This window comes from Thrips palmi, unplaced genomic scaffold, assembly GCF_012932325.1.
Source record: "Thrips palmi isolate BJ-2018 unplaced genomic scaffold, TpBJ-2018v1 HiC_scaffold_8, whole genome shotgun sequence".
Classification (NCBI taxonomy): domain Eukaryota; kingdom Metazoa; phylum Arthropoda; class Insecta; order Thysanoptera; family Thripidae; genus Thrips; species Thrips palmi.
The window spans coordinates 4,149,252-4,416,014 of NW_023144635.1; the positions used below are offsets into that span (position 1 = coordinate 4,149,252).

The following is a 266,763-nucleotide window of genomic DNA, read 5'->3' on the forward strand; positions in this document are numbered from 1 at the left end:
CCGCACGCGCAGCACGCGCCGGACGATAGCATCAAGGCCGGCCGACGGAACCCCGAACCCTGCGCCTCTTTCGTTGCCTCTTTGGCAAACCCGATTGGGAGCGAGGGTTGCTCTCGTTCCGGCGGGGCGACGTTGGCGCGCCCGATTCCCACAGCGTGGCGGCCGGCGCTCCAGGCCGGCGCTCTAGGCCCGCCCCGCGTTCAGTTCTCCATGATAAGGGAGCGCCAGCCTGTCCAGCCACGCAGCGCCGCTCGGTGCCTCCTCTTTCCCCCGTCTTTCCTCGGCGTTTCCTTGCGTTTTGCCTGGATTTCCTTGATCTTCCCTCGGTCTGTCCACTGTCTACCTTTGGCCTGTTCTTGGACTTTCCTCGGTCGGTGCCGCAGTCCGGGCTCGGAGGCTCGGTGGCGGCTATCTTCGCCTCCCCGGTGCTTTCTAGCCCGTCCAATGACTCCGGCAGTCCTTTACGCGGCACTCTCTCCGGACAGACTCCGAGCAGTGACTCAGGCGTCGCACCCGAAACCAGAACCCACACCGGCCGACTCCTGACTCCTACATCAACGGGGCCGCTAGTAGGAGGACCCCTTTTTCCTTGCCTCAATCACCTCTCTCTCCCCTCCCCTCCCCTCCTCCTCTCTCTCGCATAACACACACGACTGCAACCAAGAAGGTGTTCTCGATTCAGCAATGCAGTACGATTGTCGAGAGCAAAATCTAGATCGCATACCTCGGTTGTGTGGCGGTTTGCGCAGAAAAAGTGCCTTGACTCGAGATTCGAACCCGGGCTGTTCACCTATTACGTAACGCCGTGGTCCGTAAGCACGCGGCGATGGGTACGCTGAGCGTTTTATCACTACTCCACTGTAAGCGTATGCACAATAACTTTCCTACTGTATGTCCCCGCGTCGCCTTGCGCCGCCCGGCGTGCTGGGGGCCAAGATGATATCTCCCGGCTTCTCCATCATCTTTTCCCTTGCCTAGTTAAGTCCTTTTCTTCCCCAGTAGATTCGTCAACTCGATAGGCCCTTGTCCTAGCCGCCCGGAGATACGAGTCCTCTATGAACAAGATTCCAGATTACGTCCAGCGTAGTTGGCGTCGCCGCGTCGCCGGGCTTGGGGGCCTTATGGGGCTCCCCGGGGGTCGCCGCCGTCGCCGCGACGGACGGCCAGTCGGCTCGCCAGTCCGCTGGCCAGTCTGCTGGCGGCCGAAAAGGAGTAGACAGTGACGGGGTTCTTGGCCGCCACCTAGGTGTCCAGCTCGGGGTGCCGCCGACGGCGGCCTCGCAGTGACGTCATCCTGGTGTCCAGCTTGACGCCCCCCCCCCCCCTCCGCATTCCTCCCCGCCCCCGCCGCGGGCACGCGCGCCCCGCTCTTGGCACAATGCTAGAGGCCCCCACCCCCTCCCACCATAAGTCATTACCGCGAGCCAAACTTCGGCGGCGGAAATTTAGCACGGGTGGATTAGAGGGGCCGAGGCTGCCAAGCCATTCCACCCACAACACGACGCGCCGCCCCGCGCCGCCCCGCGCCGCCACATCGCGCATGCCGCGTCCCGCCGGCCTAATACGTCCCACGCCCCCAGGTGCAGCGAGGGTCACCTCGGCCCAGAGTGTCGGGCAAATGTGCGGCGCATTAGCGCGGCCCGCGCGGCCCCAACGCAAGCGCGGCGGAGCGGCGGGGCACTGCAACATCACGTCGGCCTCCTTCGAGCGGCCCGGCAATTTGCTTGCGTTTTCGGGGGAATTGGATTCCAGGTGTGGGACGCCCGACCGCACCACACCGCACCGCACGCGCGTCATCGGCAGCCCGACAAAGTGGCCAGAACGGCCGGCCGGGCGCGGCGAACGCGCGCGTGGCCACCGAGGCCGCGCCATTGTCCGCGACGACGACGTCGACGACAGTGGCCAGGCTTCGGCACTGTAACGGGGCCGTCCTGGCGGCGCTGCTCGCGTCTTAGTCGCACTTAGCGGCATTACGAGGTAGTAATGGCACGGCCCGCCCTGCCTTTTGACGAGGCGTGTAAAACGGCGACCGGGGGGCGGAGGTGCAGGGGGGCGGTCAAGGAGGACGCCGTCGGCGGGGGCGGCGCGGAGACACCACGACTCTGCGAAACCGTCAGTGTCGTTTCCGTACTTAATTAGCTTGTGGATGTGCCCTGCTTGCTCCTCCTCCTCCTCCTCCCCCCCCCCCCCCGACGCCGGGAGGGGGCGTCGCCGTCTCACACACACGGCCCCGCCGTCGCGAAGGGCGGGGGGAGGGGCGGCCGCGCTCTAGCGTGCATTTTGACTTGCAGCGCCAACGAAACAATTTAATAGGTGCCCGGGGGCAAGTCGGGGGTGCCGTAGCGTGAATTTCGACGGCCGGCGCCAAAGCGGCGCGCTCACTCGTGGTCTAGCAGTGTGGGGGCGGGGAAAGCCGCCGCGCGAGGGGGGGGGGGGGAGGGTGAGTCATTTTAAGAGCGTTCTATATATTCTCGCACCTCGCGTTATCACGCATCGCGAGCCACCGCGTCACGTCCTCGCACCTTTGTGATAGGGATCTTGTTTGCCGCGGCCGCGGACTGCGCGCGCGCGTGCCTTCTCTCTCTCTCTCTCTCGCACTCACAGGGCGTCCCAAAGGGCGCGAGCGAGACAGAGCGAAGAAGCACTGCTCGGAATCAGCCTGCCGCTTTGTCCTGCAACCATTTATTGCATTACGCTACTTTTACTGCTCCTCCGAAACGGCCTGCGCCTTTATCTAGCCGAGTATGTATGTCCCAGTGTTGCAGTGTAGCGGCGTCGCGGCGTCCAGTTGTTTAACTTCTTTGTAACTTTGCCTTGTTAGAGGCCGTATCACACTGTGGCGACCGCTGCATAGCGGACGCCGCCGCCGCCCATCTCTCGCGCGTGGCCCCGCCGCGGACTCGCAGTGGACCAGCAGACCGGTGGAGGCGGCCAAAACCCGAGACGCGTTTTGAGCTCCAGAGTCGCTAAATGGGACTCGAACCGGACGTGTGACCCCACCAATGGATTCCTCGTTCGGAGAGCAATCCATTGGTGGGGCCACCCGTTCGGTTTGAGTCCTATTTGGCGACTCTGGCGCTCAAAACGCGACCGGGATTTTGACCGCCTCCACCGAGAGGGACAGAGCGACGCGAGGTCGGCCATGCACCGCGCAGCGCATTGCAGCGCGATGGTCAATACGGCGCCACGTCCGCGGCCTTGGCGACCGCCGATTGGCTGATCCAGCCTCGTCACGCTCGGCGCGACGCGTGAGCCGCGTGACGCGCACGCCCGGGGCGTCGCCTGCCGTCGCCCTGACGCCCAATGACGTTGACCTGCACCCCGCGGACCTGCCGCGGACCACGCGCCGACAATGGGACTTGGAGCGGAGCCACTCACACACACGCACACAGACACACACACACACACACACACACACAGACACACACAGTGACCATTACTCAAAAAGAGACGGGCCGCCCGCGACGGTTTTCCGCCGAAAACGAAATGACAGCCCGTCGCGCGGATCACGTCGCGCACTCTTCTCGCGAGACGCTTGCAGTGTGCAGACTGATTCCGAGAGTCGTTCTCGTCGCTCCGTGCCCCTCGCACTCATGGGGCGCCCGGTGCAGTGCAAGAGTGACAGAGACGACTCTCGGAATCAGTCTGCTGGGCCGGCTTAGCCCGCGCGGACAGAGGTTCAAACGCCCGTCGCTTCTTTTTCTCTCTCTCTCTCTCTCTCTCTCTCTCTCCTTCTCTGTTCGGCACCGGCGGCGCGGCGGCGCGCGGCGGCAGGTGATCGCGGGGCCGCGCCGTCGCGTCGTATCAAGAAGGGAGGGGGGCAAAAGAGTGGAGCCGAGTAAGAGCTCTCGAAATATATAATGCGACCTCTATTTCTGGCGGCTGTGGATGCACGCCGCGGACGCCCCGCGCCGCCCCCGCGCCGCCCCCGCGCCGCCCCCAGACGCGAAGAAGGAAGGGGGCGGGCCGGCCGGCAGCCCCCGGCCGGGCCGGCCGTCGGCGACGTGCACTTCTGCCGCGATTAGCGCGAGTATGACGCCTGTCAAGCGGCTGGCTGCGGGCTGGCTGCGGGGCGTGGCGGGGCGTGGACTCCACCCTTCTCTCTCCAACCCATTCGGCACGCCCCACGAGTGCGAGAGAGACAGGGCGACGAAGGCACCGCGGGTGATGGATCCTCGCAGCGAAGGACCTCATACGCGATTCCCGCGGCGCGCTCGACGCCCAGCAGGCTGACTCCGAGAGTCGTCTTGGTCGCTCTGTCTCTCTCGCACTCGTGAGGCGTCCCGTACAGTTGCGAGAGAGACAGAATCAATGTGCCTCCCGGGGTGTCATCTCGACATACGCCAGCCCGCCGCGGCGACGCACTCCACCGCGACCCGCCGCGACGCGGACTGTGTGCGCAAGACGCAAGGGACGGGCTAGATCGCACTCATTTCCATGGCCGACGACATCCTGGACGAGCCCAGCGTGCAATTATTGGAAAGCGGACGGGGCGAGGCTGGCACGGCACCGGCAAGGCGCGGCGGCGCGGCTCTCACGGTCGCCCCGACGGATACCCACATTTTCCCCCGATGAAATAGCAAGCCGTTATTTACTCAAAATCGGCGGCCGTGGCGGACGGGAGCGCTCGCGATTTCGGACGAGTCACCGTGTCACAGTGGGCCAGAATACCGGTGAAGGCGGACGAAATCCTAGACGCGTTTTCAGCTCCAGAGGCCCTTATCAGGACTCGAACCGAACGTGTGACCCCACCAATGGATTCCGCGTTCGGAGAGCTATCCATTGGTGGGGTCACACGTCCAGTCCGAGTCCCATTGAGCGACTCTGGAGCTCCAAACGCGTCTCCGCCGGTCTTCTGGCCCACTGTGCGCGTGGCCCGACCGCTCCGCCACTTCCTCCAGTCAGCATTGACACAAATGGCGTCCACGGAGGCGGCGGGCACGCGAGCACACTGCATCGGCGCAGCGCGCAGGCAACGAGGGAAATGGATGAGTGCAAGTCAAGGCGCTTTGTTGGCCAGACATCGACCATTCGCGTCGGCCGTGCCGTGCCGTGCCGTGCCGTGCCGCACACTTACGCCTTTCGCTAACGAAGGCGCCGCGCTGGCGTGTCCCGGTGGCCGTCCGGCCGTCGTTGGCCGTCGTCGCGGTGGCCGTGCCGGTGGCCGCGCCGCCCCCACGCCAGTTCGGCCTGCGCAACCAGCCCAACTTCCCCTTGTTGGGCGCAGAAGGCCGCGGCCGGGCCGCTAGAGGCCGCTAGACGCCGCGAGACGCTAGATCGGTATGGGTAGGCTGGCGCACTGTGGGGGAGGCGCGGCCGGGCGGCCTGGCCGAGCTGGCAGCGCGCCACCGCGACCGCCGGGGCGACCGCCGCGCACCTGGCGGCGCCCTTCCGTACAAGGTGCACGCCCGGCACGGGCCACTCCACTTCCCGCCGTAAGCAGCGCGAGAAACACTTTCGTCGCTCTCTCTCCCTCACGCGGCCCATCGGAGTTGTGCGAGAGAGACAGAGCCACGATGAAGGGCCGTTCGGATTCCTTGTCCACTGTTGTGTTGGCCGAGAACTTGGACGCATCGAGCCCCATCAGAAGGGTCCTGCGATCGACTCCCAACAGTTCACGACTGGGAGTCTTCACCACGGCAGCTGCCCCGCCCCGGCCACAGGTTCGAATCCCGCAAGCAAGGATAACTTTCCTCGACTTTTCTTTTGTTGCAGAACCCGTGGTTGCTCGATTCCAAAAGTGCCCTCTCTGTCCCTCTCGTGCGCAGGGGGCGCGGCGCAGGGGTGCGAGAGAGACAGGCGGAAGGCTGCGAAGGCGCACATGCTCGGCGTGAAACTCGATGCGGGCGTTTCGCAAGCCGGGCCAACCACCACGCCGTCGACGGGCGTCGAGGATCGGCACGACCAAGGCTGCGTGCGCGCCGCCACCGCCACGGCCTCCTCGACGGCCAGCAGGACGCCCACCGGGACGCGCCGGCGCCAGCACCACCAGCAGCGCGGCGCGTATCGCGACGCCTGTCAAAATTTAAAAGCTTCGAAAAGCGGAAAACACGGCGTGGTCGTGACCGAGGGCCTGGGACGGCTGGGGCAGGGCTGGCTTGAGCGGGCAGTGTACTGACTGGCACCGAGCTGGCCGTCATGGTGATGCCGCGGTGAGACGCTCGCCGTGCTTGTTGGCAGACTCCTTGACGTGCTGGGCGCTGCTGGCGCTGCTGGCGGTGCCGCCGGTTCGACGCGGTGGGTGTGGTGCGCGGCGTTGCGTCAGGCCGCTGACGCGCTGCAGGCGGAGCAGAAGGCCGCGAGGCTGCTCGATCAATTTCCCTGCGGCTCCACGGCCTCCACGCCTTCGTCGTACAGTGGGCCAAAAGGCCGGTGCGGGCGGCCAAAACTCTAGACGCGTTTTGAGCTCCAGAGTCGCTGAACAGGACTCGAACCGAGCGTGTAACCCCACCAATGGATTCCTCGGAGAGCAATCCGTTGGCGGGGTCACGCGTTCGATTCGAGTCCCATTCAGCGACTCTAAAGCTCAAAGCGCGTCGTTCGTCGGCTACCCGGTGGACCTGGTGGAGCACCGGCATGCCCAGCACGTGCAGGAGTGCAACATTGTAGTGGTGACGGCCGAGGCCGCCATGCTTCACGGCAAGGGCCTGGCCGGCCGGCCGTCGTGTGTTCGCAGTGTGGCGCAACCCACCCGCCACCGCACTGTAACTCGGCGTGATGATTGGGCCTTGGCGCGCGCATCAAAAATTCAGCCGGGCGTGCATGCATCACGCGGCGGCGTCGTCGTCGGGAGCCTTCGGCGGCGGCGGCACCAACTAGCGCCCTCCCCCGCGGCCTTCCGCGTCCGCGGCGCGCAAAACGGTCTAATTATGCGGTGCACTTCAAAGACGCAGACCAGACGTGAGATGTGAGGCGCATTTGTCGCGGCGGGGCGCAGAGGGGCCGCCTGCACCCGCCTCGCCTTCGCGGACGCGTTCGCGGACCTCATCAGGACGACCTAATTCCCCGTTAAGACAAATAGAGGCTTTGTCCCTTGTCCCTCGCGCACCGAGTCGAGTGGGCGAGCCCAGCCCGATCAAACAACAAAAAGAACGGAAAGAAACTTCGGGCCACGCTTCATTAAATACAATTTAGATCCGAAGAAACCCATTATCAATTTTGCAACAAGACTTTTTCCAGTACCAGCACCAGCTTTTCCATTTCATCATCGTGTTGGCAGTCAGGTCACTGCAGCAGCCACCCTCTCCCCCCTCCCCCTTCCCGCGCTGACGATATAATTGTCCCGCGACTTATCGCCGCCAATAAAACCGCCAATATAAACTTTAAATAGCACTGCCGCTAATTTACGCCCGCGGGCCGCGTTGCGTCGCGTTGCGTTGCCTCGGCCGACGTCGCACCGCGCGGCCAGGCCGTCGTGTTTACCATTCGCTGGATGGGTGTAACTAGCCTCGCGCCCGGTGTTCTTTGCAGAATCGACAGCCATGTTTCGGGTGTCTGTGTGGTTAGATTCGTAACTTAAAGTTTCCTCGATGATATCAATGCTGCGGACGTTGAAAAGGTGTAGGCAAGTTTTGTTTGTTCTTCTCGCTTGGAAAAAATGTCAATGCTTCCGAGAGTCCTTTTCGTCGCTCTGTCTCTCTCGCACTCACGGGGCGCCCGCTCTGGGAATGCGAGAGACGAGACCGACCCTCGGCATGAGTCTGCAGGCGCCGGAAATAGACATTATAGATCCGATTGACGTTTGGCGCGGTTTGGCGGGTTTGGCGGCGCGAGGACGCGAACCCGAGCCCCTCAGGCCTAGGCCTAGGCCGACCTTGGCCCACTAGAGCCTTGCCGCTAGAGCTCCATGCCTGCCAGGAATAACATTTTGGTTTTGCGCGAATCCGGTTGCTGATGGGCCTCGCCTTTGTTTGTTGTGTAAACACGCTTCTGCGCGGCGCGCCGTGGCGGCCGCGACGGAGGTTGACGCGCGCAGCGGCGCAGGGCTGCTTCCGAGAGTCTCTCTCGCACTCACGGGGCGTCCCGTGTGGGTGCGAGAGAGACAGAGCGACGAAAACGACTCTCAGTCTGCAGCTCGCGGTCCTCAAGCCCCTCACGGCCCTCGCCCCAAGGGTCGCTACATCGCGGCAGGCATCCGGGGTGGGCTTCTACTTCGCATGCTGCGCCGTCAAACACCCTCACTCCGCCCTCCTTCAGGACTTTGCTGCCACTTTACGTACTTTTTGCTTTACCTTCTGTACTTTCGAGCCGGTTGTGGCCACCCGGCCACCCTGCGCGCAAAACATAATCCCGCCCCGTTCCCACTGGTTCCCACGCGACCCGGTCACGCGCGCGATGGGCCGGCCCGAGCTGGCCGAGCTGCAGACAGAAGGCGTCTCATTCGCACTGGCGGGTGCGAGGGAGACAGGCCGACGGGGGCATTCCCTCGAGGAATCAGCCGGCCGGCGTCGGCCAAGTGATTCTCTGCCTCTCTCGCACCCTTACGGAGAGCCACTTGAGTGCGACAGAGACAGACCGTCGAGACGACTCTCCCGAATCGCTCGTCAAGCAGCACGACGACGACGACCTCACGCGGAAAGTGCGCCGAGCCCCTTTTCGGCGACACTCGTCGGGTACACGCGAAGCAAGCCAATCACTTCCACCTGGGCCGGGCCGTCCTGGCCGTCCTGGCCGCGCTGGCCTGGCCGCCCCGACGCGGCGAAAAGCACAAATCCTGCCAACGCGATGACAGCACAATAGTCGCACGCAGTGTTTTGCCAGCGGGGCTTTGGTGCCTTCCTGCCGCCCGCCGGGCCGTCCGCCACTCTGTTAAATCCCAACTCGGGATGAGGCTGCCTTACACCGTCACCGCCGTCCAGAGTATTGGCCGCCTCCACCACCGGCCTTCTGGCCCACTGTGCATCACTCGCCAATTTTGAGGGTGGCGCGCAACCAACGTGCCGCATGTCGTTTTTCATGTGGTCACTACGCCACCCAACAGTGGCGTCCTCGCCCTGGACGGGGCAGTGTCCCACGGCAGCGCCCCGCCCCGCCCCGCCCCGCCCCGCCCCGCCCCGCCCCGCCCCGCCCGGCCGCCGAAGCACCCTGAAGACAGGACAGAGTCGTTGTCAGGCACAGCAAAGCAAGGAAAGCATGCGGGAGGTCCACGCCGGCGAGCCTCACTCGGCGCCCGCTGAAAGCCTATTTATTCTATTTCAGAGCACGGGGCGGGGCGGGGCGGGGCGGGGCGGGGTACCTTCTTTACTCCGGTTCTCAATGCCGAGGGGTGCGTTTGTGGCCGCGGCCTACCAAACGGCCACGCCGCCGGCCTGGCTCGGCTCGGCCTGGCGGGTCAGAGCGGCGCGGAGCAGCGACAGCACACGGACACGGTGACCAGTGCACGCGTGTACGCACCGGCCGTACATCACGGGCGTGGCGCACGCGCGCCGCTGTGTGTGTGTGTGTGTGTGTGTGTGTGTGTGTGTGTGTGTATGTGTGCGCGCGCGCGCGTGCGTGTGTGCGTGTGTCTACGCGTGTGAGGGTTTGAATGTGTTTGCGCGCTTGCGACGCGCGCGCCGCCAGTGGTGTGCGAGTACAGTTAAAATGTCCCAGAATGTTGTAGACTCCGCTGTAAATTTCACTCACACGCGGGCCGCGCTGCACTGGCCGCTGCACTGCTTTCTTCGCGGTGTGGGGGCGCCCTGGCGCGGCGCGTGTCGGGGCAATCCACCCGTCCGCCGCGAGTTGGTGGCCGCGCTGAAGGCCGTGACGACCGTGACACAGCCCGTCAAGCGCCAGCAGCGCCAGCATCGACTCGGCGAGGACCGCGGCACAGTGCGCCAGAAGATGCTTTTCATATTTTTTTGTGAGGGCGGTTTTGTCAAGATTAATACACACGGCGGCACGCATCACCACGACGAAACCAAGAAGCCTCGGCGGCCGAGCTGAGGGCCGTGCACTATTCACGCTCAATGGGTTGTGGGAGCAGGGCGAGCAGGGCGAGCTGGCCCGGCCGGCGGGGGTGGGGCGCCACCGAGTGGGACGGGACGCTCAGAGGGAGAGAGAGAGAGAGACGGAGCGCGGCCTTTCACTCAGTGACTCGCTGGGCGCGTTAAAAAGCCGCCATTTGTTGGTGTCGTGGCGGCGAGTCCGCGGCGTGTCGGCGATAGGCGGGAAAGGCGTTTCCACGCCGCGTCGTCAGATAGCGCCACTGCCGCCATGTCGTCGTCATGCGACACGAGGACTACCCGGCCCGCCTCGCCCGCCTCGCCCGCGTCATAGAGTCGTCAGAAAACACGCTCGCGGGGAGCGCGGGGGCGGCGCGGGGGCGGGGCGGACGGCCGCGGCGCACTGCTCTAAATCGCGCCGCCGACGCCCTGGTCGCGGGCCAGTGGCGGCACAGCACGCGCAAAGCGCGCCGCGCCGCGCCACGCCGCGCGTGCATTTTGACACTTTTAGGGGCGGCTTGACATAATTGCGGCGTTTGAGGCGGACGCCCACGAGCGCCGTGCCTCGCCGTGCTGCACCGCGCTGCAGCGGCCCAGCGGACACCGTTGTGCGGCGACACACGAATAAAGGGCCCGACTCGCCGTCTCTCTCGCACCCCTGCGAGGCGCCCCGCGGCCCCGCGGAGCGAGAGAGACGGATGGAATGAGCGGGCAGCCCTCCGCGAGGCGTTTCCCTGCCCGCCCCCGTGAGGGTGCCTTTCACACCGAGAGCACGTCCGCAAGCGCAGATTGCACGCCCCAGCATGCCCAGCAGACTGATTACGATTCTCTCTACGGTACGCCCCGTGAGTGCGAGAGGGACAGGGCGTTTCAGTCTGCAGGGCAGACGCACGCACACACGCACGCGCGCGAACATGAGTCGGAAAGGGTGGAAACAACAAGAGGCTCCTCCACACGTGTCCGACGAAAGCTGCCCAGTCGTACTGTATGATTTGGCGGCTTCTTGTCAGCCTTCGCACTCACTGCAAGGCACGGCACGGCAGGGCACGGCGCGGCGGCGCGGCCCCTCCCGTCGTACAGCCCCGCGTACAGCGCAGCGGGGACCCAGGCGTGAAATTGAAACGCTCCCGCCCTGAATTATCGCCTGCACCGCACTGCACCGGGCGCCCCCACACTGGCAGACGGACAGACGGACGGACGGACGGACGGACAGACGAGCCGCCCCCAACATCCCTTCTGCCGGCTGGACGGACAGACAGACAGACAGACAGACGTGTCGCAGGAGAGGTCGCAGCGCGTTCATTCCAAGTCGAATGCGTTAAATTGGTATTTGAATTCACATTTTCCCTCAACGAGTGTAGTGGCTCGCGATTGTGACGAGGCCCGCCAGATTTAGCCGCCCCGCCGACGGACGAGGCGTCCTGCCCAATCCGTCCTTTTCGATTAATAACAGGTGCGAGGCGGAGCGAAGGGGAGGGGAGGGGGGGAAGGGGGCGGCCCGGCCGAAATATTGGCTCAGGTTTCTGCCATCCATTACGGCGCGAAGCATCGGTGCGCGGTGACGAGCCACTCGACTTATCTCGAAATCGTTCCTCGGGTCGCATTCCGCGTTTCGGAGCGCGCGGCCCGCACATCTTGGCCGCGACGTTGGGTTGACAAAAGCGGACGTCAAACAGATTTGAGGGATGCCCTTTTCCCTGTCGACGCGTGCCGCCGGGCGCGCGAGAGAGACAGGGGCGCGATGATGCACCGGCCTGCACTTTTGGTGATGGATGCGTGTTTACGCGGCCACGCTTGTTCCGCGGATCCCGCCCGCTTATTGTGGATCACTGTGAGGCACACTGCGAGGCGCGCTGCGAGGAACGCGGCGCGCCGTTATTCGCAGTCATGTCCTCAGCACCCCGCTCTGTGTTTCTTCCTCGGGCCGCGGACCGCGCGCGGACCGCCCCCTGCATCAAGGCGCCGCGACGCGCGCCAGCTTCAAGGCACCCTTCTCTCGAGGCGCCAGCCTGACTCGCTCACGCCCTTTCTGCCTAGCAGCCCGCGTGCTTTGAAGAGGAAACCGAGAGACCTGATGAAGACCTGACGAAGACCTGACGAAGACCTGACGAAGGACCAGACGAAGACCTGACGAAGACCTGACAAGACCTGACAAAGACCTGACAAGGACCTGACAAAGACCTGACAAAGACCTGACAAAGACCTGACAAAGACCTGACAAAGACCTGACAAAGACCTGACAAAGACCTGAAGAAGCCCCAGCGGGTAAGACCGCAAAAGGCCCCCGCGATCATCATTATGTTTTTACCCTTCATGACCAACTTTGTGAGGCTACCGCTCCCAAACTAGTTGCGGTCAATAGCCTTCCCGATACAGGGCATGAAAGAGTAGGGTCTAAATAATACTAGGACGTCGAGGGAGGGCTTTTACGGCAACTACATTGGACACAGTGGCCGCCCAAAGTCAGCAAAATCAGCAAATTTCCGAGATTCGACCACTTCTTGACCAACTTGGTCGGAAAATCGTTGCGGTCAAAGCCAAAATCGTTGTGGTCAACGTCTTCCCGATACAGGGCATGAAAGAGCAGGGTCTCAAGAATACTAGGGCGTCGAGGGGAGCCTTTTACGGCAACTACATTGGACACAATGGCCGCCCAAAGTCAGCAAAATGAGCAAATTTCCGAGATTCGACCACTTCTTGACCAACTTGCTCGGAAAATCGTTGCGGTCAAAGCCAAAATCACTACTATCGGCGGATAGTACGAAACCTTTGCAAACGCTTTGCACGGCCAGGCCACTCTGAACGCGCTGCCCCATGCGGGGCGTTGACATTGTTCAAAGCGCTACCGCTGTGTCGGGTCATCGGACAACGCCCCTTGCACCACTCGGGGCAGGGTCGGGCCTCCGGGCCTGCGGGCAGTGCAGCTGCATGCCGCCGGGTACTATGTTCCCGCGAAGGTACCCGTCTGGTAGGCTACTCGCCCCGCCCCGCCCCGCCCCGCCCCGGGCGCCCCGGCCTGCTGGCGCCGACTGCCCCCATTAAGATAAGGGCGGCTCCCACAATCCCGGTGACCAGCGCGGCCAGCGCGGCCAGGACGCCGGGGCCTAAACGCCTCCGTCCAACAAGGCGGCCGAAAGCGAGCAGTGGGGGGCGGGCAGGGGCGGGACGGGGAGGCAGCGCCGCCTAGGCGCAGCGACGCGGCGCGGTGCGGCCTGGAGCCCCCGGACCGGAGCCGCTTATCTCCGGCTCTGGTTTGTTCCGAGGAGGCTCCCATTCTAGTATGTTTCTCGCCGTTAAGCACTTGCTGCGCTGGCCGCGGCCAGCCGGGCCCCCGTGGACCCGTTGCCTCGTTTGGTCCGGCCGGGCCTCGGCCGGGCCTAGGCCGTGCCTCCGACCTCACAGTCATCTGTTGTTCTGGACTAGGACCGTTCCACCGCGACATACCTGCCGCCCTGCCGCCCTGCCGCCGCCTTGTCGAGCGCGACTCCTCGTCCCCGTCGTCGGCGTCCCCGTGATTCGGAGCCAGATAGGCCCGGCGTTGATTTAGTGGCCGTGCCGCCGGGCCGCCGTGCCTTGGCCGTGCCATTCGCACTAGCGCATTGTGTTTCCGTTTTGGTGGCATTCTCGCGGCGCTGATGACACTCCCGGTTTGGGCCGCGTCGCTTCCCACACTTTCACACCACACCTGCCTGCAGCCCGGCCTGCAGCTTGCCCTGCAGCCCGCCCTGCAGGCCGAGAGGGAGGTCTCTCTCGCTCTCACGGGGCGTCCCGTGTTGGTGTGAGAGAGACAGAGCGTGGAGACCTCCCCCTCGGAATCAGGCTGCTTGCTGCTCACGCCGGCACGCCGCGAGGTGGTCGCTGGACACCGACGGACGGACACCGCGGCGGCGAGGACGCCGTCAGCGAGGCGATAGCGCGGCGCCGCGATGCACGCCGGTGATTTACGCCCACTACAGCCCGCCCGTCTGTCTGTCTGTCTGCCCGGCCGTCCGCTCGCCCAGCCAGCAAGCACCTTAAAGCAGCCGACAAACCCCGTCATACACCCGTTTTAAAGCGGGTAAACGGATTCACAGATAGGCGCGGCGGCGGCGCGGGGGAGACGGGGCAAAGTGGAGGCTGAAAGAGAAACACGGCCTCGTTGGAGTCGGGCGGAGAGCTCGGCCACCATTCATTCTCCGTGGCAACGTCCTCGGCCTAGCGTTTGTTTACGCGGTGTGTGTGCGTGTGTGTGTGCGCGCGCGCTTACGCGGCATGAATGTATGACTGACGGTCGCGCGCCAATTTTTCCTCGCCTCCGAGAAGCCAATTGCTTTTCTTTGCGTATTTATGCTCGGCGTGCAGGGCCGCAATGAGTGTCGCATTGTGACTTACGCCGCGGGGAGACGCACCCGAAAGCCGCGCCAAAAAAAAAAAAAAAAAAACAGCCGCTCGACGCGGTTGACACATTGTTGGAGCCGCTGCCGCTGCCGGCGGGGTGCATTACTTCTAGAGCGACCTTGATAACAACGCGCGATTGGCAGGCGCGTTGGCTAATCGCCAAGGAGGTGGCTCTCTCGCGCGACCAGGGGGCAGTGGCCAGGCGGGTTTAGGCTGATTCCGAGGGCCGCTCTCCTTGTTGTCTCTCTCGCACCTGTACGGAACGCCCCATGAGCGAGAGAGAGACACAAAGCTACGCTGGCGCGCTGTCTCTCTCGCACACGCACGCGACTACCCAGGAGGAGAGACGATCCACGCGTCGCGCGGTGACCAGGCAAGCCGGGGGTGCTTCTAACAGCCACTCCGGCCGCACTGCACTGCCGGCTCTCGGTGCTGCTTGTAGTGCAGTGGCGATGGACCAGCGGCACTGCGACCGCGCCAGAGTCGCGAGGATGAGGCGTCGCGGCGGCGGCCTCTTCTCTTCTCTCCTCTCCTCTCTCTCTCCTCTGCTCGTCTCTCTCTCTCTCTCCTCTCTCTCTCTCCTCTCTCTCTCTCTCTCTCTCTCTCTCTCTCTCTCTCTCTCTCTCTCTCTCTCTCTCTCTCGCACCTATACAGGAGGCCCCATGAGCGCGAGAGAGACAGAGCGACGAAAACGACTCGGCGGCGTGGCGTCGCGGCGTCACCGGCCGTGACCTGCCCCACGCGGCCCTCGGCCGACGCCTTTTAAAAATACCGCCATGTGTCACAGTAGCGCCGCCGGGCCGGGCAGGCCGAGCTACGCGTCGCTACGGCAGCGCAGGCAGCGCGTGGCGCCGCCTGCCGGCCACATCGAACACTGCTGCCGAACAGCCCCTCGGCTTGCACCGCCAGCAGAGGGGCTCTCTTGCTCTCTTTCTCTCTTGCTCTCTTCTTGCTCTCTTTCTCTCTTGCTCTCTTCTTGCTCTCTGACTGAATCTCTCGCTGGGTTTGTCAACCCGTTTTACACCACTCGAAAAAGATTCAGGTCAAAGTTAAGGGGTTCCATCCAACTACGCGTCATAAAAAGATGCTCCAAATCTGCGGCAGTTTGAAAACAAATTTATCCTTTGGCGCCGAGAAAACGGTCGCTTCACTTCGCGCTCGATTGATGTGGCTGCAGCCGGGTGAAAGGGGTCGAAAGTCCCGCCGGGCGAGAGGGGAAGGGGAGGGGGAGGGGGATGGGTGGACGGCGGCGCGTTGAGGGAAGGCGTTTGTCACCGATCCTCGGCGCGAACCTGCGCGCCCGCCCTTGCCCTTGCCCTCTGCCAGGGCGACGCTGCCGGCCCGGCCGCTGACATGACGCCAGGGCCGAACGGCCAAACGGCCGAACCCGCGAACAGCGAGGCAAGCACAGGGATCATCACTTTCTGCGACTGACGCAGAGCGACGCACCGAGAAAATGACGTTACCGCGGGACCCCCAGTGCCACTCTGTGATTAAATACCTGCCCGCCCCGCCACGCCCCGCCGTCAGTGCGATACTGCTCCGGTTGCCGAGAAAAATACGGCCCTCGAAATGCGGCCCAACAGTTTACGAGAGTGAGCGCGAGGTGGGACCGCGCGGCGGCGCGCCGCACCCACTCCAGGCCGCTCCAGCCGCGCTAACTAGCTCCCTGCTGGCCGGGCCGGGCGAGTACCGGCCGGGTACCGGCACACTGATTCCGAGCGGTGCTGCTGCGCCGCTCTGTCTCTCTCGCCCCCGTAGGGGCCTCCCCGCGAGGAGGGAGACAGAGAGTGCCCCGCTCGAGATAATGCCCCCGAGATTTACCGCGTGGCGTCCCGGCCAGAGTCCCAGTGTCCCTGGGAGCGCGGGGTGTCGCCGCCGGGGGGCCAGGGTCCAGCCAGGGCCCGGCCAGGGCCACGCGGGGTGCGATAATTGACTGACTGACGGGCGAGTCTGTCTCTCTCGCGCCCACAGCGCCGTGGGGCGGCGGCCACCCCGCGGCCTGCGAGGCAGTGCGAGGCAGTGCGACCAGCAGGGTAGCCGCTCCGCGCTCCGCCTGGCTTCGCTTCCACCGAAACCCTCCTGCGGCTTGCTGCTGCCGGAGTCGCACGACAAATTGGCTGGGAAAAGGGTCGCAAGCGGAGCGTGAGAAAGGCGAAAAATGGAGGTGGGGGCCGACCCGAGTTTCCGCAAAAGCGCAAAGCTGAAGTTGCCAAAACAACAGCCCTCGGCACGCCGAAGAAATGCCCCGCGGCCCAGAGGTGTCAACGGCCCTCGCGGTTGCCGGACGGCCCCTACGGCCCCTTGCAGTGCAGGGCGCTGGACCGACACCGCGCGGCTGATTGAATCTTTGTTGGGGCGCAGCGTTTTGTAAAACAAGCCGGCCAGTTTTCAAATTCATAGCCTAGGCTCCGCTCTAAACATGCAAAACGGCTCGGCGCGGCCAACCGATCCAGTCCCGTCCGTCTGTCTGTGTGTGAGTGTGTGTGTGTGGTGGGGAGAGTGTGTGAAATGTGGGTGCGAACGTGGCCGACCCTGCGCCCCCTCCACCGCCACGACGGCCTGCCACCGGCGCGCCCCCCGCGGGGCTAGTTTTATTATTTCAATATAAAATGTTGGCGTCCCCTCGCGTCCTCCCGGTCCAGGAGTCCCGGCCCGGAGTCCTGTCCGGCAGGTCGTCGGGCCGGCGGCGCGCGCGGCGGGGGGTGCGCGCAGCGCGCCGTGCGAGGACCGGGTTATTAATTCCTGGATATTGGGTAGCGCGAGCGTAGCGCAGCGTGGCGGGTAGTTGTTAACATGTGCTCAATTATCGGCAGCAGACTGATTCCGAGGCTGCTCTCGTCGGTCTGTCTCTCTCGCACTCGTGGGGCGTCCCGTACGGGTGCGAGAGAGACAGACAGTGCTCGGAATCAGGCAGGGGCATCGCGTGACTCGGGGCTCATCGCAGCGCCTCCACAACGACAACTCCGAAAACGTACCCGGAGAGACTCTGGCGCTCCAAACGCGTCTGGGGTTTCGGCCGCCTCCACCGGTCTTCTGGCAAATCCACGGTGCGCTGCCCGCGCTGGTCGGGATGAAGAGATTTTCTGGACTGGGGCAGGGAGGCTGCAAATGACAGTGCGAGCGAGCAGCGAGCGGGCCGGGCGAAAGGAGTGTGGCCCTGCTGCAGTGTAGCTGCGCCCTGCCTGCTGCCCAGTCCTGCTGCACCGGATTGGGCAATCAGGGCCGCCCGGCCCGAGCTGGCAGCCGCGGGCAGCCGCCTCACCTGCGGGCGAATATGTTTGGCGGCCGGCCGGGCCGACTCCACGCCGTCTCCCTCGCGCCCGCCCAGGACACCGCACGGGAGCGAGAGAGACGGCTGCCGGCGCATTGTCGGCAGGCGGTTCCTCATTGGCAGCCCCACCGCCTATCGATTCACTGTCGTATTGTGACGCGACGCCTCAAGAGAAAACAGACGGCTTCCGATTCGATTCCTTGGCCGGGGTCCAGCGCTAAAGATAACACGCCGCCAAAGTGCCCATTCGTCATGCGTGCGCAGCGATGGCCGTGCCGCGCCGTGCCGTGCCCCACGCAGCGGTCGTTACGACTTTTCAAGTTCAACTGTCACAGGGACGGCCGACGTCGGCCAATGGGGTGGGCGGACACTGGCCGGCCTGCCATGGCGGTGCCTGGCGGCCTCACGTCGCGGCGCCGCGGTTCACCGCGGAGGGGGCGACGCGCGAAGCCTGCTACGCGTGCAACTCCTCCGCGGCCTCCGGGCGAGCCTCCGGCCTCCTGGATATGCAGGCTCATTCCGTGAGCCAGCCTCGTCGCGCTGTCTCTCTCGCACCCCCAGGGGACACCCCAGGTGTTGAGCAGCCCTCGCGTTAGCAAATACCTGCGAGCGAAACATTCCCCGGAGGTACGGCGTGTCGGGAGATGCCGAGCCGAGGGCCTTCGAAGGCCGTTGTCGGTGTGTGTCCTACAGATTTGTTTTTCGCCTTGTGTTATTTGTCAAATTTCGACGCCGGTAAACAGGCTGTCGGGAGAACCCACAGCGGGCCAGCAGCACGGCCAGCACGGCCAGGGCGGCCAGGGCGGCCAGGGCGGCATTGAAAAATAAATCACTCCAACACGCACACGCGCAACGTCGGTGAGCAATTACTGGCATTTCGTTCTCTTTGATTTGCATATGCGAAGCCCGCACCAGCACCCAGTGTACCGGTGGTACCGGCGCGGCCGTGGCATCCCTCTGGCGGTGTGCATACAACGGGCCGAGAAAGCCATGTCCGGACGAGGAGGGGAAGGAACAAGTCTTACCTTTTCCCTCACCATTTGGACCTTTCCCTGACCCGAAATGAATTTCCCAGGCTTTCCGGATTTCCCGGCGTGTACCCTGCTTTTACTTCATGCCCCCTTCCCCCTCCCCCTCACCACTCCCAGCCTTCCAGCACCGACAGGGCGATTATGATGGCTCGGACATGTATACGGTCTGCGGGGGCGGTCGGCCGCCCGCCCAAAATTGGTCCGCCCAAATTGGCCCGTTGATCTGGTTTTGGGCGGCCAATCGGAGCGTGGGGCGTTTTGGGCGGCCTCGGCCGGGCCCAGGGGCCCCGCGGGGGGAGTGGGAGGGGGGGAGACAGCGGGGGAGGGGCAGGGCGAGGGGCAGGGGGGCTGCCCGCCTCGGCCGCCATTACGGCTAAGTGGTCTCTTTCGCACCTACACTATCATTACAAATATTTCATCCAAATTGCCCCCGCGGCACCGCGGCCCCGCGTCCATCTAGGCCAGTCGGCTGGGAAGCTGCGGGCGGAGTGCGGGCGTCACGGCGCCGCGTTCGGTAACCTCGCCCCGCCCCGCCCGCTCGGCATGTGCATAGCGCGCCCGCGGCCCGGGCTATTTTGAATAATTTGGTAAAATCAGAGGGAGGGGCGGAGGCCGCGCCAGGTGGTCCTCCTTGCACCGACGGCACTGGGACGCCATCGCCGTCGTGCACCGCGTCCCGGCGGCCCGCAAAGTGGCGGCCGCAGGGCCTCTGGGGCCTCGGGGGCCTCGGGGGCAGGCTTTCTGCGAAGGACGGCGAGGGCCTTGAGCGGGGGCCGAGGGAGTCGTTAGCGAAAAGCGGGCGGACTGTGCGCACACTGTGGGCACTGCGCATCCTCGTCGTTGCCACCACAAGTCTCTTCTCTGCCAGTCAGAAACGGCGCGGTCAACCTCTCTCACGCCCTCGCGTGCGGCCCTCTGGAGCTGGAACGTTTTCAGGTGTCAGGAGCCGATTGCTCCCATACTTCGGGATCTTAAAGACCACCTTAAAAAAGAATTTTCGGCACCCACAGTTCGTGCTGAAAGTCACTACGACGCCCTAAAATGAAAGTTGAAAATTGACCAATTTTCATAAACTTGACCAAAAAATTTATCTTCAAAGAACGTCCATGAAAGCAGATGATACTTTCTTAGTTCCCGACGAAAAAATTTAAGAGCAGAAATTACAATTTGCCATGGTAATTGTTTGAGATTGAAAAGGTCTTATGAATTTTCCCAGCCTATTAAAAATTGAAAATGAAATAAATTGGATCAGAAGAGGCTTTCCAAGGACCCAGCACGTGCGGAACATTACCCTGCACGCAGGAGACCATCGAGGTGCCCTATTCCGCCGCTGGGTCGCCCACGTCCGAGGCGAGCCGCCAAGCGAGGGAGACCTCCCCCCCCCTCCCTTCGTTTGGCAAACCGAACAAAACGAAATCAACTTGGTGAACAACACCATCTCGCGAGATCCTTGGTTTCCTATCCTTTCCTCGTTTCGTTGTTTTTGCTTCTGGGAGTGGAGCACAAATACCCCAGGACATCTCGCAAGTGCCCGCGCCCGCGTACAAGCTCAGTGGGGCTGGCTAGGAGGGTCATCGGAGACGGTGCTCGGAAGCGGCCTTCTGGCATTGCGAGAGACTCTGAAGAGGCAACTCGCTCGCTTGCCCTCGCTAGACTTAACCTCATTGGGGAACTCGCTAGGCGCAGACGAGCAAGTACGACTTAGTCGACAAGAAGCTGGCTAGAGGCCCACTGGAAGTTTGGAGGCTCAACTGGAGCCAGGCACGCCTGACCTTTACACCCGAGGAGTCGCCACAGTCCCCAAAGGCTTGCCAGAGCAAGCGCCGACCCAGGCAAGGTGCACCAGGGATGAGTGAGCCACCCTCAGAAACAGAAACAAAGGAACGAGAAGAGGGTAGGAAAACAGGGAAGATCGCGTGCAGTTTGCGAAGTTGATTTCCTTACTGTTCAGGTTTGACCAAACAGTGGTGGGGTGGATTTCGGTATAACCCGCGGTGGCAATGCCAACGGCGTAGTGGCCTAGCAACACTAGGAGTGACAACTCGAAGTGACACACGCACTTTCGCCGCGTGACCCGACTGACTGGCCACTGGCCGCCGTCCGACGGCTTGGCCAAAACGGGCCGGCCCTGACCTTGAACTTTCATTTTAGGGCGCTGTAGTGACTTTTAGCACGAACTGTGGGTGCCGAAAATTCTTTCTTGAAATGGTCTTTAAGATCCCGAAGTATGGGAGCAATCGGCTCCTGACACCTGAAAACGTTCCCAGGAACGGGACGACGCGCGCGGGTGCGCGACCCGGCCCGTGCTGGCCTGGCCTCGGGGTGGGGCATGGCCGGGGAGCACGGCGGCGGCCAAGTAATAGCTATACTCGGACGATATCACCATTCCGACGACCGGGCCATCCCGCCATCCCGTCCCGACGACGGCCCCGACGACGCGGGACTGCGGGGCGTCCACTGATTTCATCCGCAGGCCGAATTCCTATCGGCCTAACAGCGCGCCGCGGCCCGGCATTCCTGCTAAACACACACGTGCGCGCCCCGCCCCGCCCGCCCCGCCCCGCCCCGCCCCGCCGCGCCTCGCCGCGCCCCGCCGCGCCCGCGCGCCCCGCCGCGCCCGCCGCGCCCGCCGCGCCCCGCCCGGGTGAACGGCTGGCCCGCGTTACCGTTCGAACCATCCGCCCACTTTTCTTGGCCAGTTTCATCAATGGGATTATTTATTTTTGAAAACAGAAACACGTCCGAATGGTCGTAATGAGGGGCCAGTGCGTGCGCGGCCGAGGCAGCGAGGCGTCGATTGGCGTGGAGGATTCGCAGCGCACGCGCCCCGCCCCGCCCCGCCCCGCCCCCTGCCGAGCTTTGCATTATTTTGGAGCCACCTCGCCCTTCGCCGCCTGCACGTGCACGAGTACGTGCAGTGCGTGGCCCGCCCCGCCCCGCCCTGCCCCGCCCCGCCCCGCCCCGCCACGTCGCGCACGTCCCGGAGGCTGCAAGGTTGAAAGTGAAATGACAGCCGGCAGACGCAAGGAGCTCCAAATGCAAGGCAACGGGACCGAGGCGGTAATGCGCGGTGCGCGGCCCGTGCGCCCGCCTCGGTGAGCCTGTGAGCCTCGGTGCGGCTTCGACGGGGACGTGCATCCCAGTGGTGCGGCCCTGTGGCCTGCAGTGCGCCACCACGCCCGCACCTTTCCCCCAAAATGCTGCAGGGGCTGTTCGCCCGGTGTTGCCCGCAGAAACGGGAAAAGGGCGCACCCAATGTCGATTCCGACGCCACCATGACTCACCTGTCCACCAGTCCAGTGCGCTACCGGCGTCCGCCGCGCCGTCCAGTGGCTGTGACCATTGCAGCGGGTGGGGTGGGGCGGGGCGGGGCAGCTTAAAACATTTATGCAACGGCATGCTGCCCCAGCCTACGCCGTAGCTACGCCACTGCATCGGCGCGGTGCTGTCAGCGCGGTTTGAAAGGCCCGCGATAATCTGGCCTCGATGGCGATATAACGCTCGGTAATGCTAGGCCGGCCAATTTCGATAAGGATCGACTATTTGACGAATGTAACGACAAGTACTCGCGGCGGGGCCCAGGCGGGGCCCAGGCGGCCGGGCGCGGCCCACACCCACCGCCCTCGTTACTGTCGTCGATCTGTCTCTCTCGCACTCGCCGGCCGCCCGGCAGGGGCGCGAGAGAGACAGAGCAACGAGAGCGGTAGGAGTCAGCCTGGGCTGGCTCCGCCCGCCGCGGCGATGTGGACGATGTGGACGATGTGGACGGTGTCACCGTCGAGATATCGATTCGCATTCGATAGTATCGCGGGGCCCCAGCGTGGCAGCCAAGCGACAGCCAAGCGACACACTGGGCCAGAAAAGCGGTGGAGGCAGTCAAAATCCCGCTCCAGAGTCGCTAAATGGGATGCTCGCATGTGACCCCATCAACGGATTGCTCTCCGAACAAGGAATCCATTGGTGGGGTCACACGTTGGGTTCGAGTTCTTTTTAGTAACTCTGTAGCTCATAACGCGCCTGGAGTTTCGGCCGCCTGTGCCGGTCTTCTGGCCCACTGTGGGACAACCCCACCGAAATCAATGTAGCCGTCAAGGTGTCGGCGGCCGGCCTGCCACACTGCCAGCGCCCGGGCCCGCCCAGGGAGACGCGCTCGGAGACGAGGCGAGCACCGCGGGCCAAAATCAGCTCCGCCAATAATTATCTCCATTATGATTCCCTTGATTGCTGGGCCGAGTGGACGGGCGGCGCTCTCCCTCTGCTCCCCGGGACGCCGCCGTGAGTGCGAGCGAGACAGCGCGGCGGCAGGGCGTGCAGCCTGTTGCGTCGCCGTGCGCCTAATCATATTAGCGCAAACAACGGCCCGATTTTGAGCGGGCAGCGCAGCGCACTTGGCTGGGCAGAGTGTTTCTTTGTTAAGTATCCGCCATCTATCAGCCAGGGCAGTCCTAATAGCCCGGCTGACAGTTAGGGCTCGGGCGCTCCGCTCCGCTCGGACCGCGCGGCGCGGCGCAGGCCGGCGCCCCACCCACCCGTGCACGTGCAGCAACAGCAGGGCGTTCGGGGCGTTGCACGGGGCGTTGCACGGCGGGGCCGGCCGCCCGGCGTCTTCGTCGCTCTGCCTCTCTCGCACTCGTGCGGGACTCCCGTGTGCGAGAGAGACAGCGAATGAAAAAGACCCTCGGAATGAGTCCGCAGAAGAAAACGAAAGCAGCGCTAAGCGGCCGGTTGTAAAACGCGAGTCCATTGCTCGCAAAGTACAACGTTGCGGGCGGAGCGGGCGGAGCGGGCGCAACGGACCACCCTCCGCCGCAGCACCTGCAGCACCACGCCGATCAGGGCCGCGCCGAAGAGCAGTCGACGAACCGCGGAAGAAGCGGCGGCACCCACACGCCGGCCAGCGACCCAAAATGGGACATTCCAGCGCGTGCTGCGGCGTGGCTGCGGCCGGATCATTCCGAAACACGGCCTTCGCCGCTCTCTCTCTCTCTCGCACTCGCGGGGTGGCCCGTAGGGGTGCACGGGAGAGACAGAGAGACGGAGCACTGTGTTCGGAATCGGGTGGCCGGCGGGGTAGCCCCGCGCCGCGGTCCGTGCCGCACTGATTGAGGTCGACTCATCAATACTAAGCGTTCAATTTGCCTAAATGAGGCGGGTGAGGCGGCCTAGGACAGCGGGCGGGGCGGGGCGTCGAATCGAGAGATCGACCGCCGTAAATCTCTCTCCCTCTCTCTCTCTCGGCGAGCGTCATCTCGCGGCGCGTCCACATGGCCGGCGGCCCCCTTGTGTTCCTTCCCATGGCCATGCTGGTTATATTGGTGGCGGCGTCACCCGCAAGCCCGCGAGCCCGACGCGAGCCGCGGTCGGCGCGCGCGCTCAAAGGAATGCAACCCGTCGCCCGCCGGACTCTTCGGGGGACTGTTCGGGACTGGCGGCGCCAACCGCGGTGGCTAATCGTGGAGGTTTCTGGACGAAATCTTGGAGGCCGAAACGCGCAGCACGCGGCGGGGAAAGGAAAGGAAAGGGGGCAGCACCGCGACGACGACCACGACGGCGACGGCCTTCTCCGCGGCGGCACGGTCGATGCGCCCTCCGCCCGCCACGGTTGACATAATTACATGAATAATTGCAAGCAGGCGAGCCGCGTGCTGAGCGACGCGGTGGCGGGGCGGGGCGGGGCGGCGACCACCGCGGTGACCGCGTTAGCGAGCGGACACGTTGCATTGCCGTCTGCTTTTCGTGCCAATTAGACAATTAACGGTGGGACAACGTGGTGAAGGTGGCCGTGCCCCGCCGCGCCGTCGTCGCCTTGGTGCCTTGGCCGTGGCCGCGGGGCCCGAAGACGCGACACCGCAAAGCGACAGCGTAAACCCGGCGGCCCGTACTCGAACCCGGGCAAGGAAGTGGCGCCGAAACGAGACGAGCACGCAGGGCGGCCGGGCAGGCAGGCGGAGTTAAAAATATTCGCGCGGCCCACGGCGCCATTTGCACTTTGCCTTTCTTTCTTAGCCGAGCGGAGACACACTCACACAGGGCGCGCGCTCACGCACACACCGCCGACTGCACCGGTAAGTCGCAGTGGTGGCGGTGCAGGCGGTGCAGGCGGTGCAGTGGGGCGGCGGGAGCGACAACGCCCAGCGGGCCCAGCGCCGACTGATTTAGTGGCCCGACGTCTGGACGTTCCGAGGCCCCGAGTAAAGGCCCGAAGGGCCCGAAGGGAACACACAGCAGTGTTCGCGTGCCGTCGCGACTATTGGCAGGCCTGCGCGCGTGCGTGCGTGTGTGTGCGTGTGCGTGCGTGCGTGCGCGGGGGTGCAATGCGTCTTCCGCGGCACGCCCAGGCACGCACGCCGCGGCAGGCGACGCGCCTCTCAAATGGCATGCGTGTGCGGGCCGTGCGGGGTACGCACGCGGCGCCGCACATGTGGCCGGACCGACCGTCTGCTTTTCGGCTTCGGGGGATGTTTGGTCGTCGCCACGCGACACCGCGCGCAGCCGACGCGGCGAACGCGCCTCCAACTCTGAAATGCCGGCCAATTTGCGTCGCCCCACTCGATAGTCGCTCACTTTGAGGCCGCCGACGCGCATTTATTCAGACGTGGTTTCCCGCCGCCAAGGGGGAGGGGGGGGGGCTCTTTTCGCGAGTTCAATTAGATGAGAGCCGGTGCGTCATCGCAACGAGCCGTGGCCGTTTGACGCGCGCGACTGGAGTACAGGGTGGAGCAAGAAGCCCCGCTCGGCAGGCCTGCTTCATGGTCCCAACTCTGGCCTGCACAGTGACCGCCCTACGCTGTGAATCTGATTGCCAGGCTTTAGTTTGGAAACGCCTTGAGTCTCGCATTGGCAGTAACCACCCTGTCAGATGTGTCATCCAAATCACTCCCTGTTCAGAGCATGCGTTAACAAAAACAATGCAACAAAAATTAATAGGGGCTATCCTACATTTAAACGGAGCTCCTAACAGCATTACTCCTGCAAAATGTGCTTCGACACCTGTAGTTTGGTCTTGCCAATGTTAATCAAGCATGCCAATACCTTTACAGCCACCAAACTTCACTCCAACTGTGTTCGACAAGTACTGGCAGTAAGTCGAGTTATATGTTATCTTCCGATAGGACTCTCAGTATTACTTAATAGTGAGCGGCGTTGGTCAATGATGCAAAAGGTAAGCAGCAAAGAGGAGGGGTGACAGTACAGTTTCTGAACAATGAATCCGTGACTGTGTTGATTATGAGCAAGATTTCTACTGGCTTTGTCACACATTTTGCCTACCCTCATTACCATTACCATTACGGGCTAGACCACAACCGATCGTATGCGTTTGTCCGTTACACTGGATGTGCGGAATGATAACCCCTTCGAGTAGAGATGACACTTACTCGGAAATAAGTACTGCAGTTCAGAAGAAGCGATTCGCTGAGTATAAAATCTGTTGTTTCCTGACAGCTCGGAGTAGAAGCGACGCGCCGATCCATCTTCAAAGTTTGTAGGTTAAAAGGTACAGGGATCCTCCGTGACTGCCAAACCATTGCCAGCTTCGCTCTGATTCGAGCGGCACCTCACTTTGACGACACAGAAATGTTGGCTGCTTGTTGAGAGAGAAGCAAGAACAAGCTATTGGACGCGGATACTTTACGCACGATGAAAACAACTCAAATTCGACGAGACGGAGGCGACGCCAGGGCGTCGCGACTACGGACTACGGCCACGCCATTTCCGGCCACACCGGTCACTTCCTTGAAGGGAACAACAACAACAACTGAACTGAAGAAAATTAGTTCGGGTTTCGACCACCCCCACTTGTGGCGCTGTGGCGCTGCGGCGGCAGCAACAAAAACAAGTGCGAACTGCGAATTTCGAAGTTGTTCGCAGTTCATTTCGTGATCAACAGTCAACCCGCGTCGCGGTTCCGTAAGTCCATTTTCTAAATAACCTCTAAACTCCGAACAGCGCCGCGGACCCGTGATCGTGCAGAGGGCCGGGCGGCCGGGCGGCGGACGGGCGGCGCATGCGCGGCGTGTGTCGGTGTCTCTGTCTCTGTCGCTCCCGAGTGTCGGGTGGAGCGGAAGCGTCTGCTTGTCGTCTGCCGCAACAAGACTGACGAGACTATGTAAGTAAAACAAAACGCGACTGGGGAGAAGCAGCAACAACATAAGGCTCTGCGAACCGGGGCGTCCCGCAGCACAGGGCAGCCTCCCGGTCCGCGGGCCATAACCTCTACCTCTTCCACCCCGAGAGCGCTCCGCTCCACCCACTCCGCTACACTCGTTGATCCGAAACGAGCAGCAAATTACCGGTAGCCGGCGAGAGCTCCCGCACACCCGAGTCGTTAGATACCGATCGCATCACGAACACCCCGCCGAGGCGTGGCGGGGCGGGGCGGTGCGGGGTGCGGGGCCCCGCAGACAGCTGCTATGGCCGCGAAATAAGCGGCGTAGTATTAATTTGCGCGTTTGCAGTGCGGGAGGGGGAGGGGGAGGGGCGGGGGAGTGCGGCCGGCCTCAGTGAGTACAGGCACTGCAGACCTATAAATCGCATTGCCGAAGAGGAATGCTTAGCGCCTCGGGAGAGCTGCCGCGCTGGCGTGCGCTGGCGTGGCCTGCAGTGGCCTGCCCCGCGCTCGTTAGCCGTTTGAAAAGGACAGAAGTAAAGCCAATCAAAGAAAGGGAAAGGAAAGAAAGAGATCTGCTAGGTGCGCTGCCGGACGCCTTCGCCTCAATGAACGCGGCCTGCTTCGCCTCGCCCAGGCACGCCCGCTCCTCTTTCGGCGGTCGTGTTTCGTGTCTCGCGCGGCGTGCCGTCGCCAATGCCGCCAAATTGACAGCCGAAAATTTCGGGGAAATAAATCGGAGAGGGCGTCATGACACTCCGCCGACACATGCTTTATGTAACCGCGCGGAACAGTGAAAAGATCAAAGTAGCTATACATACTTGTCACCCGCACCCAGGACTTTCGTAAAAAGACAGGCTTTGATATTCGCTCCAATATTGGGCTTTCGAACGAGGCGCCAGCCTCCCCCCCCCCCTTCTTTTTTCTCGCTCCCCTAGTCCGAAGCTAAACGAACGAGAATTCCCCCTTTTTCTATTTCTCGAGCGGGGAGGACCGCCGCCGCGCCATGGCCGCGCAGTGCACTGTCTTCGAGGCGCCTCCCTTCACCCTTCCCTTTTCGTCGAGATTTTTTCACTTCCTTCTCGTTGTTCTTCTCCGTCTTGTCGCCACAGATCTCGTTGAAGGGCGTAAATAGCTGGCATCGTCCCTACCGCCGTGTGTGTGTGAGTGTGCGTGCAAGTGCCCGCTCCTCTTGTTCTTTTTTTTCGGGCGGCGCGTTGCTTCGCGCTTCTTCGCGCTGCTCCGCGTTGCTTACTCGGCTAATGACATTTGCCACGGAAGCAGTTTGTCCTGGCCGCTTTGGGCTGACGGGCGCGGCACTCACACTGCTCCGCACAGTGGGCCAGAAGACCGGCGCAGCCTCGGGCGCAGCCGGCCAAAAGGCGCGTTTCGAGCTCCAGAGTCGCTAAACAGGACTCGAACTAAGCGTGTGACCCCACCAATGGATTCCTCGTTCGGAGAGCAATCCATTGGTGGGGTCACACGTTCGGTTCGAGTCCCATTTAGCGACTCTGTAGCTCAAAACGCGCGGTAATTTTTGACAACCCGCCGGGTGTCGAACCCGCGACCACCGCTCGGCTGCTCGCGGCCCCGCCTGGCGATTGCCGCGCAATTTGGCTAATTAATAGCGGCGGCCGGCCGAGACACTAGCAGTGGCGGCGCTCCACCCGCGCCAGCGAAGCCAGCGAAGCAAGCCACGCCGGCGTCTCCACTCGAGAAACCATTCGTCATTTTTTATGGGACCGCCGGTCTACATTGTAGCTGACACAAGCCATGACGAGAGGGGCGGCGTCGCGGGCGTCGCGGGGCGGGGGAGGGGGAGGGGGGGGGATTAGTGGTGGTTAGGCACCGTCACAGCGGGCTGGCGACACGCAAAGCGACGCCATGGCGACGCAAAGGCATCAATGAGTGCGAGCAGGACGGGGCGACGCGACACAGGGGTAGCAGTCCACTGCGCCGTGCTGCTCAGAGTCCATTCGGTCGCGCTGTCTCTCTCGCACTCACGGGGCGTCCCGCATAGGTGCGAGAGAGGCTCTCGGAATGGATCAACGCATCACCGACGGGGGCGCTTCGCTCACTAGCTCCGCCGGCTCCGCTTGGCGGGGCGGCGAGGCGCGCCGGCCGAAACGTCTCCACCGTTTATTTTTTTAGCGACTGTAGCCCCGTGTTCTACACACGCACGGACAGCCCGCCGGTCCTCTCGGCCTCTCGGGCACGGCGCGCCTCCTCGCGACTAGCTCAGCGTAATGGAAGACGGGGGCGGGGGAGGGAAGGCCCGCGCCAAACATCCAACCCAATCCAACCCCGTTCGTCAGCCGCGCGCGTTTCCACCGTGTTTATACACACACGGGTCTTTTGGGAAAAAATGATGGCGGTGGGCGGAAAACGGTAAATTACGATAATGGGGACCGCGGGGCGGCGGGGCGGCGGGGCCCAGTGCAGCGAGCACAGCGAGGCGTGCATCATGCGCCGCCGGTCCACTGTGCGCCCCTTGGGCCCCGTGGGCCCCTCCGCTTCGCTCCCGCCGAAACACAAGCACCTCGCAGATTGTTCGCAGTTGTTGGCGCTGCTGGCGGGGCGGGGCGGGGCGGGGCGCGTGGCGTGGGCGTAGCGGCGGCCGACTCCCGCGTGGAGAGCGTATTGTCGGTTCGTTTGAAGTTGGCGCCATTCCTGTTTGGTAATGGGGCCTGAAATGAAAGCACTGCGCCCCCACCCCACCCCCACTCCCAGCGCCGCTGTCCACTGTTCAGTGCACTTAAAATAGGATGCGGAAATTTCCCACGTCTTTTCGGAGATGGTCTTTTCGGGCCCATACATCACGGGCCAGATGGCCTGCTCCGCGCTCTCCGCGCTTGAGCTTGCCCGGCCTTCCCTTGTGGCGGGCCGCGGCCGTTCGCGACCGCGGCAAACCACGCCGCGGCGCCACGGTGCAGTGCCTTGGCAGTGCCTTGGCAGTGCGGTGGACGCCCCCGCGCGTATTTCTAGCGCCCCTCCCCCCTTATCTGTCACAATGCCCCGAACAGAACAGTGCTTTCGTCGCTCCGTCTCTCTCGCACCCCCGCGGCGCGGCGGCCCCGAGGCGGCCCGGCCCGCGAGTGCGAGCGAGACGGAGCGACGAAAGCACTATTCGGGATGAGCCTGCTGGGCTCGGCGGGGCGGCGCCGGCGAGGGAGTCCCTCAATCGAGGCGCCGGCCGGGCCGCTCGGCCGGGCCGCCGCGCGCCCCTACACCGCCACGCTACGCGCTACGCCCCCGCTGCGCTCTCCGCGCCAGGGCCGCCGGGGCCGCCAGGGCCGCGACGCCGCGCCCGGCCTGACGCACTGACGCAGGCAGACAAGGGCCAGCCGAGGCCGAGGGCTAGCCTCTTCTCACATCTCTCATCACCGAGCTATTTTCGTGGTTGCCGGTCATCGGTCGGAGACCCGATTAGTTTAACGACGGCCCCACGGCTTGTGCGCGCGCGCCGCGGCGCCGCGGACACCACGGACACCGCGGACACTCCTCCCTCCATTCGCACATTCGCGGCGCTCGGCTTGCAAACGCCGTTTCGATTTCGGTGGCGGTCGCGTCGGCCGGGCCGTGGCGTCGGCCAGGGGTTAGAATCCGAGCTCGGGCGACCCAATTTCGGCTTCGGCTTCGGCCAGGTGAAAACTGTAAAACGCGCGCGACAGACGGGGCCTGGCGGGGCCCTGGCGGGGCCGCGGATCGAGACAACGGGCTCCTGTTTTTCAGTCAACGTTTTAGAGACATCTGTCAGGGAAAGAGGAGGAATGCCCCGCATCTAAAACAGGGGACCGCGGGGTGGGGGGGGGGGGGGGGCGCCGCCCGGGGAAAGACACGAAAAATATGTTTCTTCAATATTGAAACGTGTTTGACAAGCGCGGCGCACGAGGCGCGCATCCACCTACACCTGTCACAACGCCCCCCCCCCCTCCTAGCCGGCGCTGCACCCGAGCCGAGCCGCTCCCCTTGCAGCGCGTGCCGGCAGCGCAGTGCAGCGGACTCTCTCGCACTCATGGGGCGCTCCGGAAGGGAGAGAGAGACAGACCGACGAAAGCACCGTTCGGAATCACTCTGCAGGGCGGCGCGAACGCTACGGCCCTACGGCACAAAGGCCGAGGAGAGCGCGGTTCCCGCTGCCGCCGCCAGAGGGCGTCGACGGCGTTGGCGGCGGGCGGTTCGGGTCGAGGGTCGCACTAGCTTGTGCACTGGCTGCACACTGATTCCGAGAGTCGTTCTCGTCGCCCTGTCTCTCTCGCACTCACGGGGCGCACCGCGTAGGTGCGAGAGAGACAGAGCGACGAAAGCGACTCTCGGAATCAGTCCACTGCACTGGCCGGCCGGCGGAGATACGACGAAAATAATGCCATTGTGGCCGATGGGCAGGGCCACGCCACGCCGCCACGCTCCGCGAGCGGCGCCCGGCAGCGCGGCAGCGAGGCAGCGAGGGGGCGTGTGACTTTGACAGACGAGCCGCCCGGCCGCGGGCAGCGTGTGTCCGGCCCGTCCGGCCGGGCGCAGTAGATTATCTGTCAGCACGCGGTGGCCGCCGCGAAGCCGCCGAGAAGCCGCGGTGCCGCGAGAGCCGCGACGCGCGCGCGGCCAGGGCAATGAGAAAATATTACATTTGCCGCGCGCCGGGAAAAATATGCTTTATCGCCCGATGTGTGTGGTGTGTGTGTGTGTGTGTGTGTGTGTGTGTGTGTGTGTGTGTGTGTGTGTGTGTGTGTGTGTGTGGTCGTTGCGGAGTCATAACCGTTTGGAAAGCGAAACTGCCTGAGACATACAGGTCACCCTGCTGCCTATGTTAGGACAGCGGTGTGTCACTTATCATGCACGCAAAGATAATTTGGTGTGTTTTTTTAGCTTTTTTTTGTAGAAGAGTATCCTGTGTTTGTGTGTGTGTGTGTGTGTGTGTGTGTGTGTGTGGCGTGGGCGTGAGAGAGTGAGAGAGAAGACGGGGAGGGGGTAAGCCCGGCGGTGGTCGCGGGCCATTTGAGAAGAACCCACCCGCGATATTTCGAATGCCGTTTTTCACGCGTGTAATAATAATGAATACCTTGCAGAGGCCTCTTGCGGGGCTCTGGCCTGCCCTGCCCTGCCCTGTCTCTGCCTGCTTGGCTCTCGACTTACGTCTTCTTCTTCACGGCGCTTTGGCCAGCCGAGTGGTTCAGAAGATCGGTCTTCCGTCTCCCTCGCACTCGTACGGAGAGCCCCGTGAGTGCGACAGAGACAGAGCGACGGAGCGTTCCGTAATTAGGCCTCGAGGTGCGAGGGCATTGCGAGGGCATTGCGAGGGCGGGGGGAGGTGTCACTCACGGACAGGCCTTTTCGAATTCCGCGACCCCCCCCCCCCCCCCTCCCCGCCGCCGCGCCCACAAACAGATTCGCCCGCCAAGATGGCCCGCGGCGGGGGCGGCCCGCGAACAAGTACTCGGGGAAACGGCGTGTTATAAAATATTTTTGTTTTCATAATTTTTTTTTGTCGTTTTTCTGAGAAGCGTTTCGGGCGTCCTTCCATCCGTTTTGTTAATTACATGGTTCACTTGCATCGCCGAGTGTGGGTCAAGGATCGGTCCGTGTGTCGTCTGCAAGTTAGACAGAAACTCTGTTGAAGCCCGATATTGTATGACAAGGTCGATTCGGCATCCTTGCCAGGAAAAATTATCTCAAGAATCCGGCAGCCGACGACCCCTTCGAGGGAGTGTCACAAATCAAGAGCAAAATTCAAATTCGTTGAAATTGGCGCGCGCTGAATGCCGCCGTCTAATTCCCGATGATGAATTCGCTACACGGCGAAAGCAGCCGAAGCGCAGCCGAAGCGCAGCGCGTCCCGAGAGCACGCCGATTGCATTAATGCATCATAATTGCCCGGCCAGGGAAAGGGGGGGGGGAGGTGGACAGCGGACGGATTCGTTACGAGAGGCCGGGCTCGGCCGGGGCCTACAGGGCGTGTACGCCGTGCTCTGGTACAGCTACCGGCGGCGGCTTCTGTTGTCGGGGGGCTTCCCCGCCCTGGCCTGCCAGTGCCTGGCCGTGCCCGGCCTTGTACAGATGTTGTATCGGACAGCCGCGGGGGAGGGGAGGGGCAGCGCGTCGCCAGCGGCGGCCTCTGTCTTTCTTTCTGCGCGGGCGGGGCCGCGCCGTGCCGCCGAGCCGCGCCGCCGTCCCGAACCAGATCCCGGCGTCGATACACCCAGGGAGGCACTCCCCCGCGGGCCACTCCGGCCGCCCCGGCCGTGATCCCAATGCCGCACGACACACGCCGCCCCGGGCACCTCGAGTCGAAGCCCGTCCCAGGCCAACAAGTGCCCCGTGCCGGACAGGTGGACGGGCCGCGTCGAGGGAGGACGCCGAGGACGCGGTGCGGGTGACTGCGCTCTGCACAAGCAAACGCGACTTCGCCGAGCAAAGTTTCCAGCGCGTTCTAATCCTCGGCTATTTGCCCCACGCGGCGCCGCGCGGCGCGTGCGGTGCCTTGCAGTGTGCCTGCCCAGCTTATGCGCTAATTGGATGAAAATCAAACAGGATCTCAGTCATTTGACGCAACGACCGAACGGCCGATCGCTATCTTGACGTAATATCTCTGCTGCGCCCGGCGCGGCCCGGCCCGGCGGCCGCTACACTCGCTACACTCCCACCCTCGAGCCTCTCCGGCCGGGCCTCTCCCTGTCCTGTCCCCGATCCGATACCGCCGCTCTCCGTGACGGCCGGGGCTCGGACCGACTCGGACTCGGGGCCGTTTCCCGCCCCCGTTTTCCGATTCTCGTTGTTTGCCTTCGTTATTCGGTCCGAAGACCGACTCTCAATTTTATGGCCTACGCTGTCGGTCAACTTTTCAGGATCGAATATTGCTTCTTTTCACCGCTTTCGAATGCCGGTGTGTCGGTAGAAATGACCAAGAGGCCTCTGAACTTGTTTACAAGTTGCAGCGATCACCTTCACGCTTTGCGTTCTGCGCAATGGCGCACCTTAAAAAAATTCGAACAAAAATGATGAAACGTCTCTGTTTGGGAGCACCCGTCATCAAACGGGGCCGTTGACAAGGCACTTCAGTGGCGCAGTGGGTTACAAGGCCGGTAACTCGCTTATCTTCCTGGCGTGAGTTCAACTCCCGCCGCGGCGGGGAGCACTAACCAGCAGCGCCATCTTTCTTTTTTCTCAATTTTTGTGGGCAGGCAGCCACTGGAAAAGGCGAAAGGCTCCGCGCTGCTTCTGTCCTAGCCTCCCGCTGTCCGCCACGCTCGCCCCCCCGACGGCATTCCTCGCCTTGTCTCTGCGATCTTGTTCATCGTGTTCATGCAGCGCCACCTTATTAATGGAGCCTCGTTAATTATTCACGGATTTCGAACCACACCACGCACACACCGACACACACACCGACACACACACACCGACACACACACACACACACACAATATGCGATTCTCGTTCCATTTTCGAGTTAAAACGGTGCCGGGCGCAGACGCCGTCGCTGCGAGCTTGCGCGATGAACGGCCGATCCATCCATCCATCCACCCATCCACCCATCCACCCATCCATCCACCCATCCATCCAACCATCCTCCACCCAGCCGAAGCGCAAAGGCTGTGGGCACTATGTAAAGGCGGCGGCCTGCACGGGGAGCTGAGGAATGCGCGGGAGGAGAACGAATGCGACAAGCAGCAGAACAAACAGCTCAACTACGCTATTGGTTCAGAGAGATTGGAGTAAAGATGGATGCAAATGAGATACTAAAGCCGACCCACGCATGCCACCGCCTGCTGCCTTGCTCGGCGGCGGCGCGCCCCGCCCCGCCACGCCCCGCCACGCCCCGCACGGAGCAGGTTGACCACGCACCACGCCGCAGCGCTGGGGGCGATCGGCAGTGCGCTACCGGACGGCGTCGGCCGAGTCTGGAAACCTGGAACGAAAGCCAGACGGGCAGACTGCAGGCGCGCACGCGCGGCGCTGGAATGTCCTGCAGCGAGCCGAAACCAAGACGGTGCCTCCGGAAAACTAACACGTCGGGAAGTACCTGACTCCAAAAACCGAAAATTTGCGTACGAGGAGCGTGTTACAAATTCAGGACTATTTGTATTCTTGCTTTTTAAAACGACCACCCGAGTGCAATCTAAGTTCTGAGTCCATACATGACGTAAACTGAGTCGACCTTGCCTTTTATTTTTGTGCAGATGGGAAATCCGGCCGCCCATCAAAATGAGGCTGAGGCGGCCCAAAGTTTCGAACAGGTTGCATACCTCAATTTTACTCGTCCCCATAAAACGGCACCTGCTCAATCTGGCGCGGCGGCTGGCTGGACGGGGAAGCCGTCAGGCAGGACACTCGGCCCGAACGACGGACGAGGCGCCCAAGTGCCTGCCGCCACCTGACTTGAGTCCGGCCTCCGAATCGGTCCAAAACTGCGCATAAAATGGTTCGAAAAGGCGCGCGCCGCTCGCCGTAGACGGCGACGGCTTCCGATAGCCATCCGGTCGTCCGATCCGGGCGGCACGCGCGAGGCCGGGCTTGCCGCGCGCGGTTCAAATTCTTCCTCCTTCCCGCGGCCGTCCGCGAATAGACGCAGATGCGCGGCGCTGATGACGCCTTCTTTGGGGCGCGATGCCGCTGGACGCGGACGAGGCCGCCGGCCAGGCCGACGTCCAGGACGATGGCATCGGGCGAGTCGTTCGCGTCCGAGCGGCGAATCGGGATCTCTGCGGGACGCGCGGCGACGCGTGCGAAGAGCGCGCAAAGTCGAGAGCGATGAGCTCCAGGGCGGCGATGACGTGCCCGAGGACGCGGCCGTCGCCAGCTCGTTGCACAATCCGCACCCTCGGCGACTGACGCGTGTCCCGACGCCATAAAGTGGCGGTCGGTACCCACGGCCCCGCCCCGCCCCGCCCCGCCCCGCCGCACCCGCGCGCCACCCCCCGGCGCGCGCCGCCCGGCCGGCCCGGCCCGGCCCAGGTGGCGGTCCGCGGCTGGGTCCGCGTCGGTCCGTGGCGCGCCGTCCATCATGCCGTTTTGAGGTGCCACGACAGGGCCCCGCTGCGCCGCGCCGCTGTGAGCAAGCGAAGCAAGCGAAGCAAGCCCGGCCCGGGCACCCCGTCAGACCGCCAGACGGATTTTCGACCGTTTCCAACGAGGGGGAAACAACTAAGAATTTTGGTGTACAAAAGCGAAAAATTTTCTAAATTTTCGTAAATTTTCCTACATTTTTAAAAGTTTTTGTCAATTTTGTAAATTTTTAGACATTTTTAAAAATTTTCAAAAATTGTGGAAATTATTGAGAATTTTTGAAATTTTTTGAAAAGTTAAGGCAATTTTTGAAAATTTTTGGAAATTTTTGTGAATTTTTGACATTGACGAGGGCGTGGGGGAGTAGCACAGGTGAGAAAGATGGGGTAAATGGTCCAGGTAGGGCATCGATTGAGCCGCGGGCAAGGCAAATCACAACACGCGCGGCGACACAGAACGCGCATGGCTCGACGACGCACGAATGAGCAAGGGCTGCAGGGCAACTGGCGCGTCCGGACCTGCCCGGCCAAGGCAGGGGAGTCCGAACTTTGAAGAAAAAATCCTTTTGTTCATATGCGCGAGTGTATCGTCGCATTTCCGTCGCGCAATGGCGGGCTTTGTCCTACGCCACTCCCGAGCGGCAGGGGCCCGTCCGAAAGCCATTCCAGAAGGTTCGAGAAGGTTTTCGGTAAAAACGCCGCCAGTCTCCAAAGAAATGACACACTGTTTCGAGACGTCCCCGCAATTAGCCAAGGTCAAGAAGCCCGGGGGGGGAGGGGGGGTGGGGGTGGCTGGGGCGTCGACCTGCATCCGGGGATGCCATTCATTGACAGCGAGCTTTCCTCGGCCGCCCCGCCGGCAGGATGTTAGGACTACAGCTGCCTTTAAAATTGACGTACAAAGTTCATTTAACATGATTCTGAACCGTGTGAAGGCGTGCAGGACGCTCGTTTGTAAGATTTTGCGAAATGCCACATATACTGCGATTCAGGATGGATGGTGGCTGGCGGTGGTTGGTTGGTGACGGCCGACTACCTGACTCTGTCCCGAGGTTCCGGCAGGGGTGGAGGGACCCGCTCCGGGCGGGGCCGCGCCGCCAGGGCCGCCCTGAGGACAGTCGAGCCACCTGGTCCACCGGAGCCTTCTCGGAAGACGAGCCGAGACTCATTAGCATAAATCTAGGAAAATTTGTTTCTAACGATTTGAGAGTTAAACAAAAAACATTTTTAGATTCCTTACAAAATGAGGAACAAGGACATGTTTTGAATCATGTTTCTACGACGCTCCGTCCGTTTGAACGTTGACAGGAGGGTGCTTTGTTTTAACACTAAGTAGCGGGCATCCGGCATCACGCAAGTCATCCCTTCAAAAATATTTCAGCCTCACTACCTTGAACTTGAGCTTGCTTGGTGCTTCGCAGTCTTACAGTAAAGTTCAAAATTTTTGGCTTTACTTAGGAAATTACGAAATTTTTTTGTGATTTTCCGAGAATTTTTGAAAAATTTTCAGAAATTTTGAGAAATTTTCAGACATTTTCGAAATTTTTTAGAATTTTTGGAAATTTTTGAAAATTTTCAAGAAAGTTTGCATTTTTACAAATTTTTTAAATTTTTTGGAAATTCTCAAAATTATGAAAATTTTTGAGAATTTTTGTAAATTTGTAAAATTTTTGAAGCATTAAATTTTTGGTGTACAAAAAAAAGGGGAGTTGTTTCCCCCTCGGTTTCCAACCAATTTGTTTTGCGTCGCCGGATTCTCGGGCCGGCCGCCGGCCCGCGGCGTCGGAGTTGGCGGCGGAGGCGTCGCACCGCCAGCACACCGCCAGCACCAGGACGCCGTCAGGGTTAATGAGAGGGCACACCTTCCGTGTCCGCCACTCATTTTTTCGCACGTCTTTTCATATTCCACGCGGCCTGCTCCAAGCGGGCTTGACCTGTGCGTGCTGTACTCCGTGCCCCCCGTGTAATTTCGCCCCGTCGTCGTCTCCACGCGGCGGTGCGACGCGGCGCTTGACGAGTTCCGCGCCGAAGCCGAGTGCGGACGCAGACGGGCTGCGGACGGCCCGATGCCGTGAGAACAAAAAGTGTGCGTCGCGTCGCGTCTTTCTTTTACGATAGTAATTAAGAGGTCGCGCGGCCCGGGGGCCCCGGGGGCTCTGGAGGTGCCGGGTACGGGTGTACGGCCGTACAGGAACGGGGCAGGCCGCATCCGAACCGCGCTGCTCTGTCTCTCTCGCGAGTGCGCGTGGCTCCACGAGGGCGCGAGAGAGACAGAGCGGCGAATCGGCGAATCACTGGGGGTGCCCGTGTCTGGTGCGCGGCCCGTGAGTCACCTGCCCAGCGCCACCTCGCCTTGCCGGCCGCGCCGACCCGTCGGGCCGTCAGGCCGTCAGGGCGGCACCGCTAAGTTTTATTTATTTCCCAGAGACGGAGAGACGGCCGGAGCGGGACTGCCGGCCGAGTTCACGCGCGAATGGACGACGCGAGGCGGAGGGGGAACAGTGCCTCCCCCGTGGGCCAGCAGCCAGCTTCGCACCTGCAGCTGCGCCTCCGGGCAGTCAGCAGACTCATTCCGAGAGTCGTTTTCGTCGCTCTGTCTCTCCTGCACCTGTACGGGACGCCCCATGAGTGCGAGAGAGACAGGTTCGGGTTCAGTGTGCCTCCAGGCAGGCTCCAGGCTCCACTGGAGCCCCAGGGCCCCGGCAGACAAGTGGCGGCCAATCCGTCGATCGCCGCGTGCCTGCGTGCCTTTCCAGCGTAGCTGCGCACCTGGCATCGCACTCCCGCACCTGCGCACCGGCCCGCCCATGGGCCCGCCAGCGCGCCGCGGCCACTCAGCCCGGAAGCAGTATCTATTGCACCGGGCGGGGCGGGGCGGGGCGGCCAGATAAAGCGAAAGGGCCGCTCCATTAATGGCGACGATGACCGACCACTTTGCCTTTGTGTGCTCAGAGGGCTCTGAGGCAATAACCAACACTGGCGTGGCGGCTTTGTTGTCGCTGGCCGCGTCGCCGCGTCATTGGCCACTGCTTTGTCAGTGCCCTGGACCGCCCTGGACCGCGGACTCCGCCCTGGACAGCCGACGGTGAACCGCGACCCGCGGCCCCGGCCGACGCGCCGCCCTGCCCTGCGCCGCACAGAGGGCCAGAAGACCGGTGGAGGCGGTCAAATTCCCGGACGCGTCTTGAGCTCCAGAGTCGCTAAATGCGACTCGAACAGCACGTGTGACCCCACCAATGGATTGCTCTCCGAACGAGGAATCCATGGTTGGCTTCACACGCTCAGTTCGAGTCCTGTTCAGCGACTCCGGAGCTCGAACCGCGTCTAGAGCCGGTCTTCTGCCGCGCTGCGCTGCGCTGCGCGGTGCGCTATGGCCGAGCGCCTTGCGCGGTAGGCAACGCGACGACGCGGTTGTCGCCCGGCTGCCTACCCGCCAGGCGTTCCAAGCAGTCCCCTTAAAGCGCGGCCTGCTCCAACACCGAACCCGTTGCCACTGCCGCGCGCGTTGCGAGCGATATAGTCCGTTCGGCAAGGGAATCACTGTACTCTGAGGGCCTCCCCGTCCCCGGTGCCGCTGCCAGTCCCAGGGCCGAGCTGTAATTTTTGGCAATGAGTCGCGACTGTGTTATCTTGGGTGCTTGTGCCGAATGGCCCAACGGAGTGGAGCGGCCACGCCAGCGGGCCCAGCGGGAATATGGAAATGAAGAGCTGGATCTCACGCCGTGGCCCGCGGGCCTCCCTCTGCCCTCTCGCCGTCCCGCCCATGGCGTCCCGGCGTCCCGGCCCGGCGTCCCGCGGGAGATTCCGAAGTAACCCAGTGATTACGGCCTAATAGAGTCGATGGGGCATCAGTCCAAATATTTGGGCACTCCACCTGCGGCGGGCGCATCCAGCACCCGGTGCCCGGCATCCTGCCGACCGTGCTCTGGGGAGCCGACGCAGTGGAAAAAGAAACACCTCCCTTTCGAAAAGACGCGGTGCGAAAGTCGGAACCTCGCGCTTCCGACTCCGCTTCTGCGTGGAAATGCGAACTGGCGGCCTGTGATTGGCCGCGGACGCCCCCACTGCGCCGCGACGGGGCGCGAGTCGTGGGAGAGCGCGGCGCCGGCTTCCCAAGGCTGCGGCCACCGGATTCGTCGCACGCCGGGAGCCGCGGCAGAAGCCGCTCTGTCTCTCTCGCACTCATGGGGCGTCCCGCATAGGGAGCGAGAGAGCGACGAAGAGGACTCTCAGTGTGCCGTGGGTACGGCACGCCGGGCACGCGCAAGCGACGCCCACGCCGCCGCCCAAGCCACGCCCCCCGCCCACGGCCCGCCCCGCCCATCGACCCGCCCACGCCACTGTGGGCCGCTGGGGCCGCTAGGGCCTTGGCTAGGGCCGCGACCCTCGCGCGCCAATCGCGGGTGCGCTTCAGGAGGTGGGCGTCGAACCCAGCACCCCCGCGTGCCGCCAAGCGGCAGCAAGGGCCGGGCAGCACCAACCAGCCGGCACTCTGCTACGCATTAATGGGAAAAAAGTACACTGTAAGTTCCCATTGTTTCAAAAAAATTGGTCGCAACTTGGAGGGATTTTGCGCCCTGTTGGCGGCCGTGTACGTACGCGCGCTGTAGCCGCGCTGTAGCGGGAGGGAGGGAACGCAGACACATTAACATGCCGAAAGCGCTCCCGCCGTCGCGTCGGTGGGGCGACAGACACCCCCCCCCCCAGCCGATCAAAAACAAAGAACAAGTGTAATCGGGCCGTCTAATGAGTGGGTGCAAGCGATGCGCCCGCCCTGCGCCGCTCGCTCGGGAACTTCTGAAAACGCCGAGGATGCCTGCCTCTACGCTACGTGGATGAAACATAAGTTCCTTTACAAGCTCGCCGCGCCACTGGTTTTCCTCCCTTAATCCATTTTTCAATGGCGAGTACTCAAACTAGCTCTCGAGAGGTTCCCGAGAGTACCGGCTCGTTGCGGGAGAGCGGTCAACAAGTTGAAAACAGGAGTCGGTCCCGATTCAGCCCACTTCTTTATTTTTCCGAAACCGTTCCCGAAAAAAGTCGAATCAATGCTCGCTTCGTCAGTACTTCCTCGAAACCATGTACACCGCCGGCAGTCGGCTGTCTTCCATTATTCACGTGGGTGGATAATGCAGTGGGATGGAGCGGGACGGGCAACGGGCAGCACCAGGCCCTTTCTCGGTCCGCAGCCTCCCCCCCCCCTCCCTCCCCGCGCCTGGCCGCGCCTGGCGCCACAGGGGCTTTAAAACAAGACACGGAAACTGGTCCAGAGGCGCACCGAGGTACCTCGCGAGGTACGCACACACCCGTATGCACACGCCGGTGGCGATGCACGCCCAGTACAAGCACCGGCCGGCGGGGGCGGTGCCGGGGCGGGGCGGGGCGGGCCGTGTAGACACGCCTCGGAGTAAATGGCAGGTAATGTGAAGGCCGGCTTCCCATCTTACTGTGCGCGCCCCGTGTTTTTACCGGGTATGCATTTTATTATCATTATTATGGTTATTGTTGGTCGTCGGGTCAGGACGTCAGGACGGCGGGGAAGGGGCAGTGGGGGGGGGGGGGGGGAATCTGGGGCCTCGCGCGCGGAGGCAGGGGACGCCTCAGGCGCGGTGCGGCGGCGCGGCGACGTGGAGCCGGCGAGACCGGGCCGGGGCCGCCTGCACGGCCTGCACGGCCTGCCCTCCCCCGCCAATCATGGACGAAAGCCCACCGCCCGGCTGGGATTCGAACCCGGGCCACCAGGATGACGCATCCCTCGCAGCCGTCAGGATGGCGCCGGGACGCGCCGAATGCTGGCCGGGGCGCGGCGTGAGGGCAGCGGGTCGAGACGGCGCCCTCGGTGTCCTCCGCGGAGTGGAGTATCCGATGTCAACGCGGACCGGCGTTCCCGTGTGCGGACAGGCTGCGCACCCCGCCCCGCCCCGCCCCGGGCCGCAGGGTCATTAGTCAGGCCGGCGAGTGAGACGTCGCCTCGCAGCGCCGGGACTCGGACTCCGGGACCGGCGCTGCCAGGCGACGTCATATGGACTTGTCTTATCATCGAAAGGGGCGCAAACAACAACACGCCATTTGCATACCGGGGGACCGGCACTGGAGGCGCGCAGGCAGGCAGCCTGCAGGCAGCAGGAGCCCTGTCAGGCCGCGCGCGAATGCAGGCGCAGCGAGGCGCAGCGAGGCGCAGGCATGCCCGGCCGCCCTGCAACTTTTGTCTGCGAGTTTTTATTCCTGTTTATTTGCCAGCCCTGCGCGGCTGCAGTAACGTCTTGATCCGCTCGCCGCGGCTCGCCGTCGCGCAATCGGGCACCGCACGAGAAAGTCATGCCTTAATTAGGCCAATCGTCTCTCTCGCACGCTCCAGGACCGAGTCCAGGACCGAGTCCAGGCCGGCCCGCGGGCCCACGGGTGCGAGAGAGACAGGACGTTCGGAATCGGCCTGCTGAATGTGGCGGTGGAGCGCGGGGCTGCAACCCGAGCCTCGGCCTGGGCCTCGGCCTGGGCCTCGGCCTGGGCCTCGGCCTGGGTGGTGCCTTTGGTGGTGGTTTCGGTGCCGCTGCCCTTGTTGGCCGTGGGGACCGCGCCGCGCCGCCCAGAGCAGCGGGCGATTGTTATCCAAGGATCCCCGGCAAGGTGTTCTGGGACGCGTGAGGGTTCCCTGCGCCCTGCCCCGCCCGCGGCCTGCGCGTCGCGCGGCCCTGGGAGAGCGCAGCGCCCCACGCCCCGAGGACTCCTCCGCCGCGAGATAAGCCCGCCTGGCAGGCATATTTCAGGTGCTCGGGCGTCCTTCGGCGTCCTCCGGTCCCGCGTCGTCCGGTCCGGCGTCCTCGCGTCCCGGAGATAGCCTCGGCGACGTGCCGCGCGACGCAGCCTGACTGGTGCCCCGGGCCAGCCGCTCCGCCGGCCGCCACACCCGGCGCGTGGCCCCGCGGCCGCGTGGGGCGTTAGCGGGCGTTAGCGTGTAACGGGTAGGGCCTCTCGTAAAAATTCCGCCCCGCAGATATTTCACGAGCACGGCGTTAACGTCGGCCGGATCGCCGACAAGGCTCGCGGCGTCGCGCGTCGCGGGCGGCTATATTTCCTAGCTTAGCCGAGAAAAGGGGGGAAAACAGGGCGATTTGCCGCGACAGCTTTGGATCGGCCGCCGCGCCGCGCCTCGCCGCCACGCCCGCCCCGGCCGCGCACAAAGAGATGTTGCACTTTTTCTGCGTAATTTTTCGGGACAGCGCGCTGCCGCCGTAAATTCGGGCCGGTGCTTGGCGCTGGCTTTGTTCTCCGCCGTGAGCGCCAACGCCGTGAACGCCGTGAACGCCGTGCTCGCGGAGGCGGGTCACCGCGTCCCCGTTTTGATTGCACCCCCACGACGGGGCCGCCGCCGGCCGCCGCGGGGGGTGAGTGACCTGACCTGTAGAGGCAGCCTCCGAACGGCACTTTCGCCGCTCTGTCTCTCTCGCGCCCCCTCGTCGCGTCCCATGAGTGCGAGAGAGACAGAGCGGCGAAACGCACTGTTCGGAATCAGCCCGCTGGCGAATTCGCGGCCAGAGATTCCGACGGATAGCGGCGGCACCGGTACAAAGGCCGCCACTCAGCAAAGTGGCAGCGGCCGTGGCGTCGGACATTTGCCTTTCCCTCTATAAAGCGACTTCTTTTAAAGAAAAATGCGCGCGCTTTTGACTTTGCAGCCGTTACGCGCCTTTCACCTCGCCCTCGCCGCCGGCGTGGAGGCCGCGGCCGGCCGTGGCCGGCCGTGGCTCCTCGGAGGGGAGCGGGGCGGGGCGCCTGCACCGAGGCCTGCACCGAGGCCTACACCGAGGCCTACACCCACCCCATGCGCCATCAGGGCCACCAATGGAAAACGCACCGAGCCGTCACCCTCGGGACACCACTGCCTGCATCGAGGCAACTGTTGCTACCCGTCGCGTGTATTGTCATTTCTGTTTGGCGGCCGCCAGCCTCCCCGGCGCCGCCCGCGCCCTGCCTTGGCCCTTGGCCTGCCCTGCCTTGCCGCGCTTCGAACAACTCTTTTCCTCGCGCCGCGCCTTAGCACAGCCTGTTGACAAAACATGCCTCGTAAAAATTTACTCGCCGAAAACACGAAACACGCCCCTCGAAGGGATGGGCTTGCCTGCAGGAAGTGGCGGTTGGCACACTGAGTCGTCCCCCCCCCCCTCTCTGTCTCGCTGCGTTCGTCGTCGTCGTCGTGGTGTCGCCATTGTCATGCGTGTCTCCGTCCCCGGCGAAATGTGTGCACGAGAAAGAAGGCGACGTTCTCTGGCCCGTTCGGCGCTGTGCACATTTTCGAACTGCGCGCGTTGACGCCGACGCCGCGCCGACGACGCGGGTGAAGCAAGGCTGAAGCGTGACGCGTCGGCGCAGGTGTGCGTGTGTGTGCGTGTGTGCGTGTGTGCGTCGGCGTGGGGCCGCGGTAATGAACGCTAAGCAGCAGACTGATGCCGAACATTGCTTCGAGGCGCTGTCTCTCTCGCGCCCACGGGGCGTACCGAGGCGTACCGAGGGGCACCGTGCGGGTACGAGAGAGACAGCGCGACGACGGCCGCTTGTTCGGAAAGCCATTACGTGCAATTGAGGGTGCATGCCTAGCCAGCTCACGGGCCTTTATTTCGGGCAGACACAACAAGGGTGGTGTGGGAGACGAGTAATGCCCCTGCCCGGCCCCGGCCGGTGGCGCGGCGCGCATTGATGCAATGCCGAATGCCGGGAGCCTGCTGCCCTGCAAACAGTCACGCAGTGCACCAGGTCGTCTCGAAGGTCCAAAGGTTCGAGGGCAGAAAACCCGCGGTTTACAACAACAACCTGGAGGCGTTTGCCCTTCTTTGCTTGGCCGCCCCGCCCCGCCCCGCCCCGCCCCGTCGCGGGCAATGACAATGTGTCTCTCGCGGTTTGACGGACGGGACGGGACGGGACGGCCCCTTTCGGCGCGTGCCGTCGGCGTGGCGCGGGAATGCCAGTGCCGCCTTTCAGCGGACGGTGGCGAAGGCGCAGGCGAAGGCGCAGGCGAATACACACCGCTTCCTGCGGCGGCGACACGGGCGACACACGCCCCGCGGCGCGGCACCCTCGCCGTCGCCGTCCTCGCCGCCGTCACCCTCGCCGTCGTCTGCCCCGTCAGACACCGGAAACAAGGGGGCGGCGCCTCCGTGGCACACGCCGCCGGCCGAGCACCCCGACGACGGGGCGACGCCGAGCCGCGGTGCGCGGTGGAGCACGGCGGAGCTGGGAATGATGTCACTTGAGTCGGAACGAACATCGACGCGCGCAAGTTGGCCCGGCGCGCGCACAGTTCATTGGCACCGCAGTCCCCCGCAGCAGGCGGAGGCTTTGCGAAGGCTTTGCGAAGGCCACCGAGCACCGCCCTGCCCGCCCCGTCGCGGTGTCGCGCCGCGCGATGCATCCTCAATTTGTCCTGCTTCAATACGAGCAGCACAAACAACGGCCTGTCGAGCCCTGGGGCTGGGGCTGGGGCCGTGTCCCCGGGGCCTCGGCGCCGCCATGCCGCTCGGCGCACTGCACCGCGTCGGGGAATTGTTTTCAGCGATCGAGTCGAAACGCATCGGTCATCGGGAGTGCGCGCGGCCAGCAGCTGCAGCAGCCGTTGGCGGCGGCCAGCCACGGGCCAGCGGCGGCGGAACGACACTCGCCATCTTCGGCTTCGGGTGCCATGTCTCGTAAAGACAAGGCCGCCACACCCAACTTTATTTTAAGATTTTTCCCGGTCCAGTAATTCAACGCGGCTGAGAGGGAACACTTACGAGATGCATCACCCGAAGTTGGGGGATCTCTTTGAGCCACGGACCCCTCTCTCTCCCTCTCCCACAGCCGCGAGCGCCGCCGTTTAATAAAAGGAGAGTGTAAAACGGGGAAGAATCGCCGTCCAATATCTGGTGTGGTCTCTTTGGTCTGTACGAACGCGCGTGGCCTGCCTGCCCCCCCCCCCCCACCCCCTCCCCCTCCACCCGCGGTGCACTGCAGGCGAATAAATAACGAAACGCTTTTCGCGGGAAGCAAATGAGTAATTTAGAGCCCCGGCCTCGGTCGGCCTCGGCGCACTCTCGGCAGCAATCGCAAATATTTTATGGAAAGTTAATCAGGACCGATGGAATGTTAATGAGATGCTGGCGGCGCACGCGGCGAACCAGGGCGGCCGGGCGGCAGGCCATGGCGTGGCAGGGTGACAATTCGCACGCCGCGCCCTGCCGCCGCGGTCACCGCGTACCGAGACTCCGAGACGCGCGGTATTTTGACCACCACGGTGGCGGCCACCTTGGCTTGGATGGGGCGGCCGCGGTGCGCCGGCTGACTGACCTGCTGCCCGCGCGGGGTGGCAACGAGACCGCGAAGCAGTGCAGCAGTTAGCGGGGGCTGGAAGGCACCTCGCTGCCTCGGCCGGGGTCCGTCGGCTCGGAGCGTTCCGCCGCTGCCGGCCCGCGGCTTTCTGTCTCTCTCGCACTCGAAAGGCGTCCAGTGTAGGTGCGGGAGAGACGGTCGCTGGCGGCATCAGCTTGCTGCCGGTGCCTTCGCGGCCGTCGGCTTGCCTGCAGCCCGCGCCGCTCGGCCGTCTCGGCCAGGACGAAAGGACGAAAGGAATTCGCCGTCTTCTCGGAAGCTGTAGCCCGGCCGAACACAATGCGTCGTTCAGGCGTTGAGACGTTCGGACGTCTCGTCCATTCTCTGACTGCACGGCCGCCACCGCGCCGCCGCCACTGCGCTGCCGCCACCAAGCACGCCCTCAGCCTCCCCCGCTCCGGCCCTACCCCGCGTTCCGGCCGCTCCGCGCCGCTCCGGCGCGCGGTCTGGCCGTCAGCGCGGTTTCCTCTCCCTTTTTTTAGCTCTCTTTCAGGGCGGCCCGGCCGGCCCGGCCCCCCTCCCCCGCCGTCATGTGATTTCTTACCGGGTGGTGAGCGGAGGCCCTCGTCCATTGTTTCCCTTCATGTATGTATGCCGAGGGCATGGCGGCGTGGCGCGGCTTAAGGCGATGTTGGCGGCCAAGCCACGGCCACGCCACGGCCCCGCCACGGCCACGCCACGGCCACGCCACGGCCACAGGGACGAATTGGCAGCTCAGATCATCAGGCCAATGCCAGAGAAAGATACAGAACCGAGCCTTGGGGAATTTCACAGTGTGCTCCAACCAAACGCACTGTTGGCAACTAGGTCCTCAATTTCACGATACCGCGCGAAATGTCCGCCAAAGGCCGGCTGCAGGCTGGGCGAGACAAAGTGACGAAGTGTTGGTTCCGTGCCGCGACGTCCAGGGCTCTAGGCGGTGATGGAGCGATGGAGCCTCCAGCCGTGGAGTAGGCCCGGTGACGTCGCCGCCGTGGCAGCGTAGCAGCGTAGCTCTCAGCTGGGTCCGGACGCGCTCCACCGCGTCGAGTACGAGTCACGCATGGGCGCCACACACGCCGTACTACGGTGTACGCACGCCGCCCTCGGCCACCCCCGGGGACGGAGAGGGGCGGCGAGCTGACAAATGGAGCCGTCGTGCAGCCCGGGGCCCGGGGCTGCTCCGGGGCTCCGGCGTGCAGTGCACCGTCCTGGCCTGCTAACCGGGTTATCAATACCGGGCCAGCCTCCAGGCACAGCCCCTTCAGCACCTGGTGACCACGCGCCCTGCCACGCCACGCCGAGTCCGACGAGGACTCCGACGTCCGCCTGGTGGCGATCTTCACAGCTGCGGAGTCGAAATCCAAAAGCACGACGTACACGCGGGGGCCTGTAATCTAACGTTTATCCCGCTTGTTTCCGCCCGCGACTGGGTTTTTGAGGCTCAGTGGCCGGCGGAGCTGGACGCTGGAGCGCGCGCAGGGCCTGGACCTGGAACGCCGCGGTGACGAACAAGTGCCTCCCCCTCGCCGGGCGGAACCGCGCAACGCATAAGCGTCGCGCGTCGCGGCAGCGGTTCCTAGAAGCAGGCCCGTCCCGTCCCGTCCCGTCCCGCCAGCTACCCTTCATACATTATTTGCCGAGGCCGCGTCCGAGGCGTCCACCTTGCCGGCCGGGCGTCGGGGAGCGGGCGCGGTGCCTGCGACGCCTCGCACGCGGCCTGCCCCGCCCCGGCCCGGCCCGCGCTGCCCGCGCCCCGTGCGAGGCTGCGTGGCACGCGCGTGTATGCCGGCACACTCGCCTCGCTCGCCAGCCCGCCCAGCCCAGTCGAGCCGTTCTGAAGGCCCTCTCTCTCGCACCCGCGCACGGGATGCCCCACGAGTGCGACAGAGACAGCGACGAAACCACTCTTCGGAATCGGCCTGCTGCACTGCACTGTATGTAAGTGTGCCTCTTGCTCATGCATTTGCTCATTGCCACTCAGGTGCGAAACGCAGGTGGTGTTGTGTGGGCGCCGCTCGCCGTGCCAGTGCCACGCAGTGCCAGCTCGCCGTGCCACCGCCACGCACCGCGCCTTGCCCGCGGCAATGTCGTCGCCTCGTCGCGCAGGCCGCAGGGAGCACGTCAACGCCTGCGAGAAGCAGCATAGGCAGCGCGCGGCGCACGGCCGGCAGTTGGGTTGCCTACCTCGGCCGAAAGCAGGCGGCTCCACGTCGAGGCGCTGGAGAGGCCGGGCCAAGTGTTTCTCTGCACGATTGCTATGCCAGCAAGTCTCTTTTCAAATTTGTAGATTGCTTCTCTTTCTTTCAGTGAAGTTCTCTGTGTATCTCTCTCTGTACCCGGTTCCGCTTCCAAGGGCACATAATCTGTCGTCGCAGTGGGAAACGTATTTTGGGAAAAGAATGATAAAGAAGACAGTTGGATCAATTTTTATTTTTATTTATTGAATTCTAGATTTCACAAAAATAACACAAGTTGTCTTGGCACACAATGAAATGACTCACTGCCCGTTGTTGCGTTTACAAATTAAATCTAAGTTTGTTTTGATTAATCACTTCAGTTTTTGGCGCCAATGAGTTGAGACCCAGAACAAGGCTTACGGCTTATCTTAACATAACACAACTGCTTGTACAAAAATAAATACTTAAAGCTATCGCCACTTTGATGGGATCAGGTATCTTTCACATTTTTACATCTATTTATGAGGGTGCTGAGTGCTCTCTTTGGCAGAGCACTGCACTGCAAATAATGCGGTGGTGTGCTTTGCACTCACTTACCCCCAGGAATGTTTGCACATTGCTGTTTACTTTCAACATTTATCTCACTCATTTATTCATTCATTCAACCAATCTACAATCATTCTTACTTTAAGTCTCATCTCTGTCTACAAACTTACTAAAAAGGCTCAAAATTTGATTTTGACTAAAATAAATAACAACTACATACAGCAAACGTACCCTGTACAAGTGACTTCTAGATCAATGATTTTTACTTTGGCCTTATAAAACACAAATGGAAAAAAAAAACAAGAAAAAAAACAGAAAAGAATAACACAGAATAACATGTTTAACACCAAAAGGCACTCAATTTCTTATGAAAAGGGATGGGAAGCTCATTTCCTCCCACAATGACTAAGAAGGGGCTACCTACACTTCCTTGATCACTAGATCTGACTTTGATATTGACAAGAAGGTAAGGTTTTACCTATGTTCACTAACAATGTTTTCCATAAAACATGCTGAAACCACCTGAAAGAGAGGCTTACCAGCCCACTCTAAAATGACTATACAATGCATAAGGCAAAAAGAAAAGGGAAAAACTAAAAATAAATATTGACACACACAGCTTAAGATTAAGACGTATACCAGTAATACCGAGGTAGTGCAGAGAGCTATACATTGAGGTAATGTTGATTTAAATTCACAGCGTGGAGCAGACAACAAATATTGAGCAACACGAGATTATGAGGTATTAGCGGTATCAAGCTAAATTAATATTCAATGACTCAATCACACTTTTTAGCTTGTCCCTAACAGATTTAGGTAAAAATATCACTACACACGGAATCATATTCATAAAAAGCATTTTGAATGACTTGTTCTTTAGATAAAAATACTTAACTTAAAGAAAAAAAAATGACTCGATCTTAGCCTCCTATAGGTTTTCCTTTCAATATTTGGAAGAATTATTTAAGTGTTAATTGAAACAAACTCCAACTGTTAATCAGCATGCAAACAAAATTTGACAAACACGCAGATTAACTTTCCATGTTTTGAAAATTGATTGAAGTCCGTCCAGGTTTTGTAGCAAAGTATAACAACAACAACAACAAAATTTGGAGCACTTACATTATTTGGTTGGAATGAGAGAAAAAAAAGGAGACTACAATTATAATAAATAAAAAACACAAAAATAAAAAACACAAAACAAAAAAAAAACAAGAAAAACACACACACACACAAAGTCAAGAAAAAGAAAAAGCATCATTTGTAGCAACGAAAAACATCACGTGATGATGAATTGTCCGAGTGGCTGGCCCGGCTGGCCCGGCTGGCCGAGCTGCTCCGGCGGTCCCTGCGCGGCGACGCCGTCGACGCCGTCGATACGGTCGCAGCCAAGGAGGCTCGCTAGTCATGGCAGTGCCGGGGAGGCGGGCGAGGACAGCGGCAGCGGGGCGCCCAGGCCCAGCGAGCCCAGCGTCACCAAGGGCGAGGGGCTCTCGTCCAGCTTGAGCGTGTCGCCGCGCTCGCCGCGCTCGCCGCTGTTGGAGGAGCTCTTGCGTCGCTGCAGCTGGTTCGGGTGGTAGTTCTTCATGTGCGCGCGGAGGCTCATCTTGTTCTTGGTCACCTTGAAGCAGAAGCTGCAGCGGAACGGGCCCCGGTGCTCGCCGTGCAGGTTGGAGAAGTGGCTCTTGAGGTTGTCGCGGCGCGTGAACGACTTCTGGCAGACGGGGCACACCAGCCCCTCGCCCGTGTCCACCATCAGGCGCAGCGAGTCGCCGAACAGTCCTGCAACAAGAGCAACGAGGTGACGGGTCAGTCGGCGGCCAGCCTGGCGCTCGCGCTTCACGCTTCACGTTGTGCGTGGCGATAGAAGCCCCGGCCGCAGCGACACTGCGTAGCGACGCGTGTCGTTGCCCTTTGTGACGGTGCGTCATGAGAGCTCCATGCAAAGGCGAGGGTGGGGACTTCCCTGCACGGACGCATGCAGGACAACCAGACCGAAGGGAGGCCGAGGCCCATGCAACCATGCAGAGGGAGGAGAGAGGCTGAGGGGCGTTTCCGTCGCTCTGTCTCTCTCGCACTCATGGGGCGTGCCGCATTGGTGCGAGAGAGACAGAGCGACGAAGACGCCCCTCGGAAGCAGTGTGCTGTCGAGTGGAGGGGCGGACACGGACGGACGGCCCCGCCGAGTGCATGCAATGGCACTGCAGTGTACCAGCGTGGGGGGGGGGGGGGGAGGAAGCCGCGGCCAGGGAAGTCCAAGTCGGTTTCTCTGATCGCCGCGCGAGAAAGACAGGTATCGCCCCCAGATGGAGAGGAAACTTGCAGTACCGGTAGTGTAGCTCATTTCGAACATTTTTCACCCGGTAAGGTATTGGTCTTCTACGCTTATGCCCTCCCCCCCCCAAACACACACACACATGTATTATTTCAGCGGTCTGCGTGTCCATGAACGTGAAAAGTGGTAGAACAAGAGTGGTCAGACAAAATTGGAATATAAACATATAAATATAATTGACGAGTATTTGAACAAATGACACTTTCGAATCAAACAATCACATTTTCAGACAGTTTTCTACACACGAGGAGAGATCGTAAGGACACCTTAATGGCGCGAATACAGGAGAGAGGCCAAAGGGGTTTTTCGCCCCTCCGCCAGACCGCTTCTGGGCCCGCCACTGGTTTCAGTTTCAGTCGACACAAGAGTCCACGACTGCTAGGCTCTACTCGGCCCAGGGCTGCCCCGGCTGCACCGCGGGGGGAGGGGGCACGGCGGCCGTGGCCGCGGCGGCGGGGGCGTGGAGCTTGTGGTACGCGTAGATGTGCGACTTGAGGGAGATTTTGTTTTTCGTCACTTTGCCGCAGAAGGGGCAGTAGAAGGGTCCGCGGTCCTGGCCGTGCAGGTTCACGAAGTGGCGCCGCAGGTTGCTCTGGGAGGCGAACCGTTTGGGGCACTTGGAGCACTGGTAGGCCATGGCGGGCGCGCTCGGCGCGACCGCCATCTTCCTGTGGGCCCAGGAGCGCGTCGACGCCGAGGCCACGGCCGGTCGTCTTGGCAGCAGCCCGGCCGGCGCGGGGGCCGCGGGGGGCTCCAGCTCGAGGACGTCCAGGACGTCCGGGAGCAGCGCGGCCGCAGGGGTGCGGGGCCGGGGCGCGGGGCCGAGGCCGGGGGGCGTGTTCGGCGTGTTGCGAGCGGTGGTGAGTGGCACCACGACGGGCTCTGCAACAGAACCAAACGCACGTTCAACGTGGCGGCTGGGTCGGCGAGCACCCTGGCGTCGGCCGCTTCGCGCCGCTTCGCGCCGCTTCGGCTTCTCCGGGGGAGGGGGCGGAGGGGCTGTCGTCCTACTTCGGCCAGAGTAGCGCGTGTCCCCGCCCCGTGTGTCGAGTGTGGCATGGAAAGCAAAGGAGACGCAGCCTGGATTGGGAACGCAGTTTTATTTACCTAATTATTAATTCTAGTCGAAACGTCATCGTGCGACAAATAAATAGTTCACAGCGAGATCAGTCTTAACGTTGGCCCCTGCGGTGGTAGTGGTAGATGTGGTAGTCGAGGGAGTGCTTGTTCTTGGCCAGCCTGGCGCACACTGGGCACCGGAACGGGCCCTGGTTCTTTCCGTGGATGTTGTCCATGTGGCGTTGCCTGTTGGTGTGGTTGACGAACGCCTTGCCGCACACCCAGCAGGGGAAGCCCTGGCCCTGGCCAAGCTGGCCCTGCGCCTGGCCTGACTCCCTGGCCGCACCCGCCACCTCGTCCTGTCCGTCCTCCCCGCCAAGCAGCACGCCTGCGAAGCGAAAACACGACCAAGGGTCACCGACGTGTCACAAGCACAGTGTCACCACCGCAACGGAGCGCGGGGCAGCGCGGAGCCCAAGCTGGCAAGCAGGCCTAAGCGGAAGAGAAGGACTGCAGGGGGCTGGCTAGACTGCGCTAGGCCCCAAAAAAGCATCACCGGCTAAAAAAGGCAACTGGTGGCAGAGAAATGAAGCAGCAAGCCAGCAGACTTGAGTGTTTAAAAACCTAATCCCTTTCAGCAAATGGAGGTCACTCAACACCGAAGAAGCAGTTGTTATAGTTACGTTTTAATGATAGAAATTGTATTTTAAAACCCAACGCTTACCGAAAGGAGGTGGGCAATGCCTAAAAGATGGGGTTCATACAACTGACCAGTACTGTGTAAATACTCAAAAAGCAAATATATTCAATCATGAAAATACAGAAACAAGAAAGAATACATTAGAACGACTCGGGAAGAGCGTATCTTGTCTTTGACAACATCAGAATTAGTTGTTATCTTATAAATACTACGTAATAATTCTTCGTATGGATTTCATTATACATTATCTTATATCGTGATCACAGCAGAGAGAGTTAAATCAAGAGAGGCATCCACAATGAACGCCAAAATAAATTACATTGAAAACTAACTAAATAAATAAATAACGAACTGGAAACCACCTTCCTCTCACAGCCAGCAGACCACAAAATACTTAAATACTTCAACATCCTTCCCTAAACAAGACAAAAATATTGGTAATACTGTCCCGAATTCCCGACAGAGTAAACACAAGTGCTCAGGGTGAGGGCCGTGAGGGCCGTCAGAGCCGCGAGGGCTGGGGCTCGGCCAGCTCGGCGCGGCTGATGCGTCTGATGTCGTGCTCGGCGCCCAGCATGTGCGCCTGCTGCAGCTCGCGGTAGTCGAGGCTGTCCAGCTGCACGGGGGGCGGCACGTGCTCCAGGCTGGCCGGGACGGCCGGGCCTGCAGGACGCGAGGGCGGACGCGCCCACGGCGACGTGGCCGTCATCGGCGACATCCTGCCCGCCCTGCCCGCCCAGCTGCCCGAGGACGAGGACGGCGACGGCCACGCCCGCTCCACCGCGCCCGCTTGTCCGGGGAGGGGCGGCGGCGAGGGCGAGACGGGGACGCCGCTGCTGCCGCCAGCCGCGCCGCCGCGGTGGTACTTGGACTTGTGGCTCTGCATGCTAGACAGGTTGCGGAACATCTTGCCGCAGTGCGGGCAGCGCGACGCCTGGTTCGGCATGTGCTGGTCCCGGTAGTGGCGGCGCAGGTTGTACGCCGTCATCCAGCGGCCGCACTCGGGGCACTGCGCCGTCTCTGCAAGAAGGCAAGGCAGGCAGCGCCAGGCGCGTCAGCGTCAACGCGAGCCCCAACCCCTCTGCACCACCCACTACCCGCACCGGCCGGGCTCTAACTCTACCCATCATTTGCATCGCATTGCGATGCCCTGCCCGAAGTGAGGGAACCAAAGGAAGTAAAACTGATAGAACAGCCAACTATTCTTAAAATTCTTTATTTTCGTACCACATTACTACAAATACACTGCAACCAGTCAACCGAGACCAAGAATAATAATAAAAAAAAACATGGTTCAGTTATGCAACTTTTGATCATTTAATTAAAAACATCTTGAGAGGCCCAAAAGAGGGCTTACTTACAATGTACATGATATTGGAGCATGAGAAGATGCTCTAATACAACCCGTTATGCTGAGGCAGTAACTATTAATTCAAAGCAGAACCTGCTACCACAGAAGTACTTTAAATAAAATCTAGGTTTCAAAATTATCCACCCAAGGCATCAATCCATACAGAAGACTATATTCAAAACATCACAGGGGAGACAGCTGCAAACCCTCATGGCAAACAGAAAAAACAGAAGAGGATATCATTCTGCTATTGTATAGAAAAGGAACTTCAGAGTGAGCTTGAAAACTGCTCATAAATGCTATCTCACTGGTAAATACCCGTCACAATCAGAATTCAATAACAGAATTACATATTAAACAAATAAAGGTAAGGTATAGACCCACAGTATCGGATTCCAAGGAATGCCTATTGTCCCAGTCTCATATCTGACGAGATCAAACCATTTGCTCAGTGCGCTCAATCATCTTCTACCTTAAATTTTAAGTACATAAATAAAGATGGCACAAAGTCCACAGTGCCTAAAACTAATGACTCAGCAGCAAGCTCAAAAAGACTACTTTACCATCAATATTGTACTATCAAACATTGTAATTAGGTTACATTTGTAAACACAAATATGTTCAGGAAAAGAAATGGAGAGCATATCCTCAATCAGTCAAAAAGCTACATGCAATGAGAGATTTTAGAACATTGAAAATAAATAACACTGTTTGGGTGATCAGTCCACATTAAGCAAATAAACAGCTGCTCCTATACTAATCAGTTAAGTTCCCATTGCTATACTAAATAAGTGGGCAAGGTATCTCAAAACCTAATAACTAATGTAAAAAGGAGATTGAATGAAAAAGAGGTATACAACTCATCATCTATATCCCCATAATTACAACCAATTTCATCAGGCCATCTTATTTGCTGCTAATATGCGTTCAGACATTTCCAATAAAAAATAATCTCAGTCACGACTACAAGATTTCTTAGAATTTCTGCATTTGTCAAAAAGACAGTATATTGGCTAACTAAAATGAGAATCAATTGAAGACGCATAACATTCATAGAAACAGTAAAAATCTACATCTAATCTAAAGAAAGGTACGTTGAAAAAAAATGTTTAAAAATACTGAGCAATAAATTAAATGAAAAGGCAGATTCACTGAGCAGGAAACAATACGACAGGAAAATAACAAGGATGCTAATTGTTAAAGTTCACAGCACCAAACTGTGTATATGGTCGTAATACACAAGTAACAGATTATCAGAAAGAAAACATCAAACAGCATAAACAACAAAATACCCGTTGTTGAAATCCAGCAAAAATGTAAAATCATCCAAGCCAGATGTAGTAATATGAATAACATTCTAAGTGGAATGTTGAGAAAAAATATACGTACAAAACTTTGCCAAACTGTGCAAATGAACATCAGGGCAGTAAAAAATACTAGATCAATATAAATTAAGCGTATACGGTTCATACCTTTAAAAAAGTATCAATTGTTTACTGACTATTAAAAAAAACAGCTGAGAAACATAAATCCTTCAAGTACCACACCTACTACATTGTTAATATCAAATTGGCAATTAAGTTTCTCTTGACAAGCTTGTACCAGTAATAGAAGCTCAATCAGCACAGCCACCACAGTGATCAAATAATGAGAATACAAGGTACTGCCTTTGAAGAAATGCATTCAATAAATTTAGATCACATTGTCACAATCAAATCAAAATGAGACTAACTCAAATTTAATCGGCTTTGTGAATGAATTGGAAAACCCATTTTGATCTCCAAAGAAAAACTTGTAGCCTTGAAATTCACTTAGCATCTACTTATGGGCAAATCTTAAAATCCTAATAGAATGAAAGTAACAAAGAGCAAATCAAAATAGAAAAGACAAAAAAATAACATCTATGGAATTTAAAAAAAGGACGGAAATTGATGGGAAGCACCACCAGAAAATACAGTGCACCACCTTACATGGTCTGCAAAGAAGCAGAAACTGGAGGCAGACAATGAGATTGTTGCTGCTGCTGAAGATGCAGCTGTGAATCTCTCTGATTATCCAAATCATTTCCCCCATCTTGGTCAGACCTCGTCATGTCAATGCTACCATCTTGCTTGCGACGCAGATCAAGCTCAAGCCTCAGTTGGTCCGGATCGAAATGGCCCATTTGCTGATTCAAATGCTGATTGATTTGATGATTGAGTTGCTGGCTTAAATGTTGGTTGAGGTGCTGGTTGATCTGTTGGCTGAGTTGTTGGCCAAATTGGTTCATTTGTGACTCATCCATATGGTCATGACCTGCAACAGCAGCACCACCACCACGCTTCCTCCGGAAATTGCGATGATACAGTGAAAGGTGGTTCTGCAGGGAATTAGAAGTACGGAACGTCTTGGGACAATGAGGGCAGTGACAGCGATGATTAGGCATGTGACGATCCTCCATGTGACGACGTAAGCTTGCCTTCCGCATTGTCTTTCCACAGATATGACAACAGATGTACCGCGTTGCCATGAGGTATGCTGGCCCTGTAACAATTAGCACGCTTTGCTGACTGCTGACAACAAGAAAGACAAACTTAACATAAAGAGTGGGCATAAAACTAAACTATGCGCATGAGGACAGAGGCTGTCATATTGTTTTGAAAGCTTTGCAATTTGTACTTTAATTCAAGAAATTATTATTGAGTGAGCGGATGTGGAGTGTCATTTGATAGGCCTGCCACCACAACAACATATGTGAATTTCAAGCGAACCACTTTTCTTGTTGCACGCTTACTTACCAGCTAGAACAAGGGTGAAATGAGCAACAGAGATTGGTCTATGAGAAATGGTAAGACTAGATCAATGTGGTACAGGTACATTTAATGTCTACATTTAAAAGGAACTAAGGCAAAAGATTTCAGTCTTTTTCTTTTGTTAAGGCAATGGTCGTCTGTTAAGAGCAGCAGCCCCAGTGCTGTCTGCCAGTGCCAGTGTCGTTAGAACGAGCAACTGCTCCAGGTCTGCGCGCTCTGCGCTGCGTGGTGGCGCCGCGAGAGGCCGTCGCTGCGGGTGCGGGGGAGGGCGCTGGTGACGGCGTCGGCTGGGGGTGGGGGTGGCCGAGTCCCTGCGGTCCCTGCGCCGCGGGCACGTCCATGACGGACTGCACGGACTGCATGGCCATCCCCGCAAAGGTCGTGGGGACCGGCTGCACCGGCTGGACAGGCATGATGACCGGCACGGCGGCGGGGCCCAGCGGACCCCCGGGGCCGCACCCCCCGACCGCCGCCGCGGCCGCCGCCACCACCGCGGCCCCGGAGCTCGCCACCAAGGCCGTAAAGTTGCCCCCGGTCCCGGTCGGCGCAGGGCCCGGTGCCGCCACGCCAGGCTGCCGCATTTTCTTGGCGGCCTGCACGAGCTCACGGTGGTACAGCGACAAGTGGTTCGAGAGCGAGTTGGCCGTGCGGAAGGGCTTGTGGCAGTACGGGCACGGGGACGTCTGCACGTTGTCCGAGTGACGGTCCACCATGTGCTTGCGTAGGCTGCCTCTCTTCAGCACCTTGCCGCACAGGTTACAGTTGACGACCACCTTCCAACTCTCTGCAACCACCACAAGCCTGCTTAGTGCCATGCCAGACCACCAGTACAACCCTTGCGCTTGTCGTGTCCCCATCTGGGCCCCCAATGGCCTTTGCACGGGGATGTGAGGATGAGTGCGAATTATTGTATGTTAGAGAAGCTGTGAATGACTCAAGTGACCTATTTCATTGTCCTAAAATGTAAGTGAAATTTTTGAAGCTACTTTGCACATGGCAAACGGTACCTAGCAGAGAAAAAACAAGACACAGAATCGAATTTTTGATTTATTTCTATGAGAAAAATAACTGTGATCTTGTTCGACCAGAACAAACCACGGACAGATTTTTTTTGACATGGTCACAACCAGCCACAATTTTGAAAAAGGATGAAATGATACGAATAATTAGTAATAAAAATCAATAATATATACTGTTTAAGTATCACCAAGCTTTCCCCACAACAACGAAAAGTTTAAAAAACAACCATCGAATTGCAAACATTGTCCTCTTTGGTATTTTTCCATCTTGTAGCTTTGAACATAACTATGGCAAAACAACAACATCATCAAGTCTAACAGTACAAAACTAAACTGTACAAAGTCGAACCATAACAAGATGTCTTAATATGTACATTTGAACAACAAATCACATGATATACATAGGGTATGTTAACATAATTAATCACTGAAGTATTTAGAGAGAGGAAATTGGAAACTGTAATCATTTACAGCAACCAAAATAACAGTTACGTTAAGAAGTTCATAGCAATAATGAACTTCACAAGAAAAGTAAACAGAAAAATACTGAAAAAAATAGGAAAAAAATAACTCTTGCAAACATTAGGTACAGGTGAAAATCTTTACAACCATGAAATAAATACTGTATACAGGTCAAATAAGAATGAAAAAGTATTACCAAGGGCTAATGGTTTACTAAATTAGAAAGTATGAACAGAGTGAAAACAATATAATTCATTACACAGAAGTCCCAAAGATTTGATGTTACAATCGGACACTAATAACAACAACAGTGCCTGACACATTCCTTCACTGATTATGACTGCCACTGGCAGTTCAGTTGAATTGAACGAAGAGGTTTATAAAACAAAAATAGTGGTTGAAGCTCCATTGAACAATTGATTCACTTACTCATCAAAAAAAAAGAAAGAAAAAAAAAGTCACAAATAACAAAATACTGTTGATTGACCTATCACTAACCCTGGAATGAACACGAGGAAGACGACTAGACTACAGATGACCAACTACACTCAACTGTTTACAAAATAACTCAGTCTCGGTGTCCATAAGAAAACTAAGCCCACTCCCCAGCATACAAATCAAGGCGCAAACTCGACAAAAATAAATTAACAAGAGGGGTGGGGAGGGCCGCACGCCGACGGCACGCCCACGGCACGCCGACCGCACGCGAATCGGACACTACCAGTTGAGCAACGTCTGGTACATCGCGGGCTCAAGCCACTCCACGTCGACCAAGACATCGCGCGGCTCGTGGTTGTGCTCGCCCGTGCACTTGACCACCTCAAAGTTGAGCGTCTGGCAGCGCCCCTTGCACTTGGAGCGCCTGTACTCTGAACACTTCCAGATCATCTTGGTCCAGTAGCGGTCCTCCCGGTTGTACACGTGCCCCGCGTAAAACAGCTGGAACCCGCCCTTCCGCGTGCGGCAGTACCGCGCCTCGCGCGCCCCGCCGGCCCCGCCCACCACTAGATCATCGTGGCCCTGGCCGGGGTCGAGGCTGTCCGAACCTACAATAACACAGAGCATAGGCACAGCCATTAGCGCTACACGTGCCACGCCTGCCCGCGCGGCCCAGGCTGCTCGTCCTGGAGGTGCCCCAGCGGCCCCGGCCCCAGGGCGAGGTTGCCCAGATTCAGGTGGCCCTGGCCCTGGCCCTGGCCAACCTGCTCGGACACGGTGCGCAGCGTCGAGAGGAGGTCCTGGCGTTCGCGCCGCTTGCGGATCGTGTCCGTGTGCAGGCCGTGCTCGTGCGCGCCCGAGATGCGCGTCACGCGCCCGTCCAGCGTGTAGCACAGCGCCTTGCAGCGCAGCCGCTGGTAGTCTATGCACCGCCACGTCACCCTGCCGCCCCGGGCCTCCCCTCTATAGTACATGAACTCGTTGAGCACCAGCTGCACGCCGCCCTTGGTGCTGCGAAGGAACTCCAACTGCGTCGGGGGGTCTCCAGCCGCCGCGGCCACGGGGGCCGTGCCTACAAAACACATGGGGAGGGGGTCAACTACACGGCCAAGGCCCTGCCTAGCGGCCCCGGCCGGGCCCCGGCCCTAGCGGCCCTAGCGCACTGGTGGATGGTCCCCTAAGTGAAAGCAGACTGCTGCTGGTTTTGCCGCTCTGACATTTTCTTCTTTATTATTTCGGGCACGGGAGGGTGGCAGTGGGTGTCTGTCACTTTAGTCACTTTGAAGTCAACCGTCTGGCAGCGGCCGCGGCAGCGCAGTCGGAAGTACTCCATGCACTTCCACGCCGACCTGCTGCCCATGCGCGTCTCCTGGTTGTAAATGAAATCGCGGTACACGAGCTGCAAGCCGCCCTTGTTGGTGCGCAGGAAGCGTGCCTCCGAGTCACCTAGAACGCAACGGGGATGGTGTTACAGCGGAGCGGGCGGACGGGGCGGGGCGGGGCAGGGGGCGTCTACAGTGCACACTTAGGACACCCGCAACAGCTTCAGGTACTTGAGGTACTGGGTCTTGATGGTGGCGACGGTGGTGGCGGCCCTCACAGCGAGGCGGCGGCTTCCTGGGCGTTGGTGGAGGCGGACGCGAACGTGTTGTACTGGGGCATCTGCGCGGCGTGGGTGTGCTGACCGCCAGTCACCTTGAGCGTGCCGCGGAACGTGACGCAGCGGCCCGGGCAGCCCGACTTGTAGTACTCGGTGCACGTCCAGTACGTCCGCTCGCCGCGCTGCTCCTTGCAGCCGAACAGGTGGCCGCCCACCAGCAACTGCCGCTTGCCCGTCCGGCTCGCCACGAACGTGTAACCTGGGCAGGGCAGGACCACGCCGTCAGCCAGCGTCAGCACCATTCAGCACACTTTAGCAGCTGGCCTCAGGCTCTGTTCCCTCTCCTTGTTATTCTGAGCGGCTAGTTTTGGTGGGCCGTCGACGACAGCTAGGCTAGGTCGTCATCGTCAAGGTCGTTATCTCTGTCATGGTCATGACTGACTTCGCGAGGGGGAGGAAAAAATGCTGCCACGAGACAATTATCCCGAGCAACACATTTAATTCCAAATAAGGATACAATGCTGACTTGAGGAGAGGGGGAAACCAAAGCGGCCTACCCCAACCTGAGCATCCAGTGTTTTAGCACTGTACAATTATGACAATGATTCAAATAATTTTAAATGTAAACATGTTGCCATAAAAACGCATGAACAGCAATGCCAAAATTTTTACACTTGTCGTGTTACAATTGCTATGGCAATAGGCACATTGTCAATAAACAAAATCTTATAAAATAAAGAAAACTCTCTGGACAGCATTTCAATAAAAGATGTGATTTTCGGAAGGCCCAACACTACTAGGTGGTAGGTGAGTATGAGGAAAATTATTGGGGAAAATATTGTGTCCAATGGTAGTACACCTTGCTTTGCAACACTGTCGATTAATTTCTGAGCAAGTCCAATAAATACGTTCCCCAGTCCGGCTTCGGCTGTTGATGTGGAAAACAAAGCCGTTGTAAATTAACTTGTTTTTGCAACGAGTACTACCTGCAAATGAAAACACAACTTGTGTTATACTAACTGTGGGACAACAGTTTGAAGTCTACTGTTGGTGGTGGTGCCTTGTAATATGAAGGAAATTTAGAAGAAAAAAAAAGGGAGAAAGAGAAGACTCCAACAAGAGGAATCAGCAAAAGATATTCAAGTATAATCATGTGGACCATGGTTATGCAGCAGTCCAAAGAGCTTTAGTGTCTTTCTTTTGTCTACGATGCAGCGAGCTTGACAGAGATGATCCTCAGCTGAAACACACTTCCAGTAAATCAGGCCTTTTTTTGTTCTGTTGTATTTTTTGTAGAGGTAGCCTTCATGCAGCAGCCGTGTGTTTCTTCCAAAAGAATGGATCCAATATCGATCTAGCACAGAAATTAAAGCTATGACTAACAAAAACAACTCAAAGACAAATCATTTCTTAATAACACACTGTTGAAATTACAGGCATAAATCTTTGAAGAAGTTATTGAATTTTAAGGCTATCTTCACATTTGAACAGAACACTATGAAAGCATACCTTCATTCTTAGGCAATAATCCTCCAAACTCCACAGCCTCTCCTAAGGAACCAACGCCTGAACTTCTGTTGCGTAGTCCATAACTACCTCCCTCACCTACATTTGCAAACAAACATTTAACACATTTCTATTACATAATGAAATTGTGTCAACAAGAAATCAAGGCCGTACATCAGCAAAATCTTACAATATCATACATGTTACAAATCTTACATCATACAAAGTTCCACTTAATACCAAAGGTGATAAGGCTGTCCCATTTTAACAGAACTTTTTAAACTTGATTCCCTTCAGAGAAATGTTTAGGGCATCACAAATCTGTTGTTCTTGTTCTACCCCTAACTATGAGTATGTGGTTGGCAAAGTTTCAATAGAATTATTGAAAATGTGACAGATTGCACAGAAATATATGAAAATTATTTCAACCAATTATATTAATGGATATACTTTCAGTCTCAAAGTAGATAGTGTTTTTCCTCATGCGCATAGCAGCCCTAACATGGCAGCAGAGCCATGATATAGAGAAAATATTAGGTTAAGAAGACACTTACCATAAAAAAAGATGTTAAAAATTCGTTGTATTCCATTGACGTTATCACAACACCACTCCTCTTCATAGTCATCAGAAAAATATGTACCTCTATCAAGTATAGCACAGATGCTTAGCAAAAGTGTGTCCAAACATGCACTGTAGACAGCCCCCTACACCTCACCGCAATGCGGATGACTAACAATCATGCAGCAAACAAAGGCACTTTGCCAGACAGATCCATAAACTGGCAATGCATGGAGTTCAGGGTTAGAAAACAGCTCTAATATTCCATCCCCAACCATACCATTTGTTCGAGATAAATACAAATTAGGAAATTAACAACTGGACAGTACCATGAATTTAAGGGTACAAAAAAATCCCTATTTCTATTGAGACTAAAATACACGAATGTGGTCAAAACAAATGCCATGGTTGTGATGAAAAAAAATAATCCTTAACTACCACTGCCTTCCATGCAATCGAAAACATTATTGAGCTGACATGATGGTAAAATCAATAGATATAAAATTCTGACTAGTTGACAAATTTTTATGTTCTTTAAGTAATTAAATATTTTATGACTTATCTGTAATAATTATTAAAATGCCCTGAAATAACAATCAATAAATTTTCTCTAGTTCAAAATAGATTTGAACAAATAATCAACGATGCCTTCCTGAAAGTAAACCTTCATATGAAATAGAAGGTGACACAATAAAATGAACAAGGGAAACAGAACAATGTCTAATGCAATTCGATGGCGGCAAAATTGTACAATAGCAAGTGATGCGAATGAATGCCTAAAATGTATACTGTATAATGTCTTTCAGTACTGAGTCTTCTTTGTGCATTCTCTCCTGTCACAAAACTCTAAAGAGCTTCAGAGACAATCAACTGTCCAAGTGCTGCTCAAAATGATTCCAAGTCGAAGTCTATCTTCTACAGATAAGGCATGAGAATGAGATGTCACGAGCTTCTCTTGTCAGGTTCAAATTGGGCAACAGGCCGGGGTAGGCACATATGACAAAGACACCACCAACCCTCCGCTCACTCAATAACAAGGGTTGTACCATTCTAATGACATATGACAGACCAACAGCAAAACTATGTAATGGGGAACGAACCATCAACCAGCTTGCTTGACCAACAAACATGCTGCAGCATTTGGCAGCAGGAAGATGCAAGGCAACTTCAGAATAGTGAAAAATGACTGTTACTTTTGATATTGAAGAAAAGTTTACATTACTATGCATCTGCCTGCTGTCATATGGCAGTGATAAAAAGATGTCAAGTACCACCCTACTATTTGTTTTGACCACATGCGAGTACATTTTAGCAAATTTATGGCAATAGTTGGGTTGATGGGAGAGAAGGAATTTGCCAGATTATACCTGTCTGAATTAAGTATCTATGGCTTCCTCTCTGGCATGCAAGGTACAATAATGGGCAAGAAATTGGTCAAAAAGTTAGTCAAAATACTAAGAAAGGAAGCCCTAAAATTTGAAATTGAAATTTTAACTACAACCTGCTCAGTCGAAGCATCAAAGCCATCATCATCACTATTGAACATTGAACCCAGGAATTTACAAAATAAATGTGATGCCGATGCATTGACTATGAGCAATTTAACAGTGCTCACACTGTGGCATTGACAAATTTTATGTCCACCAAAATGAGATAGAGGAAAATATTTTAACTTCCCAGAAGTTCATTATGCCACTGTGTGTTCTCTTTTATAAATATGGGGATAAATAATGTTGTTCTTTTCCCTACCTTGACCTCCATCTTGTCCCATGTTGCCATCCTTCATTCCAGGTAGTCCAACGAAGTTTCCAAGTCCTATAAAAAAAGGTATTTCCATTACATAAATTAAATGTTGGGTAAAAAAAGGCAGGTTTAAAAAAAGTATTGATGTCATAATTCTTTTTATTGTTGCTGTTATTATTACCTGCCAAGTTTCCTTTGTGACCATCAGCACCACTTAAAAGTTGTTGAACTAGAGGATCATGACCAACTGAATCATCTGCCATCATATCCAGACCGTCTTCTGATTCATCATAGTCTTGTGGTTCCATTTTGGGGTTCATCATATTCATAAAATCATTGCCATCTTGAATAGCCTGGTCATTTGCTGAGCTTTCTGGGGGTGTCTGAGGAGTTACATCAACTAATTGAGAAGGGGTGTTGGGAGCAGAGGTAGAAGGTAGAGTGGGAGCTTCAGATCTTTTGCGCTTAGGTGGTGGATGTGTTGACGTATCTTGTGGTAAAGAATGTGTTCTTGAGGGTGCTGAATTTGATGAAGTTTTGTTTACAGGGGGCTCAGCTGAGTCCTGAACATAAGAAACAGTTTTAAAATTGTCAATAATTGCAATACATTAATTAATTTGCAGCTTAAATGTTGATTTGATGGGTACCTTATTAGAGTCACTTCCTGTGAGACCTTTAATTTGTAACATTTCAGCTGTTTTTAGGAACATAGTTAATTCTTCTTGCCTAACATTAACCTCTCCCCGATACATGAACTGAAGTAATGCCTCCAATTCTTTATAACCCGTGTCTTTCAATATCACAATTGGATGTTTACATGGATTGACCTGCAAGCAAAGATTCTAGTTAATAAACCTATTCTAAAACCCATCAAAGCAGTACAATAATGTAAAAATGGTGTATTGGCCTTACTTTGAATAAGTCTTTAAAGTAAGGACTGCACACAGATAAAACCATTTTGTGTGCTTGGACAAATTTTCCTTCAGCAGCTAACGTAACATCCACTAAGTCTTCTCCCAGGAGCAAGTCATGGAAACCTGCTGTTAGGTTGTTGTGGAAATTATTCCACCTAAGGGAGAACTGCTCAGCATCTATCGAAGTCATGTTTCTAGTATCTGAAATTTGAACAATATTATTAATACATAACATCAGGAAATTCGCTCAACAATGAAGGGCCACACAAAAGAAAGGTCTAAGCAGGAAGCAAATTCAGAGTCTCTTCAGTGGGGATTTGGAAAATGCTTGTAGAAATCTTCCCCCAACCATTGAGTGAAATTAACATCTGCCAGGAAAATCCCCCCGAGTAGAAGCAGCAATTCGCTAAGGGACGGGACGACGGGACGCCACAAGACAAGGGCTAAACAGGACGATTTACACAACATGGCTACCGGCTAGGAGGCAGTTCTCATGGGCTGGACTTTCATAAAAACAAGCTGAGACTACCACCAGATCTCTCAGCTCAGCTAGGGGCGTGGCTTAAACGAGAAAGGGAAATCTGTCAGATCTGTGAGCCAGGCTCATGACGATTCAGAACTGAACGGAGGTCCGGAGTCAATGATTCAGTCCAGCCAGACAGCCTTACGACAACAGCACGCTAGAAGACAACGGCCCGGCCCAGAACCGACGCCACCGGTTGGGTGGGGCTGAGGCTAAACCCGCACTTTAAGGTAAGAGCTCCACAAAAAGTCCACTGGTAACTAACGCCCCACTTCCAACGACAAGGCGCCGCGCGACCGGCAAAGACACTAACCACTAAAAGAAAAGAAGTTTGATAAGCGCACCTCACAGGACGCGAACGAGAACGCGGCAAAGGAGACAGATCCTGCGCGCCGCTTCCTCCTCTCCTCCGTCGTCACGCTCGCCTCTGGCACTCCTCTTCTATCTCAGTCGGTTCCTTGGGTTACGGGTGGTGCCGGCCAAAACTCCAACGTAAAAACGGCAACTTTCTTTTCAAATTTAGGGCGAAAACGTCTTCATGTCTCTGGAGGCTTTGTCATTTCGTCGGAGAGAAGATGGACGCTGTCGTCTCGCAAGCCGCTTCTGCTAGTTCCGGACTCGCCGCAGCGCCGCGCCACTGTCGCGTGTGAGCGGCAGGGGAAACGCAACCAACGCAACGCGCCACCGATCGACGCGCGAAGGACGCCGCAAGTTCGAACTTCGAACACCGCGGACAAAGACTCGTCCTTCCCAACACGCACTCGCAACTGGCGCGGAGTGAAAATCACGCGTCACTCAAAACTGTTCCTCTGCGGTCGATGGAACATGATGCAACTTGATGTAACATGTTGGTAGCACTTCATCCCCGCGAGGCTGCCCGTCTCTTCGCAGCCAACCTGAAGTATTTAAATGTATGAACGACAAGAGAACGAATACAACTCAAACCAGAAAAAGTGCTTTTGGATTGAAGTTGCGCTCATTTCGACAGAATTTGGAGATGTCGAAGCTACTTTGAAAGGCACAGCCCGCACCTTGACCACGGGCTTGACTGGCGGAACGCTGGCAGCGCTGCACGTTGGGTGGCCTATCTGCACGGCGAGCCCGATGCGCGGTGGATGATGCCATTCCTTTCCGCTTCGCTTTCCACTCCTCGCTTTTCAAAACAAGGGCCTTCCCCGCTGCCGACTGCAACAACTCGCCACACGCAGACTACGCAAACCGCGCTCGACTCGTTCTTTTCCCGTATGGAGCGTTCCCACCCACACGTGACACCTGCGATTGTGCCGCGCGTGCAGCCATGAGGGCAGCCGTCGGTGCGTCTCTCTCGCGCGCAGACGGGACTCCCCATGAGTGTGAGAGAGAGAGACCTCCGACTCGGAATGGCAGTGCAGCGGGGATCGGATTGCGCCCCGTCATGAGGCCGGGGCGGTGTCCGGGGGACATCGCTATGAGTTCCGCGGCCCGCAGCCGTGGCAACACTCCGTTCCGTTCGGCGTTCGGGCTGCGTTTGGCACCTCCCCGACCAGCAGTGGACTGCAGTCGTCGCTCTGTCTCTCTCGCACTCGTAGGGGCGTTCCCTATGCGTGCGAGAGAGACAGGGCGACAAATCTGTGCGCAGACCGCAACACCGCCGCAGCCGGCAGCAGCCCCTTTCCATTTCCCGGGCAAAAAGGGGCGATAAAGGAAAGAGCACCAGGTGTGCTCTGCATTCGGCTTCTGCGCTCTGCAGCCCATGTCATCGCCGCGGTTGTCCCACTAATGGGGGCAAGCCTAGCCTGACCTAGCCAAGGTGGGCCGCGCCGCTGTCAGGGCGCAACAGCGCCGAACTCGTACACTCTGACCAAGAAACGCGCGCACCCTGGCCCGAAGCGAGTACCATGCGAGTACCAAGCGCGGATCCCTCCTGGTGCCCCGCCCCGCCCCCAATGCATGCTATGACCAACTCGGGTCTTCGCCGGTTCAACAATGGGCGTGCAGTTCCGAGACAGGGTTTTTGTGCAGGCCCGGGAAGCCCACTTCACCGCGCTTCCTCCCTTCACCGGAGTGCGCGGAGTACGCGGAACGCCGCCACAAGGCGAGAATGTAGTGCGGGCGGGGCGGGGCGGAGTAGTGACTTGCCGCGCGGTGGACTGGAGTGGAATAACCCCGGAGTCCCCCGGGGGAGCATGGCAGGGCAGAGCGTGGGGAAACCTCGCGGCGGACTGGACCACCATCGTTCCGTCATTTGGCCGAAATGAAAATGGGCGAATGGGCGAGTTTTGGCTTCGGCCTCTTTGGCCCGTCCGCCCCTTGCCGCGCGGGGGGCTGCGCGGAGCGCAGACACGTCGCTGGCTACGACGGACAGTTCACACGGCTTTGCTTCCCCGGGTCGACATTTCGAGATGTGAAGCCACCCCTTTAGAGGCCTAAAGGAGTAACTTTAGGACTCTGGATGTGCGGTGCCGGCCGGGGGCCAGCCCGCAAGTTCGTGGGCAATGGCGATAGATGCGTTTGGATTCGCTGCTGCTGCTGTGTCGGTGCTCAGTGTCCGGCTCCAAGCTGCTCCAAGCTGCTCCAAGCTCCAACAGCACTAGCGGCCCTGCCGACTGGTGCCGCGCCGTCTGGGACGGCCAGACAACGTTGCCGGCGCGCCCCGAGTGGCCCCGAGGCCCCGAGGCTCTCGAGACCGGCAGAGTCGCCTCGGCATCGCCAGCATCGCCAGCACCGCCCTGTAGCTCTCTAGGCTGGCCGAAGCGGTCGAAGAGGCCGAAGGCTGGCCCACCGCGGGGCCGAGCGGCGGGGCGGCGGGGGCCTCATGGACCGCAGTCCGAGGCGGCAACCCTGCACGCCGGGCCACCCCGCCCTGCCCCGCCCTGCCCCGCCCTGCCCCGCCCCTGCCCACCACATGCCCCGCACCGCCCTAGCAGTGCGGTTGCCTCAAAACCAGCCCCCAAAAGCCAAAAAGACAGTAGCTGGGGCGGGGTGGGTCGAATCAGGCAATTCAAGTGGCTTCGCTAAGCCTCGTCCAAGCACCGCGGCACCGCCAAGTCTATCCAAGCACCGCGGCAACAAAGACAAGGCAAGGCAATCCGCTGGCCGTGGTGGCCGAGTCCGTGGTGGCCGAGTCCGTGGTGGCCAAGTCCGTGGTGTCCATGATGGGTGCACCTGTTGGGGATGCGCCGGCCTGCAGGCTGGGCTGGCCGCTGTGTTTTCACGCCCAAGATAAAGGCTCTCCCTTGCCTCTGTTTTCCCTCCCACCTGAGTGCTCCTCCGCCTCCCTCCCTCTCCTCCCCGCCCCCGCAGCCCTCCCTCACCTGGCCTTGCTCCTTTGCCGGACGGCCACGCCACTCAAAGGATCCCCCCCCCCCCTTCCCCTCCTCCAACTCTGGGACCAAACAGATCCGCAGCCGTTATTTTGCATTTTGATGTGCAAAAGATTCTGTCGGATCACAATGGGCTCGAGAGCGGCTGGTGCTCTACTCAGGCCGAGGGCAGCCGAGGGCAGCCGAGGGCCGAGGACTGCAGCGAGGAGAAGGGTGGGGCGGGGCGGGGCGGGGCGGGGCGGGGAGCTGCGTAGCGAAGAGCGCTGAACGGGGCGTTTTTCTGACCTGCGGCCTGCAGGGAACCCATCCAGCTGCAGGCCGCTTCAGGAATGTCGCTTCGTCGCTCTGTCTCTGTCGCACTCTCGTTGCGTGTCATCGGGGTGTGAGAGAGACAGAGCGACGGAACGACTTTTTGGAATCGGTCGGCCTCCGCGCGTGTGTGGGCGGCCTGAACGCCCTTGAGTCTTGCGCGAGGAGTGCGGTGCGTCCTGAGCGGCGAACCCGGCAAGCCCCGCGAGTACTGCGGACAGCGGTCACCACTTCGCTTCACTTCGCTTCACTTCGCTTCGCCAGCGATGCCTAATCCGAGCCGATTCATTTGCAGCGACGGTGGTAGGAGCCGAGCAAGGAGCAGAGCCAGCCGGACAGCGGCTCAAGGACCTCCTGGACCTCCTCGTCGTCGTGCCCACCGCGCCGCACCGCGCCGCACCGCGCCCTCCTCGAGAAAGGCTTTCTTCGAGTAATCCCCTTTGACGCGGTGCAACGCGTGCGTGCGCACGGTGGCCGACGAACCGGGGCCACGCGTCGCGCTGCTCTGCGCGGAGGAAGGACGCGAGGACGCCGTCGACCACATGCAGTGCCTTGGTCTGGGTGCGTTCGCACTGCGTTCGCCCTGCGTTCGCGTAGCCCACCTGGCTGGCTGGCTGGCCGTCGGCGTGGGGCTTATCAGGCTGCAGACGCGCCGCGGCCGCCAAGCGGCCAACCCCCGAGGGGCCGCGGGCCGCGGGCCACGGACACGGGGACATGGGGCACAGCTGGAAGGCGATACATACACCAGTACAGTGGACGGTGGACGAACCACTCGGCAGACATTCGGACAGCGGCCGGGGGGGCTCTGCGCGGGGGGGGGGGGGGGGGTACTGGCGTGGGGGTGGAGGAGGGTTGGAGGCGGGGCGGGGGCGGGGCGTCCACGCCGTGCGGCCGAGCCCATCCCGGCCCATCCGAGCTGAGCGAGCCCCAAGCCCGAAGCCCAGCCCAGCCCGCGTCCCGTCCCGCGGTAGGGGCTAGGGGCCCCAGCCCAGCCCAGCGGGCAAGCGGAGCGGGGGCAGCAGGCCGGGGCACGGCGGCACGGCGGCACGGCGGCAGCGTGTCTAAGTAGTAAGCAGTGAGAGCGAAGCAGGAGCAGAAGCAAGAGCCCCGTAGTCGCGTAGCAGTGTAGCGTAGCGTGCACGCCGGCCGGCCGCATCGTGCTTCACATCGCGCTGCACATCGCGCACCCCGCCAGTCCATCAGGCCGCCGAGAGCTCGCCGTCAAACCGCCGTCAACCCGCCGTCAGCCACCAAGAGCTCGCCGTCAGCCGCTCTCACGTCACGTCGGTACGTAGACCGCGCGTCACAACCCCGGGGAGGGCCGAGCGCCGCCCTCCACGGCCTCCACCCCCCGGCCACCGCCAGAGCCAGAGTCAGCTGTGCGCTGTGCGGTGCGGGACGCGAACCAAAGGCACTTCCGCGAGTCGCACGATGACGGACGTACACGGCTTCGCCGCTGATTTCAAGGGCCGAATCGTGGACCATTTCGGAGGGTGGCTGGGGGTTGGCTGTCGGTGTGCTGCCTTCCTTTCAGCGATGTGGCATCGGAAGCAAACCGTTTGGCGGCCCTGGCCGGTGCGCGGCGCGCGGCAGGGTGCTCGGAGGACAGGGTGCGGCCGTCACTCTCGCGGCCGCGGCGTCCGCGTGCGCGGGTGCGGTGCGGAGCACAGAGCAGAGCCCGTTGGGCCGGAAGGCGCTCTTGACAGCTGTCCCATCCCAGGCAGCCGTGCCCATACAGCCCCCCTCCCCCCCGCTTTGCAGTCCCCCGCGATGCCCCCCGCCGGCCGGCGTAGCACGACGTAGCACGGCGTGGCGACGAGATTGAAAACAAGTGTGTTCGTCAGTGAGGCTGGCCGAGGCTGTCAGCCTCCAGTCCAATCGGGGACGCGTGCTCTGCCAGTCCGCCTCTGCGGTGCCGCGGCCGCTGCTCCCGCCGAAGGTCTTAAAATACGTTTCCTAGGTCCGCGGAGTCCGCGTGTGCATCGGGTGCACCGCGGCGCTCGCACGCGCGCGTGTGTCACGTGACCTAACGTGACCCTGCCCCGCGGCGCGGACCGGGGCCACTAGACCGGGGGCACTGGGGCGCGTCGTTGCGTATGCATCGCGCAGCCGGGCGTGCTGCGTGCTGCCGAGGGGACACGGCCGTGCCAAGCCTGGCCGTCAACGACGCCGTGGCTCGGCAGGCGCGGCAGGGGTTTGCCCGTGCGTGATGCGTGACGCAGCGTGACGCGTTCCTGCTGCATCGCCGCGGCGAGGACTTTGGCATGCATCTCGAAACAAGTGTTGGATGGCGGCAGGGGCGGGGCGGCGCAGGCCAAGGGGGCGAGACTTCGCGTCCCGTCTTCTCGGTGGAGACTGAGGCCGCTCTGCCGCCGCGCTGCTGCGGGGCACTGTGGCCCTGCTCCGTGCCGTAACGGGCCGCCAATCTGTGTCGGTATCTCTCGATTTCACTTTGCCCCGATCAACAAATACACACTTTGCTGCTTTTTGCCCCGTTGTCTATCGGCCGGGTACCGATGAGGCGACGCCCCCCCCCCTTCCCCGCCCCGCGTCGCCCCGCTTCGCCGCTTCTCGGCGATGTCAGTAAATAAGGAAGGCATTCTTGGGGCGGCCTCGGCCTCGAAACCTTCAGCTTGAACCAGGGGAACCAGGCCGAGTGGAGGGCGCGCCTCCAGGACCGAACCCAAAGTCCTCGAGGGGCACTCCCGTCCCGTCGAACCTCCATCCCGCCTCTGCGTCGGACAGGCCAGACCACGCCACTACATCGGCCGGGGGCGTAGAGTCGTCGATTCCCTATTCAGAGGCCAGCTTCTAGGCTGCAACGAACCGGAACCGATCGTTATATCATAGTGATTTTCGTGTTGGTAAAAGTTATGGCCATTGAAAAGACAGCTTGAAATCGCCCAATGCGTCATTTTCGTCTGGCAGCGTCGCGTGCCCGAGCGCGAGAGCTGCGGCGGGTGTGCCACGAGTGTGCCGCCGCGCCGCGCCCCGCCCCCCGCGTTCGCCTCGCCTCTCGCCTCGCCGCTGCACGGCCGCTGCACGGCTGCTGTGCCAGCGACGCGCGGGGCCTTCTCGGAAGCGCTGCAGGTGTTCAAAGGCCGTCGACGGCAGGGTGCGGCTGCACAGGGCTCCACGGCCGGGTGCGCTTCGGTGCGTTGTCGTCGGGGCCGAGCACGCTTTCGTGCCGCTGTGTAACACGTCGTATTACGTCATGTACGTAAGGCCGTTTCGGAGGACTTAGGGCCCCATGTTGCATTTCCACCTACACTGTAGTCTTTGCGTCGCTGTGCAAGGCTAGAGTCCGCCCGAGACAACGACCGCCAGTCTTGGACTCTTGCACCTCGGCGTCAAACAGTGGGCCGCGGCGGTCGAAACCCCGGACGTGTTTTGAGCTCTATGTAGGCATGGAACTCGAACCGAACGTGTGACCCCACTAGCTAATGGATTGCTCTCCGACCGAGGAATCCATTGGTGGGGTCACACGCTCTGTTCGAGTCCTGTCTAGTGAGTCTAGAGCTCAAGACGCGTCTTGCCGCCGTCGCCGGTCCTCTGGCCCACTGTGCGTCGGTGTGCTCGGCGTGCTCCAGGCCGGGCGTCCGCGGCGCGGGCTGGCCCGGATGGCTCCCTAGCTCCTCCATCCTGCGCAGCCTTTGAGATGCAAATCGGGGTGCGAACGAGAAGGACGACCTCGGGCGGGAGTCATGGGGCGCCTGGCGCCAGCTGACACCGCGAACCGCGAACCGTTTCAATGTTGGGCACGTGTGTGATGCAGCAGAGGTAAGCCCGGGCGGCCACAGTGTGGGAGAGAAAGACAGCCGAGACAGCGATTTGACTCACCAGAGTCGCGTGCCAAAGTGGTTTGCCCGCGACGCCCCGCGACCCCTGCGCGACTTGCGCGGCCACTCGGCGGGAATCCCTAATCCACCACTCCGCGCCACGCCGAGTGTCTCAGTGTCTCAGTGACCCAAATCACCGCTGCCGCCCTAGACGCGGACCAGATGGCGGGCTGGCTCGTCAAGGAGCGTCTCGTTCTGTCTGGGGCCGGGCTTGGGGCCGGCTGGGGGCGGGCAAGGGGGCGGGCAAGGGGGCGGCCGGCCCCGGAATAGGAACCGTCTTGAAGGAGGCGCGCGGCGCGGCGCGGACTTCCCTGCGGCAGTCGGTCCCTGGTCCGCCGCGGACAACGCCCCTTGCCCCGTGGCGCGCCGTGGCGTGGCGGCGGGCGGCGCGACGAGATGGAGCCCGGCGATACGATGAACGGAAAAACATTTAAAAGTGAGTGGGGTGGGGGTGGACTGATTTAAGCGGGAGCGCCGGCCACTTTGAAAGCGGAGGGAGAGGCGCTGGCGAGTCGCGTCGCCCATTCATGCGCACCGGGATAAAGGATAAAGCGCTGCGAGTTATTCTCGGAGACATTCGTGGCGTATGCTAAGATTGTTTATTTTCGGACACTGCCGTGGGCGGGCGGGACGCACCGTGACACCGTGACGGTGACGTGGCGGACGCTTTGGCGCGCACGCAGCCTCACGCGGTGCTCGGGGGCGCGCGGCGCGCGTGTGTGGGCCGTCGTCGTCGGCCACCCGTCGTCGCGAAGCGTCCACTCGACCGCTGGACTGTCTCGGCGTCTCTCGAGCCGACGGCCACCGTCGTGGAGGACGTCCCGAAGACCTTGGCGGTGCACTCCGTGCACTGGGTCACGCCGGGCGCCTCAAAGCGGCCCTCTATCCGTCGGCGACGCGACGTTCGGGGCCATGGCGAGCGGTCGAGTGCTGCCGGTGCCGGTCCTGGCCCTGGCCCTCGTGGCGAGACTGGCCACAAGCAGACGCCCAGTCTGCGATCCCAAAAAAAAAATTTCTCATTTTTGCCTCTTGGCTTTAAAATGCTACGCATAAATTTGTGAAACTCAAAGCTGTCTAATCTGTATACAGTATCTTGATGAAAGCCGAAGGCATTGTGGCGACATTAGGGCCCCCGCGAGGCTGACGACCCCTCGCAGGTGAGAGGGGGGGGGGTCGCAGGCGCGGAGGAGATAGCGAACCATGGCCATTGACGGCGTGGGCGGCGTGGGCGGCGTGCTAGAATCTCGTTTTTGAGCGCCGCCACTGATACCCGGCACGTCCTGCGCCGCCCTGCACCCTGCCCTGACGCAAGCCCCCCAGCCGCAAGCCCCCTGACTCTGGCCCGACCGGAAGCCAACAAGAGCTTCTTTGTTTGATTAGTGGCGCCATGGCTACCGGCTGCCACCGGCCTCCCGCCCGGCCCCGCCCGGCGCACCGGTGTGCCGTGGATCCGTGACGCACGGCGTCGCCCGGCGCAGCCCGGCAGCCGTTTCGTGAATGTAACCCGCGGAAGATAACCCCCTCCCGCCGCTCCCGCCCCTGGTGATCCTGCACGCCCACGCCGATGGGCAGCGAGGAAGCGCTGCTATCGCCCCCACCCCTGCACCCCGCCGCCGGTAAAAGGAAGAGGCCTCCGTCGAGGCGCGCGAGTCCGCGGCCAGTCCTGCGCCAACCCGCTGCTCTTGTTCGCCAGGGTGGAGGATGCTCGCCGCGCCACGCCGGCCATGCCCGTGGACATGCTGACCCTGACGCTGCCCGCCCTCCGAGTGCTCACCGCCGGCAGCAGGATGTGCGCGGTGGCCGTGGTGCTGGCCGCCTGCGTGGTGCTGGCCGCCGCCGCCGAGGCCCTGCCCGTCGCCGAGTCCGACGGCTGGCCCGCCCTGGAGACGGAGGTGCCCGCCACCACCCTGCAGCCGCTGGACGCACCCTTCAACGCGGTGAGTACAGTCAGAACGACAAAAGGGGACAAAACGCGTTGTGGAACCCCCGGCAGGGCAGGCCGCCCGCCACACTCGCCCGTCGTCCGGCGGCCGAGCCTGCGCCTGCCGCTCTCCGCGACCACACTGCAAAGCGCGCAAAGCGCAGCGGAAGCGGCTCAGCACTTCCCCAGCGAGGCCGTGCCGATCAGGGAGATAGGGGTGCTGAATCCTGGAATGCGTTCAAGTCTCCACGCGTCTTGGCGCGTCGATTCGGAGGCCCCCGACGACACTCCGCAGATGAGTGTTCGTTCCCCTTCTGCCGGTGACTCACACCGCGAGGCGGTCTAGGCGGACTAGGCGGGTACTACTTGCGGTGGGTCTGCGTGGCCACTTACTGGTGCGGTCAGGTGTCGCGGCCGCAAGGCGCGCCGTGCCGTCATCCAGGCCGCGGGGACATTTTCGCGCCAAAACGGCCGCACTGGGCGGTGATGCCGGCTGCACGCATTGCCAGGGCCGAGGCGTCTAGTGGATCATAGGAGATCGCGAAGGGAGTTGCACAACGCGACAGGGGCACCCCGGCTAGGACTAGTCACCGTCCATCCGTACTATCTTCTGTCGATGCACGCGCCGCAGTTGCGTCATGCATGCAGGCGTCTAGTCCTGTCCTGACCTGCCCGCGGCCCGCGCCGCCTGCCGCCTGTTTGCTCTTTTATCCCGATGCTCGCGATCGCGCGGGGGGGGAGGCGCTATTTGCCGTAGTACACACCACACTCCGCCCCCGTTTGTGCAGCGGTCCTTATCGCGAGGAATCCCTTGAGCCCGGCGCAGCCCTGCGCGGCCGTCCTGGCTACTCCGCCAGGGCCTCAGCCAGGGCCTCGACCAGGGCCTCGACCAGGGCGCGGCGCGCAGGAATGCCGGCGGCCTGGAGGCCCGCCTGCCTCGCCGACGGCGGTCGACGGCGGCCATAACGGTCCGCGATCTGATGCGCCCGGAGCGCGGCGCACGGCGCACGCGGCCCGACGCGCCGCCACGCCGATTGGACGCGCGACGCTACGCGACGCTCACGGCGTGCTTCTCGTTCTCCTTGTTGCAGAGCTCGGCCGAGGACTGCCTCCGCGAGCAGTCGCGCTGCGAGGCGGACCTGGCGCTGCTGGCGGGCCGCGTGGGCCCCGGCCCGGTCCCCGGCGGCCGGCCCGGACGGCCCGTCTGCGGCTCCGACAACACCACCTACGACAACGAGTGCCACCTCAAGCGCGTGCAGTGCGAGGGCAGCACCGTGGAGATGGCACACCGCGGCAAGTGCAAGGGTGAGTGAGAGAAGAGAGGGTCGGCGGTTCGAGCCCCGCCCGGCCCGGCGAGCGTCTTCGTCGTAAAGCCCGGCCATTTCTTGGAAGCCGCGTCCTTCCGACGGCCGGCCGCGCACACGGGCCGCGCGCTTCGACGACTATCACTCATCCGGCCGCGCCATTTCTCATCATTTTTATCCTCTTTTTCGCGTTCCTGTCCGCAACCTGTCGCCGCGTCGGCACGGATCGCCTTACCGAACCGAAGAATTCGGTGATTTGGGAGCTGAATTTTATGGGTCGTCTGTCACTCACGCCTTCGCCACGCCATGGCTGCCTCGGCCGCTGGCTTGACTCTGGCTTGCCAGGAACCGCAGTGGGGGCCATCCCCGCAGGACACGCACAGCGGCACCGCCACCACCCCGTACCGCCGTGGAGCTCGTATTTCACACGCAGGGCCGTAACGCCCTGGCCCGGCCGCCCCACCCCGACGGCCCGCGCGCCCCGCGTCCTAGGCTGACCGTGTGAACGTCGACGTGTGGGCCAACGAGCCATTGACGCCCCGGTGAAGCTCGACTAATTATCACCCTCCCGAAACGAAGTGGCACGCCGACGTGCCGTCTCTCTCGCACGGGGTGTTCCGTCTGCATGCGAGAGAGACAGAGCTACGAAACGACTTTTGGGACCCAGCTTGCTGGAAGGTGTGTGCATCCTCTGGGGTGCCCCGCTCCAGCGCCTCACTCCAGCAAGGAGCGGCGGCCCTCGGCGGCCAGGTGCGCGGCGCGCTGCCGCTGTCGGCAGCCCTAGTCGAGGTGCCGACTGGTGCCACGCTGTCTGGGACTGCTGCTGCCCTGGCGGCAGGCTGGCGGCCCGGTGAGCTCGGCGCGGTGGAGAGAGGGGGGACGCCCCGCCGCCGCCAAGACATGGGATGTGCGGGGCGGAGTGGAGCGGGGCGGGGTGGTGATGTACCGCGCCGGTCCACGGCCTGGCTGCACGCAGGATGCAGTGGATGCACTACCGGGGGCGGGGTGGGGGTGCGTCAGGTGCGTGCACACAGAGCCGCCAATATTCCTCGCAAGCAAACACCTCCCCGAGATTTACTGTCTCTGCCCCCTCCCCCCTCCCCGCCCCTTGCCGCACACGTGCAGCGCAGGCACCGCACCTGTGCCGTCGTTCTCCTCGAGGACCAGCGGCAGTGTCCTTCCGCGTGCCCTCCACGGCTTCCAGCCTTCGAGCCGCTCAGCGGAGGTCCCACGGGAACAGCAGCAAGCTACACTCGTAAGGGGGTGTGCCGCGCGGGCTGCGGCACGGTTCGCGGTTCGGATAAGGAAAGCGGTGAAAGTGGGGAAAACGGGGAAAACCCCCGCGACGCGACGCCAGCCCTGCGCCCATGCGATGCATGCCCCGCCAAAAGCCAAACAACGCGCAGGCGCACCGGCTCGCTTCCACTCGCTTCCAGCGCGGAGGGCGAGCTTGCGAGGAACAGCGGCCTTTCCCTATGGGGTGGAGGCAGGGCTACGCGCTGCTACGCGCTGCCCTCGGGCCAGCAAGGCATCATTGTTGAAAGTGGCTCATCTCAAGCACCATCCCCCTCGCCTTGATCCATGCTTGATCCTCGAAGGCAAGGGCCGTCGAGGGTCGTTCATCCCGAAGTGTGCCCATCGTCGGCCGAGCGATTCAGAACCCCATGAGTGCGATAGAGACAGCGACCCTCCGGATCGCTCGCGACGGGCTTCAGCGGCAGGACGGCGGTCTACCCGAGCCGGCGGGCCGAGGGGCCGACACCCGCGGGAAGCGGACAGCTCAGCGGATTCCTCCACGTCCACTACCGCCGCGTCGGCGACATTCCTCCCCCAAAAGCCCAAAACGGCCGTGTCCGCCCCCAGCCCGCCCAGCCCCCCACGGCCACCGCGTGCCTCGGGGCGACCGGGCGGCCGGGCACGCCGAGAGGTCAAGTTCACGCAGGGGTCAAAGAAGCGATTCCCGCAGAAGCCCCTGATGTCCCTGCTCGGCTCCGGGCCGCCGTCCTCAAAAACAAAGAGCCTCTCCCGGAGGCGGGGAGGGGGGGGGGACGTAATGCGAGGCAATGGCATGTGGTCCTGTAGGAGTCCTCCGCGGCCGTCCCCGCCCCGTCCGACGACGTCCGACGAGGACACGAGGACAGTTTAACGCCGTAACATGCATTCGCAGGCCTCGTCCAGTATATTTCTTGTGGACGGGCCCGGCCGGCCGGACAGGGCAGACAGTTTCACGCCTTCACGCCGTCAAGCACGGTCCTAAGTCACCTTCAACGCGGAACTCTCTCATCCTCCGTGAGACCGGTGGGGCGAGGTGGGGCGAGGTGGGGGGTGGGGCCGGAATACGAGATGCCGTGCCGGCCCCGCCACCAGGCGACACGCTGTCTGCCGCCGCGCTCCCCACCGGCCCCCGTGCCCCGCACCCCGCGCCCCGCCGCGCCGTGCAGGACGTCCCCGTCGTCACCTGCGCAGCGCATCAGCTTGCCCGGCTTGCCCGCAGCGCGCTGATTCCGAGCGAGAGACCTCCCTCACCGTCCGCGGCGTCCGCGGAGTCCAAATCGGCCGGAAACGCCTCCGAGAATTCGACGCTGGTCCACGCGGCACGCCCCCGTTGATGAGCTCGCCGATAGCGACCAACCCTCGGCGCTGCGGGCGAACTAATCGAACGTATCAACACCGCGTCGAGGAAAACGGGAAAACGCCTCGGGGAAAGGCGGAGTCGAACCCAAGGCTGCGGTTACCGAGGGCCCTCGGCACTGCCGGGGGCGGGGGCGGGGCGGGGACGGGGCGGGGGCGGGCGGTGCACGCGAAGGCCAACGCATCTCCCAGCAAAATCTTGGGGGCGCGGCCAAGCCCCGCCAAGCCCCGCCGGGCCCGGGGCGGCCAGCCGGCCAGTCCGATCGCGCTGTCACTCGGAATTTATCGTGCTCGTTGCCACACCGCGCACGCCGCGCACGCGCTCGCCATGCACGCCATGCACGCCCTGCGGTCCGACCGCGCGGCCGAATAAGAGAATTATTGGCCTGCACCGCGCACCACCCTGAGATTTCGGGAAGGGGTAACCGACCGCGCGGTTTCTTTATTTTGCACACCAAGGCCAGCAGATCGATCCCGGACAGACGTCGTGTCCCCCTCGCGCACACCGAACCTCCCCTGTGGGTGCGAGAGAGACAGAGCGAAGAAAACTCCAAATCAGCCTGCAGCTGGCGTAGCGTCGGCAACCTTCCCAGGCCTAGGACTCTGACGGTGTGCTCTTTGTTGCAGACCACGCGCCGTGCCTGTCGTACCGGCGGCGCGCGGGCCGCGCGGGCTACGCGTCCAACGTGTTCCTGCCGCAGTGCCAGGGCGACGGCTCGTACTCGCCGCTGCAGTGCCACGACCTGTCGGGCTACTGCTGGTGCGTGACGCCGCAGGGCCGCCAGGTGCCGCACACGGCCGTCAAGGGGCGCCGGCCCAACTGCACGCGCCCCGCCAAGACGCGCAGGGGCTCCGGGCCGCGCGGCTCGTCGGCGTCCCCGTCGTCGCCCAGGGCCTGGCGGCGGCAGCGGCGCGCGTGCGGACGCGGCGAGCGCGCCCACTTCAAGAACAACCTCATCAAGATCTTCCGCACCGAGTACCGGCGCGCCGCGCTGGCTTCGGGTGAGTGGTGCGACGGCGTGCCGCAGCGCGCGAGTTTTATTCTGTGAGCAGTCCAACCCTCGGGATTTGGGATTGACGAGTATTCTTGCCGTTCCAGAGACGCGGCCCGGCCCCGGCCCAGGCCCCGGCCCCGACATGGACCACCGCGTGCTGGAGTGGAAGTTCGCCGAGCTGGACAAGGACGGCGACGGGCTGCTCCGGCGGCCCGAGTACCAGGAGCTGCGCCGCGTGGTGCGCAAGATGGTGCCGCCCAAGCCGTGCGCGCGGACCTTCACGCGCCGCTGCGACATGGACGGCAACAAGATCATCTCCAGGCTGGAGTGGGAGGCGTGCCTGGGGCACGAGTTCAACCGTGAGTGCCTTCATAATGAGTAGAGTGGGTGGAGGTCGTCGCCGTGGCTAGCGAGGAGTAGTTTGCGCGGTAGTGGTGGCGGAAGTAAACTATGCCAGCGGATCAAGAACTGACTGAAAACAGCAACAGTTTAAAGTTCGGCTGGCGTTGAAAGTTCTCCGCCGATAGTGCCATTATGTCATTCGGTCTCTGTGGAAAGCAGGCCCCTACTTGAGGGCGCACACCGCCTTGGGGGGCGTCTGGGATTTGGAACCGCGCGGCCGGCGGCGGCTGGACACTGCCCCCTTGTCCCACGCCCCACGCGCCACGCCCCACGCGCCACGCCCCACGCGCCGTCATGAGTGGCTCGGCGGGCTCAGCAACCGCTTGGCGGCCGCGCCTCTGTCCGCGACGGCCTGCCGGACCGGGGACAACCGGGATGACCAGGACGACCGGACGGAGTGATCGCGGGACGGCTGGACGCAATACATACTTGGACGATGTCTCTTTGTGGCGAGATATTACACGCCCACTCAGCGGAGGCTTTGCTCTCGACGAGGCGTGGCGTGGCATGGCGCGGCGGGCGTAAACCCAACTTCCTGCTGAAAATGATGCGGCGTACATGTCCGTCCTGCCCCGCCCCCTCCCCACCCCCGACAAATTGACGACATCATGAGGCCGGGCGCGCGGGCCGCTCGCCGCGCCACTCCCTGCCCTCACTTTTGCCCTTTTTCGAAAAAAACTCACTTGTGGGCCGACGGACGACCGGGCCACCAAGTGGAATTGTAGTTGAATGGAATTTGATGACATGTTGATTAGAGCTTGGCTGACGTACACGGTGGTGGTTTGTTCCGTAGGCATGGGGCCCGGGCCGGCCAGGGGAGCCAAGGGACCGGGTAGGGTGCGGCAGGCCGCGGCCGACGCAGGTAAGGGCCTAAGGCACGGCGTGGAGCGGTGCAGTGCGGTGCAGTGCGGTGCAGTGTGACACCATGGTGACACGCTGACTCGCTCTCGCGCCAGTGCAATAATGTAGTGAATGTAGCTCGCGGTTTGGTTCTGAGTTTGATTCGGTGGTGGTCTGCCCTCTAGGACTCCGATCGCCCCAGAGGCCGGCTAAGGCCAAGGACGCGTCGGGCCACCAAGGTAAGTCCCATTCGTGCAACTCGGCAACCTCGGCGAGGCCTGTATCCCCCTTGTGCGGCATGCCTGCATTCAACTGCATTCACCATGTACATCTGCATGACCGGCACCACGTGGTCATTCCCCAGTGTGGCGGTTTTCGCTTCCTCGCCCGTCGCGCGGCTGCATCCACCACGACACGCCTCGCCACGCACGCGGCACGCACGCGGCACGCACGTGACCTGGTTGTTTGTTTACAGTGCTGCAGGAGAGCGTGTCCACCCTGGCGGCGCAGTTGCCCGGCTTCCTGCTGGACAACCTGGAGCGCAACCGAGAGGAGCCGGAGGGTGAGCATCAGCAACGATAGCGATAGCGGGGAACTTTGGGGGACGAGTGTGCACGCGCACGCACGCACTCATTCACTCACTCACTCACGCTCGCACTCACGCTCGCACTCACGCACGCAGTCATGCACGCCCTGGGCTGCTTGTCTGAACCTCGTCCTTGTTCCTGTTGCAGTGACGGACTGCCTGACGGACCGGCAGGCCGTGCTGGAGGAGCAGCGCGCCGCCTCCTCCGTGCTGTACGTCCCCGAGTGCACGGACGACGGCCGCTACAACAAGCTGCAGTGCTACAACTCGACGGGCTACTGCTGGTGCGTGCACGAGGACACGGGGAAGCCCATCCCGGGCACCTCGGCCAAGGACAAGCGGCCCGCCTGCGACGCGCTCGCGCCCTCCATGAAGGGTGAGTCGGACTCCAAGTCGGACGACGAGTCCAGTTGGGTTGCCTGCCCGCCGGCCGCTCGGTCTGCTGCACTGTCCGAACGGAGAACTGACCGTCAGGCTGCTGCGTGTTCCAGGCTGTCCGGAAGTGAGGAAGAAGGAGTTCTTGAAAAACCTGAAGGAGTTCTTCAAGCTACGAATGCAAACGGCTATGAACGAGACGGACTCCAGCAGGTACGGTTACTTGATGGCAAAGTTCCCCAGTTGGGTTCCCCTGTCTACTCTCTCACCCGCCTAACCGCTGCCATCCTCTTTTGTCCCGCACAGTTCCACTAACTGGCAGGTTTCTCCGGAGGATCGGATAGCTACCTGGAACTTCCTCACGTTCGACAAGAACAAGAATAAGGTACGGATCGGCGAACGCGAAACACGTCCGGAAACGACAAGACTGATGTTGATTTGGGCTTGGTGCTTTGCAGGTGCTGGACCGGCCCGAGTGGAAGGCGTTCCGGCAGCTCGTCAGCGAGCACCAGCCCCTGCGACGCTGCGGCAAGAAGTTGCCTCGGTACTGCGACGCCAACCAGGACCGCGGCATCACCATCACCGAGTGGCTGGACTGTTTGCGGGCGCCTCCGACAGGTACAGTACAGTCACGCAAAGCATGCACTACAGTGCAGTGGGCTGCGGTGTTTATTGTGGCGAATCTCCTCCGTTCCAGTGGAAACTGTGACGACCACGTCACACGTCCGGAGAGGCCCGAACCCCATCGAGTCCTACCTCAAGGACGACTGAGCCAAGCTCGGCCTTGGGCACCTGGCTGGAACCACGAAGCGGGAAGCACCCGGCTTGAATACTGTTTCACGGGCCTCACCCCCTTCACGTCCGAGTCTTGGAGGGTGCTGGCGGCTCTGCGGGCCTGATGCACCATGAAGTAGGACTTCATGAAAGCACTCAGCGGCAGCACCGCCCGCACCTCGAGCAGCGAGAGGAACCACGAACCGTGGCGTTGCATCGGTACAGCGTCCGAGACAACTTCTGTACTGTTGTACCAATTCCATGGCCGCGCTGTGTGACGTCATAAGGTGACGTCATGCGTGGCATGGAGTCCGCAAACCCATCTGTGATAAAAAAATGTTAGCGGCATGACACGGAGCTGCCTCGTGTCGTGTCACACACGCGTGTCACATCTGTGCCTCACGTGTGGTCACGATCCGCACGATCTCATCGATTACTGTTATTTATGTATTGTATGGACTGCCACAGTACAAGTTGTTGCACTGTTTTTTTTTTAAATAATAATTTTTATTGCGTACGATTAGGAAATACATGCAAGCCAACCCAGTGAAGTAGAAATAGTCGTAACTGCTCTGCTTTCACTTATTTTTTTTGTTTCAACACGTACCTAGATTGTTACTTTGGTTGAAAAAGAGAGGAAGGATGGAACAAACAATAAAATTAGCGTGGAGCTACTCGCAGCTCTTACCGATTTCATCAAAAAACGGGGCTTGTCATGACACTGTCGAAAGTCCTTCCGCCTCCCTTCCTCGTTGAAAGGAGGCCCGACGGAAGAGGCACTTTCCATTGAAATACAGGCAGTGTCGCCACATACCGAAATAAAGCTTTTTTTCATACGTTTCTCACGCTTCTGCCTTATTGATACCCACATGTCTTTTCTTATTGTAGGGTCTGATCAGATGTGTATTTTTTGTACAAATTTAGTTTAAGTCAAAATTATAAATGGCTGTAAGAAAACTTGTTAATCCTAGAGTAAGCTACACAGAGTTGCCTATAGTGGACACTGTTATTTATTGTTGTATGTGATGACATTAAAATTATGTACTAAAGTAAGTGCTTTTCTTTTCTCGAATACATCCTTGGGAAATCGAAAGAAAGGTGTGGACCTTTGCTTGACACTCCACCATGTTCGCGCGTTTGAGCTTCGTTCTTTGCGCGCCCGGACGCATTTCGAAGATTCGCCACCAGATGGCGTCACCAAACCAAACAGGAGAACCGCACCAAGAAGGCGGTGGAATAGCAGACGAAGACAAGACACGCACTGTCGCAGCTAGGTTAGGAAGCGTTGCGGCAAGTTTGTTTTTGGTCGAATTAATGCAATACCGTCCCTAAATTCACACGATGAGCTTCTTTACTGCGCCGAAATGGGACGTGGACGAGCAAAGCGAAAACCTGGCACAGAAAGTTTTCGGTGGAATCGTGAGTATACGAGTATTTCTGCTAAATTTCATCAAGTTACATGCCACAGTCGGCTTCATCTGAAACTTTAATTTACTATGATTCTTCTTTGGATGTAGGGAAAATCAAAGGCCAAGAAAAAGAGAAAGAATGAATTGAAGAAGCAGCAGAAGAAAGGATTGAATTCAACTCCATCAGACCTCAGTCAAACGAAGATTAAACCACCTAAACCTTTGGGAGGATTGTTGAATAATGTACCCTCAAAAAGTTCAAAAGATGGGTTGAAAGTAAAGCCACCTGGAGAGAAAATATCAGGGAACCAAAACGGCAGTATCGAGCAGCCTGACGGAATGAATGGTAAAATGTCCAGAGCTAAGCGAAAGAAACTGAAGAAGAAGCAGCAGCAACTATCGAAAACTTCAGTCTCAGAAGCGGGGACTCTTGCAATGAATGCTCCATCCATATCTCCCAATGAGACCAAAAATAAGAAGAAAAAGAAAAAAAATAATGTAGAAAGTGCTGTTGGTTCTCAAAGCAAATTGGAGAGGCTATTTGAAGTAGAAAAGAAGCGGAAGAAAGTCAAGAAAGTGAAAGAGGCTCAGGGCAATAAGCCATCTACAACAGAAAATCACACAAGCATATCCCCACCATTATCAGCTGCTGACAAAAAGCTGAAAAAGAAATTAAAGAGACAACTGAAAAAGAAGAAAAAGACTGAAAATCTTGCTCTTGCTAAGGAGAGTTTGAATAAACACGAGGTTGTTCTCAGCAAAAAAGCAAAGAAGAAAATGCTTAAAATTGCCAAAACTGTGTCTGAAGGCAACCTAGAGAAAATGCATACGCCACAATCTGTGCAAGGGACAGCCAATCCTTCTCTTGACACATCTACAACATCATCCCCAGACCTGAAAGAACACAAAAATTCAAAGAAAATTAAAAAGAAGAAGAGTGATGTTCCAACAGACTCAGTTGATGGAAACTTTGTCAGCACCTTCAAAAATTACAAATTAGGTTCTAAACTGAAGAAAAGTCTGTTACCAGATAATGGAGTGGCAGAAATGGTTCCCGACAAGCTTTCTAAAAGAAAACTAGCTGTTTCAAAACTTCTTAAAAAAGCCCGCGTTCTGAATTCTAGTATGTCCTCTGAAGAGAAAACTAGAGCGGAAGCTCCCATTATGGATTCTACCATATCTTATGATGTAAAGAAGGCAAGGAAGTTGGTGCGAGAAGGTGCATCTAAAGGTCCTAGTTCTAGTAGCCCAAAAAGTAAGAAGTCTAAGCAAGGACCTGTTTCACTTCGAGAAAAAATGGCTGAACAGCTGAAGTCAGCTCGCTTCAGGTAACTTAAAGTTCATATACGTTGTTAAAGTATTATTAGTTTGAGGGGTATGTCTATATACTTTGTTTCCCTTTTACAGGTGGCTCAATGAACAGTTATACTGTTCGAACAGTTGGGATGCTCTGAAGTATTTCAAAGAAGACCCTGATGCTTATGAAGCATACCATTCTGGCTATAGGAATCAAGTGGCACAGTGGCCGTTGAACCCTGTTGATGTCATCATTCAAGCTATTTCTAAGTATGAAAACTAAGCTGCTTCAGTGTAAAGATATTTATCATATCAACACTAACAATATTTGATTTCTTTTCCCTTGAAGGCTCCCAAGTGACTTTGTTGTGGCCGACTTTGGCTGTGGTGATGCTCAACTTGCAGCATCCTTGCCTGACCGTAAAGTTCACTCCTTGGATCTGGTAGCCTCAAAGCCTGGTGTTATTGCCTGTGACATGGCACATACACCTCTTTTGTTGGAAAGTGTGGATGTTGCTGTCTTTTGTCTCTCTCTCATGGGAACGAATCTTAATGACTTTATTTTGGAAGCTAATCGAGTGATGAAAACAGGGTAAGTTTCACTCATTTAAGGTAACTGCATAACCACTCTTTCATTTTTACATGTAATATGAATATTTATATTAATTTTCTTTTGTAGAGGGACGCTTTACATCGCTGAGGTTGAGAGCCGGTTTGAGGATATTGACAACTTTACAAGTGCCATGGGGCATTTTGGCTTCTCCTTGAAGAAGAAAGACATAAGTAATCAAATGTTTATTTTCATGGACTTCAAGAAAGTCCGGAGAATCACAAAGACTGGAAAGTTGCCTGACCTGACTTTAGAACCTTGCCTTTACAAAAGACGCTAGATAGTGGCATACATAGGTTCAATGAGTTTATTTAAATGTTCAAAGTTTTGTTTGTGATTCAGTTCCACCTTTATTTAACTTGATTCTTCAATTGCACTTTGACTTTCACCAGTGAACTTAATTATTGTTTACCAGGATCATGTGGTAGTTATGAAAAAGATTCTTGTAGGACAGCACATGTACTATTTTATTTTGAATTGCTGACACATTTTCTGCACAATAGCAACTTTGATTTGATTGATTGATATTTTACCATTGTTTGACAAACTGTACATAGTTCAAGAAGGGTATCAAAATTACCTATGTGATTTATAGTAGTATAAAACAATGTAAAACTGTACAAACATAATAATTAAAAACTTGTTTTTGATTCAACCACCTCTTAACCCTTCTATTTACAGAAAAACTTATCACAATTTATTGTTTTTAAGAATTGATTCTGTTCTTAAGATTTCGGTAAGCGATAAACTCCTCCATAAAACAGCAGCTTCTCCTCTGCAACTTTTCGGTCCAAGAAGTGCCTCAGTTCTTGCAAGCTACATTCAATTGTTGTGGGCGTTTGCAAAGCAAACATTTTCAACATTTGTAAGATTCGGTCCAAGGGCAATGAATCCAAATTAGTAAGCATTCCAACAATGTATGACCAGAAGACCTTAAAAAAAAAAAAAAAGGGACAATAAAAATTAAAATTTGGGCTGCTACATAGCACTTTAAAACAAATGTATTACAAGATATGATGTTAATACCTGAAGTTCTTCTTCACGTTGTTCTTGAGCTGACGCCATTGCACTTTCAGTTTCTTCATCATCGCACACAATGTCTGATGGAATGTGACCCTTGACCCGTGGACCACTCTCTTCAACAAGTTCGAAGGAATCTGGCGCAATTTCATGCAAAAAGCCCTGAGACTGCCAATAAGTGATCTTCCTTCTCACTAATGTAGCTGGGGCATGCATTATCTGACTAAGTTCTTCAATAGTCCATTGATCTAGAAAAAACAAAATTGACAAAAAAATTAAATGTGTTATGACTAGAATAACTAGCAAAATAATCTTCAATTTTTTTAAAAAGTTGACTTACTTTTGCTTTGGAAGTGCCAAATGATGGTTGCATGAATTGGAGAAACAGTGAGATTAATTTTGCGGTCTTTCAGTTCTATATCAAGGTTTACAGAGCCAAGTTGTGGTTTCCAACTCAAAGTTCGGTTACCCTAAGAAAAAGAAAACAAGTTAAAAAATCAGATGCTTCAATTTGGCTTCAATGGAATAAATAAGATTACAAACCTTCTGTGTTTCAAATGCTTTAGTGTAAGTGTTTAGATGTTCTTGAACAAACTCTGGTAATTCAAGAGTTTCTTTGTTGAAATGAGGCCAAAATTGGGCTGATAGAATCATTGCTGTTATTGCAAACTCCTGTTGAGAAAACAAGAAAAGGTAGGGGGTGAACAAGAAGAGAAAATTATAACTAATCCATAGATATGATTTGTAGTATCTACATATGAAGTTCAATGACGCCCTGACACCAATGGAAACAAAAACAAAACATACCTGATTGTCAAGGTTAAAGTTTGAATCAGAATGGAGGTAGGTATTAATTCTTTTCGAGTCATAAATATCCTTCAACATAACTTCGCAATAATGTAACTGGGATTCCCCAAACCTAGTAAAAAAAAATAAAAAATGGAAAAATGTAACTTACAACAAAACTGGGGTGCCAAACCCTCATTTAAAACTGATAAGATAATTAACTTTTTTAAAATGATTTTTGCATACTATTTACCTCAGTTTTAACAATTCTAAGTATCTTATTTCCTTCTCTGTATTATAGTTTAAGGAACTAAGAAGCCGGTCGGCAAGAAGAGTACGATATTCATTAACAAACAGATCCTTGCTGCCATACACATTAACAAGCATTGAAATGATATCTGACGTTCTTCTACTCTGGGATGTCTTAGCTGCAGAAAATCAAGGAAAAACAAATTCAATTTTAATTTAAACTGTGAAAAAAAAGTTCAATGTTGTGATGATTGTTTCAACTTACATGGGTCAGCATCAACTGGATCAGGATTCCAACTTTCCCAATTCTTTGTATCTTCCTCTGATGGTGTTAGGTCATCTAGTTGGAGAGCTTCTCCACGGGAAAGCTCTTCTGCCAAGTCACTTGGGCCATCCTCTGTCAGACTGGTAACTACACAACGGACAGTGTCATCACGCCAGCGTAAGTATTGTCTAACAGGCTGAGTGACAGTATCCAGAAGAACTCCTGATGGATCTAGAGTGCGTAATGCTCTAATAGCAGCAACATATGCAGTAAGTATATCAGGGGTATTAACACCAGGGTGTAGGAGCCTGGTTTCTAAAGCTCTCTGAAGTTTTTGAGTTAAATGTTTGCGCATATCTGTCTTCTGTAAACATATTCGTAGATCTTCTACAGCAGGTTCAGAATCAGGGTACTCTGGAAAGGACATTAACATTTATTGGTTTAGACAAGTAATTTGTCTTTTATCAAACAAAATATTTTTAAAACCATACCTATAATTATATTAAAAAGTTGGTCAATTCTAGTTCTGGTGTATGTTTCATAGAGAAAATGGCGCAATGTCTGCTTCATTTTGGAAAGTGTTTCTGAGGAGGACACACAGGCTTTATTCTCCGACTCTTGGAACCCAAGAGAGCCAGAGCTGTAAATGCGGCTCAGCCAACCCATAACTACAGTATCCAGCCACTAAAAAATCAGACAATTAATATTTTTGTTATTATTATTAATGAGGATGCATCAATTAAAAAACCACAGTAAAAAAATATTAAGTCAAGAAATATAATTATGCCACACATACCACTTCTAAAGAACCAATATGGGACACATCAAAGCTTCCTGTGCATGTTTCTTGAACATGGCTTTCAATTCTCTTGTGTATCAGGGTTGTGAGGACGTCTCCAGCCAAACGCTCTAGGAGATCCAACTCTTGAAGTTTCCTAGGAAGAAAACCAAGGATGAGTTTTGTTACCGACCTGTGGTGCACCACATAGTATGCTATTCAACTCACCCATTAGTTTCATGAAATGCTTTAATGATTGCTTGACATTGACACAGATCTACTTCTTGATTACAACCAGCACATTGTAAAATATCTTCTGTTGATTCATTTTGATCACTGTCTTTACTCTCTGAGTTACAGAACACTTTGAAAGATATTCTGTAAAAATCTTCAGTGACGGCCTGATAATTGAGGGGAAGCTGGGAGTGAAGAGAAGATCGAACCATCACTTTGAAACTTTCCATGAGGGATGAATGTCCAAAAAGTAAACGCTCAGATTGTGCTGTTTGGCGTAAAAATACTAAGGTACGAAGAACAGGAACTATTGAAGTTAGAGAATCAAACAAAGAGTCCACTGCTTCTTTGAAAGCGTCTGAACTGCTACATCTTGACTCCTCTATGGTAAAATGTTGCCAAAAGGCAGGAACAACGTCTCTACGTAGCTTAGTTTCAATCTCATTTATAACTAATTGTTCCACAAACTCATCTTGACCTTGATTGACTATTGACTGCATTATCCCGAGTTCATCTACAGGGCATTCTGACTTAAGTTGTTCTCGATTCTGAAACAGTATAAACAAACGATACAACGTATACACACACATAACCTACAGATGGTGTAGACTTTATTAAAGCAAAGCAGTACCTCATGACAAAGTATAGGAAATAAGCGGCACACTTGCTTCCAATAGTCCTCAAACGTCTCTTCACTTTCCAGACTAGCCATGATAGTGCCAAAATATGCCTTTTTATCGGGTAGAAGAAATCAAAACATATAATTGTCAGTGAATCAAACGAAACCTGACGGGTGCTGTGGTGGTGGAGGGGGTGAGTATAGCTCGTCTCTCGAACAAAACGGGCGTGTGTCGTCTGCTGCCATCTACTGCAATGCGGTCACGCCGACGGAAAATCTCTGCAATGTGAGAGGCAATACGTGGGACGGAATCCCGGAGACGATACTGTCCTTTCTACTGTCCTTTTCGTTCACACCAGTTTGAAAGCAAGTGCCACCGCCTCGGTTTTGCTTCGTTTTGGCGCGCATTCAAGTCACGTAAGTCACGTGATCTAGCGCCATCTTCCCCTCCCCTCCAGCGCCCCCACTTCGGGCACTGCAGTCTGCCTGCAGTTGTTATTTGTGTTTACATTTCGTTTTAATTTTGTTGATTTGACGACTGGGTCGAAATGAATGACCCTCGAGGTGAAATGAAGACTGAGACAGATGTGTCAAATGACGAAGCTGCATCTTCTTCAGCAGATTCAGAAACGGTACATCATATAACCTTGTTGTGTAAAATTAAATCTCTTGATCTTTTTCATTTTTGTTGTTACTTTTCCTTAATCGTATAAGCATATCCCTGTACTTTATCATTGGTTTCGTTTTCAGGCCTTTATCCACTCACTTCCTACAGAACTACTCGCATTCATATTTTCAATGTTGAGTGTTAAGGACCTGGGTCAGAATGTTTCGAGGGTCTGTCAACGATGGAAGGAAACAATGCATTTCAAGTCAATATGGTCTGAGAAAGAGCTGACACATGAGAGTGAAGAGCTACTTATTTATGTGCTTGGTGTTGCTCCAGCCCTAAAGAAATTGAATATCTCACAAATTGCCTGTGAAGATCCAAAAAGAGTCATGACCGCTATATGCAAAGGAACCAAAGATATAAAAACCATTCATTATAATTTAAGTCTGTTTCGTCCTGAAGAGGGTGCTCGCATTTTACGACATTATAAAAATCATGTACTTGACCTTCATTTGGTAGGACATGCTCTTAATCACAATAGCATTTATCGTAATCTTGATTCAGTTTTAGGTCAAATGCCCCAGCTCAGAAGTCTTAAGCTTTCTGGATATTTCGATACTAAATGGAACAAAAAAGTCCTAGAGCAAAGTAATTTGGAACTGCATCATCTTGATGTTAGCTGTATCCAAGATGAGTCTGATTCATATTTACCATTCCTAGAATCAGTTAGGCCACATCTTAAAACCCTCATGCTTCCTCAGAAATCTAATGTTGGTGTTCTTGGGTCAGTGGCATCCTGTGACCAGTTAAAGGAAATTACTATTTGTCTGGACGATATTAGATGTATTAGTACTCTGAAGTCTCTAGAATCCCTGCACATAAAGTGGATTGATATTGTTGCTAAGAACAAACTGAAAAAGTTTATTCGTGACTGTCCTGTGTTTGAAAATCTAAGAGAATTATCTATGCATTACATTCCTGGCGAAGTAGCTAGTGCCATTGCTGAACGTTGTCGGAAGTTGGAAAGTTTGAGTTTGCATGGTATAACAACATGTGTAAGTATCGTGAAAACTGTCCCCTCATTGCAGAAATTACGTATTGTTGACGGAATTACCTTTAGAATGAGACATGTTCAACAGCTGCCTCGATATCTTCCCAATTTAAAGCACCTTGATGTGCTTGGCTCTTTTTTCAATCAGGGTATACCTCCTCAAATTGTCAGCGAATTAAAAAGCGAGTTGCCTGGACTGGTAATTATTTGTGATCCCTTCGTCAGGTACAGAAAGCATGCTAAAGGATACATCCATAAATCGTGTAAGGATAGCAGCACTGACTGCAGTAGTGATGAGGCTGAAGCTTGATGAGCCCTACTGAAGCTAGCTGTGTTTAATAAATTGTATTTTTTTTCAAACATGCTTTTTAGTGTTTTTTCTTGTTTTGACTCAATGAAAAGATGTTAAGTTTTGTGCTTTGGACAAAGGATAAAAAAATCTCTCTCTCTAGGATCAACGGGTGACTTACGTATTTATATAACTTAAAGACAGCCTTACAAGAGATAATTTCATGAGAAAAACAAATTTGTCCAAGTTTCAAACCCTGGCTACACCATATTTAACGTACAAACACACTTGCATGTCACATTATCACAAATTCATCTGCGTAATATATTTGGTGTAATTATTATATAAATCAACTAATGTTACTTTAAAGATACATTCAAAAATTGTTTTGAATCAACAAAATTTATGTTAAACAGCACAAAAATATTTTCCTTGCCGCTTATCAAAGGGAAAGGAAAACAGTCTGAATGCAAGCCATATGGCACACCTTAGGTTTTACATAGCTTTTCAAATATCTGATCTGACAAATTTAGTCAGCTATCAACAAGTACTTTAAATATTTTAAGCAAACACCGAGCCCAAAAATTAAAATCACAATGCAGCTGCACCACAATACGTACTAGCATTCTATTGTACCAGACTTGCAGATGTTATCATACATACTTCATATAAAATTGCCTTTCTAGAGGAACTAAACCAAATTACAATAGGCCACACAAAAGGAGCAAATAAGTTTAACCTCTCTATTTTACAAGAGGGAAGCAATGATGCTGACATCACTGTCTTCTAACTAGATTTTTTTCTTTTTTCAAACAAAAAAAATCAATGGCATTTTCTAGAAAATTTCATAATATATAACTGAAAGGCAGTCGAAGCTTCTCTCTCATCTTCATTCATGAACTATTTGTACCCCCCTCCCCTAAAAAATCTCTAACAAAAATAGGCATTCAGGCCACCACTTTTATCAGCATTTGCAAAAGACTGCTTCCATAAATGACTAATATAACAGTAATAATGACTACAAACGCAAAGGTCTCATAAGAAGACAAACAATACAAATGGGCCATGAGCAAATATAAATATCAAATGAAACCCGCAGTTTGCTCACTACGCATCATGCACGCTGCACACTACCACACACTCACACAACATTTTTATCACTTTCACTCACTCACATATATATGTAATTAAATTTCACTATAAGGGGTCTTTCACTCACATTCATTATTAGTCCTTTTTTGATGCCAAATATAAATAGATATATTTTCATTCGCCACCAGAAACCGTCACTTCCCTCCACCCACTGCTGCCCACATCAACACTGGTTGGGGATGGGTCATTATCTACTGTCTCTGAAGTCTCAGGTGTTTCAGCTATTTCTTCTGTCACTTCAGGCACAGAATCCTGTCTTGCTGGAGAGTCCGGTGCATTAACTTCTGAAGTTTCTAATGATGACTTAGTTTCTTCCTTTGCTTTTTCACTAACTTCTGACGACTCAGTTTCTTCAACATTTACCTCTGATTGGACATCCTGGTTTCTCACAGACGAACAGTTATCAGAGTTGCCATCTTCACCTGAAGCAATAAAAGAAAATGAAACAGTGACTACTTATTTCTACTTCTTCTAGATTCACTAAAATGAAATAGGTACCTACCACATGGCCGTAGGACAAGGTACAAGAGTAAATCAGACAGTGAAATAATTCCAATAACACGTTCCTCTTCATCCACAACAACCAAACGATGCACCTGAAATGATTAAGAATAATGTTAAATGAAGACAATGACAAGAACAACATCCGAAATGTAAACAGCAACTTACCTCAGCACGGACTATCCTTTCTAATATTGTGAAGAGAGTTTCATCTAATTTGCATTTTTGGACACCTTCAAACCATTCATTTCTATGCTCATTAGCTTTCTTTAGAGAAACATCTAAATTATTGTAAGTTTTCTCAGCGGCAAGATTCTGAAAATTAGAGCAATATAAAAATTATGCTTAGAAGCAGTTTTAATTATCTGTAGATAGTGGGCACAATACTGAGAGAAACAAAACAGAAACTTACAATGACATCAAATTTAGCAAAAATATCCACTAGGCGACCCTCAGTGTCAATCATGGGGAGAGCAGAAACTCTCCTTTCCACAAACTTCTTTAAAGCTGTGATGATTGAGGTTTCCTCACTGGCTGTTTCAATACCATCGTATGTTCCAATTTTTAAATCTCTAAGAGTCTTATTCATGTAACTGGGTCTTGGCAGGTCATGAATCTGTGAGGAAAAACAAATCATAGTTGGGTTCAGAAAAATATTTAAGAGCCTCCTAGATCCTAAATCATATTGGTTGATGCTTTGCATTTAAACTTACATAAAGGAACAGGAAACGAAGAATACGTTTGTGAGTCAAAATATAGAGCACATTCCCTGTTTCTGGGTCAATGACAGGAAGCCTGTGTATTCTGTTCTTAATCAATGTACTTATAGCAGTGTACAAAGATGCATCTGGTCCAATGCTTACTAAGGGCATTTCTTGGTCCTTCAGAACATCTGTGAAATAATGTTTAAAATGGTCAATTTAAAAATAAATAAATTAAAGATCGTAAGAAACAAAGTTTAAATTACAGTACTTAAAGCTCACCTCGCCAAGTGTCTAATTTGTGCTCCTCTAACTCGTCCATGGTAACAGAAGGAGAGGTGTAGTACATTTGTAAGATTTTGATGAAGTCTGTGATGGTGAGCATTCCTACAAATTTCTGCTGGGCACTGTCCCATAATGGGGCTGCTCTAACACCTAGCAAAACAAAGGGGGAACAAATAATTAGAAGACGCCCTACATGAGAAAATAACACTATATTTCACATTAGACTTACCATTGTAAACAAGGGCAAAGAAGGCTTTTTTGACCAGAAGCTGTGTATCAAACACAACAAGCTTGGCACTAGTAGGAATAAGATCATAGCATTTGTGAAATTTGAAAAATTTCACAAGAATCTGACTTTCATCCTCTTCTGTAAAACAAAAAAACAAAACAAAATTAAATTCAACTCCCAGTAGAAAGAACATCAAAACTACAAGGCTGGAGCGTTGAGGTGACCAAGGCGTCCCGAAACGGAGAGTCTAATTTGTGTTGCAATTTTACTCTTTGATACAAGGGCCGCGACCTAGCAGGACCGTGCTTCGGGGGCGGCGTGGGCCGGGGGCGGGCCGGGGGCGGGCCGGGGGGAGGGCCGTCAACTCACGGCTGATAACGACTGTTCTGGAACGGCGCCGCATGCTGGCCGCACAGTGGCCGTCCTGGCGTCACTTGGCGTGACGATCCGCGCTGCGACAGTCCGGGCCGTCACGTCGCGTCCCGTCGCGTCCCGTCGCGTCACAGGCAGCGCGGCAAAGCGTGGCGCGGTGCGGTTTCGCGCGGCCATACGCCCGGCGCAGCGCAAGCGCAGCGCAGCGCGCCTACCGTCGGGACCGTCACCTGGTCGGCCTGCTTTGTCGCGTCCCGGCCGGTCAGCTACTGAGCGCGGCGCTATCACTCTGATATCGTATCACCGCGGCATGCTGCGGACCGGCGGAGCGGCGGCGAGACGCCCTTCCTCGGCGGGCGGGGCGGGGCGGGGCGGGGCGGGGTCGGGCGGGGCGGGGAAGGCCAACAGGCCCGCGACGCACGGCTCGGCTCATTCATGACGGCCTGACGGGGGCCCCTCACCGCACCGCACCTTTGTCGAGGACCTCGGCTATGTCCGACTTCCAGGCGGGGTCCACGCTCTCGAACTCCTTGATCTGGTCGGGCCGGTACACCTCCGCCTCCTCCTCGATGGAGGGCAGGCGCAGCGAGGGGCTGTTGCTGTAGTAATGCAGGTGCAGGTGGCCGGTGCCGGAGTGGCGCAGCACGGTGCGGCCGTGCAGGCGGGGGCTGGAGCCGGGGCACGGCGGGCTGGGCGGGCAGGGCGAGGGCGGGCCATAGCGCCCTTCGAGGGGCCCTTCAACGGGCCCGGGCGGCGCGAGGAACCACGCGTCCAGCGCAACGGGCCGGGGCCGCCGTCAAGCTCGAGGCTGCCGGGGCGAGCACGACGACGACGACGACGTCCGGTAGCACGGCAGGCGGCCTGCAGGCGGCACGGCTACACGCCAGCGTCAAAACAGCCGTGTCCGACACATGCAGCGCGGGGACTGACCACAGCCATGTCGGGGCCGCCGTGGCGTGGCAGGCGGGCGGGCAGGCACTCTGCGCCCAACACTGGGTAAATTTAGCCGCGGTGGCGGCGGGACGCGGGACGCGCGGGGACGCGGCGGGGAAGATGGTCCGCGCCGAGCCGGGCCCGCCGGGCCGGGAGGGGCAGCTGCCAAACTGGCGGCCTTGGCAGGAGCAGGAGCGAGATCCCCAAGGCATGCCCAAGGCTTCCGGGGACAGACTGACTCGCGACTCGCGAGGCGACCGCGGCGAGGCGACACATTCGAAACCGAGGCAGAGGCGCCAGGACCAGACCAGGACCGGCGCCTTGCATGGTGCGGGCCTAGTGGGCCGCGGCGTGGCGGCGAAGCGGCGTCGGGGGCCTCATGTGCGGTACCCCCTCCCCTCCCCCTTTTCCAGTTCAAATCATCAACGCCAATAAAGACCCTGTGTGAGCTGGGCAGTGGGAATGCATAGGCTGCCGACGCCACCGCCAGCATGCGCTAGCATCAGCAGCCTCCCCAGGGGATTCCGATTTGCATCGGCCGGGCTGCCTGGGTTTGCCAGCGCCAGCACGACGGCATGCTGCAGGCCAGGCTACCGAGTAGCAAGAAAGGGATGCCAGCCAGGCCAGCTAGGTGTGGTATACGATCGGACAGCACGGCGGCGTGCTGCTGTCATTGGCGTGCTGCTATTTTGGGGCAGGGCGGCCCTCCTTGGCTTAGCCCCGTCTCCATGTTAGCAGACTGGTCGTCGTCCTGTCTCTCTCGCCTGGGGCGTGCCGTGTAGGTGCGGGAGTGACAGAGGACTGCCTTCTCCAGCCGTGCAGCACAGGGCTTGCGGCGGCGCTCCCGGTCGGCGCCGACGGAGCGCTCGTCATCGGCGACCCAGGGCGGGCATAATGGCGTGGAAGAGCGGCAGCCGACAGCACGCCGACGGCACGCCGACGGCCCCGCGGTGCATTGATGGCCGACCGGGACTGGCGGGACGGGGATGGGCGCGGGAGGGGGCACGCTTGCAGGGGGCCGCGCCCCTACGCGCCCCCAGCCCCCCGCGATCGATAGGCCCCCTCCTCTGAGCCCCCCGCCCCTCCCCCACACGCACAGCCACCCCGGGAGCCACGACCCCTGGCAGGCGGGCAGCGGCAAGGAAGGGAAGTGCCTGGTGCGGCCTGCGGGTGTGGGTACCGCGGTACCGCTGTCGTTGCGAGGCGTTGCGTGGCGTTGCGTCAGGGGCACGCGTTCTCCAGTGCAGGCCCATCGGGGCGCCTTTCGCGGGAAATGCAAACAGGAACGCGATGCAACCGAACTGCAGTCGGACCCAGCGAGTCTCAGCCATCAGGCGGCGCGAGTCACCCAAGAAAGCTCGAAGAAAGGCGAAGCGCTCACGAGGGCGGAAACGAGCCACTCATCGGAGTGGAGAGGCGAATGATGACAACCTCTAACAACCGCCACCCCCATCTGGCGCGCCAACGCTTCGGGAAATAAGCGCGGGAAACTCGAAGCTCGGCGCGGCCAGGCAAGGCCTTGGCGGCGCGACGGTAATGGAGTTTGGGGAGCCGAGCAACAACCAGCACTCGGTGGGGACGGCCAGGCACGGCCAGGCAAACGCTCATCAAGCTGGTAATCCGATTCAGCCACGACATCCTCAGTCACCCCAACGCTACTCCGAAGGACGCCTGCCTGGGTCCGACAGCGCGCCAATACTCACCCAGATCTGACATGCTGACTTTCTCCAGGAAGGGGTCTGCCACGGGCAGCTGCAACACGATAAAGGAAAGAGTCAGTGGCTGGCAACAACAACAACAAAAACAGAGGTCCACGAAAAGGCCGTCGTTAGACCTTCCCCAGTGACATGCACGGACTACCCCAGGAGACAGACTTGTCCACCCTAATCAGTGGCCGCACGCAGCACGTAGCACGCAGGGGGCCGAGCGAGCCCCCGCCCAAGGCGAGCCCCCCGAGACCCTTACGAGCGACTTCCGCAGGATGCTCCTCGGCGAGAAGGGTCGCCGTCCGCGCCGCACGTTGGCCGCCAGCCTGGAGTACCAGCGGCTCCTCGCGGTGAGCGGCGGCGGCGGTGGCGGCGGCGGAGCGGGGCTGGGGGTGGTAGCGAGCACGGCGCGACGCATCTCGATTCGAGGCGCGCGGACTGGAGGGCGAGTCAGGAAGTCAGCCCCCGGAACGGCGGATGGGGCGGATGCCACAACAGGTGCAGGCGGCCAGGGCGGCCAGGGCGCCGCCGACCGCCGCCAGCGTCGGCCGGACACTAGTCATCGGACGGGGGGGCAGGAAGGCCTAAAGGCCTGGAGGCGCGCCGTCAACCCCACGCGACGACGCCGGACGACGCGGAGCTCGTCAAGCTCATCAATCGATGTGCGCCGCGCGCCGCCCCAGGTCGGTCATCTTGCCGGTCATTTCCGGCCGCAGCCAGGGCGCAACGCGCCGCCGCACTTGGCGGCCTGCTGGCCTGCTGGCAAGGCCGTGACCCTTGACCCGGACCAGCGGGGCCCTCGGGGACTCGCGGCCAGCCGCGCCACTGCAAACCACTCCAGGAGGCAACAGCTGGAGCGACGCGCGCGGCCACCATACGGCGCCCCAGGCGCACGCACACACTGGGGGGAGCGTCGCGGCGCGTCGCGGCGCGTCGGCAGCGAGGGCACACGACCACGACGACGACGCCGCGGCGCCTGCGTAGCGCCAGCGCCACGACCCGGACCCCGGCCAACACTGGCACTGCCACGGACTGAGCTGAGGTCCCGGCCGCACCGCGCAGCGCACCGCGCCCGCCGTACAAACCAAACCCAGCGGCGAGGCGGCGCCCCTCCCCACCACCCCCCTGGCCCGGAGCGGCGGCCACGTCAAGGAGAGAGGGACGCGTTCAAACGCCCCACTCTCCACACCTCGAGGCCGGGCCGGGGCATCCGAGCCCGGCGTGGCGGCGTGGCGGCGTGGCCCAGCGCCCCGAACCACGCCGTAGCCTCGGGGCTCTGCTCTGCCACGCTGCGCCGCGCTGCTCCGGTCCAAGGGCGCGCTGGGCTGCCGGCACCGCACCGCCCGGCAGAGATAAAAACCCCGCAGTCGTCACTGTCCGAGGCAATGCAGGCTGCGCGCTGCGGCGGGCTGCAAGCTTTGCCGAGGATTTGGACCGGACAGCGGGCGGGATGTAGCGATGTAGCGTGATGGCCCGGGCACACAACACAAACACTGCTTGTTTACTCCGCGTGCCACGCTGTCCCACCGATAAAAGGAAAGGAGAAAAAAAAATGGGTCGATCGCTGCAAATCGACTGCGCTCCAGTTAATCGCGGACGCGGCAACCGACCCATTTTTCGACGTGTTGACAAATAGCGCTTGCGGGGTGCACCCCAGCTTACTCACCCCTCTCGAGTCTCTGAACAAGATGGCGGCATGGTGGGGGTCCAGGAAGGCGTCCGAGGCTCGGTGAGGTCCGTGAGCTCCGATGGCGCCCCCGAGGGACATGCGACGTCGGTCCGGGTCGGCCGACGCTCGCCGCAGCAGCGCGCCTGTGGAACACCAACAAGAGCGTGAGGAGCAACGTCACTGGAAAAGGGCGCGGCCGGAGGCGGGGCGCTGCGCGTCGCGTTGATCGCGCGCACCGTCGGGGCGGCGGGGGAAGCCACCCCAGAATGGCCTGGATCTTCCAGCAAGAAAAACAAAGAGGACGACGGAAAGAAGCGGCAACGTGACTGCCACGGTATTAATCCAATTAATCCAGTTTCCGCCCCGATGGTGCGCCGAGGCGAGGCGGCCGAAGCCGGGAGCGAAATCGGTCGTCGCGGAGGCGGATTCCTTCGGCGAGGAGCATTATTAAATCCAGCTGCCGGGATGGCAGCGCGACGACTGCACGTCGTCCCGTCGTCCGGCCGCCCCGCCTCCAAGACGACCCCATTTCCCGACGGCGCTGTGCCCCGCACTCCAGCCTGCCCGGGGAGGACGTAGACAAGGACGGCGACGCATGCTCTGCCTGCCTCCGCCTCGAGGACGAGCAGGGAGGGGGCACGAGTACTACCCACACCACACCATGCACCCTACACAGTGGGCCAGAAGACCGGTGGAGGCTGCCAAAACTCTAGACGCCAAATATGACTCGAATCGAACGTGTGACCCCACCTTTGGATTGCTCTCCGAACGAGGAATCCGTTGGTGGTGTCACACGGTCGGTTCGAGTCCCATCTAGCGACTCTGTAGCTCAAAACGCGTCCGGGATTTCGACCGCCTCCACCGGTCTTCTGGTCCACGTGCGCCGCGGGCCGAGGATCGTATTTCCGCACGCGCGCCCGCGTTTAACGGCGGAAGATAGGAGGGTGCTTTCCTTTCGGCCGAGATGGCCGAGATGGCCCAGACGGCCCAGACGGACGGACGGCCCTAACGAGACACTTGCAGCGCGAACGCCGCCAACGTCGGGGGCAGGAAAAATGGCGTGGGGACGGGGCCCGGCCCCGCGAGCAAACAACTTCTTATGGCGCGTTTTTCGCTGAGCGCCCTTCAGGCGAAACGGGGGCGAAGAAGTTACCCAGTCAAAAAGAGCATGAATTCCCAGAACGGACCGTGCAGCCGCCGGTTTCTACGCGGCAGGTTCGGCGGCAAGCTCGAGGCTCGACGTGACGGACGAAGGGGTAGCAGGCATTGGGTAGCCGCGTTGGGCAACAGGCTCGTTAAAGAGCGGGACATAAATCAAAGGGCTGGCCACGGCGACGGCACCACCACCACCACCACCACGGCGACGACGTCCACCACCGGCAGCAGTGCGCAGTGCGGCGAGCCTGCCGGTCCGAGATGGCCGCCAGGACGTCGTCGGGGGATGGGGCTGTTCCAGCGGCCTCCCCCCCAGCAGCGAGGGGCGCTTCATCCACTCCATTCGCCGCCCGTCCGTCCGTCCGTCCCCCGGGGACGGCCGCAGCGCCACGGGTACGCTGGCTGGCCCATCGGCCCATCGCACTCGGATGTGCCAGATGGTTCGCGTTACTTCGCCATTACTCTACGTACACGAACCGACACGAACATACGCGTCTCGGCGGCCAAAACTATTTCCAGCCACGCTGTCAACCCTTGCTGCGAGCGAGACTCCGCCCGCACCCACTCCACTGCTAATCGGCCATGATTTGCGTCCGTTGGCTTCTCAGCGCCATTGTTTGGCCAGCGAGCGAGCGGCAGGCGCGCGACTTTTGGCAAGTGGCTGCGCCCGAGCCAAGCCAAGCCAGCCCCAGGGCGCAGGCCCAGCCGCTCCTCCAATCCAATCCCATTCTGGCAAGGCTCCTGCAAAGGGAAAGCGGCGCCTTGTCTCGCGGGACAAAGGACGACACCCCCGACACCCCCGGCCACCCCGCCAGGGCGGCCAGCCCGTGGACCGTGGCCGCCACCATGGCCGCCACGGCTCCCTCAAAATCTGGCGGCCCAGTTCCGCCACTGCTAATCCGCCATGGGCATCGCCCCCCCCCCCCCCCCCCCCCCGCGCTGGCGGCTGGGCGGGCGGGATTACCCAAGCCAGAGTACTCGAGACGCCGCCGTCGGCGCCCAGTCAGCTGTGCACCGGCCCCACTATATTTAAACCGCCACTGCTGCTTCTGCCGCCACCGCGCCGCCACGCCCCTCGCCGATAACAAGCAGCGTCGGCTCGGCGTCAACACACCGCGATGCGGCGCGACGGCCGAGCCGGCAGGCATTGTGTGCCCCACGTGTCGCGAACACGCCCGGCGGCGTCCACCATGTCGACGTCGGCACGTCGGCGACGAGGAAAAGGGGAAATACAAATCAAATCCCGAACCGCCCCTCTCCCTCCCAACCCCCTCGCGGCTCGGGGCAATCTGGCAGCGTGCTGGCGTCCGAGACCATTTCATTTCGGGCGGCCCCTGGGGTGGCCCGGCCACCGTGGCCGTCGTCCGCCGTCGTCCGCTTCTTGCTCCGATTCCACCGCGAGTGAATGGCGAGAGGCCGTCGTCGCCATGGTGCCAGGGCCCGCCCCCTCCCCTGCCCCGAGTCAATGGAGGCGTTGTGGTGCGGCCAACGCGGCGCGGCCGGGGCGGCGGTTCAAGGAGGAGAGAGGAGAGGCGAGTCAAGCGCGGCGGCCTGGCCGGCCTGGCGGCCTACAGCCTGCACTGCGCGAGGTAGGCAACCCGCCCGCAGCGCGGCGCCACGGTTGCCTACCCGGCAGGCGTTCTCCAGCTCCGCTCGGCTCCACGGACACCAAGCAGGGCACGCTCCACCGCGCTCCGCCGCCAGGCCCACGAATTTCTGCCCAGCATGACGTGGCGCGTGACGCAGCCAGACGCAGCGCCCGGGCCTTAAAAGTACTGGCGGGCCAGGCCACTGTTAACACCTCGGATGGGTCGCGGCCCCGCGCCGCACCTCCGCGACGACGAGCCTCTGCCGGGCCCCGGGCGGAAGCGGCGGTAAGGTCACGACACGCTGTAAAAACAAAGCGACGCAAGCCTCTTTTTCTCGCCAATACTCCCGGGGAAGTTTCGTCGCTCGAGCGCAGCTGCTGCCAAGTCCGATTCAAAACAAGACGGATCGGGGCAGCGGTGGCTTGGCCACGCCTCGGCGCCACCGCGCACCGCGTCGCGACCCCCCGCTGGCAAGCGTCCACCAGCCTCCACTGACACGGCCAATCGGAGCGCACATACCCCGCGCCGCGGCAGTCTCTGGGCGCGGGGGGTATTCGCGGCGAGAGGGAAGCGCGCCGCCGGAACGTCATGCAAGCGGCGGCCGGCAGTGATAAAGCAGTCCGGAGCCGCTCATTCCGGACGCGCTGTGACTCTCTCGCGCTCAAGGAGCACCCCACACGAGTTCGAGAGAGGCAGAGCGACCAAAGCACCGTCCGGAATCAGACCACAGGCGGCGGACGGAGAAAACAGACTTTTAAGGACCGTCCGCGGAAAGGCGTGAGAAAGGCCGGAAACGGAGAGAGGGCCGCAAGCAGATTAACGACATGGCCAAACTTGCCGATCGTCAAACAGTTAATGGCAGCAACAAGTTTGGATCGCCTGGGTAAGCAACGGGCCGGGCGGGCCGCAGCGCGCCGCAGCGCGCCGCACTGCAAGCGGACAACTACAACTACTCGTTCCATTCCACTACGCGCAGCGAGGCGCAGCTACGCCTGCGGGGCTAGCCTAGAGCTCGCCCCGGGGCCATACCTTTGCTGGTCTTGAGCGTCGAGGGCTTGACGTTCGTGTCCAGCTTGCACTCCCCCACAAGGAACCTTCCCCGTCCTTCCAAGTCGCACGCAACACAAACAAAACACATTGACACACACACACAGTCGCAGGCCGGGCACTTTAAGGCAGTGTGGTGGACGCAGAGGGCTTGCGGACCACTCCGGGGCGCGTACCGCCGCGCGGCGCGCGGCACAGTGGGCCCGAAGACCGGAGGCGGCGGAAAAAACTCTAGACGCGTTTGGAGCTCCAGAGTCGCTAAATGGGACTCGAACCGAGTCGGTTGGAGTCCTGTTTAACGACTCTGGAGCTCCAAACGCGCCTAGAATTTTGGCCGCCTCCACCGGTCTTCTGGCCCACTGTGCGGGGCCCCGGGACGGCACACGACAAACAGAGAGAGACAACAGACCTACTGCTCCAATCATGAAGGGAATTAGAAATGAATCAAATGGCATGAGTTAATAGCGTCAATGTTAGTAGCGGCTACGTTCAAAGCGAATGAGAGGTGGAGCGAAAATGTCGAGGGAATGAATGAGAGATAGGCCGGCCAGCCTGCGACCGTGGCGTCACAGCGGCACAGCCAAAGACGCCGTGCTTCGCCGAAGGCCCCTACCGTCACCACCAAGCCCGTCATCACGGCACCGGCCGCCCCGGTACTTACCTGCAACAGACAGACAAACAGGAGAATCAGCACACAACGTCAAACAGAGAGACAGTTCCGCACCGCAGAGCGCGTCCTCCTGCCGGGCCGGGCCGCCGGCCGCGCGACCACAGTCCACTCAGTCCAGGCCGCGGGCAACGCACAATCGCAACGGCAATGCGCCCAGCCAGTCCCTTTCGGAGGAGCCTCACAGTGCTCCCACTCGCACCCCCTGCGGGGTGCCCCGCTAGCGCGAGAGAGACGGGGCGCGACCGAAGCACTGATCGGATTCAGCCGGCGAGTCCAGCCTTTGATGCGTATGCAGTGCACAGTGCAGGGGATGGCCGCCAACAACGCGGCAGGGCAGGCTGGCCGAACGGCGCTCCGTCTCTCTCGCACTCACGGCTGCGAGAGAGTGAGAGGCGAAATGAATAAAACTGCTGTAGCGCCGGGGCGGGCGGCGCTCGGGGGATTTTGGGTTTGCAGAGCGGCGGCACACAGGCCGGGGGCGATTCGAACCGGACTGCTAGCCCAATCCAAAATCCAAAGCACACAGCCGCGGTCCGCGCGGCCCGCGAGCCGAGTGTGGATCATTGCCACGATTGCCGCGTACGCGAGCAAACAGCGCCCAGGGATTCCAAACCGCGTCGTCGCTCTGCCTCTGTCGCACTCATGGGGCGTGGGCGTCAGGGTGACAGCGACGGAACGGTCCTTCACGTTCGGTTCGAGTCCCATTCAGCGACTCTGGAGCTCAAAACGCGTCCGGGATTTGGGCCGCCTGCACCGGCCTCCTGGCCCACGGCGCGCCCCCGCTGCACCGCCAGCCTCAAGGACCCCGCCGCCAAGGCCGCCGCGGCGCCGCGCTCTCCCCGGCTGGCGGCTTCCTCAACCGAAATAGCGACAAGTTTGACGGCGGCAGACGAGACGGCCCGCCGTCGGGACGGTCGGGAGGCAGCGCCGCGCCGTCAGGCCGACAGTTCGGCAAGACAGCAGCGGGGCTGTTTAGCCTTAGCCGAGATAAGATAGACAGTGTCGTGCGCACTGGCTGCCGTTCGGCCGTCGGGCCCCGCGTTGCCAGGACCAGGGCATTTGCATGCCGCGGTGTGACTCCGCCCACCCCGCGCCGTGAGTGCGACGAGGACGGCCACGACACTGCGAGGTCCGCGAGAACAAGAGGGCAACGAAACGTGCCGCTGGGCGGCCGGCCGGGCTGGCGTTGGCTCCGCGCTCCACCGCGAGGCACGCGCGCCCCGGACAACAAACCGCCTCGCCTCGGGCCGGGCCGGGCGGCTGGGCCAGCAGTGCAGCAGTCTGATCTCTCTCTCGCACTCATGGGGCACTCCCTGAGGGTGCGAGAGAGACAGACCCACGAAAGCACTCGTTCTCTCCTCGGGGCAGTCCGGCCATGCCGGCCACGACGGCGTGCTCCGCGCCGCCAGCGAGCCGCCAGCGTCACGGACTCCACGGGCGGCGGCAGCGCGGGGGCGGAAACGGGGGCACAATGTAAACGGCAAACGGCACGGCCTGCTGCTGCGGCACTTCCACAACGCGCTGAGCGACGCTGGGCGTGCTGAGGGACGGCCTTTCGACAGTCAGCTAGCCAAGCTAGACGACGGGGCCCCGGCCGGACCCACCGCGCTGGCCGCGCTGCGACGCAGAAGGCGCGGCGCGCAGGGAAGGGGCAGGGGGCCCCGCCTGGGGCTGGGGGCTGGGGGCGCCAGGCCGCGCCAGGCTAGGCCCTCGATATGCATCAGCGAGGAAACCAAGAAAACCGGCGCGAGCGCGATCCCACTGGCCGCACAGCGCCGCGTGTAGAGCCGAGCACCCCGGCCGCCGCGCTGCCCCCTACTCCGAGCCCTCCCCGCCAATAAAGGGTTTCCCGGACGCCTTGCTTCTTCCTCTTCCTCTCCCTTAGCCGGTGGATTTTTCACACCCCTCCGTCCGCCAACCGACACAGCCACAGCAGCACAGCGGAGCAGAGCGAGAGTGCCGGGCCGGGCAGGGCAGGGTCGGGCGGCGCCAGGGCAAACCTAGAAACGTTTCATGACAAAGGACAGCACTCTCGGCCGCAGGGCAGCCTGGCTTGCCGGAGGGCCGAGGCCGGCCCGTGAGAGAGGCCGCGAAACGGCAAAAGAACGCCGCGCCGCGACACTGTCAATGAGTGTGGGCCAGGTAGGCGAGGGGGTTGGAGCGAGGGGGTTGGAGCCAGGGGCGGGGCGGCCCCCCCACCGCAACGAGGTCCCCGTCCATGTTTGCGTGCGCGCAATCACACGAGAGTACGAGAGGAGGGACCCGGCGCACTATTGTCTCGGAAACTCGGGGCAGAGGGCGGAGAGCGCCCTTGATGCTGGGCGGGGCGGGGAGGGTTCATTATTATTGAAAGGCCCAGCCCCGTGTTCCAGCAGGGCGGAAGGCGTCGGTTCACCGCCGCCAAACGAACTGGGCCTGATTCCGAGGGTCTGTCTCTCTCACTCCTACACGGGACGTCCTATGAGAGCCAGAGAGAGACCTCCCTCTCGGAACCACCCCGCTGGACCCGAGCCCCGCCCCAGGCCTAGCCCAGGTCCTCATCAAGTCCGAGGCGTACACGGCGCTGTCCGTCCACGGGGCGGATGTCAATGGGAACAGACGATGAAAGGGGAAGGCTGCCAAACGCGCGAAAAGCGCGCCAAAAAAAGAAAATCAACGACAGGTCGGGTTTTACGGCTGCCGCGCGGCCGCGTGGGCAGGAAGGCCTGCGACGCGACGCCGCGAGGCCGCCGCTTCTTTTGTGACCTTTTCGGCCGTTCGGCGGCAAAATGGAAAATGGTCGAAAAGGGAAATGGCGCTCGCCTGTATTGTCACTGCCATTGTGGGAGCCTTCTGCCCGCCATAAAGCCACACACTCCAAGGACACTCGGCGTTTGCGAACCGCGAACCGGCACCGCGCGGCAGGTGGGCGGGCGGGCCTACTTGACCCAATTGTGCCAAAGCACTCGAGTTGGTTATTGCACGACGCGCACCCACACTGTCTTCCTTGCTGTATCGCGCACAAGGGTGGCGTTTCATTCGCGTTTCGCTTCGCTGTATCAACACGTGTGCCCCGCGAGCCGAGCCGAGTCAAGCGAGCCGAGCCGGCGGCACTCCACGCGCAGTCACGCCAGAGACCCCGGCTAGGCAGTGTGCCCACACGGCCAGCGCGGCATGAAAGCAGGAGGCCAAGGACGCGCCGCAGAATAGGCACCCCTTCGGGGCCCAGCGGGGCCTGCACTGGCGCAGGCTGGGGAGGCAAGTGCCCCCTCCCCTCCCCGCCATTCATACGTCGAGTGCGCGGGCGGGGCCCCGTCGGGGAGTCGACCAGCGGGAATGGGAGGCGCAGGACGAAAGCAAAACAAAGCGACGGAATTATGGCGCCAGCCGTGTGCAAGGCTTGCAAGCTCCACGCCGCACAGTGGGCCGGATGAGCAGTGCAGGCGGCCAAAGCTCTAAACGCGTTTGGAGCTCCACAGTCGCTGAATGGGCCTCGAACCGACCGTGTGACCCCACCAACGGGTTGCTCTCCGAACGAGGAATCCAGTGGTGGGGTCACACGCTCGGTTCGAGTCCCGTTCAGCGACTCTGGAGCTCAAAACGCGTCTAGAGTTTCCCGGCAGTGGATGGGCGGCGCGTTGGCGACAAGGTTGCGCCCCGTCAACCCCTCTGGAGGCCTTGGCGGCCGGGATCATCCCATAAAACGGCGCCTACACCGTGACGGCGTGACGCTGGAATAACGACCGGGGCGAGCACGGAGCGGCCTAGCTGGAGCGGCCGAGCGGTCGCCAGGCCGCGGCCACCACGCCCCGACGGGCTAAAAGCGGCGCCGGGGCGCTACAACCACACAAAACCCCACCAAAAATAAACGCCGCTGCCGCCGCCGGGAGTCGAACCCGAGCCGCGACACGGGTGGCGGCCGTGTCCGCGTGTATCCGCGGCCGCCGCGTGACGGCACGTTTTCCAAGGCAAATAAGTGCCGAAGCAGAGGGCGTGTGTGAGTGTGGCCGTCCGTGTGAGTGTGTGTGTGTGTGTGTGTGTGTGTGTGTGTGTGTGTGAGTGAGGTTCAGCCCACTTCGCACCTCGCCGCCGCAGGGCCCCAGAGACCAGTGACGTCAGCACATGAATATTGCTATTTTGTATGGCAAGCCAAGGCAGCGCCGCGGGGCGGAGATGAGCGCGCCGTGCCTCGCCGATGCCGCGCTGCCGCCGCGCTGCCGCACGCGCCACGACCCCATTACCGTGGCCCCGTTGTGTTGCTGTGCCGCTGGAGCCGCTGGAGCCGGCAGCCCGATTCCAAACACAACTTGGTCGCTCTGTCTCCCCCGCACCCCCACGGAACGCCGCACGGCCGCGAGAGAGAGGGAGCCACTGTAAGGAATCAGCCTGCCGCTGGAGCCTCCAGAGAACACGATTTGCCCCGCGAGGGGGCGGCCGCCGAACCCGAGCAACGCGAGTCCGCTCGGCGGCACGGCACGGCACGCAGTGGGCCAGAAGACCGGTGGGGGCGGGCGAAGTTCTAGACGTGTTTCGTGCTCCAGAGTCGCTAGACAGGACTCGAACCGAACCGAACGTGTGACCCCATCAATGGATTCCTCGTTCGGAGAGCAATCCATTGGTGGGGTCACACGTTCGGTTCGAGTCCTGTTTAGCGACTCTGGAGCTCAAAACGCGTCTAAAAGTTTGGCCGCCTCCACCGGTGACTGGCCCACTGTGCGCCGCGGCACAGCTTGGAGGGGCTGCTTCCCATGTCGCGCGTCTGCGCCGGTCAGAGCAAGGGGGCGCAAATTCGCTTGGCCCCGGGAAACTTTCCCCGCTCCGAGAAAATGAAAACCCTGCTGGAAAATGATGGAAACAGTATACAGTGGCGTGGGTAGCGGGCCGGGAATGAGCTGTTAAGGCGCGCGACAGCCGACAGCCTCCAGCACGCTCCAGCACGGCGGACAGCTCGCTAGCGAGGCGTCGGGCACACTCTAGCCTCCAGCGGGGTGTCCCTGAGTTTGAAGGGCGACGCGATACGGAGGGAACGGGGAAATATTGTTAACTTCAAATCCGCGCGGGAGGCGTCTTCCCATCCAAAATGAACTGGTCGGTACAGCCGCAGGCGGTAACTGCCCACTTGAGCCACAAATCGTCCCGAGCTGCAACACCCACGGGGCGCGGGGGGCGAGGCGAGCCGACGAAAAGTCAGGACGGCGTGACGGACACCCGAGCCAGCCTGTCTGACACTGATCGCTTTATCGGCTCGGCGCGTCACCGGGGAGGAGGGAGGGCGGCAACCCTAGAGTGCAGCAGGGTGGACGCTGAGGCCCACGCTAGGGTTGCCAACCGGGCACGGCCGGCACAGCGCATTCACGTCACGGCGCGCGGGTTGCCGCTGCCGTGAGGAGGCCAGGCAGCTTCCCGCTCCCCAGGGGACCCCAGCTCGGGGTGCCATTTTTCTCCACCTTTTCACGGGGGGCGTGCGTGGTCGACGGCCACGGGGGGCAGGGTATTGGGGTCGGATCGGGCGGGCAAAGCCTGGGCCGGCCTGGGAGAGGGGCCCCTCGCTGGACGGGCGACGCGGGCTGAGGAAGCACCGAGGCGCATCGCTGCACTCGCGGCATTGGCAGCGCGCATGCAGCCGCGCGGCGGACCTGGCCTCGGACAGGACGCATAAAGGCGCCGGCCGCCAGTAACGAGCCGAACAAGACGTCTTTACTGCCGTTACCGCTGGTTGGCGCGCGGCTCGCGACCGGCGGACCGGCGACCGCTGTCTGCCCGTCGGCAGGCCCAGGCAGGCCCACTCCACGTACGCTGTCGGACACGCCGCGAGTGCGAGAGAGACAGGGCGACGGAAGCGCGGTTCGGGCCCAGCCCGCCGCCAGCCGACGGCCCCGCCGTGCGACCTGGGCGCCTCGCTGCCTCGCTTCGAGTGGGTCTGCAGACTCATTCTCGTCGCTCTGTCCCTCTCGCGCCTGGATGGGACGCCCCGCGAGTGCGAGGGAGACAGACTCTCGGAGTCAGTGTGCCGGCTGTTGGGCTGGCCCAAGTTTGCGGTCCGGCTTGTGTGCGCGGGGCGCGGCGTGCGGCGGCCCGAATGGCGTGGCGGAGGCAAACAGTTCCGGCGGTCCGCTCCACGCCGCACCGCGAACAGTGGGCCAGAAGACCGGTGGAGGCGGCCAAAACTCTAGACGCGTTTTGAGCTCCAGGGTCGCTAAACAGGAAGCGGCGGAAGGTGGAACACACTGCAATGCGAGTCGCGGTAATTACTTTCCATTCAAAACGGCGATACCATCGCAAATATGATTGGCACGCAATGGCTCCTTAGATACAATGATTTTATATTGCAAATTTTCGGGGATCTTCATCGCACATTTCTGATATGAAAGTCTGAAGCACGCTTTCCTAAACGCTCCAAATTTAAGACAAAACGAGCCGTCTTTTTTTGGACGACGCGGTCGGTCGGCCGGTCGGTCAGGTCTATTCGGAGAGGAAGGGGCGCGAACCAGGTGGAGCAGGTGCAGCCAGCGCGCTTCAGACCTGCAGCGCGAGCAGGACCTTCTTTTAAAAGACAGAGGCACACGCACACACACACAAACAAACACAGAGCTGCCTCTTCCTTGCCGGTCGAACCTTGGTGCCTTCTCTCTGTCTCTCTCTCTCTGTCTCTCTCTCTCTCTCTCTCTCTCTCTCTCTCTCTCTCTCTCTCTCTCTCTCTCTCTCTCTCCGCGGCTGCAATTCCTGAGAGGCGAGTCGTCCTTCGCGTCGAGCAGGACGAAAGGTTGCGCTCGCGATCATCGCGTCAGGCTCGTTGCTGCGTGTGTGTGTGTGTGTGAGTGCGCGCATTGTCTGTGTGTGCGTGTGTGTGTGCGTCCGGCCGGTCGCACTCCGCTGGAGGCAGAAAATCGCCGTGGGCCCCACCCGCCCCACTGGGAAATTAGCAACACCAAAGTAAACTTACTGGCCCGCGACGGCTTGTAAAAGTTGTTCCGGTTGAGCGAACCCCAGCGAGCGAGTTGAGTGCTTTTTCGCAATATTGTTTTTCGTCGGCGTGCCAGGCAGGCGGCTTGGCCCTGCCCGCCCTGCCGCAGGCCGCAGGGTCCCTCGGCGCGCGAACCGCGCCGCGATATACACCACCGAGGGGCCCTACCAACAAAAAGGGGGCCCAGAGGATGGAGAAAACGTGCCAGTCACTGGCTGCGCTGCGCGACGGCGCGACAGGACGCAGACAACGCAGCGGGGCCATTAATAAACCGGGCCACCTATTCGGGGGAGGAAGCACCAGCTTCGGCCGACTTCGGCCAGCTTCGGCCGCAGCTGCAGGTGGGGCCGCGAGCCGCGAGGCACCTGTTCCCACGGCGAGGCGCATCGCACGGCACGGCACGGCGATGCACGCCACGCCACGCCACGGCTTCCATTTCACGAGGCAACTGGAGCGGGGCGGTGTCGCGTCGCGCGGAGACGGAGAAGGAGACCAAGACGGCGAAGCAGATCGGCAGCGTGCTTGGCTCAGCGTGCCGCACTATACGCTCGCGCTGCTCGCGCGGCCGCGGAGCGTGACGACCTCCACGACAACAACGCGACGCGTCTCGGCCTGCGCCACATTCCTCCAGGGCAGCGGCACCGCCGGGCACCGCACACCATCCCGGCCATCGCGGCGCAGGGCGTGGCGACGTAAGCCGACCGGTCGCCCACGTCACTGTATGAGTGTGCGTGTGTGTGCAAGTGGACAGCCCTCGATCTGCTCCGCAATCTCGGGCCGCTTGCCCGCGCCAATCGTATGTCTACCCCTCCAGCGCGAACCGGGGTCACGCCGAGAGATTGAACGCCAGACGCCACCAGTCTACGCCTGGCTGCGTGAGTGAGTGCGCGGCGAGGGGTACCCAACTCAAGATAATCATTGCACGTCTAGTTGGTAATCAGTGAAATAATCAATATCATCCAATGAAATGACAATCATACTTTCGGGGATTCAATCACTTTTGACCATTTTTGCGAGACCACTGCTCCCAAACTATCAGCGGTCAAAGCCTTCCCGAAGCGGGGCATAAAAGAGTAGGGTCTTCAGAATAGTAAGGCGTCGAGGGAGGCCTTTGACCGCAACTAAATTGGATGCAGTGACCGCTCAAAGTCAGCAAAAACGGTGATTTTCTGAAATTCATTCACTTTTTGACCATTTTTGCGAGACCACTGCTCCCAAACTATCAGCGGTCAAAGCCTTCCCGAAGCGGGGCATAAAAGAGTAGGGTCTTCAGAATAGTAAGGCGTCGAGGGAGGCCTTTGACCGCAACTAAATTGGATGCAGTGACCGCTCAAAGTCAGCAAAAACGGTGATTTTCTGAAATTCATTCACTTTTTGACCATTTTTGTGAGACCACTGCTCCAAAACTATCAGCGGTCAAAGCCTTCCCGAGGCGGGGCATGAAAGAGTAGGGTCTTCGGAATAGTAAGGCGTCGAGGGAGGCCTTTGACCGCAACTAAATTTCACGCAGAGGCTGCCCAAAGTCACCAATATTGAACTTCCGACACTTTAACAGCTTTCCGAGGTCGGCGCTCAAATAATCCCCAATATTTCCCAATAATCTTCATAATAACCTCCTATAATCAGTGATAAATAATAAAATAATCAAAAGAAATCACATGTAATCATACTCTCAATATAATCAGTGTACATGAAAATCTTGAGTTGGTTACCCCTTGGTGCGCGGCCGCTGCCTCCACACACCTGACGGCCTGTCGACCTGTCGGCCACCCGACACCCCGCACCCCGGCGAGTGATCCCGAACAGTGCTTCGTCGCCGTCTCTCTATCTACCTCCAGCCCTTGCGCACCGTGAGGGCGAGGGAGACGCACGATCCTGGTGCCGGAGTGCCTCCCCGGGGAGCCCTGCCGGAGCGCACTCCGGTCTTCTCGTTGAGTTACGCTGCGCGAGCGGCCCATATACACAGCAGGCCGACGTGCACACACGAGGTGTTGTGTGAGGTTGCCCGGCGTTGCCGCGTCGGCGTGGGCGCGCCGCATGAATAGGCCATGGGGGATGGATTGGCCGCTTAATCAGATGGGCTGTATGCCGTGCAGGCTTACAGTGTGCGAGACGCGGCCGCCTCCGCCTCGGGCTTCACGCTCGCCGAGCATCCGGCCTTCCGTACTCCCTTCACACACCGGGAAAAGTGGGCAAGAATAGGGATTCGCCGGACGGGCAGCTCAGCCCACGCGCCTCGACAGTGATGGCCAAATCGGGCCGACTTTCCTCCACCAGCGGCGCGGCCAGCGCGGCCAACGCCCGGCGCGAGGCCGAAGCTCAAACAGCAAGAGCAGAAACTCGGCAGAGCAGCAGAGCACACATTTGCCGGAGATAACCGAGCGGCCGGCCGAGCCGAGGCGGCCAGACCGGCCGGCCAAGAGCATCGGCAGCCCCGGGGGCATTTCTTAAATAGCTTCGTAATTAGGACCGCCTGAACCCTGAACCCCGCCGCGGCTGCTACGCGCTACGACTCAAAATGCTAATTGGCGGCTAGACTCGGGGCGGGGCAGGACAGGGAAGGCAGGGCGCGGCGAGGCGAGGCGCCACAGGGCCGGCGTGCTGCTATTGATCCAGGCGGCCCACATCACGGCCGCAAGCCACTTGGCTGGAGCGCACCGCGATGACAACGGCGACGCCCTGACGGCCTTGGCGGCCTTGACGGAGGCGTCCAGGTCGCCGCCATTACTCGGCACCTGTTGTCACCCCAAAACGGGCGCCGCGACGCTTACCTTCCCGAATGATCTCGTCGTAGATGTGGTAGGTGGCGGCGCAGTCGCTGGGCACGGCGGGCCGAATGACGCGGGGCTTGGCGCGGCAGCCGCCGTCGTCCAGCGAGCGCGCGCGGCCGCGGAAGCCGGGGTCGTCGGGCGAGCCGTGCACCGGCACCTCCAGGAAGTTGGCGCCGCTGGTGCGCCGCGACGCGCCGCCGGACGGGGGCGTCGGCGACGTGCACGTGGCGGACCGGCCGACGACGCGGCGCCCCAGCTGGCGCAGCAGGTCGTTGATGGAGCGGTTGCTGGTGGGCGAGTCGGTGCTACCGAGGCGCGCCAGCAGGCCGCGGTGGTGGTGATGGTGGTGCTGGCCGGGGGGCTGCGGCTCGGGCGACGGCGCCGAGAAGCGACGCGACCCGTCGTAGTCGGCGGAGCCCCGCTTGGCCGCGGACACGGGCAGGAAGGCGCTGGCCGCGCTGGGACTCCGCGCGCGCGACACCGGCGGCGACTCGTCCAGGGCGGCCGTGAGCTGCGCGATGAACTCCCGGTCCTTGCTGCTGCTCGACAGCGGCCGGTCCTCGGCGATCGTGTCATCGTGGATGTGGTGCACTTGGTGGCGGAGGTGGTGGTGGTCGCGGTGGAACAGCGCCAGCAGCGGGTTGTGCGAGTGGTGGTGGCCTTCCGGGGTGCCGGCCGGCGACCCCTGCGGCGACAGCGACGAGTCCTCGTGGCGCGAAGACCTCGAGAAGGAGAAGCGGTGCGGCTTCGGCCGCGCGGGCACGTCCACCGACTGCGTGCGGAGCAGGTCCGGCCGCGCGGGGGCGGGCGCGGACTGCAGCAGGTCCGACAGGCTGTCGTCCATCGTCACATTCCGCGTCGCCGCGTCGTCACACAGTCACACGGCCCGTCACACGGCCCGCACGCTCACATCAAGGGGCCCTAGAGGAAGATGTACGAGATGCCGCTCATGTCGCCACAGCGCGCCACAGGCACATCGCTGCACTGCACCCCCACTGTTGCCACCACACCGCGTCGTCTGGTCGCGAGTCGCGTACAGCCCCCGCCCCGCCCAACCCCGCCTTCAGCACCGCGCCAAAGGCCCTGCGCCCCGCCGCGCCGCCCCGCTTACACCGAGTCGTCCGTAAATCACGTAACACTCCGGGCGACGCTATTCATCAGGGACAGCCGCGCTGTCGGCGCGCTGGGGGCTGGGGCCGCGCCGCGGTCACCCACCCCGTCAGCCTGACCGTCCAGGCCTACCCGACCGCCACCCACGCCCCGCGCCGCACTGCGCCAAGGCAGCCCGGGGCAGCCAGGGGCGTGGTGGGGCGGGGCTCCGTTCGGGAATCCTAGGCCCGCCAAGCAGCCCGAAGCAGCCAGCGGCGGACGGACAGACCCGGACAGACCCTAGACGGGCTAGACGAGCACACCACAACAAAGCGGGCTGCCACCCCCCGGCCCTACTCCCAGCCCAGCCACACGTTTGCGCTTGGCCCTAGGCCCTGGGCCTACCCAATGCAGCCGCGGCCCTCGGGACTGCAAGGATCAATACCCCTGGCCCGCCACACCGGCCGAAAGTCCTCGTCTAGCCGCAGCACCAGGGTCCTGGACGCGACCACAGGACACTCCGACGTCCCCGACATCCCCGACGTCCCGGCAATGAGCGACGGGCTAATCAGCGGCGCGCACTACCGCCGCTGTGCCGCTGGCAGTGACCCAGTTCCTGTTCCCAGCCCGCCGCGACCGCCGCCACCCCGCGCTGCAACAACTCTGTTTACTCTGTGCCATGTGCGTCTGTGTCGCGACGTCGCGACGCCGTGGACGACCACACGCGTCTATTTCGAGACTTATGGCCGCGACCGCCAAAAACGCACCGCGACGACGCGGCGGTCGACGACGGGCTGCTGGTGGGGCGGCGCGGTGGCAGTGCGGTGCCACACGCACGGCAGATCGCGTGGCGCGCGTCGACGGCAAGGGCCTGACGGCCTGACCGACCGCCACCGCCGGTCAGGCACCACCGCGCCGCCGCGCACGCCACCAGCCAGGCTGGTCCTCGCCGACTGGCCGCTCTTCGGTCCCGCTCGCTCGGACCGCAGCAGAAGCCCAAGCCAAAATCGCGCTCTCCAAACCAGTCGTCCTCCGCGGTGGAACTTTCCCGGTGCGGCGACCCGCTGGACATCTCGACGGCCGCCTCGCAGGCCGCGGGCATTGCCGCTGCATTCCCGCGGGACGCGCACGCCACGCGGGATGGGATAAGGACGTCCAGGCGGGACGGCGCGGCCCCGGCCGCATTCTCCGGGAGCCCCGCAGCGCGGCAGCGCGGCAGCGCACCGCAGAGCCATAAGACATTGTGAGCCTAGCCTCGCGGCGGGCCTTGCCGCCATGCCGCTCCGCGGGCGAGAAGACCTGTGGTGGAGGCGGCCAATCCATTGGTGGGGCCACACGTTCGGTTCGAGTCCTGTTAAGCGACTCTGGAGCCAAAAACGCGTCTAGAGTTAAGGCCGCCTCCACCGGCCTCCTGGCCCACTGTGCGCCGGGGAGGAGCCATTATGGCCGGCCAAAAGACTAAAACGGCGGCAGAAAGCGGCGCGGCGGAGCGCGGCTGGAGCCGGCGCCACGGCGGCGGGGCACCTGCCGGGCGAGCGGCAGCGTGGCAGCGTCTTCGTGGCGGGCAGTGGCGGGGGAAAAGGGGAGGGGGGCATAAAGGCCGAGCCTCACTCCGAGTTGGTGACGCGAATGCACGTTGCAGTCATAAATAAACCCCGCGAGTTCCGACTTGGCGGGAGATTTGGACGAGATGATCGAGCTGATGACGGTCACGATGACGGTGGCTGCGCCTTGCCGCCAACCCGACGCGGGCCCTATACACCCGACGCGGACCACGTGGCAGTTAGATGGATAGATGGCTAGATCGTCCTCCCGATTGTTCTGGCGGTTCTGGCGGTCGTGGCGCGGCGCGGCGCGGCGGCGCACGGCAGCCTCCCTCGGGGAGCCGTCCGCTTCAAGGACGTGGCCGCCGAGCCGCTGTGCCGGCGGGGCGCGGCGCGCGGATCTCTTTATTGAAGCGGCGAAGCGGCGAGCGAGAAGGGCGCCTTTGTCCCGCGGCACCACTGCGTTATACTCCAGGATCGCGACGGCGGCAGCCCCGCCCTCCTCCCTGCAGGCCCCCTTCCTGCTTCCGCGCGTCATGATGCAATACCAAGCAGCGGGCAGGTCTCGCTTCCTCGCTCCCGCCAGCGACAGCCAGGGCCAGGGGGTGGGGGTGCAAATCCGGCGCGCCGCGAAGACGACTCTAACGTCCACCCCTTGTGGGCAAGGCCGCGCCGCCCCCCGGGCCAACCTGACCACGGCGGCGAGGGTCCGTGCACAGCGTGTCCGCCGGCCGCGCTTCCCACGCGTGTTGGCGTGTTGCTGTCGGTCGGGACGCACGAGGCGCGAGGCGCGGCAGGCGGAGGCCAAGACCGCCGCACTCAGCTGCTCGCCCGACCGGCCGCCGGCACGCCACGCCGCCACGCCTCGCGAACTATGACGCGCACACGTGGACTATGCTTATGGCCGGTTAGTCATGCCGAGGGAGGGGATCGGATCGCCCAGTCCAGCACGGCCCGTGGGCCTGGGCCCGTGTCGAGACTCGCCAAGTCGCGGCCAGCCAGCAGACGACACCGCCGCCACCGCCCGGAGCGGGCCGAGCCGCGCCTCCGCCCAGTGTGCCAGCGTGTGGCACTTCCCTCGGCCACTCGGCCACGCAGCGCGTGGAGCACGGCCAGGTACCCGAGGCTTGGCGTGGCGGTGCGTTGCGGGGAGGGGTCAAGGGTGGGGGGCATTTAATTGGGCCCTGGTCGCTGGGGCCTCCAGGGCCTCCAGTGCGCTCCAGCGCTCCAGCCTCGTGGGCAGCAAGCTGGCCAGACCCGACCCGGACACGGGTGCACGTGTGTAGCGTGGCGCGGTCGTATCGCGTCGTCTGCCCACCCCGCAGGGCCCGCAGACACACTCGAGTGTTGGCAGCTTTCTTTTTATAGGTTTATCTCAGCGAGCCCAGGTCTGCAGGGGCGTGGCCGGCGTGGCAGTCGGTGCAGCCGGTGCAGGGCGGCGACCAAAGCGTCGACGGCGTCGTCCGCCGTCCGCGCCCCGCCACCTGGCCGCCCAAACCAGGTCGGCGTGCGGTGCGTTTGGCGTACGTGACTGTACGTGACTCGCGACGACGGCGCGGAGGGCGCGGTGCTAATGGAATGGCAACAACAGGGGTGTCCCGGTCGATTCACTAACTCACTCGATGGGCCACACACATTCACATTCACACTGACACGCACGCACACGCACACCAACACACTCGCGACTTGGCGGCGCGGCCGCTCGGCTTGCGCGGCTCAGCACGGCGCGGCGCGCGGCCCGACGCGAAGCCCGAAGCCCGACTGTTCGGAGCGCGCGCGGCAGACTCACTGAGTGGAGTGAGTGGCGCGGCGCAGCCCGTAGCGCGCAGCGCGCAGCCAGCCCAGCAGCACAGCGCCGCGCCACGCCGCCCTGGCCCCACACTCCCCCTAGCGGCCCGGCGGCCTGGGCTGGCGGTGTGGCGGTGCTGGCGGCCACGCCGTGACGAGCCGAGTCGAGTCGCGCTGCCGAGTCAAGCCGGACCGGTGTGTCGGGCTGCCGGTGCTGCCGGTGCTCATGGCAGGGCCGCCCTCGCCCTGCCTGCCCTGCCCCGCCTGCCGTCCTGGCGGCGGCCCCCTCCGCGCCCTGCCCGCCGCCATGCCGCCCTCGCGCCCACGTGGTGGCCCAGGACCGCCCGGACGTAGTAAGGACCTTTCTTATTAGGACGAGCCCTCCGACCTTGAGACGGCCTTGCCCTTTCCGCCACTCCGCGGCCCTGGAGCTCGCTGCCTTGCTGCCGCCTCCGGTTCGTCCTTGAAGCAGCGCCACGCGGCCTCCTCCGAGATCCTCCAGGCTCCTCGGGCAGCTCCTTGTCACGGCACGTCGAAATAACTCCTCCGACCCCCTTCAGGCTGCAGACTCATTCCGAGAGTCGTTTTCGTCGCTCTGTCTCCCTCGCACTCACGGGGCGCCCCGTACAGGTGCGAGAGGGACAGGGCGACGAAAACGAAGCTCGGAATCTGCCTGCTGGGCTCCTCTGAAATTCGGGGAGGCCTCTGTGAGCAAGACAAGCCCCAAACACGGCCTCGCCTGCCTTCTAAATGGCCCGGATTACAAGATCTAACAACAAGGGACGAGGCGCACGGACGCGCACGGCGCGCAAGGCTGTCCCCGCCGACCCACTTCCCCGGCTTTACCGCGTCGCGGACTGGCGCGCAAGCGCTTCCAACTAGGCGGAAAAAAGCGAGGAAAATCAATATGGCACAGACGCGGCGAGGAGATTGAACGGCGCGACGTTCCAAGCAGGGTAATACCCCACGTGCCGCACCGGCCGAAGAATAGTTTCTTTCGCTCTGTCTCTCTCGCACCTCACGGCACGCCCCGGGAGTGCGACGAGGAGGAGACGACCCTTCGGCATGAGAGGCGGCGAGGCTTACGGCTTACAAAGTGCGCGGAAAGCCCAGCTGCCCATCCCTGGGGCTCACGGCCGCTCACGGCCTCACGGCCGCTCACGGCATTACCGGCTTCCAGGACGCCGCCGCTGGCGCAGAAATTGATGACATCTTCCATCGGCATTCGGCTCGGGGAGGAGGGGCGGGCCGCGCGCCACCCTGACGGACCTGACGGCACCCAGTCAACCCCGCGCACCCCAGTGGCGACACGAAAGATTCGCGGCCTAGTCCGACGGCCACATCATGGAGACAAGCTACTAACGTAGGGAGACGCAAGGTTTGGGACACCCTCCGGTATTTCAACACTTTCAAACTATTTAATTGCGATAATCATCCAATTTTATCTGGTCTATGGAATCAGGAAGGATCATTGATGATGTTAATACCTTTCATTTGGCAATCGGTTGAATATTTCCCTGAAATAAACCACGAGAACTGCGTGTCACCAGGTCATGTCAGATCTCGCGAGAGAGAGGTCCGATTTTCTAACCTACGAAACTGAAGACTTTATTTATGTCGATGATATTTCGAGTGACAAATGTCATCTTCGTCATCCTACAGGATAGAAACTATCATAAGAGTAGTCGGATGTGACGAAAGTATCGCCAATTCAATGTAAAGTGTTAAAAAGAAACTCCGAAGTATGTCTGTCTCACTCCCTCCAAACTACATGACCTGGTGACAGGAAGCGGGACCTTGCGTCTCCCTACGTTAGTAGCTTGTCTCCATGGCCACATCCACTCCTTTGTTTTCGGAAGGATCAGTCACGGCCTTCTATCTTTTTAACGGCTCGGGGGGAGGGGAGAACAGGGGAGCGAAAGGGGGTGGGGAGTGCGAGATGGGACTGCGGTGGTGCCGGCGCTCGTGCGTGAGGAGATACGCGCTGGAAGGCACGAGGGATGGGGGAAGAGAGAGAGAGACGAAGGACGCGAGATTACGTGGCGAGGTATGCTGGTAAGCGAACAAGCCACGCCCGGCCGGGCCGGGCCGCGCCAGGGCCGCTGGGAGTCGGAAAGGGCCCCAGCGAGGACGACCTCGAGGGCCGGAACGCAAAGCTTCACTCGGCTCCGCTAGCGCCCGCGGCGTGGCTGGCGGGTTGCGGCGCAAAGTGAAACCAGATTACCACACAACGACAGAGCACCGCGCACCGGAATGAAAGTGCCGCTCGAGCGGCGAGTCAACTTCCAACAACAAAGTGGGGTGGTCGCGTTTCGCGTTGACAGCGGCCCGGTCCGCTAACGCTAACGCCCCTCGCACCCGAGCCGAGCAACCCCGGCAGGCCGCGGCAGGCCGGCCAGGCTCGTGTGGCATTCGCGGCATTCGCCAATCGATGCCCCCGTCATAAAAACGTAACCCGACGCCCCGACGGGCACGACACGGATCCACCGGAGAGGAGAGCCGAAAATCCATCATGGAATTGCCCGACCACGTAGCACGTCGCGAATGGCCCGCCAGCGGCCGGCCGACCGACTGGCAAACCTGGCCAAGTGCTCCGGACTTAATTGCGGATCGGGTGGAATTAAACGGCCGTTTCGCCGGGGCTTGCCAACACCTGACGCCCACGGAGCAGTACGGCAGCACCCCGCGGGCACGCCGGCAGAACCCCGGAACAATTGGAACCGTTGTCAACTTTTAGTTTGATGGAATGGCATCCAGCGGGCAAATGAAAGACTCCGCGAGCAGTTCAAGGGAGGAACCCCCGCGGCGACGCCATCGGCGAGGAAAACGACCGGGCTCGCCTTCCTTCCTTCCAAACACAGTCAACAAACCGGAAGGAGAAACAAGAGAAGAGATCGGTACTCACTCTGTGCCGCGACTGCTCTGTGCTGCGCTACCGCTCTCTGCAAACAAGCAAATAAAAACACAAATCAGAACGGTGTGCCGGCCGAGACGTAAACACAAACACGGACACGCCCCCCGCTGGGGCGGGGAGAGGCTCCACCACGTCGGCGCGCCGCACGCTCAGGTCAAGCACGCGGAGCGCCGTGGCGGTAGGCAACACACGCGCCACAGCGCACGCCTGCGCGCCGGGCTGCATTCTGCATCGTCGGGCGCCCCGCGCCGCTGCACCACTGTGGCACTCTCTCGCCCACATGCAGTCCATGCCGGGCCTCCCGATGGAATCCTCTCCAATTCCCTTCCGGCCACATTCTCCCCAGCCTCCCGTGCCCCCGTTCGGCCCACCGTCGGCCGGGGCCGAGTTCCTTACTTGCTGCACGAGCCGCACTCCGGACTGCTCCAGCGTCTTGGCGTCCAGGGACCTGCTGCGGGGCTTGCCGACGGCCGGGAAGTCCTCCTCCAGGCGCGACCCGCCCCGGATCCAGCGGAAGTAGTTGGCCATGTTGGCTCAGCCTCGGCTCGGCTGCTTGCTTGCTGTTCCCCTGCACGTCCCAAAGCCCTCGTCAAGGCGGACCACGCGCCGCGCGCCACGCACCGCCACCTCCAAGCGCCCGCGCGGCAGGCAGCCCAACGGGCCCAGCTCGCCGCGCCACGCCGAGGACGCAGGCCACCCATCCGGCACCTCCCCGCCGACCCCGCCCCACCCCGCGGTACCTCCGCACCCGCGGCACTCATCGCTCACGGCCCGATCGCGCGACATGACAGCGCGCCCTGCCGGGCCCCGCCGCCCGGACGGCAACACAAAGTAACCACTTGGCGCAACTTTTCCGAGCGCAACGCAGGGAACGTTGGGATTGTCAGTCACAGCTGCTGCCAAGGCCGACTTGAGGGATTCCGGGGCTTTCCTTTCCGGACCCCGGATTCCGAATCCCAGCCGCAGACGGGCTCCGCGGATCGCTCTGCTCGGCCGGCCAACTTGGGCCGACTTGGCCGGCCGCCCCGCCGCCGGCAAGAGGAACCCTCCACCGTGGCGGCAAAGTTGAAGTTGAAGTTGAACAGCGCTTCCAGGCTTCCAGGAGCGGCCGGTCGCCTCGCCGGGGTCACTACAGTGTAATCAACTCGACTTGGCCGCGCTGGCGGTGGCGTAGCAGACCGGTGAGCTCCTCCAAGTCCGACTGGCTCCCCCTGAGCCCCGTTTGGGGTTTGGGGCGGGTGTCTGAACCATCCTGAGGCAACGCGAGGCTGACACACTGACACACGCGAGGGCTCCCCGCGACTTGCACCACTTTGCAAACACACGCCGCGCTCCCGCACTGTACACACTAATATACTCCACGCGGAGAGCGCCGCACGAGAAAAGAAGGCGAAGGAGGGGGGGCGAAATTGAACACGCAAACATGCACATGCACGCACACTGCACGCTTTCGGCTTCGGCCCGCGGCGGAATCATTCTGAACAGTGCTGCCGTCGCTCTGTCTCCCTCGCACCTCTCCGAGTGCGAAAGAGACGGAATGAGTCTGCAGGCCGCGGAGGAATGAGAGGATGATGGCCAGAGCGACGTGAGTGCCATGCGAATCCGTACAGCGCCGCTCAGCGGCGTCCGCCGCGTCCGTCGCGATGTGACAGCCGCCGTGACACGATGACGCGTGACGGCCGGCCTGCCCGCCGGCCTGACGGATTGGCGGACTGGACAGCGTCGCCGCGTCGCCGCAGAGCGAGAGGTCGGCCACGTCCTCGCCGCGCGTCCCGTCGCGTTGTCGCGTTCCAGATACGGAAACCCGCACGCACTCGCACACGTGCGCGGGATGCACCGCGATGCCGGCGTCGCGGGTTCAAATACCGGTCGGTCAAATGTGCACTATTCCGTTTCGTTTTTGTCTCGGCGCTTCAGGTTTAGCACCGCCGTCTCGAGTCGGTCCGCGCGCGCGTTCTTTGCCCGGACGAGAATACACTGGCTGTGCACCTTCTCGGAACGGCTCTGTTGTCTCTCTCTTTCTCAGCCCATTAATCACGTGACGTTATTCGCAGTTCGATCCGTCGTCGTCGTCGCGGTGCTTCGAGGCCTTCGGGGCCGCCGCGCGGAACGGTACACCGTGCCTGCGAATAACAAGCACGACCCGCCCAACAGTGCCTCCGCCGCTGTCTCTCTCGCACTCGTGGGGCGCTCTCTAGAGAAAGAGAGCAGACCACTGGGCAGCCGCGCTGTGCGTCACCGCCACCGTGCAGTCCAAACCCTTGAGAGAGGCCGGCCCCCCTTAAGGCTGCCACCGGGCCGTGCCGCCGCGTTGCCGCCGTGCCGAAGGTCGCGGCCACCGCGGACCTAGTCCGACCTAGTCCCTAGTCGGCGCGCTAGTCGCCTGGTGGGTGGGTTCTCAAGCCCTCCGCCCGCCACAGCCACGCCGGCATGCCGCCCTGTAAACAACATTGTAATTTCAAAGTTGCAAGCAGGCGGGCTCCCCCCCCCCCCCACCCACACACACACACACACCTAAGCGCCGCAAGTGCACCTGTCAATGAGTGTCGCGCGGCCCATCCCGGCAATTGCCTTTATCTGTCCCCGACGTCAACACGGCCAGACCGCCGCCGCCCGCCGCACTCGCGGTTTGCCGATCGCTGTCTGCAGCCTGCGCCGCGAGGAGGCGCTGGGCTCGGCGCCCGCAAGTCTCGGCTGGGAATGGCGCGATAACTTGCGCGCATCGGCTCGAAATACCCGCCGGTCCGCGACAACGACTGCGCGACCCTTTCGCGACCACGTGCACACCTAACACACACACACACTCACACACACCCACGTCTCCCTCACGGTCGGAGGAAAACGCCCCCGGGCTTCATGGATTCCCTCCGCCCCTTCCTCTCGTCCGCGGATCCAATCCGACCCGACCCAACTTTGGTGGTTCGCGGCGCGGCGGCGCGACTACGCGGCTAGCGGCGTGCAGTCGAGTCGGGCGGCGGTGACGACGACGACGGTGGCCTCTGGTGGCAAGCACCGGCGACCCCTGAATACATTAAGGCCCGCGCTGCTCCGCGCCGCCTCGCGCCGCGCGCGGCAGCCACGTAACACACGCGGGAAGATGATAATCGCACACATGTTTGTGTACACACAAGAGCGGGCACGCACACACAGACACACGCACACACACGGACGTCCGAGGGGCAGGGCGGCGGCGCGGTGGGTGCCGAGCCCCCGCGCAGATTGCCGGGGGACCGGTTGGAGGACTAGGCCGTCTGACAGAGTCAGGCGCTGTCAGGCGGAGGCAGGGCGGTTGCAGCCTCTGAGAATGCCTCAAGTCACGTCGTTATCGGCGCCACGCAGCCACGCACCGCGCCTTGCGACGCCAGAGTGCGAAGCACGGCGACTCGACGGGCTGACGGCGCCCTGGCTCTGAGTGAGCAGCTCCCCGACGGTCTTTGAGTGTCTCTGACTGTCTTTGACGCGCACCTTGCGCCTGCAGCACCACTTGACAGCGGCGCGTCGTTATCAACTCGAACCGGCCCCGCCGCCCCGCGCAGCGCGCAGCCTCTGCAGTGCTCCGCACTGATTGCCCGCTTCCCGTGGGCGGGGCGTAGAGGGGCGGGCGGGGGTTGCAGATTCAGCAGGTGGCGCGGCCGTGCGACCGCCCGACACAGGTCGACCAAGTCCTTTGCGGTCTGCGCAGACCGACGTCGTGGCGTCTGCGCGAATCGAAGGCGGGCCGGGAGTCGAACCCACGACCTCAGCACTGGGGGCCGCGAGCTTGTTGGCGAGGCGGTGGCGCGCGCTGCAGCTGTTTCCTCATAAGCTGCGGCCGAACCCCGGGCCGGCCTGGCCGAGGCCTGGCCGCCTTCAAGACCCACTCGACCCTCCCAAGGTCCTGCCTAGGACGGCGCCCGGACACTCTTCGCTCTCGCTGCACTGGCTGCACTCGCGGGGTGGGCGCCGCGGGGGGCGGCGGCACGCATCGCCCCGACGTACTCGACGGCCTCGCGCGGCGCGCGGCAACACCACGGCGATGATCGGCCCGGCGCTCGCGCACTCGCGTCGCGTGTCGCGGTCCGCGGACAAGTGAAGTGACGGCGCGGTGCGGCGCGGGACGCCGGCGGCAGCGGGCGGCGCGGCGGGCGAACTGCGGGCGAGGCAGGCGGCGCGGCGCAGCGGGCCCACGGGGACGGGGCTACCGGGGACCCGGCGGGACCGGCGGGCTGGGGCCCCCATAGGCCTGTACTACAGCCCGTCGCACGCCGTGCCCCGTGCCCGCCGCGCAGCGACGACGCGGTGGCCGCGGCCCGCTCAGGTGTGGCGGCACTCGCTAACACTCCGTCATAAATCAGAATCTCATCATCCTCATCGGGCCACCGTCGGTCACCGCACGAAGACGCCGTCGACATCGGCGGTGCCAGCCGGCGGCGCCGGGGCCTGGCTCCGGGTTGACGGCGACGCGACGCAGCCCGCCTCGCCGCGCGCGTGCCCATACGCCGCGCCGCGTCGCGCCCGACAACAGGACGTGCAAACACGGACCGCCACCTGCCACGCCGCGAACGCCGCGGCCAGACAGAAATACACCGCGCCACCTGAGGAAGCAAGCCGCGTCGTCTGCTTCCATTTTAATTTGCATCCCACGACTACGCGCACGTATGTGTGTGTGTGTGTGTGTGTGTGATTAGTCGTCTACGCGAGGCGGGTTTGGTGTGTTCTGCTCCGTCCCTTCCTGGGGAGTGAGTCATCCGGTTAATGGAAGCGCATTTCTTGCCCCCCCCCTCCCTTCCCAACCTTGGCTCTCTCCCCTTCGGCCGCCTTCGGCCCCCGATCACCAATTCATTCATTCATTCCCGGTCCTCCCTTCCCTTTCCTCGAAGCGAGCGGCACCGCGGCGCGCACCGCTGTGGCCGAACCTCTCCTTCAATTAATAATCCGATTCAGCCGCATACTTATCGAGCCTCGGCCCGCATGCATTGGAATACGCCTCGCGGGGAGGGGGTGGGGGGGGGGGGGCACCACGGAAAATAACGAGTCGGAACTGTTGAAAACGGACGCCAAACAGGGCCGCTGTGGCCGGGGCGTTTGGCAGCCTTTAGGCCTTTGGTGGGACTGCGGCTCCACTTCCTGCAGGTGCAAGGCCGCGGCCTGGCGGCCTGGACCACCCCGGGCTGGGCCGGCGAGCCGCGCGGGCCTGAGCCTCGTGGCGCGCGTGGCGCCAGCGACATGATGAGGACCGCATTGCCCGGACGCCAGACAGCAATTCGGGCATTCGGCGGCCGGTTCCATTCCATACCGGCCCAGCGTGTCCGGCCTGCCCGGGGCAGCCAGCGGCAGCAGCGCGTGGCGCCGCCGATCGACCCGGCTGACAGTCCACGCCGTCCACGCCGTCCACGCAGCAGTCCACGCGCACCTGTCCCGGAGTCCCACCCCACACTGCTAGGAATGCCATGGACCTTAATTATTTTTAGCGACGGGGAAGCGAGCTGGGCTGTGAGCAGTGGCGTGGCGCGGCACAATTCGCAGCTCTCCGCCCCGAGTCACTTAACTTCCAAATAGTTCCGTCACGGGCCACCACGGGGCGTGTCGAAAGCGCCCCCCTCCTCCTCCCAGCAGCCCGCGGGCCCACTCCGCCGCTCTGCCACGGTCCAGGAGCGCGCCGCGGACACCAGATCCGGCGGCCGGCCCGGCTCCCTGGCCGTGGCGTGTGACATGGGCACCGCGGGCACCCACCCACGCTTGGCTAGCCCCGCTGCCCGCGACTGTGACTGCCCCCTCCCCACACGCCACGCGATGCGGGGCAAGGTCAGGGCCGCGACATGTCCGCGCACCCTCTGACGGCGACCTCGCCCCAGCCCCGCGTCCACGTCCCCGGTGGTCAAGGGCAGAGCCCCCGCGTGGTAGGCACGCCGCGCGCACGACTGCCGACGGGTCGGCCTACCCTGCCCCTGCCCCAACTCACCTTTATCTTGTCCTCGGATGAGATGGCCGAGTTGGAGCGGTAGCGGAACATGTCCATGACCTTGGTGACGGCGTTCTTGCCGGACGACGAGTCCGACCCCGCCCTCGGCCTGCTGGACTTGCCGCTGCTGCTGGGCGCCGCGCCGTCCGCGCCGTCGGCACCCGCGCCCGTCAGCGTGTTCTCGTTGGAGGAGTAGCCGCTCGTCGACGTGGAGGAGCCCCCGCGGCTCGACGACGGCGACGACATCAGGGAGTGCTGCAACATGCGAAGCAGGGGGAGGGGATCAGCCCGTGACAGCACGTCAAGCTCGCCGAGTGCGCGCACAGCGGCCGGCCCCGCCATGCCGAGCAGGCCGTCGGTGCGAGTGACTCAATTGGACGAACAAGGCATTAAACGGGTTCATTAAGGGGCCGGGAGGCGGGGCGGGGGCGGGGAGCCGAGGCTCAGCAGCCCCGCGCCGCGAGTCGCGACACGCACGCCCACACTCATTGCAAAGCCATAGAGGGCTTGACTGCCTCACAGGCCGACTCGCCGTGCAAGCACATAGACTCTGATCAAGACGTTCAAGTGGAATCGCGCGCTCAGCCGCTGCCGACCAATCGGCAGGCCACTGGGAACGCGAGCGTTGAACAGCGACTAAGCTGCCGGCCTCACCTGCATGGCACTCTTGATCTGCGAGATGACGTTCTTGGACTTGTGCTCCTTGGGGTCCTTGGGCTTGGCCTCCTTGGCGTCCGACTTGGACCGCGGCCGGAAGGCCTCGAAGATGGTGGGCCTCTTGGTGGGCGACTGCGTCATGGCGGCCGTCCACGTTTTGGTGGAGGAGGCGACGGCCGCCTTGGCCGCGGCCGCGAACACGGCCTGCTGCGCCATGAGCACGTCGTCCCCGGACCGCCGCCGCTCCTGCGACGCGGACCGCCGCTGCTTGGAGGTCTTGGACGACGCGATGGACGTCTTGGAGCCCTTGGCCGACGGCGGCCCTGACGGCGGGTTGGAGGGTGGGTTGGAGCCCGGCGCCGAGGAGGGGTTGGAGCCCGGCGCCGACGGAGGGGCCGACCCTGGCGGCACCATGCGGCCTGCGGCCGTGCCCCAGGTCCCTGCAAGAACATCAACATCGGGGTCAGCAACGGCCCTGGGTCCCTTATCCTATCCAACGACATGTGTCGCGTCGCTGCGCAGGACACCGCGGCACGCGTGACTCGTAACCAGAGCCAAACAAGAACTTGCGGAAACCGGTTGCAAAAAAAAGACGCTCACTGCGTCGAGCGGCGTCAACAACCCACGTGGTCGAGAGGCATCGCGGACGCGGACCGCGGCGGACCGCGCCGGAAGCCCCAAATGACGAGTGGACAACGGCGCGCTCTGTCGGCGGCCCGCGCGCACTACCGGGTACCCGTCGGCCGGCGGTACCCCGCGGCGCAGAGACTCCACACGCCACGCCGCCGCGGCCGTCGCAGCGGATACCAACCTGCGCGCGGCCTGTGGCCGGACTCGTCCCGGTCGTCCAGCGGCATCGTCGGCAGCGGCTGCGACCCCAGCTCCTGAAACAAGGAAACAAGAAGACACACTTGAGTCAGCAGGAAAGAGGAGTCGCGGAAACGAAATGAATAAAATAAAATGCCGGGGCGAGGGGCGAGGGAGACAAAGTGTCAGCGCAAAGGTTCCGCCAGCCCGTCGTGCCCCTGCCTCTGAGACTCCGAGCGGCGGGGTGCCTACCGCGCCACCGTGACGGCGCGGCGCGCGGCACGGCAGGGCTGTGCTTCTGCTGGGATGGGATTCGATTACGGCGCCGTCGCGCGGCCAATCAGGGCAAAGTACTACGCAGGCAGGCAGGAAGGCAGGCAGCAGGGAAATCGGGTTCCAGTAAGAGGCGACAGCACGCGCCCATCCCACCCATTTCACTCGCCGCGGCTTCCCCGAGAAGAACTCGGCGTCGACGGCGAGGTGCACGACGACGGCGTCCTCCCCCGTACCTTCATGAGGCTGTTGGCGCGCGCGCGCCACCCGTGCAGCATGGCGTCGCTGGGGCGGCCAGAGCAGGGCGAGTAGGACTCGGAGTAGGGCGAGCAGGAGGAGCAGCCTCCGCGGTCCACGAGTCCACCTTGTGGTTATCACGGCGCCACGCACCGCCACACTGTAGGGACGGCCGCTATCTCGACTCGGCGGCGCAGGCGAGGCGGGCGAGGCGGTCGCACTACCGCTCTGCCGCACTGGCGGTGGACGAGCGCCGCGAGCACCAAGCACCCGGCCGGGGAGCAAGGCTGGCCTGGGTAGGCCCACCAGGCCCACGCTCACACCGACACACGCCCAGTCGGCCACTCGGACGGCCAAACGGCCACACCGCCGCTAAGCTGGCCGTTGTTTACCGCTCTGGCGCGAAGCGGCGCGAGGCGAGAGGCGAGACGGGACGATTGTAGCGCCACTTTTCACAGCCAAATGGCTGGGAATAATCGTGAAGTTGGGGCCTGGGAGTTGGGGGCAACCGGGGGGAGTCAGGGGGTGGCGCGGCGCGGAGCGGAGGGTGCCCGTCGACGCGTGCCAGAAGGGCGAGCACGAGCGAGGCAGAGCGAGGCGACACGCGACGCGGGGGCAGGTCGATAAACGGCGTCACCCTCTCGACGTCCAGGAGGGCTCGGTGACTCGGCGACGCGGCCTCGCGGGGGCACTTGGTCGCCACGACGGGGCGGCGCGTCTTCCCGGTGCGGGGAGTGCGGCCAGACTAGACGAGCCGGCGGGGATGGCGTCAACGTGAACCCGACGCCACGCTGCTGGTTCTTGAGCGCGCCCCGCGCCCCGCCCGCCGGCCGAGGCCGAGGCGACGTGGCTGCGCGGCGGGCCGCGGCCTGGGCCTGGTGGGCCTGGCGGGGCGCCGCTAACAGCACCCCTGCCGCGGGGTTAAGTGGTCCCCTTTGTGTCTCGGGTGTTCGTCGGCCTGCCGCGTCAGCCTCCCCGGCTCAGCCTGGGGTGCAGGACAGGGCAAGGGTGCACCAAGGTCGGCCTCACCCACACCGCGCGCCACCCCGGAGAACCGTAGCGGCGTAGCCATGGCGTAGCACCGGGGGCCAAGCCGAGGGGGAGCGGCAAGTTGTAAGGGTGGCGTGGCGGGTGCTGACCTAGATACTGGCGCTGGCCCGCCCCCGCAGCCTGCAGGGTGGGGCCACCCCTTCGGGCCACCACTACGGACCACCCCTGCGGACCACCCCTTTGCACTTCCAGCCTGTTCCAGCCGGTTACAGCCACCCACCACGCGGCCCAATGCCACGGCCCCTGCCGTCCCATTCCGAAGGATCATGTCGTCGCTCCGTCTCTGTCGCACTCATGGCGCGTTCCGCGCGGGTGCGAGAGAGACAGATCGATCCTTCGGCATCAGCCTGCAGGGCCAGTGGCGAGCAAGAGTCCGGCGAGGGCTTGATGAGACTTGGAATTCGCGCTTTGTCCTCGTTCCCTCTTCGGCCGCCGTCGACCTTCGACGCGCGGAAAAGCCGAAATGGCCGAAATACGCGCGGGTCCGCCAAACAACGGCCGCGTCGGTCGCCGCCTTGCCCAGCTCAGCCAGCCCCGCGGACTCAGCACAAGCGGGCAAGCGGATTAATCGTCATCAGCAGCAAACTCTGCAGCGGACAAAAAACACGCGTTTCGCGTCGCTCTGCAACGTCGCGCTGTTTACAGAAGGAGCGGGGGAGGAGGGAGGGCAGAGGAAGAGGAGGGTCATGTCAGAGCCAGACGTCGCTCTGGCGCTCTGGCAGCAGCTGTGCCCGGCCGGCGGCCGTGCCTCGCCTGCCTCGCCCCAGCTGCGCTCCAAGTGTCCGCTCCGCTTCTCCTCCTTGCGGAGCGGCGGCGGCGGCAGTGGCTTGGGGTTGGGGGTTTGTTTTGGCCGTTTTCGCAGTGGCATGCCGTGCACTTTGTCGGTGATCGGCGGGCCCGGGGCGGGCCGCAGCGAAAGGGGGTCGCACGTGGCGGCGTGGCGGCACCACCCCACACTCCGAGCACACTCGCAGACGGGACGCTCCGTGAGTGCGAGAGAGACGGAGCGACGACAGCGACGGGCGGAATCACAGTGTAGGGGTGGGCGGGATCAACCTGGCAGCCCTGCGGCACCGCGGCGAAGCAGGCGCAGCGATGCCCGTCTAGGAAACGGCAGACTCATTGAGAGTCGTTTTCGTCGCTGTCTTTCTTGCACTCATGCGGCGTCCCTTACAGGTGCGAGAGAGACAGAGCGACGAGAGCGACTCTCGGAGTCAGTTGGGGAGCGAGCCAAGGACCGCGGTGGCCCCGCCCCGCCACGCCCCGCCGCGTAAATCAAACCCGCTGCACCGCAAAGGCGACACCAAGGAACAAAGAACGCCAAATCGCGCAGCGCGCAGCCTTTGGGCGCCACGCCGCGGCCCGGGTCCGAAATAGCCGAAGGCGTTCGCCGTGAACAAGAATGAGACCGGAAGATACAGACCCGCGGCGGCAGACTGATTCCGATATTCGCTGTCGTCGCGCTGCCTACCTCGCACTCATGAGTGCTGGAGAGACAGCGACGAAAACGAGTCTCGGAATCAGTCAGTGGCGCGGTCGCTCGGACACATGAGGGACACACCCCCTTCGGCCGCGACGCCGCGACGCGGAGGCGATACCCCGCGCGGGGCCCCGCGCCGCCGCCACTGTCGCAGCGCCATCTAGCGGCCCCTGCGCGCCGCGTCCGGCGATACTCCCAGCCGCCGAGGCGCTGCCGGGCGCTGCTCGTGACGGCCGTGACGGAGGGGCGCAACGCAACGCGGCGGCAGCGCGGCGACGGCCGAAGGAGGCCCCAAGGGATGGCACTTCCGCACGCTGGGACGGGATGCAAATGCAAAGTTGATCAAAACGGTCACGAATGTCGTCGAAAAATCGTGTTTTGGGCCGACTTTAAGCAGCCACAGTGTCTGATCCGAGGCGGTATTTCGTACTCCTTCAACGGGCAACTGGTCTTGGGACCTTCCTTTAGCATGCCTTTGTTACAAAGTGCGATTATCTTCCTTAGTTTGGGAGTAGTATTGCCGCAAAGTTGATCAAAACGGTCACAAATGTCTTTGAAAAATCGTGTTTTGGGCCGACTTTAAGCAGACACGGTGTCTGATCCGAGGCGGTATTTCGTACTCCTGCAACGGGCAATTGGTCTTTGGACCTTCCTTTAGCATGCCTCTGTTACGGAGTGCGATTATCTTCCTTAGTTTGGGAGTAGTATTGCCGCAAAGTTGATCAAAACGGTCACAAATGTCTTTGAAAAATCGTGTTTTGGGCCGACTTTAAGCAGACACGGTGTCTGATCCGAGGCGGGATTTCGTTCTCCCTCAACGGGCAATTGGTCTTTGGACCTTCCTTTAGCATGCCTTTGTAACGGAGTGCGATTATCTGCCTTAGTTTGGGAGCAGTATTGCCGCAAAGTTGATCAAAACGGTTACAAATGTCTTTGAAAAATCGTGTTTTGGGCCGGCGGTCACAAATGCCTTTTAAAAAGCCCGCCGTGGAGGCCCCGCTCGGCGGTGCACCGCTAGACGACGGCGTGCCACGGCGTGCCTTACCGACCGGCCCCGTCCCTCGCGGCTCCTCGTTGCCGTGACGACGGTGGCGGGCTAGCGGGGCGTGACGCGGCGAGGCGTCGCGGCATTACCGCATAAGTGCACGTCGTTTCCGCGAGCGGCATACGGCTTCGCGGCGGCGGGGCGGGGCGGGGCGGGGCGGGGCGGGGCGGGGCGGGGCGGGGCGGCGGCGGGGCCTCGGGGACGCGCTGCATGCGCTGCATGGCCTGCACGGCCTGCAGCGGGGCCTCGCGCAGCGGGGCGTGACACGCACGCGTGGCCGGCACCACGACACGAGGCCAGCGGGCCAAGGACGGGCGGGGTCCGGCAGCGAGGCTGCGAGGATCATCTCGGGCGCCACTCATCCATACACATGCCGCATCCGAGCGGACAGACAGGCAGACAGACAGGCGAAAGGACGGACAGGGCGGCCTATAGTTGGCGGGCCATGCACAGTGGGCCAGAAGACCGGCGGAGGCGGCGGCCAAAACTGAAGTCGCGTTTTGAGCTCCGGAGTCGCTGCACAGGACTCGAATCGAACATGTGACCCCACCAATGAATTCCTCGTTCAAAGAGCAATCCATTGGTGGGATCAAACGTTCGGTTCGAGTCCAACTTAGCCGCTCTGGGGCTCAAAACTCACCCGGGATTTTGATGGCCTCCAGCGGAGCGCCTGCAGGACGACGGGGTAGGCAGCCCGGCGCACAGCTGTGCGTCGAAGGCGGACTTTGCCTACCTCGCAGGCGCTCTCGGGCTGGCGCGATGCGCGGTGCGGGCCACCCCACACCGGCTGGCACCGGGCGGGGCCTCGGCGCGTTGCTTTGAGGGTCTCGTTTCAGTTTGAACCCGGTACAGTACTCGGCACTCAACCGGAGCCGGCCGGCCGGGGAGGGGCACAGAGGCGCCTTTCAGAAAAGTCGACGAGTCAAGTTCACAGGTGCCAAACTTTTAATAGCCAGTCCTTGTCGCCGGGGAGGCGGGGCCGGTGACGGCGGCGAGGGCAGTGTGCCGGCGGGGCAGTGGCAGCCGCGTCGGCTGGCGGGGCGTGGCGGTCCTAGGCTACCGGTGCAGCTGCAGCCGAGCCGCCCACCGCCAGCGTCAAGCCACGCGCACGCGGCCTCCTCTCCTCTCTCCTCGTTTCGCGCGTCGCGTCGCGCAGCGCGCCTCGCCGGACCGGACCGCGTCGCGCCAAGGTTATCACAACAAGGCGCGCTCATCAGCGGCTAGCGGCTCTCGATTCGTTATTTTGTTGCCTCGGGGTTATTGATTGGCTTTGGCGCAGAGGCGCGGCGCGGGGCGCGGCAAAAAGCCAGCCACAACAAAAACAACAACGGTCGGTATTCGAACTCACGGCCGTGCGGACGACGGGACGACGGGACGGCACGGTAACGATTTTCCTCCCGCTCCGGGTCGGCCGACCGGTCACCCTGGCGAGCGTCACAAAGGACAACACCGAAAAGAGAGCCGATGTCGCGTCGCGTCGCCCCCTGAAATTTGAACCGCAAATTTACGGGCCCCGCTCTGGTTCCAGCGGAGCGGCGCCACGCTCCTCGCGGCAGGGCGCGGCACGCCGGGCGGCACGCCGGGCGGCACGCCGGGCGGCACGCCGTGTCACTACACCAGGGGAAGGGGGGAGAAGGGGGGGGGGCAGCCAATTGCCGCCAATCAACAGGAACCGTCCCGCCGTCCCGCCGCGCGGATCGCTTGATACTGTCGCCGCGGCGCCGCCCCGCCCCGCCCCGCCAGCAAGCCAGCAGCACACAACTCGGGGACAACCACCACGATCAATTACCACGACCAAGTCACGGCGCTCCAATTCAGCTCGTCGTCGGGGCGCGCGCGCAACATCCTGAAGCGTTTCTTCTATTTTCGGCCGCCGCGTGTGTGAGAGTGTGCGTGTGTGCGAGTGCGCGTGCATGTGTGTGAGTGTTTGTTTTGGGAGGCCCGCCCGCCGGCCGGCCGGCCGATTGAGTTGTCGGGCTGACACTGCACCGCCCATCCATATTCCAAGAGGACACGCGCCCCTCGTCGCCGTCCTCGTCGCCGTCCTCGCCTCCGTCCTCGCCGCCGTCCTCGTCGCCGTCCTCGTCGTCGCCGTTGTCACAGGGCAGACGTGTTTGCCGGTCGGCGCCACATGCTGAGGACTCCACACTGTGAGCAGCTCCAAGCTCGGCCGCCGCGACGCCGCGCCGCCCCCGACGACGTGACGCCAAACGCCGCCCCCTCCGCCCCCGCCCCCGCCCCGCCGGCCAGCCATTCACAAGGACGGCGCCGGTGGCCGTGGCGGCGTCGGAATTGGTTGCAAGGGGCCGAGGGTCCGAGGGGCCGCCTGGGTTGGAAGGGGAGGCCGCCCCGCCCCGCCCCGCCTCGGCCGGCCTCGCCCCCGCCGCCTGGTGTAGTGAGTGGATTAGAAGCGCGCCAAAAACACGGCCCGGAAATGCAGCCAGCGCGAGCCACGCCAACACAGCGGGGTCGGCGGCGAACAGCAGCCTTCAGGGAGGGTCCCTGTGGTTCGCGCCGCGGGGAATGGCGGCGCCTGGCGGCCTAACTGCCTCCACGGCCGAACGGCACATCGCCTTGGCCGGGCTGCAGAATGATTCCGAGATTCGTCGCTCTGTCACTCTCGCACCTTTAGGGGACGCCCTACGGGTGCGAGGGAGACAGCGCGACGAAAGCGACGCTCGGAACCAGTCCGCTGATTGCGGGGTGCGTGACGGCGGCGGGGTGCGCCAAGGGGTGCGCCGCCAAGGTCACCGTCACCGCCACGGCCCAGGGCACGCCGGCATGCCCTGCAGGGTGCGGGCGGACGCGCTCGCGCCTCGCGCCCCGCTCACGGGGTGGATGTCCACCAGCGCGTCATCTTCTTTGTTTGCCGAGCCCAACGCCCCGGCCGCCCTCTGGACGTGCACACAAGCACACACGGCACACAGTGTACAGGCGGCACAGGCGCCGCGCCACGCCGCGCCCAGGTCGGCCACCCCTGGCGTGCCGGGCCGAAGCTCGCTGATTGCGTGGTTTCGTCGCTGCCTCTCTCGCGCCCGTGCGGAACAGTTGATGAGTGCGAGAGAGACAGCGATGTTCTGAATCAGGAAGCTTCAAGGCGCCAGGCCAGGCTAGCGAGGACAACTGCACTGCACTCCACTGCCAGAGTCGACCGAGCGACATTTTTCGGCAGAATCGCAAAGGCAAAATGGTCTCCGGCGGGAGAGGTGCTCTCGGGCAGAAGAAATGCTTTCGGACGGAGGGAGTGCTCTGCGTCTGGCCTGTGCCCACGCCCGGCCGAGAGGCCCCAGAGACCGGGGCGGTGGCGCACGCTTGTTAGCTGGTCCTTGTCCAAAGTTGCACGTCGCGCCAGACCACGCCAGACGGCCCCACGGCCAGACAAGCCAACAGCCCGTGTGTCCGGTCCCCTTGGCGACCGTCCGCGCGCCGAGCGGCGAACGACGCGGCACCAGGCGGCACGCTCCGGCCGACTCGCCGCCACACTGCAGAGGTAAGGCTGATTGCTTCTTCCAGCCATCCCGTTACTCATGGCGCGCCAGTCTGCCGGGGTTCAAGGCCGAGACGTGAAATCCGACGCCAGTGCCGACGCCAACGGATAGCCCGGCCGGGCAATACCAAGCGGGGTGTTAAATCCGGGCGGGACAGCCCGACGGCCGACAGCGGCCGCCGGCGGGGCCCCGGCGGGTTGGCTGGACAAGCCTCGGACGCCCATTCGTCACAGACCGCTGCCGCCGCCGCCACCACCACCACGGCGTGCTGCAGGGGCGTAACGGATGCCACGCGCGTCTCGGGGGGCCCTAATAGCATGCCGCCCCGCCCGGCGCAGCCCGGCGCGGGTCGCCAAGGCCGTGGGGGAGGGGGAGAAGGGGTAGAAGGGGTGGGGGCTGCAACAGGGGAGGTATAATGCAGTTTGGGGGTGCCGCCTGGGGGTTGCGGCGTGCTCCGCGCTGCGGGGGTGGGGCGGGGTGGGGGCGGCCGAGTGTGCCGAACCTTTCCAGGGCAAAAGGGCTGGGGGTTTCCCCGAAGGCGGATGGCGTAACGCGGCCTGCGCTGTGCGGGCCTTTGAGCCGGCCGAGTTGCCGCCAAAAAGGACGCTCCTGATTGGCCGACCGCACGCAGTGGCGCTCTGTCCCTCTCGCTGCCATGCGGCGGTGCGAAGGCGCGAGAGAGACAGAGCGACGAGGGCCTGCCCTTCCGCGCCCTTGGCGTGCCAGGGCCGCCAGGGCACGACGGCGACGTGTGTCCGTCTGGAGCCCTGCCGCCAATTTCGCCGATGCGATCCGTCAGCTCGCATTCCATCTCGCCCCGCGTCACTCCGAGGCGCTACGCGTCCCCGGAGCAGGGGAGGGGGAGGGGAGGGGAGGGGGAGAGGGGAGGGGAGGGGGAGGGGGAGGGGGACTGCAGATCCGCAGAGCCGCCATCACCCTCACGCCATGCCCGGCCCGGCACAGCCCAGCGCGTGGCCCTTGGAGTGAAGCCCCCTCCCTCCGCCCCTCTGCATGGCGGCGTGCTCGGCGTGCTTGGCGAGGTTGGCGGTTCGTCGACGCGCGACGTGTCCCTTTGTTCCAGGCTGCATCGATCGGCGCGCCGCGGGCAGTGCCGCGGGCAGTGGCGGTGCAACCCGGCGCAACAGCACGTGGCCCGCGACACGCGACGCCACTCGCCACCCGCCCTGCAGACTCATTCCGTCTCTCTCGCACTCATGGGGCGTCCCGTAAAGGTGCGAGAGAGACAGAGCAACGAGAACGACTCTCTGAGTCGGTCTGCGGTTAGCCAGCCCGTGCCGCCGTGCCGCCACCGCGGCGACAACCACTTCCCACCGGCGCGAATCGGATCGCCGCGGTTTCAGCTCGGCTCGGCTCGCCCAGTCAGCAGCGAGGACGACAAGGGACTCGTGCCGAAGGACAATGGGAGGCTTGGAGAGTCCTCACTTACTCCCAGCCTTCCAGCCCGCTGAGGCACAAGGACAAGGACTCACCTTCTTCTTGGCGAGGTCGGTGCGCCGCACCCACAGCTCGTCCGTCGAGTCGTAGTCCAGCGTGGACGAGGACGACGCCTGCGACTTCATCTCGATGAGGGACTGGTCGAAGAAGCGCTTGTCCAGGTGCGGTGACTGCAGCGGCGACGGCGACGTCCTCGGCCCCACGCCCCGCGGCGACAGCGGCTCGAACAAGTGCGCCAGCGTGGGCGGAGGCCGTGAGGATGCCGACGACGAGGGCGCCGTTGACGACGCCGAAGACGACTCCGGCAGCAGGGTGCGCGGCGGCTGCGGCGTCGGCGCCGTCACCGTGGGCTGTGTGCTGTGGACAGGAGGGGGGCGTTAGGGACGACCTCAGCACGGCTCATGTACTCACAGCGCCTGCTGCGCTTACTTGGTAGATGTAGTGCTGGTCTCCGGGGCGTCCTCGTCCTCCTCGGGGCACTCCGACAGGCGGCGCCACTCCGGGTACTGCGACCGGGACGGCAGCCTGTTGACGTGGTTCAGGAAGTAGTGCTGGAACCACACCGTGTCCGAGCCGTCCTGGCCGCTCGTGCCCAGGATCTCCTTGAGGGCGGCCAGCGAGGTGATGGTGTTGTAGTTGACGGCGGAGAACAGGTCATTCTCATCAAACTCGTCGCCTTCCTCCTCCTCTTCTTCGGGCGTGCGGCCCGTCGCGCCGCCGCCGCCCCCACCGCCGCCTCCGCCGCAGCCAGGACCGCGGACCGCCCCCAGCCCCGGGGGCGGCTCGTCCTTGACGCGCTGCTTGCTGGCCGTGATGGCCGCGGCCGCCTTCGCCTCCATGGCTGCAACAGAGAGAGTCAAGGTCAGCGCGTCAGCGCGTCAGCGACAACGAGTCCCGCGCGAGTCTCGCCAACCGTCGCGGTGCAGTGCAGTGCAGCTTGCCACGCCTCCGGCCGGCCGGTGTGTGGCCACGTCACGTCAATAATACACGCCACACCGTGAGCCGTGAGGCAACCGAGTGCCGCACCGGCCGCGCCGGCCGCACGCCCACGGGGGTGGGGCGGGGCGGAGCGGGAAGCGGCCAGCGCACAATGCCTGCCGAGCGATTCAGAAGACTCGTTTCATCGCCCTGTCTCTGTCGCACTCGTTGGCATCTCCATAAGGGTGCGAGAGAGACAGAGCGACAAGCCGATCTCCTGAATGGCTGGCCTGGCAGCCGCGCCTTCCTCATCGCCAAGCCTGGCGGCCAAGCGTCGCGCCGCGCCAGCATGCCAGCCAGCCACCCAGCCGCCGTGGAAGCAGGCCGCCCGAACGCGCGCCGGGCCAGCGGGTTGCCTAGCCTCGCCTCGCAGGGGCTCCCGATGCAGCCACCCCGACCACCCCACTGTCGGCCAGTGGCGTGCTTTTGGCAGCGTACCGCAGCGCAGAGTGTCCAATCGGGCGGTTGGTAGCAACCGTTCGACCGCCGAGCATGCCTTCGGTTAGACCCGAACCGCCCGCCGGCCGCTTCGGTTCGGTTACACCCGAACCGAACCGAAGGCCCGAGCGGTTCCCCGTCAACCGTTGCGTATTTGACGACGGCGGGACGGACGCACTCATGAGTTCGGCAGCCGTTCGGGAGTCGGCCCGAATGCACCTCGGCTGCCTCGGCTAGTTCCGAATCTTCTGTCTCTCTTGCGCACAAACCGAGCGGTTGCTACCAACCGCCCGATTGGACACTCTGCCGCAGCGTACCCGAACGAGGAATCCATTGGTGGGGTCGCGCGTTCGGTTCGAGTCCTGTTTGGGGAGCTCAAAACGCGTCTAGAGTTTCGGCCGCCACTACCTGGCCCACTGTGCGGCGGGGTGGGCGTTGCGGCGCTCCGGGCCGCGGGGGAGGCGGGGGAGGCGGGGGAGGCGGGGGAGGCGGGGGAGGCGGGGGAGGCGGGGGAGGCGGGGGAGGCGGGGGTGGCGGGGGAGGCGTCCTGGCCGTGTCTGCCCGGGGCGCCATCAGTATGGTAACGACGCGGCGTGCGCGCCCCGCGGGACATGCGCATATTAATCATGATTATTATCGGCATTATCGGGGCTACTTCTGTCGGGGCGTTGCGGGACGCCCCCGGAAGGACGGGCCGCTGCCGCCCCATTACCCCGAGTCACACGCGACGGGCTTTCACCGCCACGCGGCTCGCCACGCGCAGCGCACTTCCTCCATTCCGAAATTCATCCCTCCGTTTCATTTTCCCGCAGCGGGGCTTGTCTGCGACTCCGGAGCGCTCCTCTGATGAGCGGGCCGGGTTATTAAACACCAGCGGGGCGCCGCACAGCGCCGCACAGCGCCGCAGCGGGGAAACTAATTTCGGACCAAAATGGATCCCGACGTGAAATCTGCATGACCCAGATAAAGGCGCCGCGCCACGCCGGGCTGGGCCGGGCCAGGCGCCATGCCAGGGAGGCAGCCTTGACGCGCGTCCCGCCGAAAGCAGCAAAGCAGCCAAGCGGCGAAGCGGCGGCCGAAGCCGGAGCTTCAGAACAAACAAGGTCCAGGAGGGAGGCGAAGCCGCGTCCGGCAGGCAGCAAGCCGACGGGGGGCGTGGCCGCGGCCGGGGCGGGGCGGGGCGGGGCGGGGCGCGGGTTCATCGCCGCGCTGCTCAAGTCGTGGGCCGTCGGCGGGCCGTCGGCGAGCCGTCGGCTTCCCCGGCCGCCTCGACTTGCCGGCACTGATAACGTCTCCAGACGGAGAGAATGTGTGCCGCGGTGCCGCGCGAGCGAGATAACGCCAAGGGCGCCTGTCCCTCTCTCTCTCTCTTCCTCCCGCCCAGTTTATCTATTCTTCCTTCTCCATTTTCGTTTTTCTTTGTGATCGCGTCCGCCGGACCATCAATCACGAAACCGCGATCCGAACGTCAGCCGGCACCGCGGGCACGCCTCGGGGCACGCCGCCCCGCCGCCCCGCCGACCGGAGGCCGGAGGGCTGTGTTCTTACGTTAAACAGCTCACAGCTCCGCCATGGCCCCTCCTAGTCCCTTTGTCAGGCCATTTTTTTTAAATCCCGGTTTTTGGGTGGCTGGTGCCCGCTGGTGCCGGACGTTGACGGATGGCCGGGCCGCGCTCCTGCCGGGGCCAAACGCCGCCACCAAACGCCAGGCAGCCCCCGCGCCCCCGCCGTGGAAATTTAAGTGCTTTTCCGTGTCTTGAGGGTGCGGAAGCGTGGCGGTGAGGCATCGCCGTGCCCCCGCCCCGCCCCGCCCCGCCCCGCCCCGCCCCCGCACTAACCAGCCCAACGAGCCCCTGGACGCCCCGCGGACGGACCGATGCCGCTCAGCGTCCGTCGCTCGGTCTCTCGCCAATGAGTGCGAGAGAGACAGAGCGGCGACAGTGGCCGCGGCCGGGGGAATCAGTCAGCTGGGGCCCAGCCGGCCCAGCCGCCATGCGTAGCCATGCGCCATGACTGGGCCAGGCGGCCGCGCCGCATGCCGCCGCACTGTAAGCCTCGTTGCCCGGGACTGCGCCAGGCTGCGCCGCTACACCCAGGCGGCGAGGGCAGGCGAGGGCGAGGGCCCCTCAAGCTAAGACGCTGGCGGGCCGGCGCGGCGGGCCACCCGCTTATCTTGGCCGCCGCGCCGGGCCGGGCAGGCCCAGTCTGTTTTTCTTACGCACAGAGAGCCATGCCACAGTGTCGCAATTCTTTATTTGGTAGTCAGAAGCGCGGCTAGTGTGGTGGTCGGGTGCTCTAGGCAGCGGTCCCCAACCTGGGGGGTCGCGGCCGGGCGGCTGAGCGCGCGCCATTTCGAGTTGAGGTATGGAGGGGCTAACTGAAAACTCCAGAGTTGCCGTAATGGCCTCGATTTCAAACTATGTGCCCGCAACGTACTTCCAGAGGAATTTGAAACGTGGAACTTGAGCACTGTTAGCCCGTAGCGTTCACAGATGCCCACGCCCACAAGGACCCAGTGAAAATTTCCCCCTCGCGCTGCACACAGACCACTGGTCTAGAGGCGCTTCCCGGTAGTGCCTTCCGCTCCGCCCACTCTACAGTGTGGGTGGCCGCTGGCGGACGCATGCGGGCGGTGCCGTGCCCGTCCGCACCGATCCCCGCGCCAGATTGTTGAGCCGTCCCAAGACGTCCCCGAAGCGCAGACTGCATCCACGACGACTGCACACTGTTTTCGTCGCCGTCTCTCTCGCACTCATGGGGCGCACTCTGAGAAAAAATGACGGTAAATCCTGGATAATTTTTTTGCCAAACTTTACCGTACTTCAAAAACCAGTATCCACCGTACAGTCTACAGTATTTTCCGTACTTGTTTTACAAAATATTCCGTAGTTTTTTTATCAGTAGTTACCGTTCATTCGTACAGTGCATGCCGTAGGAAGGACCAGATCTGGTCCCAACAAAGGCCGCTCCCAAGAATTGTCCACATCAGGATCTTGAAAAAAGGGGATCGACCGACTGAAAAATTTTATTGCACCTTTCGATAGGTCTCGTCAAGACCTTTTCAACGAGTGGTCGGAAAGAGGGTCCAGGAGTCCGACTTCAGCAGTTATGTACATCTGAATCTTAAAAAACAAGGGTCGACCGACTGAAATAAATTATAGCAGTTTTTGATAGGTATTAAAAGTACGGGATTGCCGGGTAAAAAAGTACGGGATTCCTTGTAAAAAAAGTACGGTGTTGCCTGTAAAAAAAGGACGGAGTTGCCTGTAAAAAAACGACGGTTTTGCCTGTTAAATAAAGTACGGTGAAGTCTGGAGTAATCAGTACAGGATTTACCGTGATCTTTTCTCGCAGTGCGTTCCGAATGGGTGCGAGAGAGACAGAGCGACGAAGACGACTCGGCTGCGTCCGAGAGATGCCGCCTGGCTCGAAGCCTGATTGAAGGCGGCTGCAAACACTTGCCGTCGCGCCACTGGTAAAAGGGACCGGGAAAGGGGCGGCAAGGCGGCAAAAAGGCGGTGACATTCTGCCGACGTGTCGGCGAGACGCGGCGAGACGCGGCCAGGGCGGTGTGTGTCGCCGTCGCCGCGTCTTCCCGACTCGAGCGCGCCACCGCGCCACTGTACACGACGAGCGCGAGCCAAATATACACTCACAATGGCGTTTCCCTTTTGAGAGGCCCTGCACACTGCACACTCATTCCGAGAGGCGCCTTCGTCGCTCTGTCTCTCTCGCACCTACACGGGACGCCCCCTGAGTGCGAGAGAGACAGAGCGTCGCAAACGCCTCTCGGAATCAGTGTGCTGAACAGGCCGGGGAGGGCAACGCACGGCACGGCGACGCAACGCGCGTGCGGCTCAGGTCTATCGATGTATCGATTCCAAAACCGCTGCCCTTTTCCCTTTTCCGATCCTCGCCGCTGCTTCCGGTTCGCGTTCGTGTCCGCAGTTCGGGCCATTCGGAGGACCGGCTTGTCCCTCCGTCTCTCTCGCGCCCTTCGGGGAGCCCCGTGAGTGCGACGGAGACCGACTCGCTCGACAGTGTCGCGGCCGGGCGCGGCGCTGTTCCGGCTTTGGCCGTAAAAAGCGAGGACGCGCCGCGCGGAGGAAGCCCTCGACGCCCTGCGGTGCTTCGCCTTCGCCTCGGCGCCGCCACGTCGCTTCCAGGGCGCGCGTCGCTTCAGTCGCGGGGTGCAGCCGCGCGCCAAAAGAACAAACTCTAAAACTCCCGGCGTGTCGTGCGGGTCGCGCGGCGCCTGCACTGGGGCGCGGGGCTCGGCGACGTGGAGGTGGGGCCGAGGGGGGCCGGGCCGGGCTGGGCGTCGAGCGTCGGGCCGCACGAAGCGAAGCAGGCGAAGCCCGTATCGAACTGTTGACGACCTGCAGCGAGCGGCGAGCACACCCTGGGCTTCCGTTGAGACGGCCAGACGGCCATGCAACGCCCCGCGCGCTGAACCGCCGAACTCGGCATCCCCCCGCAGGCCCTGCCGTGGCCCTGCCGTGGCCCTGCAGCGCCCTGCAGCCTGGTCTGGTCGCCCCGTCTCTCTCTCGCCCCCAAAGGCCTGCGGGACGCCCGATGAGTGCGAGGGAGACCGCTGTTCGCCGCGAGTCAGCCTAAGCGGGCGATGAGGGCGCCGACGGACACCGCGAGGACGGGGGCGACGACGAGGACGCCGAGGCCAGCCAGCCTTGTCCAGAGTGGGGGTAATTACCGCCAAAGCGGCCACGCCGGCCACGCCCTGGAGCGCCTCGACTCGACCGAAGCCAGCTAGGACCAGCCAGGACCCGGGGGTAGGAAAAACAACAAAAACACACTGGCGGTGCATCCGGCCCAAGGTCACGGAAGCACCGCCACAACCCTTCCTTCCCCGACACACTGTGCAGGCCGTGCGTCACCGCGGGCGGGGCGGGGCGGGGCGCGGCGGGGCACTGTACACCGGAGTGGAGACGGGAGACTCGTTGGAGCCAGCACCTCGCCGTCATGGATGCTCCCCCTTCCCCCTTCCCCGCTCTAGCCGCGACCTTGCCCGCCTTGCCCGCCGCGTACCGGCGTGGCAGCGCCAAAGCGCAGCGCCCCGCATCCCAACGCCCTGCCTCTCACTCTAACGCACTCTCCGTCGGGGTGAGAGAGAGAAACACTGGTCCCGCCGACGGCGCGACCGGACGCCGAATTCGGACCTGAGCCACGTGTCGGCGGCGTGTCCGCCCGCCACGTCCGCCCAGCAGGAGAGTCCGGATTAGCGAAAGTCACCCCGTCCTGGCGTGCGGCGTGCCTGCCGACAACAAGGCAGGGCCCGAGGCGGCCGCGGCGGCCGAGGCGGGGAAAGAGGTCTTGAAAGTGTAAGTGGCGCCCCCCCCCCCTCGAGTCGAAAATGTCGGACACGTACTCGCCGCACCGCGTTCCAAGATCCATGGCGATGGAGGCGGGGCGGACATGTCCGCAGGCAAGGCGGCCGGACGGTCCACGTGAGCAGCTCCGCCAAGCTCCACCAAGATCCGCGAAGCGAGCAGACGATATTGCGGAACTCTTTGACGCCTGCACGCTTGCACTTGCAGTGACGCTGCGCGCGCCGCGGCCAGAGTTGTGACGTTCGCGTTCTCGATAACGCCGCGCGGCGTGCGGTGTGTTCGAGGCGATGCAACGCCATCATCATCGACGCGCAACGCCCCGCCACGCCCGCCACGCCCCGCCCCCCGGGGCAAGAGGGAGAGAGGGTTGTTGTCAACAGGGAGTCCCGGGAAGCCCCACGCCAAGTCCTCCGGAAAGGCGATGATTTGTGGAGAGTGGCAAGCAACAACAGCATCAGCGACAACAACAACGTTTAAAGGTCGTTGTTGTTTGGGCCGGCCGACTGGGCAGCACTTAGCACTGCAGTCGGTGGCCTGTGGTCCCTGTGGTGCGGTCCTTAAGGGATTCAGACGGCGGCTGCTGTCGTCTGCTCGCTCCACCAAGGTGCCGTGAGGTGCTGTCACCACCTTCCCGTCGCCTTGCCTCGAGAGAAGGGCCCAAAATGCAGGCGGAAGTTAACTGATAAGCTCCGCGACCCCGAAAACTCGCCTTGACAGTCGTGCCACAAGGGCCATGCCAGTCCTGTGGCACCACGAGGTGCAAGGCGGCCACCCTAAACAATTCAAGACCTGAGGCACTTAAAGGACACACAGCTGACTGGTAACAAGTACCAAACCGAGCCGTTAACATGTTAACACCGTGGGTAACACGACAAGGACAAGGGGGCGATCCTGTCCCATGTCACTGACACTGTGTCACTGGCTGACAGGGCGCGAGGGACGGGTAGCAGGACAGGTAGCCAGGCGGGTAGCCCGACGGACAGACGGGCGGAGAGGCTGCCTTGCTGGCTGGCTGGGCGGCGGAGGCGGGCCGTGGAGGCGGGCCGTGCGCAGGACAGCCTTCGAGGATCCTAACCTCTCCTCCCTGGGAGGCGAGCGCTTCGCTGAGCCCTCGGCCTCCGCGCTGCAGACGGAGCGGCTTAGCAGGTCGGTCCAGACTCGACTAGGCTTTGCAGCCGCCCCAGCCGCCCGCCCCGCCGCCAAGGGGCCCGCAGCACCGCGAAGGGGCCCCGCGGAGAGGTTATGTTTGTCAAGAGGACTGCTGCGCTGCTGCGCCCTGAGCACCGACCTGGGCGGCCTGTCCCGCGACGATCAGCTGATGGCGTCCAGATCAGGGACACTGCACTTCACTCGGGCATCCTGCACGTCCGTGCAGCTCACTCGCCCTGCTTCGCTCGCAGCAGAGCTCGACACTAACACACGCACACACACAGTGGGGCACTGTGGCCAGGATATAAAGCCCGACCCGCCAGGCTAACCGCGGGGGCAGCACAGTCTTTGGCACTGGACGGCGTTTGCATAGCACCGCGCAGGACGCGACAACGGGCGTAGCGCGTAGCTAGCGTAGCGCAGGCATTGGGCTGCACGGCAACGGCACGGCAACGGCACGGGAATGTTGGAGGCAGGGCAGAAGCACTGCCGAGGCGGACGCGGGGCGCGAGCGCGAGCCGTGCCGCGAGTCGCGAGTCCGACAGACAGCAGCAGACAGGCGCGGGGCGCGGGGCGGGCCGGGGCAGGGCCAGAGCTTCGGCCGCGTTCCCACAGAGCGCGCTGCCGTCGCCGCAGCCCCGCAGCCGCAACCCGTGCTGCCAACCTCCACGCTCGCACGGTCGCACTCGGACTGGCCGGATCAGCTGTTTCGAGTTTGGGCTTTGCCCGCTCTGCCCGCTCTGCCTTGCCGTTTTGCCCGCGGCTTTGATCCCGACCGCTTTCGCCAGATTGCTTGCTCCTGGGATTGATTGCTGCGTCGCGCTGCCTGCCTTGGTTCGCCCTCCGCCTCGGTCGAGGAAAGTGACTACCGAGACCAGGGAATGCCTAAACCACGAGCTGCTGCTTAATTAGCTATCCGAGAGGTCACCTGCCGTTAGCTCGCTGGCTCGTCTGAAACGAGAGAATCCCCAATTGTTGTGAGCGCGCGCCTTGCCAAGCTGCGAGTGCTTACACAACTCGCCTCCAAGGTGGCCCATTGCGTGTCGTTGAGACGCGCCTCAGCCTCCTCCGAGTCCTGCGGATCGCGGGTCCCGCGGGTCCTGCTCTGCTCGTCGCCGCGGCGACGCCACGGCAACGGCACGCGTCGCTTACGGGCGTGGCTGGGCGCGGCAACGACCCGAATTTCAGTCGGCAGACTGATTCCGAGAGTCGTTTTCGTCGCGTTCTCTCTCTCGCACCTACGGTTGAGTACGAGAGGGACAGAGCGACGAAAACGACTCTCGGAATCAGCCTGCTGGGGTCACGTCGCGTGACGCGAAACGCGAACGGATCTCTGACACCCGGCTTGCCGTCGGCTTGCCGGGCTTTTGCCGTGACGGCTGCAGAGAGGAGCCCGGCCAAGCCCCGGCCGGGCCGCGCGGCGGCGGCGTCGCGGCGTCTGCCAACACCATGGTCTTTACCTGCCACAACTCTTGACAATGTTCCAACGGTGCGGGGCGGGGGCCTTGGACGGATCACGAGGGCGAGGCGGCACGGCGGCTCTGAGATAACGTTTGCCTGAATCGGAAATAAGGCAAAGAAATTAGATTCGTCTGAGAGACAAAACGTATCCTCCCCTGCCCTCTCCTACATTTTTCTGTCAGGGATGCTGAGACCGAGACCAATGTCTGTGGCAGTCACGGCGTAGGGACCGTGGTGGCAGTGGACTAGGGAATCTTTTCGTGTGGCGTTCTAGGTTCATTCCACAATCCGCGTTGGGCTTCAGGGCGATTGAACCTGGCAGCGTGTCAACCGGGACCATGGACCCCAGGGCGCGGCGGTCGCCCAATATCTTGAATGACGGGAAGGAAATTTCCTCCCCCCTCCCCATCCTTCAGCGAACTTCAGCGAGCTTCATGCTCTCGCGCAGCTCGGAAGCAATCCCAAAATAATTGCCCTGCCCCCTCCCGCAGGCCCGCAGGTAGCGGCCGGCCGTCGCAGATTTCGACATGATGATTGTTGACGTTCCTCGCAGTTCCTAGCGGATGACCGCCGAGATTCTGACAATTTTGTTGCCGTGCTCGTCGCTCACGGGGCGACAGTGGGCGACAGCTGGGTGCAGTGCAGGTGCGCGGAAGCATTGCTTAAGCTCGCCGTAACGCCCGAGGTAGCCGACGTCAGTACCCCGTCGATAGAGTCTCTCGCCGCCCCCGACTACGCCATGCCTCCCCCTCCCTCCCCAGCTTTAACGCACCCCGCGGTCCCGACACTGGACACAACAAGGTTGCGCAACTTGTGGAACTGACAGCTTCCCGCGCGACGCCGTGCAGCGCGAACAACAACTTTGAGAGATTTACCTCGCCGTTACGGGCATGCACGTAAGGGGAGGAGAGGGCGAGAGGAGGCAGTGCTCTGCCCCGCGAGTAGGGTGGGTCCTGTCGACTGATTCCGAGAGTCGTTTTCGCCGCTCTCTCGCACCTCTTCAGGACGCCCCATGAGAGCGACAGAGCGACGAGCGACGAAAACGGCTCTCGGAATCAGTCTGCTGGTGGGTCCTCCTGCGGGCCTCGCCGGCCGACACCGCGAACCGCGGGCACGGCGCGGCGCGGCGCGGGGCAGAAATAGACCGGGGAATGACTCACACAGGCCGCTTCTCGGCGGACGTTGGGATGGTTGGGGCGGCCCGGCCGCGATGCCGCGATGTACAAGAGGGCCTGGCGTTGTTTTCGGGCTGCAGCCTCGGCCTGGCCGGCCTGGCATCGGTAACTACTGGCATTCCGTGGGCTACACCGCAACACCGCGGTGCGCGCACCGTGTGTGCGGGGCAGGCCGGCTGCTCGAAAACAAGACGGCCGCGCCAAAACATCTTTTGATTCATTGCCCGTTGCTTTGATCCTGCGCCCGACCCGCCCTCGCCTTGCACCTTGCACCCTGCCTGCACTCCCGTCAAGTGTCGCTACTTCCTTCCCCACTTTTCGACTGACCGGTTGCCGGTCCCTCCCTTCGTTCGGCCGGCGCCACGCCACGCCACGCCACGCCACGAGGACGCGCCCAGTAGTTTTCCGCTGCCGACCGGATCGCGTCTTCGCCGTAGCGAACCGCAGCGCGCGTCGTTTCGAATTTTCCCGCCTCAGCATGAGGTGACGGGGTTGGCAGCTCTGACTTTTCAAAACATACCGCGTATGACAAACTCGGCAGTCGTATGACAACCCGGATTATTTTCGGCCAAGTTCTTGTTGTCGGCTTGTCAACAAATAAAAAGTGACTTTATTTTCAGTAAGACATTGTCCGTCGGTTGTACTCGGCTAGGAATTCCTACGATGGCCTCTGGTCTGGAAAGCTACGTCAACCGTATCCTTTTACTTTGCGTTCTGGAGACCGATCCCTCAATTTAGGGTTAAGTTCCTTGTGAGTTACGAAAAGACTTCGTTTAGCTTTATCATGAACGAAGTGTTCTTTTCCAATGATATCCTTAACGATCATTAGATACTGTTTCTATAATTACTGCCGATGGGCGAAATTTTATTGTAAGTGAGCCTCTTTCATCTTTCATGTCATGCACTTTTGTCAAGTTCCACAGTCATGTTTTTATTTGTTTCAGGGCACTTTGAAAGGGTTTGATCAAACGATTAATTTAATACTTGAAGAATCCCATGAAAGAGTTTACAGCACCACCACTGGTGTGGAACAAGTTGTTTTGGGTTTACACATCATTCGTGGAGATAATGTGTAAGTATCGAGTTTATTAAATTGTGCCGTTCCTTTGATACAATGTTTTAGGTATGATTATATGTGTTGCAGAGCGGTTGTCGGGGAAATGGACGAAGATATTGATTCTCAATTAAACCTAGCTAATATTAGGGCCGAGCCGCTCACCACAATAGCTCATTGAGCTATGGCTTGTGGGGTGAATGTTTTCCAACCCATTTGTGTTGTAGAAATGTATCTTTGTGATTTTCTTCTTCTTGTCTAACTCGCCACTAGTAATGTCTCACATTGTGAGGGATGTCGAAAAAGTTGATCTCATTAGTTTTCTTTAAGGGAAATCAATGAGGCATGCTTAAAGCGCAAATGTTTTATTGCATTTAAGTTGGCTTACACAGTACACTTATATTTCATAGATCAACTGATAAATACTGGTTTAGCAAGGTCATACTGTGCTTACAATAACTGTAACAAATCCGGTTTTAATTAAATGCTAAACATTAAACAGGAATATTTTTAATAAATAACAATTGTGCTGATTTAAACCTGATCAATGGAATTAATTCATGTATGCAGTAGACATCCGCAAATACCATCATGAGCACATTGGGCACTTAATACAAAACAAAAATGCATTTGGCACACACTGAGTATTGTGTTTTTCCATTGCCAATCAAAATCATACAGGAGATGGGAAGCAATAAATGCAAGTAAAAGTAGAATTAACAAGTAAATAGCATGAAAAATATCCTTGGACTACTTCAGAGGAACACAATTAGCAGTGTATACCATCTTCACTATAAAGGCAGCAAGTGGTAAGCAAGATAAACAACTGCGATATCTTACTCGAGTCTAAATCAAGAATGACATGAGCAATCACAAATCGCCTGAAAGTTTTATGCAAAAGTCAAGCCATGACACATCCACATCACCATAAATTTTCTTGAGGCCTCAGACACATACAAATCTAGGGCTAAGCAGAAGGGACCCAAGTACATTTGTATTTTCCTAACAATCAAAAATATTTGAAGAGTCTGTCAGAGAGAAGGTAATTCAAAATAAGACACTTATTCTGTGAGGGACATTGATCCGAGAGAATTCGAATGACACTCATAAAGACTTTAAGAAAATACTTATTTCTTGGGCAAAGCGCTTATCTAAGATACTGGTCCTTATAAACGGGGTTTTCTCCTCATGGCCACCAAAGCTGATCTATGCTATCATGGCACAATACCTGACACGCATTCTTTGAGAAATGAGACATACTTAACTAGGTGGTCCATTGTAGACATAACGTATCACATTGACATGAAAGATAGAACACTTCTATGTCAGAAACATCACAATTTTTTGATGATGCACTCATACACTTTTTATGCTGAGTTTTACAAAAAATCAAAACAAATGGCATTTATAGATCTAGGCTTAAATGGAATAAGGACTCTGATGTCCAAAAATCTCATGAAGAAAATGAGAAGTTCTTTGTAAATTTTTGGTCACTAAGCAACAAGAGGATTATATGTAGTGAGGCCTTTGATAAATGGTAAAGATTTAAATTGTTTGCAATTGAATGAAGTACCAAAGAGTTAGAATAGCAGTAGCAGTTTTATAATCAATCAAGCTTGGCTATAGCTAGGCACCTCAATGTACATAAGGATATGTACTTCTCTAATACTAATACAGTACTTCTGAATACAAGAAAAATGTGGTTCCCATTCAAAGAGAGAAAATAAGAGCGTGCACAAAGCAACCCATTTTTAACACCTCCTCAGCTCTCATTCAAACATTTCCATCCTCTTTCTTTGAGTATGTCTCCCATAAAATAGTGCTCTCAAAGTCACTCGCAGTAATGAACAAACTGTTTTTAACTTTACACTAAATCCTGTGCAATTCAGGCCTTTACAACAATTCCTTTATCAAGAGGTGCAAAACTTTCCAAAAATAGGACACTTCCATGAGTCACTGTCATACTCTTATAATAAATAGGTATATCTTTCATAACAAAATATGAAGATCAAAAGATTAACTATGATAATGAGTTGGAATTAAACTGTCTTTGGAATGGAAAAATTTTACTTCAACCAATGAAAATGAACAGAAAGTAGAACCATGAGAAACATAACAAATAATGGGAATGTAAGAACTAACTATGACATAATATTTCCAGCTAAAACCAAAAAAATAAAAGAAGCAATAAAATTGCTTTTTCTAAATTGTAAACATAACAAGAACGATAGAGACAGATTGCATTTCTTCTACCATAAATCATATTTCAAAATGAACCACAACAACAGAATACAAATGGTGATACAGTGAACGCTCGTAGAGCAAATCTGGATCAAAATTACTTCTGGAAGATATCACAGCCAAGATGACTGATAGTGAAACCGGTCAAGGGACAATGGAATTAACAGTTATCTTTCAGATTATAAGTTATGTGATGTTAGAGGACAGAGTATCTTGGAGTCAACTAATATTTGTAAAATATACTATCTACATATAATTATGTAATAAATAAAAATTTTATTCTCTAAACAAAATAATTTCCCTGTAGCCAGTGATTAGAATATCATTATGCTTGAACTAACAATAACAAAAAGTAACTTTTATAGCTCTTGTCAAGCCAGACAGAAGCCTCAATAACTGTTGAGAGCCTGCCAAATAAAATACACCTAAAATTAATAAAACTTGAATAAATAAATATGGACTGTTTGATGGTATCAAAATCAGTTTCACAAGAAATAAGACTTAGACCTACCAAGAATCAGAGGAAGGTTGAAATTCAAGAAATTCTCTAAAATCCTAATTTGTTTAACAGCTAAAGCCCTGTCTCTTGCAAAGAGGGAATGTTCTTATTCTCAGTAGCAAGAGAGCTACATGCACCAACTTGGTAAGCTACTACAGTGGCATGGTCTAGCTTACCAGGCACCATGGATAATTTATCACAGATTTTCCTTCGGCGTGCACGCTGCTCCATTTTGCTGAGTTCCTGTACAGTATTATTTTCACCAATACTGCAGTATAACTCTAGGTCCTCCAAAATGTGACGTTTGGCTGCTGTAATTCGTGTTGCAAAGTCCAACAGCAAGTCACAAAGTTCTCGAGCATCCTGAATAGGGGGTCCCTGTCCTGAGACTCCAAGCTTCAGTAGGTCTTCCATACGCAAAAGAGTTAACTCATGGCGCTGATAGGCTTGGACAGTTGGCAGGCCCTCAGAATTTAAAGCTGGAGTTCCCCGAGTATGGCTTTTAGACGAATGGCCAGCACTTGATGTCCTAGGGCGTATCCCACGTTGTGCATGTTTTGAATTGGAAGGGACTGCAGTTCGACTATCATTCTTGTCATCATCAGGAGGAAGGACAGCAAATTTACCAACAACTGGGTCAAAATTATCAGAAATACCATCTGATGTCAAGAATACAATGTCACCCTCTTGTACTTCAGTCATTGAACATGTCAAATTATTCAGCTCAGGGTTACTTCCAGCAACAGGGCCAAGAGCACCCAGGGCATCCCTCATGTCACGCATAAGATGAATATCATGAGAGCCTGAAGAAGAGAGGAGAGAAGATAAAGTACAATTAATAATGTTAACAGAAGCAACAAGGTGAATTAATAAGATGACCAAAAATAACCTTGTTACCTTGAGTTATTTCTCGTACACCATGTTGAGGGTTGTAAACATAAGCCAGACTATCACCTACATTGCACACACAGGCCACGTATCGACCAGGGGCAGCTAGCGGAAGAACAAGAGCAGCTGTGAGGGTGGTCAACATACCCTCCTCTTGAAGTATTAGGCTATGTGCAGCATGGAACGAGCGGAACAGAGCAACAAATACCTCCTGAAACAAAATATGTCCAGCAGTATGAAAATACAGCACTTCTCATCTTAAGTTGTGTTTTAAGTTGAACACGGGAAACATACAGTCGTATTAGTAGGTTTGGAGGGTGTTGCATTGCTGAAAACTGCCTTGTTCAGATACTCCACACAGCCATGTACAGCTGAGCGAGCTGCAACACAAGCCTTCTGACCCCAATTTACGCCGTCAGCAAGAGCTAAAACAGCTGAATCTTTTCTTGCAACAACAGCAAAACAATCAGCAATAGGGTTGCCTGCATTTATGCCTGACAGTGGGTGCAGCTCATACAAGGTAGTAGCTGCACCGTAAGCCCCGCGATGTGGTTGAGTCCAGTCTCGGACTCCAGCAACTTCTTCTACTTTAACAAACGAGCTTGGCGTTTCGCTTGTGGCAGTGCCCTCCTCTGGAAAAAGAGAAACATCAAATTAAATTTGGTTGAGTTCTTTCCATTCACCAATAGTATCAGTTCTCTAAGGAACAAAGAACACAATCATTCATTAACATTAAATACAATATGGGACACTTCCTATAGTTTCATTGCATAGGGGAATTAATCAAATGTTCAAATCATTCCCAGATAGTTCATGCAAACAAAGAATTATCCAATATTCCAAATAAAAGAGCACCTGCCCTCTGTGCTCTACTCCTGGACAGATTCTAATCAAGTGCTTAACAAACTAATTACTTCACATGATACATATTAATGGTAAAGCTTCAAGGTTGTTCAGGTGCACAAACATAAATACAGTACAATGAAAGTTTTTAATACTATGAAGTGCCATGCAATTTAAAAGTAACAATCAAGGTGGTCAAGTTTTCTTGTGCAGCAACAATGTAACTTAACTAAACCCACAATAAATAGCTCACATGCTTCAAATAATTTTTTTAAAAAGATGAATATAATACATGATCAAAATAAAAAATCTCAACCCCTCAGCATTGCTTATTCAGTATGGTTTGCTACTGCACAGACTCATGACAGTGCTATATAAATTTAAAAAAAAAAAAAATGTGCTCAATAAATTGCAAACTTACAAAAGTGCATACTCTAGTGCATACTTCATACATACAAAGCAAAACAAACATGCAAAAAATTTTGTAGTTCAAAAAGATTTTTTATCTACATTTTCCTCCTTTGAGCTTCATGCACTGGCCAACTTACCACAAGTGGCTCTTCTAACATCATTTGACAGTTCCTGGCCATTTTTCCTGTTAGCCCTAGCTTTTTTAAAAGGATTTGGAGCACTCTTGGATTTTCGTATTGGTAGAAATCCTTCTTCTTGCGAATCTTCGCGGCTTAGAGTTCCTGCAAAGTCTGCAGGTGGTGGAATCAGGTATTCCTCTGTCACAGGAGAGCAGTCAATACCTGAGTCTTCCATACTGGTGGATCCAAGAATTATTGTTTTATTTTGATTGTTCTTGTCTTCTTTAGACAAATTTGCACTAGGTTTTTCTTCAACTGTGAGTTCTTTAGTGTTGTCTAAGAGATGCACTCTTTTTTCCTTTAAAGTGGAAGCCTTTGTCTCCAATTTGACATTCTGAGTACCAGAATCATTCATGGGGGTGTCAGGCTTGTGATAGTTTGACTGTTTTTCTTCTGACTCTGACAAATGAAGGTCTGTCATACTTGTGTGGACAGATTTTGTTCCAATAGTAAACACAGAACCTGCAGCTCGTATTTTTATCACTGAATTGTTGATTGGAGAGTCCGAAGATCTTACACTGAACCACCGGCCATAGCCAGGGCTGAAGACACATTCAGATGAAGCCACTGTTGAATATTAAAATTTTCACTTATACAATGGGCACATATACTTTTCCGACACTGGTTGCCTCCTACCTCAGAAAAAAATTTACAAAATTGTTTTAACATTAAGGGGGAGGGGGCATTCAAAGCTTACTGCATTCAAACACACAATACTGCTTACAGTAGCCAATGAATGAAAAAGGGTTGACACGATGGTAGGAATAATGCAAGAATTAAGTAAGAGAAGTTGAAAACTCTCAGGAGATAGTTTTGATGACGTAGTAGGAGAATAAGAGAAGCAGTACAACAAGATCTCACCTGGCGGTTTATCATTCTCTCCCTGGTCCAAGATGTCAATGAAATCCACATCCGGGTCACTTGTGGTAATATGCCGTTGTTTGCGATTTACGGTCGTTAAGCCTCCGTCTGGTCCAGTCAGGGCAGCAACAATAGATTCTGGTCCACCGTCTGGCTCTCCCAAAGCCTTCGGTGGAAGCTCATGAGGGTTGCGCCCATGCAATATAGTAGGTGCCATGCGTCGTACATCTTGTCTAAAAAAAATAAGAGAAAAGAGCAAAGCCAAAATTTTTAGTTTGTAACAAATTTTAAATTTAGAAAACTGTAAATCCAACCACAAACTGAATGCAAAGTTCTTCAGGCAATCATACATGGGAAGATACCCTAACCTCTGACATACGTAGCTGAAGTCAGATCACGGCTTGGCACCGACGAAACTTACCCGCTGAGATACCGTTGAATGAAACACCCATTCTGAGAATCCGCTGAATTTCGAGGGCTTCTTCCATCTCCCAACGAGTTTTCTCTTTGTTGGTTCGCCACAGACAGCTGACGGATAAAGCTCGACACCTTTTTCCTCAGAGACGGCATTGTTCTGAACTGTTAAACGCTTCGTCCAATACGACTCAAAAGATTCGAAGCAGCGAGCAGAGTAGTTCCTATATCCATTATTAATAGGCCAAATCTTTGGGTGAATGATCGAGTCAATTCTGTCTAGTTTCTATCAACCCACGAAATCAACCACAACCACACCAACAAAACAAAACAGTTGCGCATGGCATTCTGGGACACTAGCAGACGAAACGAACTATTTAGTGCTCGTAATTTCTCATAGAACCAAGAACGTAGGCACAACTTCTTCCAAAATTTTCATCGGGTGTCAAATTGATTGTCAAAACAAAATAGGCTAGTTTATTCTCAACCACACAATTATGGGCCTGTTTGGCAAAACACCTGAAAGGAACCCGAAGGAGCAGGTACTTTACCCAACAACATTACATTTTTAAACGCCTTTCGAATATTTTGAGTGTCTAACAGTTTCACAATCTTTTAGATAACACCATCTTGGGGCCTCACCCTAACCCTTTGCCTTTTATTATTTTGGAATATTTGTCATATCAATGGAGAAGACAAACACTTCTCTTCCTACGATGTCAACTATATTTTCTAAATTAGTAATGTATCTATTTACTTCAATCTGTCGTGAAGCCTATGAATAAGTGCTACATTGAGTACTTGTTTTGACAGTTCATCCCATTTGTTTATTTTGAGTAGCTGTCAGGTGTGCTTTCCTCAAAAACCTATTCATTCACTTTTCTAAATTGGTCTTATGTCTCACTGTTTTCACTTCAGGTTAATGAATGGTGTAGGAAATTGAGGAAAGAAAGCAGCCAACTGGAGCGCCAGATAAGAGGTGAGCTGCCGGTAATGTTTTCTGTGATTTATCCCATTATAATATTACGAGTCTGATTCTCATCTACACCATCTTTTCCAGCAATTCAGCGAGAAGAAGATAAATTGAAAAAGTCATTGAAAGAGGCAGCAAAGAAGGGTGAAAAAGATGTGTGTGTTATCTTGGCCAAGGACGTTGTACATGCACGCAAAGCCATAAATAAAATCTACACCAGCAAAACGCACATTAGCTCAGTACAGATGCAGATGAAAAATCAACTTGGTAAACAAACTTTTATGAAAATTTACTATTTGTCATATATTTACACTTCTGAGAGCTACCATTTCTAATTCAATGGGACTTGCAGCAACTTTAAGGGTTGCTGGCTCTTTGAAGAAATCAACAGAGGTGATGAATGCGATGCAAACATTGGTTCGTGTTCCTGAAGTTGCCGCCACTATGAGGGAGCTGTCAAAAGAAATGATGAGGGTAAGTGTCTTGTTCCTCTCCTCAAGGGGTGTAAATGACTTGCAAACAGACCCTTTTCAATTGTTGAAGTACAAATAACATATCTATATTTCAGGCTGGTATTATTGAAGAAATGCTGGATGAAACCATGGAAGACATGGAAGACACTGAAGAAATGGAAGAGGAAGCACAGACTGAAATTGATAAGGTAAATTACATCACTGGCATCTTCAATTTTTTATGCAATACCTTGGATCACTTTTCACAGAATACTTTTAATTTTCCTTTAGGTGCTGTGGGAGCTGACTCAAGGTGAACTTGGTAAAGCCCCATCAGCTGTCACAGATTCGTTGCCATCCACAAATCCTGAAGCATCTCTCACGGATGAAGCTGGGCCCTCATCAGCTGGTCTGGAAAGTGATGAGGAAGAAGATTTAGAAGAGATGAAAGAACGGCTCTCCGCACTTCGAAGTTAGGCAGCTGATGAGGGGGCTCCTTCATGGACTAATCCAACTGTGGTATACTTTTAATAAAATTATTAGTAGTGCAGAAATATTTTCTGTTTTGCATGCCCAAGTTTGTGGATAGTGTTCAAGACAGATTAAATGCATTACTATTGCACAATAATGAGCTAGCATCATCTCAATACAATTTGATTCTTGTAAAAGTGTGTGTGTGTGCGTGTGTGCATTGGTGGATTTTCAGTTTCAATGATATCCTAAAGTCAGGCTTTCAGGCATCAGTTTTCAACATTAATTTAAATCTCTCCAGAGTTACTCCCTTTCTTTCTTGTTTTGATAATCAATGAAACTATTTTTTTATGGTTCCATTATGCTATGATTTAACCAAAGATTAATTATGGAGAAAGATTTATTTAAGTTTGACAAATATAATTTTGTACCAAAATGTTGAAAGCTTCAAACAACCATCTCCTGATAGTTAAGTAACATTTAAAAATTGTTTTGGGAGCACTAAGTAGTTTTTCCCCCCATCTTCAAAGTGCACCATGGATATTTTATGCCAGTGTTACCATTAAATGAACTGGTATTTTTACCATGAGACGTCACCTAAGGCATTTCTTGCATGTCTACTTAATGTTTTGCTAACAATGACCGAATATATTTTAGCTCCATTTACAGTTGCGATCCTCTCCTGGGTTCCACCTGCCCATTCGAACTGTCAGTATTTTATTCTTCTCAATTTCTCCTTACCTTTGTGGTTTTGCTTTCTACCCTACTAGGCACAGACTGTCATCTTTTGACTTCATATGAAGATGACCTTTATGAAAAGGAATTAAATTTATATTTATACATACATATTTGTATATTTTTTCATTGGCTGTTATGATATATTACTTATGTGTTCTTAACTTATTTCTTTGAGTATTGTTACACTCTCCTAACACTTCAGTCCTATTGAATTTTTTCCCCTTTTACTTTTCACTTATGCATCTGCTTTGACTGCTATGAGCTTTGTTCTTCTTTTCTGGATTTGATAATTGTTAGAGATGAGACTTCTTATTACTCTTCTAAGAAAATGCTCGTGCTGTTTGTTAAATATCATCCCGTTTTGTATAAATGTAAGTCTGTTAAAACACTTTCAGATGTTTAACAATAAATTTGAATTACTTGTTCTTGATGTTTCACTGCCATTTTCCCAGCTCTCTCCTGATCAAATGTGGACATCGGATGTAACAATGTAAGTCATATGGGGAACCCATAGTAGATACACTGTTATGTCAGATGATCACACAATTTCTTCTCTGTTGAATTTAACATGACACATCTTCAACTTACTACTAAGCTCTACCATATTGCAGAAAAGAAAATCAAAAGAACAATCTACTGTATTTAAAGATTTTTTTATTAAACTAAAAAGTAGGACACAATAAATTGAATACTGTTTGACAATTAGTTAAAGATTAGAATTTTTTTCTGTTCATAAAAAAAGGTAAGGGCTTCAGAGCTAAACTACAATACGCAATAGTCAACAAGACACGCACATGTTAAACATTATAGCCAATATCACTTGTATTGCTAGAATACACAATAACTTAGTCTACTAGTACGTGATGTAAAGAACATACAGAGATGGTGCTTCATTTCAAAGTTTAAAATCTTAATTTTGTTGGTTTGATTACCACATTATGAAGCTAAAATCTAATTAGCTTAGTAATACACTGCAACTAAAGGCTGGGAATTTTTTTATCAGTTTGTGTGAGTACAGAAACATAAAAATCATATTGCCCAGACAGTCATCTTCAACTTCAACGAGCTACGAACATTCTGTAACAACTAATAATTATTGGAGAGAATTCCTATGAGATGGACTAAACCGCTGCACTTCTGGGCCTCTGTAGTTACCTTTAACGGTCCAATAATCTTCAGGAGGAGGTATTGTCTGAAGCCGAACAACATCGCCGCCATTGAACCCTTCAGTTTCATTAACTTCTTTGTAGTAATTACACACGTTTAGTTCATGCCCAGGCATGTTTGTGAAGTAAGGGGGAGATAAAACATCAAGAAAAGCAGCTTCTCCATTCAACGCAACAATTGAATGGTAGTTGCGCTCACTGGGCGTAAGGACGCACGCAGGATCCCCCTTACACACCTCCACAGTCTGCTTTTTCGTGGTAACTATTGCACATCCAGGTTTCTGAGACCCATTCCCTATCAGAGTGTAGCTATTTACTCGAACACATCCTTTTATCACTTTAAGGATGCCGATCATGTTGGGGTGGTCATGAATCGGCATGTGTTGATCTTTGTGTAAGACAAACACTTGCATAGTGGCGACATCACTGTTGCAGATCTGAATGCTTCCTACGGCCTCCTCATTCTTGAAGCCTTCATGCAACCTCATTTCTGCCAATGAGTCTTCAAGAGAAATGTCTTCTGCTGTGAGATTATCCACTTGACGTTTCATAGAAGCAAATTTCTCCTCATCATAGTGCACTGTTCCAGCCTGTGTCCATTTGAAAGTGTCCAAAACTTGCTTCCACAATGCGTCGATTTTAGATTGACCAGCCACATATCTCAAAGATGCCATCGCTTTCGGATCAAAATATAATAACAAATACTCGGCGAATTTCTATAACCTGCCCCGGAGTCCAGTCGGTGAGTCGAAAGCAGACGACGCAAAGGGCTTATTGAAACTTTGCAAGGGACAGAACTCTCAACTCCTCGTAAAACTTGTCAGGAATAATTCCTTACAATTGTTATGCTGATTTAAGTTATTTTCACTTCGAATAAAAGGCGAATCTGTCATTGACACCGTAAACAATAGAATAAACACATATAATGTACTTTTTTTTCGAGTGTCATCTGCGCTGCTGTTTTGGAAAGTTGCCGACAGATGGAGGCAGTAGTGGTTATGTGCGCCTGAAAATTTCGGGCTGAATTTTGCTGTTATATGAATTATTAAACGTGAGTTTCCGCTGGTAGAGATGTCGTCATTTATTAGTTTTGTTCGATTCCCTTAGTCAGGCGGTAATCAATGCCGGGCACATATGTGTTATAGGGCGCTCTCTCTACAAAATCAGTATAAATGGGATTCTGAGGGGTTGGGGCTACTCCGATCTTCAGATCGAGCTGGACATTTATTTCAAAGTGCTAAATCAATTGACGGATGGCTTGCACTCTGATTGTGCATTAAAAGTACGTTTTGTACCGAATCAATGAGTTGAAACTATTTCCGAAGTTGTTTTGGGTCAATGATAAAACGTACATCGGGAGCGCCCTTGTCCTGGAGTGCGCTGGAAAAGCAATGCCTGCGGCGGAGAGGCCTTGTCTGAGGTGGTGAACTGCATTAGTTTGAGTCCTCTCTTTCTCACAATGTTATCGTTCACTAGTTCGCTTGGTTTTGTGATACCAGAGTATCTGAACATCATTGTGCTTGCCTGTGACAGTTCACCTTTTTGAGGTTAGGGTCGTCTTAAGATTATTGTTTCTTTCAAATCATGTTTATTTTGTGTAGATTCACAGTCTATTTGTCGCTTTGATACCCTTCGTAGTTTTGTTTAGTTGTTCCTTGTTATAATCATCTTAATTTGAGTATTAATACAAGCTGTATGATTCAAGGACATTACTCTTGCCACTGTATCATGTTCTGTTTGACAACCTTACTTTAAAATATATAAATATAATGACGCTAGGAAACTTAAAAAATCTTGTTCCTCTTTGATTTACATCAAATTTTCCTTCTGTTTGCTTGTGAAGGGTTACATCCAGAATGATTATTGTCGTATTATGCCTACAAATTTGCAAATTATTTAGAAGTGACAAGACATTTACTTCGTTACTGTAGAAATTCTTATTCAAAATTTGTCTGTAATGTTTCAGTGTAAGAAGCAACACATCAAGATAACTTCATCTGCTCAAGAAGACGACTACACCCTCTAAAGTTGTCAGCAAGAGAGAAGAGAAAATGGTTTCTCATTGATGGGCCTCTGATGTTTCTCATCAATGAAAGTCTTTGACTCTTTGAAAGCTGTGGTTAAATGTGTTAAGTATGGAGTCTTACTTCCATTTGTGCTGTAATCAGAACTGAGGCATAAGGTTTTGTTGCCTGCTGTGTGCTGGGAGTGCAATGAGCAAAACCCACCGAAGTGTCTGCAGAAGTGGAAATAACAACATTCTCCCTGCGATATCAAGCAATAATACTGCAGTGATCACTGATAATAGCAGCGTTCAAAGTCGACGTGGTGGGCGCAGTAGTAATTGGAGAGGATCTACTCCAGGTGGAGATGAAGATAGTGATGGTGGAGGTGGAGTGAATAGACCAGGCCGTCCCCTACTGAGCAAGAAAAGAAATGTTCAGGGAGATTCTTTGGCACAGCATTCATCAAGCTTGTCTCGTTCGCCACACAAATTCAGAGATGCAAATGAAGGGTATGTACCTATCCTATAAGGGAACATTTTCTGCCAATACCCTATTTTTGCACTTATTTTGCGATTTTAGAAGCACTTCACATCAGAATTATGCCTGTATGTAATTTTTGAAATGTAAATATTTCACCTTACGATGAAGGACAAGACAATCAGGAAAGTTAAATTTTGTTTGTAAATTATTTTTATTGATGTGCATAGTGATTTTTTAAATTTTCTACAACTTCAGTCCCATTTGTTAGAAATGTAGCAAGTATCTTTTTGAAAGTAAATTTTGTAAATTTGTGTTACTGTTTTGAATCACAAAAAAGGAATCTCATATCTGTCCTTTAAGAAGGAAGTTTAGGGTGCATACAAATTAATTAACAGTTGATTGCTTAACTAATTTGTTTATGTGTGGTGCAATAAGACTCTGTGTTTTGTCTCACCATGTTTTTAAAGGCTTTTCTTCGCTTATTTGCTTTCTGTCTGTCATTTCTATTTTCCCCCTGTTTATTCTACAAGTTACTTTCTTTTCAATTACATTTATGTTAATAAACCCTTTAATTCCCCCCCCCCCCAAAAAAAAAAAAAAAAAAAAGAAAGCATCATAACTACAAATTGTAATAAGATGCAAGGGGTTGAGGTCGCTTCTTTTCTCACCAAAACAAGTAGGGGTGGTAACTTTTGTGTTTGGTTGATATTAGTTTGTAACATGGCAGTGAGGGGGCTCCATTGGAATTCCCCAGCAAACTGTCACATTGTGAATCCCTCAATTCTTTCTGTTTGCCATCTGTCACTGACCATCTTTTGTCTTAATCCCATCTCCCTAAACTGCTTTTCAGAGCAAGGATTTTGTCAAATTGTGAGCAAGTCATGTCAAGTGGTGCAGATAACACTTGATTGGTGGGACGGCCTAACTGTCTGTCCGCCTGCCTGCCGCCAGCCCGCCTCTCTGTCTGCTCGCCTGCTCGCCCGCCCGTCCGCGTCTCCGTCTGCTTGGCTTCTGCAGTCTGGCAGGTCGGCAGTCTGGCGACCGGCTGGCGGCCTGGCGTTCTGCCCGTCTATCTCTATCTCCCTCCCGTCTATCTCTCTTTTTCCGTCCGCCCGTCCGCCCGCCCGTCCGTCCGCCCGGACCCGCGTGAATAGCTGGCGGTCCGTTTGTGTCTGTCCGTCCCCGCCTATCTGTCTGTCCGCCTGTCTTGTCTTCTTGTATCCCATCTGTCTAGGATTCTGTCTCTTTGTGCGTCTGCTTCCCATGATGGGTGGATCTGGGGGTTGTGAAAGTTGTGCTTGTGTGTCACTTTCAAGACACAGAAGATAAGACTTCACTCAGGTGTCTATTCTTCTCTAGCAATTTCTTACTAAAGTGAAGTCCCTTTTTCCAAATTTTCCCAAGACGTAATTTGTGTTGAGAAAAATCTTCATCGGGATTAAAAGTATTAGCATTGTGAGAGACTGTTGTGTCAAACATTCCAAATCAAATAAAAATTCTCGAATTTGTTTCAAACTGAAATTTGAATTTAGTTTCCTTTTTTCAATTATTTCTTGTGGGCTTTTGTTGATAATTACTCCTGGTTTGGTTCTGTTCCAGCTCTCGACAGGATGGCTCGCCCGTCCCTGGGAAGGGTCGTTCGCAGACATCCCATGTCTCTCCTGCTGGCCGTCTGACTGGTACTCAAAGTCGCAACAATAATTGCAGCAGTTGTAGTGGACTCGGCACGACGGGCACCGGTAATTCCGGCCTCGGACACTCACCAAAGGTACCATCGCTTTCTGGGTGACACTCCTTCTCAATAAACCAGCTCATAATTTAAACAATTCAATTTTCTTTTTTCATTTATTTTTAGGGCGCTGTGTCGAACTCAGTGAGCCGAGGGGGATCCCGGCGTGGCTCGCGTGCTCGACCCCGTTCCAGCTCCAGCCTGCAGCACCCATCGCCGAGCCGCTCCGAAGCAGTGTCAAATACATCGACACACAGCGAAGAGAAAAATGCCAACATTCCATCCCACAGATTCACTCGCACTCGTGAGACACCTCCAGTGCCAACATCAGCTGAACAAGATGACGGCTGCAGCACTCCTACCGCGATGGATGATTGTCCCTTTGCAAGCAGTGCCAAAGCTTCTGTTACCATCAGGCCTGCTGGTTCTACATTGGTAGATCAAGTCGGAGAAGAGGTTGTTGATGATGGCATCCTTGCCCTGGCCAATTCTGAAGTTAAGGTGGAAGATGTGCTCTTGGTGGAACCAGAGGTTTTGCCTGCAGCTGTTTCTGTTGCTGCTTCAGAAGGGCAGGCTGAAGATGACGATGAAGAGAAAGCAATCGGTGTTTCTCCAGATGGCAGGTCAGTCTTTCAGCACTGTTAGTTTTACGTGTTCATTTGTTAACAAACTCTTGAACAAGCCTTTTATCTTTTGACAGGTTTCTTAAGTTTGAAGAAGAAATTGGTCGAGGCAGTTTTAAAACTGTCTACAGGGGCTTGGATACACAAACAGGAGTTGCCGTGGCTTGGTGTGAATTGCAGGTAAGAGTCCTCGTCCATTCAAACAGATAGGATGAAAATTAAAATTATTCAGGGACCTTTTTGGTATTTATTTCCACTTCCTTTAGCGTTAATAAAATATTTCTTTGCTTTTCATAACAGGAAAAGAAATTAAATAAAACAGAAAGATTGCGGTTCAGAGAAGAAGCAGAAATGCTGAAAGGTCTTCAACATCCTAATATTGTCCGGTTTTATGATTATTGGGAAGTTACTCTTACCAAGAGAAAATATATTGTTCTTGTAACCGAACTGATGACCTCAGGCACTTTAAAGACGTAAGTTATTGTTTTAAGTCAAATAGCTTCCTCTAAACTTCTTTTATTATGCCATTTACTCAACCTTTCACACTATACAGATATTTACGCCGGTTCAAGAAAATAAATCCAAAGGTTCTCAAATCTTGGTGTCGCCAAATCCTGAAAGGTCTTAGTTTTCTCCATAGCCGGAGCCCTCCTATTATACACAGAGACTTAAAATGTGATAATATATTTATAACTGGAACTACTGGCTCGGTGAAGATTGGTGATTTGGGTCTTGCTACTCTTAAAAACAGATCCTTTGCAAAATCCGTCATAGGTTTGTGCCATTTGCTTCACCAATTGAGTTTTTGGTAGCGTCCCTCAATAATTGTAACTCAAATTTTTTTCTTGGCTTCAGGTACTCCTGAATTTATGGCGCCAGAAATGTATGAAGAACATTATGATGAAAGTGTTGATGTCTATGCATTTGGAATGTGTATGCTTGAGATGGCTACATCTGAATATCCCTATTCAGAGTGTACCGGTCCTGCTCAAATATACAAAAAAGTTATAAGTGTAAGTATTGAGTATTCAATAAGACTGCTTTAAACATGTAAGTCGTCTTTGTTTCTTATACATATGTTTTTCTTCTCAGGGTGTCAAACCACAGAGTTTTGAAAAAGTAGAGAGTCCAGAAATACGAGACATTATTGAACACTGTATTCGATTAAAGAGAGAGGAAAGGTAAGGCCTGGCTCTGCCTTTTCATAACTTTTCAAATTACTCGATCAAATTAATGATAAATACCTTTTACTGTTTCTAGACCTGGCATTAAGGACCTATTAAACCACGAATTTTTTGCTGAAGATTGTGGGCTACGAGTTGAACTTGTATCTCGGGAAGAAGCCGTGGCTTCAACAGCGTCCAAAGTTGAATTCAGACTTCGTGTACTTGATCCAAAGAAGAGATCTAATAAGCATAAAGAGAATGAAGCAATACAGTTTGACTTTGATATAAATAATGATAATGCTGATGAAGTTTCACAAGAAATGGTCAGCAACCTTCAAACCTTTTTTACTAATTGATGATGTTTTGCAGTCTCCCGGTCCAACTAATATAATATATTCTACTTTGTTCAGGCTAATTCTGGGTTGATAATGGAAGAAGATGCACGTGTTGTTGCAAAGTTAATAAAGGCTCAAATACAATCTTTATCAAAAGAAAGAGAGGAACGCAAACAGGTTCTCTCAGGGCAATTTGTTGGTGGAGAAGGGGAGGTGTTGGATCTGAGAGAGCAGCGCGACATCCCTGCTGGTTCGGGTAATGATTTACTTTCTACGCTTTTCTACTTTTTAAGTGAACGTTAATTTTAGGTAAGTTTTAACTCATTTTTGCCTTCTTCAGAATTTTCACCAGACTCTGGATATGTAACGGTTCATCAAACAGATCAATTAAATATGTCTGTGCAAACTGGTAATCAGCAGGCTTCCATAGTGCCTGAAATGGCTTACATGCCAGATGCATCTAATATAATGATCCCATCTCAAAGAATGGACTTGGGCCAGGTGAGATTCCTCTCCCACCCTCACCCCGTTTTTTAAAATTTGTTTCTTGGTCATTTGTCTATTTAGAATTTAGTCAAGAAGTGAACATTTATTTTCTTCTCTTTTTTTTCTTTTCTCCCACGCAGCTATCAGAAAAGGATGAACTTTCAGATTTAGGTGACAAATCCCTCCAAACAATTCAGCAGACTCTGGTACATGGACAGGTTCCACCTCAATTAGCACAACCATCTCAAGCACAAAGCCTGTCACATTCTCAACTTCAGCAACATTTAGGTCAAAATCAATCATCAGGGCAGCTACCAAACCAGCCTCTGCCCCAACTTCACGTCCAGTCACTTCCTAATCCGCTTCTCCTTCAGTCACTTGAGCAACCGCAGGAGCATATTCAAGAAAAGTCCGCTGGAGGGCAACTTGACACATTACACGAAGCTCACCATGATTTGTCTTTGCAACAATATTCAGAACCTCAACAGGAAATGTCACTGGAGGCTCAATCTGAGCCTCAAAATCGGATGGAACACTCCCAAATGACTACTGATCAAGCAGCTGAGGCCCGGGGTGACCATCAGTTACTCGCTCAAGCTTCATTGCAACCTCAGAGTGCAAGCCATGCTCAAATACAGCCTCCACTTCAATCTCAGCCTCTAATGCAACAACAATCTCAGTCTCAGCCGCACCACAACTTATCAGAAAATCCATCAAAACTGCAGTCTTCAGCGGAGGCTCAACTTCAGGCGTCTCAGTCACAACATGTATTGCATATGCAAGATTTACCGCAGCAGCCAGAGTCACAGGAACAAGATACGTATCGAAATCTTGTCCAAGAAGCAGAGGTCTCTCGAGTGGGCCATCCAGAGAGTCGTCCGCAACCCCAGTCAGTGGGAGACCCACTTCAGTTGTCGCAGGAGCCCACCAGCATGAGTCACCCGTCTGTTGCTTGTCAAGACGTTCCTCAATCAGATTCCCAGCATCAGCCATATGAAGCTCCCCAACCGGAGGTTGATACCCTGCAGCGCCCCCAAGGCCTTCCCCAGGTTGATACATCAAGCCAACCACAAGATGTGTCAACTCAAGACCATGTTCAGCAACAAGAGCAGCCCCAAACCCTTTATACGCCTGTTTCATTGCTTCCTGCTCCCTCCAATGGAGCACCACGAGCTACCCAAGTGTTCCACCAGGTATGTTTCTTATTTGCTCACTGTTTTCTTGTTTACCTTGCTGAAAAAAAAGTTGATTTTCACATCTATCTTGATTTTAGGCTTCGCAAGTAACTGGAGTAGCCGGGGGGTACGTGGGCACCTTCACCCCCGTGTTCCACCCCTCCGGAGCCGCCTACATACCCGCTCAAATGGGTGGCCCCGCCCCTGCCCCCGCCCCTCAACAGCAGCTCTATGTAGCCACCAGCCTGCACCAGACCTCTGCACCGATGCTCCTTGGACAAGCTCAACCAGGGCAGGTATGTGAAGAATCTTTTATCGGTATGCTTTCACCCTTGCCGCTCCAACCTTTCAATCTCGTTTGTGTCTTCCAGAACGCTCTGCTGGAGATGGGAGCCACCACCACGGCCCCCTCCCTCCTGCAGACCATGTTCCCGGTGCCCACCCTCGACGGCAACCTCGTGGTGGGGCCGGGGGCTCCAGGGGGCATGGTGCTGGTGCAGCGACCGCCCCTGCCTGGAGTCCCCGGCGTCCCCGGCCCGGGGGCTCGAACGGGGGAACAGCCCGCCGACGGAGTTGCGGTCTCGGCCTCTGCAACAGCGGTCTCGGACAGCGTAAGTTCCGGCGCCGTGGCCGCGCCAGTCTGTGGTGCTACCGCTGGGGCCGCAGGGGCCGCTGGGGCTGATGATGTGCCGCTCGCTTCGTCCTCGTCCTCGTCTCACCCCCCCAGCATGCTGGCGGCGGGGGCGCCGTGTGTGCAGATGGTGCAAACCGTGCAGGCCGTGCAAGCTGTGCCGCCGCAGGCACAATTCTTTCTGCTCCAGCAAAACGCCACTCCCACTTACCTTGTGAGTGAGATGCCGCAATACCACTCGCCCTCGCTCACCCCCATCCAGACGCCCGTCCCGCCTTCGACCCCGGTGCCCGCCAACACCATCACGCCCGTGTTCCCCGACTCGAGCCATTTGCCTTCGCAGACCCAAGCCCAATACCAGGGCAGCCCGTACCTGGTGCCGCCCGAGTCACAGGGACTAGGGATTCCGTCTGCAGCCAACTTTGACTCTCCGTCAGTGCAGCAGCTCCCAACACCGATACCTCCAGTCCACATTTACACAGCTCCGCCCGAGTCAGGCGACAGCCATGCCTTCCACTGCGAGCTGACTGCCTCTCGAGGGCTGGAGACTGTTGCCGATGCGGAGCAGAAGAAGTGCCTCAGTGCAACGGAAGACTCAAAGCTGGCGCCACTAGAAAACGGCTGCGTTTCGGACGGGCAAATGCCTTTTACTGGTACATCCACACCATATGGAGCGAGCTCAGAAGCAAGCTCCAGAAGGGCATCTGTGGATCAAGAGCAAATTACTCTCAAACGTTCAGCTTCCCCTCAGGTACACACACCAAAAAAAGAGTAGATTGTTTTTATTTTCTTTTGTATTTTAAATAATGTTTAGAAAAATCCTTCAGCCCTTTTTATTTTGCATGATATTTAGAAAGATGTTACACTGCACTTACGGTTGTTGGTTCCAAGGATATTTTTTTCTATAGTTAAATGAGTCCATGTCATGCCCTCCTTTTTTTAAAAGTCCAAACTAAAAATAAAAGTCCTTATCCTGGACTTTTCACGTTTGCTTTTGGGTGCATTATAATTAGTCTTTGTGACGGGTATGCGACTTTGATGTGTATCTGCTGATATCCCCTTCTGCTTTGCATGTTCTCTCCTTTTTCGTGCTTTTTTTTGTATCACAATTCCCTGCCTGAATACTCTTCTCACTTATGTGTTTTCATTTCTCAATTTTATTTTTTTAAATTTGCATGTAATTATGATTTGTTGTGTGCTGTTCTCTTAACTCTCTTTTTGTTGTTGTGTTACATTTGTAGAACCTTTACATACGATTTAATTTATCTTATCTTGTACAGGTCGATGATGCTATTGAGATGGGAGACCACCCCACTCACTCCTCACAAACCACCATTGATTCGGGCGTTCTTTCTCGTGCTGATAGGTCAGTTCATTAAATTTCAAGACCTTGTTCACAAACTTAAGCAATTCTTCCTTAAACACTTTTTCCTTCTTTTAGCACTGCAAGCGACCCTGCAGAGGCACTCTCATCCAGTATCATTGCTGCTGCGGGGGGTTTGGTGCCAGAGACAGCAACTGAGAGACGCAACCGCCGCACAATCCAACGACGCCAGCGCAACAAAGCTATTAGTGAGCGAGGACCCAGGCTGACAGTCTTAAGTATTAACCATGATGGATCCAACAGCTCGAGTACGGAAGGCACGGAAGGGTCTGCCGGAAGCTCTAGTCCGTCGGGAAATAGAGGCCCCACTGTGGAGTGTCAATTGGAAACAACAAGAAACAAAACTGTTACCTTCAAGTTCGACTGTGCAGACTATGTACCTGGGGATATTGCAAACAATTTGGTAAGGAACCAAGACATTTTTAATCGTTAAAAAAAAAAAACTAAATAAGTTGAGACAAAGCTCCCTAAATGCAGTGAATTTATTTCCATTGTCTTTTTCAGGTTGCTGAAAATCTTCTGCCCGAGACACAAGCTGAACTCTTCACTGAAATAATCCAAGAAATTGTGAGACAAGTTAAAGCAGATCCTAGCAAGTTACCTGTGGTGACCCAGTGCTTCCCCTCCGAGACTTCAGGCAGTCCTGTTGCCCATCGGCCGAGGGACAGAGAGCGGGACTCGGATCCGGTGCTGGAGGCTGGTCGGGTAAGTGCACGGTCACACCATACCTATAAGTTTTTTGGTGGAATTCCCCACCTCTGCTGGGATTTGAGATGTTCGGTGGCTCTCTCTGGCTACGTGTTCTGTATGGCAGGCCTGCTTGGGGTCCTCCCTTTCTCTTCGTGCTTCGTCATGTGCTGCTTCTCCTTTCCAGTGCCTTCATTTTACTTTCTATGTGTTTCTCTTTCATCAAAGTTTTCGTCTGAATCACTAATTTATTGTACCTGAATCTCTAATAACATACACTTCAGAAGAATAGTACCAGCTATCATTTTTTGGGGGGTGTGGTGTCATTGCTATGCTCGTGGTGTGGTGTCATTGCTATGTGGGTCTGCTGATGAATGCGCAATTCTTGTTAGGTGCGACATGCTTCACTAACACGTCAGCGCTCCTTCAAATCTTCTATAAAACAGCACCGACGCCATCGTTCGGTAAGTGCGCTGGCATGTATGTGTGGAGTTTTAAGAAGCTAACTTGCATTTGTGTCTGGCCTGCTTCACTGTCTGACCTGCTTTCCTGTCTGTTTCTGCCTTAACTTTGATGCATTGTTTTTTGTTGTTGAAATAACATGTGTGCTTTATTTTAGGGCTCTTGACATTCCCTTTAATGCAGTTTTGAGCCCTGAAGTTTTTATTTCTTTGGATTTTAAGTACTGTTTCTTTGGTTGCATGTTTATTTGTATCAGCCTGCTCTGTACTTTCTTCTGTTTGGTTAATGTTCTTGACCATTTGGCCTATTATATTATCTTGATATGCTCTTTGGCCTTATGATTGTTATTTTATGCTGTTAAATTAATAAATCTGTGCATACTGTATGTATTCTTTTGCTGCCTTGTAAATTCTCATGCTGATATCTTTTTAATTTTGTCAGACCAGGAACCTTGCCTGTCAAGTAAACTAATTTTCAGCCTTATAGCTGAAGTAGTGATATATCCCTATTCTTACCAGTTTAAATCTCTACTGCTTTGTATTAACAGTATCTCTTGCACTTCTATTTTCCTTCTTAATTCTCATCTAGGGTTCTGCCACTCCCCTTAACAAGTATCAAATTAATCTGATTAGCAAGAATTTATGGGAACAACTGTTAAAATCAACTTAAATAATGATTTTGCTCAGGTCCCTTCCGACTAGGTCTTTTCTTTTTCTTTTTGCTGTGGTTTACCGCTTTATTTCTACTCCTTACAGAAGGATGAGGGATCATCTTTAGTTGGCTCTGCACCTAATAGTCCTGTCCGTCACCGTATGTCACTTACGGATCAACCAGTGCTTACACCTTTGTCTGGCATATCAACTATTCCCTCTGCACCTGCTCCTGTGGTCAAGCAAGCACCGGTGAGGGTCTTCTGCATGCAGTATTCTTTTGTTACTTGTAACTAAATTGATGGCCTGTATTTTTCACATTTGTGGCTATATTTTTCATGCAGGTACGGAAGGTGTCTCGCTTTCTTGTCAGTACGGTGACTGACGCTGTAGTGACTCCAGTATCTATTGAAACTAATCTAGTCAAGGTACATACTGAAACTGCATTGTACTTAAAATAAATTTATCAACTTGCTTGGTGAAAGATTGATATGGTCATTCTACAACATTTTCAACAGGATTCCAGCTCTGTTGTTGTGAAGCCTATGTCATCAGCATCAGAGGTATTGCCAGTTTCTGAGGCCCCAGGAAGGGGCTCCATGGTACGCATAGGGAGTGAAACTATTCTCTCGAGCCTCAGCCCATCCATTGACAAGCAAGCCCGCAAGATAAGTCTACCCGAGCCGGTCAGTTCAGCTGCTGCATCTTCAGAATTAGATGATATCTCATCTCAAACAGTTCAAACCATTCCTGAAAAATCTTCACATTACTATTATGGCGATGAGTATGCTATGGGAGGCACACCAGTGTCTGGTGGCACACCTATATCGGGTGACTCACCAGCTCAACATCACACTCCAGAAAACACAATGCTTCCTGGTCAAGACGGATTGCACATCAAATTGACTCAACAAAGTTCTTTGGAGAAGCAGCTGAATTCTCAGCTGCAGGCTGATGCAGGGTAAGCTCTACATAAAATTTTATTGGAGAGGACTTTTTTTAAATTGTGCTTCTTACACTAATGATATTGATACTATGAACATTTCAGGGGACCACAGACAATAGAGGATTTGCAGCAAAAACTGGTTCAGCTGACCTCACAACCATCTGAACTGGGCATCGGTGGCACTCCCCCATCACATCCAGCTACTCCACATATGCCTTTGTCTTATGATACATACATGCAGACTCTTCAACAAAAGCTGGCCTCCATCTCCATGACCGGAGGTACTCATGTGGTAAGTAATTTTCAAACCTGCAATGTGTAATTCTTTAGAGAAATGAAATGAGATGTGATGATGATGGCCGTGTTGTCACCTAGTAGGTGCTTGGTGCTTGATCTCTTGGCTCTGTCAGCCCATAGCCAAAAGGCTTTGTTGGTGGAGGATTGACCTTGGCAGTGATTGATCATCAAGCCTGGTTAGGATGGGATTTGAGTGGGTGGATGGATGGGGGAAAAGGGGGGGGGGATGCGGTGCGGCGACGGCTTTAGTGCCCAACAGGGCCTCAGTCCCCTCTTGACTGTAGTTCATACCACTTGAGGGTCTCTATTAGGCCTTCTCAAGGATGGCTGTTGCAGTTTGGAGAGGACTCCTTATGTGTCCATGTGGCATTTCTGGTAGCATCTGACTTTGTGTGGTTCTCTCTGATTGTGACCAGTTAAATGATGTGCAATTTTTGTTAACATTTTCAAACATTGTTCCAGGGCCCCTTATCACCTCACAGCACTTTGCATGCCTCTGGAATGCAAGGAGCCTTACTCCCTGCAACACTTGAGGTTCTCCAACCTGCAGGAGGTATCATTGGCCTGGAGGGAGTTTCACTCTTGCCATCTGAGCAACAGTTAGCGGTTCAGCAGTTCGCTTCACCTTCTCTTCAGTCCATGCAATCTCCTTTAACTGCTGTGGTACAACCTGTGCATGTTTTGACTACTACAGGACAGAACCCATCCTCTGGACCTACTTTATTACAACAAGTAAATAACACATGTTCAATTTGAAAATAATTGCTTTTTGCTGTTTCAAACTTTTTTTTGTTAAGCCTTATTGCTTCATTTTTTTTCTAGGTTACTGTAACACCTGTAGGGGATGTAAGTGGTATGAGTAGTGGTGTAATGTCTCCAAATCAAACTTCCTCTCGAGACGAAATGCATCGCCCAAATAGACCCAGACCAGCTGCTATTGATCTTGCGGACCTTGAACAAGTAAGCATATTACCTTGTTTCAATTTTGGTCAGTGCCACACTTGGCTGTCTCCATGAACATGTGTTTCTTTTGCACTTTTCAGGAATTAGCAAAGATTCACACCGGATACCGACGTGACCTGCAGACACATTATTTGATAGGACAATCTCAACAGGTATGTTTTATTTCATGTGTTGAACATTGTACTTTCGTGGGGGTGGGATCTGGTTGCTCTTGAGAGCTTTTCTTTCCTGCAGTACATCAAAATCCCAATCAATACATCAAAATGCATGTGAACTTTTTGATGTGTTCTACAGATTTGCACTAACTTAATCATTTATCACAAATTTTGTTGGGTTTCACTAGCTTTTTTTGAGTCCTGAGGTATTTCTTGATCTAAAGCTCTTCCTTCATTCTGATTATGTGTGTGGTCCCGCTTTTCTTCTGCCCTTACCCTTTTCTCACAGTTTGGCTGGGACTGCCTGAATCCAGCAATATTTTTCATGGGTGTATAGATGATTGCTTTGCCGTGCTGGTTTTAATGATGCTCCTCTGGAGTAATTCTGTTGAACTTAAATTTGTGTGGGTGTGTGTTGGATCTGACCATTTGACTGCCAATCTTTCTTGAATTCACTTTTTAAGTTAAAATTAGAAATAAACTGTTGAAGCTTGGGCTCTTCTTTTATGTGATGTATTGAAGAGATACAAATCGGGGGTTTCCCATGAGGGGCTTATCACTTTGGTGAAGAATGGCTATGGCAACAATGTAGCAATTGCTGTCATTCCATTGGTTTGGCCTTTGGCATGTTGGGTGCAAGTTGCGTTGCTAGCATGCGTGTTGGTGCAGGTTCCGCCGGTGCTAACTGCCCTCCCCCTCCACCCACTCTCCATGGGAGGCATCTCTTGCACCCTCCACCCTCTGCATGCCACATCAACCACGGGCCGGGAACACTCCTCACATGCACAAGTAGAAGCAAGCACGCTAGCCGTAAGTACCTATACACAGATATTTACAGTCCAAAAATTGTTGAAAATTTTTCACTTCAAATCTGGTGGGTTTGCTTTCCAATTATTAAAAAACACATTGAGTATGTTTTCTTGTTATAAAGGTGCAGCTACACCATATCACTTTCACCATTTATTTTTACCCAATGAAATTTGCTAATGGCCCCTTATTTGAATGACCTGCAGTTATTTCAAGAATCATGTGTATCGGATTTCTTTCCCCTCAATTCTTTTTCTTTTCTCTCATAGGAGGGCCAGGATGAAAATGTTCAAGAAAAGGAAAGTTCTCAGGATGGCAGTGCACCTGCTCCTCCAGAAAGAAGACTGTCCAGGTTTCAAGTTAGTGTTGTACCTGAGGACAAACCTGCAGAAAAGGTGGGTTCTTTTCTAAAATTTCCATTCATCTTTGTTGAGTGGCGCCTTAAATTTTTAATTTAACCATATGTTTTCCCTTGAAGGAGAGAAACAAGAGTGTCCCAAGCAACATGGGTGCTAGCCCAGTTGCAGCGGCTACTGCTACAGCTGTCCGCAAAGGGCGGTTCAGTGTTGTCACACATCCAGATCCAGGTCTTATCAATCTGCCTGATCCATCTGCCCCAGCCCATACCCCAATAAATTCACCTCAAGATGCAATCCCATCATCACCACATGAGAGTTAGTATTTTTCCTCATTTCAACCCTTGAATATTTGTCTCCTCACTGGTGACATTAAGTCTCAATGTTTTTTTGTTTTTTTTGTTGAAGGTTCAACTTCTGTGGATCCAACTGTGTTTCATGTTCTGCACATGGCCTCTGACTCAGGTCATTCTGAACAGGTATGTTACTTCGTTGTTCAAATTACAACACATAAAGTTATGCTTCTTGGAATGCATTGTATTCTAATCTGAATAGATGTGGTAGTCTTTTTTAATCTTATTGTACAGTTTTTCTTTTTAAAAATCAATATTTTGAAAAGAAAAAAAAAATTAACTGTTTAAAGAAGCTGTAAATTTTTATTGGTATGGAAGCTACTGCTTACCTGTTTTATGTCTTACTGCTTCTGTTTTCAAAATTATTTTGATTGAATACCTTTTTATGATTAAAAACCTTCCTTTGATCTAAATTTAGAAACTTGTTTTGTTTTCAATTATTGCACTCGTTCAGTAGGTCCAATAATTATTGCACTCGTTCAGTAGGTCCAATACTACAAAGAAGTTTATTGCATTGGTAGTGTGGTGGTGCTGAAGTAATTATCTTAGTGTTTGGTTGTATATTGGGTGCTCATTGTTGGACAAGTTGTTGCAATTAAAGTTTTGGCTAGATGCATGTTTAACCTTAAATAACTGTCTTATCTTTCATTCTGTTAAGTATTGTAATTTTGTTGATTTCTTTGAAAGCAAGTTATGATTTAACTCAATTTTGTAACTGGACATGCACTTGAGTGGTTTTTCCTTGTTTTTTTTCCTGTTGTTTTATTGTTGTTTTTCCCCTTTTCTTGACTATAATGTGTCTGTGTGCTGCCTTGCTTTTTCATGAATCCCGCCTGTTGCCCTGCTAACATCATGCAATCATCACAACAGTGGGCAGCTCATCATATCAACATCTTACAGAAACCTAGCCACATGCAGGCTGCCCACCATACGCCCACTCCCCCTGTCTATCTGGTGGCTCCTCATGAAAGTGCAGTGCCTCAACAACTGATTTCTGGCTCACTGCTCATCCCTTGTCCAGTTTCTCAGAGTGTACCCCAAAGTCTGCATCCGAAGTTGTCACACAGTGCAGGTCCAATGAAGAGACCTCGAGCACAGACTATGGTGGAAAGTCATAGGGTTGGTTCATTCCGCCCTCGCAGAAGAGACGAAGGAAACGCAAGTCCGACGAGCCCTACCAGTCCTACATGGTATGGGTCTTACTCTCCGGATTTGTATTCCTCCTCTTCTGAATCTAATCGCAGCATGCAAGATTACCGCCATTTTAATACTCAGCGCATCACAAAGTTCCCATCCACCTCTGATTTGGTGGGAAATAAGGAGGGAAAGTGGACAAGTAAGATCCCGATACCAGTAAAATCCGACAAATCTGGGAAGATTCTCCCTACAAACTCTCCTCCAAGGAAAACCAGTGTGCCTGGCTTTGGATCCAATTCGGGTACACCTCGGAAAGTTGTACCGAAATGTGCTTGTCCCACTGGCAGTCTGTCAGAATTCCACAGTAGATCTGTCAGCCCCCCAACTCCTCACCGTTGGACAAGTCATGGTGATTTATCCCCATCAAAAGATGTAAATATTAGACATGTTTATCCCACCAGTGACAGGCTCCCTCTGAACTGTCCTCATAGTAGTCACCATGAAGGAGCCAAAGAAACTGCTAGTGAAAAAGTTCGCCGAAGAAGCATGGAAAATAAGTACTCCTATTCAGAGCAACAACATCATGCCCTTCACCATTCTCACAAACACCAATCTGTTGGAAGTGAACCATGGGATATTCTGAAGGCAAGAATGAAACAGGCTCGCAGTCAAGAATTCCTTAGTGCAAGAGTATCTCCTGACCAGGATGTTCCATTCTTCAGTTCATATCGGTCTCGAACACCTGCTCCTGTTCCGGAACCTGTAGCCATTCCAGAAGAATATGAGCCGGTCTATCACACAGTTCATGCTGGAATGCGGCCTCCAGTTCATTTGGCCAACTGGTCTCAACATCAGGAAGAGGGACTAAGACAAGGTCTGCACTACCCTCACTCACCACATGCCAATCCATGCTCTCGAGCACCCTTGCCACGTTTCAGTCCAAGAAATCATCCTGCACCTTCATACGAACTGTCACAGGACTCAAGTCTTATGGATTCCGACGATACAGCTCGATTTTTTCATCGTGCACTGCTCAGCTATTGGGTAAGGAGTCTGTGGTGGTGGTGGTCAGAAAGGCGCATGAAGGTGATGGCGCTTCATCCACCCCTGTCTCTGCTCTGCTTTGCATTAACATTTTACTTTCCAGTCAAACCCTCATTTCACGCTGCTGTCTTCTACTGTTAAAATTTTTGATAGCAACCTATTGGTGACAAAGTAATTTTTAAATATTTCTTTTGTGATTACTTGGAAACCTACTTTAAGTGTAAATTTCATGTGTTATTTGTATCAAGACCTTTTCTAACTATACAGCAAACTAATAGTACCTTTCAAATAACAATTAATTTATTGTTTTTACTGTTTGTATTCATTAAAGTGCATTTTCTTTGAAATCCTTATGAGGTGCATGTATGCACGGACGTCTGCCATCTGTGTGCTCATGAGAATGAGTGTTATGTTTTTAAAATTAGCTCTTCTTTCTTGCTCTTTCCTGGTCACTTGGACCTTTTGGAATTGTGTATGACTCAAATTTGTGAGATTGATTTGAAACTATGAAGGGCTTCATGTTCATGCTAACAAAAGAACAAAAGGTTCAGACAAATGTGTAATGTTATCTTGGGGATTTGTTTCATTATGAAATAAGGTGAAGATCAAGAACGTGTTGGAGATAAAGAAGTAAGAGGAATAGTGGAATCACAAACTTATTGGAGAAGACTTCATTTTTGAAGAATAGTGTGCATGGTCCATAACATATTGTCAATTCTTTCATTCACCTAAGGAGAACTTGACATCAAATTATTTGTTAAATTTTCATATTTTACACACAGCTGTAAACCTCAAATTCAGTGGGAGAACTTTCTTCTTCTTCTTTAAGGCATGTTCACATTTGTTGATTGAATGACAACATTGTTCATGCATGGTGGAAGCTGTTGTGCCATGGGCCATAATTGTTGTGATGCCTTGGTGACTGTCTGCTTGATCATGGCATGTTCTCTTCTTTGTGGTCTGTCAATTTGAATGTGTGCTTGTTAGTGTTAGCTCTGAATTTCATCTGTTCCCTTTGTGTTTGTTAGTTTATCTTGTTGTGATCATCCCCAATGTATTATTAAATGGATCTTTTAAAATAGTTTTATCAATTTAAAAAAAATAATTTTGGTTCTCTTTGATGTTTTTCAATGTCAAAAACAGAACTTTGTAATTGTACTATAAACCACTATAGGATCATGAATCACATAGAAATAAAAAAACTCATAATGGTTTTTTCTTTCCTTTTGTAGCATGACAGTGTTGATGATGTGCCCTTGGAGGAAAATGAGGAGTATCGCAATTTACTCAGGAGGTCAGTTGATGTTTTTTTCTACTTTCCTAGGAGTCATAAAATAAACCTCATGTTCTATTGGTAAGTTACATAAGTTAATTTTTTTCTTTTCTTTTTTTTTTTTGCAGACAACAAATTGAACTTGATGCTATGCAAAGGAGGCATCGTGAAGAAGTGGAGAAGCTAAGAGCTCAGATATCAGCAAGGCACGGAAAAGGCCAGGTAAACTAGTAGTTATTTGTAGCTCTTTCTCAAAGCCTGGTCTCGCCGTATTTTAAGATATAGGTGTGAGAAATCTACCCCCTCTCTTTGTGCTATTGTGCATTGTTAGTATGACATGCCTTGTTTAGGTGCGTCTTGACAACCCTCTCCTTTGTCCGCATCGCTCTGCAAGTTCTTCTCCTATGATATTGCAGGCAAACCCATGCAAGTCTTCATAAGTCTTGCCAAATGAGTAGCAGATTTCTCACATAGTTGACATTAGCTGCATCGTTCCTAGAGGAACAGTAGCATCTTGGAATTTAGAACAGGAATATTTGTCCACCGAGCAGTATAAGAAGTGTACCTTATACATACTTCATCATGTAAATTGTAAATACTAAGATCCATGTCCACTCATTTTCATCTAGGAATCATCACGACACCAATTCTCTAGTTGGTTTGTTGTTGCAATGCACATAATTAATGTCAGAAAATAGCATTAACTCACAAAGTTGCTCGTCTAATAGTGGTTCACAGTGTATTCTAATCTGTTACTAATATTGTTTACGTAGAAATTTCAACGAATTTTTTGTCTATAAATTACGTATCTATTTGGACGTCAGTTCAAAGAAAATAAGGGAAGCTCAATCATACAATCAGACAATAGACACCACAATATGTGGTAGGCATGTACAAACCAGACATCATTCAACTTGTCCCAGAAATTTTTCCTCTATTTTTGGTACTTTGTAACTTCAAATTTCTTTGTATAGAAGAACACGTTGTAAAGCGTCATTCATTATTCTGACAAAATATCTGATGTTTTGAATTCTACATTTCCTTTAATTTTTTTTATCCATTTCATTGCTTTTTTTATAGCCCTTCCGTCATAAACTGAAGCATTTGGTAACTTATTTACTTGTATGTAGGTTGGCCTTGGAAACGTGGTTGGGGGACCTCAACAAGTCACTGCAGTACAACGTCTCGTCTCCCTATCTCCTCACGAGGCAGCGGCTATGTTGGCGAGACCCATGTTTTACCAGGCGCTTTCACCAATTCACTGCCAAGGTCAGTTTATTATTTATCTTGTGTGAAACCTTTGCTTTGGACTGCTGAAGGAGTTAATTGGTGGCAATGCGCAATGCTCAACTGAAATATTAAAAGAAACCTGAAGTTGGTGTCTTCCCTCTGTTTACTTTTTAGGACTCTTAGTTTTTTTTAAAAAAAAAGTCCTTCTTGCCTTTGCATCTCAATGTCAAAGTGAAGCATGCATCCCTTCTTTAGAGAATTGTTTTAAATTTATTGTGGTTTATAATTCTCTGTGGTTGTGCTTCCTCTCATTCTCCATTTTTTAAAGTCTCGGAAACTGTCTTTTTCCACCTTTGTGGTCCTTGCGCATTTTGATTCTGCATGTCTGACGGTCTGATGGTCTAATGGTGATGGCGTGTGGTACATGGCAGTGGGCCAGACTGGCTCCTTGGCGGGTGTGGCCCTTGCCGGGTCCGGGGCGGCGGGGGCTGGAGCTGGAGCTGGAACTGGGGCGGCTGGAGCCGCTGGAGCGGGCCATGGCAGCACCAGCACCGAGGACTCCCTCGTGTTCAGTACAGCTCCCCAGTCTCCCGTTGGATCCCACACTGGCTCACACAGCGAGGCGCTGGGGCTGGGGCTCGCACTGGGCCTGGGACTCTCTCAGTCCCCACCCACTTCACCTGCTAGGGGTTCTCAGGTAACTTGTTGAGGAGCTCTTCCTTCCTCCGCTTGTCCTTGTCATGCACTAACTTGTTGAATGCATTGTGATGGGTAGATTGATTTGAAGCTTTCCCATGTGGTTTGTCGCGGTTGAGGTTACACCTTGCGTTTGATGTTTGTTCAGACTCCAGATGGACGTCGAGAAGCCATACCACCAGTTGCAGCAGCAGCCGCAGCAGTCCCCCCAGCAGGAGCAGCAGCAGGAGTAGTAGTCAAGACAGAGGGGAATGTGCCAGCACCGCAGTCAGCTGATGGGGCTGGCACTGCAAGTGGAGCAGGAAGTGGCATCAGCATTGGTGCAAGTCCGTTGACCGGTCTACGTGCCCTACACATTGCCGCTCCCACTGGTTACTACTTCCAGCCAACCACCATGGCTCCACTCCTTCAGTCAGGAATGCGATTAGTGTACAGTCCCCCTGCTAGGCAGCAAGGACCAAATTCAGCAAGCCCATCTAATCCATGTGCATCTCATTCAAGCTCCATTGATCTTGAATCACCACCCTCTTCCCCACCCAGCCTTGCTAAAAGGCCTTAGTGTCGTTGCCTTATATCTGCACAGATGAATATATAATTATTTGTAAATTGCTTGTGCTTAATTTAAAAGCGACATTGTTGAGGAATCAAAGATAGCTAGGGAACTGCATTCAAGTATTCTGTCGACCTATTCCAACCTTTCACTATCATTTTAAAATCAGGGGAAGGTCATTGTTCCTATTCCAAATATGCAAGAAAGATGTAACTTCAATTTCAGTCGCTTGAATGTGTTCTTTTATTTTGAAGCAAAAAGCTGACCTAGTTGGTGCCAAATAGATGCAGCTTTCTCTGCCTTTTCCAAACATGCTTTCCAATTATGTCTGTTAACTTCCATTTTGAAACTGAGAGGCATCTTCCTTATCCGCATATACACACTGAATCATCATATCTGAAGGCTACCATTGCCTAGCTCATTGTGTGAAGTCAAGGTCCTGGAAGGATAATGTTTAGAACTGGGGAGAAATCTATGTGATAAGTCTTGCTTTTGTTTCGACGTTAGAGTTAGTCTCATTGTCATTTTTAAATTATTATATTTATTTTATGAATACTTGTTTGTTTAGTGCAGAAATTTATTTATTAGTCTTATGTTGTAGCTTTGTTATATCACCTCCCTGCTTTGGTGAGAACTATTCGTTTTTCCTGTTTTTTTTCTTGTTTTTGCTATGCTGTGCTCTGGATTCTTAGGTTTCTAAAGTGGGGTTTATCCTGTATGTGCAAGTGTACGTGTGTGTCATGTCATCTGTTAGTTTGAATATAATGTACTGCAAAGTATTGGCTCGAAACTTTATGATGGAAACTGCTGCCATCTCAAATAGTGATTACAAACTTTCATAAAATGCCCCTTTTTGGCACCTACAGGGATAGAAATCTCATGCTACTTTTAACCTGAAGCCCTATTGTATTTGTATGGCATTGCTTAGGCACATTATTATGTTTTATAAAATTATAGGTACATTGTTTGGCCTTTGGCTTACCTTGAATTTGGACTGTGGTGCTTTATTGATAACAAAATTTTAATTAGTAGATTTGTACAGATTTTAGTAATATTTTAAAGAAAATGTGGAAGTGTCATAGGTTGTAAGAATTCTATTTCTTGAATGGATAAAGACTGAATTAAATACAGCTTATCTTTGGGAGACTGACAGTTGTAAGAATGGACACAGAAGTAGTCATGATGTTTTAACTTGATTAATCAATTCTGTATCCTTATATCAAAGGCCTTGAAGAATGATAGCCAAGTCAATGCTTTAGTTAATGTTAAATGTGTACTATAGTGTGCATCCTTAATATGTTGCGGTTGGTGGATGCAGGCTGCTTATGAAATGGCTGATAACACTAACCTGCTCATAACATGTGTACTTAGCTGGAAATGCCTGTGGAGTTGAGTACACGAGATTGTTTAAGAAGAATAGAAAATATTAGTATCTGTAATTTATTTTCATATGTATTTCATAGTTGTTGCAATAACCTTTAACCAAATTTGTTTGGACAACCATTCCGTTAGCTTTCCACAGTCATAAGAAGAAAGATAATCAGGTACTTTAGCTATGTGATCTAATGTTAAATTCTAATTTTAAATACCACGGCGCAACTCACTTGAAAATGGATTTTATGAACATCCTCTAAGAACTTAGTCTACTCGCTAAAAGAAAAAATTGCAAAATTGTGAATTAGCACACACAACTTTGTGTTTTCTTAGCGATTTAGGACATGCCTCATTGCTGTGATAAAATAAGTATAGATTGGTAACATCTGAGTGTGACAACTGATTTAAGTCGAGGTCTGTGATCTTATATTTCTTCTTATTGCATACCACATGAAGAAAAGGGTCAATATGAAATACATGCAATTGGAACTTGCTTCTTGCATCTAATAGTGTTAAGGAAACCTTGAAAGCTTTAGATAATTATCTTAAAATTAACATTCTGCTGCACAAATTTTGCCTGTCAAACCTCTTTTTTGTATTGTTGACAAGAAGCAAGAAATCGCTGAAATGGGGTAAAATTCTACTATGTTCTGATTCTTGTTACACAGGGTTTGACTTTTTGAACTTTTAAGAGACAAACAGGAAAGTGTACAAAAATGCTGTTTTAGAATTCAGACGGACAATTTATTTTGTGAATCATTGTTCATTTTCTTTCAGTTGCAAATTGCACTGTCTGCTGCTTGTTGTGTTGAATGATTGGGTCTAAGAATGGTTGGAGATGCGGAATTTGCAGTACCAGCCAAATGGTTTAAACTGTGACAATACACTACCTGTTGGCTCAAGTTCAAGGATATCACGATTGAAGCTTGATTTTAGATCAACCTGAGGTTTTATAGTATTTAAGTACCCTCTTCCCCATCATTCTTTCCATAAGCTAAAGCATAACTTGGTTTTACTGTGGCCTGCTACTATCTGTCGCACCTATTGTGATTTGCTTAGAGTATACGACAAATGTTGATACACATAGTGGCTGTTGTGCGAGTATTTACTTTTTTTCTAATGAGAATGCATTATGTACATGTATATTTTATTTATAGTGCTTATATATGCACATTTTATGTTTACTTGAAGATCCATACTGTATTCATATGGTCCTAGAGCAAACATATTGTAAATATTATTATCATTATCACTTCTATTAAAGAATGTCTAGCTCTTGTACAAAAGACCAAATACAGTAAGTGATTGGAATTTTTTTTTTCAACCAACTGCAGATAGCAATTCAGTGTCTAGTCTTATTTTTAATCTTGGGAAAACAAAGAAAGTAGATGGTTTTTAAAACAATGTTTTAATATTCTTTATTAAGAACTTCTACTCAATTGTTCCAGTCTGTAACAGGTGGTTTATTAGTTATTTCCCATCATTATAGCTAGTTGTTCATCTGTGGTGATTTAAAGTCATTTCTGGTGCTGCTGAAGAAAATAACTGTATTCATTAAAAATAAAACCATGTGAAACCAAATCCTCATATTTGTCCCTTTTCTTCTCTCCTCTCATGCACATGATTTGGCACAGGATGCAATGGAGACAACCAAATATCATTAATCACCCATCAGCAAGTTCTGAAAGGTGCGCCACGTGGGACGAGACAATACATTTACACATTGCACTGCTTTCCGCCCCTCCCCGCCTCGGCTTTGCGGCTGCAGCGGCGCGACGCGCGGAGGGACGCGGGGTGGGAGGGAAGGGGCAGTAGTGCAGTGGACGCTCGGCGTCAGCAAGGAGCGCGCCACATGTCCGTGTCCGGTGTCCGTCCGGTGTCGCTTGCCACGCGGTGACACGTGCGCCACGCCTCGCACGTCTCGGACGTCATGAAGCACGTGTTCAAAGTGGGCGATGCCGTTTTTGCCAGGGTTGCGGGCTTTGAGCCCTTCCCAGCCACCGTAAGTCTCTTTTTGCCCTCAAGGCAGGAGCGTAGGGACGCCGCGACACCAGGGCGTGGGTCGCTGAGGTCGGCGTGTTGCGGCGTAGGCCTGCCGTAGGCACGATGCATGCGTGCGCCTGCGCGCTCAGTCCGCGCCTAGTTGTGCGAGCACGTGTACGTGCACGTGCGTCGCAATCCGGAAAACCAAGTCTTTCAATGGTATTGTCTACATAAAAGAGTTAGAACCCATTATTGAGGTCCATTTTTCCCGATTCTGATCCGGAGGTGAAAGTAATCTTCTTTCAAAGGTTATGTCTTGTGCGCATGTCCATGTCCACAAGCCGGGACGATGTATCGAAGTCCTTTCGCGGACTTCATTTGAAAACGTCTCATGTCCTACGACCACGATGTGTGATTTTCCCTGGTTTTGTTTTTCTTTCTTGTTTTTGCTATGCTGGGCTCTATCTATCTTATTTTTAAATTCTAATTTCAGTGTTTCTTCCACAGGTGGAGAGTGTTCTCTTAAATGAATCGGATGCCTCTGTTTTTTACTATGTGCGCTTTAATGGAGGGTCGGAAACGTAAGTGGAATTAAAAAAAAAAAAAAAAAACAACGGTTTGTTTCATTATTATCTCAACAATTGATCAATCTGATTTTATATTTTCCAGAGTCCCAATTGATGCCAACAATCTGTTGTCATTCACAGAAAACAAAAAACTTTTCAAATTTAAATACCATGACAAGGATTTAAGAAAGGAAGCAGAGGTAAAGTTAATACATTCTTTTTAGCACCTAAAGCTCTCTCCTCCCCTCCTCTTGAAAACAGATCTGTGAACATATTGTGTGAAACTATTGTGACAACTTTTTTTCCTCAGATAAGGACTGAGGCACTTCTTGGTGCTGAAGACGATATTCCAGAAGTCCTTATGAACTTTGTAACAGTTGACAGTGATTTTGAGGAAGTATCGAATGAGACAGTGAAGAGACTTGGCCTGTACAGCGTAACGCTGACGCCTAACATGTAAGGAGCAATTCCATTTTTCTTCCTCCTCAGTTCATTTCTTCAAATCTAAATTCTAAATTTTCTTGTTATACAGGGTGAAAAGCTTAGGCAGCAGGCTATCAACAATTCATTCTAAACAACATGAATTAGAATATGAAACAGTAAGCCTTCAATTTTACTTGAAAATTAAAGTTTTTAAAAGAAAAATAAGTTATAGGTCTTAATTTTTTTCTTATTTTTCAGGAGGATGAAATTGTAGATGTGGAAGATGTCCCTAAAATCAATGCCCGTAAAAAAACTAAATCTAACCCACTCACATGTCCAGGTTGCAAAGTTAGGTGGAGGACACAGTTTGCTTTGGAAGCACACATGAGACAAACCAAATGTGGATCCATTGTAAAAAAAGACAGGTCTTTGAAACAAATTCAAGAGGACAACAGAAACAAAGACCACATGATGAGGAAAATGTGGGCCAGTAAATCTGCTTCTGGTTATTACAACTGTAAATTATGTTATAGAAAATTTCGATCGAAAGGTGAGGCTCAAGCACATATGTCCAGTAAACACAGTGGTGTTATGAAGAATGTTAAAATCAAAATAGATGATAACAGTGATGTCAGCGGTTCAGATTCTGACTCTATGTCCCAGAGCAGAAATGCTGACAAACATAGCTCAGATTCAGATTCCATAACTCGAAACAGGAGTGCTGATAAACATTGTTCATTGGAGCGTGAAAGACGAAGAGCACTTGCTACCAAATTTGAAGCATTAGCTGATATTTTATCACTAGAGAAGGGATCTTCTAAAGTGAAAATACTGGCTTTGGCTAAACAGGAAATTGTAAAACTTGAGAAGCAATTTAGAGATACAGAAGTGCTATTAGAGGAACTGAAAATCTTAAATGATGAACTGAAGACCCATCATTTAAAACTAAAACAAAGTTGACCTTGTCAGCAATTGTCAATCATGTAACAGACTACTTCTTTGCCCCAGTAGCGCCAATGCACTTATGCTCATCAAATGTGCTTTATGTGCCGCCCCTGGGATGTTCATATGACTGAATGTATACATATTAACTGTACTTAATCAAATTAAAGAAATAAAATTATTTTGAAGGTAGTGTGTGCCACTCCCGTTTTATCCCAGGGTGGTTCTGGAGTCTACTTGAGTCTTGTGCAACTTGTTTTGCCAGTGGGGTAGGACAGACGTCGGGGTCCCGTTACACTTCGACGTGCAGTTGGTGGCCTACCCTGCCCCTTTCGACCTCACAGGGGCAAGGTAGGCCACCGTGTCAACGCCGGTGTGTTGTGGGGATTGCGGATTGCCTACCTCACAGGCGCTACCGGCCTGTCTGTTAAGGGGCGAGGTATTAAGAATGGGCCATCACTTCGTGTGTGAGAGAATCATGGGAGAGAGTTGCTGGGGAGATTCAGGACGTTTTCATTTAATACCACATGAGTTACAATACATCTCTGTATATTTCACAAATATTCATTGTGCTATGCGCTTTAGGGCCAGTTACATGTCCAGAGGTTTTCTTTGCCAGTATAACAACTACAGTGCCTCACGCGAATTGGAGTAGAATCCGCTGGAAGGAAACATATTTTTACATGGGACCATTTTAATTAGTCTGGGTTGGTCACGGTTAAAGTACCCTAGTTTCACAGTTTTGGCTTACGAATCATCAAAAAATCAAGACTTCTCTCATTCAACATAAATATATACTACATGATTTAACGCTGTTTGATTGTTTCAACAACATAAAATAAGTTAATGAAAGTAATTATTTACAAAAGAGGAACGGATCAACACCACTTTGGTGCTCCAAACAGGCAAGAACATGATTGTGACGTATGTACAACTACCTAGTATGAATGTAACAACACTGCTTATTATAAAAATAATGACAGTAAAATAAGAAAACAGTACTTAAAGCTAAATTTGTAACACATAAATTACTGTATTTGTTCATCTACAATGCTTCTTTAGAGACTCGAAGAGACATTTTAAACATGTATAGGACAGCTTTCATTACAGCACCGGTTGCATTGTTATAAATATATATACACACTTAAAGGCAATTTGAGCGCCAACGCGCCAACGTCAAAAGAATGGAAACACCGAATTCCAAATTCCAAAGTCATACGACAAGCATTCATCTAAAGTCACTTGCATCGTTGAACGCTGCAGAGAGCCACCCAATTATATTATTTAAATTTCTGAATACTGTTTAACTCCACAAGGAGGCTCCCTCGCTTGCAAGCACGGTCCAACCAATCCGTGCTCTTGTGCGGTCCTGAGGTCTGCGCTGCGGCTCACTGCGGCGGCGGGTGGGGTGGGGGGTGGGGGGCCTCACGGCTGGTGCGGCCGCGCGGCTATCCTGAAGTTCATGCCGGGGGGCGGCAGGGCGAACTTGGCGTGGGGCTGCGAAGCGGTCAGCTGAGGGAACCGGCTGCTGTAGTGTCCCTGCTGTGGCGCCGGGCCTGCCTGAAACCTGGAGGCACGGTCAAACGTTAGACGCCACCGCCCTGTAGCCTCGCTGTCGCTACGACTAGGCTACGCCCCGCGCCGCCACTGCTCACCTGTCGGGGGCGTGGCCGCGCGGCCGGTGCTGGCTGTGCTGACTGTGCTGGGCGCCGGGCGCTGCGCCGGGTGCTCTGGGGCGCTGGATCTCCTCCAGGGAAGGCATCGGCTGGCCGCGCATCAGGCGGAACTCCTCGGCGTCCTCGTCGCGGGGCAGCGGCCGCTCCACGTCGCCTGGGAGAGACAGGCGGGTGAGAAAGGGTGCGTAGCAGTGCGCAGCGTCGGCTGTCCGTCCGTCGTATGAGCATCAGCGCGACAGAAAGGAATCAACTTATTGAACAAATATTGTACATGAATGGGTTCGCAGCGAGTTAGCTACACAAGTTTGGGGGTGACGCTGGTGACACAGTAGGTATGTACACGTGCAAGGACAGAGTACAGGCGCTTAGCGAGGCGCCCCGAGACGTACCGGGAACTGGGGAGCCGTCCGGCATGACCCGGACCACCATGGGCCCGTGCCCGAAGGCGTATCTGGCGACGTCATCCTGGTCCCGCGAGTCCCCTGCGCCGCCCAGACCGTTGCCGCCGTCCGCCAGGTCGCCGTCTGCAATACAGGGAACAAGGAAGGATAGAGGAGGGGAGAGGGCAGCCCGTCACCGAACCGGCAAAACTACACCACATTTTATACACAACTTTACATTATATCGCAGTACATTTGTTTGTGATTGTTGGATGTATACAGCTGGTCTCTGAGTCGGTTGGGCGCTCAGCATTTCTGACCGGGATCGACCCCCCCCCCCCCCGAGGGACCGCCCGTTTACGCACACCGCTTCCGAAGGCCTGCCTCCTCTCATTCAGGACGACCAGGACATGCACGGCGTGCAAGAGACTACTCCACCAGCCAGCCACGGGGACTCCCTGCATGTGTACACTGTCCAACAAAATGTACAACTCTCGGTGAGTGACGGGGAGCTTGCCGTACCATCGTCGCCGGCGTAGACGTCGTGGCCCTCGTTGCGCCTGCTGGGGGTGGTGTTGCTGCTGGTGCTGCTGGAGCCGGGCGTGGTGCTGGCGCCGGCGTTCTTGTAGCTGCCCTTCATCATCGAGTCCCAGACTGCGCTCAAGAAAAGACAAGCGGTTTAGTTTGGATCCGCGGCTTGTAAGTCAACCGGGTCTTTTTTCCATCCTTTTTTTTTTTCAATTTGCGGACTTACTGATGTCGTGGGCCTCCCGCTGGTACGGGTCCATCTTGTCGAGGCTGTCGTCGTCCATCTTGGCCAGGTTGGTCAGGCCGTACACCATGAGCACCTTGTTGCAGTCTGCAATCCGAGAGAGAGAGTACACAGTTGAGACGCGAGGCATCAAACTCGTCCGAAAATCTCTTGTCGCCTTTTCCCTTCATTTTGCCCCTCCTTTTCCCATCTGCCTGGTAGAGCGTGGCTGACGCGGATGACGCGGCCGATTCGGGCGTCCGCGGCTCCGCGGCGTGTCTCGTTCATTTGCACGCGCCGCTGCAGACTGACTCCGAGAGTCGGTCTCGTCGCTCTGTCTCTCTCGCACTCACGGGGCGCCCCGTACAGGCGGGAGAGAGACAGAGCGAGGAGAGCGACTCTCGGAGTCAGTCCACTGGCCTCAAAGTCGGCGGGACGCGGAAACGGGACGGCAGAGCCACAATGCACCGCCACGCCACGCCCTGCCACGCCACCGGCCGGCATACCGTTCCATTCCCACCCTGTCTGCGAGCAAGCACGCGTCGCCCGAGAAAAAGAAAACCGACTTCACCAAAAGTTTGCCTCTTTTTTTGCGGTTTCTTCGAAGGAGTCCGCATGTCCTCCTGAGGCACACGAGACACGCTGCGGTGCACCGCGCACCGCGACTCCGCGCGCGAATTTGGCTCAGGCGGTCGGTATTGGACGTCGCCAAGAGCGCGGGCCGCGCGCTGCGTGGCTGCGTGCGCTTCCTGTATCAGTGCGCGGGGCGCGCACACAGCACAACCCGACGGTCCGACGCACGCACCTTATCTGCTTCCGCTTTAAAAGGCCGTTCTAATTTCTCCCGCTGGAAAGCAATCGACGCGCACAGCACGGCGTGCAGCGGGTGCTGGCGAGCCACAAGCGCGGCACACGAGCTTCCAGCAGCTTCCAGTCCCACGAGTTGTTTTTTTGCCGGTTGTTGTTCTTTTAGCCGAGGGTCGTTGTTTCCCTCCTTATTCCTTCGTCACGGTGTCGGCGCGTCGGCCCGGCGGCGGCATACTGACCCGCAAACGCCACGGAGGCCGCGGAGCGCGGGCAGAGGCGGGCAGAGGGCCGCGACGCCGCGACCTAGGCCAAATCATCTTCACCGCGCGGAAACATTTGGAGGCTAAGTGAGCATTGCCCCCGCCCCTCCCCCTCCCACACGCGATGGTTCCCGTTCACTGCTAGACGTTCCCTCCGCACAGCACGGCCAGCGGACCGTTCGTTGTTGTCGGCGCTCGCACTGCTCGCAGCGACGGTGCGTATAGCCGTGCGTGGCTGTGCGTAGCGCGGCGTGGCGGCGAATACATTACGGATGGGAACGCTGTATGGCACGGCATGCGGCCGTGTTTTCAGCCTCAAACTCCACAATAATGCCCGAAAGAGAAACAAGCCTCGGAACTCAAGGAGATTGGGTGTCTGAGCCTTAAAAGAGGCCACAGACGACTCCCCCCTCAACCCGGGCTGCGGCAAGTGCGCAATTCAAATGAACCAAATCTGCATCCTGACGACGTCGGGTGTCGGTACCGAGCGAGAGGTGTTGCACACTCATGCTAAGAGGCTCCGGGTCGGGTCCTTGGTCCGCTGATGAGTCGATTGTCTCGACTTCCTGACTCATCATCGCCCTCTCATGTTCCGGTGCGTACTGGATCCAGTGCGTCGGCGCGGACTGCGCGGACGTCCGGCCAGCACCACCCCGTGGCACTACGTGGCACTACGCAAGGCGGTACGCGCCGCCCTCCGCCATTTGCATACACAGAGCACGCCGGCCTCGGCGCCAGGCAGCCACTAGACTCATTCCGAGAGTCGTTTTGGTCGCTCTGTCTCTCTCGCACTCACGGGGTATCCCGTATGGGTGCGAGAGAGACAGAGCGACCAAAACGACTCTCGTATCACTGTGGGCACACGCTGGATCTGGGTGCGTCGCCGCGCCGCCGCCGTGGAGGTGGATGGGTGGATGGATGAGCAGCGGAAGGTTATGAGAACCGGCGGGTCCAGCGGCAACCGGTCGCAGTCGCAGCCTCGCGCTTATCAAGATTTGCCCGGAATCATAATCACAAGGCAAACGTAATTGTGTTTGCCGCGAAGGCTGCATTATCGGCTGCGCTTCCGCGGCCAAGACCTGCTGTGGCCGAGGAGCTGGTCTTGTTGGCGGAGTTGTCTTGCCTCCTCTTTCTCAAGGGTTGTGCCATTATTGGGGTTCCGGCTGTCTCTCTCACACTCGGCGTTCTGTTGGAGTGTGAGAGAGACTGCGGCGAAAAACTGCGCGGCATCGCTGTGCCGGCCGCCTCATGACCCGCCGACACTGTAGGAGTCCGGCCCGCGCCGGAAGACGGCCTCCTTCCTCATGCCGGCCGTTTAGCGCGGTCACCTTCTGTCTGTCTGTCTGTCTGTCTGTCTGACTGAACTTCCGTCCGTCCGCACCTATCGTTCGTCCATTGCCTCGCACTAGACGAACAATCCTCTCGGGCCGACCGCCAGCCGCCAGCGCCAAGCAGCGCCGTTAATGCATTCCTTAACGACCCGTGTTTCTCTCCATGTTTCTCCCGGTTGCACCGGGACGGCATGGCCGGGATCCTCCAAGTCTTTTGTCCTTCCCGCCATTATTTTACGCGAACGCCGCTGCAGCAAATATCATGGGAGGCGAAGGCAGAGGAAGGAAAGGCAGGGCGACCCGTTTATGTTTCTCCCACGAGCAGCCTGTCTGCCTGTCTGTCTGTCCGCTCGCCTCTATTCGCAGCCCCGCGTCACGTGGTGGCTCTGCGGTCTCCACTTCCCTTTTCCCGCCGATTCGGCCGGCCGACTATTGGCAGCAGCGGCCGGACGGGCTCTTATTGGCAGCGCAGTAATTATTGCCGCGGAGCACGCAACGCCTCGACGGCCGAGACAGCTACCCGAGCCGCAGTGGCATGCCCCTCGGAGGAGAGACGACAGACTTGACGTGCAGGACGTTCGACGCCGTCATGAGGAACCGCGAGGAAGAAGCCTTTCTTGCCGGCGGGACCAACAGGCACACACATTTGGAGAAAGGCTTTGGGGGCGGCGGCTGTTGCCGTTAGTTATTATGACGCAAGACTCTTCTGCTCTCATGATTCAACAAGCCGATGGACTCCGCTTGGGAAAACGAAAGAAATTTCTGCGCGCTGCTTCTGTGGACGTCGGCCTGGGCGGACGGACGCGCTGGACTCGGGGCCAAGCTGTTGGCCGGCTTTTTGGACACAATGTACGCTACCACCTCCCCAAATGTGACGGGGGGAACCTAACCTCACCTCGTATTTAGGTAAGGGCGTCATACATGAAAATGGTCGAAAATCCTATTCGGTCTCGTGGTTTCCACTTCCACCGAATGCGAATCCGACGCCGCGTGCATTCGCCCCGAGATTGCGCGTTTCCCATAGCGCGTCCGCCGGGCAGAGAGAGAGCCACGCCCACAACAAACGGCAACACGTCTATGTCCACGTTCTTGGAGTCCCTGGCTGCGCGCTGCGCCTGACCGCCTGTCCATCGCGCGCATACAATTTGTTTTACAAAATCGCGGCTCCGACTTTCCCCTTTCCAGCGACAGCCGCGACAGCCGAAGCACGCGCGAGGCGTGTGCGTGCGTGCTGCGCTCGCTGCGGGTGGAGCGGGGTGGGGCCCGGCCCGGCCACTGCTTCAGCACTGCAGCCCCGGGCGCGGCCAAGTTCCGTGTTGTCCAGGCTGAATGGGTCCCGCGCCGCATGGCACTCGCTTCCCCCGCGGGCACCAGCCGCACCAGCGGCCACGCGTCTGGGCCGGGGTCAAAAATGCCGCTTAATCTAGCTTCGCTCGCGGCGCCCCCAAGCCACATTCACACACACGCACACACCGGTTGCGCAAGGGGGCGCGGCGCTCGTCTTGTACGTTGTCGTTTCGGACTGTTCGCACTCGCGTCCAGAAAGTGACACGATAGTCGAGAATGGCGCCATCGCGTCGTGGCGGCCCGGGGAGCGTCGCCGTCGAGGCAATAATAGAAAGTGCCCGCCAATGGGGCAGTAAATCAGTAATCGCGGGGCCGCGGGGCGTGGCCATTGGCGGAGGCTGGCGGAGGCGCGGCTCCGGAATGCCAGGCCCGGCCGGGCGGAAGGGGAGGACAAGTCGCGCACCTCGTGTACCACTGCACCACTGTACGACGGCAAAGGCGGCGCATCCCAAGCCGGGAACGTCGCGCTGCATCCTGGAAACGACTGGAAAATTCCAGGACGAGCGCCACGACTGTATTGACGTTGACGGGCCGCGCAACGGCAAGAGCCAAGCCACGGCAATCGGCACGGCGATGAGTTCATCCCATCCATCCATCCGCCACGCCGGGCGTGCCAGGCCCCAGGCCGCGGCTTGCCGGCTTGGCGGCGCCCCCTATAAGGAGAGCCCGCGCCAGATCGCCGAGCCCGGCCGCCCGGTGAAGTCATCCCGACACAGAGATGACTGCACCCAACCGCACTGCGCACTGCTCGCGGGGATTGTCGGCGTTCGGGTCTTTTTTCTCTGCTTTCGGGAAAAGGCCGCCCGGAGGCTGGGTCGTGACAGTGAACTTCCGCGCGGGTGGAAAGGGCGCGGAAAGGTGACCCGACGGGCACGAGCGCTGCAGTGTCTGCAGTGTCGCACGAAGCGGCCAAGCGCGGCCTTTTCCCTCGCCGCTTTTCTTCCCGTCTCGTTTTGTTCATTCGCCTTTTATCGGAAGGGGAGAGGGTGCAGCGCGGCGCGGGGTGCGGCACACAGTAAGGTTGTGTCTTGTGAATCCACAAGCATTTCGCCCCCAAACGGCAACTACAAGCATTATTTTGCTTGTAGATGCCGCGCGTCTACCTGCCCCCTTGTTATACATTGACGAGGATGTGACAGGCTTGTGAATCCGCAAGCATTTGCTTGTGCGTCACCCCGGCCGTCTATACCTGTGAGGCACGCGGGACAGCGCGGCGGGGAGGGGGGTGGAGGGGGGAGTGTCCAGCGAGGGCAGCCGCCGGGCGGGCTGGCGGATAGTTAGTGCGGCTGGACCCGTCCTCCCTCACAGGCATCGCTAGTCTAGCGGTAAAGTGTCGGGCAAGTATTCCACAGGCCTGGGTACGATACCAGGCTACGGTCTGGCATATTTTCGCTGGCGCGGCGACGGAGCTGTCACACCCTCGTCAAACCCTCATTATCCCTTCCTTTCATCACGGCATTTTTGCTTGTGAATCCACAAGCATATGCTTGTGGAGAGAAGTCCAAACACTTGCTTGTAGATCCACAAGACCCAACCTTACTGTGCACGCCGCGGGCAGTGCGCCTTGTGAGCCTGTGCGCCGCCACACGGCGTCGTGGCGTCGTCGTCGTCGCGGCCGAGCCTTTTAGAAAGTCTCGTGTAGGGCCGCAGGGCCGCGCAGCTTTTTAGGGGGCGTCGTCGCCGTGGTGGTCCGTGGCTTGGCGGCGGCGGCGGCGGGCGAATGCTAGCGACTCCACCGCCATCCGGAATCAGCACCGTTTTTCGTCTATCTGATTGAAGGATCCCCACGTCCGCGCGTTGCACGGCGTTGCACGCGTCGCTCTCACAGGGCGCCTCCGCCTTGCTGCCGAACCGTTTCTGTCCCTCTCGCACTCCCGTGGCGCCCCGAAGGGGTGCGACAGAGACGGCGCGGGACGGTCCTGTGGCTCGGCTGACGACAGGTTTCTCCGCCACCGACACACTCCGCGCCACTCTATTAGCGGGCAGACCGTCGACCCCGAGGGGAGGGGGGAGGAAACGGGACTCGCCACACCCAGCCAATCACGGAGCGGCTCGCGGAGCGGACCCCAAACTGATGTCCATTTAATGAGACCGGGGAGAGGCAACCGAGGCAGCAGCAACAGGTGAAATGTGAAATCGACGGTAGCCGCGCGGGAAAACTCCCCGTGTCCCAGCTCGGCTCGCTCGGCTAGCTCGGCTCCCCGGGGAGGTCGGCCACTTGTTTAACGGCTTGGCCTAAACACCCGTCCCGGCCGTCCCGCGCGTCCACCGCACGACACGCCCAGCGCGTTAAAGCTCTAACGAGACGCAAAGCCCCTGGCAGTGCCAAGGCCCTCCGCAGCCCCTCTGTCGTGCGAATATACTCCAAAACAACATGAGCAACGGATAAGTTCCATACCAAGCAATTCGTTTTTATCACGCAGGAATAAAAATACCTGGCCGCTTGCTCTGCAGATTAAGTGAGGCGCTTAACGCGATCGAGCAAGCGGATGCTGTTTATGCAAACGAGGCGGCCGTTACTCTGTTAGGCCGGCCGCGGCTTAGGGTGTAGCAGCCACGGCCAGCATGGCGTGCTCCACCGGCCATTCTCCTCTTCCTTTACTTCCGATTCGATACATCGAAGCATTGCGGCAGAAATGCCAAGGCTGGCCGTCCCGCCAGGCCGTCAGAACGCCGCCATGGGGATCCGGTGCGATCGAGCCGTGCGGCCGCGGCACCTGCGCCTCGCTTGCAATCTCTCTGTCTCTCTCGCACCTTTACGGGGCGCCCACGAGTGCGAGAGAGACAGAGCGACGAGTATCGGACTCGGTCTGCCGCCTGCCTGCCGGCCGCGTGGACGCCCCCTAACCTAACAACCTCCCCGTCGGCAGGGAATCCAGCGCAAACGCACGGCATGTCCTAACGGCCAATTGTCTTAACGGCGTGCCTAACAATGGCAATGGCGCGCGCGGGGCTGGGCCGTTGGGGCTGGGGGCTCTCGCGCCGATCTGGACGCTGATCTCCTCAGCGAGCAGCCAGGTGGAGGGAGAGAGAGAGACAGTGCCATTTCTCCGCGCGGTCAAACGGAGCGTGCCCACCGTAAAATGGTCCCGGCGAGCCTTGTGCTGGCGCTGGCCGCGCTGGACGGGGTGAGCCCGATATTGTGCGGCGCGGTGCGGAGACCACTTAAGTCCCTTGTGGTAAACGCTCGGGGCGCGTTCGTGTGAATGCGTGTGCGTGTGTGTGTGTGTGGGTTCGTTGCGTTGCGGCCGACCTTACAAATACCGGGTACATTGTGCTGTGTAGTACAGTGTGGCGATGAAAGAAGACGCAAGAAACACGGCCTCACAACAAAAGGCCGCCCGGGCCGCAATGAAGTTGAATTTCAATTCGTTTAGGCCTGGCGCTCGCCTCGCGCGTCCAATGAATGGCCATCGCATTGTTCGCGCGACGCACTCACTCATTACTCACAACGAGTTCGTTTTCTTTCCTTTTTTACGGCCTTGAATGAGCGCTGTGCAGAGTGCGAGTGTGTGTGTGTGCGTGGGTGGGCGTGTCGCGCCAACTCATCCCGCGTGTTGGAGTTAATTATGTGCCAGGGCCTGGCGGCCTGGCGGCCTGCGGCGGCGCGGCCGACGGTCAAGTGTAGGGATGTGGGTCACGCCGGCGCGCAAGCCGCGCACGGACCATGGACGGACGGACGCCGCGCCCCGTTTGACAATTAAAACAAACAACACAATGGATGTGCGCACAAACGCACTAATTGCGCGGCTCGTGCGACCACTTGTCACTCCACTCACACAGAGACACACACACACAGAGGCCCGGGGCGCCCATTCTGCAGGCAAACCGGTTGCAGCGTCGTCGTCCGCCGGCCGCGTCGGTAGCCGAGCGCGTTAAAAGGCGCGCTGCGTGGGTGGGCGCGCCCCATGCTTTGCCCGGGGCCGCGAGGACCGTGGTTCGAATACCGGCCGACGTCAACCAAGGAAAGCACGACGCCCAAATGACGACGCAACCCCCGGCTGCACTCACCTGGCATGGTGGACTGGTCGCAGTGGTCCTCGACCTGCTTGACGAACATGTTGAACAGGTGGCTCATCTGGAACACACGAGGAGCAGGGAGTCAGAAACACCCAGAGCACTGCGGCAGCACACTGCCACGACTACCTCGTCGAGTACGCGGCCGGGCAGTCAGTCAGTGTGTGTGCGCCTAACGGGCACGGTGGCCTGGAGGGACAGGAAGGTAAGCCGATCAACATGCCCCTCAGTGGGTCACCTCAGCCATTCCAAAGGGACCGCCCGAGTTCGGCCACGCTGGCGGCGCTGGCGGCGTCGCGGCGTCGCGGCGTCGGCCCCCCGGCAAAGCGCGGCAAGTCGCGGCGTAGTTTGACAGGGCGTGGACAGCAGGAAGACGTCGTTACGCAACGCGGCGCGTTATGGCCGCGTATTGCCGCGGTACTCCCAACACCCTTTTTCCTACTTTCCACGCGCCAGCCCCCCCCCCCCCCAAACGCCTTGTGTAGTTGGCGGATTGGCGCCCGTTTATTCGCGTTCCGCTACAGTCCCTTTGTGTCGCAACGGGCTGCACGCCGGCCTGCACGCACTGGCCGCCGGGCGCGCACGTTTGCACGTCCCCGCCGTCCAGGCAGGCCACGCCGTCCGCGCCACAACACATGCAAATGAAGACAGCGGTACCGCCACCGCGAGCGCCACGCCAGCGCCAGGTACTGCATGGCCACGGCGCGGTGGGAGGCGGGCGACAATGAGCAGCACCAGGATCGGGCGGCGCGTGAGGCAACGGGACGTCGTCGGCCAGGCGGGCTGCCTGCCGCCCCCACGACTCAAACGGGGCGGCGGCAACGCGGGCCGCAGACGAAAACTAATCCAGGCGTCCCGCCCCCGCTTTCTATCCGGCAGGACGAAGCCCGGCGAGGCGCTGCGAGGCGCGGCCTGCGCTGCACACACTCATGCGGGTCGTCTGGCATGTTTTGTCGGCGCTCCGCGACGCGGCCAAGCGGCTCGCGGTGACGTGGCGCCCCTCCACCTGTTGCTGCGGCCGGAATGCCCCCCGCCGTGGCCCCGCCGCCTGCCGCCCTGCAGACTGATACCGAGAGTCGTTTTCGTCGCGCTGTCTCTCTCGCACCTAAACAGATCGCCCCGTGAGTGCGAGAGAGACGGAGCGACCGACGTGGCCGCCTCGTGTTTTTGTCGCCGCTGGGTCAGCGAGTGCCTCTGCGATGCAGCCAGTGTGCCGCCGGCCAGACCCACCAGATTTTGCCCCCGCGGGGAGGGGAAGGGGAACGCGTGGCGGTCGTGACCGCGGCGGAATCCGAAGCTCGCACTGCCATTTCGTTTCCCGCTTCACAAGGGAAAAAAAAAGAAACATTGAAAAACAGCAAGGCTGAAAAGTAAATCCACCTGCTGCTGTTGCAGGAGCACTTAAGGCTGGGACAAGCGGCCGTCCCTGCTGCGGCGCGCGGTAGGCTGATTCCGAGTGTCGTCGCGCTGTCTCTCTCGCACCTATACGGAAAGCCCCGTGAGTGCGAGAGAGACAGAGCGACGAAAACGACTCTCGGAATCGGTCTGCCGGGACGCTGTGACGCTGTCGCTTGGCAGCCGAGCCCGAAAGTTGGGTAAGATAATGCGTCGCCCAATCGGCTGCAGGACTGCCGTGCACACTGCCATGTACAGCAGCCGCTGCGTCGATGGCAAGTGTCCAACACCGCGGCGATGATGGATTTGTGCGCTACACTTCGATAGTGGCAATAGCGGCCCCGAACTAGCAGCGCACGCCTCACGCTAGGCGCCGCCGCGCCGTGGAAGAGGGGATAAAAGCACCTGAGGCGTTGCTGCTCATTAACTTTGTGACCTTTTCTGGCCATCGGACGCTAAGGGTTGTGCGCGAAGGGTAAGCTGTTTCCGGCGATGGCCTGAGACTTGCTCGACAAGACTCAAGGCCTGGTGGGTTCGACTCCCACTGGCGGCCTCTTCTATGCACACGTCCTTTCGCGAACCAACTATCGAGGGTTTCAGATCCAATGAAATTTAAAACCGCTCGGGTTTAAGTTCACGCCCGGAGTTTTTGATTCTTCTTCTGCATTTTTTTTTTCGAGTTCATGTGGCAAGACACATTAGTGTCGCGCCCGGGGCGGTCGTCTAACGACCCCCGCCGCCCCGCCCCGCCCCGCCTCGTGTCCGATGAGGAGCCGCGCACCCCTTATCGCGACCCGGCCGCCACCAATACCGTCATTATCCAGTTGGGAAACGAAGAGCCAGTTCTGCCAAAGCACCCTGCCAAAATAGAAGGGAGTCGCCTCGCCTCGCCGCCAGGCTAGCCAAGCTAGCCAGCCACCACGCCTTTTCGTCACCGCGCACCGCCGCGTGCTGCCATAGTAATTCGGAGAGGTATGACGAGCGGGTTACGTCGCGGCAGCACTCCGCGAAGGGCGTGGAGGGCGAGCCACTCCATGCCGCACAATCCTGCCAACCTGCAGGCTGATTCCGAGAGTGATTTCGTCGCTCCGTCTCTCTCGCACTCATGGGGCGTATAGGTGCGAGAGAGACAGTGCGACGAAGACGACTCTCTGGGTCAGTCGCACGGCGACGCGGATAGGATGTCGCCAGTTCCATTGGAAGCCACAACAAAGTTCTTTTCATTCTTTTGCCGCCCGCGGCGGCGTTTGCCTGCCGTTCCGACAACAGGCGGTCTGGACCAGCCGGCCGTGGCGCCTCGCCTCGAAGAAAGCCCGAGAGCCGGACTGCTGGCCGGCGGGACGGACGGCGGGACGGACGGCGGTGAAAGGAACACACTCACTCACATTGTGGCGGCTAATTGCCCAGTCAACACACTGCACTACAAGGACTGGAGTGATTACCACCGCAAGGCAGGGCCTGGCAGAGCTGTGAGCAGCGGGGAGTGAATGACACGGAAGGTCAAGAACGGCCTGGCGCAGCCCTGCAGTCTGCCCGGTCTCCCGCGGCCTGGAGGGGGTCACACCGCCGCACAGTGGGCCAAAAGACCGCTGGAGGCGGCCAACACCCGGGCACCATACGCGTTTTGAGCTATCGCTAAATAGGACTCGAACCGAACGTGTGACCCCACCAATGGATTCCTCGTTCCGAGAGCAATCGATTGGTGGGGTCACACGTTCGGTTCGAGTCACATTTAGCGACTCTGGAGCTCAAAACCCGTCCCTGATTTTGACCACCTCCCGGTCTTCTGGCCCACTGTGCGCCGCACCGCCACAGCGCCACACCGATACCGACTTCCTTTCTTCCCGGGAATAGGGAAATGCAAGTCAAGCCAGGAACGGAGGATACGTTTTTTTTGCCCCTCCCCCTCCGTTTTTACATTGGTTCCGCGGAACCCGCCGCAGCACCGCGACATGGCACGCCACGCCACGCCGAGCACCGCGTCGTCCAGCCCGCCTTGGAGTTAGGTCACGCTTTCTTCCACCACTGATCCCCTAGGGCGGCGTCGCGGCGTCGCCCCCAAACAGTCTCGACTTGGATTTTACGCCTCCCTACGCCGCCGTGCCGTGCCGCTGGCGGTCCACTCCGCGCTCCGCTCCACTCCAACGCACACACGGCGACGCCGCCGATACCCCTCGCTCCGAGATCGTGCCCGCCGTTGGCATTGAGCGTCCCTGACGCGTGGAGTAGCGCCGCGCGTGCCTGCTTAATCCCGCGACCCCGGCCCGCCCGCCGCCTGCCACCGCCACACGGAAGCCGTGCTGCGGAGTCCGCGCACGCGCCACGCACGCGCGGCGACGCACGCGGAGAAACGCGGACCGCGCGGCGGCGGCGCACAGAGCGGCGGAAAAAAGCGAGCGAGATTCAGAGCGGATTTGGAGAGGGGAAAGAAGTGCCGCTTGCTGTACATGCAGTACGGCGCGGTGCGGTGCGGTGCGGGGCGGGGCGGGGCAGTGCCACGCCGAGCCGAGCCTGGCCAAAGAGATACGCCAGGACGCCGGGCCGCTCTGCTCGCTCTGCTCCTGGCCGCCGCCGCTGCTTTCTCCTGGAAAAGCAAAGCCACCGGGACGACGGGCGGCCGGGCAGCCGTGGAGTCCACGCCGTGGACAGGCGCGCGTGCGTACCGACAGGTTATACAAGCGGGGCACCGACACACCAAAACCAATACACACCTGTCGGGGCGCGGTGGGGCGGGGCCGGGCCGCGGTCCCCAAACATTGCGCGCGCATCAGTCAACGCTCTGGGGGCAACGCGCTAGGCCGGCTGGGACGGGGTGGGGGCCAACGGGGTGGACGGGCATGGCGGCGGTGAGCCGCAGCAGCGTGGCGAAAACGGCGCGGCAACGGGGCGGAGTCGAACCCGCGACCGCCGCCTCCGACCAAGAGGGAGTCGGGGGACATTTTCGAACAAAAAACAAGAAACAAAGCGACGCTCGGCGTCCTCGGCATTCGCGCCTTGCGACAACCCTGCGGCCGCGACGCGTCGTGTCGCGGGCACGCCGTCATGTTGGATTGCTGGAAGCCCGCTGGAAGCGGCCGCGCCAAGTCGTCATCCCGGCCGAGAGTCCCACACAGTGTGGCACACACGACGCCCGCGACCTTGCCAGGGTCACGACGACGCCTCCGCGGCGGTGGCCGGCACGCTCGCCGCCACTCGCCGCCACGCGTGGGCGGTGAGGATGAGCCGCGGCCGCGGAGCTGCAGCAGGGGCAGTCCTCGCAGTCTCCTCCCACTTCCCGACCACCTCCACCACACCAGGAGGGCGGCGGGTCAACTGCGCGCAGAGTGCGGCGAGTGCGTCAAGCCTCGTTGGGCAACGCGACGACGACCGCGACGACGACGCCAAGGGCCACGGCGGCCACGGCAATAATGAGAGTGGCCGCGCCGCCCCACCGCCCCGCCGGGGAATGCGAGTGAAGCGACGCCGCGCCGCACCGCGCCGCACCGCCACGACCTGACCCGACGGCCTCAACGTACATTGCGTTGGCAGCGGCCCGCGGCGGGGCGGGGCGGGGCGGGGCGGGGCGGGGCGGGGCGGGCTTCAGTTCGGACGTGACCAGCGGCACAGCCTTCTACAGCGCGCGGCGCGTCCACGGCGCCAGTCGCCGCCAAGCAGTGCGTCGTGGTCGCGGTGCCGCACCGAGGACGGCGTTCGGCGGCACGGCGATGATGGATGCGTCGATGCGGCGAAAGCTGATTAGCATCAAGGGGATTAGCAGCCTGTCGGCACTGCGTCCGCCGCGTCGAGTCGCGCACGGCGGCCAGCGTGTCGAGCTTACTCCGTGCAGTGGGCCCTCACGGAAGCCACTCATTTGGAGCGCCAAATCCAAAACGGTATCACGGCGCGCGACTTAAGGCGAGCGCGACTCCCAAGCAAGTCGGGGCACTGGCATGTTCGTCGACTTGTCCTCCGCGCGCTTCGCGACCGCACCACGCTGCAGGGCTTCCACGGCTGGCTTCGGATGCCGAAAAGTGGTGGCCTGGAACGTGCGGGGCCGTGCGGCAGCGCCGAGGCTGCTGAATCGCTGACGTACGAGATCCATCCCACGAGATCTGCGAGAGGCCCCCACGCCGCCCCCGCCGCCCGCCTCACTCGTCCGCGCCGCGTCGCGCCCTGCGTGCAAGTCTCCTTAGATTCCCTCATTCATTATGCGCACAACAAGCGGCCGCTCGAAGGGCCGCGGGCCGCGTTAACGTTTTATAACAAAATAAACAACAACAACGTGGCGTAACGCCCGCAGTGCGTCACTGGGCAGGTGGAGCAGCGCATGCAGTCGGATTAGTCGCCGGGGAAGTCCACCAAGTACACAGGCCTAATTGAATTATCGCGCCAAAGCGAGACAAAAACAGCAAAAACAACAACCGAAAGAAAGAAATTGTGCCGAGAGGTTCGAAGCCAGCCAAGTCGAGCCAAGCCAGCCCGCGCGCGCGCATGCATAAAAGCAAAGCTGTGGCACACGGGGGCCTTGAAGTGCGGCCAAGGAGAGGAAAAAATTGGTGGGTCTTTCAGTCTTGGATTGCCATCGTGTGTGTTTTGAGCGTGTGTGTGTGTGTGTGTGAATTCCCGACTGCAAGGTGTACGCATGGCAAGACTGCCGAAGCGCCTGAAGGGTAGGCAATGCCCTGCACGCGTGCACGGCGGGCTGGCCTACGCTGTAGGCGCCTTCAACGCCCGCGAGGTAGGCAATGCCCTGCACCCGTGCACGGCGGGCTAGGCGCCTTCAACGCCCGCGAGGTAGGCCGCGGGCTGCAGCACGGCTGCGCGGCGGGCTGGCCCACGCTGCGGTGGCCAGGCGGCCCCCACTGCAAGCAGTGCAAGCGACTGGAAGTGCTCTGGAAGTGCTTTGACAGTGCTCTGGAGGTACCTGGCAGCCGGCTGGCGGCTACAGAGCCAGGTACTTTGTCGCCGCGAGATTAACAGTAGTTAATCTTGTGGTTCATGTGCCGGCGGTGACAGGTGAGCAGGGACCGACAACGCGAAGCGCGCCGTGCCGCGCCGTGCCGTGCCTGCCGGGTACGGGGCAAAGTCCTCGCCAGGATGCGGCAGGTGCATCAGCGAGTGCATCACAGAGCGCGCCTCACTTACCCCTCGGCCGCGGCACGGCTGCGCGCCTGCACTGCTATGGCACTCGGCACGTACTTTCCAGGGCCGCCCCTGCCGCCCCGCGAGCCGCCCGTCCGATTGACAGAGCCTGCCGAAGCCGGAGCCGGCTAGAGAGGAGAACCCCAGGCCGGCGTCTTTACGAGGGGGACTTTTTTTACGGCGCGGCTATGACAACGATACTAACCCGTCGAGCAAAACCGAAACCCCCGCGTCAGACTTCATCATTTTCCCACTTTTTGTGCGCCTTTTCGGTGGAAAAGGGGAGGAGACGGCCGAGGACCTCTGGCGGTGCGTCGCCGCGAGTGAGCCAACGGAAGCCCGCCGCACCGCACCGCGCCGCGCATCCAGAGTTACGCTGCGTTCAAATATCGCGCCGTGCCGCACGCGTTACCCGCACCTGTCACGGCGGGGCGGGGAGAAGCGGGGCGGGGCGTGCGCGTCACGTTAGGGGGTTACGTCCGTGGCGCACCGCGACCCACGACCGGCGTCACAGCGCGCGGTGCGCCACGCGGTGCACTCCGTCACGGGCTGTGACGCGAGCGGGCCAGTGTGCTGTAATGAGAGTGTGTGTACGTGTGTGAGCGAGAGAGAGAGAGAGAGAGAGAGAGAGAGAGAGAGAGAGAGAGAGAGAGAGAGAGAGAGAGAGAGAGAGAGAGAGAGAGAGAGAGAGTCGTGCGTGCAAAGTTCATAAACCCAACACAAACCAGGTAAAATACCAACAGAACAGCAATTTGCAAAAAGTGAGTCATTTTTAAATGAGGCATTTTATTCAGTGAGCAGAGGGCACTGAGCGACCATCTTCATCCGTCTCGGACTGCACTGCACTGCGCGCGGCCCGCCCGCCGGCAGCAGCGCGCCGATACAAAGCGGTCGCTGATGGTACTAATACCGATGAATAAGGCGCGGGTCACGACGTGGGAACAAGCAGGGATAAGGGACCCCCCTCCACTGGCCGGCGCGGCGAGCACGGCACAGGATTGTGCGGCGCGTACATTAGCCAGGGAAAGTGTGGAGAAGGTGAAAGCTGGAGGGAGGAGGGACGAGGACGGAGAGATGTGGAGGGACCGTGTTATCACCTGTGGTGGCCGCGCGGCTCGGCGCGGCGCGGCGCGGCGGTCCAGAACCAATTATCGGTTCGAGTGGAAGGACGTAGGACACCCGTGGCCGGTACGTCAAACGGTGACCTTCTGGAAAGGGCTCGGTGCTCGGGCCGCCCCGCCCAGCCAGATCGGGCGCGAGGAGATAGACGCCGAATTCACGACCGCGGCCGGCACCGCCAGCACCTGGCCGTCGACGAGGCGGACAGTGCAGGCACCCCCGCAAAGGCCGGGCCGCAGGCCGGGCCGCAGGCCGCAGGGCGAAAGGTCGCGCCGGCCACGGTCATGAGGGCGGCCGGGCCGGCCAGCACCGCCGGCACCTCGGCGTCGTCGTCCATCACGCACCAAAGCAAACACGGTGCAGGTGGTAATTGCCCCTCCGTCCGAGGCCCTGCCGGCCTGCCGCCCTGCAGCACCGCGCTCGTTACTCTCGACATGACGGTCATGACCAATGGCCGAGCCCGAGCCCGCCAACCTAGCCCACCTACTGTGAACCCTTCCTTTTTTACGGGCCAACAAACCGCTTACACACACGCACCCACTTGTGTGTTTTTCGAGTGTAGGCCGCGCGGCCTCGCCGTGCCGTCATGCAGCCAAATGAAGCTGCTGCATGCCCCGGCCTGCGGGTTTAGCAACAGTGTGGCGACCGAGATCCTCTTAGGCTGAGCCGCGATGGATGGCCGGGCCTGGCAAGCTCATTCCGAACTGCGCGCTGTCGCTCCGTCTCTCTCGCACTCGCGGGGCGTCCCCGCGGCCGTAGGGGTGCGAGAGAGACAGCGGTGCCCCGGCCGTTGCCCAACCCGCGATCACACAGCGCCTTCTATAGGTAGAGCACCGCGTCCACCTCGTCCACCCCGAGCAGCACCGTCATCCCGGAAAAGTCCCGAGACGCGACCACGACCGCGATGCCGCCTTCGGCCAATTGCAGATGCACGGCGCAGGGCGGCCGCCGGCCGTCGTGCAAATAGGGTTCGGCGAGGCAGACGACGCGGCGGCACGACAACGGGGCGCTGCAAATGCTGCAAAGGCGAGGTGGTTGTTGACTGCGGCGGTGACCGACGGACGTCGCAGACGCAGCCGCGCACCAACCTCAACGCCGTAGTGTCTCTCTTGCACGCTCAGGGGACGCTCTGAGGGTGCGAGAGAGACTTCCCGTTCGGCACTAGTCCTGCCTGGGTCAGCCACCTCCGGACCTCCGGTCAGAGTCCCGCCACCGCGTCCTGCACTGCTGCACGTACGGGCCCGGCCCGTCCGGTAGACCACCGGACGTCCCCAAAACAAACCAGTTCCACGCGCCGGCCGCGCGGTCACTGCGCCGCCGTGCACCGCACAACCTGACTGTGGCCGCTCCATTTGCAGGCGCGCGTCGTCGGGTGGGGTCCTCTTGGCGAGCCCCTCGGTCCTCGCGAATCCGGCCGAAACAATGGCGGGTCATTACAGGCCGCGCCGGCCCAAACAGCTGGCCGTGCCACGCCGTGCCGCGCCGAGTGAGCCACGTGCCCAAGAAGGGCGGGGCGGGCAAGTGGCGGTCCTCAGCCCCAGCGAGTCCCCCGTCGAGTTCCTTACTGCCATACACGACGCGCCAATACGGTGGCCCCGGAAATGAGGCGCCTGCCAACAACAACAACAACAACAACAACAGAAGAGGAGGAGGAGGATGACGGACCAGACGACAATAACCGACTCGTCGTTGTTGTTGTTGTTTCCTTGAAACGGTCCCCGCGGCGCGATTCTCCATTCGGCCGCGGCGCGGGCAGGGCAGGGCAGGCAGGGCAGGTCCCAGCGGTTACATAATCCCCCGAAAATTCCATCGGGCCATTCACACACACACACACAGGCACACTCAGTCACTCACAGAGGCGACCGAGGTGGTGGACAGCGCTTTGTAATCGCGGCTTCCGACTGTACGATCGGCCCTAAGTTACCGGGGGCTAATCCCCTCGCCAGCCAGGCGCGGCTCGGCGCACCCAGTCCCCCGGTCGGTGTCCCGTCGTAAAGCAAAAAGGACGATGGACCCCCGGAGACCCCTGGACCACCTGTCCCGTCGGCCGCTAAACACTGCGTGCTTCCTGCGAAGCAAAGGCCGGCCCGGCGGGCCACGCCACTGGAAGCGACTGGCTGCCGCGAGGAAGTGGCGACCGAAGACCGAAATTGAACGGGGCCGGCCGCGCGAGCCTCTTTTTTGCAGGGGTTATTGTTGTTAAAGCAGACGACCCGGAAGCGGTCCTGCACCGCGAGGTCAAAGGCGGCGCGGCACGGCGCGGCACGGCAGGCCGCGGTGCCGCCCATCCCGAGCAACACGTCCATCCTCGGCGCCGCTCCGCCGTGTTGTGGTCGCGCCCGGTCAGGCTTCGGTCCGGAACTAGCACTTGAGTGTTGGGATTGCCTTGTCGGCGTTCCTTCAATTTTCCCCCCGACTGGATGATGGCATGGTCGAGCAGGTTGCTTCGAAACGTCTTTGAAGCGGACGGAGTTATCATTTCTCCACTGGAACATTTCTGGCAAAGAGTCGTTTCCAGTGCTCCCTCCGTGGCTGGGGGCCGTGGTGGCACGCGGCGATAGCAGGGCCAGCAGACTGAGAGTCGTGCGAGAGAGACAGCGTGACGAACACGCCTCCCTGAGTCAGTCTACAGCCCCCCAGCCGGCCAGCCCCGCCGGCCGAAGACAGCCAGCCAGCTGATAAGCCCAGCCAGACTGCCAAGGACGGCTCCACCCCCAGGCAGCCTGCCAGGCGGCCGCAGACCCAGACGAACGCTTCGTGGTGTTCCAGAATTGGGAGAGGAGCGCCTCAGGGCACAGCACCGGCCCACGCCTTGGTGCCTTGGTATGCACACGCCACACGCCCCTCCCCGGCCACAGGTCTTCTTACAATGTGTACAGGTGCGAACACTACTCGGGCCAGGCCGGGCAAACGCAGTCAGTCACAGTGCACGTACTATTCGTTTTCAAACTCTTGAATTTTTGGCAGCAGCCTTTAGAGGCACTCTCCTCCAGTCAGCGGCCCAAACCACGCCATGGATGCCACTGTTGTACAGTGCAGCGTGCAGTACAGTTTTTCTCCAGGGGCCGCGTCAGCGCAAACAAGAGTGCGAAACCGAACACCTCTCGGTGGATTTAAGTGACGCCGGCGGTAAAGGCCGGTGGACTTCCCCGCCGTGGAGGCCGTGCAGGCTCACCTTCTCGCCGCGACTGAGGAACTCCCACATGGGGATGGCCGAGCCGGACACTAATCCACTGGTGACGACCACCAGGAAGGCGACGAGGGCCCGCATGCTGGTGGAGCACAACACAGGGCGCAGCAAGTACGAGCGCACACTCGCGATCACGCAGTTCCCGCGCGCGGCGTGGTGGAGGCGGTGGTGGAGGCGAGGTACCGCTCGGCCCGCAGTCGAGTCTCGATTGACGGCGACAGCGGCTCGGCTCGGCACCGTGCCGCCCGGCCCGACCAGGCCACCGCCCGGCGCGGCGCGGCGCAGCGGGGCGTTCTCGCGGTCCGAGGCTCGGCTCGGCTCGGCTCGGCTCGACTCGGCTCGACTCGGCTCGGCTCGACTCGGCTCGGCTCGGCTCGACTCGGCTCGGCTCGACTCGGCTCGGCTCGGCTCGGCTCGACCTTGCGCCGCAGTTGGCGCTTCGGCCGCTCTCCAGCGCGGCGCCACCGTCGCGTCTCGCCCGGCGCGCCTGCTTGCGGCGTCGACACCCCGGCCAGTGTCAGGTGGCAAGGGCTGCTGCCTTTCAGCGCGCGGGGGAGGATGGGCAAACTGTGCAGAAGCGGCTGAAATGTGTTACGTTTCGGCAGCACCGGCCTGGGCTGTGCTGGGCTGCTGGGAGACTGGTCCAGCGCCGAGTCGCTTTCACGCCAATGTGGACGAGGCGCGGCCAGAGGCGCGTCGCATTGGGACTGAAGCAGAATGAAACACATAGCGATCGACGGCCATTTTCCACACGTCTCGTCTCGTCTCGTCCGTCATTGCCACATCCCTCTTACTGTCTGCGGGCCGCGCGTGAGTGACTGTCCTCCGGGACGACCGGGAGAGAGGGGGCCGAGGAGGGTTGCCTGGTATTTGAGACTAACCTCGCATTCATTTCGGCGTGCTCGGCGTGCTTGGCAATCACGTAGTATACCCATGTCAGCGCGCGCACACACACACACACACACACACACACTTTACACAGTGCCGCAGGGGCGCTCGCTTGCTCGCTTGTCGGAAGATATCATCCCATACTGGCCGCGCTGATCCGCCAGATAGCCGTGTTGGGCGACGTGCCGTACGCTTGCGGCTCGCGGCGTATGGCGCGCTGAACAAGACATGCCCGCCGCGCGCCGGGCACAGGGCCTCGACAGGACCATGACGCACTACGATGGACGTCCCCGATGACGGACGTCCCCGACGACGGCCGCCGTAGCAGCGCGGCGCTCACGACGCTCTTGGTTCTTTCAGCAGTGCTGCTGTTTTGGGAGTCCGTGGCGAATGCGCTTTGTGGCAAGCGGCCCGCAGGATGTGGCGTTAGTCACCGCTCGATGTTCCACGCCGAACGGCAGCGCACCCACACAGTGTCTCATTAGCATGTCCTCTTCTCTACGATCCAGCTTTCCGATGCGATGGATGGACGCACGAAATGCAGGCAGCGCCTCGCCTCGCCACGCCCGCGCGCGTGCTCCGTTATGTAATGACGAGGTCCTGCGCGAGTGTGCGTGCATTGTGAGTGTGAGTGCGCTGAAGGGGGTTGATTAGGCTGACGCTGCATAAGGATCCATCCTCATCGATCCGCGCGCCCCTTGGTTTGGCCGCCAAGCGCAGCCAAGAGCGCCTCCCCACTCCTTGGAGGCTGCCGACTTGGTGTTGCTGGTGATCTGCACGACGGAGCGGCTCAGGCGAGTAGAGTGAGTAGTGGAGCTGTAAAACACACACTCGGCATAGCCACCCAGCACTTCACTTCCTGCAAGCCGTCGTCGCCGTGCTCGAGCCAGCCCCAGCCCCGTCCCGCAGCCGCCACCCCTTTGCGAGTTTCTCTCGGGACGCTGGGCTGGGCGACGCCATGGCGACGCCGCGAGCGACGGCGGCGGTGCGTTCAGACTTGGCGAAATGTGGACGAGTCCGCCGCGCCGCCGTCCACGGCGATGGCGGCGATGATGGCCGCCTCGCGGAGAGGACGCCGCGGGCGGAGCAGCGCAGCGCTGGGATCTGCCGGGCCAGCTTTGACTTACGGACGCGTTAAATCGGTCCCGCGGCCCCGCGGCCCCGCCCCTCACCGCAGCGCGATGAACTTTTCGCTGAACGGCCGGCCGAGGCAGGTTCCGAGACGATGAGTCGATGAGCCTAGCAGCCCCGGCACAACAACGATAACGTTCAGGAAGGCGGCGCGTCCGCCACCACCGCAGTGCCGTTGTTGGGCCGCCAGAGACAAAGAGCGCCCCTGCCCTGCCTCTCTCACTCCTCCCGGAGCACTCCGCCAGTGCGAGAGAGGCAGAGAGCGCTGTTCGGATCGGCGTGCCGCGTCATCGGCAGGCGATATCTCGTCGCAACTATCGATGAGGAGAAAACAGAGACGGAGCTCCGCTAGCGGGTCGGTGCAGTGGACGTGTCCGGATAAGCGACCCGCCGGGGGACGACGACGCCGAGGCAGTGCCTTTCGCGGAGCGGCGGAGCGCCGACCTGGAGGGCCGCCATGCGCGCCGACGCCGATGTACGAGCGAATTATCTCTCATTTTATAACTCGTATTATTTATCGGGCCATCATTCATTCCGGACAGTGTCCGTGCCGACAGAAAGACTCAGCCTTCCGTGTTGACTGGAACGTGTGAGGTGGTCTTGATTCTGCGACGCCGTGACGCCCGAACGGCGGCCTGCAGTGCCTCGACGGGGGCACCGATCAGGGTTCAAACCAGTGTGCAGGCTGGAGCCTCCAGTGCCCGGACTGGAGTCGTCGTTGCGGCAAAATCCCCGGCAAAATCCGTGTTCCCGGAGGCCGGCGTCGCGCCGTGCACCGAGGCCGGTGGGGGTTCGACGTCCTCGCCCTGGCGCGGCGCGGCGTGCGGTGTCGCGTCGTGCCGTCCGAGAAGTGATCCGTGCCATCCCTCTCCTTTTGCACGGCTGCCGCTTGCTGCCGCTTGCCACCGCTTTCTCTGGCGTGGCGCAGTTGGACGTGGACATCTCACGAGCTGATTGAGACGCTCTGCTCTGTACTTATCTTTCCCCAGTGGCGTGGCGCGCGACGTCCCCGTGCGGTTATGCCCCGCGACGTGTGACGCCGTCGTCGTCACGTCGAAAGCATGGCGCCGGGGTTTGCCCGACGCCGCCCCCGTGAGTGAAGTTTCCCGTCGTAATTCAATCACGTTCACGGCCTCGACGGCGAGGCTGGGACTAGGATCAAAGGTTCGGCGCCACCTACGGCGCGCCGTGTAGGCCCGTCGCTTGCCGCCCGGACGACGTCGGTGGTGTCCAAGTCCGAGCCGTCCTCCCGTCCTCCCAGCAGGTCTTGCAGCAGGCGGCGATGACGACCCCCCGGACGGCCCCGCGCAGCGCCGAGCAGCGCCGCCTCGACAGCCACCGGCTTGCCTGACCTTTCTCGGGCCAATCAGAGCGCACCTCGCACCTCGAGGCGCCGCCAGTGTCGCGCTGTCTCTCTCGCACCCCTAAGAGACGCCCTGGGAGCGCGACAGAGAGGCAGGGCGACGAAACGGCTCCTCGGAATGAGTCTTGAGCGCGCATGCGTGATTTGGCAGCCCTCACGTGATGTAAGCGGAGACAAGAGAAAGCCCTAGGCAGGGCGGGGTGCCTCGCAGTGCCTCGCAGTGCCTCGCCTCGCTGCCGTCCGTGGCTGTCGCTTGCTGTCGCTCGGGAGCCCTTGCGGCTTCTTGTCGGCCGTTGCCGGCGGACTTTGCTGAAGCAAGCCAGGCAAGCGAGCCGCGGTACTGAGGCTGCAGCCGTGAACCCGCACGCATTGACCTTCGCCCTGCCCTGCATGCGGTGCCGCCGTCTGTGTGTGTGCGTGTGTGTGTGTTTGTGTTTTGTACACATGCGAATGAGTATATGGATGCGACGGAGAACGCCCTGGGGTCAACTGCGGGAATGAGTCATAGGCAGTGCGGCCGCATACTGGCACTGGCAAGTGCCAAGACACAAGGGAAACTGCGGGATTATGCGGAGAGCTCTGTCACGCCGTGCCATGTGCCGTTCAGGGAACTTGCCACTCCATTTCCACTGTAGACGCTTGAAGTTTTGATGCTTTATTTGGATGACAGCAGTTTGGACTTGACCGGGGACAGAAGGACGGGGACTTGAAAAGAATATACAAGAACCATGTGAAAATATTTTACACCGTGTGTTTAGCTCTGTGTCAACATGATCCAAAACTTTACATTTTTTACAATTATGACCATTGTTTCTTTTTTCTTGCGGCTTGTTTGTGATTCACAACCGCGACGAATCTTGGGATTAGCCTGTCTGGGTCACGGGCTCGGGGCGCGATCGCCCTATTCAGGGAACGGCGGGTTCCTCTTATACCGAAACCGCAGGCCGCAGGCTGGCCGACCCAGTGTGTGTGTGTGTGTGTGTAGGTGTGTGTGAGTGCACATGTGTATGTGCGAGTGTTTGTGCTGGCGTTCGCGACCGCCACCCGCGAGGCCCCCGGCAGTCCGCGAGGACCGCGATGGCACTGTTGACGGCGAGTGCGTGCCGAAATGTCCCGAGGGACTGGCCAGGCCACTGATCCGCTTCTGACCATGTTTACGCCCACGCGCGCTCATCCGACGCAGAACCGGCAATTTCTCTGTCAGGAAATGGCCGCCGTGCCGCGCCGTGCCGCGCCGTGCCGTGCCGTCGTGCGCGCGCACCGGCCAGCAGCAGCAGCCTGCCGGCCGGCCAGGCTGATGGGGTTTCGGGAAAATGTCGCGGAAATGACCGGCGCAGTGAATGCGTGTTGTCGGCCTTGGGCGGGCGGGCCGGCCGGCCTGAACTGCATTGTCAAAGGCCCGGCCGGCAGACCGTTAGTCAAAGGCAGGCATGCTATCGCTGCTATTTGGCTCTGGATGCCGAACCGAAACCCTTGCCGGCGGCCGAAATAGCGTTCTGCTAATAAGCTAAGCAGATGGCCGTGGATGAGTGGCGATAGCCATCAGCGGAAGAAAGGCGGAGCAACGAGCCGCTACCCAGTGCAGCCGCGTGCGTAGCCGTGCACCCCCACCGGCCGCGCCGCGCGTCGAGCTCGCGACCGTCAGGTTGGTGGTGGCCCTGGTCAAAAGTCAAAAATCACCGACGGCCTCATTTTTTGCTCTGGGTTCGCCGGCACCGGCCGGCACCACCAGGGTCAATCCGACCATGGCGATTACGGAGATGAGCGCAATCCCATGGTCATTGCGGCCCATATGACTGCGCGTCCCAATCCGCGGGCCTACGTTTGTGTGTCAACAACAAGAACAACAACATTCTTTTTGAGTTTTTTTTCTCGTGCTGAATGAAGAAATGCGCCGTACGTCCAGCCTTCGCCGGCGCGGACACATTGTAAGGCACACAGCGCTTGCCGCCTTGCCGCCGCGGCTTGAGGAGGTGCCGCATCACGGAACTTAATAGCGCCGTGACGCCTGTGCGTCTGGTTTTCTGCCTCTCACGTGTCCCAATGGAACCGCGGAACCATGGAACCATGGAACTAAGGGACCATGGAACGGAACGGACGGGAGGCAATGGATCCGCCACCCGCCCAGCGACGGGCTGCTGCGTCTCGGCGTGTTCTCTTCGCCTCGCGAACGGCCAACACTCGGGCCGGGACGCACGTTGGGCTGCCTACCTTGGCCGTCTGCCGGCGCAGCGCTGCCGGCACCGTGACACTGCGGGCGCTGCGGCGCAGCCCCTGCCGTCGACGGGTAGGCCACCTTCCTGCATGAACCGAGGAAGGGATGCCCACCTCTCAGGCGTTCTCATCGCGCCGCGCCTTCATTCTCAAATCTCGGACAGTTTCGGGGGCTTCCTGTTTCTGGTCTCTATTTTCTCATTTCTTTCGAGGGGTTGGGTGAAGGGGAAACGTCGAAGACAAAGAAAGAATCATCAAACAGAATGTGAAATTATTTCTGTTTATTTAATAGAGGTCACACCAAAACTCTGTCCAATGGAGGAAAGCACTGAACTACTGATGTTTTTAACATATATTTTCAAAAGCGAATAATCTCATTAAGCATACATAAACTGACAAATTTGCATATTTTTTTAAAGTTTTAATTTGCAAAGAACAAACGTAATCTCACTTTTCAGTTGATCAAACAACTCCCTTTTTACATAGATGCCCAGCATTTCATGTTTAGTGCAATAATGCGTTGGTTTTGTTTTCAAAATAAAGTAAAACGGCTCAATAGTGACATTGTAAAGGAAATACATTTTCGTTTAAAAATAACAAATTATACTTATCATGCTCATTTCTCCCAAAGTCATGGTTTTTTCCGGTATACACTCTTAAACAAATCAAAACAATCAAGAAATATCTACAAGAAACTGTATCAAAGGAAATATATACAACAAAGAATATAAAATTGTTACGGAACAGGAAAGTTAAATAAACATAAAAGATGAAAGAATAACAAGACAATTCTCATCTATCACCGTGAATTGCACACTGAAATAGCACTGATACGTATGTCATAAAGATGAAGCACAGAACAAGAAAATCAATTTTCCCAGACATGTGCTAGGTAATAAATACAGTAATAAAATTCATTGTGCTGAGCACCAAAATTACAATAATTACGTCTTTCTTCTAAGCTTGAAATCCAACAAAGTAAACTTCTTAAAGTACGAAATACTACAACGCATGCTAGCTTTGCTGGTAACAAAATAATCAATGATGCTGAAAGGTACCCACTTCCCAAATCAACATCTTCATAGCTCGGCTAGATTTAAACTTCAAAGAGAACCCTCTGCCACAAGCATAATTTGAGTACAAAAGAGCACATACAGCCATTTCTATTAAATTTTCCTTATCAAATTGTAGACAGTAGTCTTGTTTTATTTTAACATTGCTCCTACCAACTCAAATCAACCTTGTGGCTAAATTTAAATATTCAGACACATGACACTTCACCCGTTTGCTTTTTTTATTTGTTGCAACATTATCATCAAAATAAATAAAATAATTCTATGAAACTGTACACATTACTCTCAGAATACTCATAAATAAATCCTCAACTTTCCCACATCTACAACCGGGTGCGACCATAGCGATATGGCATGGGACCGCGCCAGGAAGTTGCAACAGTGAAAATTTTTAATGGTAATTAAGCCACCTTATTCGCCTAGTCAATCTCCTCAAGAGGTCTCAAACGATTTTAGGCCTTGGTAAACATTAGCAAACGTGAGGTGCGATGTCGTGGTTCTGGTTTAGACTGGACGACATGGTCTGCTGGAAAGACACTAAAACACATTGAACTGAAAGGACCGCGAAGGGTTTGTCCTGTTTCCATGGTTTTCGGCACAGTCGGCCCGACGGTTCGTTGCTACAGAATTACCAAAGTGCATCGGACTGGCGCTGAACCGCATTTGCGCCAAGAGAGGGGCAGCCAGGATCGCAATCCCTCCATGGCGCGCGGGGTTGCCTACCTCGCAGGCAGCCGTGGCAGCCGTGGCGCAGTCACAAAAACACTCAGACTTTCTTTTACACAAAGCGAAGAAGACAAGAAGCTTCCGACAGCAGGCTGCGGGCTATCCTGGTTGTTTTCTCAACGAAGAACACGAAAAAATATTCTGAGAACCTTCGGTAATTCATTTACAATGGAATTAACAGTAAATTGTACATCTGTAAGAAAATAGGCATTTGAACACCTGCAACCGCGAGATCTAGGGATATTTTTCATTATAAAACTACGGCTAAACACTACAATCTACCCGACCAAAAGGCTCGTAAGGTCTCCATTATGGATGTCTGCCTTCACATCAGTACGCATACACTAATAGTAAGGTAACGGTAACCACGATGTCGCTGGTGACGTCCTTAACGGATACACATATCACATATTTAGTCTACAAGTATTTTATGTAAATCTCACACTTTTTGTAATAGATACTTTCTCTTTTGGATAAATTTGGACATAAGACATGCTACGATTACATAAAATGCTTATATGTACAAATCGGAGGTAGCAGTTTCATTCCCTACCAGTTGGATTACAAAGTCAATAAGAACATTGGGTCACAATCTTTCTAATTCAAAACTAAATCATAATGTATGACCACTTTTCATGCACTACTAAAGCAACGAAATATGAATAAAACATCACAACGTCCAAACCTCCATTCGAAGAAACGAACAAGATTCTTACAGAGAGCAATTTCATCATCGACAACAGTGTCTTGCAACAAAATTAAAACGAAAACAATATCAACTTACTAGAAAAATTTACAAGTCTGAAATAGAAACAGAACAATGCAATAAATAGATAATAGGATATGAACAGTATCAAAAATAATGTTAAGCAATTTACAATACGTAAAGAGAGCTGCACTGCATTGTCAGACTTGAATACAAATTTATCCAGTTTTCCTCAAACATAAATCAGGAAGTTTCCCTTTGTACTTGCATTTACAGACAGCTTGTTCTTCACAGATAAACAATTTTAAAAATTAACAGAATTCACAAAACAATAACCAAACTATAAGCTGTCCCAACTTTTACACACACATGGGAACACCTGGAAAATTTGTTGTCAAGTAACACTTCTACAGTTTTAGGGAAGCCCAGTGAAACTGTAACCAGATTTAACAGAACTTCTTTTGCAGTTAACAGAGGTTGCAATGACAGTGACAGTAAGAAGTAAAGAACAGACATCAAGAAATAAAAGACTAACGGCAGTCGGCTCCTTGAATGTAAGTAAATAGTAACATTTTCTGCGGTATGGAAATAACATTCATAATTATGTACAATAAACGAAAAAATAGCCTTAGTATAAGCTAATCTCTGTTGACTTCATATTCAATAATTTTAACCTGGGATAAGAATACAAAAAGGCTCTTGTCTGGTGGATGTCCCTTTCCGCAGAACACTACTTCACACGTCGGGTGGAAATTTTGCAACTTGATCTCGTAGTACCATATTTTCTTTCTTCAGCCGCTCTATCTCCTGCCTGAGTCCCATGTTCTGAAAAGATAAAAATAAAAGGGAGAGAGTTAGTAAGTTGCAAACAGCATTGAAAAGGGTGTGACGCAGAGGAGAAAAGGGTTCCTCACCTCTTTTTCGAGGTAACCTGCCCGCAGCGCTATCTGGTTCTCCTTCATGCGGCGAGCGTCTCTAGACCGCTTGGCAGCCATGTTGTTCTTGCGTCTTCGCGCCCAGTACTTTTCATCCTTGAGACCCTCGGGAACGAACTGGAAGTCGCAAACCCTCTGTTATTTTACGGAGTAAATGCTTCCCCCACAAGTGAGGCGCTGCCGGTTTTCGATGCGGATAAACTCACCTGTTTGCGGGACTTCTTGATCATGGGCTGCGGCTTGAGCTCCTCGTCCGAGAAGGGCCGCGTCCTGGGGTCGAAGTCGCGACTCGACGACGCGAACGACATTGCTGCGGGCGGGGAGAGAGCTCAGTCAGTTCGGAAAGGCCTGACAGCGTGCTCGCGCACGTGTCGTCTCAACTACTTACTGGAATCGGCGGGCGAAGGAGGGTTGAGTCCAATGGGGGTCATGGGCTCCGAGGGGCTCAGGGATCGCTCCCTCTTGGCGGGCAAACGGGCGGGGGTGAGGGGAGGGTCCGGCCCCACCCCCACCATGTCGTGCAGCCCGAAGCTAGAACTGTTTGTGTCGGGGTCCGGCGACAGCGCCTGGGAACGGACAGCACGAAATCAGTCAGGCTCGAGCACAAACAGAGAACAGACACCTACAAAGCTCGTACTCTTGTCAAATGGTTGGCACAAAGGACGAAACCCCAGCGCCCTAACAACCAAATTCATATAAACAAATGAAGGCAAGTCCATTAAAACAACGTTTAACGAACTCGTTAAGCAAAAAGAGACCCGTCTATTGGTACAGAACCTGCAGCTTGTGCAACTGTTGTAACTGTGGCGCCTGTTGCTGCTGCTGCGGCTGCTGCTGCTGCTGGGGGCTGTTGCCGGCCGGCGGCACGGGAGAGGGCAGCATGTTGGTGCTGCCGATGAGGTTGGGTGGCTGCTGCTGGGCCACGGGCACGTCCATGGGGATACCATTCTCGGACAGGAACTCGTCCAGGTCCACGTACTGCAACACGGGGAACGGGAGTTAGAGCGGGGTCGCGCGCCTGGAGGGCAGGCAACCCGCCCACACCGGCGTCTTGCGGGCCTGTTAAGGTCTAGCCCGTAATGGTAATGGCAATGGGGGTAGGCAACCCGACCACAGGGGTGTCTTGCGGGCCTGCCGGCCGCGCTGTGACAGGCGCTCAGAGTCCCTGCGCGCGCGGGGTATCTCCGGCAGAGTTTCTCTTTCCGCCCGAGGAAAAGGCAGCGGAGCAGCCAGCCGACTCGCCACGGCGGCGAGGTGCTTTTCCTAGAGGGAAAGGCGGAAAACTGGCGAACACGGGAAACTCACCTTGAGGTCGGCATCGTAGGGCAGGGTCTTGTCCCACAGGTTGGGCCCGAGGAAGGCGGCCTGGGCCTCGACTTGGCTCCACAGCTCAGTGTCATCCTTCTTCTGCTCCGGGCTCTCCTTACCCGATCCGGACTTGCCTGGAACACAGCGTCGCGCCACGTGAGTGCACAGAAAGCGGCCCAGAAACGCGCCAAAATCAAAGGAAAAAGGAAATTGGAGATGTGCTTTGCATGCCACTGTCGGCGGTGCGTCCGTCTCGAGTCCACGTGTGGGAAATGGGAAATGATGGGGGCCGTCGGCGGCGTCGGCAGGGGCGGGGGACACGTCGTTGGAGAAACACACACAAAAAGGAAGGCTCGAGCAGGCCGGCCGTCGAGTGGCGTGGCGTGGCGTAGTGACCTTGGCCAGAGAGGCCCGCGGTGCCGCGCAGCTCCGCGTGGTGGATGAGCGTCTCAGGGAAACGCGTCGCGTCCATTGGATCCGTCCCGGCGGTCCGAGCGGTCCGGGCGGTCCGGGCTGCCCGCCGCCTGCAAGCCTTCGGGACCTTGGCTGCCTTGCCTACTGTTCGCTTCTATCTGTCCGCCCGCCGCCGCCCGGCCGTCAGTCCGCCAACCTGCCGCGACCCGGCCGCGGGTCGCCACTGATAACACGGGCGAAAGGGCGTGCGACGCTACACTGCACCCGTTGCAGCGACGCGAAACGCGACGCAACGCGGTGCAACGCGACGCGGCCGTCGCCAACCGGTTCCCCGCTCCTCGGTGACGTCAGGAAACGCCAATCCGCGCTGCCTCTGCCTGAAGTGTGATGCGTTCGGCAGTCCGGCCGTGCAGGCCCAGTCCGTCGTAGTGGCGCCCCTGCACTGCTAGGCCTGCACGGCCTGCACGTGCACGGCCAGGACCTGGCCAGGACTGCCGCCCGCGCCGCGTCGACCCGAGTCCCGAGTCCGGCTGGCTGGCTGGCCGGGCTGCAGTACGGCCCTGGTACGGCCCGGCCGCGCGGCCCGTCCGGGCCCACACTAGAAAGTCGACATTGGCTGTGCGGGGCGGGGATTTTCCGTCCGCTTCGCGCCGCTGGCCGCGGAAAAGCCTTTTCCGCGCGCTTTCCGCCACTGCTCGCTGCTCGTCGTGGAGACCAGGAAGGCCCCTCTCCGTCAACGGGCAGCGCAAAATGGCGACCGCGCTTTTCCTCCTCGTTGCGCGAATTTTCTTTTTCCCGCGCATTTGCGGCGCGACCGCCATTTCGAAATGGGGAGTCTTCGGCGCCACTAATGCGTCCGGAAGGCCGGCCGACCGCCTCAGCCTCGGTGCAGCGATGCACTCGGGCCTCTCGCACTCACGGGCCGCCGCAGGGGCGCGAGAGGGACAGAGCGAGCCGACGGCTTCATTCATCGGTCTCGCCGCCGTCGCTGCATTCATCCACTAATGCCCCTTCGGGCCGCGGCGCCCCGGCACGCTAATGGCGAGCCGGAGCCGTTTTCGTCGCTCTGTCTCTCTCGCACCCGGAGGGGACGCCCCGTGAGTGCGAGGGAGACAGCGCGACGAAAACGACTCTCGGAATCAGTCTGGCGGCCGAGGCAGGCGGACGGAAGAAAGCGATTGGCGCGCTCTCTGGCGGCACCGGGCGGCAGCGCCGCGGCACCGCGATGGGTGCACCTCGCCTTGCAGCATGCTGCATGACGTCGTGAGCTTGTTTTTGCCGCCGCGAAGGCTGCCTGCCTGCCTGCCTGCCTGCACTCCGTGGATTGGATTGGGCCGCGCGGTGGGTGCATCACTGCACGCTTCGGGGACGCCGTCGTCGTCGGCAGCGTCGTGTCCCCGCCGACGCGGCCGCCCCGTTGCACTTAGGACGTGCTCTGCAGCGCCGCGCGCCGCGCTTACTGCAGCCCTGTTGCATCACGGAGCACGGCGAGGCAGGGCGTGGTGGCGGCGCAGTGGCGGTGGCGTCTTCACGGAGTGGGTCAGGCGCGTCAGCCCGTCAGGCCGGAAGCGATGCTGCAGCGCCGAGCGCGCCGAGCGAGCGCCGCCGCAGAGTCCTCTCCTCGCGCTGCGCGTTCGCACACCGGGAAAAGGGGAGACCGTGCGGACGCCCCCCCCCACACAGTCACACACACACACACACGTGAGCGCGCGCTCACAAGCACCGGAAAAAAACACCATAAATCCAGGCACTTGTTTTCCAAGTGTTTGGCTGGCGTTTTCCAGTGCCGCGCTGTCGGTACGTTAGGCTAGGTTAGGTACACTACACCTCCGGCTCCACTCGGCACTCGTTCGCGGCGTTGCCAGCTCGGGACGGGAATCCCATTTCGCCGCAGCCGTCCGTGCGATCGCCATTGGCGCTGGCCGTGCCTATGGCCGCCTAGAGCGTGCCGTGCCGTGAGCAGGCCGTGCAGGCCGTCAACAATAAAAGCAGGCCCGTGCCAATCCGATGCCCGGGCAGCAGCGGGGAGCGTTCGGAACGCGGCGCGTTTCCGGCGGCAACACTCTTTCCCCAAGACTGGCCTGCCCGCCGACGGCCCGCCCCGCCCGGCACCGGATTATGGCCTGGAACTCTGGAACACTCATCGGTGCAAGACAAGACGGCCACCGGGTTCCGTCTCCACCGTCCATCTGACCGCTGTTGCCGCGGCTGCCACGGCCGCCCCCACGACGCACACGATCCAAATATCTTTCCAGGAGAAAGGCCTGGAGCCCGCCTGGAGCCCGCCTGGAGCCCGCCTGGTCCGCAGCCGGCCCGGCCCGAGTTGGCCGAGGTGTGGTGGTGAAAGCAATATATGTGCGACATTTGAGTGCCCCCTCTAAATCACGCGCCACTTTGTGTACTGCAGACTGATTCCGAGAGTTGTTTTCGTCGCTCTGTCTCTCTCGCAGCTATACGAGACGTCCCTTGAGTGCGAGAGAGACAGAGCGACGACAACGACCCTCGGAATCAGCCTGCTGGCTGGACGAGGTTCGGCCCACCACCCAAGCGACAAGCAGCCTGGCAGTGACATTCGCCGCGCCGCCGCGCCCCTATCCGGACGTGCGTCCTTTCCGATCGTCTCGCCAAACGAAAACACTCGCAATCTTTTCTTCCGGTGCGGAATGCAGTGACGCCCGCCGTGGAATGCACCGGAACGCACCGCCACGACGCCGCGACCCGGGGAGACTTGAAGGCGGGGCGGGCCGAGAGAGGGCTAGAGAGGGTTCCGATCCCCGGGCCGGGGGCGCGGCGTCCGCACCTCTGCCTGCGCTGCGCGTTTCGGCCGCCCTGCCGGCCTCGGACTCCTCTCCTCGCTCCACCGACTTTCTTCCGAAAATGAAGGCCGTCTAATGCAGCCCGTCCCGGCAGGCCGGCAGGCCCTCGGCAGGCGATTGTGGGAAAACTACACGTCATTACATTCTTTCGATAGCATGCACGACCGCTACTATGTCAGTGTGCCCGCGCGCGTCCGTGTGTTTTTCGGCCCGTCCGTCCGTCCAACCACCCGCCCGTCCGTCCGCTCGTCCGTCCGTCCGTCCGGGCCGCCGGCGCGCCTGAAAGAAAGTGAAAACAGAGCGAGCCGTGCTTCCTGAAGGACTCCCCCTTCCAGCCACTGTTCCGTCCCGGGCGTCGCGGGCGTCGCGGGGGAGGGACAAGGACTACTGCGAGGACCAAAGAAAGCGCGGGTTCATCTCCCAAAGGATTGCTGGGACTCGCCGAAACGAGCTTCGCAGATTTTCCCAATGGCGTGAGGACGTATCCAGCATCAGGTGACTGATTTCGTCGCACTCATGAGACGTGCCGCATAGGAGCGAGAGAGACAGAGCGACGCAAACGACTCTCAGAATCAGAGTGCAGGCCCGCCGTGTCCATGTGCTGGGGGTCCCGCACACCTAACCGTCCCCAGTTCACCGTTGGAGTCGCTTTTCATTCCGTTGGAGTCCGCCTGCCCTGCCGGCCGTCTGGGGCGTCTGGAGGGTGCAGTCTGGTTTCTGGTGCGTTCGTTCGATCGAAAAGCACATCCGTTTCCAGTGGAGAGATGAGTCGGTTACTCACTAGGTTTCTCGGGGCCCAGCCAGGCATCTTTATTACCTGCGAACAGGAAGAAAAAGCAGCGTTACAGCGGCGGTTCGGCGGGAAGGGCACACAAAGCGCAATGACTCCAGTGGACGAATTGGGCTCCGAGGGGAAGTCCCTCCGGCAGCGCTAGTCGTGGCGAATCGTTAAAGGAGACGGGCGTCGACAGCGCTAGCCAAACATGCGCCCGGTGCGGCCGGGCGGGCCGGGGTGGGGGGCGCCGGGTTTGGTTCGGGCGGCCAGAAGGGGGCCTGGCCGGCCTGGCCCGGGCCGGGCGAAGGCCAGCCACGAAATTGAAAGTGTGAGCTAGTGAGAGTGGAAGCACGAGGGTCCAGAGCAGTGGACTCGGCCGGGTGGAGGGGCGGGGCGTGGCGAGGCACGCGTCAGAGAAAGCACACCATCGTGTGTCAAGTGCAGCCGCCGTCTTATCTCCGGTGACGCAAGGGTCGCGACGCTGGCCGGCCGGCCGGACGGCGCGCCGCGGCGGCCTTCGCGATGACGCGAGCACCTGCGCGACGACCGCCCCCCCGGGCCCCGGGCCGCCGCCCGTCCGCGCGGACAGGGAGAACGCCACCCGCGGCCACGAGAAGAAGACCACGTCCCCCGAGACGTGAACGCGCGGAGCTTGGCGTCAACGAAGGGCGTCGCCATCCCCGGGACACGACACGCCACGACACGACACGCCGCCTGGCCGCCGAGGCGACGCTTTTTCCGGCGCGCCGTTCCGTCTCGCGGTTCGCGCTTCGCGGTGTGGTTCGGCAGGACGGCGACGCCTCGTGACGGCACGCCGACGGCCGAGGGCGAGGCGAGGGTTCAGCGACCGCCCCGCCGCCGGCACCGCAGCGCGCCGAGCCCTTAACCGTGTCTGCCCTTCTTTTGGCCACACACAAAAGCTAATCATTACACGGTCCCATGCCTCCCCTCGCGCCTCGCGCCGCAATGCTCTGCAAGGCTGAGCAAGCTCGAGCAGAGCAGGCTCGCCCCCGGCGTGAAAGCCTACGCCTGCCTATCTGCAGGGGCAGCGGCGGCAGCGGCCCACGCGCCGGACACGATCCGAGCGTGCATACAATCAGCTGCAGTTCGTCGGGGCGTTTTCGAAACGGGAAACTTGGCGCTGGAGTCACTAGTCGCTGACGCCGGAAGCCAGTCGCGGCGCCAGCAAATGAAACCCAGAGGGATTTTGAAGCTGGGAGAAAGGAATGACATTCGCTTTTCACCTCCAGAGCAATCTCCAAATTGTGGGGGCTTGTTCCCGGTCCACCCGTCCAACCATTTTCCGTGTGCGGAACCCCACCGCCGTCGTCGTCGTCCTCGCTTGGCGCCAACCCGCAGGGCCACCCCGCCGTGCCGTGCCGTGCGTGCCCCGGGCCTTGCCGCCTTGCCGCCTTGCCGAGGGCGACTCCGCCGTCTCCACCGAGAAGAAAGGAAGAAAGGCAGACTGCTGAGCGCTGCGCCGCACTGCTCGTCGCGACGCGTCCCGGCGCCAGCCACGCTCCGCGCCGCTCCGCGCCGCTCCGCGCGCCGCGACGCCCGCGCGCCGCACGCCGGCCACGGTTTTTGGCAGTGCACTTTTTGGGGAAAGCTCCGGCTGGCTCCGGCCGAAGGCGAGCGAGCCGGTCGGAGGTAGCGGCGGCTGCGGAGCGCGGCGGCGAGGCGGCGTGGCGGCGCGGCGGCGTGGCGGCGTGGCCCGGCGCGGCGCACAACATTTTGGGAAAACTTTCACTCTCGCTGGCTGTGCTGCTGGCCGCGCTGGCCCGGCCCCGCCAGTTGGGCCCTGCCTGGGCACTGTCTGGCCCCCCTGGGCCCTCTACGCGCCGCAGCAGGCGAACCTCGAGCTGCACGCAAATGCGTTAGCACGCCCGGAAGGCGTCTGACTGAACCAGTGCGCTTCAGTCGAGCCTAGTCCTCCCGTGGATTGGAAAACAAGACGACAGTAGGGTCCTGGGTATGGTTCCCGAAGGTGGAAAGCTAATACTGCAGTCATATGACGTGGCAGAGCACTGCGAACATACTCTCCTACTGACTTGCAAAGTAAAACGATTTAAACAAATCCCGGAAAAAATGACTCCAAAGCTTCGTCGCGAATTTCCGGAGGCTTCTATTTTCTGGCACTGTTATGTTTTTCTATGTTTCTGCGCTTTACCTTTTGGTAACTCAAACAAAATAGAAACATAGGAGATTCTGGAATTTTCCGAAGGTCAGAGGCCATTTTTTCCCTCCAAAAGAACTCTCCGAGTTTCCGAGATTTTTTTAAGAATACGTATAGCGCTGACGCCCAGCCGCCACGCCGCCCAGCGTCCATTTTCCCTTGCAGCGTCCCAGCCTTGCCGCGCCCCGCCGCCGGTCCGGTGCGGTCACTGCCGACTCCCGGAGCAGCAGCAGCTGTTTTAATTACCGCGCCATCCCATGCACACCGCCGCTGCTGTTGTTTTTGTTGTTTTTGCTGTTTTGCTCCGCGATAAGGTTACTGCCCTTTCTTTTGGGGAAAACGCGCGCGCGCCGACGCCGTCCGTTCCACCAACACCCACGCTGTCTTCCTCTCCCTTTCTCGGCCCGGCAGCCCGGCAGCCCGGCAGGCCCGGGGGCAGCAGGCAGGGCCCGGCACGGCCGTGCATAATCAAACGTTTCATTATGTTATTTTTCGGCCGCACTGTGCCTGCTTATCTCGCGCGGAGAAATTCGCCGAGGCCGCCGTCGTGGTGCCGGGCCGGGCCACGGGCCGCCCCGCTCGGCCGAGGAGGAGATTCAACAACGCAGGTCGTGGGTTCTCAGGACTATCAGTGACAGGTGGGAGGTGGGCTTGTTTAAGCATGTGTAATTTCGCTTTCCGACGGACAGGTTCTGGCCAACAACAACAACAACAACAAAACAACAGCATGAGCGGCGGGGACCATGAGTAAAGTTCAAAAATGTCAGATGTTTTTTTTTCAATTCCAGGTTCAAATTTCTCTCCCGCTGATAGGTTTCTGCCCGCGATTATTCGGCCACGCCTCGCCTTCCCGGGCGAGGAAAAGAAGTCGGCGTCCGAGTCCAATCGTCCAATCAATCGCATCGGGTTCCGGCGACCGCGTGCACCGCGTGTGCCATTCTGCCGCTCCAGCCCGCCATTCTGGCCGCCGGAGCGACCGGAGCCATTTCTTGCACTCCTCCTATCTCGGCCGGCCGGCTGGCTGGCTGGCTGGCTGGCTGGCTGGCTGGCTGCGGCCCGGGCCGGTACCCGGAAGGCTGCTGCGCCGCGACGCTCCGCGGCGAGGGGAGGGGGGCCTTGTGGGCGGGGCGGGGCGGGGCGGGGCGGGGCGGGGCGGGGCGGGGCGGAGTGCAGCCGACGTAGAAAGCACTTTTCCTTTCGCCGCTGCCGCCCGCCCCGCCCGCCCCGCCCCGCTGCCCCCTCCACGCCGCCCCTTCCCGCGGCGCGGCCGTTCCTTCCGGGTCGTCCGGTGCACTTCCCCGCCCCGCCCCGCCCCCCTTTCCCCGCTCACCTAGAGACGGATTGTGTCAGAGCGCACAATGTGGAGCGTGGGGCTGCGGCGGCGGTGCAGCGCGGTGCAGAGCCATTGGCGGCGACCCAGTCGCGACTCGCAGTGCAGGAACTGCAGGAAGCGGAGCAGGCATCACACGCCTCGCCCCGCCTCGCCCCGGGCAGGGAAGTCCCGGCCGGAACCGCCTGGCCTGGCCGGCCTACCCTCCGGGCGTCTCATTGCTCTCATTCCGAGCTCCGCGCTGCGCTTTCGTCGCCCCGTCTCTCTCGCGCCAACACGTGGTGCTCGTCGTTCGTCAGAACGGAGCCGAAGTGGAGCCGCGTGGAAACGAAAACAAAGACAACGGGCCGGGTCACTGCCAAACGACGTCAGGGCCGCGTCGCGTCGCTTCGCGCGTGCGGGCCGTCGACGCCACCGCCAGCGACACCGCCCGCGCGGTGCACGGGCCCGGCGACGCATGCCGAGTCCGTGCCCGAGAATGATAACGACCTGATTTGGTAGTTTAAACGCCGCCCTACCGACCCTGCCCCCTGCCCCGCGGCGGCGCCCGGTGCGGGCACGAGCGGAGGCGTTGCGAAGCTCGCGAAGCGCCCCGAACACGCCGCGCGGTGCACTCGCGAGAGTGCGAGTGAGCTCATTATAGCTCCCTCCGCGCGCGGCCGTTCGCACTGCATAGCACACCATTCGCCATTTCGGCCAAAACGGAAAAAACATGGCGAATTCTGGTGCCGCTGCCGGCACGCCCGGCCGTGGCAGCGTGCCGCACAACACGGCCCTGCACAGACAACCCTAACGAATGGAAAAGCCAATGACACGCCTGCCTTATAAACGAGGTGTGTCCCACTTGCGCGCACTCACACCACCACACACCGACTCACACCGACACACTCACACACCGAAGCTCGCGCTCACACACTGGCGCCCTCGCGGAATGCGAGCCGGGTCTGGCCGGGCACGCGGCGGGGAGCTTTATTGCGCTTCCTGCACGACGACCGGAACAACAACAACAACAAATCGAAAACAACAACAACGGCAAGGCGGTGGCGGCGCGAATCGCTTCCTCGCACCGGTCCGGCGCGGCGCGCCGTTTGAGGGGAAAAGTCGGGAAAAGTGGAGATTCGGCGGGCGAGGCGCACCCCTCGCTGCGGTGCTGCGCTGCCGCGACGCGACGCGACGCACACGACGACGTCTTTCTCTGGCCGGCATCGGCATCCGGTCGGACCGGCCGGCCGAGCCATCCCGTCGTCGTCACCACCGTCACCAGGCTGAGCTTCGCGGAGCCATGGCGGAGCCGCAGCGCCGTATGACGCGCGTCGGTCGCGTCAAGAGTAATCGGGCAAAAGGAAAAGAATGACGAGCAGTTAGTCGGCTATCAGCTCGACAGGCCGATTCGTCTTGGATCCCTCTACGCCGCGAACGTGGATGCAAACGAAGCGCCTCCTAGACTGATAGCGAGAGTCGTTTCCGACGCGCTGTCTCTCTCGCACTCACGGGGCGTCTCGTGTAGGCGCGAGAGAGACAGCGACGGAAACGGCTCTCGGAATCAGTGTGCAGCCCAGCCCAAGTCCAGCGAGCATCGGGTCGCCGCGGCGGTGTGGGAAATGCCGCGGCCGACCGACGCCTTTGGCTGCCTTGGGCCGTCGGCGACACGGCGACACATCCCGTGCCATTTCACGACGCCCCGGCGGGGACGGCCAGGACGGCCAGGACGGCCAGGACGGCGGGGCGAAAACAAAGGCATGCACTGCCGGCCTGTGCCCGATGCCCGCGGCGCGGTGCAGTCCGCCTCGCCTGCAGTCTGCAGTGACGCGACGCGCCAGCGCCGACAGCATCGCCAGCCAATGCAGTAACGGTGTTACCGGCGTTACATCTGACGGGCGGCGCTTGCTGCGGCAGGCTTGGGCCGGCTCCCCCCTCCGGGGCCTCCGCGCCGCGCCGCTCCTCGCCTCCTCGGCTGCTGAGAGCACTTTCTCCGGCCGCCGTGCCCCCCCCCCCCCCCTCCCCCTGGACGCGGCAGACACTCCTTCCGGGATCTTTGTTTCCGTCGTGTCTCGCCGTGCCGCACTCTGCGCGCCTCGCCTGCGCCTCGCCGGCCTGCTGCTGCTCGTCGTCGTCGTCCCCGTGTTCGCCCTGACAGCGAGCCTCTCTCCCGTCGGGACCTTCAGGCGGAGCGGCGGCTCGGCGAGGTGTACACCACACGGGTGGAGGACGCTCCCGTCCCGGTGCAGCAGGTTCACGAGCAAGCAAGCACTCTCGGTGCACGCCGTGCAAAAAATAACGATGAAAGAGGGAAAAATAACTTCTCTCGTTAGCTGAAACTACATCCAAAGTGACGTTTTCGCAAAGCAAACCCAGTCGCCTTTAATGGACTTAATAAAACCGCCAGGACGACCAAAACCGCCAAAACCTGACCGAGGACGCGGACGACGCGAAAAGAGGTTCTCACGACGAATGCGGAGGCCGTATTGTGGCGCCGCGGAAAAATGCCAGTTTTCACCGGCAGGCTGGCAGGTTCCCCGGGCCGGCCTCCGATTTCACCGCGCTCAAGAATATCATTCCGGAGGGCGATCGCGACGCCGTCCCTCCTCGGCGGCGCCACGGCGACGCACGCGCACCGACCGTCACAGCGCCGCGCACAAAGCTGTCCCTTCCGAATCGCATAATTGCCATAATCTGCCGTAAAGCGGCAACATAACATTCGTGCCGTGCGGGCCGAGCCCGGCCGAGACTCTTGCAGCAGCGAGCGCCTAGCGCCTGCAGAAGGCGGTGTAGGCCGCACAGCAACACACGGCGGCTCGGCGGTGCAGCCCGCCCGGCAGGCGGCTGCCTCCAGGGGCGGGTAGGCAGTCCCGCCGCACGGGCGTGTCTTGCGGGCCGGCCCACCCGCCGGGCGTCCTCGGTCCACGCCAACGCCACCGCAACGACGTTCTGTTCCCACTTTCGGCCACACTGCGCGTCGGAGAACTCCAGTTCCAGCAGTGCGGTGCCTCGGCGGCCGTCGGCGGAAGGGACGCGGCGGGACTCGGGGACGCTCGGTGAGGCGAGGGTTACTGCCATGGCGACAGCGCGCAGCGGAGCGCGGCGAAGTTCAGTGTCGCACCGCCAGGCAGCCGCGCCGCCGCGCTCCAGGAAGAGACGCGCCGCGGCAAAAGACTAAAAGAAAGGAAGCGACGCCGTGCCGAACTTTTATCTCGTTTTGTTGTGTGACTGGTGTGACCCAGACTCGAAGACTCGAGACTCGGCGCTAGCGGCAAACACCGCACGCTGCTATCACTGCCGCGGTGCACTGTCAGGGGAAGAGGGGGGGGAGGGGGAATGGAGGCGTTATTTTTACCCCTCTCATCTCCGCAGCTGCACTGTACTAAAAAAACGATGAGCGGCTCTCAATTTGAATCAATCAATAATTTTGTTTTTTACTTTTTTGTGGGTGTGTGCAGGTAGTCGCTAACGGATATTTCCATCCATTTTCAGGTTGTTGGATTTCGGGGCAGTCCAGCGTGCACTAGGGCCCAGCGAAAACGGACTCGTGGGGGTTTCACTCGGCGCCGCGGCGGACACGCCACGTGGAAAAATACTGACACTATTAAACACGCTTTTGACGCGCTGGAGGCAAAAATGAGCGGAGCGACAACAAAAAAAAACCTACGCGACTCGTGGGCGACGGCGACACGACAAGCGGCAACCTCATTAAAAAGAGTTCAAAACACGGCGCCGTTTCGCGGCCAGATTTTGAGCTCTGCAGCACTAGAAGCGGTTGTCGGTGCGGACGGCTGGCCTGGGCTCGGGGCATCGCATCATTTCTCTCGGTGCCAATGGGTGGGCACGATGGCTGCAAAGGTCGCCTCCACACCGCGCGACCACCGCGCCCAGCGCGCCCGAGCGGCCGCACACTCATTCCGAGAGTCGCTTTCGTCGCTCTGTCTCTCTCGCACTCGAGGGAAGTCCCGCGCAGGTGCGAGAGAGACAGAGCGACGACTCTCGGAATGAGCCTGCAGCAGCGGGACCCGGATGGACCGCAGCGCTTCACAGTTGTGCACGCCCCGCCGCCCCGCCTCTTCGCAGCCAGCCGGCGCGTCACGCCGAAATTCAAGACCGAGGTGACGGGCGTTCGCCACGGTGACACCGGGCAAGGCCGCGCAGCGCCGAGCATCGCACAGTGGGCCAGAGGGCCGGTGGAGGCGGTCCCAATTCCGCCAACAGGGACTCGAACCAAACGTCCCTCGTGAAACGAACAAATTAAAACTTGTATAGTTTTTATTAGTTTTTTAGTAAATTTTGTTTAATTTTAAAAATTGAATTAAATTTGACTAAACTTAAGTATTTTTAATTAATTTTCATTTGCAAAACTAGAATTTGTTAATCTTTGTAAGCTGCTTTGATTAAATCTTAAATTAAATTGAATAAATGCAGCTTACAAAGATTAACAAATTCTAGTTTTGCAAATGAAAATTAATTAAAAATACTTAAGTTTAGTCAAATTTAATTCAATTTTTAAAATTTAACGAAATTTACTAAAAAACTAATAAAAAATATACAAGTTTTAATTTGTTCGTTTTACGAGGGGTGTGACCCCACCAACGGATCGCTCTCAGAACGAGGAATCTATTGGTGGGGTCACACGTTCTAGAGCGACCTGAAGCTCAAAACGCGTCTAGGGTTTCGGCCGCCTCCCCTGGTCTTCTGGCAAATCCACAGTGCATCGGTGCGACGCCGTGGATGTAAAGCACGCGATGATGACGCCCAGCGCAGCGCAGCGCGAGCCGGCAAATCCACAGCCACGCACACACACACTGGCACACTACCTCGAAATCGAGAATCGGGAATCGGGCCGCGCTATCTGGCTTGCGGTGGTTCCAGCGCGGCGATGGCATCTCCGGATCTCCGCTCGCCGCCACTGCACTGCAACACGGCCAGTCCGCCGCGTCTTCACATGGGCTTTTCTGCGACACTTTACCAAGTGCTCGCCTCGGCGGGGAGAGTGTTGCAACGAAGAGGCTTGTGAATGTACTGACTAAATATTTCGCAGTGGCCGCGCAGGGCGGCAGGGCTGAGCTTTCCACGTGGGCTGCAGGATAGGCAGGCGGACGCGAGCACGCGAATCGACGACATAGCCGGTTCCGGGGAGTCGGTTCCGCGGCGACCCTGGGCCGGGCCGGGCTTGGCTGGCGGCCCTCTCGCGGCTGCGGCGGCCGATACGGCGACAAGTGCTGACCCAAGTGCGATAGCCATCGCCCATCGCCTCGGAGCGGCCGCGAACTACGCCACAGGACCGGGCCGGCCCGGCCAGTGTGCCAGAGGCCCGGCCAGACGCGACTTGCGGGCCGGCCGACCGGACCGGACTCTCGATCGGCTTCCACAGAATCGCGGCACGGCTTGATTTAGAACAAACAACAAATGGCACCGGCCGCCGCTGGTACACTGCACACTCCAGCTGCAGGCCGACGCCGAACACTGCTCCGTCTCTCTCGGGCCACTCGGACCCTGACGTGAGTGCGAGAGAGACGGGGCGTTGTTGTCCGGGCCGCGCCGCTCATCAGCCGGCCAGGCTTCCATTAGGCGCGGCGACTTGCCCGGCCGCGCACGGCCGCGCATTGCAATTTCGAGGCTGGCGGTGCAGGCTGCGCGCCACTGTGCTCCGCCAGTGTGCCGGCCGAAGCGCCAAAACACAGGCTGTGGGAACGTGGCAGTCTGGCAGCCCGCCGGCGAAGCGAAGCGGGCGAAGCGCGGCGCGTGCCGTCACGCGACCGGGGGCACGCACGCCGCCACGCCACGCCACGCTAGGCGGACTGGACTGGCCCGTGGACCGGCGGGGCGGGCCCGTCTTGTCAACCGCCGCGACCCGTCCCTCTCGCACTCGCGGGGCGTCCCGAACGTCCCGAAGCATTCCGCGGGGGTGCGAGAGTGACGGGGCGACGAGTGGCATTCGGAATCAGTCTGTGCGCTGCCGGCTGTTCCCACGCCACGCCGGGCCGCGCGTCGCCGGCAAGCACAAGCGCGCCGAGAGGCACGTGGTGCGGTGCGGGCTTCCCTCATTCCGAGAGTCGGTCTCGTCGCTCTGTCTCTCTCGCACTCATGGGGCGTCCCGTATAGGTGCGACAGAGACAGAGCGACGAACGCTACTCTCGGAATCAGTCTGCTGGCCTGCAGCCTGGCCTGCACGCTGCAGCCGCGGAAAGGGGCCAGGACGGCCAGGAAGGAGCAGCCGAGTAGTAATGCCTTCCGCCATGACTGAGCCTGCGCTCGGCTCGGCTCCGGCTCGGTTCGTCTCCGGCTCGGCTCGGCTCGGCTCGGCTCGGCTCGGCTCGGCAGCGACGCGGCTGGCTCAGCCAGCGCGCGCCGCGCCTTCGACTGTTACACAAAACGTTTCCGAGGTGAAAGTGTTTCCTCCCCAGCTGGAGTACTGCCGTCACCCCCACCACCGCCCGCTCGGTGCCGCGCCGCCGAGGCCGCCGCGCCGCCGCCCCCGCAACCACCCGCAACGCACGGGACGGGACGAAACGGAACAGCGCGCAAGGGGCGTCGGTTTAAATTCGCCCTTAAATTTCGTAGCCAAATTTCTGCCGTCAGACACCGAGGACCTTCGGGCCACAAATTGCAACCACAGTCTATTGGACAGAAAAGAAGAAATGCAACCCAACAGCCCCTTACTCTGTGGGCGGTCTCTGTCGGGTTTTACGCCCCCCCGGGCGGCACACTTGAGCGAAAAAGCTCAGATATGCTGTCTCACTGAAACGGCCGCTATCTGGTAGTAATAAAAATCTTGTAAAATGTCGCCTCGCGAGCGAAGTGTCTTCTCTATCTCCGCCCATCCGCACCTGGGGAGTGGACCCTTCAAGGCCGCGCTCCCTGTCCCGACAAGCTCTCTGTGGAGACACCGCCGCCCCTCGCGCCGTCCGGAGACACTCCCTCGTCCCTCCGCGAATGCAGTGAATGCGAAAACAGAGGCTGGCGTGCGTGTCGCGCTGCAGATGCTGGAGATGATGGGGAGGCTGGTCCGCTTTCCTCCAGTGTGCCATCATCTCGGTGTCCTCAGCCGTGGCGCCGTCGCGCCACCTCGGCCAGCCCGGCATGGCCTGGCATGGCCTGGCAGCCACGCCGGGTCAACGCCCCAGACGTGCACAGCGCACAGCGCCGAGACCGGAGAAAGACAGAGACGCGACATTCATAGCGCCGCGGCGCCGCGCCGAGGTTTGTTTTGGTCCGGCCAAAAAGACGGAGTTCGGCCGGCAGCCGTTTGGGCGGCTGCAAGCTTTTGAAACTTTCGCACCTCGGCGTCGGCCTCTGCAGTTTCTCCCACCAGCGGCTGCCGGTCTCTCTCTCTCTCGCACCCACGCGGGGCGAGGTATTTTTGGTAAACCGAAAACTGAAAGAGGCCGAGGGCATTGAAAATGGATGCTGCGGGGCAGAGCGGGGCGTGGCGGGGCGTGGCGGGGCGGGGCCCCTCCATTGATACGAAGTGCCAAATAGGCCCACCGTGGACCATTGCGTAATGGTTTCCGTTGGCGACACTGGGGCAGGTCAGCACTCCACTACCGGAGATAACACTACTAGTGCCAACGCACGAAACTGCCATTTCGCTTTTTTTTCACCAGCGATCACGCCAATCATGCCGCATTATCATGCAGCGGCCCCACACTGGTAACGCCAGACGATGCCGACTTCTGCGACGACCTCCACTGAGAAAAAAGGAGACGATCCCACAAATTAGTTACAGTAGCAAGAAAATTGATGTATAAAATTTTATATCGACTTTTTCCGTTGCACAGACAGATTGTTTTGTTGTTCCAAAAAAATAATTCTTTTCACGAAATTTTGTTTTTACTTCATCACGGAGTAATCAACGAATTTATTTGTTGGGTCATCGAATCTTTTTTCTCTCCAGGTAAGTATATTATCCCAAGAGTAGACGCAGTCGAGGCCCCGAATATTCTTCGACGCAGTCTGGCATGGCGGCCGAAGACAGAGATCGCTGCTTTGTCAAAGTAGCATCCACTCATCTTCCCACCTCCCCACCCCTTCACCTGCTTTTGACAGGAGACGGGCGAGGAGGTAGCCACGCCACTGCTGCCCGAGTGGCGATGAAGATGATGGTGCGGATGGCCGGCTGGGGTCCGTCTCTCTCGCACTCATGCGACGCCCCGCGTAGGTGCGAGAGAGACAGAGAGAGACTCCCTGACGCTGGCGGTCATCCTCGTCGTCGGGACCGTCGCGACGGACGACCCGGGTCGGACTCGGCCGATAGTGCTCCTTATCTCGCGGCGCGGCGATCGGATCATCGCCTCGCTCACGGGGAGCGCGGCGACGCGGCAGCGCGGCAGCCCGGCTGCAGCCCCAGGGGCGGTGCAAGGCCGGCCCCAGAATTTGCGTCCAAGTTTAGCCCGTCTTTCGCGATAAACCCGACCACCAGCAGCACCACCACCAACACCACCACCACCACTGAGATAATGTATCCGACCGGTTCGCTGGGCACACTACAGTTGTTGTTCTATCATGGCACATGTTAAAAATGAAAATCAAAACAGAAAATGTTGGAATTTTGCATTGGCGTTCGGAACCCGTATCCCGTCCCCCAAGCTCTGGAGACCTGAACGCGCGGAGCCCCCTCCCCCTCCCCCCACCCCCCGATTCGTAGGGCCGTTCGGATGCCGAGATAATCCCGCAGCCCCGCCACGCCACGCCGAGACACCACGCCACGCCGCGCGCACTTCCCGAAAAATGACGGCGATCGGAAAAACACGCGGTGAGCAGTCGTGGCCGTCACGGGCACGGGGTGCACGGGGCGGACGGGGCGGGGCGCCTCGCTGTGGCGAAGATAAGGCGGTGTAGCCCGGCGTAGCCCTAGCGGTGTAGTGGACGAATCTAGATGACGCGCGGCGAGGCGGCAGTTTCGAAACGGGTTTCAGAGGCCCGGCCACCCCCAGCCCCCCGTCGTGGTGGTGGACCGTGGCAGGCATTGCAGCATCACTTCCGACGAGGATCACTTTGCACTGACTCACTCACAGGCACAGGGCCCACAGGGCACACACACACGCACGGGGTTCTAACCACGCGACAACACACTATGGGCCGGCCGAGGAGGGGGAGCACTTTCACTTTCGGGGACCCATCGCGACGGCGTGGCGTGACGCGTGCGCCGCCGCACGCACGCACGCAATGCTTGAGGTGACACTCGCGTACTCCAAGAGGCGCCGGGCCTGGCGGTGACGACCTGGTGGCGGCGAGGGACGGCGCCTTACCGTTCAGGATGATCTGGTGCTGGCGCCACAGCTGCTGGTAGTGCGTCCACCGCGCGGCGGAGTCCTCGCTCACGGGGTTCAGCTGGTGCAGCTGGTGGAGGTGGTGCTGCTGGGGCGGCAGGTGGTGCTGCAGCCCCCGGTGGTTGGGGACGTTGTGCGAGGGTAATCCACCGGTCATGTTGTTGTTGTTATTGTTGTTGTTAAGTCCGTGGTGGCCGTTGAGGCTGCCCAGCAAGGGCAGTGCGTGCGGCGCGTGCGGCGCAGGGCTCGGCGGCGGCGGCGGGGGCAGGCCCTGGAAGTCGGCGGTGGCGGCGCCGCCCCCCACGGCACCCACCCTCGCCCCGCCGTCAAGGTACTGCACGTTGACGGACACGCTGCACATGGACATGGTGCTGGTCCGGAGCGGTGTCCCCGTTCGAGGTAAAGCGGCGTCCAGCCGCTCAGCTCAGCTCCATAGCACTCACAGGATGCACTCACACTGCACTCACGCGCACTCACACACGCGACGCGACGCGCTCACTGCGGGGCCGAGAGGCGGACTGTCGGCATGCTCGAGGGTGGAAGGGCGGCCGGGCGTTTTTCTGAGTTTCACTTTCACCAGGACCCGGCCCGGGCCAGCCGCCCAAAACGCTGCCCCCTCCACAGACGGTGCGCCGCGCCGCGGACAGCCCGGCGGACAGCCCGGCGGACAGCCGGCCAGACGGCTGGAGACGGTCGGACCAGCGCGCGGACCGTCGCCCAGTCGCTCCGACAACACTTTTCTTTCCGTTCGAAGGGCGCGCGCGCACGCACACTGGGACTTCCCTCCGCGATCCAGCCACTCGGCAGCCACCGACACGAACCGGCGCGCTCTGCTGCCGCTAGCAGACTGAGCGCGGCGTGGCGGCGTGGCGCGGCGCCGCGAGGAGCGGAGTGGTGGGCTCGCGGTACCGGCCGCCCCGCCGCCCCACCATCACCGCCGCCGCGCGGCCCGCGCAGCGCGCAGCCCGTACAAACACAGGGCCTAAGTGTGCAGGCGCGGCGCGCTTCGGCCGGCCGCCCCCACGTGCGTGCCATCACCGCGATGCACCTCGCCGTCCTGGAGGCCTGGGGGCCAGGGCGCGCGGAGGCTGAACTCACCGTCGCCGCCGTGCAGCCCCGGCAGCACGCGGCGTGGACTCGGACGGGCCAGCTAGCTGTGGCGGGGCCGCGGGGCCGCGGGGCCGCGCTAAACACTTCCGTTGGCCAACACACTCACCTGCAACACAGAGAGCACACAGTCAGGCAGGCGCGGCAGGCGCTCGGCGCGCGGCCGGCGCGGCGTTCCCCTCTCGTTTTTGACAGTGTCGATCGCGGGGCGCCCAGGGCAGCAATTAGAGAGCGGGGAGAAAAGTCCTTCCTTATTGTGACGCCAAGTGCTGGCAGTGCGGCGGCAGAGGCCTGGCTGGGCCTGGCGCTCTAGAGAGGCCCGGGCAGGGCGGGCGCGGGTTCGATCCCCGGCGTCCCCGTCCCGGCATCACCTCGGCTTCCGTCTGGGAGACACATTGGACGACCAAGGCTGCTCTTATCTTGAATCGTAACGTGCAATGCACACCGTGGAAAACAGATTGCCACGCATCCTCACACGCCGCAGTCGGCAGTCCGTTTCACTGGCCGCAGAGCGCGAGAGTGCGTCTATCAATTTCCCATACTACGACACGCTATGCGCTGTTCTGTCGGGCCCATTTTCCCGACTCCACTCTTCTTAATTTTCTATCGCTGTCTCGACAATCTGTCCACAGGGAATGCCCGCCATCCTCTCTTCCTAGCAGCCGCTGGAGAGCCCCTGGAGTCCCTGGAGTCCCTGGAGTCCTTCGCGCGTCCCACGTGGCCGGTGGGGAGCAGAGCCTCGGCGCGCCGCCATGCTCGGGGCCCGAAAAACTTGGCTCTCACTTGTCCGCCCCCTCCCTCCCCCGGCCGCCCCGCCGCAGTGTCTAGCCCGCAGTCTGCGCCTCGCCCTCCGCGCCCCTCCTCCCCGCCAGCCAGGCGCAGCGGGGCGGGGCGGGGCGGGGCGGGGCGCGGCGGGGTGGGACGGTTTCGCCGCCTGAAATTAATGCCCATTTGTTTTCCAGTGTTTGCTCCGTACGCACCTCGAGGCCCAGGCAGCGCAGGCAGTCCGGCCGGCAGGAGTGCCAACTTTCGCGTTCCTTCCCTCGTTATCAGGCCTGCCCGGCCCCCCGGCCCGGCCCGCCCAAAGGCAGCCGAAACGCATATGTTCCAGCCCGGCGGCCAGGATCCAGGATTCGCCCGTTTTCATTACACCCGCCGGGTGAGATAACCATTCCGCGGGGAGGCGGCACGTGCACGCCACCGGCGAAAATTTAAATAAAATATTTTAATCCATCTCAAGGAAAAGAGCAGCGCGCATTCGCAGCGCGCATTCGCCGTTTTAAGGCGAAAACGGCGACCGCGTCTCGCCGCGGCGGGTCGAGCAGGGCAAGTACACACGGAGAGTGTGGCAGTGTCGTGTCAACACGCCGAGGGGAGTGTACCTTGATAAGTGCAGCGATGAAACAAGGCGAAGTCCGCGGGGAACACAGCAAAAATAAGAGGGACTCGCATTGTTTTGACGCGTGCATGCTCTCCGCCACCATTCCAGTGTCGAGGCGGAACGGGTGTGGGACTGGGATTTGGTGGAGAACGGGCGGACCCAATACGTTCATCAAAACGGCTGAATACAATTCACCGACCGTCATCATGGGTTCGGTGTATCAAATGCGTTTTCGGTGAAAAGTAAAAGTTGGGTATCTTGAGGCAACTTTGAACCCGAGTCGGCGGTGCGCACGGCTGCGCAGCTGGAAACTCTGAAACGCTGAGACACTGCAACACGTGCCTGCCGCGGCCACGCCACGCGGCCACAACACGGCGCGATCGCCTTTTCCGCGTCTAGAAACGGATTCGCTTTGCACGTACGCCCCGCCCCGCCCCGCCCCGCCCCGCGCGCCCCGCGGATGTTACATTGTGAGAGAGGCGCGGGGTCTGGATGAATGCACTGCTGGCAGCAGACGGCCGGCCCGGCCGGGCGGACTGGCGGACCGAGGCCCAGACGGTAGACAGACACGCCGGCCCAGGCGGCCCAGGCGGCCCAGGCCCATTCCGTCCCGTGGTCCGGGCCGCCCGGGCCAAGCCGGAGAAGGAGAAAGTACTCGGGAGAGATTTTCGGCGGCCTCCACTCGGCAGCCCAGCCCTGCCGGCCCCCACCCGGCTCCGTGGGGGGCGTCACCAAATCCAGTGACGTCAGCGGCAAGGTCGAATGCGCGCCGCCGCCCGCCTGCCTGTGCCTGCCTGTCTCCGGAGGCACCGGGCCCAACCGCACGCACACACTCGGGTTTCTCACACCCTTTCTCTCTCTCTGTCTCTCCTTCTTTCACTTTCATCCTCCTGTCCGTCCGTCCGTCTGTCCATCGGTCTGCCGGTCCGTCCGCCGTGATGGGTGTCGCCCCGTCGTTTGTTTCGACGACTCAATTAGGCCCTCGTCATTATCGACGTTCACTTGGCGGAAAAGAAAGACGACGCCGTAAATTGGAAGCGGGCGAAGCAGGGCGAAGCGGGCCGCCTGACGAGGACGGCCGGGGCGATGCAACACGCGGAGGCTGTGTGTGTGTGTGTGTGTGTGTGTGTGTGACGCGGCACCCATTTGACTGGAGTAGTGCGCGAACGCGCGAAAGGGATGACGGAGAAAGGGAGCGATCGCGGCACAGCAACCGCACAGCGTTTTGTCGCTCCCTCTCTCTCACACCGCTCTCCGTGCGAGACGCCGCACGAGTGCGAGAGAGACAGATCGACGACAGCGAAGTTCGAAATCAGACTGGCCCGTCAGAGGGCCCCCGAACTGATCTCACAAAACATGCTGGCCGGCCAGCAGTGCTCCGACGACGTCGCTCGCTGTCTCTCTCGCTCTTCTGCGGGGCGCCCCACGGATCAGAGAGAGAAGGGACTGAGACAGCTGGCGCTGACGGCGCGGTGGACCTAGCCGGTTAAATGGTTCCGGTTCCTGCCGCGGCGGCGCTGGCGGCGCGCGGCTGGAGCGCATTGTTGTCGGCGGCCATAGGCCCGGGGCAGGGCGGGGCAGGGCGGGGCAGGGCGGGGCAGGCCCACCAGGCCCACACGATGCAACAGGAATGCGGACCGCCAGGCCGTGTCTGCCATGCCGCACGCGCCGCCCTCACCTACACCTACATCTACCCCACCACCACGGCGCCACCGCCGCGCCACCCCCTCCGCGGAGGAGTGAGTGCGAACGACAGCGGTGGCGGGTTGGCTGGGCCGCAAATATTGGGGCGTGCGCGCGGACCGTCCGGGACAGCCGGCCGATTCCGAGAGTCGTTGCGACGGTGTCTCTCTCGCACCGCCACGGGACGCCCCATGAGTGACAGGGACCGACTCTCCGGGGTGAGTCTGCGGGCCGAGACAGGAACAGAGGCAGGCCGACGGGGCCCTGTCCTGTTCCGCCACAGTGAACAGCCAAACCCAAAGGGCCCAAAAGGTAGTGAGACGCGCCGGCCGTTGAGTCCCATTGTAATCCGGGGGCGGGCCAGGCCGGTGTGGGCACTGCCAGACACTGCCTGGCCAGGGCGAGGGGGTGGGCGTGCTGGCTCGGTCTGCCCGGCTTGCCCGGCCTGCCCGGCCGCTCTCTGTCCCAGTCCCAGCGTTCCCAGCGCACCGCATCCGGGTCCGCCGCATCGCCGCGCCAAGAGGCCGCCGACGACGCGGAGCCGCGGAGGCTGGCGTAAACACAGCAGCACCGAAAAAGAAAAGCAACAGTGTGAATGCGATCCATTTTGTCGGATTTGAGCGTGGCGAACAGAGCGATCCGGCCGGCAACTCGAGATAGCTGCACTGCAAGGACACGCACTTGACACTGATACGGCCGAGGGCGGCGCTGCAGTGTGGCAAGTGCGTGGCAAGTCTGCACATTCACACACCGCGAGTCAACAGCCGGCCGAGGAGTCTCTCTCGCAACCCCACGGGGCCTGCGGGGCACCCCATCATGAGTGCGACAGGGACAGACTCATCGTCGGCGACCTCGGCCAGCCCGGCCGGCCACCCGGGGGGCTGTGCCGCCGTCCAGAGACCGCCAGAGACACACGCCACACATACAGTGTACGGCCCGTTGCATAATAAGTGCAGCAGGGCAGTGCGGCGCGTGCAGCTTGCCCAGCATGCCCAGCATGCACACGCAGTCGCACTAATCTTATCGCTGGCGCCGGGCCGCTTTGCGCCTTGCCGCTTCAGGCTCGTCCTCGCGTCATTAGAGTGCACGCGCGTGCAGCGAGGCTTTGGCGAGAGGGCAAAACAGTGGATGGATGGATCGTCGCAAAGACGAGCGGTGGACAACTTCCATTTTCGGCCTTACGGAGGTAGATTACTTTTTGGGTATCACTATGATTGTTTCCTGATGTGAAGTGCAAACAGGTGTCATAAAGTGGTTTGGCGATAATATCGATCGATTTACAACGGCAACATCCAATAGCAATTCATGAGTGGTAGACGAAGAAGTGAACAACCACTCGGGTTCTGTCCCCACGAGGGGGAAATCACTCGCGTAATAGTCGGGTCACCGATTCCTAATATTACGCGTAATAGTAATAGCGTAATAGCCAAATTGTTTAAGATTTTCCCTATTTAGGGTCCGATTTTAGACTAAATCTGGATATTTTCGAGCGTAGTAAGCCTCCTGTAATAGCGTAATAGAACGTAATAGGGAGTAGTCGGGTCACAGCTTTTAAGAGTGATTTCCCCCTCGTGTCCCCACCTATGTTTTGTTTTCAACTTTTAAAATGAGCGGGGATTGAACCCGAGAACACGATTGGACCCGACGTCCGGGAGCGCCGCCGCCTCGCCACGGAAGCAGGCCAGCGGACCCACGGCTCCAGGTGGGCGACGGTGGTTCGTTTCGAGCGGCCGAAGGGGCCGAAGCCGAACTCGGACGGCGAGCACGGCGCGCCGATCCCACCCGATCCGATCCCTGCTGGACGGGACGGAAGGCCTGCCTCTGCGCTGCCGGTGGCGGCGCGGCGGTGCGGCGGTCAGCCACGAGGCTTTCGTTCAATGCCACTTCGCCCTGCCCGCCGGGTATCGGGTTGCCTGCCGGCCTGGGCGTCGCCGGCGTCGCCACGCCCAGCCGTCTCCGTCGCACCCTTGAGGCGTTCCGTAGGGGTGCGACAGAGAGGCAGCGCGACGAGACGCTGTGCGGAACCGCTCTGCATGGCTCTGCATGGCTCTGCATGGCTCTGCAGCGGCGCCGGCCGAAAGTTCGCCCTGTTGCTCTCCCACTCGCTCTCCAAGACTAATAATGTGAGAGCGACAGTGACGCGCAGGACGCTGTGTGCTTATGGCCGTGGAGTGGACCGGCAGCGCGGAGCACGCCGGAGCACCACGAGCACACAGTCATCATGCAGTGGGCGTAGCTCGGCGAAAAGCCCGGCGCGGCGCGGAGGTGTCCCGGGGACATTCCGGAGACGAAAGCCGAACCGCGTTTGCTCGCTCCAATCCTCCGTTCGTTGTGGGAGGGTAAGCAGTGGTTGCTAAGAACGCCGGAAAGTGAGCATACTGTTTGAGAGCAGTGCTCTCATTCATTCATTCATTCATTCATTCATTCATTCATTCATTCATTCATTCATTCATTCATTCATTCATTCATTCATTCATTCATTCATTCATTCATTCATTCACAGGAAGTAGCCCGAAAGCGTACTATTGGCGCGCGCACACACACACACTCACAGACCAGCGTGCACATAGTGGCCAGGCCTAGGGTACCTTTCCAACGCGACCTTGGAAACTAATAGCGCCACTCATCCGGTGAGCCGCATCCAGGCGGCACGCTGCGCACTGCACACACACTCTCACACACACACACACGCCATGCATCGCACGCCGAGAAAGAGAGACGTTCTCGGCGACGTGAATGGAGGAGAAAAACTGTCGTAATTGGGTGTAGAATGCGACGACGTCGTGAGTGGCAGAGAGAGACAATCGATGTCCACCCCGCGATACGCAGCGCCCGCGTCACCGTGGAGCCGCCGCGGAGTCGCCGTGGAGTCGCCGCCGGCGCGGAAGCCGGACGCGAGTCGAGGACGCCGTCCTCGTCGGCATCCCGACGGCGAAGAAGCGACGCGGGTGCGGCAGCACCACCACTTGTAAAGGTAGCCACCCGGTAGCGGGTTGTGCAGACGCTATCTGTCGGAGTGGCCACCCTATAGTGGAGGACGCCTATTAATAGTGCAGGCGCGCGGCGTATCCGCGAATCCGCCAATGTACCGTCAGGGCAGAGGCAGATTTCAAAGCGGGGAGGCGGCAGGGCAGGGCGGCAGGCGCGGGGGAAGCTGCGCGGCTGTACTGTACTGGCCGGCCGCCGAGTCACCTTCGCTGACATTGTAGGCATCCTAGACGTCCTAGTCGGCGGCGCGGCGGCACGCTAGAATAGACCGTCCGGCCGGCGCGGCCCAGCGCAGCTCGGCGACGGCTTTCGTTAATTTGTGTTGCAGGACGCGGCCAAGGCACGCCGCCATGGAGATGCTCTTCGGGGCGTTGGGAACGCGCAGCGCGTTGCCGATACGCTGACGAGAAGCAGTCGCTACTCCTCGTTCGATCGAAATGTGCCGAAATCTGAACGCGACCGATTGTTCGTGCGCCCTCCGCCCCCGCGACGCCGCCGCTGACGGGAGGGCACACCCACACCGGGCGGCTGGCGGGGTCGGCGGGGCTGGCGTCACCGCAGCGCGCCGCAGCGCCGGGGACGTGTCACCCTTAGGCCTAGCGACGCTATCGGCGCGTAACGGCGATACTACTTGTACAGACACTAAGACAAGGAGCCGTACAGAGCCGAGCCGAGCCGGGCCGAGCCGGGCCGCGGTCACGCAGTTCAGGGATTTGACGTATCGCCAAATGTCATCGGCGGGCTAGCCGGGCTAGCCGGGCTAGCCGGCCGGCCCTTGGCGCGCCTTGGCGTTATCGGCATCCGCGCTCGGCTCACAACAAGGCGATAGGGCCGCGGCTCCACGACGGCATCGTTAGCAAGTGACAGCTTTCTAGCGACGCAGCCCGACGGCGCGAGGAAGTTCCGAAGGAGCAATGCATCAAAGCTGGCGGTTAGCGTCCCAGTTTCAGGGGGCTCAACCACACTGATCTCTTAGGAAAATGGATGAAATAGGCTATCTATGTTTGACCGTCGCCGAGTGACTGGCAGTAGAAGGTGCCGCCGTGCGCGGTGGGCGCCTGCCTGCCTGGCTGCCTGCCTCCACGGCGCAGCGTCGCGGTAACGCCGCACGCGGCAGGCCTCGCGGCGCCTCCCGGCAAGAGGCTGCGACACGCCTGCCGACTGGCGACGCAACCCGGGCCGAGCCAATGCATTGTCCGGACAATTATATCACGAAGACAGCACTGGCCGCTGGGCCGTAACAGGGGGATGGGGACTAGGGGTTGGGGGGGACTAGGGGTCGGGGACTAGTGCCGCGTTCCATTCACTAAAATCGGCGAGCAGGCCATAGCGACGGGCTTTCGGTCCACCGGCCTTCCTCCAGGGCCAAGGCGGTCATGGTCTCCACGACGAAGGCGAAGCGAGCCCAGCCTGGACGGACACGTGTTCTGCCCTGAGGCCCTGTAGACTAACGCAGAGAGTCTTTTTCGTCGCTCGCCGGTTCCTTTCGCACTCATGGAGCGCCCCGAGAGGGTGCGAGACAGAGCGAAGAAAACGACACTAAATCAGGCAGCTGGCGTCCAGGTAATCCGGGGAGAGAAGAGGCACCGCGTCTTGACGAACGAGTGGCCGGGGCGCGCCGTGCGCGTAGGCAACCCAACCGACCGCGACGAGCGCGAGGTTCGCCGAGCACGCTGGGTTGCCTAGTACGAGGCGCAGCCGCCGCCAGGGGTCTGGGTTCGGTCCAGCACGCGTGGCCAGCAGCCTCAACCTAAACATCGCTTTGTCGCTCCGTCTCCGTCGCACCAACGCAACGCCCCCAGTTAAATTTTCCCATAAAAAGGTTTATTTCACATTTGACTTGTGACACAAGCACTCTCCGTTTGTAAAAATAGTGACAATAAAGACATAGGACATGAAACAAGTGCGAGAGAGACAGCGTTGTTGTGGCCGCCATCATAACCACCATAACGCGGCGGGAATGGGGGCGCAATATTGGAAATGCAACCCAGACTCCGTATCGCGTTACGCCGTGCCGGGCCGTGCGGGCCGCGGGTGGGTAGCGCTACGGCCGGCGCGCCCGCGCTACCGGGCCACCCCGGGCCACCCCGACCCACCCCGCGGGGCAGCGGCGGGGCGGGCAGCCAGTCACGTGGGCGGCCACCTGACGAGCCGGGCCTCCCCTCCGACCCCTCCCCTCCCCCTCCCCCTCCCCCCCGGCCGGCCGCGCACCCCGCGACGCCCAGCGACGCCCACCTCAGCGCCGCGCCGCGCACAGCGGCACAACTTCACCCCCACCCCGACCGACTCGAGCCGCCTCGCCAAATCATGTTTAAAAAGTCGCGCCGTTTCTCGCGCTACCGGCCCGGCAGACTGATTCCGATAAACTACGAAGTCACAATGAACTGGGCAGGTTTGGAGCCGTCTAGGGCAGCCCCCGACACTCTACCTCAAAGTGGCCACCACACCCACCTGCGTGGAGGTACCGCTTGGCGGGCGGCGGCGGCGCCTGCGACGCCTGGTGCTCCCACTGGCGGCCGTGGAGCGCGCCGGGCGGCTGCTGCGGCGGCTGCGGCCCGGGCGGCTGCGGCCACGGCGGGTAGTCACTCATGTCGACCGGCGGCTCCTGCTGGTGGTGGTGCTGCATGTGGCCAAGCTGCAGCACGCGGTACTCCTGCTCCTGCTTGATGCAGCCGTCGGCGCCGGCCTGGCCGAAGGCGTCGCATCCGCTGCTGCAGCTGGCGCCGCAGACGGCGTCGCGGTCCAGGCCATGATCCTGGTGGTGCTGGTGCACCATGAAGTGCTGGTAGTGGTTGGGGTGCTGCAGGTGCATGGCGGAGGGCGCGGCGTCTACGTGGGGCTGGTGCACCAGTCCGCCAGCGCCTTGGCCGCCGCCGTGGCCGCCCCCGTGGCCGCCCCCGTGGCCGGCGAGGGGCGCGGGCGAGCCATCCCAGTGGCGGTCGCGCAGCCCGGCCCGGCTTGCCCGGCTAGCCCGGCTCAGCTCCGTGAGGCCCAGCTCGCTGCGGTTCCTCGGCCGCTTGGCCCGGACGGCCCGGACTCCCGGACGGCGCGCTGTCCGGCTGCTCGGCGACGTCGGCGACCCAGTCCCGGGGATCTTGCGCTTGCTCACGCAGTCAGAGCGACTCGCCGCGCCGGGGACTCTGCAACGCTGCAAATCTGGGAGAGCAGGGGGGCAGCCCAGAGAGGGTCCAGGGGTCGACGCACACGCCGCCGCACACGTCGCCGCGCACGCTAGAGGAAACGAGAGGGGCGCAAGAGCTCAACGACGGCATCACGGTCAACACTGCCAGGACGTAACCGACGGGTACCTTACCCTGCACGCCACGCCGCCACGCGAACGCGAGCGCCAACCCAACCACGCCGTCCGGGACGCCGCGGCGCGCACTCCACTGCCCAGGGCTCAGGGCTCAGCCAGCAGAGGAGGAAAAGACCAGTATTTGAACTCAGTTTGGTGGGAACAAGAGAGTAGATGACACGAAACACAAATCGCGGTAGTCGATATTCTAAGTGGGCCGGGCCGGCGGCACGCGTGCCCGCGCCCTGCACGGCCCTGCACGAGTCTCAAGGGCCTAGTAAGGAGCCGGCCGGGCCCCGCGGGAGCCCCTCGGACCACCCACTCTATTAGGGTGGATTGGCTACCCGGGGCCGGCCTGGGGCCTTGGCTGCTTTCCATCAAAGAATGGGGAAGGTTCGGGAGGAACAGGCGAACGGCCAGCAAATCGACGTTTACCGGAACACCCCCGCCCCACCCCCCACGATGCCGTCCGAAGCGGCGGGGGCTTGACGCGTGTGCACAAGCACTTGACGTGTCGAACTTGGACGCGGGGATGCCCGAGAGCTGGGCTCTTCGGCGGGGTTGTTTGCATCGAGGGGAAACTTTGCAACAAGTGCCGGCAGGGATGTGCCGTGGACGGACCGCGAACACTCTGTCACTGTCCCCGAATTTGACCGGGGTCCCCTCCCATTTCGAGGCCCTCGTTGAGCGAAACTGCGCGGCCTCTGCGCCGCACAGAGTCCGGAAAGCGCTTGAGCGGAGCGCAGAGCGGTGGAAAACAAACCGAAGGGACGTCACTTTCAGCACTGGGGGAAACGGACAGGAATAAAAGCTCCTGTTTTTTTAAGCAACGTGGGGCGATTGTGAATTGAACAACACATTAACTCCCATGACTGCCGGCCCTGCTCGCACCACACACACATACACACACAAACAGGCCACCGCGCGTTAGACGCCCGCACAAACCTTCAGCGCGTGGTACCGTCAACGCAAAAACACTGCCACCCGATTGAGGCTTCGAACGCGAGCGCACCCGAGAGAACACACTCTTCTGCCTTGGGGCCTTCCGGCGGGGAGACGCTGCACTGGGACGTCGCACTGCCGCGAACGGTTTGGCCGGGTTTGGCGAGCACGTCGCCTTCCTGAGTCCTCCGAATCCGCCGCGACCGACCAGACGAACCGCGAGCAAGCCGAATCTGAGTGCTTCGGCCGGACTCGGCGGCGCTCGGCTCGGCCCGGCGTCGCGGCGGCGCGGTGGGGGTGGGGAGGGGCGCTGGGGATGGTTGGAGTTAGGCAACCCGCGCGACGGCCCCACGTGTGCGGGCACGCCACCGGCGGCATGCTTACTGCTGCGTGATCCACGTCCCCTCCCCCCTCCCCCCTCCCCCCGACGTCGCGGACACCGAGGTGGGGGCCGGGCCTGGCCACCAGGCCACCGCGGTGCCGGCGAACGAACTACCGGGGGTGTTACCTCCCCGCGGCGCCAACAACACCGCCTACGCCTCCAGCAGCCTCTGCCGGGCGTGCCCCTGACCTGCCGCCACGGCGCGGGGACGACCCACGACGGCTGCATCTCCACGTCAGTGTTCTCCGGCCGGGAAGTTTCCGCCTCACATCCGTCTAGTCGCCTAGCGCACGACTAGACCTAGGCAGCGTTGCCAAGCGAGTGTTCGCTCCATGCATGCAATCCCAAGGACTCCGGATTGTTTTTGTTTCGTTTTCCTCCGACTGGGAGACGGTGCACTTGATGAAGTTGTCGGCGGCGTGCTCGTTACCCTGCCCGTCAGAGTGGATCCGCGCAGTGCGGCCGTCGGTCTATCATCTCTCTGGCACCTAAACGGGGCGTCCTATGAGTGCGAGGGAGACGGGCAGAACATGTTGCTTCGGGCCCCCAGCGCAACCCCCGCCCCGCCCGTGGACGCCGGGCGTAACCCCGCCCGCCCCGCCAACCCCGCCGTGGACCAGATGGACAAAGGAGGTGCACGGCTTGAGACACGTGACTCTGGGGGGGGGGGGGGGGGGGGGGGAGGCAGCCAGGCTGGCAGGAAGGACGCGGCCCGCGCCAGGCGGTCGATATTAGTTTGTGAGCACCCATGCAAACGCTGCAAACGTCGCGCCAATCAGGCCGTTGACTCTCTCGCGCCCCGCGGCACTGCGGTGGTGGCCCTGCGGTGACGGCACTGCGGTGGCGGCACTGCGGACTGAGACAAGATGTCAGGGTGCCCTGAGGGTGTCCTGGAGGGTGTCCTGAGGACACCCGTTTCCAGGACGGGAGTGGCGAAATTCAACCAGTTTGCCGTTTGGTCCTGGAAACGGGTGCCATTGGCGACGTTTGTCACCCGTTTCCAGGACGGTTCGGAATGTTTGGGGCTCTCGGTCCTGGAAACGAGTCTCGGCGGGCCCAAGACGCCGAAGTAAGACCAGTTCGCACCTGGTAGCTTGCACACTGAACTATATAGTACCGCTGGGCAATGATGCGCCATTCCCGCAGTGCGTTTCATGGAAAAAATCGGCAGCAAAAAGTGGCAATACGAAAGTCTCAAGGAGACCCGCCGATCAGCTTCGGTGTTCTTATGGGAACCGGGCCTTCATCCGACGCATCCCTGCCGCGCAATTCGACAGATTAGTGGAGTTCGTATTGGGCTGGCCCACCCGAAGTGCGCGCGGTTTCTGTGGTACAGTGAGAGTCCAGATTCAGAGGCCTTACCTCAGAGGGGTCACATTGGGTATTTGAACCCGCGACCCCGAGTGCCGAGTCTAGTCAACTCCTCTACCCTGACCGCTCAGCCACCGAACCAGCTTGTCGGCGGCGATGTCGCAACTCCTCTTGAGCTGCCGTTCGAGAAATCTGGTCCCGAAAAAAGGATACCTGGAGCGGTCTCGAACCCGGGACCTGCCGCTTCCCACATCATGCTCTTAACCACTGAGCCACCGGGACGCCATGGCACCCGCCCTGCCTGCGCTGGTACCCAATCTTCTATGGATATACCCCCCCCCCCCCAAGCAATTGGTCGCCGAAAAAATTGTGTATAGTACCGGTCCCGAACCCGGGACCTGCCGCTTCCCACATCATGCTCTTTACCACTGAGCTACCGGAGGACCGTGGTGCTCGCTCTGCCAGCGCTTGTACTCAATCCTCTCCGGACAGACCTCCTCAAGAAGTTTGTTGCCGTTGCCGAAAAATCTGCTCATGGCACTAGTCTCGAACCCGAGACCTGCCAGTCAGGAACGCAGCGTTCTAACCACTGCGCCACCAGTTTGCTATGAGCGCCGCTCTCCTAGCGCCGTACTTATAATTTGTCCAGCATCAAGCAAGATGGGTGGCTATTCAAGTTTGGCGCTAGGTGGGTGGCGTGCATAGCAGCCTGATGGCGCAGTGGTTAGAGTGCTCCGTTTCTGACTGGCAGGTCTCGGGTTCGAGACTAGTACCATGAGCAGATTTTTCGGCAACGGCAACAAACTTCTTGAGGAGGTCTGTCCGGAGAGGATTGAGTACAAGCGCTGGCAGAGCGAGCACCACGGTCCTCCGGTAGCTCAGTGGTAAAGAGCATGATGTGGGAAGCGGCAGGTCCCGGGTTCGGGACCAGTGCTATACACAATTTTTTCGGCGACCAATTGCTTGGGGGGTATATCCAGAGAAGATTGGGTACCTGCGCAGGCAGGACGGGTGCCATGGCGTCCCGGTGGCTCAGTGGTTAAGAGCATGTCGCGGGAAGCGGGAGGTCCCGGGTTCGGGACTGGTACTATACACAATTTTTTCGGCGACCAATTGCTTGGGGGGGGGGGGGGTATATCCATAGAAGATTGGGTACCAGCGCAGGCAGGGCGGGTGCCATGGCGTCCCGGTGGCTCAGTGGTTAAGAGCATGATGTGGGAAGCGGCAGGTCCCGGGTTCGAGACCGCTCCAGGTATCCTTTTTTCGGGACCAGATTTCTCGAACGGCAGCTCAAGAGGAGTTGCGACATCGCCGCCGACAAGCTGGTTCGGTGGCTGAGCGGTCAGGGTAGAGGAGTTGACTAGACTCGGCACTCGGGGTCGCGGGTTCAAATACCCAATGTGACCCCTCTGAGGTAAGGCCTCTGAATCTGGACTCTCACTGTACCACAGAAACCGCGCGCACTTCGGGTGGGCCAGCCCAATACGAACTCCACTAATCTGTCGAATTGCGCGGCAGGGATGCGTCGGATGAAGGCCCGGTTCCCATAAGAACACCGAAGCTGATCGGCGGGTCTCCTTGAGACTTTCGTATTGCCACTTTTTGCTGCCGATTTTTTCCATGAAACGCACTGCGGGAATGGCGCATCATTGCCCAGCGGTACTATGTACTTCAGTGTGCAAGCTACCAGGTGCGAACTGGTCTTACTTTGGCGTCTTGGGCCCGCCGAGACTCGTTTCCAGGACCGAGAGCCCCAAACATTCCGAACCGTCCTGGAAACGGGTGACAAACGTCGCCAATGGCACCCGTTTCCAGGACCAAACGGCAAACTGGTTGAATTTCGCCACTCCCGTCCTGGAAACGGGTGTCCGGCTACCTCAGGGACGCGTTACGGTCCTGAATCTTTCAGGACCAAGTCTAACCGTGTTGAGGGTCCCCTGAAGACTAAGACTAGTGTCCTAGACACCATGCACCCCTTCAGATGGTTATCGGTCAAACACAAGGCCATGCCATACGTCCCCGCCGCTGAGACATTTAAAGAATCAACTCCGCGGCCTAGTCCGCGCCTTCTTCTGTAAATACATGTACAATGACCGCGGCGCCAGGCCCCAATTATCCCCCCCCCCCTCCGAGGCGCCTGCGCGGCAACGCCACCTGTTACGCGATGGCGGTCGATGACGGTACAGTGGCGGTCATCGTCCCTCTTAATAACGTCTATTTCGATGACGACGCAAACGGGGAGACAACAAGGCGCGCGTCCGAGGAGGAAAACAAAATATCGAAGAGAAAAAAACGGTGCAAAAAAGAATTAAAAAGCAGGCAAGACAAATGCTGTCGTCATTTCCAGCTAGTAGTCGAGCTCATTAATTTTAAATTGGAAGAACCTGGATCGGCCCTGGCTGGCTCGGCCGCGGGGATGAGGAGGAGCGCCGTCTTTCTTGTCGAATCACACTCGCACATTCGATGAAACCCAATCAGCATCAGGCCGCCAGGCAGGCAGCCAGGCCATCGCCGGCGTCGCGGAGGGGAGGCGGTGACACGCGCCGCGCCCCGCACCGCACACCCTCCGGCCAACAACGCCGAGCAACGGGTCCAATTTGAAGGTGAATGCGAAATGCGATACAGCGCGCGTCCTTCCAGGTCCTTCCCTCGGACCCGGCCGGGCTCCGTCAAGGCCTGCACCAGGCCGGCGAATACGTCTTCGTCACCATTAGCGACGACGCGAAACGACGGCCCTGACTGGCGGAGACAACAGACGACACCACCTTGCCTTCCTGACGAGTGATACAAGCTCAAGTCATAACACTGCTCCGTCGTGAAACGCGTCAAGACTCGGACGAGTCCGTACCCACACACAGTGACACCGGGTTAACCACACACTTACACACATACACACACACACACCACTCAGGCACACGCACACTCACTCTCACTCACACAGACGCGGCAAAACATGAATAAATCCGTCCAACGCCATTGAGCGAGCTGCATGGTCGGTCGTACCCGCGGCGGTCATACCCACGGCAACAAGGGATGCCCGCCCCGCCCCGCCCTCCCCCCACCCCGCTGCACGTGTGTCGCGCCACGTGACCGGGGGCAGGGCGGGCAGGGCGGGCAGGGGGCCTCATTCACCTCTCCAGCTCCGGTAGCCAGCAAGGGGCGCTGGGAGACCCCCTGCCCCCACCCTCCGCCCCCAGCCGAGCGATTCAGAAGCGCGGGCTGTCCGCTTTCTCCCTCGCACTCCAGTGGAGATCCGCATGGGTACAGCAGAGACAGAGCGACGAAACACGCGGTTTCCACCATGCATCGCTGGAGTCAGAGCGTTCCTCCCGAATCGTCATCCCGCTCACCAGTCCAGCAGGTCCAAGAGGGTTAGCGTGGGTCCTCTCCTCCAGCAGCCTTACTCACCTGCGAACAAAAGCAAAACAATCGTCAGACAAACTGGTCATATTTTCACTCTTTTTCGGTCAGTTTGTGGGCTGTATTGCCGTTGGAGCATAAAGAAAGCGAACCCCGGTGCCTCAATGACTTTAGAAAGTCCAGAAAACGATTTTCCTCCTAATGGTTGCGAAAGGCGGCGGCTCAACATACGTAAAGACGAGTGCGGAGTGTCTTCAGAGACTCGACCGACTAAACGCGACTTTTGCAGTTGCGGACTGCCGTCGGAGGTGCCTTCTAACGCGGCTTCAGCACCACGAGGAGAGTTTACCGGACCTGGCACCGACGGAGGCCTGGTCTGGAGAGCCCGGAGGAGCTGATGGGTTGCGAGGCAAAAGGAAAGCTTCACATCGAGGCGACCTCATCCACGTCAGAACTCAATCAAAAGACTCGCGCGCCGGTTATTGATTGTCGTCGATTTGTCTCGTCCCGGACGGCCTGGACGGCCTGGACGTCCGGAATGCACGGCGCGTTCCAATCGGTTTAATCGATCGAGGCACAGACAATGCGCGCTGGAGCGGCGGCGACGTGCACTGGACTGATTGGCTCATCTGACGAAAAGTCCAAACAATGCACATCCCGCTTTCAAACACTGATATGTTATCAGGCAAGTTTCGCTGACGTCGTCCCAAAGTACTGTCAGGTGGCCGAGGGCGTGGCTGGGGGTTTGGCCCGGGGTTGACGGGCCCTCAGCCTCCTGCCCACCACCCTCGCCCAAGCCCAGCCGGGGGATCCGCCGCCCTCCCCGACTTCCCCGTCCCGACTTCCCTGGCCTGACCGGCAGCGCCGTCAGCGCGCTCTGTCCGCCGCGGGCGGCACTGCGGCGCGCTAGTTCGGCGGCCCGCCGCCAGGGAGCGCCACGGGCGCGGCGGCTGCAGCGCGGGAGTCAGCCTCGCGGCACGAACGCGTCGCACGTCGAGCGTCCCGATCCACTGTACTAGCAAATTATCTCTGTCGCCGGCGATTTAAAGTGCTTTGTCTCTGTTGAATCGCCGCGGAGCCGCCGAGTCGAAGAGCGCCGCTGCTCCGCGGAGGCGTTTCTTGCGCTGCCAGGAATCTCATTAGATTTACCGGCAATCGCCGATCCGTTAGTCTAGTTAGTCTGGGGCAGTTGAGGAAAAACAATAAAAGGAAACGCGGAAACAAACGTGGGCGGCTGCCGTTTCCGGCCGTTTCTGTAACGACGCGAGTGGAAGTGGCGCGAAGTGGCGTGCGTTCAAAACGTAAGAGTCGGTGCCAAAGCGGCTCGCCCGGCCCGGGATCTTGTTACTGCCGATGGAAGTTCCGAGTCTGGCGCTAGGGAAACCGATCCGGCGGCCAAGTGCCTGTCCCTGCCCCGCCCCGGCACTGCCGCCAGCGGCACGCGGAGTCTTTCCGCGTACCGTGTAAAGTCGCTCCTCCACTACACTACTTGCATTTACACATCGAGAGAAAAAAGTCGCCTTTTGAGTCATGAGCGAAAGATGACGGCCACAACTTGGAAGGTTTTAGTAGACAGGGCGCAGCAGGTGGCGCGTGGAGCATCTCCAGGCGGTTCGATCAGCGACACTGATAAGTTCAATGCTACGGAAAGCGTCTGGAGTTCAAAGCGCTCGCAAAGTACTTTGCACTAAAATAAACGATTTTTTGTTTTTGTGAAAATGAAAATAGTATAGAACCAGCCTAGAAGTCTCCGCCTTATTTTGGTGGAAACTGTCCCCGCCAGGCCGATGGCCAGCCGTCCAGCCTGCTGCAGCCTCCGCCGCGCTGGTGGATGGCCGGGCCGACTGGGCCTCTAGACTGGGCCTCTAGACTGGGCTGGCCACTAGCCAGCCATCCGTCGCCGCCAACCGGCCGTAAATTCGGACAATACAAACAGCTCTCAGTCGATCCGATCGAAAGGCAGAGTCGAGCCCAGCGATATTGTCCGCACGCTTCCGGCACGGAGTCCCCTCAGCCTCCGCCACCGAGGAACGCGGCACGATCGCCCTTTCCAAATACCTGAGCTTGCAGCCGAAAATGGTACTTCAAATCGTAGTTGCCACGGCTAAAGAAGAGTCGGGGTTTCCCGGGCGAGATTCCTGTCTTAAAGTCTATTTTTCCAGGGTGGGCCTGGGAAGCCCACAGGCACTGCTTCTGAAGTGGCAACGTCGTAGTAGTCAGATCGTAGTCGAGTTGACATCCATCCGTCTTTACCATTTCCGGCTCCGAGGCTGAACTCACGCGTGCCGCCCGTTCTTTATTTTAAAACCAAATCACGAGGGAACGCAGCGGCCGATGCAGCACCGATACGCACAGCCCGTCCGACCAGTCGGCCACCACGATGCGGTGCACTGCATGGCGGCATGCTGGTGTATCCAATGAAAAGATGCAGATTCAAGTCTGCGGATTCCCGGAAACCTAATCACGCCATGTCTCGCCTTACCACGGCACAACCGCGGCCAGACCGCCATCATCTAGCAACGCCTAACGCTTGGCAAAGCGTTCGGCCATCTCCGCCACCTAGCCGGTGACTTCAAAGTACGAGTACAAACCGATGCAACACTGACAATACTTGACAAATAGCAAACAAAACTTTACAAATACTTTACAATATTTTACAAATAGCTTACAATACTTTACAATACTTTACAATACTTTACAATACTTAACAAATTTGTGTGAAATCAAGGTTGTGGAATGTGCGCAAGGTTCCTACCTAAATGTGGAATGAATGAATGAATGAATGAATGAATGAATGAATGAAAAGTTCGGCTGGAACGTCGGTTCGAACCCATTACTCGCTACTTCCACCCTTGGCTCGCCTCCAGTGACGTTCGCGATGGCCACATTCATCCGGGCATCCGACACCCCGTCCAACTGAACGCCTCATCAGTCGAGGACCGCGACGTCCGCGACGTCCGCCGGTCAAGGTGACGTTGCCGTCGCGACGCCTAGCCACGTCACGCCACGCCACGCCATGCCACGCCACGCCACGCCGCGCCACGCCGGGGTCAAGGGTTCATCCGAAGGTGTCCGCAGGTGTCGTGGCATTATTTTTATTGCGGCAATTTTCTCATCTCGGCGCCCGAGAGTCCACACTAAAAGCACGCTACCTGTTTACGAAAAAAAGAGCCGCACTAACGCTTTTCTAACCGATGCTATTTTTGTTGATGAATGAACGCTCATTGGCATTTTACAATGTGGCAAGGTTCTTCAAATTTGGCTGCGAGTGCGAATGAATCGGAATGCTGCTCTTGGATTAACATGCGCCGAGGCCGCGGTGCAGCACCCGTATCTCGCACCCCGCGCACGCACGCACACCGCACACACGCCGCACGCACACTGCACGCACGCCGCACGCACGCAGCGGGGAGCGAGCCCGCGCGTGGGGCTCTCCATGCAATATCTATGTAAATAGTTTACCAATATTGTGAGACCGCCGCATCGACAGCTCCGCGCTCAAAGCAATCAAAGTAACTAAAAACAAAACACACTCACACACACGCACACAGCGCGCACGCGGAAGGTTGCTCAAATCTCCGTGGACAAGCCATCAACGTGGAGTTTAAAAGAATAAATAAAGATGGAAATAATAATAATAAAAAGAAAGAAACGCAGCGCGGGGGCTCTGATATGGGAAAGCGGAGTACCTTCTCTCAACCTGATAGGATCGCCTTTGGAGGGGGGGGGGGGAGGCGGGGGCCGGGCGACACCCGATCCCTTGACCAGACCACATGAGAGCGTACTGCAGGCTTCTCCTGTGCCGCTCGGCGCCCCCATTTCCAAACACATTTTTTCTCAGATTTGACGGAAAGGGAGGCTGCAGTTTTGTCCTCTCTTTAAGAGAGCAAAAGCCCACAATTAAGTGGACGAAATGAACGGCGCGACGCGTGATTGTTTGACTGGGAGCGACGGAGTGGACGGCCTAAGGGGACTGCATGTCTGGCTGGAACCAGCTGCAGGCGGCTGGAGGCGGCCGGAGGCGGCTGGAGGCTCAGTCCGGGGGGCTTTTTCGTTACTATGTCTCTCTCGCACTCATGGGGTGCCCCGTAAAGGTGCGAGAGAGGCAGAGCGACGAAAACGGCTCTCGGAATCAGTGTGCTGGACGCAGCGAGATGAAGACGTAGGCCGCTGACGTGCTGTCGACGCGGGCAACGCGGCGGGCAGCATAGCGAGTAGCACAACCAAATAATTACAACCTGCTGCTGACTCCCCTGCTGTCAATTATTTGAAACACCCCTTCCCCCTCGGTACGCAAGCAACTATTAACATTTTAACATAATCCCTTACAACGTACACTCTATGAAAGTCGGGGCAAACGTAGTCTTTCACCTGACAAGAAAAACGTTGGTTTAACAGTAAGCAGCACAGAACGGCGTCTTTCTCACAGGAAGCTTCACGAAGTATGTTTGCACGACTGATTTTCTTCAAATTAAAACAATTTTCAGTGGTGGGACTCTTGGAGTGTAGCGGTGATAATGGCCCTCAAACGATACGGCGGCACACCGCGAGCTGATCAAATAAAGTAGCGGGAGCGGGGGGAAGTGGGGGAAGCTAGCTAGCTAACATGGAAAGGTGGCCGTGTGTGTATTGGAGAGCCTACACAATAAACACCGTCACTGTCCTGCCGGCATGCCCGCGGGTCCTCGTTCGACACTCATTGCTACCTCCGACCAAGTTGCATAAGTTGCACAGCCATTAGAAGACACACAGCCTCGCGATGCCAGCGTGCTGCCAGTCGAATGAACGCGTTGGGGCAATAATCACTCCGCTAAGCGGGTGGCAATGTTTGCTCTGTAATTGCCATCCTTCTCAAATAGCCGGCGTCTGCTGCTACACTGCTACCAAGTGAAATGCGACACGCCCCGCCAAGCATTCAAGTCTCCGCGCTCTTCGATTCAGACAACAACAATCCTAACCTCATTTTTCCCTCTTGTTGTTATCGGCTGACCCTACGGGCCGACGGGAGGTGTCGCTGACGGGAACACACGGCTGCCGCTGGCTGCTGGCTGTTGTTTGAAATGGATACGACTCGTGGGAGCTGCTGGCAGCAGCCCTGGACTAAGTCGGGACTAAGAAGGCTGCTAAAGAAGCTTGTCCTACGCTGCGATAGATTTCCATTAGCACTGCAGCACTTTGGACTGCAACCAAAAAAATAAGATAATAATTTCGCGCCGGCAATGCCGATATGGCATTTCTCAATAGTCACTCTGACGTCACACGTCTCGGCCCTGATTAGTTTACCTGAAACTAAAGACGGCCAATGGCGTGCCGCCGCAGCGCCCTGTGGGAGATAACTTCAAAGGCCGCGCGCTCTTTTCTAGGGCGGTGGTGAGTCACGGGACTCATGTATAGACAAAAACAAACGATTTTGAGAAAAATAGGAATGAAGACGCTGACACAATCCAAGAGCGAAGGGGGCAGATTCGAGCAGATTCTACGAGAGTGCGTTTGGACAGATGGGCTCGTGGCATTGTCTTTCCCGGCCACATTTTCCGCGTTTTGTTTTCCTACTTGGGACGTGCGGTGGCGGTGAGGTGGCGGCGAGGTGGCGGCGACCTCAGGGAGGAAAGGTGCATGGCGCGAAGCGCGACGCCACCGCATTCGCTTTCAAGGCGCGTCCCCGCGATCGGGCCGGCCACAGCCAGCACAGCCAGCGTTGCATCGCGATAAAAACAACCATTAGGCCGCTGGGCGTCAGCGCTTATCTGCCGAAAGCCGGCGCTTCTGCTGAAAGAAAGAGCTAGATTAACAGCCGCTCGTCAGTCACCTGAAGGTGCAAAGGTCGGACGTCGGGATCAGCTGGCCGGCGCAGTAAAAGCCCACCAGAGAGAATAAAATGCAAAAAGGCGCCGCGAAGGCCGAATTCCACGACTACTTTCGCGTCCTCCCGTGCCGAGTGAACCGCGCGCGACGCACGGACTGAATTCGAACGTTTATGACCATTGGCCATCGGCTGAGCGTTGTTGGCACCCCTGCATTGGCAGTACATCCCAACCACGCTCGGCTGGCCAGCCACGCGGTAGCCACGCGGTAGCGTATTGGCACGCCGGGCACTCTGCGAAAAACTCGTCACACGCAGCCCTCTGCAGCCACCTGGAGGGAAGAAAGTGATTCAAACTGCCCTCAGCCATGCTGACCGCTCAAGAACATAACCAAACAGAACCTAGCCTTGTACCAACCCAGCCGAAAGTATATCAAACTGCTCCTAGTCATGTTGCCCGCCCAAGAACATAACCTGAAATAACTTTTTCTAAACTTTAACCTAGCTTAAAGTGTTTCAAAAGAGAACAAATGATGACAAGGTTTATCACACTAAAATTGAAAGGCGACCACCCAAGTAACCGACGCGCAAAACATCCATCATGATTGGCGTCCAGCGCGTTCCTTCGAACGGCCGCTTTTCCTTTCCCCAAAGATAATTAAAAGGCCGGCCAATAAGGCACGGCCATGCGGCCGCAGGCATGCAGATGGAGCAGCGCCCATTCAGCCTATTGGATGTCGTCGGGACGGGGATGCCGCAGTAAAGTCCGAAGGGCCCGCGTCGTACAGCGCGCCGCGCGGCGGGTGGCGGCGGCTGCGGGCGGCTGCGGGCGGCTGGCGGTGGCGCACTCGCACGCGGCAGTGCGCCGCAGTGCGGTGAGAGCTTTATTTCGATTTGAAGTTCAGCCAGCTTTCCCGGCGCGCCGTTACGGACACTGTCCTCACGATAAACACATGACGTAGCACTGCGCGGCACGGCACACTGCAGTGCACGGCAGTGCGCGGCACAGAGAAAGCCAAACTGGGCTTTTCTCACGTCCCCGGTGCCCCGCCGGCCTGCCGCCGGCCTGCCGGTGCCGGACCGCCAGATAGCAGCGCTCTGCCACCACCGGCCCGTGGCCGGCCCAGCGGCCGGACCGAAGCGACCCGAAAACGGACGCCAAAGTTGTTGTCGAAAATGACGTCGCCGCTTTTTCAGGCGCTGCCAGCAAGGCAGCAGCAGGGCCGACGGAGACGAGCATCCGTCCTTGCGACGCGACGATACGTCCAGCTAGCTTATCTCTGTGTTTCTTATGTGTGTGCCGGAGGACGTGTGCGTGTGTGTGTGTGTGTGTGTGTGTTAAACAGCAAATGCGCGCGCGCCTGTGGGACGCGGCACCACCACCACCGCGCTTAGAAAGCCGGCCTGCCGCTGCTATATTTATTGACAACAAGTATTCTAGCCGGCAGTGGCGGTAGTAGGAGGAACGCTCGGGCAGAGCGACACGGGGCGCACCTTCGACAACAGCGGTCTGAGCATATTCATAACGCACGAATGATCCCGGGGGAAGAAATTTCGCAGTAAAACACTACACAACTCACAGCGAAAAAGCATGAAATCCGACCCGCATCGGATCGCACGTGCACACATCCAATCCATACTACTGATACCAAGTCACACAGACACACAGACACAGACACAGACACACACACACACACACACACACACACACACACACACACACGCACACACACACACACACCACACACACACACACACCATAGGTGCAGTAGCGGTCGAATGCAGATTCAGTATGCGCGGCGTGCGCGCGGGGCTGTCCGCACGTACATGAGTTGTGCGTGTGTGTGTTTGTGTGCGTGCCCGTTCATTGGAATCAGGGCCAATTCCCGTCGACCAATCCATCATCGATAAGGAATCTCCTTCCCGTCGCCCGCGGACGGGTTCCCCCGGGTTCCCCTGGCCGGTCCCCCGCAGCCTCCAACAGGTGCGGCAGAAACAGAGAGTCTTTACATTCATCGGCCGGGCCCCACCTGGCCGCACCTGCACCCCTCCCTGCCTCGCTCTCTGCAGACTGATTCCGAGAGTCGCTTTCGTCGCTCTGTCTCTGTGGCACCCATAGCAGACGCTCAATGAGTGCGGGAGAGCCAGAGCGACGAATCTCGGAATCAGTGTGCTGGTTCCCTCTCGAGCAGTTCTAGCTGTTCCCGCGCGCGACCCTCGGCCGGCCGGACTGGCGGCGGGCCAGGCGAGCCCTTTGCCCCGCCAGCCCCGCCAGTCCGCCCGCCCCCAGCCCGCCGCCCGGCCGCCCCCTCGGCGCCAGCCAGCGGCCGGCCGTCAGCGTCAGCGCGTCAGCCCGCCATTCCCGTCTGTCTGGCTGTCTTGTCACTGACGGGCACGGAGCCACACTCCGCCACACCTCTCTGTCCTCATCGCACCTCCAGCCGCTCCAGCCCGGCTAGAGATGCTAGACGGAGATAGGCGACTGCGCGGCCGCCACCGGCCGCCACCCTGAGCGAGACAGGCAGCGCAAATCCGCGGAGAAAACTCGCTTCGCCTTCTCATTCCGCGGATTATAAATCGTTGCTCGCTGTTTGTCCAGCACGCTACAGGCCGGGGAGGCGTCCGTGGCGCCAGGCCGACCCGTCCGCACCGCACGCCACCGTGGCAGGTCCTGCAGTGGCGGAGGAGTCCGAAGTGGAGGTCAGCCGCAGGGTGCATGCTTGCTCGTAGGTGTGGGCACTATCAGGCGACGTCTCCGGGGCTGAAGAACCACCTCTGGCCACTGGTTGACTTAGTCAGCCATCAAAATTTCCCCCAAGACTGCAGCGACGGCCGAGCACAACCCAAAGGCGGGAGCCCGAAAGGGCCTTGTTTTCCCTGCAGCCGCCAGTCCCTGGACCCCGCGGCGGCGGCCGCAGATCGAATCCCATGACGGAAACCCTGCGCCTGGCCGCCTGGCCTGGCCGGCCGGCCGGCCTTGTAGCGCCTGGTGGCGGCGTGAGGTGGCAGACCGGCGGCGCGTCCTCACCACTACACGACGGGGTGGTGCGGCGCAAAGCGGCGCGGAGCAGCGCCGTGCATACGAGTAAATCAAGACCTTCCAGGCCTTCCAGGCTGCCGGCCGCTGGATGGCGTGCACACGCCGTGCATCAAAATGTCACGCCATTCCTTCATTCATTCCAAGTGGTTTCCAGTCGCCCATTCATTGGAAACGGGAATCCATTCATTCAGCATCGGCGTTCGTTTATTCATTTACTCACTCATTCATCCATGTATCGACACTCATTCATCCATGTATCCGCATTCATTCATCCATGTATCGTCATTCATTCATTCATTCATTCATTCATTCATTCATTCATTCATTCATTCATTCATTCATTCATTCATTCATTCATTCATTCATTCATTCAGTCATTCATTCAGCCATTCAATCAGCCATTCAAGCATCCATTCATTCGCTGTTCGGTCTATTTTCTTCGCCACTTCTTTCACTGACTGACTGGGCCCTTTAAATCCACACGGCTGACCCCCCTCCTTTCGGCCCAGGTGGCCCTGGCTGCCCTCGTGCGCCGTGTCAGGCCGAGCCGCGAACGCCGCGAACGGCGTCGGAATAATTAATCGAAATAATTGGCCGAGAGATGACAGGGTGACAGGTTTTATAGCTTCTGGATGGAAAGGGGGGAGGGGCACTGCCACCACTCGCCGGAATGCAGTGGTGGTGGGGGCAGGGAGCGAGAGTGGGGGAGGGGGCCTCGTGCAAACATCCAATCAACACACAGCAGGAATAATGGAAAGCAATCCAAGCACTTCTTACAGCAGTTTAATTAAATCATGGTCGTTAATTGTCAGCCAGTGTGCTCCAGCCGGCTCCATGGAGGCTCCAGCCTAGTCCAGTAGCAGCCTGGGCGAGCCTGGGCGCCGATTGTGTGTGTGCGTGAGTGCGGGGCACCCCCTTCCCCCACGTCCTTCGCCGCCCGGTGCATCCTCCTCACGGCCGTGCTGTGCTGCCGTGCCTCTGTCGTGCCTCTGGCCGTGCGCATCAGCCATGCGTGCGTTGTCCGAAAGCCGGAAACCTCGGATTACCCGAGGCGGCCGCCAGATGGCGTGTTATTCGCGGACGTGCAATGACAGCCCCAGACGCCACTAGAGCCATGGCGTCGGGGCGTCAGCATGACTTCACTAGACGCCGTCAAGAATCAAGTTCAATTGAAAAATCTTCGTTTGGATTTTTGAGAGTGTACGCACCTGCTGAAGCGTCCGAAAGGCCACCGGTCGGGGGCCAGCGCTGTCCAGCAATAAGTGACCTTACGGTGCGCGCGTCGGCAGTAAACATCCCGCTGAAACACAACTTGAAGCCTCTGGCCGCGCCTTTTCGGTTCCTTATCTCTCAGGGGGCCGCCTGGCCGCATCAAAATCGGTTCGAGAAAAAAGGCGCGTCTACGGAATAATCCAAATCCGTTCCCGAAATGTCAATCAGGCGCAGTAATCGAGCCATCAGTATGCATCGCGTCGTCCTTTCTCGTTTTTCCTCGGTTCGGGAAAGAGCTCTCCCGCGGTCGTAAAAACATTTTCGGGCTAAAAGTCGCGGGGCGACGCCAATTTTTTTCCCGCTCGTAAACGGGAGAGAGAGGTGACGACGCGTCGCTCGTTTGAGCCGCGCCGTCTCGGGACGCTTGTTTGAGCCACGCAGCATCTAGAAGGCGGTGATTGCATTTCGTGAGGCCCTTTCCAGTGGTGCGGCACACACTGTGCCGCCGCGGCTGCCGTCCCGCCGGTGTTAGAGGAACAGGTTTGGCTTGGACATGACGCGGAAGTCGAGCCAGTCTCCCCCTCTTTCTATCTAGCCTCCGAGTCACAAACTCCGTGCGCCTGCCACGCACTGCCTCGGCATTTCCTTTGACTTTATTTACGCTTTTCGATCGGAGCGTGCTGGACCGTGATTGAATTTTCTAACGAACACACTTGTTTCCCAATGAAAACAAAGTTCTGGATTTTTAGAAAGGAATATGCCGCTAATAAAATTTAAGTCTACGTGGGCAATTTGTTTTTCATTAAAAGTGTAGAAAATCGCATTGCCCAAGATGCTGAATATGAAAGTCTTGACAGTTTGACAGTCTGTCAACTGTTTGCTCAAGCTGAAAAATGTAAATATCTTCTCTAAATATGACGCCTTGCTCTGCCAATAAGGAGCGAAATTGTACCGCTGCCAGACGAGCTCAGAAAAAAATGCCACATTCTACGAGAAACAAAAAATACGTGCCGTGACAGGGGAGTGTGAAACTGTCGGCACCTTTCCGCGAGGCTGACTGAGACGAGGCAATCATGTCTCTTTAGTCCGCGTGCCAATACGCGAAGCAACGCGAACCGGCCCGCAGCGCACTGTAAATTTTGCCTCGCGTGTGTCGCGGATGAAGACGTATCCGACGTAAAGAGTCTTAAGTGATGTTCACCTGTGGTGAACGCCCCCGTGAAATTGCTGCACTTGTTCTCAGCTTATCGACATCGCCAATCTGCGCTAATGACAACAATCACGGCCCGTATGCACATAACAACATTTGCGGGACGCGGCGGGGCGAGGCGGCAGCCAATCGCCGCTCACTTACGTTCCAAATCAATTACTGATAACCCGAGTAAGATGGATCGATTTGTTTGTCGTATCAGCGGGCAGGCATCCCCTTTGCAGGCCGCTTCCAAAAGTGACGCGGACTCGCCGGCCGAGAGCAAATTACAACACTGGCACAGCGCCTCGCAAGCCAAGCGCGCAGAGACCTCTACGAGTCCAGCCGCAGTTTCGCCGCGGGGAGCCGCGCGCCGTTTCTACATATCGACGAGCCTTCTTCATCCAGGGCGGCGGTTTACACCTGCCTCTGTCTCACTCGCACTCACCCACGGGTGCGAGCCAGACAGAGCGACGCAGCGCGCCGTTCGGAATCAACCTGCTGCTGGAAATAATAAATCGTTGGTCACACATTAAGTCGCGCGTTGCAGTCATCTCGCCTACTGGGACAGTGACAGAGTGTCGCCGTGCGACTGGGCGGAGCAGGAGAGGCCCCCCCGGGGGGCCCGCGGGGCTCGGCCAAATCCACGCCGCATTCGGACGGCGGTTTCCTGAAAAAGCTGGAAACCAGAGCGCAAGCGCAGCGAGTCTCAAGAGCGCGCGCTTCGAGCGGCTTGGTTATCGAAACTTCGGAGCGGAATCTAATCTGATCCGTCGCGCGTAGTCCTTTGCCTGGGAAAAACAAAAGGAATGCGTCAGCGATGCAGCCAAACACACCGAGCGGGCCGAGCGGGCCACCCGAAACGGCCTGGGTCCTGGCTCGGCCGTTCGAATGCATAAGTCAGCAGCGCAGCGGCCGGGCTCAATGAGATGCGTCGTCAAACCTATTACTCCTCCATTCCGTTCCATCTGATACCGCGGTGTTGTGCGACGCTGCAACTTCACTGCGTTTTGGCGCATAGGTCCCCGTGAAAACGGCAGGCGTCGACCCTCGCCCCGCTGTGGCGTGTCCAGTCAAAGAAATCCAAGCTCTTTTCACGGGCCCGGCGCAGTAGCGGGCGGTGGCGGCGGCCCGCAATGGCTTCTTTCCTTCCTGGTCCCCGGCCTGGCCGAGCCTGCCGGGCGGTGCCTGCCGGGCGGTGCCTGCCTGGCAGCCTGTGCCCTGCGCCGGCCGGGCCCCACGGCACCACCTTTCCCTTTCTCGACCGGACGGGACGGCAGCGCGGCTTCGCTGCAGCAGGACAACGTGTGCCTGCACTGCACAAGAACGACGACGGCGTGACGCACCTGTAATTATCTCGCACCACCTGCGACTATTGTCGCGTTGCTATCGGCCGTCAACCCCCGAGAGGGACGGCGACCCGACGCCAGCCCCCGCCATCTATTTGTCAACGTTCGGACCAGCTTTAAGGCAACACTGCTCCCAACCTGATATTTCAGCAAACACACATATTCACTAATGATCTTTGATATTCACTCTGGGCAAATGTGTGTTGTTTTCTAGGTATTCATAATATTCTCAGATACTAATGTGCTCTGTTCACAAAAGTTTCGGGTGATGACACCCTGGTCCTAGACGCTACTGCCGGGCTGGCTCGGTCCGGTTCGCAGCGTGAGTAGTATGAGAGCCCCATTGTCACCCGCCGCCATGGCGGAGGGCCCACGGCCTCTGCGCCCCCTGCCTTGTCCTCCAACCAGAGCCGTCCAGGAAGCATGCCGCTGCACCGGACATGCGGCAGATGGGAAACCAAGCAAGGCGGAGGTTGCACCGCTCCTACCTCCCCTGCGGCCGTCCTCGCAAGCAATGTGCATGCGGTGCAAGCGCCATGAGAAAGGTGCCCTCTTTTCCATAATTGATTGCGAGCCAAAACAGCGACGCCTTGTTAGGCCCTGTCCGCGGCCCACTCGATCGGCTCCCGGCTCCCGGCGCTACGCCCATTTACTACACGCCCGAAAACAGTCCATGATTAATGTTTCACTTAAAACCGGGGAAAAAGGCACCGCGGCGTCCAAAAGTGGCCTCATCATCGTCACGATGGCAACACGTGCACGGCATTCCCCGATTCCTAGTGGACCCACACAAACAACACAACGCACACACAGACACACACACACGAACGCACACATACACACTCAACTGGGTGAAAACAAATGGGAACGTCCCGCCAGGAACCGGTCCGCGGACGCAAGCTATGCAACCCGCGATACGGACGCACCAAGACTATCGAGAAATGACACGAAAATATCTACCAGATAGCTAGTTAGTGTGTGTGAGGCCGAAATTGGAACTTTGTGTGCCCTTGGGAACTGATTTAGATGGCCCGGCGTTTAGAGGAACATGCCGAGGACGTCGATTCGCAGCAAACACAATGTGGAAAGAACCGCTGGCCGTGGGCTGGGTCGCCGGCCCATCATTCAGGCCCGGAAAAGCCTAAGAGTCTGCGAACACGGCTTTGGCGTTGGGTGGCTAGATAAATTAACGACCTGCTGTTATCCTTCCCGACTAGCGAAGAAAACTGCGGTGAATAACAAAGTCGCGAGGAATCGCGTCACCTCGCAGTCCCGCCAAGTGAGGTGTCGGGACGGACACATGCATCAGGATGCAAATATGTCGCGGACCGAATGTTTTCTCTTCAAAGTCCGCGCGGCCAGAGAGGCTGATAGGGAGTGTACCGTGTATACCCAGCGCCAAGGCCACTGCCGGTCCACCTGGGAGGACGTTTCCCCGCCTCGAAAAGTAATATTTCATCCTGAGCCGCGAGCTGGCAGCGCACAGATCTTCGGGGGAACACGTCTAGGAGGAACAAATAACAAATCGGAATTCAAGAATTCCACCAACAACTAATGAAATGCAAGTCCGGCCGCGTCGGCGGTGTGCGCGAGGTGCCGAACATGCGGTCGTTTCTTCAGTCCATTAACGAGGCGGTTATGACGCATCCAGCTCCGTGAAATCAATCGGCCGAGCTCACTCGAGAAAACACCAGGCTCATTCCAGATCATGTTTGGTTGCTGTGTCACTCGCCTTGGGTGTGAGCGAAACAGAGCGACGAAAGCCGCTGCTTGGAATCAGCCAGTGGAGCTCATTGTCAGTCGAAAGCTGTGTACTTGTCGAGGCCTACCTTCCCGTGTCATGTCGATACGTGCTGTGCCGGCAGGCCCCCCAAATGCACGCTGGGCCGTGTCCGGCACGCGCGTGTCGTCTGCTCGTCGGGCGTGCTCCCTTAACCCGCCATCCCGATGCACGACGCGCGCGCCCGTGCGAAAGACGTTCGACCAGGCAGGCGACCACCGCCATGTCAAGCGTATCAAGCACGCGGGTCACGCGAAAAGCCCTGACAGGCGGCAATGGGCCATCCGCAGACGGAAACGGGAGGGGAGGGAGGGGGAGGGGGAAGCCAGGCGGTGCGGCCGCGCCCCGCCGCAGGATTAGAGGCCCGTGCGGGGCGTGCGGGGCGTGCAGGTGGGCGGGCGTTGTCGGCCTGCCGCGACAACCCCTCTCTGCGAACGCTGCGACGCTGCCCTGCCGTGGTGGCGGCGCCTCAGCGGTGGTGGCGCTGGGTCGCTGGGCTCGGCGCCCCCCGCGTCGCGAAGCGCTCGCGCCGCGTGGCGTTCGAGAAGCCCGCTCACACGCCCCTCTCTGCAGACACGCCGCCACCTCAGCCAGGCCCTCGGCCAGGCCATAGCTGCCAAGACACAGGCTAGTTTACAAGGAGTACCCAACTCAAGATAACCATTGCACGTCTAGTTGGTAATCAGTGAAATAATCAACATCATCCAATGAAATGACAATCATACTTTCGGGGATTCAATCACTTTTGACCATATTTGCGAGACCACTGCTCCCAAACTATCAGCGGTCAAAGCCTTCCCGAGGCGGGGCATGAAAGAGTAGGGTCTTCAAAATAGTAGGGCGTCGAGGGAGGCCTTTGACCGCAACTAAATTGGATGCAGTGACCGCTCAAAGTCAGCAAAAACGGTGATTTTCTGAAATTCATTCACTTTTTGACCATTTTTGCGAGACCACTGCTCCCAAACTATCAGCGGTCAAAGCCTTCCCGAGGCGGGGCATGAAAGAGTAGGGTCTTCAAAATAG

The 266,763-nt window shown here is 58.0% G+C and overlaps 15 protein-coding genes across 41 annotated transcripts; 7 read left to right on the forward strand and 8 right to left on the reverse strand.

Moving 5' to 3' along the window:
- Positions 1 to 50,183: 50,183 nt before the first annotated feature.
- On the reverse strand, positions 50,184 to 51,777 carry LOC117653055 (zinc finger protein 628-like). The gene is made up of 2 exons (XM_034398412.1): positions 51,636 to 51,777; positions 50,184 to 50,560 (listed from the first exon to the last, which is right to left on the reverse strand). Exons 1-2 carry the CDS (start codon positions 51,775 to 51,777, stop codon positions 50,184 to 50,186), a joined length of 519 nt encoding a protein of 172 aa, XP_034254303.1.
- A 419-nt stretch (positions 51,778 to 52,196) lies between these two features.
- On the reverse strand, positions 52,197 to 66,407 carry LOC117653046 (protein tramtrack, alpha isoform-like). 12 transcript variants are annotated; one of them, XM_034398390.1, is made up of 8 exons: positions 66,124 to 66,405; positions 65,255 to 65,457; positions 64,990 to 65,169; positions 64,524 to 64,905; positions 64,349 to 64,414; positions 62,044 to 62,139; positions 61,694 to 61,888; positions 60,986 to 61,520 (listed from the first exon to the last, which is right to left on the reverse strand). In XM_034398390.1, exons 2-8 carry the CDS (start codon positions 65,444 to 65,446, stop codon positions 61,294 to 61,296), a joined length of 1,338 nt encoding a protein of 445 aa, XP_034254281.1. In that variant the 5' UTR covers positions 65,447 to 65,457; positions 66,124 to 66,405; the 3' UTR covers positions 60,986 to 61,293. The 12 variants fall into 12 exon arrangements, with proteins under 12 accessions (XP_034254288.1, XP_034254278.1, XP_034254279.1 ...); XM_034398387.1 differs by lacking the exons at positions 60,986 to 61,520; positions 61,694 to 61,888 and adding an exon at positions 54,073 to 56,746 and having other exon boundaries at positions 66,124 to 66,407; XM_034398388.1 differs by lacking the exons at positions 60,986 to 61,520; positions 61,694 to 61,888 and adding an exon at positions 54,073 to 56,746 and having other exon boundaries at positions 66,093 to 66,407.
- Positions 66,408 to 75,382: 8,975 nt separating this feature from the next.
- On the forward strand, positions 75,383 to 84,078 carry LOC117653056 (SPARC-related modular calcium-binding protein 2). The gene is made up of 11 exons (XM_034398413.1): positions 75,383 to 75,451; positions 76,242 to 76,455; positions 79,713 to 80,087; positions 80,185 to 80,439; positions 81,508 to 81,561; positions 81,798 to 81,884; positions 82,057 to 82,284; positions 82,400 to 82,496; positions 82,590 to 82,668; positions 82,742 to 82,901; positions 82,981 to 84,078. The coding sequence occupies exons 1-11, from the start codon at positions 75,383 to 75,385 to the stop codon at positions 83,052 to 83,054; spliced, it is 1,692 nt and encodes a 563-aa protein (XP_034254304.1). The 3' UTR covers positions 83,055 to 84,078.
- Positions 84,079 to 84,260: 182 nt separating this feature from the next.
- On the forward strand, positions 84,261 to 87,027 carry LOC117653912 (ribosomal RNA-processing protein 8). The gene is made up of 5 exons (XM_034399928.1): positions 84,261 to 84,476; positions 84,575 to 85,794; positions 85,874 to 86,032; positions 86,112 to 86,354; positions 86,442 to 87,027. The coding sequence occupies exons 1-5, from the start codon at positions 84,399 to 84,401 to the stop codon at positions 86,650 to 86,652; spliced, it is 1,911 nt and encodes a 636-aa protein (XP_034255819.1). The 5' UTR covers positions 84,261 to 84,398; the 3' UTR covers positions 86,653 to 87,027.
- Positions 86,698 to 90,741, reverse strand: LOC117653911 (anaphase-promoting complex subunit 2). The gene is made up of 11 exons (XM_034399927.1): positions 90,336 to 90,741; positions 89,699 to 90,252; positions 89,489 to 89,627; positions 89,184 to 89,376; positions 88,693 to 89,106; positions 88,432 to 88,606; positions 88,200 to 88,311; positions 87,936 to 88,064; positions 87,733 to 87,862; positions 87,399 to 87,640; positions 86,698 to 87,304 (listed from the first exon to the last, which is right to left on the reverse strand). Exons 1-11 carry the CDS (start codon positions 90,414 to 90,416, stop codon positions 87,098 to 87,100), a joined length of 2,376 nt encoding a protein of 791 aa, XP_034255818.1. The 5' UTR covers positions 90,417 to 90,741; the 3' UTR covers positions 86,698 to 87,097.
- Positions 90,742 to 90,784: 43 nt separating this feature from the next.
- Positions 90,785 to 92,348, forward strand: LOC117653913. Its single transcript, XM_034399929.1, has 2 exons — positions 90,785 to 90,955; positions 91,074 to 92,348. The coding sequence occupies exons 1-2, from the start codon at positions 90,872 to 90,874 to the stop codon at positions 92,292 to 92,294; spliced, it is 1,305 nt and encodes a 434-aa protein (XP_034255820.1). The 5' UTR covers positions 90,785 to 90,871; the 3' UTR covers positions 92,295 to 92,348.
- Positions 92,349 to 92,431: 83 nt separating this feature from the next.
- Positions 92,432 to 146,228, reverse strand: LOC117653910. Of its 3 annotated transcripts, XM_034399922.1 has the most exons (17): positions 145,817 to 146,228; positions 138,194 to 138,605; positions 137,800 to 138,121; positions 128,741 to 128,813; positions 127,927 to 128,369; positions 127,273 to 127,527; positions 121,323 to 121,359; positions 103,595 to 103,669; positions 99,819 to 99,964; positions 98,150 to 98,198; positions 95,142 to 95,279; positions 94,910 to 95,062; positions 94,640 to 94,818; positions 94,339 to 94,542; positions 94,095 to 94,241; positions 93,928 to 94,021; positions 92,432 to 93,847 (listed from the first exon to the last, which is right to left on the reverse strand). In XM_034399922.1, the coding sequence occupies exons 2-17, from the start codon at positions 138,601 to 138,603 to the stop codon at positions 93,540 to 93,542; spliced, it is 3,033 nt and encodes a 1,010-aa protein (XP_034255813.1). In that variant the 5' UTR covers positions 138,604 to 138,605; positions 145,817 to 146,228; the 3' UTR covers positions 92,432 to 93,539. The 3 variants fall into 3 exon arrangements, with proteins under 3 accessions (XP_034255813.1, XP_034255814.1, XP_034255817.1); XM_034399923.1 differs by lacking the exon at positions 103,595 to 103,669; XM_034399926.1 differs by lacking the exons at positions 137,800 to 138,121; positions 138,194 to 138,605; positions 145,817 to 146,228 and adding an exon at positions 129,246 to 129,394.
- A 2,589-nt stretch (positions 146,229 to 148,817) lies between these two features.
- Positions 148,818 to 149,885, forward strand: LOC117653450 (U6 snRNA-associated Sm-like protein LSm8). The gene is made up of 4 exons (XM_034399119.1): positions 148,818 to 149,007; positions 149,143 to 149,183; positions 149,258 to 149,385; positions 149,458 to 149,885. The coding sequence occupies exons 1-4, from the start codon at positions 148,977 to 148,979 to the stop codon at positions 149,546 to 149,548; spliced, it is 291 nt and encodes a 96-aa protein (XP_034255010.1). The 5' UTR covers positions 148,818 to 148,976; the 3' UTR covers positions 149,549 to 149,885.
- On the reverse strand, positions 149,717 to 156,035 carry LOC117653444 (PP2C-like domain-containing protein CG9801). 2 transcript variants are annotated; one of them, XR_004588233.1, is made up of 7 exons: positions 155,711 to 156,035; positions 155,290 to 155,522; positions 154,387 to 154,995; positions 153,290 to 153,627; positions 153,005 to 153,206; positions 152,120 to 152,910; positions 149,717 to 152,015 (listed from the first exon to the last, which is right to left on the reverse strand). XR_004588233.1 is itself a non-coding variant. In XM_034399111.1 (6 exons), exons 1-6 carry the CDS (start codon positions 155,857 to 155,859, stop codon positions 152,180 to 152,182), a joined length of 2,262 nt encoding a protein of 753 aa, XP_034255002.1. In that variant the 5' UTR covers positions 155,860 to 156,035; the 3' UTR covers positions 149,717 to 152,179. The 2 variants fall into 2 exon arrangements, 1 of the variants encoding a protein (XP_034255002.1); XM_034399111.1 differs by having other exon boundaries at positions 149,717 to 152,910.
- A 51-nt stretch (positions 156,036 to 156,086) lies between these two features.
- On the forward strand, positions 156,087 to 158,760 carry LOC117653449 (charged multivesicular body protein 3). The gene is made up of 6 exons (XM_034399118.1): positions 156,087 to 156,245; positions 156,622 to 156,682; positions 156,764 to 156,943; positions 157,029 to 157,150; positions 157,245 to 157,337; positions 157,420 to 158,760. Exons 1-6 carry the CDS (start codon positions 156,201 to 156,203, stop codon positions 157,603 to 157,605), a joined length of 687 nt encoding a protein of 228 aa, XP_034255009.1. The 5' UTR covers positions 156,087 to 156,200; the 3' UTR covers positions 157,606 to 158,760.
- A 211-nt stretch (positions 158,761 to 158,971) lies between these two features.
- LOC117653448 (2-aminoethanethiol dioxygenase) lies at positions 158,972 to 160,207 on the reverse strand. Its single transcript, XM_034399116.1, has one exon. It carries the CDS (start codon positions 160,175 to 160,177, stop codon positions 159,431 to 159,433), a length of 747 nt encoding a protein of 248 aa, XP_034255007.1. The 5' UTR covers positions 160,178 to 160,207; the 3' UTR covers positions 158,972 to 159,430.
- A 218-nt stretch (positions 160,208 to 160,425) lies between these two features.
- LOC117653443 (serine/threonine-protein kinase WNK1-like) lies at positions 160,426 to 184,079 on the forward strand. Of its 10 annotated transcripts, none has more exons than XM_034399099.1 (36): positions 160,426 to 160,554; positions 161,470 to 162,018; positions 163,589 to 163,757; positions 163,845 to 164,341; positions 164,419 to 164,521; positions 164,642 to 164,814; positions 164,895 to 165,115; positions 165,197 to 165,354; positions 165,434 to 165,522; positions 165,602 to 165,830; positions 165,918 to 166,098; positions 166,183 to 166,343; positions 166,469 to 167,521; positions 167,602 to 167,799; positions 167,875 to 168,885; positions 169,415 to 169,500; positions 169,576 to 169,921; positions 170,023 to 170,223; positions 170,598 to 170,669; positions 171,423 to 171,569; positions 171,662 to 171,745; positions 171,836 to 172,278; positions 172,366 to 172,555; positions 173,023 to 173,292; positions 173,383 to 173,520; positions 173,604 to 173,675; positions 174,348 to 174,488; positions 174,755 to 174,880; positions 174,964 to 175,159; positions 175,250 to 175,320; positions 176,065 to 177,375; positions 178,608 to 178,669; positions 178,777 to 178,870; positions 179,779 to 179,917; positions 180,310 to 180,575; positions 180,723 to 184,079. In XM_034399099.1, the coding sequence occupies exons 2-36, from the start codon at positions 161,717 to 161,719 to the stop codon at positions 181,131 to 181,133; spliced, it is 9,411 nt and encodes a 3,136-aa protein (XP_034254990.1). In that variant the 5' UTR covers positions 160,426 to 160,554; positions 161,470 to 161,716; the 3' UTR covers positions 181,134 to 184,079. The 10 variants fall into 10 exon arrangements, with proteins under 10 accessions (XP_034254990.1, XP_034254996.1, XP_034255001.1 ...); XM_034399105.1 differs by having other exon boundaries at positions 167,875 to 168,114; XM_034399100.1 differs by lacking the exon at positions 160,426 to 160,554 and adding an exon at positions 160,605 to 160,785.
- A 227-nt stretch (positions 184,080 to 184,306) lies between these two features.
- LOC117653445 lies at positions 184,307 to 186,604 on the forward strand. Of its 3 annotated transcripts, none has more exons than XM_034399113.1 (6): positions 184,307 to 184,500; positions 184,989 to 185,062; positions 185,151 to 185,247; positions 185,358 to 185,503; positions 185,580 to 185,646; positions 185,729 to 186,604. In XM_034399113.1, the coding sequence occupies exons 1-6, from the start codon at positions 184,429 to 184,431 to the stop codon at positions 186,428 to 186,430; spliced, it is 1,158 nt and encodes a 385-aa protein (XP_034255004.1). In that variant the 5' UTR covers positions 184,307 to 184,428; the 3' UTR covers positions 186,431 to 186,604. The 3 variants fall into 3 exon arrangements, with proteins under 3 accessions (XP_034255004.1, XP_034255003.1, XP_034255005.1); XM_034399112.1 differs by lacking the exon at positions 184,307 to 184,500 and adding an exon at positions 184,564 to 184,700; XM_034399114.1 differs by lacking the exon at positions 184,307 to 184,500 and adding an exon at positions 184,751 to 184,890.
- Positions 186,605 to 186,913: 309 nt separating this feature from the next.
- Positions 186,914 to 208,047, reverse strand: LOC117653447 (rhythmically expressed gene 5 protein). The gene is made up of 7 exons (XM_034399115.1): positions 207,792 to 208,047; positions 196,976 to 197,042; positions 189,223 to 189,327; positions 188,991 to 189,122; positions 188,478 to 188,612; positions 188,068 to 188,242; positions 186,914 to 187,979 (listed from the first exon to the last, which is right to left on the reverse strand). The coding sequence occupies exons 1-7, from the start codon at positions 207,885 to 207,887 to the stop codon at positions 187,838 to 187,840; spliced, it is 852 nt and encodes a 283-aa protein (XP_034255006.1). The 5' UTR covers positions 207,888 to 208,047; the 3' UTR covers positions 186,914 to 187,837.
- Positions 208,048 to 213,663: 5,616 nt separating this feature from the next.
- Positions 213,664 to 235,540, reverse strand: LOC117653395 (hepatic leukemia factor). 2 transcript variants are annotated; one of them, XM_034399039.1, is made up of 8 exons: positions 234,898 to 235,540; positions 222,162 to 222,197; positions 218,148 to 218,284; positions 217,620 to 217,820; positions 217,231 to 217,408; positions 217,049 to 217,152; positions 216,822 to 216,977; positions 213,664 to 216,732 (listed from the first exon to the last, which is right to left on the reverse strand). In XM_034399039.1, exons 1-8 carry the CDS (start codon positions 235,283 to 235,285, stop codon positions 216,643 to 216,645), a joined length of 1,290 nt encoding a protein of 429 aa, XP_034254930.1. In that variant the 5' UTR covers positions 235,286 to 235,540; the 3' UTR covers positions 213,664 to 216,642. The 2 variants fall into 2 exon arrangements, with proteins under 2 accessions (XP_034254930.1, XP_034254931.1); XM_034399040.1 differs by having other exon boundaries at positions 216,822 to 216,959; positions 234,898 to 235,535.
- Positions 235,541 to 266,763: the final 31,223 nt, after the last annotated feature.

Excerpts from the sequence above, each read along its gene's own strand:
- LOC117653055 (XM_034398412.1), bottom strand. The coding sequence starts at position 51,777 with ATGGCGGTCGCGCCGAGCGCGCCCGCCATGGCCTACCAGTGCTCCAAG. Across the intron at positions 50,561-51,635 it reads CTTCTACTGCCCCTTCTGCG|GACTGTTCGGCGACTCGCTG; the intron begins GCAAAGTGACGA and ends CTCTTGTTGCAG.
- LOC117653046 (XM_034398387.1), bottom strand. The coding sequence starts at position 65,446 with ATGACTTCGATAGATGCTGAGCAGTTCTCCCTTAGGTGGAATAATTTC. Across the intron at positions 64,415-64,523 it reads TCACAAAGGAAACTTGGCAG|GACTTGGAAACTTCGTTGGA; the intron begins GTAATAATAACA and ends CTTTTTTTATAG. Across the intron at positions 56,747-62,043 it reads ATTATTGCCTAAGAATGAAG|GGCCAGCATACCTCATGGCA; the intron begins GTATGCTTTCAT and ends TAATTGTTACAG.
- LOC117653056 (XM_034398413.1), top strand. The coding sequence starts at position 75,383 with ATGCGTTCAAGTCTCCACGCGTCTTGGCGCGTCGATTCGGAGGCCCCC. Across the intron at positions 82,285-82,399 it reads GCTCGCGCCCTCCATGAAGG|GCTGTCCGGAAGTGAGGAAG; the intron begins GTGAGTCGGACT and ends TGCGTGTTCCAG. Across the intron at positions 82,669-82,741 it reads TCGACAAGAACAAGAATAAG|GTGCTGGACCGGCCCGAGTG; the intron begins GTACGGATCGGC and ends GGTGCTTTGCAG.
- LOC117653912 (XM_034399928.1), top strand. The coding sequence starts at position 84,399 with ATGAGCTTCTTTACTGCGCCGAAATGGGACGTGGACGAGCAAAGCGAA. Across the intron at positions 84,477-84,574 it reads AGAAAGTTTTCGGTGGAATC|GGAAAATCAAAGGCCAAGAA; the intron begins GTGAGTATACGA and ends CTTTGGATGTAG. Across the intron at positions 85,795-85,873 it reads CTGAAGTCAGCTCGCTTCAG|GTGGCTCAATGAACAGTTAT; the intron begins GTAACTTAAAGT and ends TCCCTTTTACAG.
- LOC117653911 (XM_034399927.1), bottom strand. The coding sequence starts at position 90,416 with ATGGCTAGTCTGGAAAGTGAAGAGACGTTTGAGGACTATTGGAAGCAA. Across the intron at positions 89,628-89,698 it reads GCATTTCATGAAACTAATGG|GAAACTTCAAGAGTTGGATC; the intron begins GTGAGTTGAATA and ends TTTTCTTCCTAG. Across the intron at positions 88,607-88,692 it reads TCCAGTTGATGCTGACCCAT|CTAAGACATCCCAGAGTAGA; the intron begins GTAAGTTGAAAC and ends GATTTTCTGCAG.
- LOC117653913 (XM_034399929.1), top strand. The coding sequence starts at position 90,872 with ATGAATGACCCTCGAGGTGAAATGAAGACTGAGACAGATGTGTCAAAT. Across the intron at positions 90,956-91,073 it reads CTTCAGCAGATTCAGAAACG|GCCTTTATCCACTCACTTCC; the intron begins GTACATCATATA and ends TTTCGTTTTCAG.
- LOC117653910 (XM_034399922.1), bottom strand. The coding sequence starts at position 138,603 with ATGGAGGCGAAGGCGGCCGCGGCCATCACGGCCAGCAAGCAGCGCGTC. Across the intron at positions 128,814-137,799 it reads CCGACCTCGCCAAGAAGAAG|GAGCTGGGGTCGCAGCCGCT; the intron begins GTGAGTCCTTGT and ends TCCTTGTTTCAG. Across the intron at positions 95,063-95,141 it reads CTTTGCCCTTGTTTACAATG|GTGTTAGAGCAGCCCCATTA; the intron begins GTAAGTCTAATG and ends TTGTTTTGCTAG.
- LOC117653450 (XM_034399119.1), top strand. The coding sequence starts at position 148,977 with ATGGCCTCTGGTCTGGAAAGCTACGTCAACC. Across the intron at positions 149,008-149,142 it reads TCTGGAAAGCTACGTCAACC|ATACTGTTTCTATAATTACT; the intron begins GTATCCTTTTAC and ends AACGATCATTAG. Across the intron at positions 149,386-149,457 it reads ATCATTCGTGGAGATAATGT|AGCGGTTGTCGGGGAAATGG; the intron begins GTAAGTATCGAG and ends TATGTGTTGCAG.
- LOC117653444 (XM_034399111.1), bottom strand. The coding sequence starts at position 155,859 with ATGCCGTCTCTGAGGAAAAAGGTGTCGAGCTTTATCCGTCAGCTGTCT. Across the intron at positions 154,996-155,289 it reads AGAGAATGATAAACCGCCAG|TGGCTTCATCTGAATGTGTC; the intron begins GTGAGATCTTGT and ends AATATTCAACAG. Across the intron at positions 152,911-153,004 it reads TGTACGAGAAATAACTCAAG|GCTCTCATGATATTCATCTT; the intron begins GTAACAAGGTTA and ends TCTCTTCTTCAG.
- LOC117653449 (XM_034399118.1), top strand. The coding sequence starts at position 156,201 with ATGGGCCTGTTTGGCAAAACACCTGAAAGGAACCCGAAGGAGCAG. Across the intron at positions 156,683-156,763 it reads ACTGGAGCGCCAGATAAGAG|CAATTCAGCGAGAAGAAGAT; the intron begins GTGAGCTGCCGG and ends CATCTTTTCCAG. Across the intron at positions 156,944-157,028 it reads GCAGATGAAAAATCAACTTG|CAACTTTAAGGGTTGCTGGC; the intron begins GTAAACAAACTT and ends TGGGACTTGCAG.
- LOC117653448 (XM_034399116.1), bottom strand. The coding sequence starts at position 160,177 with ATGGCATCTTTGAGATATGTGGCTGGTCAATCTAAAATCGACGCATTG.
- LOC117653443 (XM_034399099.1), top strand. The coding sequence starts at position 161,717 with ATGAGCAAAACCCACCGAAGTGTCTGCAGAAGTGGAAATAACAACATT. Across the intron at positions 164,815-164,894 it reads ACCTCAGGCACTTTAAAGAC|ATATTTACGCCGGTTCAAGA; the intron begins GTAAGTTATTGT and ends CACACTATACAG. Across the intron at positions 180,576-180,722 it reads CACCTGCTAGGGGTTCTCAG|ACTCCAGATGGACGTCGAGA; the intron begins GTAACTTGTTGA and ends ATGTTTGTTCAG.
- LOC117653445 (XM_034399112.1), top strand. The coding sequence starts at position 184,605 with ATGCATGCGTGCGCCTGCGCGCTCAGTCCGCGCCTAGTTGTGCGAGCA. Across the intron at positions 185,063-185,150 it reads TTTAATGGAGGGTCGGAAAC|AGTCCCAATTGATGCCAACA; the intron begins GTAAGTGGAATT and ends TATATTTTCCAG. Across the intron at positions 185,647-185,728 it reads ATGAATTAGAATATGAAACA|GAGGATGAAATTGTAGATGT; the intron begins GTAAGCCTTCAA and ends CTTATTTTTCAG.
- LOC117653447 (XM_034399115.1), bottom strand. The coding sequence starts at position 207,887 with ATGCGGGCCCTCGTCGCCTTCCTGGTGGTCGTCACCAGTGGATTAGTG. Across the intron at positions 188,613-188,990 it reads CGTCTACGCCGGCGACGATG|ACGGCGACCTGGCGGACGGC; the intron begins GTACGGCAAGCT and ends CCTGTATTGCAG. Across the intron at positions 187,980-188,067 it reads CGCGGCCACGCCCCCGACAG|GTTTCAGGCAGGCCCGGCGC; the intron begins GTGAGCAGTGGC and ends CCGTGCCTCCAG.
- LOC117653395 (XM_034399039.1), bottom strand. The coding sequence starts at position 235,285 with ATGTCCATGTGCAGCGTGTCCGTCAACGTGCAGTACCTTGACGGCGGG. Across the intron at positions 217,821-218,147 it reads CCTACGATGCCGACCTCAAG|TACGTGGACCTGGACGAGTT; the intron begins GTGAGTTTCCCG and ends CCCGTGTTGCAG. Across the intron at positions 216,978-217,048 it reads TCAAGAAGTCCCGCAAACAG|AGGGTTTGCGACTTCCAGTT; the intron begins GTGAGTTTATCC and ends GTAAAATAACAG.